Here is a 203,479-nt window from a genome sequence, read left to right on the forward strand (position 1 = left end):
GGCTGCAGCCATCTAATGGAATCCCAGTTCCCAGGAAACTTCTCTGTCGGGAGCTGGACTGTGGCATCTGCCACCAGCTAATGTCCCCCTGGAGGGGTTGATGTTAGATTTCCCCAATTCATGGCACCATATAACTACGGATGGACTTTTAATTTTAGTATTGTGACAAAAGTATGGATTTTGCAATGCCAACTAGAAAATGTCCTTTTTGTATCCAATTAGCACCCCAAATAAATGTGGCTAGCTAAGCACCTCTGAATACACTTCACATGGATTTTAAACTGAAGCGAGGTGACCATGAACTAACTGCTGGAAGCGTCCCCTTTGCAATCGACTCCTTATCTGTACGGCTCTGGGAAGGCCCAGGAGGAATGAACATGGAGTTTGTGGGTTTGCTGGTTGGTCAAGGCAGCTCGAGGGTCATTGATGCCAGAAAAACTCAGTGGCCAGATGAGGCCTCTGTCCCACCCCAGAGATGGGACAAAGCCAGTGTAGCCAGGTCAAAGCTTAATTAGAGGAAGGGGGATCTCGGCAAAGGCCCTTCAGCCAAGAGCAGGATGCCCAGGGCTGCAGACTGGAGTTGAGCTGCCCCTGCACTCCCTCTTCTGGGAGAGAAAGCAGCCAGATCCTCACCAAGAGCAGGTATATTCCAGAGGCCGGCCCACAGCACCCCGACACGTGGGCCTTGTGACCTCAGGAAAGCATTGCTGTCCAGGACAGGAAGCCCCACACTGCCCCCACCACGCTCAGTGCCACTGTCACTTCCTTTTGTTAAGACTCTGAGCTTGTGTTCTCAGATGGGCAGCAGGACAACACACAGGGAACCTCAGAGCACCCTCTGCCTCCACCCATGGGACATCTTTGCTGCAATCCTTCTCACTTGAGATATAAGGGAAGAGGACCAAACAGGTCCTCATGAGACACAAACCTGGTCATTCTAGATGGAAGACAACACTGAGAGCTTCTTGTTCTGAGGACCACACACACCTGCCTCTGGGGAAGGAGCCTTCAGGGTCTCCCAGAAGAAAATCGCATCACTCTGTATTGGCATGCAGTGCTCAGCCGGCGTCCCTGCTCCCTAAGGGGTGCGGCACATGCCCTCGAAGTCTGGATTCACATCCTTCCATTAAGGCAGCTCAACTGTCAAAGCAGTGACTCACGGCCTCTGACCCAGATCCTTCCAGACTGGGCCGAGGCAGGGAAACACACACACACACACACACACTCACACACACACACTCACACACACACACACACACACACGCTGTGAAGTGTGTGCATTCAGCACAGAGACCTGGGTTTGCTCTGAGCCAGGGTTTTGCTGGCCCCTCTGCTCACAACCTGTGATGCCTCCTCCCTCCCTGCTTCTCTGACTCCCAGCCTTCAGTCTGGCTCTCCCTCTCCCCCTTTAGCATTTCATTGATGGTTTTCTCCCCGTGCTCCAGAGCTGGAAAGGGCAGTGGGGGAGAAGAGCTGAAGAAACGGGTGTGTGGAAGGCCCTGCGTTGTCTGCGCTGACTGTCCTCACTCACATTCATGCACGGAGGTGCTCACAGACCACGGTGACCCTTGGCAGCTGGGGACTGTGTGGAAGTCATTTCCATCGTCACAGCGATTGGGGAGCATCACTGGCAATTAGAGGACAGACAGAGCCAGGGGTGCTGAGCACCGGGCCTTGTTCAGACAATGTCACACACAAATTGTTCCACACGATGCGGCACATGTGCCTCTGATACAGGGAAAAAAACAGAGGAGAGTGTGAGGGTTTGTGTTCCCAGCTAAGGACTTGGACCTTCTTTGGATGATGCATGGGAGCCATTGAGGGTTTGGGGGAACTAAAGTGCCACGTGGACAGTCTTGGTCTGGATGGCACCATCCTTTCAGCCCCAAGTTTGACCAGGACCGAATGCCCCAAGCCCAACAGGGGCCTTTGGGCTTTTCCTCTCTGCCTGCATTGAAAGACAGTGGTTGGGTGATGGGCCTCCTACATCACTCAGGTGCCACCAGACAAAAATTTTGAGTCAGGGTTCTTTGAGGTACCTGAAGCAAGGAGGCTGACCATCTGCTGGGAGGTCCAGCCTCCAGGAGATTCTGGAAATAAAGGCTTGTGCAGGGCAGTGGGTGACGTGAAGTTTCACCTAGATGCCGACCCAAGACAGGGAGATGCTTAGACTCTTACAAGAACTGCCTAAGAACCCTGGTTTCTAGGATAATCAGCTTTCATAGAACCTAAGGGACACTGTATTCTAGGGAAGGGCCCTTCTGATGCAAAGCTGTGAGCACGTGTTTCTAAAAGGAGCTTAATCGTGGCCTCAGAATGTCCTGGGTCAAAGCTGTCAGAAGGAGGGAGGAACCCAGATGTCCCAGGGATGCTGTGCGTGGAAAACACCATCTCCAGGACCGTTAGTGGCCGTAGATAACCCGGGGACATGCTGCCGACAGCAACTGCTTGGGGGAGAGGAAGGGAAGTTCCCTTTTCACTTTATTCTCATACAATGTTTCTGCACCTATTGATTTTTTTTTTACAATGAGCTTGTGTTACTAAAACAAGTATAATTTACAAATACCAACTGACCCCTCTGAGGGTGAGCCTTCTCTGTTGTATGAAGAGGAACTTACATAGAGACTTGGAGGATTTGAGTAAATGACAGAAAACACAACAGCAAGTGAGACCAGGGACACTCCATCCAGAGAAGTCACACACACTCAGATGAAAACGTCTTCCCCGGCTCTCCCTCTGGCGTCCCAAGGACAGCTGTGAGCACGCACCTGCCAGCGTGTGGCATGCTCAGGCAGCTAAGACTAAAAAGACCTAATTACAAGGTCATTAGGATTGCTTTGTTTGTTGGGGGGAATTATCTGACCCTTAGCTTCTCTTATCTGTAACAGTCGTCAGGATCTTTGAAAAGGCATATAACTTAGTTTGTTTATTTAGAAAATTGTGCTGATAACCATCTCCCCTGACAAACTGTCTCTGAAGACTGAGTTGGCTCACTTAGTTCTCACAAAAGAAATCAGGAGGTGACACCAACTTTTCTAGAGAAAGTGCTGAGTGGCACTTCTTAGCCCACACCCAGCAGTGTAAGTGAGCAGGTCCTGGTAAGTGGGTGTTGTCACCTTTGTGGGTCTCCCAGGGAGAGTGTGGCTCACGTTTTGTGAGACCAGAAGACAGAGTGCCTGGTGGGTTGATACTTTGGGGCATCGTGGAAAAGTTAGCACACAGACTGGCCTGGGAGGTCTGCTTAGTCACTTAACATTCACCTAAAAGAAATCAGGGGTAGTTGCAAAAACAAGAGATTTAGGAAGTCCCTAACAGTTTCAAGAGTCTCCCTTCTTTGATGAGGGATGGGGAAAAGATTTTAGGAAAATTGAGCAAATGGGTAGAGAGTGATTAGAACCCGTCTCTACCCTTTAAGTCTGGGACGGAAGTATAGTTGTAGGATCTGATAAAACCAGGACTGGGCCCTCCTTGTGCTCGTCACGACTGCACCTTTTCCTCTCATAGGTGTTCAGACGGGTCCTTCTGCGGGGAAGGGTTGCGGTGCAGCTCGGTGTGGGCAGCAGAGGATGGCGGTGGAGGATTTCCTTCGGACTGGCTTGAAACTGAGGAAACCGTGATGGAAGGAGGACTGGGGACGAAAGGAGTCATGCTGTGAGCTCAGTGGGGAACACCCACCGGTGCCGACAGAAGTTGAGTCCTGGATCATGAATGCCGGGGACACGTAAACAAAATTATTAAAAGGAAATTGAGTAAACTGTGGCACACATCTCGTAAGTGCTGAAGTTTGCCGAGCCCTCCAAGTTGCAAGCAAACTGGAGAGGTCTGCTTTCATTAATGAAAAAAGAAGAACTGGTTTGACACGGAGCTTGAAGAGGTCTAGAAATGTTAGTTTGGAGAGTATCCAGAATATTTATAGCAGCCTCCCAAGCCCTTGGAACTGGCTCAGCTATTTTAACAAATGAAGGGTCAGTTTTAACCTTCAAGGACAGGCCAGTGCAGGGCTGATGTGTGAAGCTGCCCAGCAGATCCGACACACCCTTCTCAGAGCAGCCGGCCAGACCCCCGCTCTCCCTCCTCTTCCAGCTCCTGGAGTTTGCCAGCCGACCTCGGCTTGCAGACAGGTAGCTTCCATCTCCCTGTCTCTGCACAATGTTCACTTGTGTCTCTTTTCTTATAAAGACAGCAGTCATGTTGGCTTAGGACCTCATCTTAACCAGTTACATCCCCAATGACCCTATTTCCAAATTAAGTCACATTCTGAAATACCATGGGGTTAGGACTTTAACGCACGACTTTGGGATGATACTCTCAACCCCAAACATTGGGTGATACGACGAGAATGCCAGGAGAGACCTCACTGGGACTTGTCCACCTGCTCCGTGCTTCAGGGTGAGCCCCGTAGCTGTCTGTGTTCCCCAGACCACAGGGCCAAGTGGGCCCATCCTCTGGATGTGCCCGCCAGAGCTTCTCTCAGGTGATGGCTTGTTCTCCTGCCTTACGGACATGGCACGTGTTTCAAAACCTGACTCTCACCCAGGTACAAAATGAACACGTACCAAAGATTTATTGACTTATTAATGAGGGAGCCGGGAAGCTGATCAAGCTTGTTCGAAGGGCATTGTAGGAACAGGGCGCTCACAGGCATTAAAGGGGGACTGTGAGAGCAAGCAGGCAGGGTCAGACACCAAACCGATCTGTATAAATAAATACTTTATGTTTACATAAGGTCTATAAATATATATATCTTTCCAATTTTCTTGTGGGCAGAAATTATTTGGCTCTTTACCAGAAAAGGTCTAGGAGTTAACATTTAAACTACAGAGTCTAAATCTGTAATTCATAATAAACAGCTACACGAGAGCAGGCACTTGCTGGGATGCTGAGATGGCCTGGAGGGGCTTGGGCCAGGACGTCCAGAAGGACAGGGCAGAGACGTACCACGTGCTCCAAGGTTGGAGATCGTCCTCAACAGAGAGAATGGTGTGCCTGAATCCGTGAGGAGGTCACTGTGTGCATCAGAAAGTATTTGGGAGAAATCCTGTTACCTTGTAGGGTATTATCCATTAGCCCTTAAGCTGATCTTCCCTAGTGGCTGGATCAAAGATGGTAGGGACGATGAAAGACTGTACTCAGACCAAATTTCTTTACAAAAAACTTCCAGCTTTACCAATGTCAGCACTAAGCCGCTAGGCCACTCAGTGGACTCAGGCAGTGTAAGCCCGGAGATGCCACCCTCAGGACCATCCATTTTTGCAAAAGGTTGGTTTGCTGGGCAATTCTTATTTGGTGCTTAACGGAGAAGGGACTTTTTGACATTTCTTTTTGGGAGCCCAGAATAGGCACTCTGGCATCTATAAAACAAATTCCAGATACAACCAATGTATTTGACCAAGTTCTTAGAATTCACAGTTAAATCAACCCACCTCGGTTACACTGTCTGTTATGATATGCTGGTGGGATGTGCTTCTATACCAGACACAGGACACCCCGCATTGCGATGGGGCCGCCCCTGAGTCAGGTAAGCAGAGGCGGCTTGTGAATGCAGGACCGCTTTGCCCTAGTTCCCATGGCGGGCAACCCCTCAAGTCTGGCTGTCACGCTGTGGGACCTGTGAAAAGGCAGAAAGTAAAGCACATGCTCTCTCAGGAACCATTTCCCTGCTAGAGTCTTGGGGCTTAAACGTGGAACCAGCTTCATAGCACAGACTAGCGTGTGTTCTCCTGAGAAAGAATGTCTGTCCTCTCATCCCTGGCACTTTCCTTGTCGGAGATGCTCTCATTTTTAGTCACCCCTGAGTCCCCTGTAACTGACAAAATCCAAGGTTATAACATAATCACCTGTTTGCACGGCATAGGCGATTCCCCAGTAATTGCACAGAGAGCAAACCTGGCCAGTACACTGAACTTGCTGCAGGCAGTGTTGAGTTACCAGCCTTTAAACAACCAGCACCCAGTTAACCTGCCCAGGCCGAGCAGAACTTTGCGATGATCTGTGCGTGCACAGTGCTGAAACGGTGCTCTCATCCTGAGGAAGTGCGCGTGAGGAGGCCTGCTCCAGAATGCTGGGGCTTTCCTCCCACTCCAGGTTTTTAGGGTTTGCAACAGGCATGATTTATACATCACACTAAAGTGGATTTTCTTTTACTGGCTTTTTATTGCAAGAGGCAAAAGGAACACAACCAATTAATTATGGTTGGTCAGAGCTGCCAAATCCTATATGATCACAGAACAGGGCTTAGGAGAGCACATTTCACTGGCCCCAAAGGCAAGGAGAGCAGTATATTCTGGTGCCGAGAATGAGCTAATGATGTCCAGGGATTTAACAAAATAAACGACTTGTTGAAGTTATACCCACTATAGTCATGATTTGCCAAGTGTGATGCAGGCAGCCCTGGAAGCTGCTACACGTTGGTGGGAGGATGCTGAGGCTGGAGCCAAGGAGACGGGAATGCCTGCTTTCCCCGCTCCGGGCTGCAGCAGAGTCCAGCCTCCCCTCCCACAGCCTGAAAGGCTTCACTTCCAGGGGACGACACCCCTGTTTACTGCGTGTTTGTTGAGGACCAGAGAATTGCAAAGGGATTTTATAAGTCAACTTGACTTCGTGCACAGACGGGCTTCTAGACTCTGCATGGGAATCGAGTTGTGTTTGAAGTGCGAAGAGAGGCCCTAAGGCGTCTCTCTAATGTGTCCTTGTGTGTCTTTGTCAAATAGAAGTCCTCGGTCAATGGCTTTGATTTTTATGGAACTCACATTGAAGACATTGCCTAGTGTATGTTGCAGTCATTGTCATTGACACGTATGATTCCAGTCTAGATGCGTTGCTGTGTGTGTAGGTTCAGGGGGGGAAATGTTATTCTACAGAGGAAAGTCTTTGAGGGCTTACCAAGCACTAAGCATTGAGCTAAATGCTGGGGACAGGGCCTGCAGGTGCCTGAGCATCACGAGGTGTTGGCTGGGCGAGGTGCCGGTGCATGGCTACCTCTTGAGGGTCTACTACATTGCTGAGCACTTTAATTAAATTATTTTGCTTTGTTAACAGTATACAGATGAGGAGTGTGAGGCTCAGAACTGGTAAGTATCTTGCCTAATGTCTGAGGCAGAAGTGGTCGAACTCAGTTTGGCCATTTCCACAAGATTCAGTGTCTCTACAGTCCCCTTACAGTGACCCCAGTCCTTCCTGCGACCCATTGGGTGGCTGCGAGGTACTGTCATCTTTCACATGGAGAAATCTCCACGTCACTGCTAGGAAATGTCCTACTGCTGACTGGTCCATGTCACTATCGGTGCCTGCCATCCCATTAATACTAACTTGATTCCTTCTTTCTATGTGTGTGACATCTTTAAAAATAACTCATTGAGATGACAGTCACAGACAATAAACTATTCCAGTGTGAACAAGTGAGTGGCATTTAGTGAATTCATAATGTTGTACTGTTACCATGACCAACTCTATCTAATTCCAGAACATTCCATCGCTATAGTAAAACCCTGTACCCATTCCTCCTCCCCCAGCTCCTGGCAACCATCAAACTGTGTTCTGTCTCTATGGATTTGCCTTGTCTGGACATTTCTTATAACAGGATCGTACATTGTGTGTCTTGTGTCCTTACACTCAGCATGGTGCTCCAAGGTCCCCCACGTCACAGCACGCATCAGACCTCCGTTGCTCTGCGGCTGAATGGTACTGCATTGCGTGGATGGACACATTTTGTTTATTCATCACCAACTGATGGACACTCAAATTGTCACCATTCTCTGGCTGTTGTAAATAATGCTACTTTGCACCCTGATGTGTGTGTGTGTTTATTTTCTTGTGTTTCCATGTGTTCCCTTATACATGGTTCCCTTATACACGTTCTTATGTCTTTTTCCAGTCTGAAGTTACTTGTTTTCCGTAAGTACACTCTGAAGACATTATTGATGCCTTTATGTCCATTCCATTATGTCTAATAAAATTAAATTATAACCAATAATGCTTTTGCATAAATAAAATATTTAAACTTAAAACATTATTCTAATAGGCCTGCTTTTCAATTTTTCAATATCTTTTAAAATAGAATCACAGGGGAAAAGGGGATGAACTCACATGAATAAGTATAAAGGACACATGGACAATAACTAAGGTGGGGGGCGGAAATGGGAGGGAGGTGGGGAGCACTGGGGGGGGCAGGGCTGGGAATATAAGACAAAAAACTATACTTGAACAAGAATTAAATAAAAAATAAAATAAAATAATGTCTCAGAAAAACACATATAAATGTATGCATATAAGGATACATGTTTTTGCTTCTGTCTCAGGCCCTCATATAGCTGGGTAGCCCTGGTCACTGACTCGTTCCAGAGCGGGTTGGAGGAAGCCTAGACCATTCTACAACCCTATGCGGTAGAAAGTAGGAGTAAAAATAATAATAATAATAGTGTCCAAGGACAAGGGATATTTTCTCAATCCTATGTAAAAAATCAGTAAGAAAATCTTTAGAAAACTTTGCTACTCATTTGTCTGTAATACAATCAAAATAAGCTCAGCGCTCTCTGGTCCCATGTGGCTTCAAGCTGATCCTACAAGATGTGGGTGCGATGGTGATGGCTGTTTTTCCATGCCTTCACCCCTCTCTCCTCAGTTAGAGATGCTTAGCCTGCAACACTCTTTCTGGCCATGTGACTATGTTCTCAGAGCATCTGAGGCNTTGCTTCCGTCTCAGGCCCTCATATAGCTCACCCAGCCCTGGTCACTGACTCGTTCCAGGGCAGGTTGGAGGAAGCTTAGACCATTCTACAACCCTATGCGGTAGAAAGTAGGAGTAATAATAATAATAATAATGTCCAAGGACAAGGGATATTTTCTCAATCCTATGTAAAAAATCAGTAAGAAAATCTTTAGAAAACTTTGCTACTCATTTGTCTGTAATACAATCAAAATAAGCTCAGCGCTCTCTGGTCCCATGTGGCTTCAAGCTGATCCTACAAGATGTGGGTGCGATGGTGATGGCTGTTTTTCCATGCCTTCACCCCTCTCTCCTCAGTTAGAGATGCTTAGCCTGCAACACTCTTTCTGGCCATGTGACTATGTTCTCAGAGCATCTGAGGCTGGGGTGTGCCCTCCACACACCCCTGGTTCATCTTCAGAGGGCTCTGCATCTACCATGCAGCAGAACCAGACCCAGGCCAAGGGTATGCAGAGGGTGCCCTCCAAACTCAGCGGCTCTGAGAGCATAGTTTCGTGGCCAGGAAATTACAGAGCAGCAAGAGTGGAGGAGCCTGGGCCCATGAGCTGCGTCATCAGGCTGTTACCTCACAACTTTGGTCCTACTGTGTAAGCAAGAAATAGATTTCCTAGTTCCTTGACTATCGCTGTAAATTTGGGCCTCTTTGCTGGAGTGGCTTACCCTTGACCCCAGCCTGCCCAGTGGTGGAGGTGGTGTGTGAGTTCATGAATCTTTGATGTAACAATTGCTTTCAAGAGTCAGGGACTTCCCCATCACATGCTCTGGGCTGTGGGCACCACCAAAGGATACCTAGGCCTCTCATGTGGCCTCTGTCCATGCCCACAGTCCCAGGGCCTTTCTGCCAGGTCTCAGTAATCATGGCTCTTTCATGGGCCCATCGGTCAGCCCCTGGGGCCCTCTGCTCCCCTCTGCCCTGGGCCTCCCCCCAGCCTGGGCCCTGTGCTGACATCACAACCCAGAGGCTCTGTCTGGGAAGTTGCTGTGGGAGAGTTTATTTCAGGTCATGCCTGTCCCCTGGGGCTGCAGAAATCAGGGTCTCGCTTCTGTTTTCTGTTTCTGAGAGATGGATAAAATGGCAACTGAGTGAGAGTAAGTAAAGGGACACTTGACCTTTGCCAACACCCTGGAGGCGGGAGAGGAAGCGCTGCAATGGTGTGTAAAGTGAGAACAAGGGTTGTAAAGATTTTACAGCTTGTTTGACCTGGTGGGCTTGGCCTTTACAGCCAGAGAGGGGCTGGTCTCCAGCCACAGCTGTGTTTGCTCTGACGGTGACCCGAAGAATGCCGTCCACTGAGTCGCAGAGCGCAGTCCCGTGCGGCACCCTAACAACACTGAGAAGGTTGCCCTGGGCTCTCTTAACCTTCCCAAAAGGAGACCAGACTCTTGGGACAAGCAAAAACCATGGAATGCTGGCCAAGGAAATGTTTTAGTCCAACCCCATTTATCTGATGTTACCAGCATGTAGCTCTGTCTTATCAAAACAATTCGTTTCCTCTGTTGAATGAAGCAGGAGTGTTGCTAAACATGGTGGGTGCCAGGTTTAGCAAAACACACGGTGTCGCTTTCCCTTGCCTTTGGCAGGTCGTAGGTGCCAGATGACCCCCTCTGTCCTTGGTGAGGGGAGGGCTGGCACGCACGGTTGAGGGTTGGGACTGTGAAGATGAAGGTGACGCAGGTGAACAGATTACGGGGACTTCCGTTTCTGACAGCCCATTGCATTGTGTGCTCGAGGTCGTTTGAAGCATCGTGCGCTTCCTTGGTTCGCTCCTAAACTCATCTAAAACACAGAAGGTGTTGTTTGATAGAAGAGGGAAATGAAAGCAAACACACAGTTAGAAATGGAGGAGATCCTTAAAAAATACACATCCTGCTGAGGCTTAAGGTTTAGACAGACCGCAGCTCTGAAAGTTACCTCTCCTCTATGATCTCCTCTTCCCTCTTTACCGTGAAGAATGTGTACCAAATACACTGGGTCAAAGTCACCTCCACAGGAGCTGGGGCAGAGTTGTCCCATCTCTTGGCTCAGGCAATTAGCTGGTAAAAGACAGCACAGGGAAAATGGGTTCACAGAGCAATTTGCAATTCACGTGTTTGTCCTTCAAACTGTCGAGCACACACGAAGCAGGGAGACCGGCGTGTGGGGCCCTGTGAGCCAGGACTGGGCCCTACAGCAGTGAGGCCAGCCCAGTGCCGCCCTGTTTCGTCTGCACCACACCCGCTTCCTCCCTGGCTTATTTTAAACTAGTCCCAGACGCCTTGTTATTTTATCTATAAACATATCAGAAAGTACTTCTAACAGATAAGAGCTTGAAAAATCCCACACAGCTATAATTCCGTATTTGCAAGTAAAAACAATTGGCAACAATTCCTTAAAATCATCAGATACCAGTGTTCGGGTTTCCCTGGTTGTTTCCAGCTATTTTTAAGTGGCTGGGTTTTTTTCCCACTAGGATCTTGTCTTTTTCAATCTTTTCATCCCCAGGTCGGGTGTGGGGTGGGACACAGCGAGGAAGCATTGGGGAGGAGGGACTGACCGTTCCCCGGGGGCTGGTCCGTGCTGTGGGAGGCGCGTCTGTGAACGGGTGTGCTGTGCACAGACAAAAACCCTTAGGGCACGTGGTCACCCTCCAAGTGAGGTGGCATTTGAGAAAGAATACGCATCCCACCTGGAGGGATCTGGGCATGGAAAAGTGGAGACGGCCGCATGTGCCCGAATCTAAAAGGGCTCATCAGGTGGAGCGGAGGATGTGGAAGCTGGAGGGTGGCTGGGACCCTTCACTGGGGTCTCGAAAGCCCTGCTAGAATTTGGACTTTATTGGAGACCACAGGGGTGGGGAAGCGTTCCTTGACAGGAAACTTGCAACATGGAAACATTTCTTCCCGAGGGTCTGCATATTCCTGGTTTTGTGAACCCCAATACACCCCACCCATCAGTGTGGTACCACTCCTCAGTCTTCTGACTCCACCCACCCTGCCCCCAGGACTGAATTTGCCCTCTGTTTGACCTGGGGTTAGCCCAGGAACTGAATCCCATGATGGAATGTCTTGTTTGGACAGAAAGGAAACACATGGGAAGTTCTGTCTACACATGACTATGATCTACATTCTGATATGCAGGGACCTCACCTCCTTGGTTCCCAGCCTGGAACATCGTTGACCNTTGTGAACCCCAATACACCCCACCCATCAGTGTGGTACCACTCCCCAGTCTTCTGACTCCACCCACCCTGCCCCCAGGACTGAACTTGCCCTCTGTTTGACCTGGGGTTAGCCCAGGAACTGAATCCCATGATGGAATGTCTTGTTTGGACAGAAAGGAAACACATGGGAAGTTCTGTCTACACATGACTATGATCTACATTCTGATATGCAGGGACCTCACCTCCTTGGTTCCCAGCCTGGAACATCGTTGACCTCCAGTAAGTATGTATTGAATAACATGAATTTGGAGTGGGGGCTTAAAACAACACAAATTTATTATCTTACCATTCTAGAGATCAGAAATCTGACATAAAGGTGTCACAGGGCGGCATCCTTCTGAGGGCTCCAGGGAGAATCCACCTTCCACCTTTTCTGGCCTCTAGAGGCACCTGTGTCCCTATGGCCGTGGCCCCTCTCCCTTCTGCAAACTGGCAGCACAGCATCTCCCAGCCCTCTCTGACTCTGGCCCTGCTGCCTCCCTCCTTCTCTTAGGAGGACCCTTGAGATTGCATTGGCTCATCACGATAATGAGAATCATGTCCCATCTCAAAATCCTCAACTTACTCTCACCTGAGAAGTCCCTTTTGTGTGCAGAGTAACGTATTCACCAGTTTTGGAAATTTGGGTGTGGCTGTCTTAGAAAGGCATCGCGCTGTGACCACACCAAGCACACAGAAGTTTGTGTGATGCGAATCAGAGACACAGTCCCAAGGTGGGTGTAGGTTTGGGTACATCCAGCCTCACTCTTTCTTCAGACAGTTCATTGGAATTCTGTTGTAGTGTTGTAATATGCATTTCAAAATGAAGTTCAGATAAACCATTACATGGCATCGATTATAAAAGGTGTGACGTCATAACACCCACTTGATTAGGTAGGAAGTAGCTTTTTGAAACAAAATATTGGATGCTGGGGATTGCTCTGCTGCCTGTGGCCTGTCTGCTCAGGGCTGCACGAGCCGGAAGCAGCTCTCTGCTCTAGTCCCAAAGCTCTGAGCTTGAGAATCTCCTCATGCCTCCAAAGTGGGGTGAGAGGGGCATTTGGGGACTCGGGGTCACCAATAAGGCTGCCAATACCTCACTCTGAGCACAGTTCCCAGAAAACTGGGAACAGTGAACAGCCACCAGCCCTTGTCTGCGGATGACAGCTCATCAGACCCCTCTGGGATCTGGGTCGAGAGCTGCCTGGTAGGAGACATTGTTTTTATAGGAATGCGCTGCACTAAGGCAGCTAAACTCCCTAGATAATCCAAGACATCTCCACCCACACCAAAGTTAGCTTCCCGTGGCATTGACGAGGTTCTGTTGTTAATTTCAGCATCAGTTACTGCTATTTAGGGTGCAGCAGTTAGATTCTCATGGGAAAAGTTGGGGGAAATAGGGAGGTTTCTGCTTCAGAGAAAGGAGAGATGGAGTTGGTTGATGGCTGGTACATTTTTTCCCCTTACCCCACACTTCTGTGGTGGGAAAAATTGTGCTTGGCTAAGAGGTGAGAAGGAGCAGAAGGAGTGATTCTTCCCCACTGAGGCCCACTGGGGAAGGGCCGCTCCGCTCATTACCCATCACATTCCACAGAGGTAAATCAGCAAGAAGACATGACATCATGTTCGCTTGTCTGAGTAGCTGAACAAGTCTGGTTCCTGACCCACGCAAAAAGCGCATGTAGCTGAATGGGGAAGTGCAGCCGTCACCGTGCAGGATCCCTGGGCACCGAGGCTCCCCTCCACACTGCTCCTTACAGCAGTCCACACATGCGAATACCTACTAAGTGCCAGAGGCTGTGATGGGCCCTTGAACTTAGTAGGATTAAGGGTAGGATCACATGAAGGATAAGTAGCCCACAGTGTGGGATTAATGATGGAGACCAAAAATGATGAGGACACAGCAAAGCAGTCACTGGAGTTTATGGGCCTTTTAAGGGCCTTAGAGTCAGCATCTGGCCCAGCCTAATTTCCAGGAGCAGAGGGAGCCATGGGAGGTCCCTGAGCTGGGGAGTGAAGGATAAAGCTACACACCCCAGGGCAGAATGGGTTAGGACAGGCGGGAGTTGGGGGGCATCTGAGAGGTCGTTGAAAGAGGCTAACCCAAAACTAACAATCATCCAACTTGTGATGGTGACCTGAGAAGTATAAGAAGAACTGAGAGAAGGGAGAGAAGATGAATGAGGCTGACACAGAACAGTAAGGCCCAGTGTCTCAGTGTGGCTGGCAGGCGCGTTCCGGATCTTCCCTCCAGTCTCACCTCTCTCCACCTCTTCCCCCGTGGGCCTCATTCCTGAGCAGCCTGACGACTCGCCGTTACCCAATGCGCCTCACACTCGGGGTGCAGGTTCTTCAGGCCTATGCTGGCCTTGGCCTGGTTGCTGCCCCTCAGCCCTGACTGTCCCCACTCCATTCCATCAGGCTGACCTCGCTCAGCACAGGACTCACTCACTGGGACCCTCTCCTGCACCTGTACCCACCACTGACTCACGGGTTCTTTCTGTGTGCCTCGTCCTTGGGCTGTGACTACATTTTGCGTGTAGACTTCCTCAGGCGTAGCCCTGGCATTGTGGGTGTTCAGCAAAGGAACCTGAGTATTTGGAAGGATGGAATGAGTGTGAAAAATGGGGAGCGGGGAGTCAACACAGACCAAGGTTTAGGCATGGGCGACTGAGAGAAGCCATCAGAATAGTAAGTATTCAAAGGCCTCCTCCGCAGAGACCTCCGCTGTGAGAATGAAAGAACATGCTACAGGCTGAGAAGATCTCTGCAAATCACATGCCTAATAAAAGACTTGCATCCAAAACATGTACAAATGCTCTAAATTCAGCTGCAGGAAAACAACCCAGTTGGAAAATGAGCAAGAGATTAAACAGGCAGTTCACCATATCATTGGCTGTGGAAGGGGTGCCTCTCTGTAGGGGTGCCTCACTGTAGCTGTTTGGCCACGTGTAGGTGAGTCCCCAACACCCGGGCGTGGGGAGGCTCAGGCTGGGGGTGAGAGGCCCCAATTTTGTGACCACTTTTAGACCGCCAGTAACTCAACCCTTACAGTGCCTGCACAAAAACCTCCCACCAGTTGGTTTAGAATAAATGGTAAGTGAAGAATGAATGAAATATAGGAACCTGACATTGAAGCTTCTCGGGGCCATCAGTGTTCATGAGGTCTGCAGCAACTCGTGGCAATGAAGTGGTCAGATTCTGTGAGATTCATCTTAATGGGAAGGTTGACCCCTCAGATGGAAGGCTGATGGTGGAAACCATGTGGGAAGCTCCGAAATCAAACAGCAGAATGTACAGAGTTCCCGTGCACAGTCTAGAACTCGATTCTTCTGTCTGAAGTTTTGTTTTTTCCTTACAACAAAGCAGGAATTTAGATGCTCTGCAATGTCAACAAACCAAAGGTTGTAGGCTCCTGGGGGGCCCGGGGTTCTTATTTCGAACTTGAAAGGGCATGGAATAAGAATACATCATCACTAATTAGACCCTGGGCTCCTACAAGGCAAAAATAAGCTTTATCACAACCACCCACAGGCTGGAAGAAGATGAAAGCCGCGCCTCTAACTTTACGGACCACAGGCAGAGCAGCACCTCGCTCCCAGACCAGAAGTTCCCGCCAGCTGGAGGCCCGCCCCGAAGATCACAGGGTCTCAGATTTGACGGGAGCAGCCTGTCCTCTCATCAGCTCTGTGTGCAAGGTCGCCTTCACCCCGTCACACCCTCCTATCGTCATCTGCTACTTCACCAACTCCCCTCCCCTTTCTCCTGCTCCATGGAAACAGGGGTTGTTACAGGAAATAATATGCATCAATCTGTCCAACCTGAAAGCAATGAATAACCAAAACTCAGAGTCAAGCTCCCAGGAAAGAGATGCAGAATACTGTCCTGCCTCCCACAGGTCCTTTGTTTTCTGGGGTGGAGTGTGAACCCTAGAGGTATTTAGAGTTTTCTCTACTGTTCCCTTGCCCTGGGGGTAAACTTGCTTCGAGCTGTTCCTGCATGGGACTTCCGGTCCGCATGTGCCTCCCTCCTCCTCACCACACTGGGGTCTGTCTGGCCAGCCAGGTGCCTCAGTGATTCCAAGGGGCTCTTCCAGCCGGAATGCCTGCCTCACCTTCTCTCGCAGAGCCAGAACTTCCAAGAGGGGACTCTTCACTCACTGAGGATTCAGACCCCGTCTTTACGTCTTTTCCAGCACCCAGAACTTTGGGTGCAAATAGGAGGTGCTCCATAAATACAAGAAAAAAATTTAACCTTATAGTAGACTCCTCTCAAACACCAAGGTATGCACTATTTAGCTTTTCTATGTTTTATTTTTTACGCAGCTCTTCAAAACAGAAGAACAAACTCCTTCCCAGAGCTCTCCAACAGAATATAAATGTTTCTGTATTTGAATATATTTTATTTAACATCACTGGTTTGGTGTAAGGTCAGCCAAGTAATATGTATAGAGTCTTAAAAACATATCCCGTGTTCCAATATTCTACTTCTGGGAATTTATCCAAAGAAAAGAGCTCAACAATATGGGAAAAAAAATCTTTATGGCCAAAAACATTCATATAGGATAGTATTATTTGTAACAACCCAAATGACCAATAGGGAGATTATTAAGTGAACTGTGGTAAGTTTTCTTAGTGAAAAATAATAAAGCAACAAAAATTAATACTTATCAAACATTAATAACATTTATTCATACATCCATGAGTAATGGTAAAATGTTCTGTGTAATAATTCTGTTCCAAAAGAAATAAGATTATACATATGCTATATGAGCACAGCTTTTCTTTTATTGAACTACAATATAAAATTTCTCAAAGAAAGTATGGCAAAAATGTTCACCATGGTTTTCTCTGGGTTATGAAACATTAGGTGTTTTCTTCTTTTTTATTTTCCAAATATCCTTTGATGAGTATTTTATAATGGAAAACTCCCAATAAGACACGGGCCTCAGTTTGTACGCATTTGTCACTTGTGCAGAAGCTGGTCTCCGATGCTGGGGTGCCACTCCCCAGGTGCACCACCTTCTCACTGCACCATAAACTCCTTGGGCAGATGGAAGACACCTGGAGACCGGGAGTCCACTGTGCTGGGCAGGGCCTTTTGCACAGTGGCATCCGTCCCTTCCACGTCTTCAGAGCAGGGTGAGTGACTCACCTGCGTGTTCTCCCCATTGTGCAGGTGAGGAACAGACAGAGAACGATCTCAACCCGCCAAAGCACAGAGCACTGTGGGAGCAGGATCGTCACTATACACCACCCCTGTGCTGGGGGAAGTAAACGTTTTGGTCTATTAATGTCATTCCAGGAAACAACATGAATCATTTCCAAACACCTCCATTGTTTCAGTGCATACTTTTCTTATGAGGTTGCCTTGGGGGCCAAGGAATTTGCATGCTATAGCAAAGTCCTCATAAATCTCCAGACAATAGTCCCCAGTTGCCTGTGTCTCTGGCAGGAGGACAGACACTGCAGCTTTGGACTCACTTTCTCCCAAACATGCACGTGGCCAGAGACAGAGGGCCTGCTGGTAGCTTCAATGATGAGGGTGTCACTGGAGCCTGCCACTGCTGTCACAGTTATGAAGGAAATAGACTTCCATGAAGATGGTCAGAAGGGTAGCTTTCTTTGGGCTAAAAACTCCAACAAAGTGAGAGTAATACCCCCAATAAAAAATAACTAACAAAAGTTCAGCAAGGAACTCTCCAAAAATAATGAGGAAATTTAGAGAAAAAAGCCATCCCTGGTCCAGTTACAAATAACTTCTCCGTGGGTGAGGGGGAAGGAGGGGAGAGAGAACGGCAGGGGCAGAGCCACCGTGCTGAGGTGGGGGCGCGCTTCAAAAGCTGTCACCCGAGCACACCAGAATGCACACCAACTGTTTTAAAAAGAGAGTGAGAACTGTACCTATCCGTAAACAGGGTAGTGGTATTCAAACACTAAAGCTTCGATCCTAATAGAGTTTGAAAAGATCAAGCCCAGTTGCAACGTTGATAATACTCCAAAAGCGCTGCCCGAGTCCATAAAGATGATGATATGACGGAACTGGTAGAATGACAAAAAAATTGGCAAAGTTTCACTGACAAACACTAGGGACAGTTGGGGAGGTGGCTGCAGTAACAGTGAAAATGCCTCGAGAGCGACAGCCCGGCATGTCCGTCGAGCTCGCGGTGCACGCCTGGTCTCCTCTGATCTCGTAGCAACGTCGCAGGGCAGGCATTCCCGTGTGAAGTGCACACACGAAGAAGCCGGGAGATCACATACTTAATCGGCAGGCAGGGCCACGTTGCAGCCCAGATATAACTTTCATGTTTTTACCCACAGTTTGGAAATGAATAATTCAAAAATTAATTCCAGAAACTTTTCCTGACTGAAAGGAGGTCTTGGCATGGATATCACAGGCAGCAAAACTTGCCCCAAAACAATTTTGAAAGGAAAGGTCCACCCCCATCTCCAACCCCAGGCACTACTTGTCAAGTGTTGAGATTAAGGAAAGGGAGAAAGGATCGTGTAAACAGCTCTGAAGAAATGAGCAGTACTACTTGAATATTTTGGAATATATTCCTTAGACTTTTGAAACAAGAATACTTTGGAGGTAATGTGAAGTGGAGGTTCAGTGTATCGCTGTCTGCTCCACATCCCCAGTAGGTGCTTCAGGGGTAGCGTATCTAAGTCATCACTCTTGATTCACCGCCCCACCCCGACCTGCACCACCCCTTCTTCCTGCTCGACAGAACTCCAGTGTCCAGTTTTCTACCTCACCTTCTCCAAGCTTTATCAGGGAGGACACACAGCTGCCCAGTTTCCTCTGGTCCAGCCTCTCTGAATCAGGTAATGAAATGTGCACCAGCTCATCAGGAATTTCTGGAATTATCACTGATATCCTGGGAGTCCAAGTCAACCACAAGGGTCATCCCCACTGATACGAAGCAAACCTCCAGCAGGTGGCCCCAGATCTCGGGAGGGTCTGGTTAGGTGTGGCCTTAGGATTTTCCACGCTTGCCCTGGTCACGTGACCGGGTGGTCCTGTAATTCCACAATCTACCCATCTGGATGTTTTGGGACCCCTCTCAAATTGTTGAGGTGGGATTTCATTTTATTTCAAAATTGGAATAATCAGAAGAAAGTGATTATAACTGGATCTAGGAAGTAAAGATGAATTTAATAGATTTTACAAAACCTCAGTAGATCATATTGCAATAACAACTAAAATAAAGGAAATCAACTAAATAAAGGAAAGATAAAAAGATCCCTAAGCAGAGGGAATTTAAGAGTAGCTTTTTAGATAGCACATCTGTAGAAAGCACTGTGAAAGATACATAAAGGCAATGAAAACATAAGTGCAACATACTGTATGTATAACACGAAGCTCCAGCATTATTTCATATGGCGATGTTTCCCAAATTTCAGCCTCTGCACACTAATTTTAAAGTTGTGCCATATCTGTATAACCTGAGCTATTATTATTTACTTAAGCATCTATAATAAACTCATTACTAAAATTCAAATGGATTTAGGGCCACCTGAAACAATATCTGGGAAATCGAAGATTTGTTGTATGGCTGTGCCTTTTCCTACAACACACTGAAATAATTGATCAACTTTTAAAATAAAAAAGTATCCATCCAGGTGCCACCTGAAACCTTCCATATAACCCCTCCACATGTGGGGACTTCAGGAAATGGATAGTTACTGCCATCTCCCCCCCCCTGAAAACACAGCGCAATTAATAACTCATAAAGAGGTGGGTAAGGGTGGTCAGAGTAGAGAAAAGAGCACAGCTTTCTCCTCTCCTCCACCACCAAAAAGTCACTGGACGTGTGTTCAAAAACCATTCTGAAACATCACTAAGGTGTCTGTCATGTTGTGCTACTCATTTTATTAGGGAAACATATGTATATATATCCCACATAAAGTCTAGGCAAATTGCTATCCCAGGTAAACCCTTAGTGCAGTAAGACTCCCCCTTACAGAACAGACAAATTTATCTTAGAGAAATATGGCACCATAGTTTGTATTAAGACTGAAAAATGTAAGACTAGTATAAATATTTGAGTAGTTATTAAGATGGCTCTCTAAAATTCAAATAATATTTTTACAATTAATTTTTCCCAATTATAAAAAGAATCCATGTATATGTCAGACCATTTGAAAAATACAAGAAAACACAAATAAGGAAGAAAATTTTATCCAGAGATAAGCTTCGTTAAGGTTTTTGCATATTTTCTTGGTATATTTATAGGTAAATGTATAAATATGTCAATGTAGATACACGATATTTTCACAAAAACTTGTTCCTGCTGTGTATATGGTTCTGTAACATGCTTTTTCTTCTTAGCAGTATTACTAACATTTTTCAAGTTACTAAAAAGTCTTTTGAAGTAGCATTTTAAAGTCTTCACGATACCCCAGACTTGGAAATTATCATAATTCATGGGGTGAGTAGCGTACTGTGGGGCTTTTGGACCTGCTTATGCTTTTCCAGAACGACGAAGCACAGGCACTCTTACACGGAAGCTCCAGTGGGCATTCAGTTCAAAGGAAACGCTTGAGCCCCGGCCGGCGTGGCTCAGCTGCCTCAGTTATCCCACAGAGTGAAAGACTGAGGGTTGGACTCCCAGTCAGGGCACATGCCCAGGTTGCAGGTTCAGTCCGAAGCTGGGGCACGTAGAAGAGGCAAGAAACGTGAGGCAACCCATTGATGTTTCTCTCTCACATCAGAGTTGTTCTCTCATTCTGTCTCCCTCCCTGCCTCTCTCTCTCTCTCTCTCTCTCTCTCAAAACAAAAATGTTTGTGATGTATTAGCATTTTACAATTCCCCACTTTTTTCACTTCTCTGACCAAATATTTCAACAAATACAAGAACTCCTAAGAGCACTGTGTGTCTGTCCATTTAGTCACACCCTTTCTACGCCCCTCCCTGCAGGTGTATGTTCTCATCTGCTTTACGAAGGTGTGCATGGTGGGCTTTCATGTTTTCACACGTCATACATTTTTTATGCACTCAGGCTTACCAGTCCCCCTATCCTTGGTTTTTACTCTTGATTTTATACTCACATTTCTCAACTTAATTAATTTTTTCTTATAGCCCCTTACATAATCTCCACCCATTACTTGATCTAACCAATCCTAAATCTTTAACAGATTGGGTTACTATTTTCTTTTCTTTTTTTAAGATTTTATTTATTTATCTTTAGAGGGGAAGGGAAGGAGAGAAGTATCAATGTATGCTTGCCTCTTGTGAGTCCCCTGCTGGAAACTGGCCTGCAACCCAGGCATGTGCCGTGACTGGGAATCGAACCTCAATCGTGTGGTTCGCAGGCCCACGCTCAATCCACTGAGCTACACCAGCCAGGGCTGGGTTACTATTTTCAATGGGTCCTCTATCCATACCATTGTTAGTCCATTGGTTGTTGCTGTCACCTGGAAATGCTATTGGATTTTATCATCCATCATTGTCTTTTCCTCTCTTAGTCTGACTAATTTTAAATGCATTCTTTTAAGTGTTGGAGGAAGTTTTGTGGCTCAAAGCTCTGATTCTGGGACCAGCCAGACCTGTGTTTGCATTCTAGGTACACCGTTTGCTAGATCTAGGCTTTAGGTGAGTCATTACACTCTCTTTTCCCCTAGCTTTACTGAGACATAATTGACCAGCGACGTTGTGCAAGTTTAAGGTGAACAACTTTATGATTTGACTCGAGTATATTTTGTGAAATGATGACCATATCAAGGTTAGTAAACACATCTATTACCCCACATAGTTACTGTGTGTGTAATAGATGTGTGTGTGTGTGTGTGTGGTAAGAACATTTAAGATCTCTCTTAGCAAATTTCAAGTGTGCAATATAGTTAGCCAAAGTCACCATGCTGTATATTTGATCCCCAGAATTATTTAGTCTTATACTTGGAAGTTTACGCCAATCTACTCTCTGTTTCTATGAGTTGGACTTTTTGAGATTCCATGCATAAGTGAGGTTGTACAATATTTATCTTTCTCTGTCTGACTTATTTCGCTTAACACAATATCTTTCAGATTCATCCATGTTTTTGCAAATAGAAGGGTTTCCTTTTTTATAGCTGAACAATTATACATCTATATATAATTATGGAGAAATAAAGAGACACAATGTGACATATGTGCATAAACGTGACAATCACCCGATGAAGGACACTTCAGTTACTTCCACGTCTTGATGATTGTGAATGACGCTGCAATGAGCGTGAGAGCACAGATGTCTCTTCAAGATCCTGATTTCGGTTCCTTCGGCTACTCAGAGGTGGGATTGCTGGATTAGGTGGTGGTTTTAGTTTTAGATTTTTTGAGGACTTGCAATACTGTTTTCCATGATGGTCGTACTAATTTACATCCCCCCCCCACAGTGCCCTAGGTTCCCTCTTCTCCACACCCTAATACACATCTCTTGTCTTTTTGATGACAGCTATTCTAACAGGTGTGAAGTGACATCCTCGTGGTTTTGATTTGTATTTCCCCAATGATTAGTGATGCTGAGCACCTTTTCATGTTCCTGTTGGCCATTTATGTCTTCCTTGGAAAAATGTCTTTTTAGGTCTCTTGCCAATGTTTTTAATTGGATTATCCATTTTGCTATTAAGTTGCATGAATTCCTTATATATTTTGCATAGTAATCCCTTATCAAACAAATGGTTTGCAAATATTTTCTCCCATTCTGTTCCACTTTCTGCCTTTTCATTTTGTTGATGGTTTCCTTGGCTGCGCAGGAACTTTTTAGGTTGATGTGGTCACACTTATTTATTTCCTTCTTGTTACTTATCCATTTGGTATTATCTCCAAAGAATCATTGTCAAGACCAATGTCAGAAAAAATTTTCCCTATGCTTTCCTTTAGGAGTTTTATGGTTTCAGGTTTTACATTGAAGTCTTTCTTTATTCCAAGTTAATTTTTGTGAGTGATGTAAGAGGGGAGGGTCCAATTTTATTCTTTAGCACGAACATATTCAGTTTTCCCAACACCAGCTATTACCTTCTGAAGGCCTCAGGCTCCTCTTCCATAAACTGTGCTTGGAAAGACCTACCTCACTGGTTGGTGTGACAGTGAACTGAGATAAAGTGTTAAAATATGTTACAGGTATTCTTAGTCGCAGGTATTCTTAGACATGTCACGTGCAAATAACAATGGTTCCTTTTCTTTTTTTGATGTTGTATCTCTTCTTCCTTTCTTCTTTGGATCTTACTGCAACCGGGATGTTGAGTAACAATGGAGACACAGGGTTTTCGTACTGTGGCCCTCATGACACTGGGAAAGCTAACCGCCCAGCACTGAGAGTGCCTTTGCCTGCCTCCGGCTCACGCTCCTTGTTAGAGTTCCTCTAAGTAGAAAGCTCACAGCTGCCCCCGTCCCAGGTTTGGAGACCCTGAGCTGCTTCCACGAATGACACAGCCCAGGAATACCACTGGGAGAAGTCTGGGAGCCTTTCCCTGTCACGTGTCCCGGATGTTCAGTGTAAACGCGTCACAGGAACCGTGCATGGCAGAAGTTCAACGTGGTCTCCAGGACCAGCTGGGCTCAGGGCTCAGGGCCCAGAACCCGTGGGGTTCCGTGGCTGCTAGTGGCCCCTGCTGGTGCTCTGTGTCTGAGGGTGGATTTTCCGGCAGGAGGATTTGATGTGGGCAATTGGCCCAACAATGTACTAGGAGTTACCTCCTCTTCCCCCTCCTCCTTTTTTTCCTTGCTTATCTCTAAATCTGAAGAGATGTTGTTGACATGTGTTGGACCAAAACATCTGGGTAGCTTCCAGGTGGAGGCAGGCTTGTCTTCAGGGAGAGGATTTGACTTCAGATGTACAGCCAGGAGAGGAGGACAAAAGCCAGAATGTGGGACATGCTCAAGAGCATTTCCCTCAAGTTAAAAGGCAAAAGCACATTCAGGGTGTTTCCTTTTATTTCTAGTTATCAACATTTTTTATCAGGTAAGGCTGCAAAATCATGTCAATGTCTTGTCAGCATAGGTGGAAAAAAAGAAAGAAATTTTCTTCTTTGATCTATTCCTTTTTTGTTTCCTTAATGGTGTCTTTCCCAAAGCAAAGATTTGAATTTTCATCAAGCCTACTTTGTCAAATTTTTCTTTTATGGTTCATGCCTTGTGTATTCTATCTAAGAAATCTTTGCCTATCCCCAGACTGCAAAAAGGTTCCTCCTAGAAGTTCCATCATTTTTTATTTTACATTTAGGGCTCTGGTCCATTTTGAAGTTATTGTGTGTGTGTAGAGTGAGTTAAGGGTCAATGTCGATTAGCTCTATTTGTGGAATACACATTTTTTTCTTCATTGAGTTATTTTGGCAGCTTTGTTGAAAATGACCATATACAGGGATGAGCAAAAGCAGATTTACAATACTTAATAAATAGTAATACAAAAAATGCTGTTTTCCACACTCAGAACTGTAAACCTATTTTTGCTTACCTCTGTATGTATTAGGTGTATTTTTATTGGCATGCAAAGATACAACTGATTTTTTCCATTACTCTTAAATCTTGCAACACCATCAAATTCACATATTCTGATAGTTATCTTATGCATAATAGGTTGATTTTTGTCTTTTTTTTTTTGCTCAATTGATATGATTGTGGTTTTCCCCCTCTTTGGTGTAGTAACATGGTGAATTACAGTGAATGATATTCAAATATTAAGCCAGCCCTGCGTTCCTGGAATAAACCCCACTTACTCACAGTCTTTAATTTTCTCTTTGTTCTTCATATTGGGTGATTTTTATTGTTTTAGCTTTTAGTTTACTGATTCTTTACTCCAGGCCCTCCACCTTTCTCTTGAGTCATTCTTAGGAGGAGGGCTACCCGCCTGGCCGGTTTGCATGGTCTGCTGGGTGTCCCCTGTTTGGACACAACCTGGAACCCCTGTACAGCCAGATTGACCTGCACAGCCAGAACAGGTCACAGGAACTAGGGAGCACAGTTGGACGTCAGGAGGGCAGGCCTGGATAGCAACCCCGCTCACTGTAGGCCGAAGTCTGGTCAGACCACCTTCACCACCAGAACTAAGTACACATTCAGACAGAACTGGAGAAATTTGAACTTGAGGAAGGTTCTGGATGCCCCTTCTTTGTCTGGCCCTTGGTTAACAATGGTGGCTGTGGCTTTTCACACAGACTTCAGACATGCCCTAGGAGTCCCCCAGTTCCTCACCACCTCCTCTATTTGGGCCACTTCCCAAAATGCCTACAGGTCACCCCGCCCAGCATTGCATGTTGCTATTAAGCTCTCTGACTGCTGATAAATATTTCATAGGGTCGCAGTAACCGTTTCTCTGTACCTTCCGCCATTTTTTGGACCAAGAATCTTCCTGTAACGGTCATAACACACACAGTGGCACCCTCCGTGTGGATAAGGAGACTGATCCTTGGGCTCCTCCTTGAAGCTGGGTGCTTCACCTGAGGCGACGTCCTGGCAAGAGGCTGGTGCGGATCCAGACTCAGATCTGCCGCCCCCTGCTCTGCACTGACCAGTCAGCAAATGCTGGGAGGACTCTCGGGTGCAGAAACAGCACAGGACACCCACCTCTGCGGGCTGGCTAAGCCAATCCGTGAGGAAGGCCTCCGCTGGCGCGAGCCATGCGGCCGGCTCACCCTTTTGTTCCTGCCAACTGTTCGGACTCTTGGCCTATCAAAGAGTTAACGGGGTCTGCTTCTGGATCCGCAGAGTAAACACAGCATATTTTCTTAATCCTTCTACCGTGTCTATACACGGGGTTTAAGTGTTAATTGTGTTTAATGGAAGAAGAACTCATGCTTGGTTCAAACAAGTCCTTAAGTTGGAAAGAATGTTCTCCCTTGTGGCGGCGTAAGAACGCCGAGTGAGCGNTTTTTCCTGCCAACTGTTGGGACTCTTGGCCTATCAAAGAGTTAACGGGGTCTGCTTCTGGATCCGCAGAGTAAACACAGCATATTTTCTTAATCCTTCTACCGTGTCTATACACGGGGTTTAAGTGTTAATTGTGTTTAATGGAAGAAGAACTCATGCTTGGTTCAAACAAGTCCTTAAGTTGGAAAGAATGTTCTCCCTTGTGGCGGCGTAAGAACGCCGAGTGAGCGCTCGGAGGGTCGGGCGGAGGGAGCGGGCGGGGAGGGGCACCACCAGCGGAGACCAGGACAGACCCGTGGTTCTGGCGCTCGGCGGTGCCAGCAGCATCTGGTCTGTGTTACACAGAAGCATCGAGGGCATTTACTTCTTGGCTGACTATAAATCAGTCCCTTATTGCGGTTGCGTTTAAAGAGCTGCCGCAGTTTTTCTCCTTGGTCAGGGTCCCCGCCCCCTTGAAAGCGCAGCGCAGAGCAGACTGTCTCCAGCTCGCAGTGGGTCACACAGGGCCTAGTCACGCTTCCAGTCCAGGCGCCTCTTCTAAGCATCTCAAGAGACAGTTTCTAAGCTCAAAGTGGCAATCGGTGAAGGCCTTGCCACTTTTGCCTTTCCCAGACTGTGTGGATGGGGGAAGATTTTTTTGGCTCATGCTTTGGTCGTAGAAAACTACCAGAGGATTTGAGGAGAGCAGCATGTCCTTGGCAAGCCGGTTCGATAATCCTCCTGTATTTCTGTGACTTTCCTCTTTGCCATTGCGGTTCCAAACAGTGGAGAGCGGTTTCCTAGGAAATAAATGCTGGGGAGGTGGGAGAACAGGACGGCCGTCAGTGGGCTGATGTGAGGTGGACAGCCACCGCCTAGGAGGTGCGCCATACATTTCCACGTCTGCGCCAGCACCGTGAAGTCAAACTCACTGATGGGCACTCACTGGAGCCGCTGCAATAACAACAAGGCTTCGGAGAATGCCAATTCTTTCAACATCTTATTTACCACGCAGAGAGAGTGCTTATAAAATCTGGAAACTTCACAGTAGACCTTACAAAAGTCTTGGTAATACTCAGAAAAGTTTCTAGTGAGCCAAGGCCAGGCTTACAGCAGGATTCAATTACCCAATAGAGGACTTAAGGACAGTTACACGGCCAGGGTCAGTGGAGCTTGGTGAATTAGACGAAGGAGTTTCCATGTTCGGTGTTCATTTTCCTCTTCTTTCTGGATCCAGTAGTCGAAAACCATCTCAACTAGCACTCCACACTTACATAATGGCCCGAGGAACCTGTCATTTCTGACAGGGAATACCAAAAAAGGCTCCTCTCCTCCAACTTCAGGGAGTGGGAGAAAAAGCCGTACTTGGCTGCCAGTGAAGTCCATCGGAAGTGCGTGAATGAAAAAGAAAAGGAAAGAAAAGCAGGCACCATGGAGACTAGCAACAGAAGGGACCCAGTCTGGAGCCATTGGTGCCTGCCTGGTTGGGGGTCACCCTGCCCCCTGGATGGAGGGTGAGCACTCTCCAAAGTAGGGTGTGTCGGGGAGGGAAACTGTCGTGGAGGAGACACCTTGACCCACGGCTGCAGCTGCCAGTGTTCTCTGCAGAACCCACCTGAAGAGCACTCAGAATTTCACATCCTGAGGTCAGGATGGGGGTTGGGGTGAAGGCCCTTTTCACAGAGCATACTGTGCGGGGCTCGGGCACAAAATGGGCTCTGTGAAAGCAGGAGGGTCCCAAGGTCACAGTGATAACAGACCTCACGCCCGTAGAGAGCGCCACCAGGGACCTGCTGTCTGATTGAGAGGAAACGCTGTGGGAGACCCTGCAGCAGTGGCCACATCCAGGAGGGCCCTTCAGCAAACGCCGTCTCATGGACGCCTCAACAGCTCCATGAGGTGAGCCCATTTCAGTTGAGGGACCAGCTTGGGAGTGTTCCCGAACCAGGTCACGCTAAACAGTAGGCCGGTGGTTGATTGTTCAAAGGACTCGCTGCCTCTTCTCAGCCCCACTGGTGTCAGGCGCAGCTACGTGACTTGTCAATGAAATGTGAGATATGTCTGAGCAGATGCTTTGCGGATCATGACGTGGCCCCATCACATCCCCTTCTTCTCGGCCCGGGGATTTCCGTTTCCCAGAGGTCTGTGTCCCCCCGGGCCCCAGAATGGAGCAGAGGTGGAGCAGAGCCTTAGCTGCCCTTCCACGTGCATGGAGCCTGAGCAAGAAACACTTGTTTGTGTTGGAGGCCCATAGGGCATTGGGGTTTTTGGGTATGGAGCATAACTTAGCTTAAACCGAATGATTCTGAAGCCAGGGTTCAAGTCCAGGTGTGCCCAGCTCCAGGGCTGCCCTCTGTGTGGCAGGAAATATGACAGAAAGGAAGGTGTGCCTCAGAGACTGGGCTGCAAAGTTCTCAGTAACGGAGATGGGACGCACACCAGTTCTCTGATCCAGCGCCATGACTATACCTTGGAGAGACCCCAGGGGTGCTGTGCTGAACCACCGCCAAGATACCATCCTTCTGCAGTTGCAGAGGGCCCCCAGCCTCTGGAGACATGCTCTGTAAAAGACTTCATGTTGGGGCATTTTTGTCAGGCATTCTACTTTTATTTCTCTCCTTTTTTCTGTCATCCTCCCCTTTCCTCTTTTGCCATAGAAGTGGACACATGACCCAAAGCTGACCAATCAGAGAGCCCCACTCATCTGCCCCCCGTGATTGGTTGAGGAGTGTGCATGTGAGTGAGCCGGCCTACCAGCGCCTACTCTGGGACTTCTGCTGGAGTACTGAGCAAGAAGCTCTCTGCTTCCATCAACATTGCTTTGTTTAAGGGTCATCTAAGCCATGTTGCCACCACATGAGAAGTTTTCCTGAGGATGAAACCAATACAGACCAGGGCAGAGACCAGAGATAAGCAGAGAGAATAAGAGATAGTCAAAATGGCTTCTTTGATGCAGTCATGCCCAAAGAGAATATGATCTACTCTTACACTTTACACCACAAATGCATTCCTTTTCTGGTTGTTGTTCAAGGCTTCTTGGGCTAGGTCTCCATCGCTTCTACCAAAACAGTCCTGACTAACACCATATGAAATAGCACTGCAGAAACACTTAATGAGCTTGTAGGCATAATGCATACCTTGCACCATCCATTCATTGCCATTACATATAGAACCTAACCAGGCAACACGCTAGGCTCCATCTTACTGAAATACTGGGAAGCAGTTGTGAATTAGCATTTCCAAGAAGACTCTGAAGGTAGAATCTATTTACGGGCATTGAGCATGGCCTGCGTGGTAAAGATACTGCGGCACAGTTCATGCCTGTGCCCACAGACACGCCCACGCACACACACACCACTACATGATGGAGCTATGGTACAGCAGGAGGCAGAGGGGACAGTGTCCTGCGAATGGTCACAGAGCACCCCAACAGTGGCTTCTAGCTGCAGCTATTTCAACCCAAGCTTCTCTGTGGAGAGAAACTGATCCACTCTTAAGGCCCAGCTTCAGGGAGGGCAAGCAGGTTCAGTAGTTACAGTAATAAGAACTAGTGGTATTAAAAGTAGCTCATGAGAATAGGGATTAACAGAACCATCCTACTTGATTGGAGCTCTGTGGAAATCCACCCTGGCAAAAATGTACAGATGCCTGGTTCTTGGCAGAGGGGCGGGACAAGTGTGAGTTCTAGCTGGCAGTTGCCCCCTGGACCTCAACATGGGGTAGGCCCCGGGTGTGGCACTGGACCTCGCCATCAGTCGACTGCGCAGGCACTTTCTCCAAAGTGTGTTCCTGAGCACCAGGTGCCCAAGGCTCCTGTTGACGGTCACTGGTTTTACACAGTGGAGTGTCCTCACTTGAACCTTGAGAGCTCCTCCAAGGAGCAAGTACCTGAGTATCCCCGTGTCCATTCCTGTGTCTGGGCTGATCTTCTTCTTCTCCCCTGCTGGGTAACCTAAGAACGTTAAGAGATGATGTCCAGAAGGCCACCTTGGTCAGCACCCTCATTTCACCCAGCTGTCATGGCCCATGTGACCAACACTGCTGTCCCCTCCAGCCCTTGCCACATGGCACCTCAGCAGTGGTTTAGGGGCTGGGCCCTGGGAAGAGGCTGTTAGGCTCTTAGCTCATCTTCTTGTGATCTGAGTGGGCTGTGGATGTCAATTGACTTCTGGGACATTGCAATAGCAGTTCAGCAGGGTAACTGGGGGGCCTAATGCAGTGAACACGAGGTAAGTGCGTATTTCATTCCTGGCATATAGCAAGTGCTCAATAAATTTCTAAGATCATCCCAAATATTTCTTTCTCTGTTGAGACTCAGCATTGCAAAATGCATCTGGTTTATCTTAGAGCATCTTGGTTTTAAACTCAGTCCTAGGAGCTGACCCACTGAGGGTTTCCCTGCAGGACAAAGTGTGAATCGATTCTCCAACCAGTAATGGGTGGAGGCCTTAGGATCTTCTGGCAAGAGCTACTAGGGCCTGGCCAGGAGCCCCACCAGCCACAGGGTTAACTCAGAGGGCCTCTGGAGGCTGGCAGCCCAAAGTTGGTGGGTTACATTCTAGCTGAGGCCACTAGTGAGCACCGGCATCCAAGAGTTTTGATTAAGGCAATCCTTGCGCCAAAAAGCAAGCATGACTATGTTCTCATGCCAGGAAAATTCACTTTAAATACAGTATGTTGCAATATGCCTTACTTCTCTTTTGCACCCCTGCCCCCCACCATCAGCTTCAAGTAGATAGTTATGGCTCTGGGGTGGAGGTCGGTTGGAGGCTTGCGTTCTGGTTCAATGTGAAAGTTGACACTTCTGGCAGGCCCCTAACCCCTGTACTCCCTCTGCTTCATCAGAATTCTCAATTCTCCGGGGAACTCCCTGTATCGCTGCCTGCCCCTAAGCTCCTGAGCTCCAAAAGGGCAAAGTTACCCAGCAAGGCGGCTTAGGAAAAGGCCATGCCTGCCCAAACTTTAAAATGAGGACATGGGATGTTCCCTCCTATAGTTTTTCTTCTTTTTAAAACACACACACACATCGTTTCCCAAATGGAGTCTGAGCCCCTCTCCTCTCACCTCCTCCAGGAAGCCAGCCAGCTCCTCCTGCAGCATCATCAGCCTTTATCCTCTGCAGCCCCCCTCTGGACAGCCTGCCACTTAGGGACCAGTGTTAAGGTCCCTATTTGGCCAACTCTGTGTGACAGTCACTGCTCAGGCCAGTGGTTGGTTGGTCCGCCGATGAAGCTTACCAAAAGAAGACCTGTTTGGGTCGAAAATCTACCTGAAATTTTCTTGTCTTTATTCTTGGGTGGGTGTGGGATTTAACACAACAGATATTTACTAACTGACTACTAGATCATAGGAAGGGTCCGGGTTTATTCCTACTGCGAGGGACACATGGACAATGCAGCTGGTGGGGCCTGGTGAGACAGGGAGGAGCAGGGAGAGATGCTGGAGGTGGCTTCCCCATCCACACCCTGTCCATCTCCTGTCCACCTCCCTGTTCTCAGAGTGCGACCCCACTGCAGAGAGAGGGCAGGGGAGCAAGCACCAAGGGTTAAACAAGAGCCTCCAGGTGCAGAACGGGCCAAGCCCTCCCTGACACTGCTGTGTTTCTTGTTCTCTCTTCCTCTCTCCCCTGGAGGATGGCACAGTTAGGAGGTCGATCTTCGCTGCAGAGGGGACAATTCATGACACTCATTGGAGGTGGGTGAGGTTTTAATCAACAGAGACATACAGCCCCAGAGGCAGAGACCAGTCTCATCTGAGAAGGCTGAAGATGTCTGTGTGGTTCTGCGCTTGGTGAGTTGGACGGGAGCTGAGCTACGACTTTGAATTTTCCTCTGGCTTATTCCCTTGTGGTCTGAGCCGCGAGTTTCCTCTTCTAAAACATGGGGCTATTAACTAGCTCATATGTCAGCTGCCACATCGTATAATTCAATAAACAGCACCATTTCATTTATTATTAAAATACTGAAGACATGAATGCTATTCCCTTTTTTACCTGCCTTACATAATTTGAGTTCTCCTTTTCCCTTTTATGTTTAACCATACATGTACATATATTAACACAATTTCAATATTGGCCATACATTATTTATGTCCTGATTTTTTTCACATATTTTCTTATTTATACATTTACATATTCCATTTGTCAATGATAATAGCCAAACAAAAATATTTTGATTCATGGAATTCCTTTGTTTTTATTTTTTAGGTTATTATTTCTTTTTAAATTATATTTTATTGATAATGCTATTACAGTTGCCCTGATTTTCCTCCCCTAACCCCCTCCACCAAGAAGCCCCCACTCCCTCAGGCAATCCCCCCACCACTTTGCAGTTTCCTAGGTGGTGGGGGTCAAAGTCAACCCCACCTGTGTTTTGCCCAGGACCACCTGCCTGAGCTGTAAAGCGATCTGAGAAGGCTGCTACTTGTGCTGGGCTTGGAGATTCCCAGGTGAAGCCCAGCTGTGAATCTAGGCTGCCTGCTGCTGGTGCCAGGCCTGGATCACTAAGCAAGAGGTACACAGGCTGAGGGCTCACTGAAGCCAGCTGTTGCTTGTTTGGTAGGATTTAGGAGCCAAGACCAGCCATTCATATAGAAAAACAGCTTGGGTGGGCCCATAAGTTGGGTGGGTTGGAGGCTCTGGGGATCTCCAAGGCAGGTCAAACAGTGTCAGCCAGGTTAATGGAAGCTCAGATATGGCACCAGCTTGCTGGCTGTGTGGGGGAGGGTTTAGAAACGGGACAATGGTCTCTGCTCACCTTGATACGAGACACTTCAGTTCCTCTCTTTAGGTCACCAGTGTCCCTCAAGTCACCACCCTGCAGTGGAAGCCCAGAGGCAGTGAGTCTGTGTGGGTGAGTCAGTATGCGGGTTAAGAGAAATTGCCTGGGGCTTCAGCGGTGTCTTCCACCAACTCATTCCCTGCTGGGCTTTGCAGGTAGAAATTGTGGGGGCTTCTCTTTCTGGTACTGGAACGCTGGACTAGGGGTCCTGTTGTTGGGCTGGGACTCCTCACTCCTGGGATATCCCTCCTAAATTTTCCTCCACCAGACATGGGTGAGGGACCAGCTCCATTCTACATTTGCACCCCTCCTACCAATATGGTTGAATGTGCTTTAATTCCATAGATGTCAGACTTCCATTCAACTCCATTTCTGATGGTTTTTCTATATTTTAGTTGTAATTTTGATGTGGTTGTGCCAAGAGACGAGCGGTGTTTACTTGCACCACCATCTTGACAAGAAGTCCCTCTTATTCCTATGTTACATTCGCCTGCATATAGATAACTTTATCATTCATCCATTGAATTAGTTCCCTATGGGTTTAGTGGGTCCAAAGGCATGACTTTTTCATATTCTTCTATACATTTTATCAGTTGCTTCCCCAGAGGTTATTCACTTTTCTGTCATCTCCTGCTTACACGTTTGCCTCAGCTTCTCGGCCCCAAGTTCACATTTTAAGACATTGAATGGAAATTGAGCAGTATCTGTTTTCATTTGCATTTCCTCAGTTATTAGTGAAAATCGTCTGTCTTTATTTGTTCCTCCGTGATGCATCTGTAGGATCTCATCCTTCCCCACTCAGCTAACCCCAGTTTGGGTGTGTATTTCTTTGTGTTCCAAACTCCTTACAAAGTGGTTTTGCACATAAGTATGTCAGTAGACACAAAATCTGTACGACAAGTATCAATCTTTTGTGTTATATCTATTGCAAATATTTTCCCTGTTCTGCTGGGTTTTGTTTTGCTTTGTGATTTTTAGATGACTCAATGTGTTGGGGTTTCCCATAAGTTGACTTTGAAAGTTGCTGGCTGGCTTCGTGGAGGAGGTGAGAGGAGAGGGGCACACATTCCCTTTGGAAAATAATGCATGCTTTTTAAAAAGAAGAAAAACTACAAGAGGAAATCTCCCATGTCCTTATTTTAAAGTTCAGGCAGACATGGCCTTTTCCTAAGCTGCCTTGCTGGGTAACTTCGCCATTGTGGAGCTCAGGGGCAGGCAGTGATGCAAGGAATTCCCTGGAAAATTAGGAATTCTGACGAAGCAGAACAAATACAGTGATAGAGCCCTGCCAGGAGTGTTGAGTTTCACAGTTAACAGAGATGCAAGCCTACAGCCTAGAACACATTGCTACCTACTTGAAGCTAGTAGGGGCAGAAAGGGGATGACTAAGTCATATTACAACATCTTGCATTTAAAATGATTTTCCTGGCACAAGAACATAGTCATGCTTGCTCTTTGGCACAAGGATTGCCTCAATCGAGAGTCTTCAGTGCTGGCACTCACCAGTGGCTTCAGCATCTCCCTGGTCTTCAAGGAGCTCTTCTTGCCGAGTAAGAATGGGATTTACCTGTATAGTTGAGGACTCTAGTGCCCATCCCCTAAAATACTAGTGGTAGAACCAGAAGGTTTTTATTTCCTTTTTAGAACTTATCTTAGTACATTTTAATGAAAATAATTGTATAGGTGTAACACAATCACACTATAAAATAAAACAGGACCAAAGAGCTTACCTGGAATTGAAAATTATTACATGTCTCTCTCCTGTCTTAATTCCCTTTTTGCAACACCAAATACTTTTAACTTCTAGCTGTTTCTTCTGGTCCTTACTTTTATATCACTAAATCACATGCTTCTACTTTTATTGCTTGATTGATTAGTTTTAGACATTATCTACTTATTTTCTGCTGTGATAGATAATTGAGCTCCATCTCCCTCATTTCCGTATTCCAACTATAATTTTATCCCTGTTTTTAGTTAAGTTTATAAATAGTATTTACATTTCATGACTATGTAAATATTATTTACTGCTGAGCCAAAAAAGCACTATGATTGTTTTTCCTTCTACAAACACTGCTCCCCTGATTTATCCACCAGGATCCCTGTGCTCAGTCATTCCCCATTCTTCAGAAGCCATCTTTCTCAAGTGGGGCGCTCCTCTTCAAATGGTATCAGCCTCGGGGGAAATAATAGCCCCACCCACAGTAATCACTCTTGTCCCACCCTGGGGTGCTTAAGCCCTGCTGCTGAGGAGTATAGCTGGAGGTTATATCAGTGATTAAGTTTAACAGCTAAGGCAGATATATAGGAGCTCTGAGACTTAAGCTGCCCCTCCTTGCTATGGGCCTGGTGCTGGTAAAAACTGGCCTTGGTGTACAACCTAGTTCTTTCTGCACGTACTCAGGCCCAGCAGAGGGAGCCACAAGCTGTGGATCACTGATAGCTCCAAATAGGTTACCCAGGGTCAGTCATAGGCAGGGTTTGACATAGGCCTGCACCAGAGTCTTTGGTGATCTAACTAATACAAAGAAGCAGCCAAAATGGGAAGGCAAAAAAAAAAAAAAAAAAAACCAGACCCCAAAGGAAAGAACAAGAGAATTCTACAGCAGAATTAAATGTAATGGAGATAAGCAATTTATCAGATAGAGAGTTTACACTAGTGATCATAAGGATACTCAACAGCATGAAAAAAGACAGAAACCATAAAAAGAATCAGTCAGAAATAAAAAATGTAATGTCTGAAATAAATAATACACTGGAAGGAGTAACATAGGTTAGATGAAGTAGAGGATCAAAACAGTAATTTGGAAGACAAGGTAGAAAAAAACACCCAAGCAGAGCAGGAAAAAGAAAAGAGAATTTTAAAAAATGAGGAGAGCTTAACAAACTTTTGAGACAACATGAAGTGTAACAACATCCACATCATGGGAATATCAGAAGGGAAAGAGAGTATGCAAGGGATCTAGAACCTATTTGAAGAAATAATGACCCAAAACTTCCCTAACCTGATGAAGGAAAAAGATACACAAGTCCAGGAAGCTCAGAGAGTTCCAAACAAGTTGGACCTAAAGATGCCTATACCAAGACATAATTAAAATGGCAAGGATTAAAGACAAAGAGAAAATCCTAAAAACTTTGAGAGAAGCAAGTAATTACCTACAAGGGAGTACCAATTAGATTGTCATCTGATTTCTCAACAGAAACATTTCAGGCTAGAAGGGAATGGTGTGAAATAGTCAAAGTAACAAAAAGCAAGGACCTACAACCAGAACTAGTATACCCAGCAAGGCTAGCATTTAAAATTGAAGGAGAAATAAGGAGCTTCCCAGACAAGAAAAAACTAAAGGAATTTTTTAACATCAATTCAGTCCTGCAACAAATGTTAAAGGGCTTGCTTTAAGAAGAGGAAGAAGAAAAAAACAAAGAAAAAAGAACAGAGAAAAGTAGTCTAACAGTAAAATGGCACTACATACATATCTATCAATAATCACCATAAATGTAAATGGCCTAAGTGCTCCAACCAAAAGACATAGGATAACTCAATGGGTAAGAAAACAATATATATATATATATATATATATATCCACCAAGAGACCTACCTCAGATCAGAAGATACACACAAACTAAAGGGATGGAAGCAGAAAGAAAAAAACTCTGGGGTAGCAATACTTGTATTTGACAAAATGGACTTTAAAACCAAGGCTGTTGTAAGGAACAAAAAAGACACTACATGATGATAAAGGGAACAATCCAACAAGAGGATATAACCCTAATAAATGTTGATGCACCCAACATAGGAGCACCTAAATAAGTGAAGCAAATTGTGATGGACATAAGGGGAGAGGTTGAGAAAATTATAGTAGTAGTCAGTTATTTTAACACCCCTTTGACTTCAATGGATAGATCTTCCAGACAGAAAATCAACTAGGAGACAGCAGCCTTATACAGCCCACTAGGTCAAATAGGTTTACTTGAGATCTTCAGAGAATTTCACCCCCAAATAGCAAAATGTATATACTTTTCACATACACATGGAATGTTTTCTAAGCTAGACCACATGTTAGGACACAAAACAAGTCTCAGTAAATTTAAGAAGATTGAAATCACATCAAGCACCTCTGTGACCACAATGCTATGAAACTGGAAATCCATCACAAGATAACCACTGAAAAACCCACAAAGACACAGAATTAAATCACATGTCATTACACAATAATGGGCCCACAGTAAGGTCAGTGATGAAATCAAGAGGTGTTTGAAAAAAATGAAGATGAGAACACAACAATCCAAAATTTGTAGGTCACAGGGAAACAGGGAAATTCATAGCATTATAGGCCTAACTCAAAAAAAAAACCAAACAAGAAAAAGCTCAAATAAACAATCTAACTTTACAGTTAAAGGAACTTGAAAAAGAACAACAAACAAAGCCCGAAGTGAGTACAATGAAGGAGATGATAGAGATCACAGCAGACATAAACTAAATAGAATCTCCCTGCCAAAAAAAAATGATAGAAAAGATCAATGAATTCAAGAGGTTCTTTTTTGAAGAGATAAACAAGATTGACAAACCTTATTTTGTTTTATTTTGTTTTTTAATTGTTGTTCAAGTACAGTTTTCTGCCCATTCCACCCAAGATTGACAAACCTTTGATGAGCCTCATCAAGAAAAAAAAAGAGAGAGAGGACCCAAATAAATAAAATCAGAAACGAAAGAGGAGAAATAAAAACTGAAACCAAAGAAATACAAAAGATTGTAAGAAAATATTATGAACAACTATGTGCCAAAAAATGGGACAATCTGGATGAAATGGATAAATTCCCAGAAACATATATCATACCAAAGCTGTATCAGGAAGAATCAGAGAATCTGAATAGTCAGATTATACCGGTGAAATTGAAGCATTAATTGAAAACTCCCAACAAACGAAAGCTCTGGGCTGGATGGCTTCACAGGTGAAGTTTACCGAACATTCTAAGACAAACTAACACCTCTCCTTCTCAAACTATTTCAAAAAAATTCAAGAGTAGGGAAAACTCCCAAGTTCACTTTACAAGGCTAGCATTGTTATAATTCTGAAACCAGGTAAAGACACTACAAAGAAAGAAAATCACAAGCCAATATCCCTGATTAACACAGATGCTAAAATCTTCAACAAAATATTAGCAAACTGAGTATAGCAATATGTCAAAAAGATCATACACCATGAACAAGTGGGATTTATTCCAGGAATGCAAGGTTGGTACAACATCCACAAATCAATAAATGGGATTCAACACATTAAAAAAATGAAGGGTAAAAACTACATGGTCATATCTTAGATGCAAGAAAAACATTTGATAAAATCCAGCCTCCATTTATGATAAAACCCCTCAGCAAAGTGGGAATAAAGGGAACATACCTAAACATAATAAAGGCCATATATGACAAACCCACTGCCAACATCATACTCAATGGGCAAAAACTACAAGCATTCCCCTTAAGACTGGGAATAACATGGGGATGTCCACTCTCACCTCTCTTATTCAACATAGTACCGGAAGTCCTATTCACAGCAATCAGACCGGAAGAAGAAATAAAAGGCATCTAAATTAGAAAAGAAAAAGTAAAACTGTCTTTGTTTGCAGATGACATGATTCTGTATGTAGAGAACCCCAAAGATTGCAACAAGAAACTACTAGGACTGATGAATGAATTCAGCAAAATAGCAGGATAGAAAATCAATATCCAGGAATCACTTATATTTTATATGCTAATAATGAACTAACAGAAAAAGAAATTAAGAAAACAATCTCATTCACAATTGTTTCATAAAGAATAAAATAGGAATAAACCTAACCAAGGACATAAAAGATCTGTATTCAAAAAGTTTTAAGACACTGAAGGAAGATATTGAGGAAGATACAAGTAAGTGGAAGCATATACTGTGTTCATAGATAGAAAGAATTAACATCATTAAAATGTCCATACTACTCAAAACAATCTACAAATTGAATACAGTGGCTATCAATATTCCAATGATGTATTTCACAGAACTAGAACATACATTTCAAAAATTTATATGGAACCACAAAATACCCTGCATAGCAACACCATTCCTGAGAAAGAAGAACAAAGTTGGAGGAATCATGACACCTAATATGAAATTACACAATCAGGATGTACTAATCAAAACAACACCATATGGCATAAAAATAGACACACGGGCCAATGGAACAGAAGAGAGAGCCCAGAAATAAACCCACACTTTTATAATCAATTAATATTTGACAGAGGAAGCAAGCACATACAATGGGCTAAAGACAGTTTATTCAATAAATGGGGCTGGGAAAATTGGACAGATACATACAGAAAAATGAAAGTAGACCACTTTCTTACACCACACACAAGAATAAATTCAAAATGGCTTAAAGACTTAAATGTTAGTCCTGAAACCATAAAAATCATAGAAGAAAACATAGGCAGCAAAATCTCAGACATTGTTTGTAGCAATATTTTTTTCAGATGCAGCTCCCCAGGCAAGACAAACAAACAAACAAACAAAAAACAAATAGGACTAAATCAAACTAAAACATTTTACACAGCCAAGGAAAACATGAACAAAATACAAAAAAACAACCCACAGAGTGGGAGAACATATTTGCTGATACATTTGATAAGGGGTTAATATTCAAAATTTACAAAGAACTTACAAAACTTAACACCAAAAAAACCCCCAAAACACAAACCCAATTAAAAAATGGACAGAGGACCTAAATAAACACTTCTCCAAAGAGGACATACAAATGGCCAGTAGACATTTGAAAAGATGCTCAACATCACTAATCACCAGAGAAATGCAAATTAAAACTACAATGGAAATATTATCTCTCACACCTGTCAGAATGGCTGTCATCAATAAATCAACAAACAAGTGCTGGTGAGGATGTGGAGAAAGGGGAACCGTTTTGCATTGTTGGTGGAAATGCAGATTGGTGGAAATGCAGATTGGTGGAAAGCAATATGGAGATACCTCAAAATATTAAAAACTTATCTGCCTTGTGACCCAGTGATCCCACTTCTGAGAATATATCTGAAGGCACCCGAAACACTAATTCAAAAGAACATAGGCACCCCTATGTTCATTGCAGCATTATTTACAATCGCTAACATTTGGAAGCTATCCAAGTGTCCATCAGGAGCTTAGTGGACAAAACAACCATGGGACATTTATACAATGGAATACTACTCAGGGGTAAAAAAGAAAATTTTACTCTTTACAACAGCATGGATGGACCTGTAGAACATTACGCTAAGTGGAATAAGCCAGTCATAGAAAGACAAGTACCATATAATTTCACTCACATATGGAATCTAATGAACAAACTGAACTAACAAGCCAATCAGAGACAGACTTATAGATGGGGAACAGGATGACAGCTAAGGGGGGCGGGGTTAGAGGGTGGAGGGACTGAGGAAAAAGGACTCATGGACAGGAACAACAGGAAAAATTGTGAGGGGCACAGGGAGGATAAGGGGACTAAATGATCATGGAAAAAATACAATTTAAAAAGAAACCCAAAGTTCTTTTTGACTTGATGTACTTTCTGGCTGAGGAAGCAATTCCACTATTACTATTGTCATCAGCAAGTATCTTCTAGGAAATCCTGCGAACAGTAGTCTTAGAGTCAAAACAAGAATAGTTTTCTTCTCCTCCTTAACAAATTACTTACTCTTATGATGCTGCAAATTCGTGAAATGGAGGCCCTCTCTCAACTGCTTGCTTGTTCCTTGGCATTTTTGGAAAGCTACAAGTGAATTTTTTCTGCAACATGGGTAGGATGGATCGTTTTACCAAGCACCCTTCATCCAGAGTTCTTGAAGCGCTGGTCTTAACCTGGGTTCTCTCGGTGCAGTTGGCTTCATCTGATTCCATTTGTGCTGCAAAAGGAAATGACCACAATCCTCTCAGAGCAACGACACCACAAACAGTGCCTCTCGGGTCAGCCAAGGTCTCCGCCAGCTCTGGAGATCATAACACAATGCTGTGAACCGGGCAACTTAGGCAACAGGAATTTATTTCTTACAATTCTGAAGTCTGGGAAGTCCCAGCCTAATGTGCTGGCATATTTAGTTCTCTGGTCAGGGCCTTCTTGCTGTCTTACAGATGGCCACGTTCTTCCTGTGGCCTCGCATGGTAGAGAGAGAGAGAGAGTTCAGGTGTCTTTCTTATAAGGACACTAGACCCATCATGGGGGCTTCACCCTCATGACCTCACCTAATTATGTCCCAAAGGCCCCACATCCTAATACCACCATATCGTGGGTTAGGACTTCAATGAATAAATTGGGGAGAGGGGCACTACTCAGTCCACAGTAGCAAGCTTTCCAAAATGGTTGTGTTTCTTTTATTCATTCCTAGTTCAGGTACTAAGACCCTAACTCACAGCTGATCTGAGTGGGGGTTTCACCCCAAGACCACTGTCTTCCATTCATACAAGTGTTCATTGCCCACATACTGTGGGACAGCAGAGTCCTGGGCCTGGGCACAAATAAGTGAGAAGAACAGACACAAATCTCTGCACTCAGGAAGTTTCTACCCAAACTCTGTAGCCCCCAGGCCCTGTGCAGAAGCAGCCCATGCTTGTCTGGCCTTTGTATATAGACTTTAGGTCCAATATGTTTCCTCTTAGCAGCCAAAATCTTCAAATGGGCTTAGAGATTTTTCTGAAGGCTCTTTACAAAGTAAGTACACACTTTCAGCCTACATTCTCCAGTTAAGTTCAGAACATGTTATCGAACTTGCTCTGATGATCAGTAACTGGGTTCTCCAAAGGCAAATTATTAATCTTTTGAAAACAAACGAATTCTTTCATGGTGTCCACTCCATCAGCAGTGAAAGGGCTGCTTTTCTAAGTGGATGCTGGCAGGATTAACTCACCTAATTCTTTCACAAAAGAATTTTGTTGGGGGGGGGTTCTATCCTGCTGGCATTGATTCACCCCTCCTGCTTCTAAGTATCTCTGGGGTTAGAACCTTCCATTTGTCGAAGAGCACATTGCCATTCATACTACATAGGTACTCTCTAGTTGTGAGACATGCCTGGGTCAGGACCTGGGGACATGTGACTTGCTGCCCTTTCCATGCCTGGGGGGCCATTAAAGAGCTCACCAAGGCTGTTGGTGGCACCACGTTGACCCAGTTCTGAAACAGGGAGACCTGGGGAGCAAAGGAAGAAGAGAGTAGGTGGCGCATCCAAGGGGTGGCAGAAATGGACTAAGAACTAGTTTAGCATTTATCAGGTCAGACCAGTGTCAGTTTTACTTGTGCACACGAAGGACACTGTCTGAGTGTGGCAGTCCTACCTCCTGTTAGTGTTCCCCTCATTGTCCTGAGTCCCAGCAGATGGCTCTGCCATAGGAGAAGCTGCTGTCACCAGGAAGCCGGTAGCATTGTCATCTTAAAATGCTCCTGGGGCTTTCTTTTTCTCTCGCTCCAGGAAAGATCTAATGCATTGTGCATTGACTAATTGGCCAAGGGCAAAGGGGAGTGGTGAGGGCTTTGGCCAAGTTTTCGGTCCTCATACCTACATTCTGTCTGCTGTGCAGCTAGCCAGAAACGTTTCCACTTCACATCTCACACACTGGTCTCCTCCACACCAGTGTATAAACTGTCCTCAGAAGTGAGTACAGAACTTTCCATCCTCCACATTGGGGCATTCTCAGCCTGACACTGTTCTCTCCTGAGTAAATGATCCCCTGTTCCATTTCAAACGTTTCGCCCCCTCATTCACCTGCTCTGCCCTGCCTCCCTCCTGCCATCCTGAGGTCTCCTCACTCTCACTCTTCTTCCTACACCCTGATGAAGGGAGCCCCCATGATGGTCCCACCTACTTTGACAAATTCCTAAGAGTTGGAAGATGGCAACTGCTTTATCACTGGCTTCATTCCTCTCTGCTTTCTTGAGTGATTACGAATAAGCAAATGTTCTCTCAATAAGTCACACTCTCACCATAGCCCTTCTCTGCAAAACACATCCCAGGGCCTCCACTCTCAGAATAAATGACGGTCCAGCCCTCCAAGCTCTCCATTCTCGGCCTCCCACAAGCTTGACAATGGGATTCGCACTCCACCCTTTCCAAGCTGTTGGTGCAACACCAGACAACATGTGTTGTCAAGTATCAAGTGTCATTTATTGGGCTTCTGGCCTTGGTTTCTGTTCTTTCTGCTTGGAGTTTAATGTCAACTTTTCAATGAAGCCCAGAAAATTTCTTTAACCAGGAGTTCTTTAAATTTGCAACACCACACACACACAAAAAAAAAACCACACAAAAATTTGCAACACCATTTATCTGCACCTCTCTTATACCTGTTAAGATCCTATTTCTGTTGTATGGATACTGGTGGACAGGTCTTCTCTACCCTACTAGACTGTGCAATAGGTCATTCATTTGTGTGACCTATTTATGTATAATATATTGCAGGCAGCAACAGACATTGTTACATAAATGAATCAATATTTGGTCTCTGAATGTTCTGCATTGACCATACATGTAACTTGTGAATTAATTAATTGGGTTGATGAGATCAAGAGGGGAAATAGAAAATTTGAATAACACTATAAACCAATTAGATCAGACATAGAAAGAATACTCTAACCAACAGCAGCAGAATATACATTCTTCTCAAGTGCACATAAAATATTCTCCACGCATTAGGCCAAAAATAACTTTCAGTAAATTTTTAAAAGTTGATATCATACACACTATTTTTTCTGATCACAGTGGAATGAAACTAGAAATCAATAACAGAAGGAAAACAGGACTATTTGCAAATAGGCGGAAGCTAAATACCAGTAATAATGCTTTTAAACAACAAGTGGAACAAAAAAGGAATCACTATAGAAGTTAGAAAATACTTACAAGAGACAAAAATGGAAACACAAGGTAGAAAAAAATTAGGATGCAGCAAAATCAGTGTTCAGAGGGAAATTTATAATTATAAACACCTACATTTAAAAAATTGAATATCTCAAATTAGCAACCTAATCATCCACTTTAAGGAACTAGAAAAAGGACAACAAGCTAAGCTAAGCACCAGAAAGAAAATAATAATAAAGATTAGAGCAGAGATAAATGAAATAGAGGATACAAAACAATGAAGAGGATTAACAAACCTAAAAGTTGGTTCTTTGTAAAAATCAACAAAATTAATAAGCCTTTAAAAAGAGATCAGAAATTAAGTATACTAAGAAAATATAGAGAAGGTATAAATAACTAAAAACATAAATGAAAATGAAGTCATTACTACCAGCCTTACAGAAAGTAAAATGATTAAAAGAGAATACTATTAACAACAGTGTCCCAACAAATTTGATAATCTGGATGAAATGGATAAAGTCCTAGAAACACACGAATTACCAAAATTGACTACAAAAGAAATAGAGAGCCTCAGCAGACCTATATGAAATAAAGAGACTGATCAGTAATCAAAACCTCCCAACAAAGAAAAATATAGAACCAGGTGGCTCCATGAAAAATTCTACCAAACATTTTTTTAAAAAGAATTAATATCAACTCTTTTAAGCTCTTACAAAAAACAGAAGAGGGAACACTTTCTAACACATTCTATGAGGCCAGCAAAGACAAAGATACTACAAGGAAACTACAGACCAATACCCCTTATGAATACAGAGACAGAAATCCTCAACAAAATACTAGCAAACCAGGCCCAACAGTGCATAAAAAGTTTTACACCTCATGACCAGGTGGAACTCATTCCAGGAACACAAGAGTGTTTCAACATAAGAAAACCAATCCATGTCATATACAATATTAGTAGAATGAAGGGAAAAAAACACAGTCATCTCGACATGGAAAAGGCATCTGACGAACTTCCATGATAAAAGTGCTCAAGTTAAGAACTGAAGGCATATTTACAAAAATAAAGGGTATTTACAAGAAACCCCCAACCAGGGGGCCAGCCCAGCCTCTCAAGATGGCGGCGTGCATGGCGGTGATCGCCGAGAACTACCCTCTCTACATCTGCAGTGTCCCCACAGAGAACAAGCTGAAGTTCCACTACATGGTGCACACATCCCTGGACGTGGTGGATGGGAAGATCTCCGTGATGGGGAAGGCCCTGGTGGACCAAAGGGAGCTCTGCCTGGGCCTGCTGTGCCCCACAGAGGACCACAAGGTGTGTGGTTACATGACCAACTAAGGTGAAGTTTGTTATGGTGGTGGATTCCTCCAACACGGTGCTTCAAGACGACGAGATTCGCAGTGTGTTCTGGAAGCTGCACAAATCCTACACAGATGTGACGTATAACACTTTCTACAGCCCAGGGGACTGCGTTCAGTCCAGGGCCTGACAGCATGGTGACATCTGTGATGATACAGGTCTGCTGAGCAAGAACATTGCTGCCTGTTAATTGAAGAGAAGTGTTTTGTACACTAAAAAAAAAAATGCAACCAAATTCATACTCAGAAAGACTGAAAGTTTTCTTCTCTTCAACAAATGGTGCCAGAAAAACTGACTAATCACAGGCGAAGGAATGAATTTGCATTGTTACCTCCCTCCATATACAAAAATTAACTCAAAATGGATGGATCAGTGACTGAAATATAAGAGCTCAAACTTATAAAACCGTTAGAAGGAAATAAGAATAAATTTTCATGACCCTAGATGTTAATGGATTCTTAGATTTGACAGCAAAAGCACAGGCAACAAAGAAAAATAGATACACTGGACTTCATAAATATTTGAAATTTTTGTTTTAAGTGAATGAAGAACTCATAACTCAACAACATAAAGACAAACAACTCAATTTTTACAATGGACAAGTGACTTAACTAGACATATCTCCAAAGAAAAAATGGAAATTGCCATGTATAAATGGCCAACAAGTACGTGAAAAGATGTTCAACGTGGCTAGTCATTAAGGAAATGTAAACTGAAACTACAGTGACATACCAGTTCCCACTCATGAGAATGGCTGTAATTTTTCTTTGAGAAAGGTATAAATGTGGAGAAATAAAAGTAGTCATACATTGCTGGTAAGAGTGTAAAATGGTTCAGCTCCTGTGGAAAACAGTTTGGTGATGCCTCAAAAAAATTATACATAGAATTAATGTATGGGCCAACAATGCGACTCCTAGGTATACATCCAAGAGAAACAGAGACATATGTCCACACAGAAATTTGTACATGAATGTTCATAGCAACATTATGCACAGTAGCTAAAAGGTGGAAACAAGCCAAATGTCCATCGACAGGTGAATGGATATACCAACTGGGCTATAACTGTACAATGCAATATTTTTTGTCTGTGAAAAGAAATGAAGTACGGATACATGGTGCAGCTTGCCTGGACTTCAGAAACATTCTGCTTAGAAGTTCGATACAGAAGTTTGCATATTATATGCTTCCTTCTTTATGAAATATCCAGAACACGCCAATCTGTGGAGACAGACTGCACACTGGCGGTTGCCCGGGGCTGTGGGAGGGCAGTCGGGAACGATGGCTGGGTGTTTTTCTGGGATGAGTGTTTTGAAAGTGTTTTAAAACCAGGGAGAAGTGGTGGTTGCACAACCCTGTGAGTGCACCAAACGCCGCTAAGTTGTACACTTCCAAAATTGTTACCGCGTGAATTTTACATGAATAAAATATATTTAAAGAAGAAAAGAGTTATATTTATGAATGAACCTTTACATTTGCAATGGCAAGTTATTGAGATCATTTCTGTTTATAGAGCAAATCAGTTTACACTCATCCTGGTTCTTGTTTAGCTTCCACATCAGGGCCTTCGGGGACCAGATCAGCCCTAGCGGCTGAGGGATATTGAAGACACGACCTTCTGATCCGTCACAGGAAATCTGAAGTTCAGGTGACCATTCCTACCATGTGTTTTCTACGTCTCCAACCTCCAGGGTGAGGTCAGAGCTTGGATCCTGTGGCTGCAGTCACACCAGCTTTCTGAGGCTTGCACGGTCCTGACAAAATACCATCCCCTTTACTTATGTAGGAAAGCATTGCCCCTGTGGTTCTGATTCAGTGAGCGCATCAATTCCTTGGCTGGATCCCATGGGTGCAGCCTCAGGCTGTCTGCTGCGGAGGCTGGAGCTGTGGTGGGACTCTGGCCAACAGAACCCTTAGGCAAGGGCTCATGGAATGGGCACCAGTATGTGTGGCGTATGCTGCTGCTGGTGCTGCTCTTGCCCGGCTCCAGTGGCTGGAGCAGACCCATGAGGCTGGAGCAGCATCTAAAGTCAGGCTTGCTCCAGTGTCTGCCATTTCCAGACCCTCCACCCCCAACCCCACCATCTCTACTGCCTTTCCCTTTCCCAGGTCCTAATTTCTTCATTCAGGACTTGAACTTTGAAGGGCAAGGACTGGACCTTCTCCCCCTTTTCCCTCCCATCCTCCCCCTGCCCCTGGAGGGCCTGAAGATGCTTGTTCATGAGAAGGACCTTCACCCCACCCGCCTCCTCCCACAGACGACCCTGCCGCGGATGGTCCTCCACCCTGTGGCGGGGAACAGAGCTCCAGGGCTGGGCATGCATGCCCCGCAGTAAGACCAAACAAAAGTAATAAGCAGTGATGACTAAGTTAGAAGATTTGGTCATGTCTGTATTTGCCAGAGTTTCCAGTTCCTGAGGCCAAGTGCAGCTCACACGCACTGACACCAGCCAAACGGCCCCCGTGGGCGCCCTGGTCCTAGGTGGTTATTGCTCGGCAGGCAGCGGCTCGACCGACCTTGGAAGGTCAAATCCCTTCCCACCTCCAATTCTGTCAACATCCCAGGACAATTCTCCTGCAAGCCTTCCTACAATGTGCACACCCCCCCACCCCCCGCCCACTCCCCGGAAAGAGTGGTCTATGAGAATCATGTTAGTGTCAGGCCTGCTTTTGTGATAGAAGTATGCCCCCCGACACTGTGCGGTAACCCACAAAAACTCTGCGGAGGTTCTTGGAAGAAAAACCTCCGTGTTCCTCCAGATGTTTTGAAACAATCATTCTAAGCGTGGCCCAGAGCAGTTAAAAGGGAAATGGAATTTTTGTTTATCCTTGTGAGCTGTGACTATTTATCATGTCTTCCCAGCCAGAAGCACAGTCAGCACTATTCCAGGACGTGGGAAGCAGGGGGGTCCTGGCCGAGACCACAGCTGAGACCGAGAATGTACCATCGGAGAAGGTGATCGCATTCCTGACGAATGAGGCTGAAGATTTTCGTTTTTAGGAGCTTGTTAAAGACGCTGAAGCAGAGGAGAAAGTTTGTGCAGATGGAGTGAACTGTTGGGGAGGTTTGTCTATCTGCAGAGGCAGGTGGCGGTGAGCAGGGCCTGAATGTGGGATGTGGAGCCAGGCGTGGCCGAGTGGCTCTGGGCCTGCACGCTCCTCTCCACACACTCCTCCCCTCTTTGCACACGCAGGAGCCAGAGCTTCCCAGGAACTGACACCGAGCGCCTGGGGGACGGAGGTGAGAAAGTGTCAGCCTGGAACAGAGTCCTGAGAGGTGAAGAAGGAAACAGAAACACACGGTGGCACCTCCACCTGGCTGGCTCCAAGGAGGTCGTGCTCACCTGGTGATTCCTGAGCCCCCGGCAGCTGCAGCGAGGCCACAGCAGGCTACTTAGCCTCCCTCAGGCTCAGTGTCCTCACCAACCAAGTGGAAACAAGAAGCCTGCCTGCCTCACTACTGGTCACCAGCACATGTGTTTAACACGTCCCTGGCACACAGAAAGTGTCCATACACCTCATTATCTGTGTTATCTTGCCTGAAATGGGAAGGCAGCACCCTACAGGAGCCCTAAGGACCCCAGCTTCCCATGAAGGTCTGTTTCTCACCTTGCTCTTGGTGCATTTCCCTGAGTAACCTCTAATGCTGACATTGACCGTCATGTTCCCTGGGTCACCATGCTCCCCACTCTTCGGTCCAGGTTGGGAAAGGGTGGGGTGCCCAAGAGAAGTCCATGTGGTTGGGTAGGGAGGCTGGGGTTTAGGCCAAGGTCAGAGGAACAGAACACTGGCCGTCCCAGCCAGAATTGATGGGCTCAACAGCCTGATGCAAGATAAAGTCACACCACAGACCCAGGAAAGAGGCTCAGAGAGGCGGCCTCTCCTCCCTCCCTGCCGCTGGCTGGCTCTCCGCCGCCCACTCTCTGCCCTTGGTCCCTTCCTCCCACACAGGCCCAAAGATTCCAGCACCAAGTTAAGGAGACAAAGGGCAGAAGGCGATGTTCCAGGAGTATGGATGTCCTCAGTCTGCAGCCGGTTCAGGAGAAGCTGTTGTGCCTGCCCTTCCTTTCAGCTTCCTGCCAGGCCCCCCAGGCTGGCACAGCTCCCAGCAGTGGGCAGGTCATCGGCTAATAGCATCCACCTACCACTCTGCCATCTGCACGCAGTCTGTGCCCTGCCAGTGGAAAGCCAGGTTCAGTTCTGCCCGACTTTCCCACCTCAGGGACAGTGGAGGTGGGCTCTTCCTGCTGGGCTGGGTGGCAGTGTCAGCCCAGTGGATGTACACGACAGAATGTCAGCCACATTCATTTATGCGCCTTTCCCATCCAGCAGCCCCATGTTGAGCTGTGTGCCTCCCATGCCACTGTGGCACCAGGCTGCCTCCTCTCTCCCAGTAAGCTGGAGTGACCTGGAAAGAACCTCACTCTACAGGGCCTGGAGCCTACAACACTTCTCCTCTATGGATCCATCATCGGTCAGTTTGCCCACCGGGCTTAATGGATCCTTTATACAAGGAACAAAATCACAGGCTCATAAATGCACAGTCCATCAAGCTAAGTGGAGTTAAGTTAAGCTGAGACCCAGAGCTCAGCAAGGAGACTCAGAGCCAGCTGGGCCTCAGGTGTGCTGCACTAGTTGGGACCTCCTCCTCTAAGTCAGGGCCCCCCCACTTTGTAGGGCACTGAAATCCCTGGAAGGACCCATTCAGCAGGTCTGCAGAGGGCCCGGGAACTCGCATCCCCAACACCTGGGGTGGAGGTGACCCTGCTGGCTCAGAACCCCACTCTGAGGAGCACAAATGAGGATGCCACTCCATTTACCTGCTGGAACCTTAACCTCGGCTCCGTACTCACCTTCTCCAAACCTCAGTTTTCTCATCTGTCAAGTGGGAGTTATAGCACCCGAATCAAAGCAGCCTGGGAGATTAAACACAGGCAACCCTGTCATTTAATGCAGGGCTTGTCATTTCTACTCCAGCAATTTCAGCCTCTGCTCCTGCTCCACCTGCCTGCCACCCTTCATACTGTCACCTTGGTCCACTGAGCAAAGCCCCCCTTCCCCTCCATCACCTACCCTGCTGGCAGGGAAGTTCTTTGAGGGACTGTGTCCAGCAGCCAGTGTGGGGCTGTCAAGGGGAGGCAATTTTTGATCTTCCTCCAAAGAGTTCTGCACTTTGGAGCTGAGAGTGGAGTCATAGAAAGCACTGGCCTGTGTATCTCCTTGTGATCCTGGGCACCCGTCTTAGCTTTTCCCCATCACGTGAAAGAAACACAGCTCCTGTTTGATTCATACTCACTGACAAAGAGTGTTTTCATTCATTCGCTGCAGATGATACGTACAGTGGAGGTGGCACATGTCTTTCCTGAAGTCGATCACTCTCTGATATCCATGATGAACCTGTTGGGTGTGACCACCAGGCCACCCACACCTCTTTTCATGGTCTTTTCTCTGATGTGTCCCTTTGGTCCCAGAGGACCTGGGGACTCTGGGTTCTCCAGGGGCTGGGATCCAGGGCCACTGACCCCCACCTACTCCTCCGTCAGCATTCTTGGCATCTACAGAGCCCTGTACTGTAACTGTGTGCCTCTATCTACAATAAATTCCCCTCTGCTCCTTGTCACCAGGGGGGCCTGAAAACTGCCACAGACTGGGGATGGGGTATGCACTCCTGAGATGCCCCAAGGCTGAGGCAATGAACATGGCAGCCTGGCCCACCTGGGACGATCCCAGGGAGGTGATGCTCAGGATGGGCCCGGAGGACTGGCCTGTGGCCTGGAAGAGCTGATGCCCAGATAGGCTGACCAGGCCTGGAGGGAGGTGAGTAGGGTGGTCGCAGCCAGCCTCCATGGCCAGACTGGGAACTGTAACCACCACTGAAAGACACCAGAAGGATGATTCAGAGCTGGTGGAGAGGCTGAGAAGTCATCTGAGCAAATGGGGATAGATTAGAGAGGGAGGCCAGTGAGGCAGCTTGTGTGGTTGTTGTGTGTTTATTGAGCAAACGTGTCTGTTAGGATGTACTACATGCCCACCCGTAGGGCTGATAAAGATTCAGGACATTCCGGCACCTCCAGGGCCCCCTCTTGCCCCACCCAGGGGAGACTAGAATGCCAACTTTATCGGGCAAGGCTCCTTTCACCTGTCCTGAGCCTTCGTATAGATGGAGCCAAAGTGTGCATTTTTGGAGTTGGGCTGCTTGCCTTTAGCACTGCATCTGTGAGGCTCACTTCACAGTTACTGTCCTTGCTGGGTAGAATTCCCCTGTGCAGGTGGGACACAGTTTGGCCCTCTGTCCTTCAGTTTGTAGACTCTGGAATGGTCCAGGTGAGAGAGGATGAGGATTAATTGAGGGAGGTGCAACTGGGATGAAGAGAAACACCACTCAGGAGGGGGCGCCCTATCTGCTGTTGGGAGTCCCCCTGCTGGTGGGCGTAGACATGCCTTTAAACTGCAGGGCACCCCAAAGTTGGGAGTTGTGACTGTTCTGTTTCCGTTTCTATGTCACTCCCCAAAGCAACATTGAAATGACTATGGGTCACTAGTATAATAATTACTGTCCACCCCTTGTCCTTAAATTTAATCAGGTAACCAGTGCTGTGCTAAACCTGTGAGGCTTTCCCTCCGAGACCCATAGCCTCTGTTAAATAATCCTGCTGACGTTAGTCCTTCTCATTACAATGGGGCGTCATTTGTTGTGGGCTTTCTGTCCATTTTTCAGCTTTACTGAGGTGTATTTGACATACAGTAAAGTGCATATATTTAAGAAGTACAGTTTGGTAAGTTTTGATAGATTCATGATTAAGTCATCGTCATAATCGAGATGATTACGAACAAGTCCATCATCTCCAAAGCTTTGACCTCTCCCCTCCCTGCTGTTCTTGCCCAGGCAACAATAACCTGTCACTATAGATTTATTTGTAGTTCCGGAATTCTTAATAAATTTAATAGTACAGTATATATGCTTTTATTGCCTGATCTTATTCACACTGTGTAATTATCTTCAGATTTATGTAATAATCCATTTTTAAATGCTAAGTAGTATTGTGTGGATATATAATCATTGGTTTACCCACTCGCCTGCTGGGGGACATTTGGGTTGCTTCCAGATTTCGGCTGCTAAAAGTAAAGCTGTTAAGAAGAACAAAGTTGGAAGAGTTATGCTACCTGATATCAAACTATACTATAAGGCCATAGTAATCAAAACAGCATGGTACTGGTACAAAAACAGATACATAGGTCAATGGAACAGAATAGAGAGCCCAGAAATAAACCCACATCTTTATAGTCAATTAATATTTGACAGAGGAAGCAAGCACATAAAGTGGGCTAACAATAGTTTATTCAATAAATGGTGTTGGGAAAATTGGACAGATATATGCAGAAAAATGGAACTAGACCACCTTCTTACACCACACACCAGAATATATTCAAAATGAATTAAGAACTTAAATGGTAAACCCCAAACCATAAAAATCATAGAAGAAAACACAGACAGCAAAATCTCAAACATTGCTTGTAGCAATATTTTTTCAGATATATCTCCTCAGACAAAAGAAACAAAAGAAAGAATAAATAAGACTACATGAAACTAAAAAGGTTTTGTACAGCAAAGGAAAACATCAACAAAATGAAAGGACAACCCACTGAATGGGAGAACATATTCAGCAATGCTACATCTGAAAAGGGGTTCATATCCAAAATTTATAAAGACCTTATACAACTCAGCACCAAAAAACTAACAAACAAACAATTCTATTAAAAAATGGGCTAAAGACCTGAATAGACACTTGTCCAAACAGGACATACAGATGGGCAATAGTCATTTGAAAAGATACTCAGCATCACTAACCATCCAAGAAGTGCAAATTAAGACCACAACAAGACATCACCTCCTCCCTGTCAGAATGACTATCATCATTACATCAACAAACAACCAGCGCTGGCGAGAACGTGGAGAAGAGGGAACTCTTGTGCACTAGGTGGAATGCAGACTGGCACAGCCACTGTGGACAGCAGTGTGGAGACACCTCAAAAAATTAAAAATGGAACTGATTGCTTTATAACCCAGCAATTCCACTTCTGGGAATATATTTGAAGAAACTCAAAAAACTGATTCTAAATAATATGTGCACCCCTATGTTCATTGCAGCATTATTTATAATAGTCAAGATTTAGAAGCAGCCAAGGGCCCCTCAGTAGATGAGTGGATAAAAAAGTTGTGATACATTGACACAGTGGAATACTACTTGGCCATTAAAAAGAAGGAAATCTTACTTTTCATGACATCGTGGATGGACCTGGAGAGTATTATGCTAAGTGAAATAAGTCAGAGAAAACAACTACCATATGATTTCACTTATATGTGGAATCTAATGAGCAAAATAAACTAGCAAATTAGAAACAGACCCATAGATACAAAGCAGACTGACAGCTGTCAGAGGGGAGGGGCTTGTGGGGCTTGGTGGAAAAGGTGAAGGGATTAAGAAAAAAACTCATAGGCACAGACCACAGTATGGTCACCACCAGAGGGAAGTGGTGATAGAAGAAGATTTGACTTGGGTCAGTGAGCATACGACACAATATAGGGATAGAATTGTACCCCTGAAACCTATATAATTTATCAACTAATGTCACTCCAATAAACTCAATTAAAAAAGAAAAAAGTAAAGCTGTTATGAACATTCACCTATCAGTCTTCGGTGGACATACCTAGAAATGGAATGTCTGGGTCATATGTTCATATGTTTAATATTTTAAGAAACTACCAAACTATTTTCCAAGGTTGTTTTATTATTTCATGATCCCACCAGCCGTCTACAAGAGTTCCATTTGCTCCACGTCCTTGCCAACAGCACGCTGGTCAGCCTTTTTAATTTTAGCCATTCCAGTGGGTTTGTCGTGGTATCTCCTTCTGGTTTTAATTTGTATTTCCCTGATGACTAGCGATGTTCAGCTTCTTTTGTGCGCTTATTTGCCATCCATGAATCTTCTCTGGTGACATGTCCTTTCAAATCGTTTGCCTGTATTTAAACTGAATTGGCAGTCTTCTTATTATTGAGTTGTAAGACTTTTTAAATATATGCCAGATAAAAGTCTTTTGTTGGATACACGTTTTGCAACTATTTTATCCCATTCTGTTGCTGGCCTTTTCACTTTCTTTTTGTCTCTTTTGAAGGGCTAAAGTTTAAAATTGATGGAATTTAATTTATTGATCTTTTTTTACATAGTTTAAACTTTTGTGTCTTATTTAAGGAATCTTTCCCAAACTAAAGGTCACTGGGGTTTTATCTTATATTTCTTGCAGAAGTTCCAATCATTTATTTTTTAAAGATTTTATTTATTTATTTTTAGAGAGAAGGCAAGGGGGAAGAAAGAGAGAGAGAAACATGTATGTGCAAGAGAAACATAGAGTGACTGCCTCTCGCATGTCCCCAGGTGGAAGGCTGGCCTGCAAGGCGTGTGCCCCGACTGGGAATGGAACCGGTCACCTTTCAGTGTGCAGGACAACACCCAACCCCCTGAGCCACTCCAGTCAGGGCTAGACTTAACTTAGATTTATGGTTTGTTTCAAGTTAATTTTTGTATGTGGTGTAAAGTAAGGGTTTTGAGGGTTTTTCTTTGTTGTGTTTCATTGCACTTGAAGATCCAAATGATCCTTGTTGAAAGATTATTCTTTCTCATTGAACAGTCTTGGTGCCCCTGTCCAAAATCAATTGGCCATACCTTAGTAGGTCTGTTTCTGGGATGTCTCTTCTGTCCCATTATTGATCTGTCATGTCTACCGCATGACACCGCAGTGACTACATGGCCCAGGGGCGGACCCTCCCAGCCTTTCCCGGTTCTCTGGGGTCAGTCCAGGAAGGCCAGCGCCCCTCCTGGAGCTGTCCGGTGCAGAGTCCTTGGAGCCCAGCAGGCTCTGCCTTCAGATTTCCTCACAGCATTGCCCTCCTCCAAAATTCTTCCAGGCTCCAGCTTGGGCGGAGTTCCTCCTTCTTATCTGTCATTCAGTGACTTCAGTAGCGTGTCACTACCCGAGACATTTCAATCTGATCTCTCTGTCTGCTCCCCGGGAGGTCCCTGGACATCTCGCATGTCCTTCCTTCGGGCCTCTGGCTGGAGTGCCCATCTCTGCTTCCTACCTTCCTTCACATGATCTGGGCCCAGCCTTCCATGAGACCCCAGCCTTGGGTCTCCCCTGTTCCACACAGGCCCCCAGCCTTGGATGTCGGGTCAGGCTCATGGGTCCTGATGGGTTCATATATGAGCTAACTCAGAACTGAGTAATTGATGACGTGGGACCACTTGCTCCATGTCCTCCTTGAAGGTCTCCAGAAACCAGCTAGAAGAAAATGTAATAGGAAGAAAACCCACATCCAAGAATGGGAACCAGACTACCGTGACCCTGGGCAGGGCTATTCCTGCCACAAGTGAGGACACGGTATGTCCCTTGGGAACCTGGCTGGGCCACAGGGATTCACCTTTGAAGCAAGGCCTGGCTTTCGGCTCTTCCTTCCCACCAACTCAGAGGAGCCTGGCATTGTTCCCTGTTGCAATCAAGCTGACTCCTTTGATACTGATGATGCTGATGGCATAAGCGATTCTAAAACGCCTCATTCTCGGCCACGCCAGGAAGATCCTGGCCACGGAGAGGGGGCCGGTTCTCCTGCCTCCCTAGGGTCTGGCCCCCTGGGTCGGCCTGGACAGGCAGGGCTTCAGTCTTCCCGCAGTGCCTCAGCCCTGAGGACCTTCAGCTGCTTGGACAAAAAGGGGAAAACAGCCTCTTTCTTCGGCCTCGGGCCATTGTTTTTTCTCCTGGCGAACTTGGCCCCCATGTGTTAACCAATAAACGTTTGGCTGCGGTCCCCCTTGCTGTGAAACAGGGCCCTGCCGAGGCCAGGACAAACAGCACGCCTTGGGGAGGCTGGCCTTTGGGACTGAAAGGAACTTTGCGATTCCACCAGCCCTTGCTTTTGTTGGATTTCAAATTGTCCGCTTAAATATCTCTCAGAAAATCAAGCTTCCTCTTCTTCAATGAGAAAAAGAACCATAGGCTGGGTCCCCTGCCACCCATCTCTCAACAGCCAAACTGGTGGCCGCTGGCAGTTCAGCCTCCAGCATTCTCGTTCCCGTGGCAACCACTGTTTGGGGGTAAACCGTATCCATGCCCTCCAGAGTTTCTGGTGAGCTGCGAGCAGCTGGAGTCTGATTTTTATGTCTCCTCCCTTCTCCCTGCTGCTCTCACCAGCCCCTGGCAAAGCACCTGGCACAGATAAGGGCTGCCTCCCAGGGCTTCAGAAGATAGTAAATGGCCTCAGTGCCTCCCCTTTGCCAAGCTCTGTGCCAAGGTCGGCTAGCAACAAACACTGTTGTAAATTGTGATCAGTCAGAAAGCCGTGTGCCTTTTTAAATGGACACAAATTGCCTATTATCTGAAAGTCCAGGAGAGTTGTGTAGTCCTGAGGAAAGAATGCAGGAGTCCAGAAGCTGGAAGTTCCCAAGCCCTGGGCAGAAAAGCTGTTCGTGTACATTAGGTTTTCATCAAGTTCAATTGTCTTTTGCAAAGCTCAGAATTGGAAGAGACAGACACGCTCTGGCCAGTGTGACTCAATTAAATGGCACGTCATCCTGTGAACCAAAAGTTCACAGGTTCTATTCCCGGTCAGGGCCCACAACCCAGTTAGGGTTCATATAAGGCAACCAATTGATGTTTATCTCCCTCCCCGCCCTTCCCCTCTCTCTAAAATCAGTCAGCATGTCCTAAACTGAGGATTAAAAAAGAGAGAGAGACACAATTTAAGTACCAAATAAATAAATACAAGTCAGTCAGGGACCAATGCAGGTCTACATGCCTGTGGTCTAAGCAGAAAGAGCCACCCAGGATGCGTGGGGTCACCAGGCCTGGGAGCCAGAATCCCCTGCCAACTCTTGACCAGGGCCCAGCAAGCCTGGGGAGTGCCTGCGTACGTCTCAAGGCCACAGCTGGAGCCCTGTCCACGCCATGGCTCCAGTGCCTGCCGGCATTGACAGGGCAGCCCCACGGCACAGGGTGCGGTTTCCTAGTTTGCACGACAGAGTCGGTGCTGGGGGTCCTCTGCTCTGAATCCTAGACTAGCCCGACCTCTGCTCGCTAACCGCTGGGGTGACAGAGACGACCTCCCTCCAACAGTGAGAGTGTGAGGGCCCCGTGACTGCTGTAACAAATGACCGCAGACTTCGCAGCTCAAGGCATCCCTACCTCACCATCTTACAGTTCGGGAGATCGGAGGTCAGGCATGGGGCTCACTGGGCTCCAGTCAGGGCGCTGCAGGGCTGGGTCCTTCTGGAGGCCCCAGGGGAGAGCGTGTATCTTGCCTTTCCCAGCGTGGAGAGGCACCCACACCTCTTGGCTCATGGCCCCATCTTCACATTCAGTGGTGTAGCAGCCTCCAGTCTCTCCGCACCTCCCCCCCACCGCCTCCACTTCACAAAGAGCCCCGGGTTTATAGTGGGTCATCCAGGACAACCTCCCATCTCGGCAGCCCTCCCTTCATCCCATCTGCAAAGTCCTTTTTCCAGTGAAGTGACATAGCCACTGGTCCTTGGGACTCAGACGTGCATGTCTTAGGGTGAGGACTGTCATCATTGTACTGGCCACCACTACGAGTCGGTCTTCCGCACTTCCCACCCTGAACTTGATATCCAAGGAGACACAAAGTGCTCTCCTCCTGCCTTAGCTCAAAAATCCACACTGCCTAGCACCCTTCCAAATACCTTCACCTGACTCATCCCTATTCCCTTGGGAAATTCAGCTCCTGTTAGAGCTGGGAAGCTTTCCTGAACCCGGAAGGGCTGAGTCCAAGCCCTGCGATGCCTGTGAGGGTGACCTCCCAGAACAGGGGTGGTGGAGTGACCTTTCAGAACAGGGTTCAGGGGCCTTGCCTGAAGGATGCTGGGCTAATGCCTGCATAGGCCCTGGATGTGAAGCCTTGAGGCTGCCTCAGTTTCCTTAGCTGTGAAACAGACACAAACACAAGTCCCATCCTCACCGGGGAGACAGGGGTCAGGCTCTCACTGGCTCCATGGCCTGGAGTCCTAGGTTACATTTTATGTGTGTACCTGTGTGTCCTGGGCCACCATAGCGACCTCTCTGTGGTCCAGACTGTCATCTGCAAAACAGTCCTAATGGCGAGGCTTATTCCAGAAGTTTTTTACACAAGGACGGAATGAATCATAGTCTGAAGAGCTTGTAAGTGTTACATGTGATTTACTGTGAAAGGAATTAGTCCGGGTCATAAAGAAGCCAGGGGTCAAGCAGGAAAGAATGGGACGGAAATGCAGATGCTGCTGTGAGCCATAGCCAGTCAGCCAGTGCCTTCTGGTCACGAATCTGAAGCACACAGTGACAATGGGGGGACAGCAAGGGAGTCTGAGCAGGCTCAGACCTGCCAGGATGCACCTGCCGTGGCTGGTCTTGCCCACCCCTGCCAAAACCGTCGGGGGGGGGGGCGGTGAGCAGGAGCAGCAGCTTCAGAGGCGAAGCGACTTTTCACAAAACAGCGCCTCCTGGCTCCAGCTGACTATAAAAGGTCATGAAGTACGCGCGCGACGGGGTGGGGGCAGTGTTAACCCACAGAGGCCCTGAAGAAGCAAGTGGGGGAGGGGAAAAGGGAGGGAAGCTCTAGCCAGTCCTGGACCAACAGACCAGGGTTGCTGGGAGGGCTGGGGCCAGTGAGCCTGGAGCACCCACCTCCCACCGGGACTTAAATGTGAGCTTCTTCCTGGGCTAGTTGGTGGTGCAGCCCCAAGGGGCCCTGAGAGTCCCAGAAACAGCCAGATAAGACAAGGGCTGCTGCCGCCCTAGGAAGCGGCGATCGTCTATCATCTGGTGAAGGAGGATTGGTGGTGGCAGTTTTATTCCTGCTTCCTGTAGTCAGCAAGTGTCCAGCAGATGGCTCCTCAGGGAACAAGGAACTCGGCGTGCAATAGGCCTATAGATGCATCTAATAGGATGGAATCCCAGATGAGGAAGGGCTTAGGCAGATTCAAGAAGTAGCTNGCAAGGGAGTCTGAGCAGGCTCAGACCTGCCAGGATGCACCTGCCGTGGCTGGTCTTGCCCACCCCTCCCAAAACCGTCCGGCGGGGGGGTGGGGGGTGATCAGGAGCCACAGCTACAGAGGCGAAGAGACTTTTCACAAAACAGCGCCTCCTGGCTCCAGCTGTGACTATAAAAGGTCATGAAGTACGCGCGCGACGGGGTGGGGGCAGTGTTAACCCACAGAGGCCCTGAAGAAGCAAATGGGGGGAGGGGAAAAGGGAGGGAAGCTCTAGCCAGTCCTGGACCAACAGACCAGGGTTGCTGGGAGGGCTGGGGCCAGTGAGCCTGGAGCACCCACCTCCCACCGGGACTTAAATGTGAGCTTCTTCCTGGGCTAGTTGGTGGTGCAGCCCCAAGGGGCCCTGAGAGTCCCAGAAACAGCCAGATAAGACAAGGGCTGCTGCCGCCCTAGGAAGCGGCGATCGTCTATCATCTGGTGAAGGAGGATTGGTGGTGGCAGTTTTATTCCTGCTTCCTGTAGTCAGCAAGTGTCCAGCAGATGGCTCCTCAGGGAACAAGGAACTCGGCGTGCAATAGGCCTATAGATGCATCTAATAGGATGGAATCCCAGATGAGGAAGGGCTTAGGCAGATTCAAGAAGTAGCTGACTTGGAGAGGGAGGGAAGGGCACTGCACAGGAACCAGGGACCAGGAGTCCAAAAGGACCTGCTGTAAAGTCCTGGTCCATGCACCCCCCCACACACTGGGCCAGAGGACGTCCCATGCTCCACCACCAGCAGCGGCCCTGAGGTCTGAGTCTCAAGCCTCCACCTGCATGAGACCCTAGAGGACAGTTTGGGCTGACAGGAGCTGGTCCCTGGACATAGTCAAGCAGATGAGCAGGCAATGAGAGTATGAGAACCCCAGAGGCCTGGCCACTTCAGTCACCTTGTGTGTGTGGGGGGTGTCCCAGGTCCCTTTCCTTCCTGGCAGACCATCTCTCAGGCATCAGCACTACACCGTGCCACTTACTTGGGAATACACACTGGGGTGCCCAGGGGCTGCGGGATGATTTGTGCTTTCCCAGCTCCCTCCCTTCTCCATAATTCTGGACTGTCAGCGCAGACCACTCATCCCGCCCTTTCCAAGAACCCATGTGAGGCCTCGCCTGGGAGGCTGGAAGCCCCCGAGGGCCAAAGCAGCCCTGGGACAGGGTGCAGGCCATCCTCCCGACATCCAGCTGGGGCCTCTCCGATCGTTCCCAAGGGCTGGTGTGAGGTTCCCAAAGACCTGCCCGAATGCACAGTTGTAGCTTGAATGCCAGACAGCAATTGTAAAGAAACGAGGACTGGCTGGAAGCATCGAGAAGCGGTGTCAGAACTGCCTTCACTCGGTTCCCACACGAATGGCAGGGGGCTGCGTGGGAAAAGGAGGCCTTGGCAAAGGAAACAGACGTTCCACTCTGACCTCTGGAGACCCCGGAGCCTGGACCTTCACAGACAGGACAGATTTGAGCGAAGCGCTGAGTCAGGCCCCGGCCTTCTCTCCCAGGGCACCTCCTTCTCTGGAAGTAAAGTGACTGGTGCCCGCAGGCTTTGGGCCTGGTGAGGATGTTAGCCATCCAGATCCCCAAGTCACATGCTGACCCTGCTCCTTCTGCATCCCCACCGCAATCTGTCACCCCTCCCACACAGGTGATGGCCACCATGTCTGGGGCTTCACTTCCACAACCCCCCATGCCCATCCCTAATGGCTCACTAACCAGCCCTTGCCTGGGGTGGGAGTGGAGCTGAGGCACCTCTGACTGGGGCATTTACAGGGGGTCAGGAGGGGTATTTAGCAGCAGAAAGCTTAGGTGGTCCCAATACGATCACATGTCTCTGAGCTGAATGTCAGTTTGCATTTTACAAACAAAACCAGCTGCTGAAACAGACATGTGGGCATCTAAAAAACCAGGGAAATCACATTTATTTCCCAATTATTTATTTAGAAAACCCGTGCCAAACAGAGGCTGGAGCCGGATTGTAACAGAATAATCTGGGCGCCAAGGGGCAGGTCTTGCTGCGGCAGGGCTGTGTCCCATGGCCCAGAATTGGACCACAGGGTGAGGAAAACAGAGTATTGTGAAATGTCACGCTCCTGCGTGTGGGCAGAGAGGTCTCCATGTGCCCTCAGCCTCCCTCCCCTGCTTCCCTGAGACTTCAGGGGCCAGCAGTCCCAGCACTGCCTTGGAACGTAAACAGCACCGGAACATCATGCCGATTTCCCCGTCAGTCCTCGGAGGCCCAGGCAGGGGAGGCAGCTCCAAATCGAGCAGAGGAGCCAGGCATTCTTGGCGGACGGACGGGCACACGTGGTGTGTTCTGACTTGCCACTGGGGTTTGTGGCCTGGCCTGGGATGTTCCAAATGGCTCCTCCCCTGGGCATTGTGTGTGTTGGCCCGAGCAGGCCTGTTCCTTCCTGGGCAATTCCCCAGGACAGATATTTGCAGGGGTGGGGGGGTCTTCTCAGCAAGAATCCTGCTCTCAGCCTCCCCAGACTCTTGGGGTGTGAACGGAGGAATCCCTTTCACAAGGTTGCACAGGAAAAGTTAACACGTAACTCCGCTGGTTTGGTGTTCACGGACAAGAATGTAACTGAGCAAACCAGGGCCGGCACAGGTGTCGCCTTGGTGCATGACCCAGCAGTTAGTCCTGAGGGAAACAGGTTTTTAATTACAGGATTCCAACCTCTGGGGGGCTGGGAGCACTCCTGCTCGGAGTCCAGTTCTCCCACAAGACCCAGCGCTTCCCTTGCTCCCCACCAGGCTATAAGCCAAAAGCATGCCCAGAGGGTCCGCCTTTCTTTATGCAGCTGCGCTGAAGAACAGACGAGGATACAGCCCCTCTGGAACGTACACTCACGCATCTCAGAGTCGCCATCCTCTCGCGGCAGCTCTCTCCTTCAGGAGCCAGGGTACCTCGTCCTCAGCTTCCATGTAATAGTCCAGGAAAACGCGTGCCACCTCACAATGGATCACGGTGAAGTCCAGAAAAGCACATGTCCCAAGAAAGTGGCTTCTCTTAAGAGAAAGTGGCTTCTCAGTACGTCCTTCAGAGAAGCGAAAGTCTACGGCATTCCCGGCCACAGTCCAGCCTTCCTGGCGCCCCACACTACTCCATGCTTGGTTTGACAGGTCCCCGCACAGCTCTCTCCTCACACCCTCTCCTCATGGCTCTCCTCCTTCCTCATGGCCCCTTCCTCATGGCTGCCACTTCCTCTGACCGCAAGGCCAGTGGGGCGGCCCTTCTACACCCTCTCAAACCGCACGGCTGCTCCTTCACAGTTGCTCGCCCTTATTTTAGGTGCTGACCCGGAACTTCCTACACGACCTCATATCTGGCCCCTCCTAAAATGTGCTACTTATGCCAGTTCCCCCAGATCTTCTGCCTTTTTTCAGCTGCCATCTATAGTCAGGGCAAGAGTACTTCACAACACATGAACACCCAGAGTGGGCCACCTCCCCTGGCTATGTCACGAGTCACTGTACATTCTGAAAGTCACGTACACCTTCTCCTCGGGAAGGTAAATAAGATGCAGTAAATAAAATGGTGACCCACCTTACCTGGGGGTTTCCTGCAGATGGAGTGTGAGGGACAAGGGGTGCTAGCATCCCGTAGGACAGAATGGCTCCTGGGAGGAGGGGCAGAGGTGAACCTTGCATGTGCCCAGATGAAGCAGGAAGGCAGGCATCGCCTTCAGTGCTCAGGCTCCTGGGTCTCACTGGGTGCACTCAGCCTGCAGAATGACAACTCATTTCCCAGAGGCCCTTGTGGTGTGGGTGACTTCGAGCAGAGGGAACAGTGAAGATGCAGAAGGCGGGGTATAGGGTGTTTCTGATAGACTGTGCATGGGGACAGAGTCATGAGGACCAGACCAGATCAGGTTCCCACTGGCAAAGATGAGGGACTAGAGGCCAGTAGGAAGGTCTGGACCAGCTAAGTGGCAGTTCCTGTGACAGGGGCCAGTGCTCCCAGCCCCCTGGGGGCAGAATAAACACTGGGACCAGGTACCCTCCATACCTGTGTTCTCTGCCTCTGCGCACCTTAGTTTTCTCATCAGTAGAATTGGATTGTCCACTCCTGCCTAAGCCTCAAGGCTTTGTCTGAATGGACCCCACCTACCTGCTGCCCCTCCGCAGGGTACCTCACCCTTGCTCCCAGAGGAGGGTCTTGATCTGCACAGCTTTGTTTATCAGGACCGAGAGAACTCTGCCCTTTCAGCAGCACACCAGGGCTGGGTCACGCTCCCGGCTGCGTCCTGCGGGACCCAAAAGGAGTCGACAGGCAGCAAACGTCCTGCTTTGTGTACATCACACTTCGCTAAAAAACCTGTTGCAAATCAATCCTGGGTGGTCCTGCCAGTTCTAACTAGGGTTCCTATAACCCAGCCCACACCTGTCCTGTTGACTTTCATGTACTGCAGAAGTCAGCACCCGGGAGGCCACCCCAACCTAGCACAGGGGTCTCCCTCTGACCTTGCCCCCAGGTTGCCCTTCCTCCCCTGTCCCCTCTCCCGGGGTACATGGGTAGGTTCTCAGGAAAGCTGCATTTGGGAAGGGCAGGATCCTAGGGCAGGAGCAGTGACGGCGAGACACAGGAGTGCCCTCCCTACCACCAGGCCTGGGCCGGTCCCAGACACCCGAACTCGGAGCTGCTACTGGAAGCCCCCAGCCCCAGCATTCCCAGAATGAAATCCCTTTTCAGGCACTGGCCAGGCCATCTTTACTCAGCTCCCGCCCTCCTCCAAGGCAGGCCTTCCATGCCCCAGCATCACTGGGGGCTGAGACCATCAGTGACGCCAGGGCACACAGAGGCCTTGGGATGTCAGCACTTTGAGGAAGTTTTGCTTTTTATCTTGTGCAGTGAAATTTCTCAGGTCACTGAAGAAGATACATTTGGAGAGTGAGTTCCCACACAAGCTAAGCTTCATCCAGCCAGAGAAGGCACCCAGGACTCTTTAGATAGAGATGCCAGGGAGATCCGTCTGTTCTACAGAGTTCATGGGGTCACAGGTCACAAGATTATGGTGCAGGGAGAGCCAGTTTCCTGGGTACTTGACCTCTGGGCTGCAAGTGGAAGTTCTGAACCTTGAACTGGTGCAGCTGAGGTGCCTGGTGCACATGGGACCTGGGTCAAATCCCTGAGTCCTGCCCACAGATTGATGGCCAGCAACGAATTTACATTCTAGCCCCTCCTCTAAGTGAATAAATAGAGGAGAGTTAAAATTCTCTAAGAGTGATGAAGCATCACTCTGCTGCCTCCTCTTGGTTAAAGATTTCAGATGGTGGGGACTTCCAGACTGAGAGGTTGTGTGCTGAGCTCAACCCACCACTAGGGGGCGCTGCTGGGCAAGCGCTGCTGCCGGGCCTGGCCCTGCGCGATTTCTGGGAACGGGCAGGTTTGCTGCAGGAGACATGCGTCCCTTTTTAAAAATCACTTTCTGTGGGGAAACAGACAAAAGCAGCCGTAGCATCTACAGCATGTTTAGGCTGGCGCGTGGGTCCAGCGACCTCTGAAGGCAACGGCCGGCGGGATCTCCCTGCTAGTTAGTGATCAGCGTTCCCTAGAGCCCCTGCTGCCTCTCCCTCTAAGCTCTGGAACCTGCCGTCCTGCCAGGCACCCGGCACTTTACGGGCTACAGAGTAGGTATGACAAGAGAGCTCATCTTAGTAGGTTGTTGTAGAATTCATGACTTAAAACACACGAACTGCTCTAAGTGTTTGCCATTGTTGGCAGTTAGTTGTACCTCATTCTTTCTGCGAGCCCCTCCATCAGGACCTGGACCCACCATCAACGTTCCACGTCACTGATCGGATCTGCGCGCTGCTCAGAAGGTGCGGCGCTCCGTGCCCTGGGGGGTGGGGCGGTGGCCGAAGGCGGCTTTTCGAAGCGATGTTGTGTATTTGTAGAGAACTACCAGCAGGTAAATGAAGACGCACTGGGTGTCCATCATCGTCTCCCCCACTGGCATGCAAGCTCCAAGAGACATTTGTTTCAATCACCCCTGGGTCCCCAGCTTTTAGAGCAGGGCCTGTCACTGGGAGGAGTTTCACAGACAATTCATGGATGACACTGGAGAATATGCATGTGTCATAGTAAAAACTTATTTTAAAATACATGCTACAAAATTTTTTTAAAAATACATGGTACCATGATACCAATTTTTAAAAAAATATGTATCTATCTCATATATAGCTCTCTCCATATGTATGTAGAGAAAGAATTTCAGAGAAATATACAAAAATTCTGATAAACTGAAAGTAATGAAATGACAGATTAAATACTTTTTGTTATTTCCCACGCGATCTACCATGAAATTGCAGATTTGGGGCAGAAGACTAATATTGGGAAGAATAAGGTGGAGGCATCGCCACAGGATGCTTGGGGCCCAAGGGAGGGACCTTCACCCAGGTGTTGTTGGGGCTGGAAGTGGCCGAGAGCTGCCTGAGGCCTGCCCTTCCCGCCCCAGGAGGACCCTGTTGGCCTCCCTCATCAGCTGCATCGGAGCAGGTGGGGGGCCAGCAGGGGCCGAGGAGGGACCCGGATCAGGCCTAGGTCTCCAGGGAGCCACCACCAAGGATCACTGGGCAAGCCTGTCTGCGACAGAAAATGCCACTGACTGAGCCTGTGTCCGTGGCCTCCTTAAGCTGAGTCGGTGGGGGGACCCCCCAAGGAAGGGGAAGTCTGGGGGAAAGCTATACAGGTAGCCTGGACCATTTGGCTTCACTCCTTCCTAAACCGAAATGGCCCCTCTATATGCGGGCCGGCCTGGCCAGTGCCGGCGCCCCATTCCACCTTCACCACTGTGCACTGGCCGAGCCTGCCCACTGGGACCTGGCAGAAGCAGCTCCAACAGCCACCAGGGGGTCACAGGGTGGAGGCTCTGCTTTTCCTGCTACACTGAAGCAAACAAGTAGTTGTGGCAGCAACAGTGAGGAAACAGTCCTCACTCTGGGGGTTACAGATTCCTCAAGGTCACCTGCTCTTCCTCTGCCTCCAGGGCTCACCTCACTCCTCACCACCCCTGGGGCTGGTGCCTTTCTCCAGCAGCAGGGAGAGAGGCGGGCTGCACAGGGCTGGGGACACAGCCCACAAGTAGCTAGGCCTGCTCTGTGGGAGCCTCTGCTGGCCAGAAGGGGGCCTCTGCTGGCCCCGGACGACCCAGAATGGAGACTCAGATCTTGTTCCACATGCCTCGTTGCTCAAGGGTTTCTAACTTCCAGGGAGACCTGGCTTCCCTGACCACACCTCGGAGCTTGGCATGTGGGCAGAAGCCACAACCACCTTACCTGCAAACCAGGGTTCCTCTGGGCTGTCCCTCCCACCCAGGGTCACCCTGCACTAGCTCTCTCTACAGACGCCCCCAGACGACACCGGCAAACAGAACTACCTGGAGGCTTGAGGTTCAGAGGCCCGATGAACAGTAAAATGATTTGGGAGGATTTATTTGCTAAATTAGTGAAAGATAACTCCCAAACTAGCCATACTGTGCAAATGGGTGGGGCCTCTGGGCCCCTGAGGCTCCGCGGTGGCCAGTACACGCAGCACGAGGCTCAGAATGAGGCCAGCCACTCACAGTGGTAAGGGATGGATGACGGAGACACAGAAAAGGGCAGCCTGGCCCGGCCACCTTCCTGGCCTGTGGTGCAGTGCTAGGTGCAGAGGAACCAGAGAACAGCCCAGCAATGTTGCTCTGCAGCGAGGGCCCTGGGGCAGGGGGCAGAGGTCTCCTCCTCCCGCACCCGCGGAGGGACAATGCAGCTGTTTCTCCGGAAGCTTCCTGGGTGCCTTTCTGTTTGAGGGCTGTGACGCAGGGTACCTGTTTGACGTCTCTTTGTCCAGGGGGATGAGCTGCCACACCCAGCCTCTAAGGCGCCATGAGCACCCAGTCCCGCAGCCCTTTCTGCGATCTGCTCATTTGTCAGTCCAGCTGCAGCCCCCACACCCGAGCAAGAAAGCTCATTCTGGGGGCAGGGTCGAAGCTGCTGGTTTCCGGCTGTCTCTGCGCCTCCCTAGTCTCATCCAGACAGTGGTCACAGGGTCCGGGGGAGAACTGAGATGGCCGACATGTCTCACCTCTATGATGGGTGTTTGAGGTTTTCACCTGTGTCCTCTGACCTCTGGGCCCAGATGGTCTTCAGAGATGCTGCTGGCCACCTGCCCATGCCCCCGCCCACTCCTGTGTACTGTGTGTGGTGGGTGTGCCGTGTGTGAGGGGTGCCTGTGTGTATGCACGTGGTGCATGCACATGTGTGCATGTGTGCCACGTGTGTGGTATATACAAACATGCATGTTTGCGCGTTGCCTGTGTACGTGTGTGAGAGTGTGTGTGGATATACACATCTGCATGTGAGAGTGAGTGTGCATGCTGGGTGCAGCCTGGTGGGACGCCACTTACAGGGCGAGGCGAGGCCTGTGGTTCTCAGTCTCCAGCTGAATCACAGGGCAGTGCATATATTCACTGGGTCTGCGGAGACCCAGCCAGCCAAACAAAGGGCTCCACAGCCCTTGTCAAGGCCTCCTTTGTGCGGCCCTGTGCCCGCATCTGTCCCATCCCCTGCAGGCAGCCTCTCCCTGCCCCTTGATTTGTCTGCGTGGCCCTCGGGGCTCCCAATCAGGGTCTGTGTGAGATGCGGCCCCACACCTCTCGCACCCACCTGCAAGGGTGCTCCACTCCTGGCAAAGCTCAGCCTCCTGGGACCACAGGGAACAACGCCCGACCTGCCACAGGGCTCCCGGAGTCATCTCTCGTTAGGGCAGGACCCTCACGTGATCTGGGACCGACTCTGTAGGCCACTCCAGGCCTGTGGGGGTCTGGCTTTGCTTATGGAATTTCCCAGGACCCAAAGGGTCACACACCCATAGCCTGGGAAGCTCAGCCACCTTGCAATCTGTCCCTGAGCTCACCTCCCATCCCCAGTTTATGTTTCACGGAATGAGATGCACGAAAGGAAGGAACCGGGATCTGACGAGAGCAGCCACAGAAGGGGAGAACCTTTGGTCACTCTTTACTGTGTCTTTCTGGAAGATGGCATCATGGTTCACCCAGCGGGTCAGTGATTCCCATGCAGTCACCGGTGTCCCTGAAACAGGTCCGTGTGGCATGCTGCTGGTCTGTGTCCCTCTGTGTCTTCTCGCCGACCCCAGGAGACAGAAGTGGAGACCCTCGGTTACTGGTCATAAGGGGTGGGCCTTGAGGGGGAGCAAGGAAGCTGAGGGGAGGTCATATGGGCAACCTAGCCCCACTCTATGCTACCTCTGTCTCCCACGACCCCCCTGCTCACCCCGGCCGGCTGCCGTGTGCAAAGTACCTTCTCCAGGGCTGCTACACACTCCCTTTCACTTTCTTTCTGGTGGAGTATGGAATACAGCACACCCAGCTGGTACTGGTCCTGGAGGTGGAGAGAGGAGCAGAGAGACAGGAAGGCCATGGGGCCACAGGTGCCTGGAGTGTGGAGCCCAGGCCCCATGCAGCGCCCCTCCAACCCCAAGTGCATGCATGCCACAGGGTCTCCACTCCAGCCTCTGCTGCACCTCCTCTGCTCAAGTCCTGGGAGCCAAGGGCTTGCCTCTGCCGTTGCCGGGCCCTGTGCACAAAGTTGGATTCCAGGGCAGAGCCAGGCTTGCCTTCCTTCCAGATGCCCAAGTCTTCCCAGCCCACCACCATGTCTTTTGTCTTCTGTCCCAGAAGGCCTGAGTCAGAAAGGACCCTTGGACATGAGAGACCTTAAAGCCCAGCTGAGCCAGGTGTCCTAGGCGATGATTCCCCACATTCGGCCCTGCACATTCCCAGAGAGTCCCAGCCTGTGCTTGTCTCCTTGTGGGGTGGTCTCTGGGGCTTCCCCTTCTGATCTAGGCTGACTTGGGGAGGAGGCAGTGGCCCCCTCATGTGGCAAGGACCACCACAGCTCGGTGCCAGTCCATCCTACGGGGCTGCTAATGGGCCACCGGCACATGCGTACCTGGTCCCACCATCTGAATGGGCCCGAGGGAGAGGGCTGGACAGAGAAGCCTTAGCTGTGAGGAAAACGGAGACCACAGGTGAGCAAAGGCAGCAGAACAAACTGGTGGCCTTGCCCAGCAAGTGACCAGGCCTGGCCCTCCAAGTGGGCCCACTGCAGACCCCCTTCCCACTGGCCTAGAGGCCTCCAGCGGTCAAGGCTTGGTTTTGGAGTGCTGGTCCATCTCACAGGTGTTCTGGGGCAGCTGAGCCCTGGGGGTGAGACCAAGGGACCAGACTGGCCTTTGGGACAGAGAATAAAGCCCCCGAGCTGCATCCAGTGTGGCTGAATCCATCACCACGACCATTAAGAGACAAAGAGAAAAGAAGACTCATTTTAAGCCTCGATTTGAGAGTGCGAAGAGGCCACCCGCTGTCTTTCACGTCGCCAAAGCTGACGTGAGCGGCTGTGGGAGCCAAGGTCAGAAAAGAGGAGGATCTTCAGAGTGAAGAGGGAATAAAGCTTCCTCACAGGAGCTCTCTCCTCCGAGACAAAGATCTGGGGACAAAGTGGTAGTAACAGCAATGGGCAATTAAGCGAAGGGCTATAACGCCATGAGCATTCAGCGGAGCTGGTGGTCCAGAAAAATGGCGCCCACGGAGACCCCATTTTCACCGGAGCGCCTGTCTGGGGGCCCCCCGGGCCGGCCTCTATTCCGTATCTGTGCTTCAACACCACGCACTCCTGTGCGGTTTTCACTGTTTCTGAGTGGGTGCCGGGTGATTTCGAACCCTCCTCGTTGGTGTGCTGTTCCACCTTATTTATTTAAAATGACCGGGTGTCCATTTTACAAGCAAAGAGAGAAATTTTTCTGATTAAAAGTGCGCAAACAACTAAACCAAGATATTAATTCAGTTATTAATTTTTAGTGGAGAGAAGTTGAATGAATTGCTATTTCCTTCCTTGTGTTTCTCTGTATTGTTTAAAGTAAAACAGGCCCTTGGGCCCTTGGTTGGTACAGAAGTGAGCCAACCTCACCCTCTCCCATCACCTTTTATGGCCATAGGAAGTAAGTGGTGGGGCTTTGAAGGCCCTACACAGTCTGCACCCCAATAGGGTGTAGGTAGTCAGGACACATGCGAGGGGTCCTCCCACTGCCTGTAGAACCAAGTTATGGGACCCTTGCAGCCAAACCCCCAAACTAAGAAACTGGTATATCCACAAGGCTACACCTGCTCTCACCTCTTCTTCCCTTCTTTCCATCCTCCATGTTCTGGCCATTTTGTTGGTTGGGGGATGGGGAGAGAGAGTCTGGCTACGGAGTGAGGGGGGACTCGAATTGGAGGTTGTGCCAGACCCCGTGGGTGGCTAGAGGCCCTGTTGCTGGCCTCATGGCCCCTCCAGCTTGGGTAGATACTCAGGTGTCTGTGTGCCCCCAGAGGAGGAGGGAAGGCAGGCAGGCTTGGCTCTGCCCACCCTGCATGGCACAGTGGGCCCACCAGAAACTGTGGTGGAGGAAAAGTCTCCCCACCTCCCCAGGTGTGAACTCATTACTCACTCGTCTTCTGACAAATCCCCCATGTCCATCTGGGCCTGCTTCTCCTCTCTCGTGGCACATGTGACCACCTGTGGGAAGCAGCAGAAGTCCTTTAGGGGATGGAGTGGGGGAAAGACTTAACCGCAGGCACCAGGCTGAACGTGCTGGACCCGAGCAAGGGTCAAACAGAGTCCTGAAGACTGCACTGGCCCTGAGCATCGGACACACCACGGAGCGCCATCAAGCGGAAATTTCTAATTAAGAGACCCTGACCACGGACTGCGCCCTGGATATGGCCACCATGACCTCTGGATTACAGATCAGAGAAGCGAGCCCTTAGTCTCAGCTCTGCCACAAGCCAAGGCTCCCTGAGTCCTTAGAACCTGTGGCGCCCCATGGTCGCCTCGTCAGGAGTCAGTAATCAGCTGTCTTCACTGTGTAGCATGTTCTGAGGGCAGAGATAGAAGGGGCAATCTGGAAAAAGTAACTCCCAGCAGGAGATTAAATTTACAAGACAAAAAACTCCTAAAAGATGACAGCTCACTCCAACAGAAAAGTGGAGAGAGACATCCCAGAGAGGCCATTGGGTCAACCACTTCTCTTTACAGAAAATGATGAGGACGATGATGTGACAATGATGACAATAGTGACAAAAGTGATGCTGCTGCTGCTGGTGGTAATGATAAGGATGATGCGATAATGGTGAGGATGATAACAAAGATGGCGGTGATGATGGTAATGATGTAGGTGGTGCTGGTGGTGACGACAGTAATGGTATAGATGGTGATGACTGTGATGGTGGTGATGGTGAGGATGCTAATGAAGATGGTGGTGATAATGGTAATGATGTAGGTGGTGATGAAGGTGATGGTGGTGATAACGATGGTGATTGTGGTAATGAGGATGACGGTAGTGATAATGATGATGGTAATGGTGTAGGTGGTGCTGGTGGTGATGACAATAATGGTGTAGGTGATGGTGGTGATGGTGAGGATAATAGGGATGATGTGCTGATGGTCATGGTGTAGGTGATGATAGTGGTGATGAGGGTGATGGTGGTGATGAAAATGGTGGTAGCAATGATGGTAATAGTGTAGGTGGTGCTGGTGGTGATGAAGACAATCATGATGGTGGTACTGGTGGTGATGGTGTAGGTGGTGATGGTGTAGGTGGTGATGGTTATGGTGATAATGATGGTGGTGATGATAAGGATGATGGTAGTGATGATGGTAATCAGACACTCTGAGAGATTTACAAGACAACCCTTGGGTGCAGGTCCTACTAAGATTCCCATTTTACACATGAGACAACTGAGGCATGGAGAGGTACGGTGCATTTGAGCATTTACTGGCAGAGCTGGATGTGGAGGCCAAGTCTCCAAATTCCCAAGCCTGTGCCCCTTCTACCACCTCAGCATGGTCCCACAAGGAGTTCTCAGGGCCCAGGGCACCCCAAGAGTTGACGCAGCCCAAGAGCCCCTGATGGTGTTGGAATGTGTGCAGGTTAGAGTGAGAGAGAATGAAAAGGAGAAGAGGGTGCCCTCCGGCCCATCAGGCCAATCCCCAACACCCTGAAGCTTTCTCTATGCGCCGTCCCTGTCTTTGCCTCAGCACCCAGCAAACACGTGCACAGGGCCCGCGCCCCGAAAAAGCCTTGTGGGCCCTGAGCACAAGCATTTCCCGGCGGGTAGTTTGGCTTTGTTGTGTGAAGGTTTTTTACCTCCTCGGCGTGGTCTCCCAGATCAATCTCCACAAACATACATGGTTTCTGTGAATGGAAAGTAAAGAGACATGGATGACAAGCTTGGGTGAGCTAGGGAGGTGAGCAGACTTCCTGGGAGGTAAAGTGTGCTCCTGACCCCGGGCAGTCAGGGTCAGAGCAGTTACCGCTGGGACCACCAGACACTGGCAGTGCTCGGGGGGGCCCCTGCCAAGCTAGGCGAGAGCTGCTGGCAGTGCGGATGGCAAGGCGTCTGTGGGCCCACTTTGGCAGATGAGGACAGGGAGGAGTATGGCCTTCCTCCCTCTCCCTGCTCACCTACCATCAGGTCCCTGAGACCCCAGAGGCTCTCTCCCACCTCTGCCCTCTGAGAACCAGGGCCTCCAGGGGCAGGCACGTCCAGATCTGGGGCAGTCCCTCCAAGCCCACCCCAGACCTGCTCAGTCGGGAAGCATCTTTCACTTTGCCTCCCACTTTGCCAAATTGTAAAGACTGCCTCTGAGACGTGAAAAGCGCTGGAGTTCAGGTGTTGCTGCCCTAAGATCTCATTGGGCACCTGGGCTCAATCTACAGTCTCACCATCGGTAGCACTTTAATCAACACCAAGACAAGGATTTGGCATTGGTGAAGGACTCCCCTAAACCCCTGGAATCACACCAAGGACCATCTGTTATAAATCCTGGTAAAACATATCCAGCTACCTTGCTGTTCCCCACCGTATGAATTAGAATGGAGAACGATGGCCACCTTCCCTCAGAAAGTGCCCTGTGCTGATTCCTATGATAGTGCTGACATGTCTCTGGCCAACACGTCAGGCTCCAGGACTGGGACTCGGGGGTGTTCTCTTGGGCCAAGGTCACGCTGAGTGTTGGCTCCTGTCAGGGACCCGCATGTCTTTAGCTGCCACACTGTTTGGAGTTAGGACGCCCCAGCATGAGGCCAAGAGCAGAGTTTGACCTGGAAGGCTCTGTGGGGGTCAGGGTAGGACTTGGTCCAGACTATATACCACGGTCCTCCCAAGATGACTCAGGACCACATGCCCACAGTGCGCTCAGGGTCCAGCAGGACAATGCCTGATAGGCCTCCCCATCTGACTTCTGTCGCCAAGTTAAAAAGCTCTTGCCTTTTTTTCCAGGTGGACTTCCAGCTGTATGGACCCTGACTCCTGTTCCTGTAAGAAGACACCAAACAGGTCACTAAAGGTAAGGCCCCACCCCTAGGGCACAGCAGTACATGGACACTGCCTGTGAAGGACCACGGCCTGACCTTGGCCTCCTGGGTGCGTATGTCTGTGCTCTCGTCTTCTTCATGCCGCTCCTGGTCGCTGGCCTCAGAGTCACTCTTCTGGACTTCTGGTTCCAACTTTCCACCCTCCTGGTCCGACTTTTCACTCTCATGGTCCAGCTTTTCACTCTCATGGTCTGACTTTTCGACCTTCTGGTCCAACTTTCTGCTTTCATGGTCCGACTTCCCAAGGGCATCCTGGTTCTTTCCCTGCTTGTCTTCCTCTAGGCTTGCCTGACTGTAGAAGTGGAAACAAGGGTTTGAAGGAAGTGTCACAGCTTCAGGATGACAACTTTCTCCCTCTGGGACACAGGCAGCTCTGGGAGCAGGTCTGGCCTGTATGTGTAGGCGGAGAGGGACCTGAAGGTGCAGGGCTGCCCCACCCTGAGGGCAGGGGGGTGGGTGCATAGACAAGGTAGGCGGCCTACAGCGGCGCCGAGGACAAGGCCGTGCTACTCAGGCTGCTTCCGTCCACACCAGTGCACATCCAGACCCTCCCCAGTGCGAGGCCTCCAGCGGGCCCCGAGGTTTGGGACCAAGACACCTCCCTGACTCTGGGGCTGCAGCTGGAGGCGCTGCCTGAGGAAGTGGGCACAGGGGAGGGGAGGGGGTTTGCAGCCCCAAGAGCTACCTTAGTTCATCCTGCCTCAAGCCCTCCCATCTGAGTGCCTGGGGTTCTCTCAGGACACCCTGGGGCTCCTCAGGGCCTCCAAGTCTTGACCTTGGTGCTGGCCCCACCTCCTGCCCCCACTGGCTCCTGTGTCTTTCACGAGGCTCTAGAAAGCCACCCCTGCTGGACAAAGCCAACCTACCAGATGGTGTCTTCGGCGTCACTTTTTAGGATCTTTTCCTGATCTTCAGGCTCTGAGGAGGAAGGAGCAGTTTGTCATAACACTTCCATCACATGGTCTGGGAGTGCTGCTGGCCAGGGGTCCCATAGCGCAGCCCCACTGAGATGGGTGGGACCACCCCACAGGCACTGGGTGCTGGGCGCCCTGCAGCTCCAGCCACACTGTGGTGCAGCCTGACAACCAAAGCTCACAACTAAAGCAATCTCAGTTTTCATCCTGACAGGTTGTCTCTTGATTCCCTGCCCCAGGGTGTTGCCCACCCCCTACAGCACCCCATCCCGGACACGGCCACTCCGGAACCTCTCTAGGCAGAACTCCAGGTAAAGCACGAGGCATTGCCCTTACAATAAATGTGTGAGACCCAGGGGGACCTCTCGAAATCCCCCTGACCCCAGCACCCTGGACTAGAGGCAGCAGAAATAAAGGGTGGGGGCGGGAGCCCACTGGGCAGGCCTGACCCCAGGGGAGGGCGATGTGGCCCCAGGAAGTGGGACTTGAGCCTCATGCAGTTCGTCCAGCAAATCCACCTCCTCACAGTTCCTCCTCTGAAAGGCGTGCCTGGGGCTTAGTGTAGCCATTTATCTGAGGAAATTGCTGACGCAAGTCCAGGTAGTAAGGATCTTTGTCCAGGCGTGAGAGACCAGCGTACTCGGTAGCTCCGGAACCTGCCTGGCAGCCAGCGAGCTGTTCTTCCAGCCTCAGCCTCACGTAAGTAGTGACTGTCATTAAATAATTGAGGTGAAAGTGCATTTGGCAACACTGGCAGGACCAGAGCATGGGTCTCACACCAATTTTCAGTGAGCACAGAGACTGCCACTTCCAGGAGCTTGCCAACCAGGAGAGCCTTCCAGGAGGATCTAAGAGGGGACCCAAGGTCACTGACATTGACGGTCCTGTTTCTGTGCAGTCACATCTGAGCCTGGGATGGCTGGGTTGACCGGTTCCCTGTAGTAGCTACCCCTCCCCACAAGCAGCTTGGCGCCCTCCTCGCCCCCCCCCCCAACACACCAGCTGAGGGCCCCAGATGTCAGCACAGCCTGGGGGAAATGCCAAAGCTTTAAGTAAAACTTTTTAAAATGATTATTTATTTATTTTTGAGAGAGGAGAATGGAGGGGGAGGAAGGGGGGAAGGCAGGGAAAGATCAATGTGAGAGAGAAATATTGATCGGTTGCATCTCTCACGTCCCCACCTGCAGACCTGGCCCACAACCCAGGCATGTGCCCTAACTTGGAATTGAACCAGCAAAGTTTCAGTTCCTGGGAGGGCACACAACCCACCGAGCGATGCCAGTCAGGGCTCAAGTAATACTTTTGATGGGAGGCCTGGCCAGGGCACCTCTGAGCAGGCCCTGTCTTCAAGAATTGTCTCACAGAATTTGGTTGTCGGATCAGCTACTCCAGGCCTTCCATTCAATGTGGATTCGGCTCTCAGGCCTCACGCTGGGGCACCTGCCCCACGGAGGAGGTGACGGCCTGGTTCTGGGAGGTGCCCGGCATCCTGCTCCTGCTTCTTTCTCTAGGGAGTCCGAGCAAGACAGCCCTCGCAGACTCTCACGCTGTTCTGCTCCTGGAACATGTCCCCCAACCCCTGCCATCTTCCAGTGCCGTCCCTCCTGGGGACCTGGGCAGCCCTGCCTGGTGTGCAGCAACCCGCCTTGGAGGGAGCTTCACGTCACGGCCAGGCCTTCTTGATGCTCGGCTCATGGGGCCTTGGGCTGTGTCGTTGGGGCATTTTCTTTGTCTCTGACTGGTCTGAGTTCCCTGCGCATGGGAACGAGGTGTCCTTCATGTCCTCCTTCCACAGTGCCCACACTGGCTCAGGGGACATTTTTGCTCTGTGGCTGTGCCGTCCCTAGGCAGACACTGGCCACACCAGGGACAAAAAGCCCTGAGGGCAAAGGGTGGTGGTGTGAGAGAGGGAGTAGGACAACTGTCCTCAGAGAATATTTTAAAACTTGGTACAGTAGTCCCCACTTACGTTCAGTCTGAAAATATTAAATGGAAAATGCCAGAAACAAACAATGAATAAATTTTTAACTGTGTGCCATTCTGAGCAGCATGCTGAAATCTCTCTCTGTCCCGCTCCATCCTGCCCAGGACGTGAAAATCCTTCTGTCCAGTGTACCCACACTGTGCAGGCTACCTGCCTGCTAGTCACTTGGTAGCCGTCCTGGTTACCAGTTCCACTGTCATGGTACCACACTGCTTGTGTGGTTCAAGTGATATTTACCTTAATAACAGCCCCAAAGCACAAGCGTGCAAAGAGAAGCCGTGAAGTGTTTCCTTTAAGGGAAAATGTGTGCACGTGTAGGAAAAGCATAGTATATACAGGGCTCAGCATTAGTTCCAGGCATTCACTGGGGGTCTTGGACCGGGTCCTCCGAGGAGGAGGGGGGACGACGGCAGCTCTGAAGGCACCCACAGGGAGAAAAGGAGCACTCCAGCCTCAACCTCAGCTAAGAGGACCGAAATGATCCAGAATCAATACTTTCCAGGCAGGGATTTAAAACTGACTTTTTCTGGAAAACCCTCAGGAGCCTACTAGCCTGTGTACATGTGCTCATGTGCGTATGCTTGTCTGTGCCTGTTTTATTTCTAATTCTATTTTATTGATTATGCTCTAGCGGTTGTCCCAATCGTCCCCCTTTGCTCCCCTCCACCCAACACTCCCCACTCCCTCAGGCAGTCCCCCCACCACTGGTCACATTCATGGGTCATGTCTAGGTTCTTTGGCTACTCCATTTCCTACACTGTACTTTACATGCCCATGGCTACTCTGTGACGACCTATTTGTACTTCTTAGTCCCCTCACCTTTCACCCATTCCCCAAACCTCCTCCCATCTGCCAATCATCAAAACCCTCTCCGCATCCATGATTCTGTCTCTGTTCCTCACGTTTGCTTAGTTTTTTAGATTCAATTGTTGATAGATATGTATTTTTTTTTGCCATTTTGTTGTTCATAGTTTTGATCTTCTTTTTTCTCTTAAATAAGTCCCTTTAACATTTCCTATAATAATGGTTTGGTGAAGATGAACTCCTTTATTTTTTCTTGTCTGGGAAAAGCTCTTTATCTGCCCTCTGATTCTAAATGTCTTTGCTGGTAGAACAATCTTGGCTGGAAGTGCCTGTTTTTCACGACTTTGACTATTTCTTGCCAGTCCCTTCCAGCCTGCAAAGTTTCTTTGGGGAAATCAGCTGACAGTCTTATGGGAACTCCCCTGTAGGTAACTAACTTCTTTTCTCTTGCTGATTTTAAGATTCTCTCTTTATCTTTAACCTTTGGCATTTTAATTATGATGTGTCTTGGAGTGGACCTTTTGTATTCATCTTGTCTGGGACTCTCTGTGCTTCCTGGACTTGCATGTCTATTTCTGTCACCAAATTAGGGAAGTTTTCTTTTATTATTTTTTCAAATAGGTTTGCATTTTTCTTGCATTTTTCTCATCTCCTCTGACACCCCATGAGGCAAATGTTGCAATACTTGAAGTTGCCCCAGAGGCTGCTTACACAATCCTCATTTTTTTAAATTCTTCTTTCTTCTTGTTGTTCTTATTGGTTGTTTTTTGCTTCCTTATATTCCAAGTCATTGATTTGATTCTCAGCTTCATTAACTTTACTGTTGTTTCCCAGTAAATTGTTCTTTATTTCAATTAGTGAGTCCTTTGTTTCTGGCTGATTCCTTTTTATGCTGTTAAGGTCCTCACTAAATTCCTTCAGCACCCTTATAACCAGTATTTTGAACTCTGCATCTGTTAGATTGTTTATCTCCATTTTGTTTAGCTCTTTTTCTGGAGTTTTGATCTGTTTTTTTCACGTGGGCCATGTTTCTTTGTCTCCTTGTTTTGGCTGCCTCCCTGTTTGCTTGTATGTATTAGGTAGAGCTGCTTTGACTCTCTGTCTTGGTAGTGCGGCCTAATGCAGTAGGCGTCCTGTAGTGTCCAATGGCACAGCCTCCCCTATCACCCAAGCTACATACTTGAGGTGCACCCTTCATGTGGGCTGAGTACACCCTCCTCTTGTAGTTGTTCCTTGATCGCTGTTGGAGGGTCAATGGGAGGGATTTACCCACACCCATCAGCTTCAAGGATTGCCTGTGACAACTGACCACCGATCTCTGTCTTCCATGGAGAGTCAGCAGTGCAGGGGCAGGGTGGTGGTACTCTGACATGGTCTGTAGCTGTCCACTGGGTGTGCCTTCTGTGGTTTCCCAGGTGGTACAGGTCAAGTTCAGCCCCCACATGTGTTTTGCTTTGGGCCATCCTGACTGGGCTATAAAGCAATCTGAGATGGCTGCTACTTGTGCTGGACTGGAAATTCCCAGGCAAAGTCAAACTGTGAATCCAGGCTGGCTGCTGCTCGTGCTGGGCCTGGGACCACTTAGCAAGAGGTATGGGCGCTGGGGGTTCACTGAGGTTGGCTGTTGCTTGTCTGATAGGATTTAGGAAGTTGTGAAGCATGAGGCAGGACCAGCTATTCATATGGAAAAGCCAGTGTTAACAGGTTGGCCGGTCCCATAAGTTGGGTAGGACAGAGACTCACTGGATCACCAGGGCCAGGCAAACAGTGTTAGACAGGTTGATGGAGCCTCGTATATGGCACCTGCCTGCTGGCTCTGTTGTTCCATGGAGGGAGGGTTCAGAAAAGCGACAATGACCTTTGTCTGGGAGAAACTGTCCCCCAGCTCACCCCTTGATGCCAGACAATTCAGTTCCTCCCTGTGTGCCACTGGTGCCTTCCAGCTGCTACCCTGGTGCTGGAGCTCAGAGGGAGCGAGTCTGAGCGAGTCTGTGTGTGTGGGTTCTTTAAGAGGAACTGCTTGGGACCCCAGAACTTTCTCTCAATGAGTCTCTGCTGGTATTTGGAGCTAGAAATTATAGGGTCTTATCTTCCTGTCATGGAAACCCTGGGCTGGAGGGGCGGGGGTCTGGTGTGGAGCTGGGACTTTTCACATGGGACCAAAGATATCCCTATCAAATTTTTAGCCACCACACATGGGTGTGGGACTAGCCCATTCCACATCTCCGTCCCTCCTCCAGTCTGGATAGACGTGGTTTCTTTAATTCTGTATTTGTCAGACTTCCATTCAACTCGATTTCTGATGGTTCTATGTGACGGCTATTCTATAATTTAGTTGTAATTTTGATGTGGTTGTGTGAGGAGGTGAGCTGTATTTACCTATGCTGGCCTCTTGACCTATACGTGCCTGTTTTAGAGGACAGAGGGCTTTCCCAGGCAGGTCTTCAAATCTTGTTTCTTCCTATTATACATCTGAAGCATCCGGAAAGAAAGAGTTTTTCTGCCCCCATCCCCACCCCCACCCCCATAGTGTGGGCAGCAAGGCCAGGGGCAGCCTTCCCCAGCATGTGGCTGGCGAGGCCTCCTGCTCTGTGTCCTCAGGCTCCTGATTGAGCAATACAGCCTGGGAGCCCTGGTGGCTGTGTGGCAGACAGTGGCCCACACAGAGGCCTCCCTGCCGCCCAGAGCCATCGTTACTGGAGATGTGCCCTCTGTGTCTACTTGCGATATTTCCTAGGCAAACTTAGGCTGATTTCTTCTTTTGGGAACTCTGCTCCTCGAGTGAGCCTGGAGGAGTGTGGCCCTGTGCAGAACTTGACCGGAAGGGGGCGGAGGAGCCACATGAACTGCGCCCACATTGCTGCTGGGCCAGCATGTCCTCTTCCTTCTCAAGTGACACGCGTTTGGATTATTACACTACAGAAGAACAAATATGTTTACGCCCCTACCCCTTCTATTTTTTTGATCCTCACCCAAAGACATCTTTTTGGATTTTTTTCCAATGCTTTTAGAGAGGAAAGAGGAAGGGAGAGAGGAAAAGATTGATTGGTTGCCTCCCGTACCTGCCTGGACCAGGGACCAAACCCACAACCCTTCAGTGATGGGGTGACGTTCCAACCAGCTGAGCCACACGGGCCAGAGCTGCACCCCTGGGGCTTGAACAAGCCGTGTTCCCGTTGACTGTTGCATTTCCGTGGCCTTCTGGCACCCTCATAAAAGGCCACTTGCTGGTGTGAATTCCCAGGAGAACCAGACTGCTAAGTGCCCCAGCAAGTGACTGTGCTAGTCATCACTGTCCTGCAGCCAACGCAGGGTCCTGCTGCTCTGGGGGAAGTGCCACAAGATGCCTACAGGTGGGAGGGCATATTCAAGGTGCGGGTCCAATAAGGACTAGGGAGTTTGGAGGCCCATCCCCTCTATGACCACACCTCGGCCTCAATCGGCATGTTGAGAAATATCCTAGAGTGGCAAACATGGCCTAATGTAAGGGACAAACCTACTCACAATTTAAAAGCCACATTAAAAGTTACCCACAAGGGTGACAGGCAGTACTATGCCCCACAGGTTCGTAGCTGACCCCAGGCCCTGGGAGGTACCACGGTTCCTTAAATCAGATGGAGGTTGGACTCAGAGAAACCGTGTCACCCAGGGTCTCACTATAAACCTGAGACACTTTCCATGCTAGCTCACCCGAGGCAATGGTATTCCCTGTGAGTCTGATGGCTTTGCAGGCCCACAGGGCTCCCCAAGGTCCTGGTTGGTCCTCACTTCCTTCGTCCTGCCCCCAGAGGAACTTCCAGTTGGCCCCCCGCAATGGGTGCCCAGCCCTCATTTGGCCTCACGGGAGCCCCCGTCTGGTTGTCGCCTGAAAACCCGTGTTTGGTGCCCGACACTTGGCCTTGGCCGAGCGGGCCACAGGGGAGGGAGGCTGCTCAGCGCTGGGCTGCAGGCCCTACCTAGGTCCTTGCCCGGCTTCTGGATGCTGCTCGGAGGGTCCCCCTTCTGGTGTAAGCCACCCATGCTCCTGCTCCTCTGCAGCTCAGCCACCTCGCCGGTCCCCTTGAGGTGTCCAGTGGCCACCCCCAAAGGAGGGGCCCCAGCACCCGGCCGGTGCCTCCTGTGCACGCTGCTGGCATCCTTCTCCATCCTGCTCCCGTCAGGTCTCGGGAAAGAAGAGGGACCCGGCTTTCAACACGGCCTCAGACAGAGAACATGGCTTCCAACCTCTCCCGAGGGGGGCAGTCCAAGAGTGTGCCCAGGAGGCCTCCGTTGCTAAGTGTCCCCTGTGACATCACTGCAGGGTCAGAGGTCAGAGGTCATCTAGAGCAGCCCTTCACTTAGGCTGCGGGTTTGAGGAGCAGGCTTTGCTGGGCCCCCCTCCTTCCAGGCCATTGCTGGCCTATCCACCAGAGAAAGAGAGGAAGGGGGGCCAGGCAGGCTAAGGGGACAAAGTCGTCACAGACCCAGCTTGGGCAAGTGGACGCAGGACTCTGCAGCGGTGGTGGGGGCCGCGGTCAGCCCATCAGTGGTGTGAAGGTGTTCTTTCTCCGTACCCTCTGTCTGGGGGCAGGCGGTTTGAACCGCACTAACGAAAACTCCCACTTCAATTGGCATATGCAGTCGGTATGAGTTTGCTGGCGTTGTCACAACAAAGAACCACAGCCTGGGTGGCTCAAACATCATCTTTCTGGATTCAGAGAGGCCCCTCCCCTTGGCGCGCAGATGGCTGTCTTCTCCCAGGGTCCTCACAGGGTCGTCCCTCTGTGTGAGTCTGTGTCCTAATCTCTTCTTATAAGGACAGCAGCCACAGAGGATTAGGGGTCACACTAATGACTTCATGTGACCTTCACAGTCCTCTCGGACTGATCTCCACACACAGTCCCGGTCTGAGGTACTGCGGGTCAGGGCTTTGTCAGCCCGTAATACAGCCTAACAGAAAACGTCTGACGTCCCATTTGAGCACACAATTGTTTTCCCTCAATCACCTGAGACCAGGAGGGATAAACCGCAGTAGGTGCTTTTCCCAAGCAACCAGCTGATTGCACTTGGGGTGTTGTAAATTTTAGAATGAAGCCAAAATGACTCCCTAATTCCACCTGCACTTCCATCCCATCCAACAAGCTCACAGCATCTTAGCTCACAGGAGGCCTCAGGTCACCAAGCCAAGTGGCCTGCGCAGGCACAGACGTGGTGCCCTCGTACCTGAGACATTCCTCGGAGGCACCTGCTCCAACCCCGAAGGCGCTAACCTTGGAGAGTGCAACCGAGGAGTCATGGCAGGGGGACGCTTAGGGGCAGCGCTTTTCTTCTGGTGACAGGTATTCTGGAGAAAGAGGAAGTGGCAACAGCCAACTGTGACCTCTCACTGAGGGTCCTGGGAGAGGGGCTTCTGGTCACCGCATTCCCCTGCGTTTTCTCCTTTCAGCCCTCCTGATTCCCTCGGCGGGGCCTGGGGTGAACACGAGTCGCCATGGCCCCTGGGGCTGCCCTGTGGCCCCGCTCTGGGTGCTCCTGTTGGGGCACTGTTGGTGCCCACGGCCTCTCACGTCACGGGCAGGCACTCCCCCTTAGGCCCCACCCAGCCCTCGGCTGCCCCTGCCCAGAGCAGACAAGGGGAGCCCAGAGAAGCAGTGATAGATGTGCCCTCCCCGAGTCCATGCCCCCAGGGAAGGTGGCTGCAGCACCCTCAGGGATGTCTGATTCTTTTCAGAACAGCTGACCCAGGTGGGAACTTCAAAACCTACTGAATGAAAAACAAATGGAGAAAAGAAATAAGGAAACGAGAAGATGCATTCTTCTCCCCAGAGGCGGGGTCTCCCCCTTAGAGCCCCTGTTGTGCACCCAGCTCCTCCCTCTGCACCCCTGGGGTGGGGGGACAACCCCCTCTGCTCAATGGCACACCCTCCTGCTCCTCCTGTCTCGGTTGCCTGGCCCTCAAGCTGTGTCCTCAGAAAGTAATGTGGGAGAGAGCCTCTCTTTCCCAGCCTCCTCCTCAAGCTGGACCCCTGTCTCCATCCACACTGGACGTTCCCAGCAGAACGCCCCCGGTAGCCCTCGCGGTCCCCAGCCCTGCACCTTGCTGCCCGAGAGCACCATGGTTTCCAGCTCAGCCCGCAGCTCCACAGCTGGCCCTCACCCACCAGCTCAGCCCGCAGCTCCACAGCTGGCCCTCACCCATCACCTGTCCTCAGGGGTGAATCTTGCCCGTCATCACAGGCGTGTCATCCAGCTCCCCACCTGCCCGGCTCCACGGCACACCCCCATCTCCCACGCATGCAGTTATCAGTGGGCACTGCTGGGAAATCACGCCAGTCCTCACAAAGAATAAAATGTCCATTTTAATTGGCCGGTAAAATACATCACAAATCATTAGTATCTTATAAACAGAAACATCAAGTTACAAATCCATGTTAAAAACTGCCATTCGGTGAGTGTCCCAAAATTTATTTTTTGCAATGTACTTCTCGATCATCTCTTTTTGTAGCAAGTAACATTACTATCTGCCGTCTAGATTGAGTCTGAAGGACAGTCCCTGCGAACACGAACAAAGATGGACACAAGAGCACATGGTCCTGCGTGTCTGAACAGTGCTTTCCAAATCTGGTGCCTGCAGCTAGGAGGGCTGCCTGAGAAAAGTCAGCAAACACCTCTCCTTGCGTTATAGGACACCCTCACCCCCAAAGAAAGCAGCCCCCACCACTGCTTCTAAGGGCTTCAAAGAAACACAGTGCAATACTGCTTCTGGGGCCCAGGGGGCGTCTGCACAGCTTGGTGCCTCCCATTTCAAGCTCAGCATTCCTTACCCTCCTCTGTTTCCTTTTAGTCCTACGTGTATTGATTTTAGAGAGAGAGGAAGGAGGCAGGGAGAGAGAGAGAGAGAAAGAGTGGGAGGGAGAGAGAGAGAGAGAGAGAACACTGATTGGCTGTCACTTTTATGCATTCTGACGGGCCTGAACCCGCGACCTAGTTATGTGCCCTGACCAGGGATCGAACCTGCAACCTTTTGGTGCACAAGACAACTTTCAACTAATAATGAAGCCACCTGGCCAGGACCTTTCCTCGCTTTCTTTGGAGGACCTGTAATTAGCTTCCATGAGACGTACCCCATTCCCTTCTGTGCCCTATGGTGGCACCCTCCCTTTAAAAAGTCCAGGTTTGAAGATTCTGAGTTATTTTGTATCAAAGAGCTAATTAAAAACATTAAGAAAAACAGCTTGAAAATAACGCACATTTCTATTTTTAAAATCTTCCCCAAGCTTCCACAAGGGGTGGCAAGTGTGGATCCTACTTTTCAGCCCCATTGACAGCAAGCAAACACCACCGGTGCTTGAAGTGGGCACAGGGCGGACTCCCAGCTCAGCTGTCAGCAGCTCAGGGACAGCCAGCAGGGGTGGGATTCTAACCTGCGGGAGAGACACCTGGAACTGCTGCCACCAGGAACTCAACAGAAGAACCCTATACCCCTAAAATATCAAGAGCGTCCTCAAATTGGGGTCTCCGTGCACTTCTGCACATCCCGGCCATAAACCGGACCCTCCAGCCAGGAACAACACCAACATCAAAAGCTGAAACCAGGGGGCCAACTGCCCGTGGGTGCTGGGACAGCAGGCTCATAGAAAAAGAATAATGCTCTCAAGGCCCCAGCTGTGCAGAGCCGCAGGCTCCCTGGGGCAGGCGCCACAGGGACCAGCAGCGGCGGTGGGGCACAAGAGGGACAGAAGCACCCGCTCTGCAGAGGGCGAGAGGGCGCCTCGGCCGGTCGGTACAGAAGGGCCAGGTTGGGGCGCCCACCCACCAGTGCGAATAAAGTGCGTCACAACCACAGAAACAGCCCTGGAGTCTCAGAAGATGGATGAGCTTGATGCTTGTCATCTGTGCCAGTGGAGGAAGTGTGGGTCCCTCCGCTTCCTCGCTCAGCCTTCTTGTCTTTGTCTCCCCCCGTCACAGAGACTGCGACTTCTCCGGTGCAGCCCACGACACTGGCCTGGGACAGGGCGCCTCCAGGCTTAAATGGAATGGGTGGAGACCTCCGACTGCTGCCTGATGTAGCTCTGGAAACTCTTGTCTCCAATGGGGTGCTCCCTGCAAAGGGAGATGGGAGAGGAGAAAATGAGGTACAGCCCCCTCCACCACCAGTACTCATCCGCACCTTTACTTAAGAGTCTTTCTTCTATCTATATGTGTAATGCGTATCCTTTGTCATAAACATGAGAAACATAGATAAGCAAAGGAAGAAAGAATCAGCCCAAAGCCCTGGTAGAAGCACCACGGCGACCCTGGTCACAGTGTGTAGGTCATGTGTGCACACGATCGTGCGCACCAAGCATGTGCAATGAGCCCTTTAAGTGATTTAACCCAATGCTCCCAGAGTCGGCGAGGCTCTCCCTGCCCTCCATTCTTGGGGAGGCAGGAGGCACGCAGTGTGGCTGGACTGCCTGCAGGCGCAAGGCTGATAGCAGGCGGAGAGGACACAGGCATCCAGGCTGAGCATGGGGTCGCTGTACCCCCAACCCTCCTCAGAAGACGCCAACGGGGCATCGTCCAGAGCTGGCCTCCAGAGACAGGGAAAAGGTGCAGGACGTGCTGCAGGCAGGGCTGCTGGCCCAGGAAAGCCTAATTTTGGAAGGCAATGAGCTAAGGAGGTGGGAGGCAGGAGAGACAGGAGAGGCAGGGAGCGGGCGGGGAGGAGGTGCTGCCCCCGGGACACTGCCCAGAGCATGCTGGAGTGTAGTGTGGTCCTGCTTGGAAGGAGCCGGGGAGCCTGCACAGTCGCCCACGCTGCACACAGTGGTTCCAGGGCAGGCCTGACACCCTCCCCTTCTCTGGTTCTCCATGTACCCTTGCTGAGACTTCCCATGCAAGGGCACGCCATACTCACTGGCTCCCGTATTTGGTCTTCTTGAACTTGTCCCTTTTGTACTGGGCATGTTCCTGCTCCAAGGCCCCGACCCGGGCGATGACCTGCTTCAGTGTCTTGTAGGTCTCCTGGGGGTCATCGATGACGAAGGTCGAGTACTCCTCCTGCTCCGGGCCATCGTACACAGATCTGCTCCCACAGGCCTCTGCATCGTGGGGGGCAGGGCGGGAGGTCAGTGAGAGGGGAAGCACCCAGACAGGCTGCTCCACAGAATTCACAGGAGAAGGCTGACCATTCATACACAAATGCACCCAGAAGCAGGGCCATTCCCACCTGTCCATCCTACACCGAGGAGCCCCGCCCAGACTGAGCACTGGAAAAGCCTGCAGAGCTAGAAAGCCAGGGCCCAGGAACAAAGGCTTCTGAGGATCCAATGCCCAAATGCCAGGGCCCCAGCCCCCTCTCTGACCAGCCCTCCTCCTGAGTGACCTGGGTCTGTCCATGCCCCACCAGCTCACTGAGCCAGAAACCGTGGATGTCTGTGGCTCCTGGGCACTGGGCCAGGCTGGCCCAAAGGTGTGTGGGACCACACACGGTCGGTCTGGGCAGAGGGGCTCAGGCACGCCCCCTCTCGGCCAGTCTGTGCGAGCAGTTTCCCAAAACCCCCAGCACCCGCACCTGCTGTGCAGGTACCTTCCTCGCCGGGCACCTCGCTCCCGCTTGAAGGCCTCACTGTGGCCTTCAGCCACCCACAAAACGCATCCAGTCAACACCTGAACTGGAGCAGCCCCCATCTCGTCCCCAAACACCTGGTCCAGGCCCCTCTCATCTGTCCCCAAACACCTATGCTGGGCCCTATGCTCCAGAGCAACAGAGAGACCAGGTAGGAAGACGTGTGCTGTGCAGGTAAAGACTTTACTGTCTTTACTTCCTAATCAGAGAAACCTCTCAATTCTAATTGAAAGATCACAAGTCTGTGCAAAGGAAAATGGGAAAGATGTAAACTTTCAAAGGAAAAGGGAGCGGGCCACGGGAAGGATAGGGGCTCTAAACGGGAAGGCCAACAGGGTGAAGATGAGGAGGAGGAGGGAGGGAGGGGAGAGGAGCCCGGCGCCCCTGGAGCACCCAGTCTGAGCTCAGCCATTTCCTCTTTGAAGTGAGTGAAGCACAGGGTGCCGGTCCCTGGAGCCCAAGGGCCTGTATTTCCTCCCTGTAGCCACTGCTTGGCTTTAGGCAAGTTAGCTACACTCCAGAGCCCCAGTCAACCCTTCTGGGAAATGGGGACACCGGCACCTCATGAGTCTCCGGGCCCAGGGCCCTGCAGAAGTGTGAGCTGTGGTTGCCACTGTCATAAAGATAGAGAGAGGGAACAGATGCAAAGGAATGTCAGTCACCATGAACAGGTCAAGAGAGCTAAGACCTGAGTTAGCAACTGTTTGTGAAACTGTTAAAAAAAAAACAGAAATTAAAAGATATTTCTCATCTGCACAGATGAGATGCACAGATGAATCGCCAAAGGCCCAGGCAGCAGAGCCAATGGTGGCGATGGTGACACAGACAAGGATGCAGGCAGCAGGACACGGCCCTTCTCACCTCTGGACTCTGCTCACCGCTCAGTCCCCGGATTGACCCGACAGGCTTGGCAGCACTTCTGCCCCATCTCCCAGGAGAGGAAGTCAGGGCCAGCCTGGGGCATGACCTGCCAGTCCGTCTCACAGCAGATGCCAAAGCTGGCTCTGAACTGCGGCCGCTCTACCCTGGAAGGATCCCGTCCCAGGGCACCAAAGAGCGTGCTAAGCGTGGGGGAGTGCAGGAGGGTGACCTGGGAGGGGCCCCAACCCTGGAGGACATCTGGGAACTAAGGAGGGGGTAAGTGGTGTTAACTGCCGAGACCATGAAGGAAGAGGCGCCCCTAAGGCATGCACCCATCAGATGTGAAATCCGTGAATGGTGTAGCACTGATAATAATAAATACATTATAAGCTAAGCTCAGGGAGGAGAAACTAAAACAACACCAACTAGAATGGATCACGGTAAGCACACATTCGCCGCACTTCCTCTTGGTCTGTGAGACCAAGACTTAGGGCAACGCCGAGAGCGTGTGCATGTCGATTTCAATGAGGCAGCTGATACACTTTCACAGAGCAGCCCAGGAACAAGACGCAGCACTAGAGACGGAACGGTTCATCGGAACGGTTCATTCGTGCGGACCACCCACCATCCCGAGGACTCCACTGCCTCCCAACCAGACACCTTCAGACAGCTACACACAACGACACCGCATGTAGAACAGGGAGGTTCAGAGGGGTTCACAGTAGGTCTCCGAGATGCTGTGGGTTTGGTTGTGGAACACCACAATAAAGCAAATATTGCAATGAAACAAGTCATGCTCATCTATGGTTTCCCAGCACATATAAAAGTTAAACAGTACTGTTGTCTATCAACTGTGCAATAACACTATGGCTGGAAAACCCAACGTACACACTTTAATTAAAATTATTTTGCAGCTGGCCCTGGCTGGCGTAGCTCAGTGGATTGAGTGCGGGCCTGCAAACCAGACGATCGCGGTTCGATTCCCAGCCAGGGCACATGCCTGGGTTGCAGGCCCGTTCCTTGCAGGCTAACTACCAGCAGGGGACGCACAAAAGGCAACCATACATTGATGTTTCTCTCCCTCTCTCCTTCCCCTCTAAAAGATATATAAATAAATAAAATCTTTTTGAAAAAATTATTTTGCGGCTAAAAAAATGCTAACCATCCCGTGCACTCTCAGAGATAGGTGATCAGTTGGCTGGTGGGGCGTCCCCTGGGTGTTGGCAAAACACAGTCTCTGGGACTCACCACAGAGTGGAGCACAAATGGATGAGGTCCACCTACACTTCCCCGAGTCATCCCTGCAGAAAGCTCCCTGTGTCACGGGGACCCTGGCCGGGCATCCCCAAAGCTGCCTGTGATCTGCGTGACAGCCTGGATCACGCCCTGTCCTCACCTTGCATCTTCTCCAGTTTGCTCATGTACAGGTTGAACAGGGAGTAGATGCGCTCCGTCTCTCGGTCCCCGTCGATGTCCAGCTGGATGTTTGCCGGGAGGCCGCTGCCCAAACACAGCAAGAACAATGGAAAGCACAAGGCTGTTAATCCTGACACTGATTTCTTTAAAGATCACTAGAGAAGACGGAGTGATCCAACACTGAGCGTATCCGACTGGGCTGGGGCCCTTGCGTGTGGTTTGTGAAACAATCACAAGTACTGAGAAGTGACCGTCGAGTCTGGGAGCACTGGTGGCCTCTCAGTACCCACAGACCTGCCAGGGCAGCGATCAAACGAGGCAGACTTTTACTCTGCTGTGAAAAGGAATGGCCAGGAATAAAAATAGCCCTGACAGGTACACCTGGGCCCTGTGCCCAGAAGGGTCAGTTGGCTGCCTCAGGTAGGACCAGCGGGCCCCTCTCTCTCCAGAGGCTGTGGTGGGCTCCCACTCCTCCTGAGGGGACAGCACTGCCCTTTCCCCAGACAGCACCCAGCCTCTCCGTGGAGATGGGGTGGGGGCTCCGTCACAGGCTCCTGGTGGGACTGGCAGGGACTGATCCCGAGTCTCAGCTTCTCTGTCTGTGAAGCCGAGTTTTCTATGCCCACCTCCCGAGAGCTTTGGGTGCTCTGTCACCTCCACAACCACAACGTACAGCAGATGCTGCTGTTTTCACAGGTCACATGGGGCACAGGGACTGGCCAAGCTTGAGCCACTAGGCCTCCTTCCAGGATGGTGGAGATGAGCCTCTAATGACCTTTGGGAGACCCAGCTAATGGTGGGGCTGGGCGAGAAGGGCCACTCGGTTTCTAGGAGGGGTCTGAGGGGATAGGCCCAAAGGGAAGGAGGGGTGACAGCTGGAGAAACCCAAGGGGGTGTAGTCAGGAGGATGGGATACTACCGGACTTTTGTGGAAGAAACAAGATAGTAAAACCTGCCCCTGGGGGTCTTCTCTCTCCATGGGCACCTCTCCTGGATTGCCCACCCACTCCCCAAGGATGGCTCTGACCCCTGGAAGGGACAAGAGAACCCACAAAGGCTCAAAGCTCCTGCCAGTCTACACAGAGTCTACATGAGGATGAGTCCAGGGGCTCCCTCGGGTGTAGACTCCTGGACCATTCAGAGAACAGCCTTGGAGACCCAGCCTGCACACATGCAGTTTGCTGAGTAGGTGGGGACTGCATCTTAGCCCCAGTCTGACCCCTTGACCAAAAGGGTGCACAGCCAGATAACTGCACTGGGCGGCTGGGAGGGTCCAGGAGTCTGGAAAGGCACAGGCCTACCCAGTGCAGGGGGAGCAGCCGGGGGCCGTGTCCGAGGAGGCCCTGCAGCACAGCCAGTGGCCGTTGAGGTAGGCGGAGGGGTGGTAGACGGTGAGGCGCTTCTTGTTGCACTGGCTCACTTTGGTGAGGATGTCGATCCAGGCCTTGGCCTCCACGCAGTTGTTGGCCTGGATATACAGCGCTCGCTCAGGCTGGATGACCTGGAACATCTGAGGACACAGAGCATGGGTTCAGGGGACTGCCCAGCAAGAGCCACAGGTGTCACTATCTTCTGCCCGAACCACAAGGGTTGTTATTTTCAACACCTACCAGCCCAGAGAGGACAGCAAAGGGTGTGAAACTGACCCAGAGGCCCAGACAAGCCCAGTGGCTGGAGGGAGGGTAAAGGGCTTCCTACTCCCCCTCCAACACACAGGAGCAACAGGAGCCATGGGGAACTAAGAAGACTCAGCTGGTCACCCACGGCCAGTCTGGCCAGGGCACTTCCCTTCTGGGGGCATCAGGGGTCTTTGTTCGAAAAGCAAACAAGCAACACTGCCTGAGGACCTCCTGAAGCTGACTGTGGCTGTTACGCAAAAGGGCTGGTTCCTTTGGGTGCCCGTGTTTTTCAGCTGGGGTGGGCTTCTGTGGGAAGTACATCTGAGCTCACCTTGCCTGACTTCCTTTCCTCACCCCCAGATCTGTCTCAAGGCCTTGGCACATGGTGCCTCCATCTGAGAGGCCTCTCTCTCCCCCACTGACCACCTGAGGACCCTCCTTCCTCCTTCCAGGCAGGTGTCACTTCCTCCACCAGGCTTCTCAGAGCTGCCACTGCCTTTCCTATTTATTGTCCATTCAACAAACATTCCTGAGCACCAGATACCGTCCTAGGTCCTGGGGACACACTGAGGGCAGTTTTTGCCCTCATGAGCTTTCAGCCAGCAAGACAAAGCACACACAGAGTGCAGGGGCTGAGTAAGGGTGAGGCCTGATCCGGGGCGGGCAGGTCCGTGCAGAAGCTCTGAACAGACAGTCCTGCAGCTGAGATCGGAGGACGGTGAAGAGTTAATCAAGCTGAGTGGGGAAAGCAGGGATGGAACATGCCCTGGGCAGCAGGGACAGTAGATGCCAAGGTCCTAGAGCATCTGGAGGGCCAGGTGCTCCCAGCAGGAGCAGGCCAGCTGCACAGAGAAATGGGGGCGGGAGGGGGTAAACAGGGGAGGTGGGCAGGCAGAGCTGGGAGGCTCTTGAAAGGCTTGTCAGAGGCATGAGGGAAGCCAGGAGTCAGGATGGCAAACAAAGATGACAACGGCCTCTCCCAAGGGGTGGGGGTGAGCACCGAGAGGAGGAAGGAACGGGAGTGATGGGCTCTGGGGAAAGCAGCTGTGCGTCACACACGCACCGCTGCACAGGCCTCACGCTGCACGGACCGGTGTGGGACTCTGGTGCCGTGGGCAGCAGAGCCTGTAGCAGGAGGTATTTTGCCCTGATTGTTCTGGCAGTCTGGGCCCTGCAATGGGGCTCGGAATACAGCAGACCTTCAAAAATGCATCTCAAGTGGAAAGGGCATTAACCTAGTGGTTAGCATCACAGGGAGGCTGGGTCTGAGGAAGGCAACAGTAGAAAACAGGCTGATGAACAAACAATGCTAAAATTAGGGAATTATTCTAAACCTAAATTAAAGGCCTGCCGGACCAAAACAGCTCACAGATGCTGCCAGGGCAGTTGCTACACTTGCACCCTTCCGTGGACGTCTGAGAATGCCGCCAGCTGAGGGCACAGCATTCCCAGACCCTGCCCCGACCCTGCAGAGGGTGGGGCACAGACATGCGACAGGAAGCCGTTTGCAAAGGAGGTGGGCTTTCCAGCTCTTGGAGCAGGTATGATGGTGTGAACATCTCTCCGGTCTGGGAAAACAACCCACACCTGCTTGCCCAAGAAAGGGCCTCACATAGTCCTGGGGAAGGACAAGGAATCGAGTTGAGAAAACAGGGCAGGGCAAGAAGAAGCTGCTGTCCACTGGCTGAGCACCCAAGGTACAGCTGCCTCCTCCGTCTGTCCAGCAGGCCAGGGAGCTGATCTCAGACCCACACAGAGATGTAAGCACTTGTGACCCTTCAGCCCTGGTCCAGCCAAAACAGATTCACGACGTCCCCCACAGACCCAGTGTGGCCTCAGGCACCTACTGAATACTGGACCACTGAGTTGTGCCAACAAGTGAGAGGCAGACGGACACGAGAGGAGAGGGAAGAGGATGGGATGGATCCCCTGTCCACTTCCAAGGGGCAGAGCCTGCCCTGAGGTCCTGTTCTGTAAACCGAGAACCTGGCATCTGTGGCAGAGCCTGCTGGGGAGGAAACGCCGCTGTGGGCACAGAGCAGCATGCACTGGGCTGGGCTGCTGTGAGGAAACGGCCACCCTCCCAGAACAACAAGACTCCAGCCCCTGGATAAAGTGGGGCCACGGGAGTCCTTACAGTCCTAACAAATCAGTGAGCCAGCCTTCCCCGGGGAAGAAGGAAGAGCTGCGCACAAGAGAAAGCCAACAAAGAACAGCAAGGGAAGGACAGAGCCCGAAAGCCATCGCAGATGGGGAAGAATCTGGGACCAGGACACGACACAGCTCGGTGCAGCCCCCACAAGCCACTGACCAACTGTGCGCCAAGCTCCCTGATGGGGCGCGCCAGGCGGTCCAGAGCGCCTCTGGGACTCCAGAAGGGACGCGTGACCCGAACACACCCAGCAGACTGCCTGACACACCCAAACTGAGGGACGTCCACAGAACTGGCCTGTCTGCTTCAAATGTGCCACCGCCACAAAACGGGGGCAAAGACTGAGGAATGTTCCAGAATAAGGAGATGACTGCAAAGTAACAGACCACATGGCCCTAGACTGCACGCCAGTGGGGAGAAAGCTGACAGTATTCAGAGTGTCACCAGAATAACTGGCAAAACTTAACCAGACTGCGGATTAGTGGCGCCAGGCCTCTGGCTGTAGTGACACTGAAAGACCCTGTGAACGCCCTTGTTTTCTGGAAACACTGAAGTATCTCTACGGTCCAGGAGAAACATGTGTACATCACACATGGAGAGCAATAAAGTGGGGAATGAAGGAATGCGCTCAGTAAACAGGACACTGGGTTAGGGGACACATATGGTCCTTGTCCTTGTCCTAGTCTTGTAACTTTCCTGTAAGTTCAAAATCAAATAAAAAATTTCAGAAAAACCCCTACATGGCCCCAGACTGTCCCTGTGTCCTCTAACAAAGAGTCCCAGGACCCCTGGAGCTGTAACAGTGGGAAGTCTTAACCCCACCCCACCCCCCACCGTTCTTAGCGTGTGGATGCACAGCATGTCTGTAAGAATCCTAGGAACTAAGTCAAAAGATACAAAACCCGACCTTCAGGCATCCCACCTCTGGGAGACATGCTGACCTTCAACCTTGGAGTCAGGGTGATGTGAAGCCAGGATGATGTGAAGTGAGGTTGACTAAACCAGGATGACGCACTCTGCACCATCACTCGCCTTATCTGAATGCACTGTGCTCGTCTGCACGTAGAGAACTTTGCAACCCCCTCCCTCGGTCTCTGTTCTGTTCCCCTCTCCCTCCTCATAAACGCCTCTGCCTCAGGGAGAGGCGGCGATGGGCTTTGTGACGTGAGTCCCCCATCTTCCAGGTGNTCAGGATGATGTGAAGCCAGGACGCTGTGAAGTGAGGTTGACTAAACCAGGATGACGCACTCTGCACCATCACTCGCCTTATCTGAATGCACTGTGCTCGTCTGCACGTAGAGAACTTTGCAACCCCTCCCTCGGTCTCTGTTCTGTTCCCCTCTCCCTCCTCATAAACACCTCTGCCTCAGGGAGAGGCGGCGATGGGCTTTGTGCCGTGAGTCCCCCATCTTCCAGGTGGCCAGCATCTGCAAATAAATCACTTTCCTTTCCATCAGCTCCCGCCGCCTCCTGAGTACTGGCTTTTGTAGCAGCAGGCAGCAGGACCTGCGTTCGGTCACAAAGCCACCAGGGAAGCCATCTTCCTGCAGGTTTTGCCTGCCCTGGCCGACCGGGCAGGGAGAGCCAGGCTGCTTTGCTCCAAGGTTCAGCAGCAGTCTCGTGAACACCCAGGTGGTGAGGGGTCCCCGAGAGGAGAAACGAGGGGCAGAGAGAAGTTGGAAGGAGAAGAGAGAGCCAGCCCCGGAAGAGGCTAGAGAGGGTGCACTCACATTCTTCATCTTGAAGGACTCCTCCTCCAGTCTCTCCACGGCCAGAATGTTCTCAATGGGAATGCTGTAGAGAGGCTGGTCTCCTGTGGCGACAGGGGCTAATGAGTGGGCAGGCCCAGACATCCATGCTGGGTTGAGGGGCAGCATTAGGGTGTCCCTTCTTCAGTGAGAAGCTGACAGACCATGGGCTTAAGGGGGCCAAGGGGGCGTGGTCTAAGAAGGGCTGGAAGTGGGTCCTTTGCATCCACAGAACAACTGAGCCTCCTGCACGTGCTCCCAACACCCACCACCTGTACCCATCACGACACTAAAGCCTCCTGTCTCACAGGGACCATGTCCCCACATTTTCGTGGGGACACTGTACTCACCACTCCATGATCTAAATCTGAGCCACCTCTGACCCAGGAGAACACAACCAAAGTAGGATGAGACCCTCGCTGCCCTCTGAGACCCTGCTTCCCCCATCTGGAGGTGTGGGACCAGCCTGCACCGGCCTCACTCCCCACTGGGCCATGTCGTGGGCATCTGTCCCCTGGATCTCCTGTTTAAAGACACTGTGCACTCTGAGGAACATGCCATCCCTGCTCTCAGTGTCATCCCAGAGAAACAGATGGTAACCACACCTGGGGCTTAAACAAGACTCGGGTCCCTCGGAGCAAAGTTAAGTGAAAAGGAGAAAAGCCCATTTTTCTTGTTACCTTTGCTTTTCTGGTAGGTAAATTCATGGTTTGTCAGGCGAAACCACCTTTTCTTAAAATTCTTCATCCCGAAGCGTTTTCGGCCTTGGGCTCGCTTAATCATGAACCTGTGGCAAGCGGCACACGTTGGGGGGTTGAACATCCCATGGCTTGGGCAAGCTCCGCCAGCTCCTCGCCCCCCGCCCCTTGTCGTCCTGCACCCAAAGTCAAGCAACTTGCCACTTCCGTATCTGCGGTGCGTGACTCAGACTGTGGATTTTCAGCACCTTCTAATTTTATTTCCAAGTGATAGGATGGGAAAGTTCAAAGGCCTATGTCTCTACTTTAGGGAAGTTTAGCCCCCATGCTGGTGTTAACTTTAAATAACAAAGCAGTGAAGGTAGTGGGCTTATTAGATCTCCAACAAAGCCTCCGCCCCTTCTCACACCCCACATTGAAAGTACCGACCAGATGCTCTTAAAGAGAAGACGCTGGCAGCAGGCTCAGAGCCCAGCAGGTACGTCCTGCAACGCACAGGCCAGCGATGTGGGGCGCCTGCCCTCTGGCAGGTGCTATGCTTTAGTGTCCCCTGACAAACACTCAGGAAGGGCAGGCTGATGGAGGGGAAGGCAAGGCCTTGAACTCAGGTGTCACTGAGCCCACTGTGCACGAATACGTGACTCTTCGGGGTCATTCAGTCTCTTACCCCCCTTTCCTCTCAATGACATTTCTCCACCACAAATTCAGCAGAGAATAGGCACAGAGAATTGAACATAAACACCACATTTCGACATCCCCTCGGTGCAGTCTTGGGAGTTGAAGAATGGTGGACGGAGGCCATGCTTCTCCTGGGCCTCAACAGCCCCAAAGGGTCTGGGCTGCTTGTGACCTGGGAGACCACCAGCCCCGAGGGCACAGGTGCCCCACTTCACGGCTGAGACAAACTGGGAGCGCCCCACCACCTGCACTTCCCTCCAGCCTGCCCGGTAGCGCTAGCGAGCCTTACCCCTCCTTAAGCAGGATGGGCTGCTCCACACTCTTAGGGTCTCTTCTCCCAGAGGACGAGATCAAATCTAAGNACATCCCCTCGGTGCAGTCTTGGGGAGTTGAAGAATGGTGGACGGAGGCCATGCTTCTCCTGGGCCTCAACAGCCCCAAAGAGTCTGGGCTGCTTGTGACCTGGGAGACCACCAGCCCCGAGGGCACAGGTGCCCCACTTCACGGCTGAGACAAACTGGGAGCGCCCCACCACCTGCACTTCCCTCCAGCCTGCCCGGTAGCGCTAGCGAGCCTTACCCCTCCTTAAGCAGGATGGGCTGCTCCACACTCTTAGGGTCTCTTCTCCCAGAGGACGAGATCAAATCTAAGAACTGAAGCGGGAAAGAAACCGGATTATTAAAAGGGGAAATGGCAGCCTTGAATACATTCGCTCTCACGGGTAAGAGATACAGGATGCTTCGTGTCCCTGTCTGACACCAGGAGAGAGAGAAGAATCTAGGACGCAGGCTCCGGGGCAGTGGGCTCCTCTCTGAGAATCACGGGGACTGTGTGCTGGTCTCCACTGTGGCCAAGAAGCTTCCGCCCCAACCCCAACCTCCGCTGGCTCCTCCAGGGACAGCCCCGCTGCACCCCCACTGTTACTTGGCCTGAAAGGCTGCCAGGCTTCAGGTAACACCTGGCGGTCCCGCATTCTAACAGGTGAACCAAGACTGCACCTCCCATGGAATGTCAAGCAGCGCAGGCTCCCCTTCCTGGGCCCCCTCATCTCCCAAGAGCCCTCCCTGTGGTTTTGCTGTGGGGGCGGAGGGGGGCTCCCCACTCAATTCAACTGTCCCATGGCCTGTCTGGATTCCTCCCACCAACTGGTGGCTGCCCCTGGCTCCTCTCTGGTCCTTCCCCTCTAGGTCATGGTTTTTATGATTTCTGAGCAATAAGCATGCTGGCTTCTAAGTAGAAGAAAAAAGCTTTAGCACCAGAATAGTTTCTCCCCAAGCAGGGGTTTCTTCCCTAACTTTGGGTCTGGGGTCCCAGGGGTCCTAGGGCTCTGTGGCTCTGAGGTACAAGGAGCAGGTGGCTGGGAGTGGCAGGACACGGGAGTTTGTGGAACAAAAGGAGGAATCAGTTCACGAAGGTGTGATGCTCAGTCACTCAAAGAAAGAACTCAGACATGAAAATGGTGAGGATCCCCCAGTCACATTCCACAGAAGAGCAGTGTAGGAGGAGCCCACAGCAGCCAGGAGGGGGTGGGGGGTCCTGGCGCCCGGAGGGACGAGCGGGAGCCTGACTGCACAGGGACTGAACAGTCTCAACTATGTCAAATGGCGAATGGTCGATTTTATGTGATTCAAATTTAAACTCAATGTTTTTTTAAAAGCAACTCTGTTTCCTAAAAACAACATACAATGGGAGAGGGCACTGAGTCTGTGTTAACTGATGTTGGCACTTACGTTTTTTACTGCGTCTGCGTATTTCTGCTCATTGAAGAATTCATAAAATGCAGCCATGTAGGATTCCTTAAAGCTGGCCTAAAATGAAACAGCTCTCTTAACAAAGGCCTCTTGGCTCGTGTCCCAAACCTGAAAACTCCACAGGCACAGTTACCGTGGCTAAGCTAGGGAAGATGCTGGGGACACGGGGGCTGCCCCGGAAGTTCAGCCCGGTATAGCAGACAGCGGGAGGCTCAAACGTTCACAGGAGGCTAACTCCACTGATGTGGCGCTCGCAAAGGCTAACTGTTTTGGGCGGGTGTCTAACACCAGGGTTCTGGGCCCACAGTTTACACCGCACCCAGACACGGTCACTGTGGTGGAGCCTCATCTATGAGCTGAGGGGTACGGACGGGAATTGGGGCAAAGTGCAGGAACGCAGGAGGGGCCTTCCAACAGCCACTCCAGAGGCCCCACCCCACGGTGCACTGTTTCCATATTTAGGTCACTTTGCTATTTCTGGATGTGAAAATGAGGCAGGTTCTGTGCAGACCCCTGACCCAGCTGGTACCCATTTATGTGAGTTTCTGCCCAACAAAAACTGGGGTCGATTGATGGAAGGAAGCACTCAATGTGCGTCAGGCTGCCTGTGGGCCACCACACACCTTTTACTTTATTCTGACTCAGAAAGCCAAGCATTGGCCCCACAGGGCAGCTGCCTGCCTTCAGTGATGGGGCCCTGATTCACTCACGGCCCCACAGAGAACACAGTGAGGCAGGCTGGTGTGGCTTCTGTGGGTCGCTGCTTAAGCCTTTCCAGACAGAAGGGCAGGCTGCCCTGCAGCTGGGCCAGCCGGTCCGCGGTTGGGACCAGCCTTCAGCCCCACCCCTAGGGAGCTCCGGCAGCCTTAAAACTGCTTGTCACAGGCTCGTTCTTGGGGCCACGGAGCCTGGGGTTGACCCTGGGGATGCCTCCAGCACCCAAATCCAGTCTGAAGTGAGCAACAATGAAGGGGAGATACAGATTTGTCACCAGAAGGGGTAAAATGAGCATGAAGCCCAGGGACGGAAAGGGGCGTGCTGCTGGCTGTGTGTGGATGGGCCATCTGGGCCCCAGGCAACGACTGGACCTTCCCAAGACACAAACATCCTCAGATCCTCAAGGCCGAGGCCGTGGCCAGCTCACTGCAGCGGGGCTACGGCAGCTGCACTGTGGGGACTCGGTCTCTGAGTCCAGACCGAGTGGACGTGCTGGCCGTCCTACAGTGACAATAACATACAGGTGCCACCCTAATTTTCTCCCCCAAAACCTAAGTTTCACGGCTCCGAGGTGTAAAGAGGTCCTTGGCCAGTGCTGGAATGTTCTACCTTCTAAGCTGGTTGGTGGGGATGCTGGGCTGGTTCTCTTTTCTCTACCTTTGGAATCGCATTGAGCACACACTCTTTCTCTCCTGTCACAGACGAGAGGGTTAAGGTAAGTGACTTACAGACTTGGACTTGGACAAGCTGCCCAGAGTTTGAATAGTCTTCGAGATGAGCGTCAGCGTCCTAGACGTCTGCGGGTCCTGTCAGACAGGAAAGAAGCGCAAGTTTCATCTCATTTTCACGGGAATGTCGTGATCGAGCCCAGAACTACACCGCCGACAAAATGAATGGCACCACCTGAAAGCTGCATTGCACACGCGTGTTGCCTGTGAGCGAATCATAAACACGCAAACAACACTGGGTTCGGAAAAGTTCACGTAGACCCTTCTACTCTGTGCGGCCTAGGAGCTGCTGAAAATGCAGGATCTCTGGCCACCCCGGAGCCCACTTTTTCCGCCAAGTGCTGGGGGGCTCCCCAAATGGCAACGGGTGAAAGCCGCTAGAAATCGGCACTCAGGACCCAATGTGCAAAAAGAGCGTCTTGAACAAGGAGCATCCCTGTCCCGTTGTCGTCCCCAGTTCTGCATCTCCCAGGTCACCTGTCTTCCCGTCACCTGGTTTGGGAGTTTAATTTTAAACAAAACCAGGAATGGGCCCGTCACCCTCAAACCCCCTTGCTCAGGGTCTCTGCCCTGCACTGTCCCTGCCTGGCACTCTCCTTCCTCCTGCGTCACTAATGCCAGCTCAGTGAACGTTCAGAGCCTGGCACACAGTGAGTGTTCAACAAACATCTGTTGACTGGCCGAATAAATGACTGAATACACACAGGTAATAAATACTTAGTTCTTCCCCTGGCAGGAGGGAGAACCTAAGAGTAGCCAGCAGTTAAGACCTGGTCCCACCATCCATGTTTTAACAGACACAACTCAGAAGCACGACCTGCTCACTACCCGGTTACCCGGTTACCAGGCATGGCTGTCTCTGCCACTTCACACACCTGGAGAAGAGAGCATGGCCCGAGCCCAGCATCACCTGGCGGAGCAGGAAGACTGGTTTCCCAGCTTGGAAGGGCCGACGCTCACTTACTGTGTGGTGGGGTGTGAGCTGGAAGAGGTTGGGGGACAGGATGGCAGGAGCGAAGAACCTCAGGAAAATGAAGCTGCTCACAGCCGTGTACCTCACATCCAGGTCATCTGTAGCCAGGACACAGGGAGAGCCAACTCAGCAGGGCTCTCTGCAGACGATGGCAGAGGACCGAGCAAGGGGCTGCGACCCAAAGCCTCTGCTGCTCCCGAGGGTCTCCTGGAGGCATGGGGCTGGCCCGTAGTTCTCTCTGTGATTGCACTGCCTCTCTCCCTCTCTGTCCCCTGCTCACTGTTACTAAAAGCTCGACACTGTCTGCCAGTGGGGCTGTAACAGGCATGACCTGCTCACCAGGCCCTAGTGGCCTTGCAGGGAGGGGTAAGGCTCATTATTGGGTGGTTTACTCAGGATATGGTTTGTTTATTATTTATTTACTTCTGTCTTATTCCAAAAGGGCTCAGAGGCTTTGTGTGCTTGGTACTGCCCACGCCAAACTCTACAGATGCTTTTCGGTCCCAGAAGGAGCCCCGGCTCTCTGAAAGCCAGGTGGAAGCCAGGTGGAAGGCAGGGGCTGGGCCCCACTCAGGGGCAGAAGCTGTTCTGGGGCTATGAGGCTGACGTTTCAGCGGCTCTCCAAGGCAGCAGGTCACACCTGGGCTGACTCATGGGCTCCCAGGGATGGACAAAGTGGGTTAGGGACCGTGCCTGCTGGACCAGGCAGGGGCCAGGGACCAGGCGGCCCCTTCCTTAGCCTCCTAGGACCTGGTCCGAGCTGGTGAGTGCTGGACATCCAGGGCCTCAGGTAACCTGACCCCGCCCACCGGGGCTGGATGCCTCTGCTTTGCCATGGGAGCTCCAGGTGCAGCCCAAGGAATCAGCATAATTAAAAAGAGGGGGCTCACGCCTGGGACCCTGGCAGTGCCAACTCCCCAAAGGGCTCATCCTATCTTTCTTTCAATGCAGCTGGGCAGAGTCGGAGCACACAGCGCACCCAGCGGGCCGCCATGGACCGTGGTGAGAAACTGCCGGGACCACCTGGAAGGGCGGCTTCTCTAACTGCAGATGGGTTAACGCTGTGCCCCCAATAATCCGCTGCGACAAAACTCGGCCAGTCGCCTTCTGTCTGGGGCCGGACCCAGCTCGCCCAGGGACAAGTGCGGGCAGGGACTAGGAGTACAGCCCAGCAGGGCACAGGTGGAGAGGGCCCAGGCACCACACTGACATTGAGCCCTGGCCTAGCAGCACCGCTAGAACTGCCTTTCCAGGGACTGGGAAGCGCGCAGCAGAGGGAGGGAGCCCGGCCCAGGGCCTGCCGGTGCTTTCTGCTGGCACAAGCCGACCCACAGAGGACTCACCCTGGAAGCGCTTGGCAGCCGCCTCTCGGAGGGAAAAGAAAATGTCGCACATGACAGTTGGGCAGCTGACCCCCGACTTGGTGATGACGTTGAAGATGCGGTCGACGTACTGCCGCAGGTTCTCCTGCAACGAACGAGGTGTGGGCGGGGTACCCCAACAGTGCTTGTCTGGGCCCGACCCCCTCCCCAGGACCACCCCGGGAAGGGAGCTCGTCGGAGACCAGAAACCAGCTCGGGGCAGCCAAGGGGAGCCATGGCAGCAAAATGTGTACTTCCCATCACGACTGAAAAACCACCTCTACAACACACACTGAGTAGTTACAGCAATTCCTATGGTGCCAGTAATCGGAGTTCTGGGGTGTGGGGACAGCCACATCATGTCCCCTCCTCTATGCCCAACCTCATTAGCTAGACAGAGGACAAACTCACTGAAATGGAAGTTCCCGAAGGCCAGAACCCCGCCTCTTTGTGTGTGTGTGTGTGTTACGGCATGACAAAGACATAGCATAATCTGGATGGAGAAATCATAAAAAGACTACAACATTCGGGTGAAGTGTCAAAATTAGGGGTCTTTTCTGTTCCAAGAAACAGCTCTGGGAATAGCCTGGGGCTGCCAGGTGTGGGACCTGTTTGTTGAGAGGAGGGAAAAGATGGGCTGGGAAGACCCTTGAAGCTGGTGAGGCTGTCTCGAGAATGGGGCGGGCTTGGGGGCAGGGCATGGGAGATGACCGCCAATCATGGACCAGGACTGGTCACTTGACACCAGGTTAAAGTCAACTTTTGCACCTCAGGTCCCTGCCGGTGCCCTCGCAATGCCTGTCCCACACCACCCTGACACAGTGTCCACAGTGGCCACGTGCCAAAGATCCTCAAGACAGGTGACTGTCTCTGGGAAGTGCCGGCAACTAAACCCAAACCCCTTACCATGTTGTTTTCAAGGTTTTCTCCATCCTTTAACTTCACAGGGTCGATTTCACAGGGTTTATGGCTCTGGCATATCTGGAAAGAGCATTACGAGGAGGAGTGAGGCAGACCCTAGGACCACAGGTGGGGTGGTGGTCAGTGGTGGCAGGTTCAGGGACAGTGTGAGCCTTGTTCAAAACACAGCTGCCCACAGCTAGCTCCCTACTCGGCCACGAGGAGGCGAACAGAGGCTGAAGACACCGGGCAGCACTTGAGGTCAGTCTTGGAAGGCACAGGACTTTCTTGAAGACCATTACCTCACACGGGATCAGGCACCATGAAGCCCAACAATGATTTTACTTCAAAGTGCAGCCAGGATCTTGCACAGCCAAACCAGAATGCTATTTTAGATTCTCTCCCATGGCAAAGGGCCTGTTTTTGATGAAACTGTTCCGGAGGCAACGCCCATCCAGGTGCCCCATGCAGGGGCCTGGGAAGAAAAGCTGAGTCATTTGGAAAGGAAGCGTGTGGCTCCTCGGACCGTGTCTGACTACAGTGAGATGGGGATGGCCCCACAGCTGCAGAGGCCTCACGAGTTCGGGGACAGCCAGTGCCTATGGGGAAGCAGTGTCATGTATGGCCTTGTCTTTACAGTAACGGATTTCCTTCAGTGTTTGTCTAACTTGAGGGAAGGAAGGAGATTCTGAACTGCACCTGGAAGGCCCCTGCAGTGAGCCAGGAACGAGGCTGGCATCAGAGACAGCCCCTCGCTCCAGAAAGCCCCAACGCCCCGCATTCCGTGTGTGCCTGCCTGACTCTCCTGTGGAGAAGCGGGCTCCTGGGGGAATCTTCCACACACAGCCCGGGCACCCTGGGCCTGTGGGGCCCCGACCCACCTCCTCTATGGTGGGCTTCAGGGTGACGTGCAGGTAGTGCATCCCGGCCAGCTTCATCGTCTCGTCGATGCACTTGGATGTCAACGAGTTTCCTCGGAAAATGGTGTTAGGGTCCCTGGAAGACAGCATCGGGGTGCCCTTTGTCTCCTCGGCACAGCAAGGTGCAGACAGCAGCAGAACCCACGCTTGAGGGCAGCCCACTGGGTGCAGAAGCACGCTCGCCCCGAGCGCTGTCAGCTGTTCAAGGAGGAGCACGAGACCGAGACCGACCAAAGGCCTCACGGCAGGGGCTCCTGAGCCCCTGCCCTGCCTGTGCCAGGAGCCCAGCACACAAACAGTGGCCGGCACAACTCGGCAACAACAGCAGCACGCCCCCTGCCGTTAACCCATCCAAAGGAGCAGGAGCTCACGGTGCCTCCTCTTCTCGAGGCTCAATTTTTACAAACAAATGAACGCTCCTAAGGACCAAACCTGGGGTCAGTCAGCACAGGAGATCTGGCAGGGAAGTAAACTTCTTCTAACAGGTAATGCTGCTTATAACCTCTTTCAGCAAGGGTGTGTCTGGATGCTTCTGAACTAAGGAACCCAGGGAGTGACTCCTGGCTGGCCCTGGGGACTGGGGGACAAAGCAACCCAGTCCCCTTCTGTGGGTTTAACACTAAGGCAACCGGTGCCTCATTCACCTCCTTCTTCCCACAGGAGATGGGAAGGTGGCCCCTGAGTGGGTCTGGAACTGACGCTGGTAAACTCACGCTTCGACCTTCTAGAGTGACAAGCTCCAACTCTGAACACTAAAGCCTGTGCCACAAGGATCCCTCAGGGGCGAGGACCAGCAGGCTAGGCTGCACACCTCAGGGTTTCTTTCCAGGAGAAAAGGTACAACATAAAAACAGTGTCTCCCTGAAGGAAAGCCCGATCCTACGTGGTTTCCTTCAGCTGCCCCACCTTTGTGCTCTGGCATGTGCTGAGGGAGCCCTCCGCTGTCCGGGTGCCCCAGGCCCGACCCCTTGGGGCAACGTGGGGGGCCCTGGGCGGAGGCTGCAGTGGCACTCACTGTGTCCTGCGGACCTCGGCGTTGGCGATGGCGCTGATGAAAGGCACCACCCGGCCGCAGTGCAGGAGGAGTCGCACCAGCGGGATGGCTGCCTCCTGCTTTTCTCTGCACACCTCGCCCAGGATGTGGGCCGCGGACGCCGAGACAGGCTGCACAGAGACACAGCGTGAGCCGAGGGCCATGTCCAGAGCCACCCCATGACCCCTCCTCACCCAGCAAAGGGAGATGCAGATGTTCCTGGGCCCAGTAGAGGCCCAGGGGGCCAGGCTGCAGGGGAAGTCACCAACAGGGAGAGGCAGCCCAGGTGCTGGGCACCTGGACAGGGGTTAAGGGACGGTCAAGGGGCCACGGGGGTAGAAGGTGGATTTGGGTGCTGATCTGGGCAGGTATTGTGGGCAGGGGGCAGGGTGGCGGGTCCAGAGAGGGAGTGGATCTGGGTAAAGGAGGGCCAGGCAGGGACTCGTTAGGTGATGGGAGACAGGGGCAGGTCTTGGTTCACAGGTGCGCCTGGGACAAGAGTACCTCCACATCAGCAGACTTCAGCAGAAGGTCCCGAAGCGGGCTGTAGTAGTCGGAGGAGAAGACGTGGTCTTCCGTGTAAACTACATTCAACCGCAGGGACCCTAGGTCCCCCGGCTTCAGGCTCTTACTGCCATTGTCTCGGGGCTGTAGAAAGTACCTGGGTGCAGGACACAGGACAAGGGGGCGTGAGGCGGCAGCACCTCCCAGGGGCTGGTCCTCCTGTCAAGGGCTCTGTGTCGGGGTCTGAGGGAGGAGGGAGATCCAGGGAGATGCTGAAGGACACACCCCTGCAGGGCCCGTGCACCTGGGCGTTCCCCGTGGGATGTTTACTGTCGGGCTGATTCCACAGAGCCCCGGACAGAACTGATGATGGCAAAGTGGGAAGGATGGAAGAAAAGGAGAGGATGAGAGGTGGGAAAATGAGTGCAGCAGTTAAGAGAAATTCTGCAGTAAAATATTACCCATAGAGGCTAACATGACAACGGCTAGCAATCAGCAGAGCAACCTGGAAGTATTCTAAGAAACATGCAGTTGGAACCGTCAGTATTAGAGGGGACGGGGAGCTTGTGCTGGGGGGCAAGGCAGGCCACTGTGCGCATAGGCACACGGTCACTGTCGTGGTGTCTTCCAACAGGTCACTCTTCAGTCCTGCCCCATGTGGCCCTCAGAGCAGGGGACTCTGCCTGCCCTCAGTTTCCTGGCCAGGCACTTAGAGATTCGATGTGAGGAGAGCTTCCACTGGGCTGCCGGGGGAATGCCACATCCTCAGTTACAAGGCCAAGGGCTGCTCAGCTAAGCAATGCCTCCCAGCAGGAACCAGAACCCAGCTAGGGGCTGTGCTGCGCTCGTGGAATTAAAGACATAAATTTCACTGTCTCCTGGTGGTAAGAAACCACCACTGGGCACAGCACAAGTACCACCCACCTGGAGAGCCTGCAGACATGCAAGGCCACGGGGTGTGGTGTGTGGCATGTGGTGTGACATGAGGCACGTGGTGGGACATGTGTGGTGTGACCCACACCTCGTCCCCATCTTGCGTGTCTGCTAAGGGAGATGCGTGAAACAGAACCCCAGTGCCCAGAGTGTCTGCAGCCTCCCTGTGCTGACACGCACCGTGAACCAACGTGATTTACGAACCAAATGTGAAATAAAACAAGGGCCATTCCTTATGTCTAAATACAGGATAGCCTCAAGAAAATGAGAACACAGACACTGGAAGTGAAAGCTTAGTCTTCTGGGACATGTGAGTGAGGGTGAGGCATAGCTGCGGCCCCTCAATTTAGACATGCAGATTAAAGTGGAGATTTGCCCAGAGCTCGCAAAACCTTGCACACCTTCCTCATCAGGGACACTTCTGATGGCAGGCAAGGGTCCTCCCTGCCTACCCGCCACAGGGCAGGGCCTGGGACAGTGATGCTCCGAGGCGTGCCAGCCGCCTGTCCTCAGGAAGTGGCCCAGGTTGTCAGGCTTCCGAGCCCTTGCCCTTCTCTGTTTCAGGCTTCCAGCCACTGCTTATGACATCAGCGCCATCACCCGCACCAGGGCTCTCCCACCCGCCCTTTCTCACCTGAACCCGTCACCATGCTAGAGCCAGTAAAGACCACAGCAAAACGAGGGTGGGTGGCTAGGGAGGAAGCTGACCTGTGCCGTTGCGTTTGGGCTGTAGAGAGGCAGCTCTGAGTCGTTTCAACCGGTCCTTTTACCTCTGCCCCCCACCCACCGGCTCGCGGATGCCAGGCCAGGCGAGCGGTCAGCTCACCAGGCTTCGTAGGGGCTGGACTGCCGCAGCACTTTCAGCGGGATCCTGAGTTCTCCCAGGAACTCGTCTCCAAACTTCAAGTTGCTGGCGTTCCAGAGGTCAACTCTGAAAAACAAGTCAGTCCATGGGTCTTCCTGCGGAACGACCTAGGGCGGTGCAGCGCGGCCACCGGTGCTGTTTCTTTCCCCCCAAGAGGGTGTGGAGCAACATGGAGCCTTCAGCTCCAACAGGTCCGTCTGCACGGAGATCCGCACCGCCAGGGGGCGTCTCAGAGCTGAGGTCAGAGCGGGACTGACTCTGGAATGGAGACCCGCACTTCCGCGGGCTGTGGGGGAGGGGAGGAGGTGGAGGCAGAGCCCTTGGTCTGGTGTCTGGTGAGGGGCCTCCTTTCTTTCTTTTTAAGACTTTATTTATGTATCTTTAGAGGGGAAGGGAAGGAGAGAGGGAGAGAAATATCAGTGTATGTTTGCCTCTCGTGCATCCCCTGCTGGGAACTGGCCTGCAACCCAGGCATGTGCCCTGACTGGGAATCCAGCTGCGATCCTCTGGTTCACAGGCCGGCGCTCAATCCACTGAGCTACACCAGCCAGGGCAGGCCTCCTTTCTTTGTAACAAGAGCAAAGTGCTGTGCACGGAAGCCAGCAGTGTCCATTGCCTTTACCTGGCACAGGGCCCAGGGTAGCAGGACCTACTGTCCCCTCGGGGCTGGGCAATGCCTCAGACACAGCAGAAGTGCCACAGTCTCTGCAGGCTCAACACAGTGGACTGAATAAATGAAGTCTACTTCTGCTCAGGCTGTTGCCCAGAATGGTGCCCACAGGGGAATGACCAGGCTGCCCAATTTAACAGCCAGGACGCCCCCTACCTTTTGCCTCATGAAAGTGCACCTGGGGAGAAAAACTGCCTCTGACCCTTCCTTCTCCACCTGCACTCAGAACTCTACACTCAACATCTCTACGACCCTATTAGTGTGACTCATGACCTAAGGCCCGATACTCCCAGCAGAGAAAGGGAAACAGTGGCTAGCTGGTCACCACAGCCACAGCACAACTGACCGCCATCTTTGCGCAAAACCTGCGCTTACCTCGCTAGAGGGTCTGGTCACTCATCCTTTTTCCTTGGGTGGAATTCTTACTGTTTCCTCTGATTTGGGGACATAGCGACTGTCATGTGTGACAGACGAAGGTGGACAATGTTCCCAGGTACTAACCAGCAAACACTGCCTACACCCACAGTGAACAGTTCAACCAGCAGTCATTCCGTGAGCTGAAAATCTAAGACCCAGGGAAAATTCTAGGACTGTACCAGTCTGTCTGTTACCCCTGCAAGTCCGAGCAGGAGGAGGGACGTCACAGAAGGGAAAGGCTGTTCCACAGAAACACACACATGTTGAGACATGAAGATGAACAGTGTCCCATGCCATGATTCGTTCAGAATGACAAGCAGAAGGATCTCTAATCTGCCAAGCAACACCCTGGCAATACACAAACGAATCACCAGACAGTCTTTTCTTTTAATAAGAGACACATTTAAAAACATCTATGGCTTGTAGGCTTAGAAGAAAAACTAGGACTTGGCTCAAATTCAAAGCCCAGTCTTCCGTAAACACTTCTTTCCCTGAACAAAAACGGGGAGCTGCAGGTCAGAAGGCAGGTGGTGTGCAGCCAAGCCTCAGACAAGGGCTCCGGACCGCCTGTGGGCACCTTCTCAACTAAAAGTCACCTCGCCGCAGCTTCAGCGTTTTGAGAGGGAAGATTTAAACTACTGGGAAACACTTAAAACCGGGCTCAAACCAAGATCTGTGGGTGGAGGCCATGATCCCTCAGGACCTGAGCCCAGGAGAGGGACAAGGAGAGAGCCCCAGGATCCTGCACTCAGAAGAGGGAAGGGCCTTGGCCTGTACCCTGTACCTCAAAGGTCAGCCCCTATCTGGCCCGGAGGCCCCCCGTGGCTTGGTTATTGCTCAGAGGCCTGGAAAGCCACTGCAGGTTTGAGGGGGCACAAACCAGAGCACCCCCTAAATGAACACCTGTGGTATTTCGAGCCTCGCAGGCCTCAGAAAACCCTGGCCCTTAAGGAAAGTAGATTTAAACCATGTCAAATCAGGAGTATTCCTACACTTCTCCTGAACAGGGCTCGTCAAATCTCAGTGTGGTCGCCCGGGCCCAGGATGATGGGAAGGTGCACCTGGTCTACGGTTTGTCTCTCCCAGGGCACCTCATACCTGTGGGAGGCGCTGCAGGGGGTGGGGCTTCCCGCAGCCAGGGGAGATGGGAAGAAGGCCCCTGAGTGGATCTAAAACTGATGCTGGTGAACTCATGCTGCGATCTCCTAGGACAACAAGCTCCGACACTGCACACTAAAGCCTGTGTCACGAGGATCCCTAAGCTTTGAGGACCGGTGTGCTAGGCTGGGCAATGCCACTTGGCGGACAGAGGCACGCACATACTGGGTAGCACAAAGCCTTTGACCTTTGACTCTGAGAAGACATTGCAAAGTGAACTAAAAAACTGGGTTTTCAGCCACCGCTGCCCGAACATCTGCGATGATTATGACTGACTCCAGCTTCTGACATCCTCATGTTAAAATCACCAAGAGCATTAAAATTCCTTTCTATCCATTCCTGTTTTTAGAAACAAAACAAGAAAACGAGCAGAGGGGGGTGTTCAGACTGCAGCTGCCAAGCAGGAATCCCGAAACCCCGACTCTCGCTCACCGGATTTCAAGTTTGTCCACGTCCTCCTCCTCAAAGTCGAAGTGGGACTTGCGGCTGTAGCTGCAGGGTCTGGTCACCTGGTGGTGCAGAGGTGGGGAGAGCGAGTTAGATGGAGCGCCTGCCCTGGGCTGACCAGCTCAGGGGAGGAGGCTGTGCGCCCCCCTCACGGTGGACACTGCTCCACTCACTGTGACCGAGCAGAGGCTGCATGGGTGCTCCTGGGAGCTGTGGTGTGGGGCTGTGCCACGTCCGATGCTAACCAGGTCGGCTGACACAGTCACGTCCTGGGGATGCCACGTCCAATGCTAACCAGGTCGGCTGACACAGTCACGGCTTGGGGACAAAGGCTTCACAGAAGCATTTTCTAGCCATGTCGGTTGACACAGTCACGACTTGGAGGTGACGGCTTCACAGAAGCGTTTTCCAGCAGGACGGACGTGGCATTAATGAATATATGGTGTTGCTTTTATTCTTACTGTTTCTTAGTATTCTAACCTTTACACTTCTGATAATTTGGAATCTCCTAGAATTAATGACCACTCTCAGAGAAAAAACAACAGTTGGCTCAAGTCCTAAGCAATATCACCCTGGCTGAATTAAGGCATCGTACTTTACTTATTTGTTCCTGTGAAAGCCACCCAAGAAAGAACAGTTCAGGGAAAAATATGTATTCCCACAGAACTGCCTCATAGAATAGCAAAAACCCCTTTAGAAAATAGCCCCTGATTGTCAAAGAGTTGTTAGAGTAACAGCCCCTCCTTTACCTTGAATAGGAATATATATCAATTAGAATTAGACAGGCATAAAAACAGAAGAAGCTGGTTAGCTATTACAAACTAAGCACTTAGAAACAACTACCAAGGAGTCAGAGTCCTCAGTATACAAAAAACATTTTAGACAGCAAGATAGATAGCTAAGTTAGATATTACAAAGGCTTATAGTGAATTTCCTAACCTCTGCTCGGTCTAAGCGTACCTGTTGCCAATGACTATTTCTGAGAACTTTAATAAACAATAAGACATTTAAACTGTATACATAGAACTATTTCAAATTGTCTGATTAATGGTTTTCCTGGTCAAAATAACTTTTGTTTAACATAACTGAAACTATGGGAACTTTCGTATTTTCCTGGTTACCTTTGTATTGATTTTTTCTGCTTAACTGATCATGCTGTACACCTGTAAATGTTAATCTATGCCAAAAATGAAAATATAAAAAATCAGCTTGTACTTGCAATAAACGGAACAGTGCTTCACCTGCCTTTGAGCTGTGTAGTTGCCTGTTACCCAGCGCTGACGCCTACTCTCACCTGAGGACCCTTAGATGGGCTGTGGCTGGACCGCGGCAGGGCTGCCCAGGGCACTTCCCACTAACTTCCACATAATCCTCGCAGCACCCAGAAGCACCCGGCCAGTTCCTCTCTCCTCCCAGCGTCTTCCTCTGATGGTCACCTCCACTCCCTGTGCCTCCAAGTTGCTCCTCCCCAGCTTTCCCATCTCACTGCCTCCACCTGTTGCCTCCAGCTTATTGGCAACCTGTCCTTGTACTGCCCAAGCAGGGCTCCCACCAGCCACAGCCAAGCTGGCCTTGCCTCATCTGCCTCTGGTTAAAACTTCTAAAGGCTGCCCAGGGACCCCCACTTGTCTTCCTCTCCCAGCACACGAGGATCTTTCTACAACCTGTACCCCTGTGCATCTCACAACTGACTCCGTTCCTCACCGTGGCCCATGCTAGGAAGCCCACAGGTATCCCTGAAATGCCACCTCCTCCAGGAAGCCCCCCTGGCATGGCTCACAATACTAAGATAAGGTGTCTGGCTTCCAGTGGGATGGCTACAGAGGCTGGTCTGTTTTATCCTCTGTCTTATTCCCACCTACCACCTAACATATCTATTAAGTGAATGAAGATGGCTCTTAAGAATTTTAAATAATTTCATTTAGGTATTTAAGGGTTTTTAGGGTGAGTCTGGTTGTTATTCTGGAAGAACATGGTCTGGAGGCTACCTCCTGTTGAAATTCCTGCAGGAGGCTGCCTGACAGCCCCAAGCCCACTGCCAGCCGCCAGGCCCCAGGGTCCCCCCTGCCAGGGGCTCAGCCGCATGTTGTTTGCCAGGGAGGCAAAAAGGAGAGGAGGAATCCAATGAGTGGGGCTGTGCTGCTAAGCAGGGTGAGGCCTTTCACTCAGAGGACATAAGCTCCAAGGAAAAGCATATTCCAAAGACCCTGCGGCTGCGAGCGAGACTGAGCGAGTGAGACTGATATCCGAGGTGCCCTAACCAGCAGCGCTGAGGGCCCAGGTCTCTGCCTTCCCTGCAGCCTGCAGCCTTTGGTCCTCTCGACTCTGTTCAATCATATCCTGGGCTCGTTAACGTTAATGTAGCGAACCAAGACCTGCGAATTTTAGAGTACACGACATAGCAAACACGCACCACTCCTCACGGGAGTGGAATCGTGCAAAAGTGGCTGCTGCTGTTAGAGTGAAGCGTGTCACCACGTGAGGTCTCTGCCTGCCTGTGTGTTGTGCCCAGACCAGAAGTCTGGGAGGCGCTGGTCTGAGCCATTCTAGGCAGCCTAGACATGGAGGCCGCTGCCACCTTTAATGCACGTTCACATTACAAACTGCACACTGCTGGCCGCAGACTTCAGCCCTGTCTGGGGAGGCACAGCAGGAGTCCCGCTTGAGGTCAGAGCGACTGCATTGGCTTCCTGACTTATCCTGAGTCGACTAAAAACCATTTTCTTCACCTGACTGTAAAGCCAGAGCTTGCCTCCAGGACACAGACGGGCTCTTCATCCACATCCTCGGGGTCCCATCTCCACACTCTTCCTCGCAGCCACCCCAGCAAGGCTAGCTGCTGGCCTTCTCTGGTTTAGAAACATGTGAGTTTCTAGATACCAGCTGGAAAAGGTCAGGCGTCTCTGCCCATGAGCCCCCAGTTCTAACTGACCTATCCAACTTCATTTTCCAAAATTTCTCGTTTTACCACGCCAACCTCACTCCACATTCTAGACAGTCTCCCGAACCCTCCCGAGGCTCCACAAATGCACATGCCCCTTCCCAGACTGCTCAGAGGTTGCAGCTCTGGGGAGGCTCGCCCCGCTTCACGGGCAGGACTGCTGGAGGCATTCGCTTTCTGTCCCCCAAAGCCACTGACTTAACACTCACTGGACCAAGCGGGACACCCACTCACCTCAGTTCTCTTCTGCTGGCAGCAGGCTCCAGCAGGCAGGAGCGAAGGCCTCGGTCATCCTTACCTCCTCATGACCTGGTGCATAGTAACCATTCAAGAAACCTTTGCAGACGGACAGAGCATCTGCCTAAATATAGTCCACGTGGGCTGTCCTATCACTAAACCAGCTGCACTGCCCTGTGGCTCTGTTCTGGTCTTCAGCCCTCAGCACCCTTCATCGAACTACTTCCGGTGGGTCACGTTCTGAGAGGCGGCCGGGGCATCTGCGTCCAAATGTACTTCTTTGCTTCAAAACCCCCACTATTTCCGGTAAAACAAGCCCCCCTCCACTGCTCAGGGAAGACTGGGTGAAACAGGCCAAAGAACAAAAACCCCAAACCAAACAAACAATGTGAAAAAAACAGTCCTGATAATTTGGAAAGTATGAATTGGTCAGTATTCAGCTCAAAACTGAGTCATTCTGAAAGCAACAGACGGCCTTTCTTTCGAGGGAGGAGAGGCAAGTGCACCCTGAAGCTGCAGGGCAGGACGGGTACTGTTTTGTGTGCAGGCAGTCACCCAGACCTTTCAGGAGGAAGCGAGGGACTGAGATCCTTCAGACCCGGACGTTTTGCCAGAGAATCTCGGTGTAAGGTTTCAACTGCACATTCAAGCCACTCCAACACCCACCTCAAAATAAAACACTTCGTCAAACTGAGGGTTGTTGGTCTTCTTTTTCACTTTTGTCTTCTTTGCTTCCGATCTGGAATCAAGGGAGGAAGGACCAGGATTAAAAATAACACTTTTGATGCCAAATCTCTCAGCCTTAAGACTGAGCTATCAAATGCACAAGTAATTTGCTGCCTTTATTTATCTTATAAATATTTCTGTGTGTCTCCAACCCCAGATGGCATGCAAATCAGGAACCTTTACTGAGCCAAAAATACTCCACAGGAAGAACATAAAGGCATTTTTCTTCCACCAGACAATTTTAGGGCAATAAAGGGAACAAAAGAAAGTCAGAATTAGACATTCTCACTCGCAGCGTACCCTGCCTTCCTCTGCCTGAGGAATCCTCACCACTGTTCCAGGTGACTGTCACCCACCCGCCAGGCCCAGAGTCTGTAGTAGGTGTTGGGGACAGATACTTGCCTGTATGGTCCTGCTAGTGTCACAGTGGCATAAGGGTCACACTGCCCATTCACAATGGGGAGGCCCTGGCATTCCAGGATGCTGAGGAGAGAAGTGGGAGGGGCGGTCAGGAGCACGAGATGAAGGGCCCGCGGGCTGCCGCGTGAGGCCCCTCTGGGGTCCAAGAGAGCAGCTGTCTCAGCAGCTCAAGGCCGAGAGCCGTGAGTTCTGGCTTAGTGCTGGTCGCCAACTGCCCAGAAACTCCCATCCAATAAATGGTAGTGGACACACTGATGAGCAACCCAACAACACTGAGCGCGGTGCAGTGTGTGCTGCATGCAGGGTAACGCAGCCTTGCATGGAGGAAACGTTTCTGGTGAATCTCCGTGAGCAACGTCACTGCCTCACTTCCTAGGAGCTGGGTGCTTTTCCAGAGCTGTACCCAACTCACGCACTGATCTCTCTGATCACCTTACAAAGTTGTGCTATTGTTAAACGTGTTACCTGAGGCTCTGGCAACATGAAGGGGCTTCCAGTGAGAGCCTGTGCCTAACCTCCATGTCACACGCACCTCTTGGCGGCAGCAGCCTCTGCAGTCTCGACCTGCAGGTTGGATCAAACAGTCGCTCCAACTTGCTAGCGGTGGCAAGTCTGGCAGGATGAGGTCCGGGGCCAAATGTCCCAGCTCACGGTTGTGTTTAAATTCTGGACCACAGTTAGTTTCACCACCTCCCTGAGCATCCTTGTTACTGTTTCCGTTTCATCTGTCGTGCCGAGGTCAGTTCTGTGGATGGCTCCTCCTCCAAGCTGCAGGTCCCCTGCTCCTGCTGCTGCCACGTCAGTGTCAGGCAGACAAGTGGATGTGGCTGGTGTCCCAATTCTGGTGTCATCTGTACAGAACAGAGCTGCTAGGCCTTGTGCTGGTCAGCCATTAAGAGTCTCTCACTCTGTTCGGGCTGATTGTGGCGATCTTGGTCCGAAGCTTTGCGCAGGGAGGGGCCGGCAGCTCCTGTCTAAGGTGAGGTCAGCCCCACTACACGGGCAGCCCTCCTGGAGCTCGTGCTGAGTGTCCCGAGTAAAGGCAGGGCTCTCCGCTGGGCTGCAAGGGACTCAAATGACTCCCAGCCCCGTGAGGGGCCCCCTCGTCCCACAGCCCCCTGCCTGCCTGACCCTGCGGCACTTCCCCTTGCACACTCACGCTGGCCCCTAGTGCTCTGTGAGGCCCCTCCTCTCCAGCATGTGTGCTCGGTGGGCTCAGACCCCTAACGACAGGTCTCCTCACCTGCCTCCCTGTCCCATGTCACAAGCATACCTCCAGGAGGAAAGCTGGCCACTATGGCTCACCTCGTATTCTTCCCTTATTTGGGGGTCACTAAGCTAAGCTGCCAGCTGCCCAGGTTCTGAAATGGTCCAGTCCTCCAGCATCCAGCCCTTCATTAGGGTGGGGGCGGGGACCCAGTTCCTACTATTCCAGTGTGGCCAGAAGCAAAGCACTAATTCCCACGTTTGAATGTGAGTCTAGCTACACAGAGAGGTACAATCATGTCCCCTCGAATATCTGAGTGCCACGCTTCTCCTTGCAGTTGGGAAGCTGCAAGGCAACCACGCTCTCTCACGCCTTCGGAAGTCAAGTGACCCAGCTGCTCTGTGCCCCTGGGGAAGGCTTTAGGCTCCAACGTTTCACCAGAATCTTTCTTTCTGGGCAAGGAGTTTGCTTCCTTTATTCCTCCTTCAAGGCGCTTCCGGCCCTCCGACCTGGTACCATCCCCGTTCTGGGCCAAGGGGTTTTTTGTAAATTTCTCCTCTTTTCCTTTCCGTGCCACTTTTCTTCTGGAACTCCTGCTAGATAAGGTTGGGCTTGGCCCATTATTTCAATTTATCTAACAGTTGTCGACTCTTTCTCTTTTTCTCTACTCTCTGGACTAGGTCTGTGTTTCTCTCCCAGATTACCGACTTGGTCTTCAGTTTTCTTCCTCCGTTCACTAAGTCATCATTAGAAATATATTCATTCATCCCTTAATCCACCACTACAGGTTTATTGATCCATTAACTCATCATTAAACAAGCATTTGTTGAGCTCTCGCTTTCTAGGCTCCTTTCCAGGAAGGAGACTGGAGCCGTGAGGGGACAAAAGCTCACCTGTGAAGCTCAGGCCCCGTGAAGCTCGGGCTTGCTTGGCTGGCACAGCAGCCAACCGTATGACAGTCGGTGGGTGACATATCATCACAGTGTGCGGTAATGCAAGCCAGGAGACAAGCTACACGTGACATGGAGAGATGCAGGGCGGGTGTCACCCCCTCAGGTGGCTGGGAGCCTCTGGGAGGAAGTGGCCCCCAGACTGAGGTGTTATGGACCAGGGCTTGGCCTACATAAGCTGGGGTGAGAGGGTCCCCAGAGAGAAACAGCTCTGAGACAAGAAGCCAGGGCAGGGACCACAGCCTGTTCAGAAGGAATAAGGGGAGGCCCACGCCCCCTCTGTGCAAATGGTACACATTTAACATGAGTGCATCTTTTTATTACATTCAGTTGTTGATCAGGAAGTTTCAGACAGCCGGTACATCCCTATTGTGGATCCTCCTCTTCTCCCGTCTAGTGTCTTAGAGACACACGGGCAAATGTGGGGCAGCAGCTACCTAGTGTGGTTCAGCCACCATGGAGATGTCGCTTGCACTCCTTTCGAAGGCCTGTTCGAGAGACGCTCCATTTCTATCTCAGAGCAGTGTGGCTCCTGATGCAGTTTACACGAAGGCATCTCGGAGAAAAAGGCAAACCAATACCCTGCCATCTGGCATGCAAAATGCACAACCCGGAATAAACACGGTGCTAGCCTCCCTCACACCCTCCTCCCAGCTCACCAGCAGCGGGCTCACTTCATTAGCACCCTCACAGCTTTAGCCGGATCGCAGCTCAGCTGCACAGCCCGGGGCTCGGGGCGAGGTGCTCTCCTGCGCTGCTTGGGGCTCCTGAAGCCAAGGTTCATTTTACTTCAAAGGCGTATACCCACCTGGTGCGTCTGTCTGGGCTTATTCCATTCAAAACAAATTTCACAAACACTTAGGATGTTACAGGTAAATAGAGGGAGAAAAATACAATATTTACTGCACTGGGCATTCTTACATCCTGGCAAGGACACTTTGAAACAGGTGACTAATCTGGACTCTAAAGTACCAGAAATACAATATTTTGTGTCTATTTTAACATTTATAGGTTTCTATATTCAACTTGACCCTTAAAATAGTTATGCCTCACTAGAGGAAGAGCTTGCAGCTGTGAACTTGTTTCTATTTTCTTCCCTCTAGGGGGGCAAGTGCTGTGCCTCCACCTCCTGCCTCCCTGGGAGGAAACACCACGCACCTGCTGCCCTGGCGGGAGGGCAGGTATGAGGCCTGCAGAGATGCCCTGGTACCACCCCTGGTCACCAGCAGAGGGCCCACCTGCTGCCTGTCCAGCCCTCCACCGCTGCCCGTTGCTTTGAAAGGCTTTCTGATTCTAGAAGGAGCCCATCCCCTGTTTTTTCTTTCTGTAATTCCTTGGTAATAGAAAATAAGATCTACTGTTAAAAGCCTGCAAACAGGCAACCTCTCAGTCGGGTGCTCCTGACTGGCACACTGTGCCGCCTCCTCTGACGATCAACACCTCAGAGCCCAGCGGCCCTGCAGGGCCCACTGCTCCAGTCAGGAGAGCCAGCTCAGGGGGCATTTGCAAGTCAACAGGACTCTTGTCTGCCTGCAAAGTGACAAAGTTTGCAAGTAGGAAAACATAAGGACCCTCACTCTCAGACAAAGCGGGCAGGCACAGGATGTCCAAGAGAAAGAATGGAACAGTGACAAGAAACGAAGGGCTGTGAAAGGGGCAAGCGACACTGAGAACGGGCACACGCACGTGTCTTCCTCCCAGCTCGGTCTTCCCACACCAACGGCAGCTGCGTTCTACCTGTGCACATGGGCGCTCTAAAGGCACAGAATCAGGGTCCAAAGAAACACCCATGAACAGACAGTTCATCTTCGATCCACAACAGGATTTCTGTTCACCTGGTGCAGACCCTGCGGCCTGGCACACTGCCAGGTCACACAGGTCAAACCTGACCGCTCCACAAACGGCTGCTGGGCCTCCACACTGCGCGCAGCAGCCTGGCCACCAGGCTCACGTTCTCCAGGCTTTCCCAGCAAAATCCACATTGCGTGTTATGAATGTGACATGTTAACGTGACTCCCCCTCTAGAATGTAAGCTCTGGAAGGCCTGGCACAGTGGCAACGTCACTTAGTAGGGGGTCAGCGAGTATTTCTGAATGAATTATTAAAAGCTGTGTTTATCTTTGTTGGAAATAAAAAAGAATCATGAGATAGGACCCAACTCGCAGCTTGAAATCTAGTTGGAAAGAGAAGCCACTCGTGCGTGAGCAGGCAGGAACAGGTAACTGTCCAAGGCAGGGATCTGTAGGTGCCGAGTTCACGTACAAACCTAAGAACACTCAAAAAGGCGGGTCACCAAACAGCCTGGGCCTGTCAGGCACCAGGTAGGTCCACAGACTTGGACGCAGAGAGTAAAACAAGAGAAAAAGGTGAGCTGTGACCAGGAAAAGCTGCAGTGCGGAGGCAAAAAAGGTGGTATTTCTACAGGCGCGTCCAGAGGGTTCTCACAGAACCACAGGAAGGCTTCGCACTGGCGGGCCCAGCCCAGGTGGAAAACCCTCTGTTGCTACTTATTTTGTAAACATTTCCCATTTCTTAAGCCTTTCACTGGCTAATCCAGGGAGGGAAGGAACCGGTGATGGGCTTCCTGCCGTGCAGCTGGATGGCCTGCAGATAATATCCATTCTCAGGAGCAGGAGGAAGGAGTAAGGGCAGGAGCCTCCAGCCTCCCGAATTGGGGGCTTTTGTAGGAAATGGACAACCTCAGAAAAGAAATTTCAAGGACTCGCGGGGCAACCTGCAGTTTGCTCTTCAGGTCAGCGGGGAAGGGTGGACCTGGCAGCAGAGAGGGGTGTGCTGAAGCGGGGAGAGGGAAGGCCTAGGAAGAGACCTCGGCCCAGCCAGAAGACCCCCAGGGACCCCACCAGAGGCTGTGTGGGTCAGATGAGAGGAGAGGGGAGCCCAGGGAGGACCTGTGGGGTGGTATTCCCCCAAAAGATGTGTCCACGTCTTAGTCTGGCATCAGTGAAAGGGACCTTATTTCAAAAAGCATCTTTGTAGACACTCAGGTTAAGGATCTGGACATGAGATCATCTGGGACTTACGACAGGTGACCTTATATGAGGGAGGTTGACAGACGCAGGGCCGGGTGAAGATGGAGCAGAGACTGGCGCAATGTGGCCAGCAGCCCAGGAACGTGTACAGACCCAGACGCTGGGAGAGGAAGAAAGAGACCCTCCCATGGACCCTTCAGAGGGACTATGGCCCAGCTGGATCACAGACTTCTGGGCTCCGGCACCGGGAGAGAATCAACTTCTGCTGCTTTAAGCCACCGAGATTATGGTACTCTGCTAAGGCAGCCTCAGGAAGCCAACACACCTGTGACGAGGGAACGACACACCAGGGAGACAAAGCACACCCCCTGGGCTGTGAGCCCAGGCCCCGCAACGTCTCCAGCACTTTCTAGTGAGCGAAGCAGGAATGAGTCTCAGTGCCGCTGGGCAGAAGGGAGGGCGTGCGGTGATTCTCAGACGAGGCGAGAAGGTTATTTATTGGAATGAGCTTGCCTTTGTCAGACTGGCTTCTCTTCAGTGGCCCATCACCCCAGCTCTTAATTTCTCCTGAGCCTGTCTGTAACCTACCATGGGGTTGGCCCAAGACCCTGGTAACCTTTGAGACGCCAGGCCACAGGGGGAGGACCCACATACATAACTGCTTGGGTTCCTTTCTACATCCGGGGAAAATGCCAGCATAGATGCTGTTACTGTCCTACCGAAGGAAGATGATACACAGGGAGCATGAGTAATTCACCCGGTGTCACAGTGAAGGGGGATCCTGCTGACCTCGGTCACCAGGAGGTTGGGTCCGGAGCCCTTGACCCTGATCGCACATGGGTGCCCACTGTGCCCCGTCCCATCCCGACTCGGAGTTGTTTGTGGGAAGTCTCGGGCATGTGAAGCAGACTTAGAGAGCGTGAAGAAATAAAGTTATAAAACGCAAAAACTACAGCGATGTTACTGGGAAATTTGTAGCTATTAACAACCACCTTAAAAAAGAAAAAAAGACCTCGTATTGATAACAAGAACTTTTACCTTAATAAACCAGACAAAGAAAAAAACTAAACCCGACGCAGGCAGAAAGACGAAATAACCGAGATTAGAGCGGAGGCCATGAAACAGAGAGCAGACAGGCAATGGAGAAAACCCAGTGAAACCCCAAATGGGGTCTTTAAAAGATCAACAAACCTGACAAGTGTTTAGCGAGATGAGTGATTTGCAACCTTGCTGTTCCCATGGCACACACAAACAAATTACTAAAATCCTGCAACACACCAAAAATACATTTTTTTGCCAATCTCTCAAAAAAAAAACTAGGTATAATTTTGATTCATTCAGACCAAACGGCTATTGCTGTGTTGGCTGCTGTCATTTTTTCATTTGACAGTCTAAGGGGAAAGAGGACCGTGCCCCCGACTGAACAGCCAGGTACCGCATGCTTTATAAAGTCTCCTGGCACAGCCAGTGTGCCATGCCAGACGGGCTGAGAATCCCTGAGCTACTGACCAAGAACCGAAGACTCAAATCATTCAAATCAGTGATAATGAAGGGGACCTTACTAATGACCTTACAAAAGCAGAAGTTTTAAGAAATTACCGAAGACCTAACTAAATGGAAAGAAACGGCGGTCAAGGGTTGGAAGACTTAGCACTGTCCCTTCCCCAATCTGATGTGCAGAGTCACTGCAACCCCCGTCAAACGCCAGGCGCCACGTTTGCAGAAATTAGGATGCTGACCCTAAAATCCGCGTGGAAATCAAAGAAGCTCGGAAGAGCCAAACAACCAGGAAGAGAAGGACCAGGTCGGAAGACTCACATTTTCTGATTTCAAAAGTGACTGCCACTTTTGAAAAGTCTCCTTAGTGATGGAGACTGTGTGCACGGGCACACGGACACACAGACACAAGGCAACCGATCAGAACAGACTCTACACGTGAGCTCACACAGTGACAGCCAGTGGTTCCCAGCAAAACGCCAGGACAGGGTGATGGCAAAGAATGGCCTTTTCAGCAAATGACGCTGGGACAGCTGGATATTCAAATGCAAAATAATAATAATAATAATGCTAGCCCCTACCTCATTCCATACAGAAAAATTAACTCCAAATGTATCAAAGACCTAAAGTTCAGAGCTAAAAATATAAAAACCTTAGAAGGAAAACATAAGGGTAAATCTCTACAATCTCAGATTAGAAAATGGTTTCTTAAGATAAGACAAGCAACCAAGGAAAAAGTAGGTAAATTGGATTTCATCAAAATTTAAAACTTTTGTATTACAAAGGGCACTATCAAGAAAGTAAAGATAACCAACAAAATAACATAATTGCAAATTACATATTTCATGAGAGTCTAGTATCTAGAATATATGAAAACTGTTACAACTTAATAATAAAAATACTAATAACCCAATTAAAAATCAGTAAAGGTCTTAGCCCTGGCTGGTGTGGCTCAGTGGATTGAGTGTTGGCCTATGAACCAAAAGTTTGCCAGTTCAATCCCCAGTGAGGGCACATGCCTGGGTTGCACACCAGGTCCCCAGTAGGAGGTGTGCAAGAGGCAACTGATTGCTGTATCTCTTGCAAACATCAATGTTTTTCTCCCTCTCTTCCCCCCCCCAAAAAAGAAGTAAATACAATCTTTTTAAAAATTAGTAAAGGACTTAAATAGACATTTCTTCAGAGGAAATATAGAAATAGTCAACAAAGACAAGGGAGGATGGCCAACAACTTCAGTCATTATGTGCAGGAAAATGCAAATCAAAACCACTTCACCCCCACGAGCCCGGCTACAGTAAAAAAGCCAGCGGCCAACACAAGTGTTAGCAAGGATGTGGGGAGACAGGAGCCCTCCCATGCAGCGGGTGGGCGTAACGTGGGGCAGCCATCATGGCGGAGAGTCTGGCAGTTTCTCGGAAAGTTAAACACAGAGGTACCACATGACCTGGCATTCCACTCCCAGGTATATACCCGAAAGAAACGTAAATGATAAGTTGGTACAAAAATCTTGCACAGGAATGTCCTTAGCAGGACATTAGTATTAGCAGGATATTATTATTCACAATAACCACAAAGTGTTGACAAACCAAATGTCCACCCATGGATGACAGATTAACAAAATGTGGTGCCCCATAGAACGGGACACCATTCATCCTTGAAAGGAACCAATGCCGACACACGCTACAACTCGGAAACCCGGGAAGACATCACGCTGAGCGAAAGCAGCCGGGCCCAAAGAACCACGTGCTGTGGGGCTCCATTTATGTGAAGTGTGCAGAACAGGCAAATCCACAGACAGAAAGCACATCAGTGGGGCCGGGGGAGGGCTGGGGTGCGCCTGCTCATAGGGATGAGACCACAGCCTGTGGCGATGGCTGTGTCACCTTGTGAATACACTGAGATTATGTACTTTAAAAGGTTGAGTTTTATGTATGCAAAGAATATTCTTTTGGAAAAACAACCTACATCAGGAGGTGAGGTGAGGAAAGAAAAGTCACTGGCCCCTCAGAAACTTCTGAGTTCCTCCATCAGAAAATACAGGCCTCTGTGGGAATCCTACTGCTCTCCCCTCAGGACACCCCCGTGGTGGACTCTGAACAACATGTGCTGGTGTGAGTACACATGTAGACTAGTGTGTGTAAGCATGTGTACATGCACACACCAATGTAATGGCATGTGCACTAGCATGTGTGCTAGTATGTTGTGCTAGTGTAGGGGCCCCCAACCTCCGGGCTGTGGACCGGTATGGGTCTGTGGCCTGTTGGGAAGCGGGCTGCACAGCAGGAGGGGAGCTTGAATGTTGTACACTTGAATCACCCTGAAACCATACCCCACCTACCCCAGTCCCTGGAAAAATTATCTTCCACGAAACCGGTCCCTGGTACCAAAAACGGGTGGGGGCTGCTGTGCTAGTGTGGACAATAGTGCACACTAGTGTGTGTATTAGCATGTGAGTTCTTATGTACTAGGTGTATTAGTATGTGTGCCAGAGTGTGTATCAGTGTACACTAGTGTGTATCCTTTAGTGCATGTACTAAAGGGTGTGATGGGCCCAAACCCTGCTCAGCAGTCACAGAACGGTCGCAGGGAAAGGAAGCTCCATCTTGTTCCCTCTCCAGAGCTCCCCTCCTACTCTGCTGGGCAGGGCGGGCCCTGGAACACCAGCTGGGACATACCCAGTACGCAGGTGCTGCTGAGCACCTGCAGGGCGTCAGGCCGAGGAGACAGCAGTGAACAAGAAAACCCGCATTTCAGGGGAAATGCACAGAACAGAGCAGTCATCAACCACCGCAGTGTGGAGGGGCAGGGGGCAGGAGCACAGAGGGCTGGCTATGCCCATTCCAGAAGGGGATGGCTCCTTGGGGATGGCTGAGTCAAGACCTGAATTAAGGGGCATCTGGAGAAAGGGAATTCCAGGCAGAGGGTGACAGGAGCAAAGGCCGAAGCAGGGTGGGCTTGAGTGAGAACCTACAGGAAGGCCATGACTGGGCAGCGTGGGGAGAGAGGTCCTGGCCCAATAACGTCAGTACCAGCACCTCCTGTGCACATGGGGGAGAGTAAGCTGACTAAATGCAGTGCTGATGAGAATGGTTGTGCAGCTGACTGCTGGGGGGCAGAACCCAGAACTTGGTGAGGTGGGTGGTTAACATCCTGATATTCAAACCGGTATTTGAGCAGGAAAACTGTAGAGTCACACTGGCAGACCGCCTCAAGAAAGCACTTTTGGAACAGGCACAGTTCATCCCTTTGCATGAATTTGAACCCAGTTGGAAAAGCATAGCTGCTGGGGCCCAGTCCTAACAAGGCGTGCTCCGCACAGCAGTGGTCTGCAAGGATCCAACACATGCCAGGCAGCCTGAGGCCGTCATGGTTCCAGTGGCCAGAGGAATTGCCTCCCAGGAAACACTGGGAGCATGGAATCTTCCTGATTCCCACTCTTACATCTTGTCTAAACCAAAGCTCCTTAAAAAAACAAAAAAAGAGGCCACGTGCACAGCACACTCCTGTGTTTCATAACAGAACCCCAAGCCCTCGGCCCGAGATCCAAGTCACCCGCCTCTGGGATTTTCTGTGCCAGCAGTGGGCGGGTGGAAAGAGCTGCACACCCACACCTCAGGCGGCTGCTGCTGCTGACAGGCAGTCCTGACTTCAGACGATTGTGTTCCTGGAAACCACAGCCTGACGTACAGCCTAGTAAGACACAGAGCCGCAAGGGCTGCAGCGTTCTGGTGCATCACACACGGAGCAGACCCTTCCAGCCTCCACGTGGCATCCTGGGGCCAGACGGGGCCCCTCTGGGGCCAGAGCTCCCAGCCCACCTCTGTTTGCCCTCCAGGCTCCGTTGTCTGCTCAGCCAGGGCCTTCCTCTCTCCCCGCCACTAACATACTTTCTTGTTCTGCGAGGCTTGTGTTAAGCAGCCTTAAGTCCTTTTAGAACAAGGCATACACCAGTAAAGAAATAAGAAAATAGGCAACTCTCTCCTCAGGGCTACAAAATCGGAGAGCACTGCAACTACTTTAAGAGGAATGGAAATAATGAAGGAGGTGAGGCTAAAACTCGCTGAACTCATCTCCCACACACTCCCCGGTCCCCGGGGAGACTGGAATTCTCACCTTCTACACCTGCTACGCATGTTCTATACCCCGTCTTTTTTCCCCATTTAATTAATTATTGTTCAAGTACAGTTTTCTGTCTTTTACTCCCAACCCAGCCCACCCCCCCAGTGCTCCCCACCTCCCTCCCATTCCCCACCCCCCACCTTAGTTGTTGTCCATGTGTCCTTTATCCTTGTTCCTATGAATCCTTCCCCTTTTCCCCTGAGATTCCCTCCCCTCTCCCCTCTGGTCCCTGTCAGCCTGTTCTGTATTTCAGTGCCTTTGGTTATATTTCGCTTGTTTGTTTTGTTGTTTAGCTTCCTGTTAAAGGTGAGATCATATGGTATTTGTCTTTCTTTTGTCTTTCTAACTTGTGCTGCTATGAACATCGGGGTGCATAGGTTCTTTTGGATTGGTGCTTCAGGGTTCTTAGGATATAATCCTAGCAGTGGAATTGCTGGGTCAAAAGGCATATTCATTTTTAGTTTTCTTAGAAAATTCCATACTGTTTTCCATAATGGTTGTACCAGTCTGCAATCCCACCAACAGTGGACTAGGGTCCCCTTTTCCCCACAACCTCTCCAGCACTTGTTGTTTGTTTCTTTGTTTATCATAGCCATTCTGACTGGTGTAAAGTGGTATCTCATTGTGGTTTCAATTTGCATCTCTCTGATAGCTAGCGATATTGAGCATCTTTTCATGTGTCGCTGGATCCTCTGTATGTCCTCCTTGGAGAAATGTCTGTTCAAGTCCTTTGTCCATTTTTCAATTGGGTTGCTTGTCTTCTTAGAGTGGAGTTGAGTAAGTTCTTTGTATATTTTGGAGATTAAACCCTTGTATGAGGTATCATTGGCAAATGTGTTTTCCTGTACAGTTGCTTCTCTTTCTATTTTAATACTGTTTTCTTTAGCCATGCAAAAGCTTTTTATTTTGATGAGATCCCATTTGTTTATTCTTTCCTTTATATTCCTTGCTCTAGGGGACATATCAGTAAAAATGTTGCTTCATGAAATATCTGAGATTTTCCTGCCAATGTTCTCCTCTAGGATTTTAATGGTGTCACGGCTTATATTTAAGTCTTTTATACCCTGTCTTTTACTGAGCCCTACACCATGCCCTTTAGCACGTGCTCCACTGTGTCACTATATCGTGTCCTCCTGCGTGGTCTACAGTGACGGCTCTGCAGCCCACACCGACCATCAGATGACGAATGCGCACTGGACAGCCAGGACAGGTCCCTCTTGGCGAGTAAACAATGGGGGACCCTCCTCACTGCCTTCGTCCAGACCCTGCTGTGGGCAAGTGAGAGTAGAATCCCGGTTCCTCGTTTGTAACCGGCGTGAAACACCAACCTCTTTGCCTAAACAGTAACTTTGAGTAGTCACTGCTAGGATGAGCGTTTGCTTTCCTGAGTGCATCAAGAGCATGCCAGAACCTCTAAAAATGATGTCATCTGGGGGAACCATCCAGTCTGTGAGTTCTGATTCATTTGTGTGAAAAACAACCACCTGCCCCAATCCCAGGGGTCAGAGTTACTATTCTGGGGCATATTCATGTCTTACCGCGCGGCCAGCTTGTGGCAGACAACGCCCGTGTCCGTGATGACCTCACTCAGCCTCAGTTCCAAGTGGACCTTGCCCTGAAAGGCACAGGGATAGAGGGTCACAGGGGAATGATCACACAGTGTCTGTTCACAAACGACGGCTACCTCTGCCCCCACATGGCGCCCACTGTACTCCCTCCAGCCCCCGCCCAGATCCCAGTGATGAGGACGGCATGACTTCCAGAGGGTTAAAGGTTCCAGTCCATCAGGTACACTGGGCTCCCAGCTCTGATGGTCACAGGAAATAGGCACTGAGAGGCCTAGGCCTTGGCCTGGGCACACATGGCAGCAAATGCGCCCAACCACTACCCAGCTGTGGGAAGGGCTGGACACGGTCCTTTCAGGCCTTTCTTACCTGTACAGCAGGGTGACCTCAGGGAGGACAAGGGTGACGGTCAGGCAGGATGCCCAGCAATAAGTCCTAGACATAGGACCAGACTACCAGCATTGCATCCGGGTGACCATGGGTCTGGGCCCAGCTTCTGGCTGACCTCACCCTGCCATGAGCAAACCTCAGGGCTAGTAACTGAGGGAGGGGCCTCAGTACCATGCCAGCTCTGAAGGGGCCAGACGAATGCCCCAAGTGACAGCAGTGACACTGACAAAGCTGATTTCCTGTGGCTCTTTTTCACTGAGCACCGGCCAGGGTTTAGAACTTTCTGCACTATCCCATAATTCTCAGTACATCCCATGAAGTGGGCACAGTCATCCTCTGCTAAGATGAGAACACTGAGGCTGACAGCAACCAGCAACCTGCCTTCTAAAACCAAACCCAGGACAACGGTTCATGATAAAACAGAGTAAGGCCCTGGCTGGTGTGGCTCAATGGACTGAGCACAGGACTTCAAAGCAAAGGGTCACTGGTTTGATTCCCAGTCAGGGCACATGCCTGGGTTGCAGCCCCGTAGGGGGTGCACAAGAGGCAACCACACATAGATGTTTCTCTTCTTTCTCCCTCCCTTGCCCTCTCTAGAAATAAATAAATAAATAAAATCTTTTTAAAAAATTAAAAACAGGGTAAGAACACATCACAAAACTGTCCCCTGTGAAGTCTGGTTCCTTACCTGCCTTCTCAAAGGCACTGGGCGCCAGTGCTTCCTCGGTTTAATTTGGCCACGGCCATTCAGACTGATATTCCACTAATTCGTTCTAAATGGGCTTCTAAGAAGTGAAAGAATGTGTCTGGGGTGAGATGGAGCCCCCACTGCTGACGCCCAGGCTCGCCGTCCCATTTCCTGTTTTTCCCAGAAGAGGACGACACGTCCACACCAGCAGACCCTGTGACTGCTCATGTTTCCTCTCTGAGGGCAAACACTTCCTTACCAAGGTGGCAGATACTGTCAGCCAACTTGTGTTGTTGTTATTGTCTGGGGATTTGGGAGAGGAGGGTGCGGGTAAAACAAAACAATGCGAACGCTATACATAACCACAAGGACTTTCCCTCAGAGACGCGCTCGCAGACCTGCCCAGCAGACCTGCCCCTTCACAAGTTCACATCTGCTGTCACTCAGCATCGCTGACGGCTGGGGCCACGCACACGGTCTGGGCATCCCAGCACCGCCAGCACAAACAACCCAGCCCACGGATGCCGACGCCCAGAGGGACTGAGGGCCACGCCTTACACCTCAGCATGGGCAGGAAGTTTGGGTTTTCTAGGCTCAGCCTCTGCACAGCTGCCGTCTGAGCTCACAGAGCACTGGACACAGACGTCCTGGTCTGAGCATCAACCTGCTCAGCCACATACGTCAAGGCAAGTGCAGGGTCAGGAAGGAGGCCTGACCTTGCCCTTTCCTTCCTGGAATTCCTTAAACCCTTAGAAAGATTCAAGCTGGGTCCCGGTACCTGGACAACCGCTAACACTGACTGTCTGGAAAACCCTTCCCATAGGAAGGTCTGACACCTGAGTCAGATTCTCAGACATGATCTAGAAGCGGCTGCTGAGGTTTGCCGTGATGGCCCATCAGTGCTGCTTTCTGAATGTGTACTTTCAGAGCAAGTTCACTAAAGCAAAACGGAGCACTAGGCAGAGCTCAGTGGCTGCTGGACATCCTGGGAGGAGCCGAGGGAGGACTCACTGGCGGCTGATAAGGGACTGCCTCCCTGCCCATCCAACACCAAGGAGGACACAAGGCATGGGAGGATGGGAATGCTTCCAGATTCCAGAGTACATTTTGGCAGCCGCGACTCGCTGTGTGGACAGCCCACAGCTCAGGTCTGTTCCTGCCAATTGCCTCATTCTGTTCCTTGCATAGGGTCAGGGAAGGAACAGGAGTGACTAATCCTTTTTAATAAAGTGATTTACCAGAGATCTTTAAAAACATCAGTTCCAGGAGGAAGCAAGCCGTTTTTTAAAATTGTCCTCTGCCCTCATTCTGTGACTGACTGGCCTCTCGCTGACCCGAGTTTTGTGACTCTTTTGGACACACGCCTTTTACTACAAATGACAGAGTAGATGGATTCAAGAAAATAGATAGCACCCTCTGCCCTTCTAAAAACCACAAATGTGACGTTTTAAAATGAAACTCTCTGTAGGGAAAAGATTGTCACTGGACTTTTAAAGACCAGCTGGAATCTGGGGGAGCGCCGCTCCTTCGGTGGTAGGGCCACTTCATAGGTGGGCACTCCGAGAACCAATGAGGCAAAGCACGCCGCTCAGCGCCTGGGACTTCGCGAGCAGCCAACACACACCACCCTTCCTTCTTCTCCTCATAGTAATAACGATAAAGCATTTGCCATCCATCATTCACGAAGTCCTAGGACACTGGCCCAGCGTGAGTCAGTACGGCATCATGCAGATGAGGACCGGGCTCAGAAAGACAGGGACTTGTCCATGGCAAAGGCATTAGTTAGGGAACAGTGCAAATACTCCACACGGCTGTACAGTGAACACACACATCCGTGTTTCTGAGATTTGTGCTGAGGGAGCAGTTTTGGATATTGATTGTGGTGGTGGTTACACAAATGTACACACATAATGACTTGCACAGGATGCACACATGCACACATGATAACCGGCACAGAATATGTGTGCACTTGTGTGCACACACATGCACGTGCACATTGGTACGCATGAATACATGTAACACGGGTGAGATCTTAATGGGCTCTGTGCATCGCAGGACTGTCAACATCCTGGTTGTGACCCCCTACCAGCCACATGGGATGCTAATGTGGGGGCACCAGGGTAAAGGAGCGTGGGCCCTTCTTCACTACTGTTAGTCTTGGAGTATAAATAGGAGAGCACGCCATTTGCTAATCATTATTCCGCTGTGTACTTTCTGTGACTTCCGTGAATCTGTCACCCTTTCAAAATTAAAAGTAAAAAAAAAGGCAAGAAAAAAAAGAAAAGTTACACTTGCCAATAAAATCCAGTGTAACTCTGGGGGAGACACAGCCGGAGACTGCTGCGGCTGCTTGCAAGGGCCACTTGCTGATGGTGCCACGGGACGTGTCACTTAAAAAAAGTGACAGGGGGAAGAGTCAGAATAAAAAGCAGGAGTGGCCCCACTCCAGCCACGGAGCACCATTTCACAGCCCATCACTTCAGGAACCTTCTGGCTAGAGACGAGCCTTCCAAGTCACCGGAGCAGGTGTCGGCCATTGTATTCCGGGTGTTAGTGTTCATCTTACTGTCAAAACTGTGCTTTTCAATGCAGAGTCATTGGTTCTGCAGTAATTACAGTGTCTTTTAATTTACAGCACACCTGGGCCCCTAGGTCAGAACTAATTAAGTGTGTGACACCATCACAACGCCTCCCTCTGGCTCGCTCGGCTCCTCAACCCCTCCCTCTGGCTGCCTCTTTGTTCAGGCTGTGGATCCAACCCAGCGGCCTCCAGGGCCTGTGCATCCCAGAGCCTCAGCAGGCAGAAACCCTGAACCCCCTGACCGCACTCTCAAAGCTCAGCCAAGGCCAAGGTTCCAGGAGGAAGCATGAGGACTGAGGGCCCGTCAGGCCTCTAGGTGAGGGACCCAGGAGTGGTATATGCCAGGCAGGGCCAGGGCAACGCATCAGACACCATGCAGCTGTTCACAAAACCCCGCTTCACAGATGGGGAGACAGAGGCACGGAGAGGCCCCACACTGGCCTATTTCACTAGTGAGTGGGGACACTGAGCTTCGAGCTGGGCCTGCCTGTGCTTGAGGCCCTGCGCCATCACATCCCTGCCAGGCCTTGGCGTCTCACAGCACCCACAGAGGAGAGCACTCGTGTGTCTCAGCACTGTGGCTGCTGTGCTGTCCGGCCGTGCTCCCAGTCTTAGAGTTCTAGCCCCTGCCATGGAGCAGGTTCGACTGGAAATCACTCCAACCAGGGTCACAAGAGAGGAGATGTGGCCACTGTCCTGACTGGCGTTCAGGGGTGCTCCTGGACACTCAGCATGGGGAGCGACCCTGAGCTATAGCAAGGTTCCAGGGCAGCTTTATGGGGAAGGGTTAGGGTCCTGGGTTCCTGCAGTCTCCCCCACTAGGGAGAGAAACCCCCAGTCATGAGGGGTAGCTCTCACCACTACAGGGGCTCAGTCCCAGTTGACATGCTGCCCAGGCAAGCCAGGTGAGCCCAGGACCCTTCAGACAATGGGAACCTCTTTGGAGAGGTCACTTCTTCAAGCTCTAAACGCTTCTCTGCTGAGTGCAGGGAGCTTGAAAACACATTTGGTGACCTCCCGCAAACACTGGTGAGGTTCCACACGCTGTTCTCACTCCGCAGCTTCATGTTTTCTTATCCATATTATCTCTTCACCTTCAATTATGTTATTGTTCTTCCATATTTTGTATTTTGTGGTTCGCAGGTCCGCACTCAATCCACTGAGCTACACCAGCCAGGGCCACATTTTGTATTTTTAAAGCTGTTTAAATCATGCATGACAAAGTGCGACAATAACCAACTGAACAAACAAAATCAACAAGCCTATCCTTACTGTACATAAAAGGACACAATTTGCTAACCATTATTCCATTAACACCAAAACTCTATACCTATTTATTTAACCATAATCTGAGTGTATTCTACCCCAAAGACCTCCTGTGTCCCACAGGCTCTGCAGGGGTCTCACCTGAACTTCTGAGTCAGCGTCAACATGCTGCAGCTGGAACCAGGTGTCCCTGTTGTGGTACTTCTGCAGGTCTTCCTTCTGGATGGCCACCTTCCCTGAAACCAACAGCGAGAGGAAAGCAGTCAGTAGGGGCAACAGACCCTCCAGGCCCAACGAGGCTCGCTGAGGTTCATGAGCATAAGTCACCCCATTTTTACTGCCATTTCAAATAGTACAATCCAAAAAAGATGATCCAATCAACCAATAATGCCACACTGTCCTCCTTCCCCTCTGACCCCTGTGTTCCACATGTCATCCTGAGGTGCCCATGTCCCAGCCCGATGGCAGAACACACACCACCTGTCACACCCACAGTGGCCGCAGGTCTGCCAGGTCTCACACCGGAGCACAGCCCCGTGGGGACAGGGCCCACCTCGTACGAGCATTTTCACCACCTGCATGTCACCCAAGGTGGTTTTAGCAAGGTGGGGGCACCAGGTGAAGGTTATTTCCTCCAGATGAGAAAACCACTTTGCCAGGCATCTGCACAGCGAACTGCCCAGGACCTAGAGGAGTGAGGGATGGGGATTCTAGAGAAGCACTGAGGGCAGTCACGGGGCCACTTGGGCAGTGAGAGCTGCTGCACCCATCACCATCGCCATCTACACTGCAAAGTGGAAGTGTATGCTGGGGATGGCTCAGAGGAGGACTTCCCGAAAATGTGTGTCTGTGTGTATACTTGTATGAGCTGTAGCTCAGAATACATGTGCATGCATATTTAGGGTATATAATGTGTGCGCATGCATACATAGGTATATTAAGCTTACACGGTATGTGCACGCTGTGTATGTGTGTGTGTGTGCGCACTGCCAGCTTATATAACATACATGTGCATATTAGCTTATACAGCCTGTGTGCATACGTGTGCACACCGGGCCCACAGTCACAGTGGCATGCCTGTACTCAGGTTAGCTCACAGCAAGAACAAAAACTGAGGATGCAGCTGCAACGAACACCACCCTCCTTTTGCCCACCTGGGTCTATGAGTCAATGTCTCTCAAAGTGCGACTGCAGGCCACCTACACGGAAACACCTGGAGAGTGTCCTAAAATGGCGTTCCTGGGCCCTGCCCAGCCGTGGGAAACAGTCTCTGGAGTGGGGTCCCGGACCCTCGTTTTCGCAACAGGCCCAGGGAACTTCTGTGGGCCCCAAAGTTTGAGGCTGCACACTCCAGATAGTTTTACGTTCTTCACACAGGCTTGGTACTAGGAGCTGGAATTTCAGTAAAAATGCACATGTAGTAAGTACATGTGTTGATATATGCATTATGTATTCTATGTGCAGGGTTGTTTCCCTGCCTCTCCTCCATCGTTTCTTCTTCTCCAAACGTCCTCAGCCCAGGGAGACCCGTGAAATGAGGTCCCAAAGGCCTGCACAAGACGCTGCTGGGGCCCCCACCCAGTCCGCTCCTCAACGACAGATTTAAGTAAAGAGGACACCCTGCTGTTTGCTGTGGTAGGCGTCCAGAATATGCCACCCCAAAACGCCACATTGGCATCAGTATTACTTGAGCAGAAGCAAATGAGAACCAGCCGTTTCAGGAAGAAGGTCCCCGCCCCAAAGCACCCGTATATGGCTACAAGGAAAAACTGACCAGAGTGTCAGTGGCCACGAAGGAGATGGAAAGTCAGCACCAACGTGGCCCCACACAAAAAACCTACTCCATTCATTTCCCTTTATATGTGCGGTCCCACTGCCTGCCACCCTTGGGGGCCCAAAACCTTCCCCTTCATCTTGCGCCGTCTCTGAAGCAAAATATTCCCTTGCTGAGATGCAGAACCACTGTGAGTCTAACCAACCCTGAGTTACTCATTGTGGGGGTTTCCCCCACACGACGTGCCCTGCAGGCATCAGTGCACTGTTTCTCTCTCGTTAATCTGTACTTGTCAGTCCGACTTCACAGGGCCCCAGCCGGGGAACTCCAGTGAGCAGAGAACAAGATTTCCTCTCTGACGGTCTTCACACCTTGTTCTGAGGACTTGATCAACCGAGCCCTGCTTCAGGTGCCCACCCCCGAGAGACTCACCCGTCAGCACAGATGGGATGTTTGAAAGGCAAGACGAGCGTGAAAAAGCTGATCCAAGTGCGAGAGGGTGAAGGTGTCCAGAGAATCAGGACAACCGCTCCCACTGACACCTGCCTTCAATCTCCCTCTGTCTGTCATGATGCCCCTCGTTCCTCCAGCACATTAACATCGTCCCAGAGGGAAGGTAACCGTGCCTCCCACTCCCCACACTGAGAAAGAGACTTGCGAGACACCCTGCGGTCATCCACCCAGAGCTCCTCAGGTCAAGGCCAGTTAAGTTCACACAGCCAGTACTTTTGTCCACCTGTCAGGGAGACATAGCACACTTCAAGGGTCAATGCCACTGCCTATGTCAACCTCAATGGCTCCGTTCTCACCGGGCAGAGCCCTCTGGGGCCAAATCCTGCCCAGCCACACAGTACATAATGGATTAAGTCAGTGCACACGGTCAAAGTCAGCAGGTGGAAGAGCAAGAGAGACAGATACAGGAAACACGCAACAGACACGGGATGCAAAAAAGTATACTCCACAGAAATTGAGACCCAAATCGCAGGCCGCATGGAACTTCCTCCAACACGCATCAAGCTACAAGGGCAGGAAGGCTCCCTCAGGGTTCATCTCAGGCTCCTCCCAGGCCTCGGTCCTCTGCACCCCCACCCCCAAATTGCCTTGGTGGGCATCCTGCCACCTCAGCACACCTGGTCACCAGAAAGAAAACCCCCAAGAGAAGACTCCTTCCACCCTGCTTGGCTCCATCCTTTTTGCCCTAGTGGGAGAATGATTTTGAGTCTCTCAAGAACAAAGCCACATGAAACAAAAAATTTCTTGGAATCGAACTGGGCAACATATTTCACTGAAAAAAAAATTTTAAGTCTTCAGACTCCGTGATCAGTTTGCTGGATAAGAGGATTACATTTGAAGTTAGAAATGTTAAGTAATTGCAATGTTTTATGAGCTTTCACTGTAACAGGGAGGAGTCGTGTACTTAGTGTTTGCATGAATCCTACAGCACACACATCATTCCTTTGTTTTGGAAAGTACTCAATGTGATATTAAGTAGGCAACACAGGAACATAGTACAAAATGTGAAACACTCACAAGAAACAAAATACAGCCAAGAATAAGTTTCTCTGTCCCCTGCTACACAGTTCCTGACTCTGCACCAGCTTCCCAATCTGTCCTTCTAGAGATCTATCCCACTGAAGAAGATACGAGCACGTACTTTTTGAAATAGCCGTATTAGTGTTTCTAAATGCTGTTCTGACAGAACTCCCGTTCCACAACCAGGGCGTCTACTCAAATGTCTTAATCCGCCTGATCTATCACTGACTGACCTCAGAAGGTTGCTGGGCCCTCTGGGCCTCACCTTCTCACCTGGACAGAGCGGCGCTGCCTGCCTTTGCACCACTAAAAACCCCACAGAGCATTTCCTCTGGTGGGTGCCGGACCTGTCAGGGGCTGTTCAGTAGACAGAGCACACCAAACAGCTCAACAGAAGGCAAGTGATGTGGGCACCAGCGCAGAGGCATCAGAGGACGTGGGGAAGGGGAAGGGTCAGAGTGAAGCCTGTGGGGAGGGTGGCTGAGATCAGACTTGGTGATGGAGAGTCCCCGAGACTGAGGCGGTGGAGGACAAGTTTGCTCTCACTTCTGGCCCACCCGGTGTCCTACCAGAGCATGAAGGCAAGAGAAAGAAACAGGTGCACACAGACCGAAAAGAAGGAAAGTAAAGTCTTTGTTCACAGAATCAATAGGAAAGTCTACAAGACAAGCTAGGGGAACAGGTATGTTAGCAAGACCACGGAAGACACAGTTAATGCATAAAAACCAATTGTGTCTGCGCACAGAGGCAATGACGATGAGAACTAAAATTCAAAAACCCAACAGCATCTTTCACCAAACGATGCTGTTATGAATTGTAATTTTGGTGTACTATCTAAAAAATCTTTGTCTACTCCATCAAGAAGGAAATATACAAGGATAAACCTATAAACGTGTGTGTGCAAGATGTGTACACTGAACACACATCGCAGACACTGACGAAAGAAATGAAAGGCCCAGGTACGTGGAAGATATGCTGTGCCAAAGGATCTGAAGGCCCAAATTTTGTTCAGATGTTAATTCTCCCCAAATTAACCTACACATCAAAGTAATCAGAGTCATTTTGGAAATTAAGAAGCTGATCAAACACCAGAGAAATGCACATCAAAACCACAAAGAGATACACCTCACACCTGTCAGAACGGCCCTCATTGATGAATCAACAAACGAGTGTTAGTGAGGATGTGAGGATAAGAGAAGCCTCCTGTACTGCGGCTGGGAATGCAGACTGGTGCAGCCACTGTGGGGAGCAGTGTGGAGGTTCCTAAAAAAATTAAAAATAGATCTGCTTTACGACCCAGCAATTCCACTTCTGGGAATATAGACGAAGAAATCTGAAACACTAATTTGAAAGAATATGTGCACCCCTATGTTCATTGCAACGTTATTTACAACAGCCAAGATCTGGAAGCAGCCCAAGTGTCCATCAGCAGATGAGTGGATTAAAAAGGAGTATCCTATGCTACCTTTACACAATAGGACACTACTCAGCTGTAAAAAAGAAGGAAATTTTGCTTTTGTTACAGCATCAATGGACCTAGAGGGTAGTATGCTAAGTGAAATAAGCTAGTCAGAGAAAAACAAGTACTGTGTGACTTCACTTATATGTGGAATCTAATGAACAAATTAAACAAACAAAACAGACACAGACTCAGGGAGGACAGACAGACTGCCATCAGAAGGGAGAGGCTGACAGCCAAGGGGGAGGGGCAGAAAGGGTGAAGGGATTACGCAGTACCAGTTGGTTGTAGCCACAGAGATGGGGACTGTGGCCTGGGGAATGTAGTCGGTAATGTTGAGATAACGAATATGGGCCAGGTGGAGTGCTTGAGGTAGTGGTGGTGCAGGGGCTGGGGACCACTCTGTAGATGCATGGCTTTTCCGCCACTTTGCTCTACATCTCAAACTGGTACAGAATGGTACTGAATGTGAACTATGGTTGAAAAATTAAAATAAGCCGATTAAAAATGTAAATGACGGCACAAAGGCCCTAGAAGAGTAAAGCGAGTCTGGAATAGAACGAGGCTGGCGAAACCCTCACTGGATACAGCCCTCCCACCCAGACCAGAATCCACAGAGGGGCGCCCGTGCGGCTGCGCCGGGACAGCCTGCCGGTGAGCGTGGGCTCCTCCTGGTGCCAGGCCAGCAGCAGACGCAGGAGACCGCGAGAGGCCGGGGACACCGCGCTCGTTTCCGTGACACAAATTTATACCCTAGAACTTGGCTTCTCATTCTGGCAACAACATAATTACTAGTCATAACTTTAAATTATTCCTGGAGATTCAGACAGCCACTTATTTTTACAGCTGTAAAACCGATGGTGAAGACATCTTAGTCCAATTGCACACTGACACACCATAATTTTGAAGCCACCAAGAATGCCTAAGCCATGATTTTGCTGGTTATCTTCAAAAATAGAAGGTACCTTAAACAGAATGATTAATAAACAACGTATTTGATTATTTTGAGGAGAAATAACTTCAGAACCAACTGATCAGTTTCTTTGATTCAAATGCACAAAAATACTTTTAAAACTTCTTTTTCCTTAGGATTACCACTCAGAAAAGTTCTCCTGTGCCTACGCTACCAGACAGGCACCAGCCCTGAGCTGCTCTGCCTCAGGCCTGCCTGTAGTGTGGGGGTTCTGGACTTCGTGCAGGAAAGATTTCACAACACGAGTCCAGGTGATTTTGAGAATACATTTATTAACGCCAGGGACAGTGAGGCAAAGGAAGGACTTAGGTTGCAAGAAGTAACAGGAGAGAGCCTAGGCAGTGCTCTGCTCTGGTTCCCTAGAAATGTCATAGGAAAGGAGTGAGCCAAGGCGAGGCTGCCGTTAGTTCACTGAAGTCAGAGAAAAAGGCGGCCCTGGAGACAGGATCGGGGGTCAGCCCAGTCGCGCTGCCGCTACCCACTGCTCCCCTGGCCACAAGTCCCCGTGGGACCATCATGGTTTAGGAGGAAATAAAAGGTTCATGCCTGGGAAGGGCCATGGGCATGCTCTACAGTGGTCCCCAACCTTGCTGGCACCAGTTTCATGGAAGACAATTTCTCCACGATGGGCTGGGGGGCAGTGCAGGGTTGCAGATGGGAACGGGGGTCTCTCACCCACAGCTCACCTCCTGAGAAGCAGGGACCGGTGGCGGAGCTCAGCTGAGCTTCACTGGCAGTCCTGTTACAGCAGGCCCAGTTCCAGGGGTGTTGGTCTGGGGACTCCTCCCCTGAGTGAGCCTGCACTGCATCTTTGTCCTGAGGGCTTTTTATCTTTCCTTCTATGGGCAGGTTTCCTTCTTAGGGGAAGGTTTTAGCAGAATATTCATTAGCTTTCTAGGTGTACTTTTTAATATGATGTGTCAAAATGAGCACACAGAGGGGGTTGGGAATATTCTCTGGCCCGTTACACTGCCTCACTTTCATTGTGAATCTATCTGGCTTCTAACAGGGTTTTCGTCATTTCTTCCCCTGACTTTATCTGTCCTTGGGCTCAGCCGGCACAAATGACTTAATTGGGTCTCTGTCCTCTATCTCCCAAACCAGGGAGATTTAAGCTGTGTGTTCTCTGGTCAGGGAGGAGAGGTACGAACCATTCACGCTCAAGTGTCCTTGGTTAGAGGGGATAATTTGTTGCAATTCACTAGCTGGTTTTCAGTCACTCAAACTGTTTGGCCTTGTCTTACTTTCTCGTCTCAGTTTCCCCATCCCACTTGCCCAGGACTCTGTCTAGCTTCTGACTATCCTGCCTCACAGGATTAGTCAAGCTCTTCTCCATTCAACCATGATCTGAGCCAGTTACTCAGACCGATACTCCGTCTCCCCATGTTCACTTTCACCTGTCACACTGGTGCAGCCAATGCAGCCACAATATCACTGGGTAAAATGTCAGCTTCTAACCAGCTTAAGAGTCTACCCATTCACTCCTCCTTCTCCTGCTTCCTTCCCTCCTTAAACAAACCTCCACGCACCAGGTAGGTGTTGGACAGAAGGAAACCTGGACCGTCCCTCAAAGAGCTCCAGACCACAGGAAGTACAGTCTGATGAACACACGACAAGAAGCAAAAGAAACGCTCCAGCAGGTGAAGCCACGGGGGAACACACACAGCGAGGGGGCAGCTCGCTCCGGTGCCGCCTCTGGCAAACTAGGGGCTCAGGTGGGCAGCAGTAGCCAGGTGGGGATGGGGATGGGGCAAAGGGCCAGAGGCAGGTGCCAGGCAGAGGAGGGAGTGTGAGCCAAGGCCAGGAGGCAGGGGGCACCAGGAGAGGGACTAGAAGGGATCAGGCAGGGCTGAGCCCACATCTGGTGCTGAGGGGGGCAGGAAGGAGGAATCCCTCGGCAGAACAATCATGAAGGGCTTGAGTGTCAAGCTCAGGGTTTGGGAGTCATCCTGAGGGCAAAGGGAGCCCAGAAGGACCAGAGCGATGGAGTCCCAGGGTCAGATCTGAATTTCAGACCCATCAGGCCAACAGAGACACATGGGGATGGCTGCCATTGTGCGTGCTGTCAACCTGCAGACCCATCTTTGTGGGTTCCCTCAGAGTTAGGGATTCCACTGGGAAGCTCCTGCACATTAAAAAGGAGTCCGGTGTGAATCGTCTCAGTGCCTGTGTGGTCCATGCTGTGTGTGTCCCGAACTTCGATCACAGCAGTTTCCAAGAATGTTACCAGTTGGAAATGCCCGGCCCCACACTCACGAATCAGCACCAGCATTTAAACAACCGTGTGAAGCTCTGACCCACACCGCCAGAAACACCACCACCCGGGGCGTACATGGGCCATTCCTGCAGACGTGCCACTTGGTGCTCCCTCAGCACCAAAGCTGCCTTTAGCCTTTTTGAACTTGATTTTGAATTTCTTGTCCTCTGTCGAGTGGAAGCCGGCCACCCGGGCATCTTCCCTGGCCTGGGAAGGCAGTAGACCTGGGGCACTCGGGGTGGCTCCCACCAGAGGAGGCAGCAGCTGAAAGGAGATTTTGGCGGAAGAGGGTGAGCACGTCTTCTCCATCGACAGGCTCTGCAGGTCGGCCCCCTGGGCCTTCGGTCTGCCCCTGCCACCTGCTGTCCTGTGCCTGCCCAGAACTACCCGTTCCAGGGGGAAGTAAGTCTACTGTGAGGCTCCAAAGCTGAGATGCAGACACCCAGTGAGGAGGTGTTCCACACGGACACGGCTGCAATCCAATGAAGGGGAGAGGTATGTCAGGGGCCAGGATGGGTGTAAATAGGGATGGGGAATCCTGGACGACTCCTGGGTTACGGTTTGCACCAAGTGAATTTTTGGTGGTGAGACACAAATGTAGCTGAGAAATGGTAGACAGTGGTGACAGAAGTGGTGGTGGATGATGGTGGGTGGTGGAAGAGGAACAGTGGGGTCAAGGGACAGGACAGGGACTTGAGGATGGTGGATGGCACACAATGCGTAGAGGAGGTGGAGGACAGATGACGACTAGTGGGTGGTATGTGACAGGCTGAAGGTGGTGGGTGGTGATGGAGGGCAGTGGGGGAGGGCGGATGGGGTTGTAGATAGGGGATGGTGACGATGAATGGTAAATGATGGATGGCGGTAGGTGGTAGCTGGTAGGCGATGGACGGAGGGTGGTAGAAGATGAATGACAGATGGATACTACATGACAGGTAAAGGGTGGTGGATGGGTAGCAGTGGGTGGCAGGTGATGAGCGGCGGGTGTTCATGAGTGGAGCACAGGGAATGGCCGAGGTTGAGGGGACGGTGGTAAATGGTAAATGGTAGGTATGTGATGAGCGGAGGGTGGTAGAGGACAGGCAATGAACGACGAATGATGGGTGGTAGGGGGCCATGCTAACCTGCAGCTCGTGGGAGGGGGTGGCAGTGGTGGGTCGTGGAGGACGGTATCTTGCTCTGATATGAGTGACTCATTCTGCTGCCGCCACCACCTCCCACCCACCCTCCACCATCCGCCATCCAGCATCCACCTGGTGGTGTACACCCGTAACCAGGAGTCGTCCTGGACTCCTCCACCCCACCCCCACCAGGCTCCACATTCAATCAACTACTGCCTCTAAACACAGGCAACGAAGCAGAACCTAGCATCAGGTCAGGAGTTCGGCAGCACGGACCGGAGAACCCAGCTGCTGAGGTCTGAACACCAGCTTTGCCACCTAAAAGCCGCGTGACTTGTCTGCACCAGTTTTCTCATCTGAAAAATGCACATACTCCACAGAGTCATGAAGAGCAAATGAGTCAATATTTGTAAAGCACCTAGAAAAATACCTGCACATAGTAAATGCTATATAAGTATTTGTTATATAGAGAAATACAACATATATGCACCCGACACTTCAATTTTCACCTCTCCTCCTTTCCTACAACATGAATTCCTGCTAGATAGTTCCAGAACAAACAGGCAGCACTTTCCACCCTTCCAGAGTGAGACTATGGAAGATGGGAGAAATGACAGAGCAAAAGTAGAGCTCACTGGCACACCAGAGGGCTCACTGAAGCTGGAGGGTGGGTTTACCTTCCCAGGATCAAATGCTAAGCTGCACCCATACAAAATGTTTTCAGTGTAAAACTGAAGTCTCAACACATGACTGCTTAACAAATCTTTCATTAAGTTTCATCATTTTCCAGCTAAGCCACCCTAGCCACAATAAAACAAGAATCAACACGTCCTCCCCCTGTACAAAGGCGCCGGTTTTGTTCTTTGTTTTCATAAACCCTAGGCTTGTACTGCCTTGGAAGCATTATTCATCCAACTTCGATAAGAGGCATCCCGATGGCTCATGGAGATGACTCAGGGGTAGGAAATAAGCCACACACGTGGACTGAAGGAGAAACTCACGCGTGGACCAAGATCCCAAAAAGGAAAACACGGTGAAGGAGAGAAGGAAATGATGGAGCACGAGGTCAGAAAGGGAGGAAGGGGAGTGCAGACAGGGAAGGTGTGAGGACAGGGAGGGCAGGGGGGAGAAGGGGGCGCCTCCCCTCTCCACCCACCAGGGAATAAGCGGAGAGCAGAGCGGCAGGATGTGCTTGCCACGTTCCCCAGTCCCCCATGCCTGCTGTAGGTGGAGTGCACGCAGTGATTTTGGTAGGAAAGGTGACTACTGCTCTCCCCGCCCCCAGTCAGGCCGAGTCACTTGGTTCAGGCACATGTTCATACTCACACGTCACGTGGTTGGGCCCAACCTCCCAGAGAAAGCATAGATCTAAATGTTTGATTCAGATAGGAAAGGCTCAGACTGGAATGCTCTGAGGGCACCTATCACACACTGGGCAGGATGGAAATGAGATTCAGAGTGAGAGCGAGTTCTGGGGATGATGGGCAGGACCCGCTGAAGAGTCTTTAAGGAGGGGGATGACTTCGAGGGATGACTAACGCAGGTGTAGACACACCTTTCTCCTCCCATGTCTCTTCTAACCCTGGTACTCACTTCTCTACAAATATGATGGGAATTTTTTGACTTGCTGGCTCACCAGCTGTGCGTCTCCGGGTCAGTGTCTTACTCTCTCTGAGCCTCAGTTCCTTCTTGATACAGCAGGGGAGGTGACATCTACTTCCCAGGGTTAATGCAAAAGATAAATGGCATGGTTTTGTGCTCATTAAAACACTGAGCACAGTGCTTGGCACACGTAAACATTCAGTACATGTTAGTTTTCTTCTAACTATAAATGCCACCCTGAGGAACTTAATAAAACCATGGAACTCTGGGTTCAGTCCCCAGAAAATCTGGATCCACCAGCATAGGGGGGTCCATTGTGGACACTGACAAGTTCAGCCCAGAGAACAATCTGGTCAGATCATGAAAGGTCTTCATCCCATGAAGCACGGACTTCCTTCTTCACACCAAACCAGGCAGTGTGGCCTCAAACTTGGAAATTTTTTTGAAAATAAATCAGGCTGTAAAATGGAAGCACGTAACTCCAGGAAATAGTTTCTTTAGATGGGAACTTATCTATAAAACACATTGAGTTTCTGAAGTGGAATAAATACAATGCGTGGAGGTATTTTCAAAAACCTTCCATTCTGCTCTGATGGGGCTCAGTTGGCTGACCTTCCTGCAAAGCAGAAGGTCACAGGTTGGATTCCCGGTCAGGGCATGTGCCTGGGTTGTGGGTTCGGTTCCCCGGATGGAGTACGTACAAGAAGCAACCGATCAATGTTTCTCTCTCACATCGGTGTTTTCTCCCTCTCTTTCTCTCTCCCTTCCCCTCTCTCTAAAAATACATAAGTAAAATATTTCTTTTAAAAACCAAAAAAAAAGAGCTCAAAACTGTCTATTCTTTCAACAAATGTTTAGTGACTGCCTACTAAGCCAAAGCCAGATGTTGGGGACAGATGCCGCGAGTCAGTTCTGGGCCCTAACCACGTTTTGAGCTTTTTGCAAGTGCGGTGGGGAGCCAGTGGTCGGCTTCACACGGGGAGGAGATAATTACGGCACACACACAGAAAAGACAGCTCTGGTAGCTGTGGAGCGAAGGGAAGGGCATGAGGGCCAGGAGCTGAGACCGTGCAGGCTACAGTCCAATCAAGCAGAGGCTCGGTGTAGCCTGACGTGGCTGCACCATGCAGGAACTGACCTCCAAGTCTTGGCAGGTCAGCCAGGAAAGTGAGGAGGCAGCAGACAGGGGGTTTATCCAGCAAAGGGGAACCTTTGGTGGCCACCATGAGTTCAGTGTGATGCATCTGAGATGCCTCAAGACAACAATGGGGATCCTGCAGGGTAGCTGGACCTACAGGCTGAGAGCTAAGGAGGCAGCAGAGAAACCGCCAGAGGCCCAGTAGTAAGAGTTTGGGTGAGGCCAGGAGGCTGAGAAGGAGCGGCAAGGGAGGTGTCCCGAGTGCTGCTGGGAGTCCGCTGTGGCCTGGATGAAAATATCCCTACTGGCTCTGTGGGTGACCTGCCCCTGTGGTCTGGGCAGAGCAGGAGCTGGCAGGAACGCCTTAAGCATGATCAAGAGGAAAGGCCTGCATGACTCAAGTGCACTTTAAATTCAAAGTGCTCTACCCCAGAGCCACCCCCCTGCAGGAAAGGCCAAGGCCACATCAGGAACATGACATGGTGCTTGGATTCCAGCAACTACAACCATGCCCATGTTTAGCTTCTCAACTCTATTTTTGGGGCCACAGTAAATACGAATAGGGACACAGGTGCACTCCTGAACTCAGGAAGCTTCTTTGCTATTTCACACCTGGCCTTCTGATTCAGGCTGGTCCTCCTTATCTCCAGGAGTGCCCCACTGAAATTCTAGTGTCTCTGAGAGCACCCCAATGCCTGTGAAAACACTCTAATACCTCTGAGAGCACCCCACACCTCTGAGAGTACCCAGTACCTCTGAGAGAGCCCCAATACCATCCCCTTCCCTACAGAGGGGTGCTGGGAGTCAGGAACAGGAGCAGCCTAGGGATGATGGGAGGGTCTTCCTCTGCACAGTGGCCCCTTGGTGGAGTCCTTGGGGGTCATTTGAGGACAGGTTTAATGATTGCTGTACTGGCGCCTTAACAGACAGCTCCAAAGCCTTTGTTGGCATGTTCTGGTCTCCTCTATATGACCTCATGCAGTGAAGCCCCTCCACCTGCTGCCAGGGCAAGACTCAGGTGGTCTGCCCCAGGTGGGCATCCCCCAGCAGAGCCAGAAGAGCCAGGCTAAAAATGTCGACCGGCTCTGTTGTCTCGGACAGGATGCCCGGAAGAGAGGGTCCACTTGTGGCAGAATGATGCCCCATGCAGAAGAGGCAAAGATAAAGAAAGAAACGTCCATTTTGGTACCTACCTATGATGGAATCCCTCCGGAAAACGTCTCTATCGAAAATGTAAAATGACAGGTGACGAAAGCTCCGAGGAATTTCACAGTAGAAGTCCTCTCCATAGAAGGGGCTGGACAAACAAACAGAAGAACACGTTAGAGTCTGTGACACACACCTCCTCGTGGGGCATCGAGAGGGCTCGCACGGGCGCGGTCTGCAGAACGAGGGCCAGCCTCGGGCCCATGCTGCAACTTCATTTTTCAACACACCACAAACACCTTTCTGTGTTCTGCTTCTAAGACATGAAATCACGCTTCCTTAATTGGAATAGAAATGAACTCGAGAGTAAGCAGGCTGTAAAAATCTTTCCAGATGCGGCCCGGGCGCCAAAGGACGTCACGTTAAATCAGCGATTTTCAACCTTTCTCATCTCATGGCACATGGAAACGAATTACCAAAATTCTGTGGCACACCGAAGAATGTATTATATTTTTTGCTGATCTGACCAAAAAATAGGTATCATTTTGATTCATTCACACCAGACAGCTACAGTCATGGTGGCAGTTGTCATTTTTTTTGTTTGACAAGTTAAGGGAAAAGAGGTCAGTGCCCCAGCTAGAGAGTCAGGTGCTGGGCATTTTCAAAGTTCTGGAGGCACTCGGGTGGGAATCGCTGTGTTGAACAAGTGAGTGGCTGTGCCAGTTTGGTGTCAGGTCAGAGCAGCCAGAGGGCCCGACACAGGTGGTGCTGTTCACACAACTGTGTCTGGTGTGTATCTGCGTTTAACACAAATGTTCCAGCACTGCCAACCATTTTGAGGGGCCGGGTAGAGGGGCAGGCCTCGCTCAGCATTCCAGTTTCAGAGAGCGCAGAGCATCCTCCTTTGTCCAGAAATCAGGGTGAAACTCCAGCTGGGCGACCAGGCTGCATCTCTCCCCAGGAGAGGAGCTTCACCCACCACAGCCGACCCTCCACACAGACCCTGAGGAGAGGGTCTCGGACCATCTGGCCCACAGATGGAGACTCAGCCCATCCCGGCCAGGCACAGGCTGAGGTTAGCAGATGCCAGGTCCTGAAAGCCATGGTGAATGTACCAGAACAAAGCACCCCCAGACCTGCACCCACCAGTAGAAAACGGAGCGTCCCTTCAACACGCATACCTACAGCTACCTCGGGATCTGCCACGATCTTACTGCCACGCACATGCACAGCTGAGGTCCAACAGAGAAACATAAGAGGCCAAGTAAAAACTAAAACAGTCTGTTACACTTTGTTAGGAGAAAGAAGGGTACAGGTTCTTTATGAAAAGAGGTAGAAAAAAGAATTGATACTCTGAGTGTCTCCTAGTGAAGTGTATTGTGAGTGACACAGGCACGACACTAGGAAAGAAAGGGAGGGAGGGCAAGATCAGCTCCCAACTGAGAGAGCCATAGTCTATCAGCTCTGAGATGCGCCCCCTCCCAACTGCAGAATCTCTGATGTCAGAAAGTACCCTGGCTGGTGTAGCTCAGTGGATTGAGCGCGGGCCTGTGAACCACACGACCGCAGTTCAATTCCCAGTCAGAGCACATGCCTGGGTTGCAGGCCAGTTCCCAGCAGGGGACTCACAAGAAGCAACCATACATTGATATTTCTCTCCTTCCCTTCCTCTCTAAAGGTAAATAAATAAAATCTTTAAAAAAAAAAAGTACCCTGCAGTCACTGTCAGAAAGGATTGTTTCAGAGATTAGTCAGCACTGCTTTTTATCAGTGCATGTAAAGCCATGGTGCATCCCCAACTGACCAATGTCACAGACTTCATAAAACCCAGTATGGAGTCTGATGGAACGGCTGGCTGTCACTTGAAGGTCACTAGCACAAAGAACTGGAGCTCTGGGAGGCAATGACCCTGGAGCTACAGGGCCATTGTGGGGATGAGGGGATGAGGCAAAGAAGCCATTACAGGAGATGGGCATGATCGGAAGGTGAAAGCCGTTCAGAGTGGAAAGGGCGCAGCATGGAGGAGAGGACAGCAGCAGGCAAGGGGAAATGGAACAAGTCCGGGGTCCAGAATGGGCCCACGGTGGGCACTGCGCGTGCCTGGACCCAAAGAGAGCTGAGCCGGGGAGAGCAGGTCGGAGAGGAGGAAATGGCTGGGAGAGGCAGGAAGCCAACAGGTCTGACACCCGGAAACCCAACCACGTGCTGATCCTGCCAGAAGGAAAGGCAAAGGGCCTGCAGTGGCCAGCACATGTTTGCGAAGGAAAAGCAAAGGTGGAGGACTCCGAGTCCCAGGTTTCAAACTTGACTGCAATGTAACAGTAATCAAAGCAAAAGGTTTGAACAGATATATCACCAAAGACGAATGACCCGCAAGCACATAAAAAAATGTTGAACGTTGTTAGCCATCAGGGAAATGCAAAATAACTGACAATAAACCACTTCACATGCACTGGGATGACGGTAAAAAAAAAAGATGACAAATAACAAGTGTTGACTAGAGTGTGGAGAAAGTGCAACCCTCGTACACTGAGGGTGGAAATGCAAATCGTGCAGTCACTTTAGGATCCAGATGCAAAAAAGGAAACAGTCTGGCAAGGTCTTGAAAAGTTAAACATAGAGAGACACAGGACGCAGGACGCAGGACGCAGCCATCCCCCTCCTAGGTGCATACCCGAGAGAAATGAAAATGTGTCCACACGAGAACTTACACACAAATGTTCACAGCAGCATTATTCACGATAGCCAAATGATGGAGACGACCCAGACGGCCATCAAGAGACACGTGAAAAAACCAAATCTGGTAAATTCACACAAAGAATTCCCACTTGGTGACACAAAGTATTGATAAATGCTGCAGCAGTGAATCTCAGAAGCATGATAAGTGCAAGAATCCAGATGCAAAAAATTTTAAAAAAACAACACTTTTTGATACTGCATGTATATGAAATGTCCAGAAAAAGCAGATACGCGTACAAAGTAAGTCAGTGAACGCAAGAGGCCGGGGGTGGGAGGGAAGGAACCGCAAAGGGCCCTTCATGAGTGTCCCAGAATGGATTATGCTGACAATGACACAGCTCTGTAAATTTACAAAAATCACTCAATTTCACACTTTTTAAAAACCCCTACAGCCTGAAGAGGGCTCTTCACAGCCCTTTCCCCAGTTCTCCCCTCCCGACAGCTCGCCCTCAGAAAGGGAGGCAAAATGCACCCTGCATTCTGTTCTGGGCACTGGACGCAGCCTTCAGGGAGCCGGTGCTCTGGGGGTGGCCAGCTTCACCCGGGAACGCTGACACCCAGGTCCTGTTCTGAGCCCCAACAGGTAGCAAATACAGTTGGCTCTTGAACAACGCAGGTTTTACAATTCACATGCAAGTGCAGCCGCACGGTTCAAACCCACTCTGTTCCAGGGTCAACTGCCTTCAGCCCTCACAATATCCTCACAGGGTGGGGAAACTGGGCAGTCCAGCTCGTGTACAAGGAAGGAACCCCCCCCCAATCGGAATTTATTTGTAAGAAATCGTGTATTTACTCTTACACGTTTAAACTCCAGTCACCTTCAAACTACTCTCCATTTGATGCACTAAACCAATTGAGATGATTTTTGCACTGCTTAAAACAGTTTCTAAACTCATCAATTTTGATGCCTTTTAATGTTTCTGCCATTTTTTGTTTCACCTCTTCCACATCAGCAAAATGTTTCCCTTTGAGGACTTTTTTCATTCAGGGAAACAAAAAAAGTTGCTGGGGGCGAAGTCAGGTGAATAAGGAGGGTGGGGCACGGGGGTCCTGCCATTTTTGGCAGGACTGCTGAACACTCAGCACAGTGTGGGCAGGTACACTCATAAGTCACTCATCATGAAACAGGAAAACACACTGAAAGAGTCTCCAAAAAAAGTTCACTAAATCTGAACGCAGCCTCTCACAACAACGCCAGCTGGTGCACTGACACAGATGGGTTCCTAGAACATTCACTTAGTGAGGGAAGTCTGTACTACAAGGGCCCTCCCTCCAGAAGACAATTCCAATGTTTTGGGGTCCCTCCTCTCAAGCAAGGAAAGAGTGGCTTTGAATCCTGCTACAGTCAGAAAAATAATGTCCCCCCGAAGATGTCCAGGTCCTAATCTCCAGGGTCTATGAATATGTTACCTTACATGGNGGGTTCAAACCCACTCTGTTCAAGGGTCAACTGCCTTCAGCCCTCACAATACCCTCACAGGGTGGGGAAACTGGGCAGTCCAGCTCGTGTACAAGGAAGGAACCCCCCAAAATCGGAATTTATTTGTAAGAAATCGTGTATTTACTCTTACACGTTTAAACTCCAGTCGCCTTCAAACTACTCTCCATTTGATGCACTAAACCTATTGAGATGATTTTTCCACTGCTTAAAACAGTTTCTAAACTCATCAATTTTGATGCCTTTTAATGTTTCTGCCATTTTTTGTCTCACCTCTTCCACATCAGCAAAATGTTTCCCTTTGAGGACTTTTTTCATCCAGGGAAACAAAAAAAGTTGCTGGGGGCAATGTCAGGTGAATAAGGAGGGTGGGGCACGGGGGTCCTGCCATTTTTGGCAGGACTGCTGAACACTCAGCACAGTGTGGGCAGGTACACTCATAAGTCACTCATCATGAAACAGGAAAACACACTGAAAGAGTCTCCAAAAAAAGTTCACTAAATCTGAACGCAGCCTCTCACAACAACGCCAGCTGGTGCACTGACACAGATGGGTTCCTAGAACATTCACTTAGTGAGGGAAGTCTGTACTACAAGGGCCCTCCCTCCAGAAGACAATTCCAATGTTTTGGGGTCCCTCCTCTCAAGCAAGGAAAGAGTGGCTTTGAATCCTGCTACAGTCAGAAAAATAATGTCCCCCCGAAGATGTCCAGGTCCTAATCTCCAGGGTCTATGAATATGTTACCTTACATGGCAAAAGGGACTTTGCAAATGGCATTAAGGATCCAGAGGTCAGAAGCTATTCTGGGCTATCCAGGGAGGCCCAGTGGATCACAGGGTCTTCATGAGAGGCAGCAGAGGGGTCAGAGCTAGAGAAGGACAGCTGGTAACAGAAACGAGGCTGCAGTGATGCAGACCCTCAAGACAAGGCCGGACAAGGTCAGGACAGTATTCTGCCCTGGGGACACCAGATGGAACCAGAGCTGCTGACACTGACTGTGGTGATTTTGGACTTCTTACTTCCAGAACTGTGGGATAAGTTTGTGTTGTTTTAGCCACTAAGTTTGTGACACTTTGTTACAGTGGTCATGGGACCCTCACACATCAGGCCCAATGCATACGGAACCAGCTTCTCATGCTAACTGGTGAGCTCCTTCCGATGGAGTGGATGGAATACATGAAAAAACAAAACACAGGAGAAAGTAGAACATGAGTGAAATGCAATAATGCACCAAAGAAACTGTACACATGAAGGTGTTTTATTCTCCTGGGACATCACATGGCAGCTCAAGAGGAAAGAGGATCGGGCACAGCAGGGGGACAGATGCCCTCCCAACAAAGAGCAGAGCACGGGCAATGCTCAGAGCGGACCTCCAGACCTGGGCTGCCATGGCGGGCTGACCACTGTTGCACCAGGGGCACTGGGAGGGACAGAGGGAGGAAGAAGGTAACCACCCCTCGCCAGGACCTATGGGGCCAAGGTGGGGAGCCCAGGCAACACCCACCTCTTCCTGCTCAGACCCACACCTAGATGACTATACAACCCTCATCAGTATACAACCCTGCCTGTCCCCAAGTCTAAAATCACGGTGTGCTGGAAGATGCATTAAATTTTAAAATAGCAGAGCTTCAGAATATACCTTCTCCCTTATTCAGGCCTATATACCCTTCCAGGCACATCACTCTGGAGATGGTTAGATGCTCTATGGCACCATTTCCTTTTCCACAGGAAAAAAAACCCATTCACCCGTAGGTCTGAGAATAAGGGGCAGGTAGCTTTCCAGCTGGAACAGGGAGACAAATCAACAGTGTTTCCTCGGAGACCCAAGACAGAAGCTGGTGGTCCTGTGAGAGCTGAGACAATAAAGGACCCAGAGACTAATCCACAGGGACGAGAGGTGGGCAGGTGACTGAGATACAGAAGGACCAGAACAGAGAGATGAGGTTAACAGCCAGGAAAGCATCAAAGAGTAGAAAAGTCATTCTAGGAAAGCAGAGTGGCCTCAACATGGGAGCACAAGGACAACTTTCACCATTAGAGTTGCTATTAAAATTATCTAAGAGGCCCTGGCTGGTGTGGCTCAGTCTGCAAACCAAAAGATTCCCAGTCAGGGCACATGCCTGGGTTGTGGTCCAGGTCCCCAGTAGGGGGCGTGCAAGAGGCAACCACACCTTTCATGTGTGAGCCCCCATTGATGTTTCTCTCCCTCTTTCTCCCTCCCTTCCCTTCTCTCTAACAATAAATAAAGAAATAAAATCTTTTTAAAAAACCTAGGAGGGACAGAACTCTTGAACCCACTATCACAGAGAAATCAGAACTGCTTCCCAAAGCCTTATAGAGAAGTGAGTGACCCATGCACACTTTTCTGTTTTTCCAGTGGCAGGTATTTCTACGGAATGCCACAGAATCGGGCAGCCGCATGCGAGTCCTCTCTCCGCTCTTCCCTCACCAGCACCCCGACTCCCACAGTCTGGGACCCCCGTCTCTTTATGTGGGACTCGGGTTGTTGTATGTCCACGTGGGACTTTCACTCTTAGATCCAAAAGACAACACATCATCCAGGTTCAGGAAGATGTGGGCTCACACATGAAAGGTGTGGCAGCGGCTCAGACGGGAGATGGCACCGACCTCGAAGGTCTCGGGGCTGTTTATCGTGGAGGCCACACCTGCAGGAACCCCCTCCTTATCGACTATACCTACTCATCCCCCCAAAGCTGGCATATATATCCCAGGAAGAGGCTGTTTTTCACAGTAAGTTGATAATTAGGCTTACGTGTAAATTTTTAGAATTTCTGTTCTTCTACTTCTTACGATCTGACTATTGTTTGCTTTTTAAAAGGACACATTTGCCCTGGCCAGGTAGTTCCGTTGGCTAGAACATCACTCTGACACGCCACTGTTGTGGGTCTGATCTGTAGTCAGGGCACATACAAGAGGCAACCAACGAATGCATGTGCAAATGGAACCAATCGATCTCTCTCTCTCTCCCCTTCTCTCTAAAATCAGTTTTAAAAAATTAAAAGGAAACACACACTCATGGAAAAGAATACTTCCTTTCATTCTAACTAAAAACAAGAAACTGTTTTTTTCTTTTTAAGAATGACAATCTAGCCCTGACCAGTGTGGCTCAGTTGGATGGGTGACACCCCGCAAGGGGCAAGGTCCCCGGATGGACGTTTCTCTCGCACATCGATGTCTCTCTCCCTCTCTTTCTCTTTCCCTGACCCTCTCTCTAAAGATAAATAAACAAAATCTTTTTTTAAAAGGAATGAGAGTCTATTGAGGATATTACATTGTGAAATCAATTGGACTCACCAGGATGACTACAATCAAAACCACAGGATAACGAGTGTTGGAAGCAGATGTGGGGAAATTTGAACCCTCATATACGGCTTGGAGGAACATAAAATTGTGTAGCTACTTTGGAAATCAATGGCAGTTCTTCAAAATGGTAAACATGGAGTGACCACATGGCCTAACAACCCCGCTCCTGGCTGTATGCCCCAGAAGTGAAAACACAGATGTACACAGAACTCATACATGCAAGTTAACAGCATAATTCACAATAGCCCAAAGTGGAAGCAACCCAAGTGTCCATCAACATACGAATGGTTAAACAAAGTGTGGTCCAGCCGCACAACGAAATATCGGCCACAGGACGAACCACTGACACATGCTGCAACATGGATGAGCCTGGAATACATTGTGTTAAGTGAAAAACGTCAGATCCAAAGGGCCACATAGTGCATGATTCCTTTTACGTGAAATGCCCGGAACAGGCAAATCTGTAGAGACAGAAAGTAGATTGGTGGTTGTCAGGGGCTGGGTAACAGGGTGTTGGCGGGACATGGGGACAGTTAAAGGGAAGAATTTCTTTTTAGGGAGATGAAAATGTTCTAAAATTGATGGTGGTGATGGCTGCACAACTCTAAATATACTGAAAACCATAGAATTGTCTATGTTAAATGGGTAAATTATATGGTATGTGAACTGTATCTCAATAAAGCTATTTTTAAAAAACCAAAATCTAAAAAGTGCATAAAGACGTCAGAAAGCGAAAAACAGAGGCACCATTCTATGGCTCATCCTCCTCGAGTTGTTTTTTCTCTAAAGGTCTATGGCTACGGAGAATAGAGACAGAGGCACATATTTTTCAAATAAAAGTGGGGTTACATTATATATCCTGATACGTAGTTGGTTTTTTCCTTTTCACATCATGCCATGGACAGCCCATCAAATAGGAATATAAAAGGTTAGTGGCCAAACCGTCACTGCTCAATTCACCAACTCAGACACGGATGGACAACCAGGTCCTCGCCAACCCTTTACAATCAGGAGCAGCACACGATGAGACTCTAGGGTAGAGGGTCTCTGCACAGCTGGCTGACTGCTCTCCTAGGTTGAATTCTGCTCGGTGGAGGGGTCTTCACTGTCCTAAGGCCTTGGTGCAGAATGTCATAGGACACCGCTGAATGGGAGAATATACCCTGACCTACTGACACAGAGCCTTACCAATATTTCCAAACTCAGCTTAACTGGTGGCAGAAATATCTACTGTGTGTGTATGAGCACTTTCTTTCTCATTTTCTGTTAAAATGCCTTTAGCACACTTTCTTTTTTTGTTGTTTTTTTAATTATATCTTATTGATTATACTATTAAAGTTGTCCTGATTTTCTCCCCTTTGCCCCGCTCCACCCAGTACCTCCTAGTCCCTCAGGCAGTTCACGTCCTAGTTCACGTCCATGGGTCATACATGTAAGTTCTTTGGCTAATCCATTTCCTACACTGCACCTTATATCCTCTGGCTGTTCTGTAACTATTTGTACTTCTTAATCCCCTCACCTCTTCACCAATTCCCCCAACCCCCTCCATCTGGCAACCATCAAAATGCTCTCGGTATCCATGATTCTGTCTCTGTTCTTCTTGTTTGCTTAGTTGGCTTTTTTAGATAGGTATGTATTTTTTAGATAGATATGTATTTTTGCCATTTTATTGTTCATAGTTTTGATCTTTTTCTTAAATAAATCCCGTTAATATTCCATATAGTACTGGTTTGGTAACCTGAATTCCTTTAGTTTTTGCTTGCCTGGGAAACTCTTTCTCTGCCCTTCAATTCTAAATGATAGCTTTGCCAGGTAGAGCAATCTTGGCTGTAGGTCCTTGCTTTTCACGACTTTGGATATTTCTTGCCAATCCCTTCTAGTTTGCAAAGTTTCTTTTGAGAAATCAGCTGACAGTCTTATGGGTAATCCCCTCCAGATAACTAATGTCTTTTTGCTTCTTGCTTTGAAGATTTTCTCTTTCTGTTTGCCCTTTGGCATTTTAATTATGATGTGTCTTAAAGTGGTGGGCCTCTCTGCATCCATTGTGTTTGGGACTCTCTGTGCTTCCTGGACCTGCAAGTCTCCGCAAGTCTAGTTCCTTCACCAAATTAGGGAAATTTTCTTTCATTATTTTTTCAAATAGATTTCCATTTTCTTGCTCTTTCTCTTTGCCTTCTGGTAGCCCTATGAGGCAAATGGTGGAATGCTTGAAGTTGTCCCAGAGGCTGCTTATACTATTCTCATTTTTTTGGATTCCTTTTTCTTGTTGCTGTTCTGATTGGTTGTTTTTGGTTTCTGCTTCCTTATGCTCCAAGTCATTGATTTGATTCTCCACTTCATCCACTCTACTATTGTTTCCCTGTAAATTGTTCTTTATTTTAATTAGTGTATCCTTTGTTTCTGACTAGATCATTTTTAGGCTGTTGAGGTCCTCACTAAGTTCCTTGAGCATCCTTATAGAGCAGTGTTTTGAAATCTGCATCTGATATTTTGCTTATCTCCATTTTGTTTAGTTCATTTTCTGGAATTACGATCTGTTCTTTCATTTGGGACATGTTTCTTTGTCTCCTCATTTTGGCTGCTTCCCTGTGTTTGTTTCTATATATTAGGTAGAGCTGTTATGACTCCCTGTCCTGGTAGTATGGCCTAACGTTGTAGGTGTCCTGTAGGGTCCAGTGGCACAGCCTCCCCCATCACCCAAACTTGGTACTCGAGGTGCGCCCTTCTCGTGGGCTGAGTACAACCTCCTAATGTAGTTGGAGCCTTGGTTGCTCCCATTTTCTATTTAATACCTATCTTTTCATATTATTTCCATGCTAAGGATATCAATCTACTGATAACTTATAAATTTAAAGACTCACAAATTAAAAGACAAATAACTAAAGCACAACATATAAGGAGTACATTTTTAAACTAGACACACCACAAATTTTTATCGCTATCTGTCATCATTGTCCAAGAACGGGCATGTGATCCGGCCATTTCTGATGTGCGTTCCCCCAAAGAACAAGGGGGTCCCCGCACTCGGGAGCTGATGCTGCCCACAATGGGAAGGCCACTTCAGCCCCGATCGTGGCATCTCTCAGGACATCTTAGCCCTCCCAGCTTTAAGTAGGACCCTCAAGGGGCTGTAAGTGGTGTGAGCCACACAGTCCGCCCGCCTCCCTCTAGACCTACAGAGGACAGAGGTGGGAGGAAGGCCCCCAACCCCAGTGACAACCACGGTTGCCTGACAGTGGTTGTCTGGACGGCCCACCCCTCCTTCCTGGAGAACAAGAAATGTTGCTGTTGTCTGTTCATGGGCAGCAGTGCTGGAAGTTTATTCCAACAGAGAAAGGAAACCAACCATCAGGTGATTGGAAGCAGGGTGAGTTCTCCCACCCCCCGCCTTCTCCATGTGGCTGACAAGACAATATATTCCTTTCGAAAGAGTCAAAGGGGCCACATAGCCTTGAGCTTCCTTCCCCTTCCCATTAGAGGCTTTAACCTGGGGTATCTCTCCCCACAGGCCTGGCTTTGTCACCAGCCCAAGGTCAGCACAGTCGGATTCATGATTAATGTCCCTGCACAGTGGGCTCCCACTTACAGCCTTAGGGCTCCAGAACCCTCTTTCCAAATAAAGAAAAAATGCCGCCCAAAGGGCTTGGCTTGCCTTAAATACACTATTTGACAGAAGGAAATTAATGCATACAGCGGCATCTGCCTCTGAGGCTGGCCAGAGTGACAGATCTTTCCTCCGGTAATTACAGAGAGAAGTTCAAATGGAGCGCCACAGAATCAAGCAAACTCTCCTAAGGAAAGAAAGAAAAAAACCTCCCCCAGAAAACCAAGTGGATTGTTAAGGAGCATTCTAACAAGGGAAAACCACTGGCATCCCTCCCCCTCCTCCCACAGCCCAGATGTGCAGCCGAGAGAGGCTGAGACAAGGCCCCATTTGGGACCCACAGAGAACACTCCGACTTCTCCGTGAGTCATTTCCCAGCATCTGCAAGGCTGGCACGCCCCATCCCACACCAAGGCTGCTGCCGCTGCAACAGCAGTGTTTGCTCATCAGAAAACAGCCATGAGCCTGGTTTTCCCCAGCTTCATGCTATTTCGCAAATGCCTGCATCCATTTCCCAACATCTGGGGTCCGGCAGGAGGGGTGAGGGAGCTGCCGAACTGCTCCCCATTGGGGGTTGATGGAAAGGCTGCATGCTGAAGAATAGGGACCCCACACTGAGTCCCTTTGTGAGGGGCCTATTCCTAAAACGGTCTTTGTGCCTCCAAGTCTGAGCTATGGATACACCACAGAGAAGGCCACTGTCGAGGGCCGAATGTCCGGAAGCACTGGATCGTGGTTCCCAGCGGAGAGCCAGGGCTCATTTCCCGGCCCAGCATGAACTGGAAGCCAAAGAAGCAGAGAGAGTTTTCCAAAAAGGGCACCAGCCTATCTCTGAACAGTTCTGTGCTCAGCTAATAAAATGTGCATGTGGTTAAATCATTAACTAACAGCTGGATTAAAATGTCATTAACCCAAATGCTGTATTCAAAGGTCCACGGCAGAAGAACTGGGCATGGAAAGGAAGTCAGGTTGCCTGCACCCCACATGGACTGCCGGTGCTTGAAGGGTCCGCGTCCCCCACATCTGCAGCAGGCGGCACTGCGCCCGACAGGGAAAGCACACCGATTGACTGCTCCAGAAAGGAGCCTCCCGCTTCCACAGTTACCCCCATGGGCATTCAGGGGCAGGATGAGAACCTTTTTGCTTTCTGCTAAGTCCACCTCTCACTTCCTTTAAATAGTGATTCTAAAACTCCTTTAAAACCACTGTGCAGCACAGCCCTCGGTACCTGTGACCTTTCATTATAAAAGATTTTTCCCCCTTGGGGTTTCCAATAAGACACTGCATCTTACTGAGAGGCGAGATGCTCGCTCAGTCTCTCGTAGGGAACTCTAACCCTCAATGCAAGGTCACAGAAGCCTCCACGGAGAGGGGCAACTCCAGGGAGAGAAAGCCACTCAGTCACTGCAAAGGACAGGATGCAGAAACGCATGACCGATTGCCCAGTATCTCATAGATCTGATGTGGGGACTTGGGAGATGTACTTAACCCTCCTCCGGAAAGGAGAGAATTTAAAGTCAGAGCCCACTTTTGTCGAAATGCTGAAACAGAAGTGTCCTGGCAGACCAGCCTGCACATTTTTTGTCACCTGGACCAATCATAGCGTGCACTTCAGGGACTTAGCAGCCTTGCAGTAAGTATTGAAGGGTCCATGGTGGCTGCCAGCAGGTAACAGGGACAATGAGGATCACTGGGGGCCCCACCCTTGCAGGCAGGGCCAGAGGAGTGGGAAGTCAACATTGGCAGGCGCTCAGGAAGCCACTTACACTCTTCCCGATGGACCAGGACCTAACTGGACATCTGTGTATCGGAACCAGAGCCCGACGGCCACCCCCTCGGTAGGCAACCTGCAGCCTATGTTTCCTGGCCTGACCTAGCTCCGAGGTGTAGCCACATGGCCAGGGCAAGTTATCTCACCTCTCCAAGACTCAGTTTTCCCATCTGCAAAATTTCTACTCACAGGGATAAGGTGGGGCCCACTGGACACAATGTACGGCTCCCACCACCGCACAAGGCTCCCAAATGCCAAAATCTGCCCACACCAGCTTCTTTCCCCTTGCTCTCCAAGTCTCCCTAACAGAAATCACATGTTTTTATCAATAAATTACAGTCAGACCCATCCTTATCGAGGCCTGGTCATGCTTTTTAAAGTGACTGAAACGATGATTCTTTGAGAAGTCTGAACCACACACTGGCCAGTTGTGATGGCAGAAACATTTCAAATTCCCACAGAAAGGCCCTGAGTGAGGACAGTGTTGGGGAGAAGCAGGGGGTGGGAGGGGAGGGCAGCCTGTGGGGGAAGTTGTTAGGATCTCCCACAAAAGGTTCTCACTTGCCAGAGGACGCACATTAACTGCAGCATTCTGCCAGCCCAGCAACCGCCCAGCCCACAGCTCCCAAAAGGAAAAAGGAAGGGAGCTACCCTAACCCTTCACTCAGAGGGTGAACAGGACAGGAGGGTGAGGGCAGACATGGCTCCTTCCCCATGCAAGCGCCTCCAGCTGTGAGCAGACCCACAGTCTCTCCCCACAGATGCCGGCCACACCTGCACCACACAGCTACTAAGCCCCGACCAGGCCCGGGCCAGGGCCTCGGTGTGCAGTAGGCCCCCAGTGCTTGTACAAGAAAAGGAAACCAGCACCTGCTATCTGCTAAGCTTTCCTGTGAAGCTCTGAGAGGATCCTCACATTCTGACACAAGACAGGCTCCTGTGTCTTGGGGGAAACTGAAAGTGGACGTCAGGAAGAGGGTGCTTGGAACAAGGCCGGCTGCACATGGACCCAGTGAGTCCCTCAGGCTGTCATAAACCCAAGGGACTCACCGCCCACCCCACGGCGGTCCTGGAACTCCCAGGGCCAACTCCACCAAGTGTCAATGTGAGGAGTCCTCAAGGCCATGGCCAGGACCTCGATGTTGGTGGGTGTCACCCACCTCTCAAGTTGGGGAGAAAGTCCTCACTTAGAATCCTGCAAATCTAACCCATTCCTAGACATGACAATAACACAGATGGCTTCTTCAACACAGAATCACCCCGGATGCAAATACCCCTCCTCTAAAACCTGAGAGTAAAGAAACAGGAGGGAGAGGACGACAGGTGGTTAAGACATTCTCACCCGCCTCACCTGGTTCTGCCCCTCGCTCCCACACTACTGCATGGACGCTGTCCAGAGTGAACGCCGCCACTCTGCGTGAGAGCGAGGCCAACCGGCCCTCTGTCAGAAACACAGAGGATGAAAATAAATGGTGCAACAGAGAGCACACAAGGTCTTCAGAAAACCTGATTTACATAAAGCTACCCAGAAAAATTCTCTTCACAAGACTCACCCATAAAAACAACATCGCAGGTAAGACTGTGGTGACAGAAACACAGGCCTGTCCAGGAAAACTCATGGAGGACCTGCTCCATTGTTAGTGAACTGGAGTCCTCGATCTCTTAATCACATAAAGACACTTGAAAGGACCTGGCCCCACACCTGGAGCACCCCAGGACTGTGGCAGGAGGGATCCCCGCCCAGAGCACCCCGGAACCAGAGGGATGGATCTCACACCCTGGAGCACCCCCACTGTGGGGAGAGGATTCTCTACGTGGAGCAGCAACCCAGGACTGCGGGACGATGGGCCCACCCATGCCAGCTGGTGTGCAACATCCAGGCTGCGGGCCAGCGTTTATGCCAAACAGACTTTTTTCAAAGCTTTAATTTGACAAAATAGAAAGTAAATGTTAAAGAGAAAATGTCACCTGTATAATCTCTTGATTTCAAAGTCAGTGTTTTCCAATTAACAACATCGTTATTTAAAATGTCTCGGAAAATGAAGTCTGTCTCCCAAACCACAGACTTCCTCCTGGCCTTTCAAATTCTAACCCCAAATAGCTTCTTCCCCTCCTGAAAAGTGTGGAGCTGCTGAAGTCTTTCTCAGTTTAGTCATATCTAACACACAAAGTACTAGTTTCTGAGAAATCTGCATCTTTCAATAGAAGCATACACTCACATGGCATTGACCCACATGGTCCTTCTAAACTAGAGGTGCACACCCATCCGCTTGTGAACAGTCTCTCTCCGGTGAGCAAGAAGGACAGGATTTGAGAGTCTGTCGTTACGCCCATGTCAATAAATGAGGCAATGAGTTAGATCCTCCTCAGTTTGCCACAGATAACAATCATTTTACTGTCTAATTTCTAATTTATGTAAAAGAAACATACAAGCAAAAGAAAAGAAATACCCCCCATAATCCCAATACACTGAGAAAATAACCACATGGACAACTGTGTTCACATATTCCAGAACAAAAAGGACTCTTACAATGGACACAGCCTTGTAACCTGCCTCTACCACTCAGCGGACACAGCCAAATTCTGAGAAAGGGAAGCCCCTTTCCAACCAGAACCTGAGGAGTCACGGGGCTCTGCCTTTGGGGAAAGACAAGGGGCAGACAGTGCCATCCCATCTGTGACTTGGTGGACTGGGCCAGGACAACGTGGTAGGCCCCTTCCCCTCCAGATGGCAACACACATACAAACAGGTGAGTGGAAGCAGGAGGGAAGGGGCTTCTGGGCTGGATGTGGGGCAGGGGCCCAGGGTGAGCTGTCAGGTGGAGGTTCAGCATAGTCGAAATCAGAGCCGCCACTGGGGAAGGTGAGGGTCAGATCGGGAGTCTTGGGACAGCACCTTACTGAGCACCAGGAGCTGGGTTGGGGGTTTTTTAAAAATATTTTATGGGGATTTTCTGGGGGAAGGTGGGCAGTATCATCCTTACAAGAATCACTTAAGTAGGTAAAAGGAAACGAAAATGCTGATATTTTCTGGAATATTCTTGCAAATGACTACACTAACCCAGCACTTAAGAGCTCTTGCTTTTAACTCTCTTGTCCATAAAGCATCAATACCCTCCTTCTACTGGATAAAGAAGTGATTTGCCACGATATGACCTCCCCTTGCCTGTTTCTGAAGCAGCAGGCGACCCCTCCAAGGGGAGTCCTATGACAGACACACTGCGCAGTCAGGGCAGGCAGCTGGCCCCAGCCCCATCCCTGCCCACCCAATTCCACAGAACCTTTTAGTTTAAATAAACAGTTAACAAATGATGAGTTGCCATTTAACTGATTTAAAAACATCTCATGCTCCACATCAGGGAGATATTTCTCATAGTAGGACAGAAACACTGGTTGTCCCGCATCACTTCCCTGGAGAAGAGGCAAGGCCAGGGAGAAAGAAAGGGCTTGTTCTCCCAAATGTGTCGGAGCCTGTGAGTTCTGACCAATAAATCTGCAACAGACGCTGTCTCTCAATGTCTGCTCTTCCATGTCAAAAATAAAGAGAAAGATAAAACAAATGCGGGCACTTTCACAGAGATATCTGTTCAGGAATCGGGAGTGATGCTGTAGACACCAGTCGGTTACTGCTGGTGGACATGCATTGTAGTCAGGGCCTGGTCCGAACCCCGGGGGCAACCTTCTGCCGGAGAAAAGGAGAGGAAGAAATATGTATTCCCTCTTTCCACACGTTCTATCTGCACTCAATGCAGTCAGAAGGCAGGCAACACTGGGCTGCAGCAGCTGAGCTCAAGGCTGACCCTTGCCCCCATAGGCCATGGGAGGGCTCCACTATGTGGGACCACTACATCCCTTGCACGGACACCACACAAGACCCTGCTGGCTCTGACCGGCTGCCTGCCAGGAAGCCAAGTACATGACCAAATCTCAAAGATGATGCTGAGCCTGGAGGAGGCATGCTGGGGAGATGCAAGACGAGAGCACAGTCACTTCGTAGAAAGCAACAGCCAAACTCGGGGTGAGGCACGCTCACAACTGCCTGCACTGCTGGCCTGGTCCACATAGCAGAGCCCCACCTTGTTCCTCAGGTGTGCCTACTTCCTCCCACGCTCACAGCTGCCAGCTGAGTCTGGGCCTTCTTCCTTCCAGACTCTCATAGAGACCCCAGACTGGTCTGCCTCTGGACTCTGCCCCTCTAATCAAGGCCACTCAGGAATGTAAGCTGAATCTTTCTGCCATCTTCACCTATGGCCTCTCCACCATTCTCTCTACTCTCATCTCTGGAATTCCTATGAGACATATCTGGACATCACTCTATCTCTATGTCTCCTCTAAACCTCTCATACTTTCCATTTCTTTGTGTCTCCAGGTATATTTCAAACTTACCTTCTAATTTACCAATATTCCCTTCAGCTAAGTCTAATCAGCTATTTTAATTTGTCCATTGAGGTTTTCATTGAAATTCTTTTATTTCTGGAAATTCTATTTTTTCTTTTTCAAATTGGTTCAATAATTCTTTATTGTTTCTTTTCCTGTTCATGTTTTTAATTTTATCTATTACTTTATATTCATTAAACTTTCTTAGCGTTCTACAAATTCTGCAGGTCTGATTCTACTGTCTGTTGTTTCTCTTGGAAGAGGCCTCAGATGCCTTTATTTTCTGTGTTCTTTGTATATTTCTTCCTCTGAGCTCATCCGAGCTCATGTTCCTCATACCTGTTTTCTTTTTAAGTATTTTTTATTGATTATGCCATTACTTCCTGGAAGTCTATTGCCTTTGCCAGATTGGGGAAGTTCTACTTTATTATTTGTTCAAATAAGTTTTCCACTTGGTGCTCTTCCTCTTGTTCCTTCTTCTGGTACCCCTATAATTCGGATGTTGGAACATTTAAAGATGTCCTGGAGGTTCCTAAGCCTCTCCTCATTTTTTTGAATTCGTGTTTCTTCATTCTTTTGTTTGGTTGTTTCTTTCTTCCTTCTGATCCATTCCATTGATTTTAGTCCCAGTTTTCTTTCCATCACTATTGGTTTCCTGTGCATTTCCCATCATTTCAATTAGTTTAGCCTTCATTTGTTCCTCTAATTTGTGACTAAAATCAACCAGTGCTGTGAGCATCCTGATCACCAGTATTTTGAACTGTGCATCTGATAGGTTAGCTATCTCTTGGTCACTTAGATGTATTGGTCCTGGGGCTTTGATTTGTTCTTCAGTTTGAGCCATAAATTTTTGGTCTGGTCACGCCTGTTACATATGAGTGGCGGAGCCTTAGGTGTTCACCAGGGCGGGGCCACCCAGAGGCTGGGTTGTCACGCTATATTTGGGGGCGGAGTCAGAGAGGAAACAATGGTGCTTGCTCCACTCAGATTTCAGTCCCTTCCACCACTTTTCACAAGCAAATTGGGCCCTTTTGGTGTTGGTTCCTGGGTGGGTGAACTTGTGTACATTCTAGGACCCTGTAGGTCTCTCCAACAAACTCTCCTGTGAGTCTGGGAGTCTCCGCCAGCACCTCCGCTCCCACGGGTGTTTTCAATCGGTGCTTCTAGGCTTTATTTCCCCGGCGCTGGGGCCCTGGGTTGCGCAGTCTGTCTTGCTGCCAATTTTTGCCTTGTTTATCAGCACGCGTGAACGTGTGACCGTGGTCAGCCAGAGGCCTTGCACACTTCACTGGGTCTTCTTGTTTCCTCCCTGCGCCCAGGTCTGCCAGCCACTGCTTTTCCTGCCCTGACCCCTCTCTGACGGCCGCCGGCTCTGCCCCTCTTACAGGTCTGGATGAATGGTTGTCGGACTTCCTTCCATACAGTTCAATTTTCTGACTGTTCTGGTAGTGTTTTTGTTTCTAAATCTTTGTTGTCCTTAATTTTGGATGTGCGAGGAGGCACAATGTTTCCACCTATGCCTCCATCTTGGCCGGAAGTCCTGGTTCATATTTCTTTGTCTTGGCACAGCTGATAGGTTATAAAGGGGGCAGGGCCTTAGGTATTCACCCGAAGAGGGCAACCCTCCTTCCTGCGCTGCCTGTGTGGGAGGGGCTACAGAAGGAGCAATGCTGCTCACCTGCTCGTCGTCCCTAGCGCACTTTCCAACAGACTCTAGAGTCAGACTGGAAGTTTTCTTCCACTGCGGTGAACCCAGCCTTAGCCCACAGTCAGCTCTGAGTCTCAGTTTCCCCCTTAAGTCAGTCCCTCCCGCACAGCTCTGCCCAGCTCAGCAGTCAGCCCTGCCCCTCAGCCGCCTCACAAGGTTTTTCTGAGTCCAGGTGCAGGGTCCACCGCCTTACCGGTCTGGTTGTTCTGGTTGATTTTTTCTTTAATTCCTTGGTTGTCAGAGTTCCATGCAGTTTGACTTTCTGGCGATTTTGGTTGTTTATTGGTTTTAGATTGGTTGTTATCCTCCTTTTGGTTGTACAAGGAAGCAAAGGGTTTCTACTTAAGCCTCCACCTTGGCTAGAATTCAGAAGGAACTTTATGCAGGAGAAGCCTTTGGGGGCTGGTATTGAAAAAGATGATTGGACTGGCTTTTGACTGGCATAGTGGATATTACAAACTACTGATCCAGGACTACGTTAATGTATATGAACAGACTGAGGTTTTTTGACCACAGATGTTTTGTGGATTCAAGCTATAAACTCACAAGAGAGAGAGTTTTTGGTTTCAAACATTCAACACCAAGTGGTGCCAGCAATTTTCCTTACTAGCTTCTTTTATAAAATGGTTTTGCCTTTTCCCTTACACTATATAGTAGAGCTTTGGGGTTACTAGCTTGCAAAGCCCAGCACTGGGAATAGAGTTTTTGCCTCAATACTAAATGGCCACATAGACCCACATATCTTAAATAATGAAATTATTTTGTGTGGGTTTGTCTCTTTTTTTGCTATCAGTCTTAACTTTCTGCTTACAGCACCCCTCTCCTTACTTGGCATATTAGATAAGCATGTGATAAACATTCAGTAAGTTAATGAATAATTAACAAACAAAAATAATTAAGTTTATTAAAACTCTCTGTAAGGAAAGTATGGATAGTCTGTGAAGGGGTTAGCAGCTCTGATGGGCTGGGAGCATTACCCCAGCACACCCGCTGGAGTTAACTGGCTACTTAGGATAGCATGTTAGGGGCTACCACCTGATTCCGGTATAACACAGCTGGTTTCCCAGAAAGGACAGTATTACTACATCATAGTTTTTATTTAGCTCTTCCCCTCCCTTTCCTGCCTCACAAATGTATCTTCTAGTACCATGAGAATCAGAAACCACAAAAATTTGTACTCCTAAATTTGTCTGAAATATTTTGAAGATTGTGGTCCCCATTTTTCAACCTCACCTAAACAGAGGTTGGGAACAATCAATCAATCGATCAATAAACAGACATATAAGAATAAATACCAGAAACAAATAAACAGGGGTTTTCAAATACATTCCCTCCCCAGAGATCCTCATTCAGCTGGGGACAGCCCGCTTCACAGAAACTGACAGTAATCTTCCAGTCCTCCGGGTTTATGAACCACGGGCCTCCAACATCGACTAAACACAAAAAGGATTTTTCTCACATTTGGCTGAGGGAAACAAGCCTTGAAGGTTACGGTAACATCATCACCCCCCACCTCCACATCATCTCATCATCAGTGCAAAGCCAGACTTGACTCCTAACAAACTCCTCAGACTTCCCATTTTTCTTCAGAGAATGTGGAGTGTGCATTAAAATGCCACAGCAGCTGTGGGAGCTCGGCCTCGGGAGGAGCCTCGCCAGGGCCGGCGGCAGCGGTGCAGATGGAGAGCAAAATGTGTCTACATCTCAAGGGCAGGAGATCCTTAGCAGTTTTCTAAAAATTAAATTCATTAAGTCATCAAAACGTGCTGTTTGTTCCCACTTAGAAGTAGCAACATGCAAGGATATAATTCATCTGCCAAAAATGTTTTCAAACTCAAAATAGCTGTTTGGATGGACCCACACAACCCATAATTCTAAACCCGAAGGTGGAGTCCCTGGTTGCACAGGAATTCTTCACTCCATTAACCACTTCATATATACAGCGGGCTCAGGGCCCATTACCAGCTTTGGTGTGCTTACCCAGACTGCAAACCACTAACCCCCACCCCACCTGCTGCCACGTATGCAAAGAGAGGTTCTGCAGCCTCACTGTTCACATTTCTGGTTTCTCTCTTTCCATCTCCTGTGACTTTTCTCCGGATGCCACCACTTCCTATGCCCTGGGGTGTGGTCCAGAGCCAACAGTAGCAGCATCTCTCTGAAACTTGTTAGATATGCAAATTACAGCCCTGCCCCAAACATCCTGGGGCAGACATCTGTTTTAACCAGCCCTCCAAGTGATTCTCAGGCAAGCTAAAGTTGAGAAGCACCGGGGTGTGGTTATTGTACAGCAAACATCTCAATCTTAAGACCTGTTAAATGCTGCTCTTTCTTACCTGATCCCTGTCTTCCCCAAATCCTATCGGTAAATGTTTTCTAGGTCTCCTACCTCAGTGGATAATCCATGGCCATTTTAGGCATGCCTATCTAGATAAATTTAAAGGAAGGGCGGGGGGGAAGCTTTCCAAACATTTATCCACTGAAAACCTGTGGTTTTTCCCTATTTTTTTTTAATTTATTGATTTTAGAGAGAGAGGAAGGGGGAGAGGGGGAAACATCCATTTGTTGTTCCACTTATTTATGCATTCACTGGTTGAGTCTTACATGTGCCCTGACCAGGGATCAAACCTGCAACCTTGGTATGTGGTGATGACCCTATAACCAACTGAGCTAGCCAGCCAGGGCCTCAAAATCCTTGATTGGTACTCTTTTGTCGCCGTATATTTCTGGTTCATCTCTAATAAGAAATTATCTCACCCTGGCTGGTGTGGCTCAGTGGATTGAGCACTGGCCTGTGAACCAAAGGGTTGCCAGTTCAATTCCCAGACACGGCACGTGCCTGGGTTGTGGCCCGGGTTGGCTCCCAGTTGGGGGTGCGCCAGAGGCAACCACCCAATGTTTCTCTTCCTTTTCTTCTTCCCTTCTCCTCTCTCTAAAAATAAATAAATAAATTTTAAAAAATTTTCTCGGAGACAAATACACAGTTACATACGTGCTCTTTGCTCCTTTATGATGTTCAGTCCCAGGCCTCACAAGCATTTGGAGAGTATCACTACCCAAGATGGACACTCAGGCTAACTCTGCCCTGCACGCCAGAGCCCATATGTACATCTGCTAATCCTCACGCAAACTAAACAACACAGGAGGTGGCAAGATGGCATATGTGTTCAGGATATTTTTCCATACAGAATAAAACTTATCAGTGTCAAAGAAAGCAAGAGCAGACTCTACCAGAGTGATTTCTCCACAATTTTGGTCCTGAAAACCTCCTCTTGGTCCAGGTTCACGGTACAGTAGCAATCTCGCATCTTGTTTGGCCCAGGGTAAGTGGGAAGATTTTTGGCTTCACCTAAAAAGCAAGTGTAAATATATCATCAACATAGCATAGAATTCTTTCGGCCCCTTGCTAAGCACAGACACACTTCCAAATAATGGCTTTATTTCATAGCAATGCGCCCTCACTTTTGTATGTTCATTAGGTCTTTATAAGGTCTTAGGTTTCTTGCTACAAGTCAAAATACTGATGAAAATACCCTTCGTGCTGTTAAAAATGCAGAGTAACACGCATCACCCCCTAAAACAAATGGACAGAGTAGGACTCCATCAGTCTAGGAATTAGGAATTATTTGGTTTTACTCACATTAGCCCCTTTAATTTAATGTTTAAATTATGGTAAGAAATATATAAATTAAAATTAATCATCTTTAAGTGTACAGTTCAGTAGTGTGAAGTATATTCACACTGTTAGGCAACCAGTCTCTTGGACTTTTTCATCTTGCAAAACAAAACTCTACACCTGCTAAACAACAGCTCCCCATTTCCTCCTCTCCCTGCCCCAGCCACCACCCACCTATTTTCTGTTTCTCTGCCTTTGGCTGCTCTAGAGCCCTCACACAGTATGTGTCCTGCTGTCTCTGACTTACATAAATGTCCTCAAGGTTCATCCGCGCTACACTGCATCTGTCAGAATCTCCTTTCTTCCCAGGGCTAAATGATATTCCACTGCATGTATACCTTATCAAGGATTCAACCCCCAGGTCCCGTTTGTATCTTGAGATTAACTTGACAATATTAGGTCAAAGTTGGGGCAATAATTACGGAGAACTCTTTTTTGCTGATGACAGTACATTATGAACTACAGCTGTTTAATGCAGAATGACTAGCCAGTAAGGAAGAAGTCAAGAAAGCGCTGCTGTAGGTCGAGTGTCTCCCTCCCACAAGCCCCCTCCTCCACGCAGAAGCCCTAGGAGCACAGAAGCACCTTTGGAGAAAGGGAGGAACTTTCAAGGAAGCCACCTTGCCTGCCAAGCCCTGCAGAAAATGCCCCCAATGTCACAACTCCCTATTTGACCCTGGGTCTGTCCAGAGATCGTTATCAATACCACAATGGCTGGCATCCTCTGCCAGAAGTTTGGGGCAAGCATGAAGGCCTGTCCAAACATCCCTGTTTACTTGTGAACTGAGAGTGAGCAGAAATGAAGGAGAGGTGACTTTCAACCGGGACAGCTGATGCCCAGGTGAAGTCAGTCCACTACACATGGAAGAAATGCCTCGCCCATGCTATCTCCTCCAAGAGTATTCCCTGTCACCAAATCATTGCGCTTCTAAAGACGCCTGGGCGTCCACAGGCACCAGACCCAGAGCTAGAAAGAAAGAACAGGCCTGAGCACTTCGCACCACAGCGGTAACAGCCTAGGCATTTGCTGATAATACCCATTAATACCACTGAGGGCCAACCCACCTCACTCTTGTTAAAGCTGAAAAGGAAGGAAAGGAGGGAGGAAGGAAGGAATCAAACAAAACTAGAGAAGTTCCTCCAAATTCCACCTTCCCAGCTCAGCACTGAGCACTCAGCATCAATCCATGCAATGCAGTCACACCTTTTGCATGACCCCGACCAAAACACACACTGCGACTTACATGGGAAGTGGTACCATCATCGATGGCTATCAGTTAGTAAAGGAAAAGAAAAATAAATGTCTTCTTAAAGCCACTATTATCCTTAAGCCACCTTATTACAACACTTCCTTCCAGAACGTGCCATTTTTACAGTGAGTTGAGCAAATAAAAACATGGCCAATCTGGTAAGAGGGATTTGAATCCGAGCCAGGCTTCATGTCAGTTGTTAAATGTCAAAAGCCAGATTTTCTGAAGGCTCCTGGCAGATGTGAAAGGTCATATGTGCACATTCATATGCATGCAGAGTAAGGGATGAACCCACAGACAGGAAAGGGTGGGGCGTGGCTCCCTGGGCTTCTCCAGACAGGGAGGGGGAGGGGAGAGGCACAGGGGGAAGAGCCACGGGCTCCCTGGTGCCGGGTCCTTCCACTGAGCTCACCTGAACGGGCAGCCACAGCACACACACCAAGCTCAACATGGGCCCTCGCGGCCTCCCAGTTCTGGGTCTGGAAACGTTCGTTTTTGCAGTGTTCACAAATCTTTAACCTCAAAACCAGCCTGTCTTTATTGTCTTTATTGACTTTTCAGCTGTTCCCTTTATGATGTGAATCAGGGCTTATCGCATTTTCCTTTGAAAAGTGTTGTTTGTCACAAGTGAGATATTTAGCTGCAAGTTCCTGTGTTTCTTACAAAGAGAAAAAATACTTCATTAATAGTCTAAGAGAAGGGGTCATTGTAGACAATGCAGAACCCAGATTTTGCTCCCGTTTATTCTCCAAAGGACCTCTGAACACCAGCGAGGGGAGCAGACACTTCTCTCCCAGGTGGGGACTGTCAGGATGAAAAAGAAGGAAGAGCTTGCCCTAAACAGCAGATGCTTGCAAATGGGAAGATGCTGCATTATCTCATTCTGGTACGAACGCAGTCCGACCCACACTCCTCCCACTCTACAGGCCCCCAATCTGGACTGTTATAGAGACATCCTGGTTACTATGACAATGGCAACATCAGAGGGCCAGCTGGTCGACCTGTGCCAACATTAATAAACCACTCAGACCAGGAGGGCTGGGAGCAGCGGCCAGCACCCTGTAATCTACCCAGAGTCCTTACAGTTGGGGACCCCATCAAAAAAGGCCGAGAATGATGAGTTACTCCCAAGCCTCTGCTGGCAGCCCCCTCAGCAGAGCGAGGGTGGTTGTCCCAGTTCTCAGGGGTTGTTTTGGCTCAGAACAGATTTGTTTCTTCCACGTTGATTACTTATGCCAAAGGCTACAGGCTGCTTCCCTTTCTAACTGCATGTTATGGTGCCTTTTTGTGTCTCTCAGAGAAAACCCTTCCCCCGCCTCCCCACGAGTAAGTGGAGATATTCACATAAGAATGTAAAGCTGGCCCTGATGTAAAGTCAGCATTGACTTACTTATTTTAATGAATAGGTGAACAAATGACTACAAGGTAGATGAAAAGTCAACTCTTGTTTTCATTCTAAAAAGCAAATGAGTAATCAGTTTCACATGACTCCTCCTATTAACCACATCTCTAAATTTACTGTTTACCAACCACAACTGTCCATCAGCTTTTATAAAGTCAGCAAATTTGGTATGTGATATCATCTCTGAACGCCTAATCTACTAACAGCAATAACAGTAATATAAACAGCACTGAAACAGCAAACCCTGCTTTCGAATACAGGAATCAGGCACTGGGTAAAGAAAACAAAGGTAGGATCGGGAAGCAGTCATCATCCCTGACGGATAGTAACTCCTGTGTGTGCTCTCAGTGAACGCAGCCAGAAAAACCCAAACCCAAACCCAAACCCCAAACCCAAACCCCCAGGCAGCTGGGTCTCCAGCTGCACCCGGGGAGAGGGAAGAGCCATGTGTGAACACCATGCCTCACTGGAGGAGCCGAGGGAGGTCTCAGTGCCACTGCTGGGTTCAACCCTGATAGAGAAGCACCCTCCTTGTCTTGAAGGCTGGCTTCCCTGGAGCACATTCAGGAACAATGCCCTCTATGCTGGGGCGGGGGGCGTGTCAGACACCAGGTACCCAGAACTAGAGTGGCAGCTGAAACCTGGGTGACCTCCAGCACCCAGCACGGGGGCCAGTGCGCTCTCACCAAATCCATGGAAGAGAGGATGGAGGAAGGAATGGGGGAGGCACTGGGAGGGAAGGGTGAGAGGTCACAAAGCACCATTCGCCCAGCTGTGAGCCTGGAGCCCACACCAACAGAACTCCCCGGGAGTACACTTCCCAGATGCGCTTGAATCCAGCAGCCATCGGCGCAGCTATGGCACTTTGTTCTTTCCTACTTAAGTATGGTTTTCCAACTCAACCACAGGCCATCCTCACTAAGGAATACCTACACTGGCCATGAGCCCCTGCGGCAGTCCCGTAGGAGCAGTCGCCTCCCAGCCCACAGGCCTCCGTGTGGGGAAGCGGACACAAGGAGGAACGCTGGCTCTCATGCTCCCCATCCGTATGCAGGCCTTGGGCAATTCCGACTTACACACGCAAATGGGTCTACACATTCTGGTAGCCAATGGAGCTCACTATAACAAAATAAAAGTCTATTTCCCAAAGAGATCAGTTTCATGATTAAAAATTCTATTTCCTTGAATACATTTTTGGCTGATTGCTATTTTAGCACTTGATATTAAATAGAACAAAACGCTATCAAGCCAGATGAGATTGGATCTCTAAATCAAGTTATAAACAGCCTCCTCCACTACATACTGATGCAGATGTCTGGAAACCCCATGCGAAGCTGCCCGGACACCCGCAGCGCACAGCCCGACCACCGTCACAAACACAGCAGACATCTGAACGGTGCAGGAATAGCGACTTGCATCCATGCCAGATTTCCTCCCATTTCCAAAAAGGATAGGTAACATGTTACAGTGTAAAAGACAAGTATAGAGTAAGGTTGTTAAACTGGAAATTAAAAGTTTAAGGTATGGTAAAAGGAGGGGAGAAAAATTACATCTATCCAATCCCAACCTGTGCGACTTAGTGATCAACTGAGTGCTGAGCTTCCTAGCAGCTAAGGTACGAGTGGAAATACGGTGGGACACACCAACTCCCCGGGAGGAAACACATTTCCCCAGCAGCTCCAGGGCTGGAAGCCTCACACAGGAGACATTCTGTGACGGACTGGGCATGTAAGATGCAGAAACATGCTCCATGTGACTGCTTCCTGTTCCCTGTTCTGTCAATTGGGAGAAGTGGGTGCACGCACGGTACGAATTACAAACCCTGCGAAGAGGTCTCAGCAGCGGAGGAGGGTGCTAACCTCTCCCAGCTGAGTAATACGTTGTATGAATGTAGCATAATGAGTCCATCTATCCTTCAGCTGATGGGCATGGGGGCTGTTTCCAAATTTCAGCTATTGTGGAAAATGCTGCCATGGTATTGGGGTGCAAGTGTTTGTGTGAATGTATGTTTTGAATTCTCTTGGTTGTATGTATGAGAGTAGAATTGCTGAGCCATAGGGTAACACTGTGTGTAACTGTTTGAAGAACTTCCAAAGTGCTTTCCACACCAGCTGTACCATTTACATTCCCACCGGCATTGTGTGCGCGGAAGTTCCAATTTCTTCATACCTTCACTGACATGATTGTCCAGCTTTTCAGCTACATTTTTACTTTGACTCAGAGAAATGCCAGTTTTCTTTCTTTTTTTTTTTTAAGATGGCAAAAAGAGGGGAGGATGGTAGCAACAGTTTTATTAAGACAGTAAGCATTTCTGGCACATGGCCAGGCACATGGACCTGGGAAACCCACAGATCCCATTTCTATAGGAAACCGTCCCCGAAAAGCACAGGCGAAGTTCCTTCTGTAGCAGCAGCAGGTCAGGGATGCATCGCTTTGGGTTTCATGGCCCATTTCTGACCAGAGGAGTGACCTCCCAGTCCCCAATCGCAGCACAAGGGATTCTGGGACTATACCGCCCACATTCGAGCACGGGCTTTAAAAACATGAAGAGAAAGGCACGTGCCTTTGAGAGCCAGACTTGACGAGCAGGCAAGCGTGACTGCGAAGGCCTCGCTGCTGGAAGCTCAGGCACTAACCGCACAAAAACAAAATCCATCTGCTTCCTCTCTGCTCACCAGGGCTGGCCATGAGTCATGAGGAGAGGAGAGAAGGCCAGTTCCCTTTTCTAGAGAAAACTGCAGAGGTTCTAGAGACAGAACCTACAACTTTGTCTCAAGGTTTAAAACTGTTATCATATACATGTTTTGTTCATTGTTCTTATTGTTCAGTGGTACCCGTGATGCATGGCAGGAAATTTCCAGATGCCGGAGTCCAAGATAAAACCTTGAAAGTGTCTCTGTAGCCCCATGCCCAGCCACAGACAGTCTCTAGAAATAGCCTCTTTTACCAATTTGTTTCTTAGTTCTTTGAGCAACCATGATAAATTTAAAGAGCCGCCTCACTGACAGTCCTGGATTTATCACTTTAAACTGAAGTGTGGACTCCCTGCTGTGAAAGACAAAGACCTGAAAGCTACGTGCATCTCCCACCTCCTCCTCCCAGTTTCTGCTGTTCGACTATTTTTACACCGTCTTCCCTATTTTCTTTACAAGTGATTCTAAATCTTTTCACCCCCAAAGATGTCAGGTACAACATCGAGATCATGCAGCTAGTCGCTGTGACTGCACCCCTACCGGCAGGCACAGAGGTTCGGCGTGGTCACTGCGCCCAGCTAAAGCATTCTGGCCTCTCCGATGTCATGCCCGGACACGCTACTGCTTCTCACACCCTGTCACCCTTTGTTTCATTCGTTTTTCATGTGGCCCGAGCACCTCCTCCAGTCACTGTGTTCTGTGGTGCACGGAGGGTGTATCTTTGGCAGCCCAAATGTCCTTATCGTTTGACACAGTACATATTCAGGATTCAAGTTAACTTTAAGGCAGTGTTCCATTTGTCAGGGCTCCTTAAAACGTTAAGTGGTCCAAACTAAGTTCCACCCTGCAGCCTCCTTTGCAGGCAACAATGCCACGAGTTTCCTGTTCCTCCTGGAGGTTTTGGAAGCAAACACAAGCTTTTATACATACATACATACACATATACATATACATATACATATATATATTATTGATTATGCTATTACAGTTGTTCCATTTTCTTCTCCCTTTTATCCCCCTCTGCCCTGCACCCCACTCCCACCCACATCCCCTAACTCCTTAGCTCATGTCCATGGGTCCTACATATAAGTTCTTTGGCTTCTCCATTTCCTATACTATTCTTAACCTCCCCTATTTTGTACCTACTATTTATGCTTCTTATTCCTGTACCTTTTTTCTCATTCTCCCCTCTCCCCCTTCCCACTGCTCACCCTCCATGTGATCTCTATTTCTGTAATTCTGTTCCTGTTCTAGTTGTCTGTTTAGTTTGTTTTTGATTTTTAGGTTTGGTTATTGATAGTTGTGAGTTTGCTGTCATTTTACTGTTCACAGTTTTCGATCATCTTCTTTGCCTTAGATAAGTCCCTTTAACGATTATCTTCAGTCTTTAGCTGGTACCAGGAATGCAAGCAACAAATAACCTTGCAGAAACGCCATGTATGCATGAGAAACGATAAACTCCTAGTATCAGAATTTTGGGCACAAAGGATTTGTCATTTCCATTAAATTTATCGTATTGCCAAAGAGTTCTCCATCGTAGCAAGTTACAGTTCCACCACCATGTTTGCAAATGCCGTTTTCCCATGCCCATGCTCGTACTAAGCTATCAAAATTATGGATCTTTGCTAATCTGATAGGTGAAAAATGGTGTGTGGATGTGTCTATTTTGAACTTCATTTATTACAAAGGATTCTTTTTGAAGGATCTAACTTTATCCCATTGATTTGGGAGTTAAAGCCACGCCCCAGACACCTGCACCTTTTCCCTCCTCTGTGCTCCCTGAGACAAGGTCCCCCAACCCAGCCCTGACAGAGGCCGGGCACACGCCATTCCAGTGGAACCATAAAAACAGTTTAGTGAAAAACGAAAATCATCTTTGCTGTCAAAGCCTGATTTTTCCAACTGTGTTGAACCCACTACTTCTAACTCTAACATACCCAGTGGTACACGGACTTGAGGGGTTCAGACCTCAGGTTGGCCAGATGCCTCAGGACCCCGGGCAGCCCAGACGCTGCAGAGTTCTCCCCACCCTCCAACCAGAGTTGTCCTGGGTGAAGGTGAAGGCCAAGGACCTCATCACAACCAGTTTAATGACTGGCTGTCGCCGCTGCAGTGCAGGTTCCTGGATTTCAACAGCAAAAATTTCTCCATAGTTTGCATTATGTGCTTTTTTTGAAGTCAAGGAAGGACAACAATCTAAAAAATAGCAAATTTGTGGAACGTCACAAGTACTGCAGCTGTAAGCCCCCCGACTGGTCTTGGATACGTAAAATATGACGCCTGACCTAGCCAAAGACAACCGTTCCTGGTTTGTGGCTGGAAAGAAAAGCTTCTCTTTTAAGACCCATATTTATTTTTCGGAAACAATCAGCATACAATTTCATCCTGCTCTTTCCCACTCCGTATATTTTGACTACTTCTGCTTTTCTTTCTTTTTCCCACACCATTCTCTAAAAGAGTCCTGGCCTGAACTTGAGAAAGAGAATTTATTAAATATTAACAAAAGAACAGAAAAGCCATTTCCTTCCTTACAAAATCAGTCTGCCATTAGTACATCCAGCGCAAAACACAGGTCCTCGAAAGAGTTCTGAGTGGACGGCTTCCCGTTGTTCATTTGCCTCTGGCCTAACAGGGAAACTACCAAACTCTTTCAGATGCACCGTGGACTACTCTGGGCCCACGGCTAAAACAAGACTCACATGGAGTTAGGTGTCTTTCCTATACTCTCCTGAGGCTAAAGGGGATGCGGACATGACCAAAGCTTGACATTTCCATATAATTGATTTGCAGTCCGTTCAATACGTACTAGGTCCCGTTTCCCCAGCAGGTCCTACTGTACAGTCAGGGCTGTCTCCAACTCTTCCTGGGGGTTTCCCAAGAGTGAAGGCAGCAGCAACAGGGCAGCTAGATGCAAGGCTATTTGCTCATATGGCTTCACACATAAGCAAGCATAACATCTGCAAAGATGCTCATGTGTGATAAGCCTATTATTTGCTGTGCATGCTGGGCATCTATTAAGATGTCTGTGTCACACATGCCTATCACGGTTCACACGTAGGCAGGTGTGACATCTATGAGGAAGATGCATGTGTGTAACACGCCTGTCATTGGTCCTCTGTAAGGAAGGCCAGCATTCACCGCAACCTTAGTGATACCCAGATTAACTGTGCGTAGGCTGGATGAAAGCCTTCCGTAGAGATCACAGCCTGGGCACAGAAAGGCACGGCAAGAACGAGTTCTGGCTGGGGAGGCAAAGGCTTCCCAGAAAATGTGACCACGCTGCAGGGAAGGAAGGAGCCAAGGGAAGGGCAGGGGAGGTGGAAGCTAACACAGACCCAGAGGAGACACGAAACCCTGTGAAATGTTCCAGATTGCGGGCTTCCTTGAAACACAGTCCAGCAAGGAGAGACAGGCAGCTGGAAGGCATGGGGCAGGCAGAGGCAGAACATTCGAGAGTGAAATAATAAAAGCTCTAAAATTACTTCTAATGGGATACTGGCTATTCTCTTAGCTGTGTCTCTCATGCACAAGAGGAGAAAAGCTTGGCACAGTCTCCCAGCCACAGGGCGGAAACAGCACCTGGATGCCAGACCCACCGGCACATTTGGATGAAGTGCACGGGACAGGACTCATCCCTCAGACCAGCTTCCCATGCAGAGTGACCCCTCCCTTCCCTTGTGGCCTCAATGAGGCTGCCTCAAATCTGGCACCAACTGCTGTCACACACACACACACACACACACACACCCAGCAGACCCTTGGCACGCCGGCTCCTCCCACAAGAAGTCAAAGTTCTCTTTGCTATCTGAAACTCCAAAATTATTTTTAACTTCACTGTTGGCCTAATTAGCAAGAAACACTGCCAAGTTTACAAATCCACTGCATGTGAAGAACTGTGGACAATTACAGATGAGACCTAAGCACCGGATAGTTTGTAAACTTGGCTGAAATAAGGAAGAAACTAAAAAGTGAATCAAAGAACTCTTCCCTTTTTTCTCTCCCCTCCCCCCTCCCCGGCTCCACCCTCCTCTCCTCATCCTTCCTGCTTCCCCTCTTCCTTCTCACCCCTTTCTGAGACGTGTCCAGCCACCTTATCTCTAAAAACAAAGGGCTGTGGAGAACGGCTGCTCCCAGCGTCTGTGAAAGGAGGGAGGGGTCCTTCTCTCAGGGATCAGACGCACCAAATCACCGACAACAGCACTGCTGGCTTCTCAGACTTCACCTGGCAAAGGCACTGCTTTGGGCCCTCCCACACCACCCACTCACAGATGGAGAGCTGGGGCCCAGGGCCATTGAACAGCTGGCCCGGAGTCACTGGGAGGTAGAGGCAGGGTGGAATTTGAACCCAGCGGGTCTCCCAGGCTCCTCACGACACTGCAGGCTGGCGTCTCAGTCAGAAGCCGTGTGTGACTCTGAGATACAGGACTGTTCTGTCCTTCCTGCTTTGGGCGCCCCTTTGAGATGAACCTGAGCCTCCCAGGCCCCTTCATGCACAAAGGCACCTCCTTCCTTATGGAAGTGGACAAGGCTTCCTGACACAGTGTCTGCTTCCTCTGAAAAGGGTCTGGTCTCTGGGAGGTGGAGGTTTCCTCGAGGTAGAGCCGTGGGGACCCAGACACAGGGTGCCAGGAAGTGCCCACTGCCAAAAATGGAATCAAGCGGTGGTTCTGAATCCTGACTCTAGTGCAGGGCAAGGTAACACAGGCTGGCCTGGCAGGGTGGACCTTCACCCCTGGATGTGGGGCTCCTGATGCAAATCATCCCCCCGCACAGACTCTCTGGGCTGAGGGCCCGAGGGGGGCCATGCCCCCGTGCAGCATTCTGCGCTGAGGGTCATGGCAAACTGAGTGATGCCAGCCCTCTTGGCCCTCACACCTGCTGCCCTCTGAGCACCAAGCAGTGTGCTGACACCTCTCCTTGCCACATGTCATCCGTCAGTGTCTGGGAAGTGTGGAATCCCTTTGAGTGACCATGCTGAGATCAGACAAAACAAGCAAACAGCAAAAGGCCAGACCACGGACCAGATTCACACCAGAAGGTGTGCACAGCTCTAGGTTCTCAAGGAGTAACAGCACCACCCAGAGCAGGGACCAGCGTCGTCAGGGCCCCCTTGCAGTGTCCTCGCCATTGGAGCAAGAGCAGTGCCAAGTTATTCTGAGACCACCACAGCTGCCCAGGCAGCAGACGACAAATCCACCTGCTGTCATCGTTGTGGTGGTATTTGGCAAGAAGGGAAGTGGGTTTACCAGCTCTCTGACATGATAATACGGAAGGGTCCCACAAGATGCTTTGAGGGGTGTGTGCCTATTTGCCTGGCACCTACTGGATTTTGGGTCCAAGTGGACACTCTTGGAGTGGCCTTGGGTGGTGCCGGGGCGGGGGGTACGTCCCAAAAGAACCCATCATCCTCCTTTGGTGTAGTCCTAGTCCGATCAAAGTGCAAGGGTCTGAAAAGCTTGAAGGCACCAACCAATGCACCAAGAACCCTAGAAGCATGTTTGTCTGTCCCAGAGGACTCTGTTCTCCAAAGGAACCTGCAGGCTGGCACAGGGCCCACGGGACCGAGCCCTAGAGAGAGCTCCTGCCATGGAGGCAGGGTCCACAACCTGGGCTAACTGCTCGATGCAGAGAAATCTTAAGGTGGGCCGGTGTTGCCCCAGGTCACCCAACACACACACAGTGCACCCCTCCCTCGAGGCACTGCTAGAATCAGCAAGACCAGCACAGGCCACAAAACCCCACAGGACGGCCTGAGCCTCCAGGCTGTTTGCATGTGAACCTCCAGCCCGCAGAAACAGGCCTCTCTGCCTGACCCTGGTCCTCAGGGCTGACAGCCAAGGGCACCCGCCCCCAGCCCGATCCTCTGGCCCGACTTCAGTGAGCCAGCCACAAAGACAGTCTCTAATCTGCTCTTCCCTACAAAGAACCACAAACCAAAGGCTGCTTAGGCCACTGGCTTTGAGTCTTAATGGCAATTTTAGAATAGGAGGAAACTGTAAAATTAAAACGTTGGTTTTTCCTTCCTCATTTATTACTGTAGAAGGTGGCCTGAGAGAAAGATCAGGCCCTAAGTGCAAAGAGACCATCATGTGCAGCGCCCCTTTCTGCGCAGTCCTGACGTCACAAACACCGGCAAACACAGAAATGCATACACGTCACTAGCACCCTCTCCAACTCAGCGCCCACTGCACTGGTAAGCCCTTGCCTGTCCCCACCACCCAAACCCCAGGAGCACGTGGAGATCGCTTTCCGCCCCCACCCAGGGCGAGCAGTTCCTGCTCCACAGGCCTTATAAAAGGGGCTCTCCCAACCCGAAGATGACGGAAGACGGGGCTCTCCTGGGTTGAGGGGGTGGGAGGATGGCCCCCATTAGAGGTCCTAAGCCTCTACTCCCATGGGCTCCCAGCTACATCCCCAGCGGACCACACCTGTGTGTACGCACTTGTCCCACCACCCCAGGCCACCTCGCCTTTTGAGGCTGTATACTTAGCAAATGGCGGGTTTATTTATAACATCAGCTGAAGCTCTCAGAGCACAGAGAACAGGTGCTGGTGAGGTGGCACCTCTGACCTTTGGGAGAAGTGCCCAGGGCAAGAGGCAGTTGGGGAAAGAGGCTCTGAAGCCCCTCAGACAAGAGTGGAGATGCCCTTAGCAGTCCCCAGCGTCCCGCATGGGGACAAAGACCCCTCCCCATCTGCCTCCCAGCTCCCTGAAAAGACACCAACACATCAAGGGGTACAGACTGACAAAACAGAAATTCATTCACCTTCCCCGTTTTCTGTGACCCTCGGCCTGACAGAGTGGCACCTGCGTTTAGTTGCCAGAGTCACACATGTGCAGGGAAAATGGAAGCAGCAGCCACCACCCCCCAGGCCACTCTCCCGCCCTCCCCTTACACCTGACGATGAATCCCAAGTGGCCATTTCTCAATCTATTTAAAAAGCTTTTAAAACCATGAATAAATCAGTATCTATGTCTTCTAGGAAAACAATCCATGAACAAAGATTAGGAATGATCAATGTTTATTGCAACAACATTTACATTGACCAAGAAAAGAGGAAACAATTAAGTGTTCAGCACTGGGAGATTCCAACAGGGAAAGCGCCTTCGGCAACACTGGGCCAGGACGTGGGGTCCAAATCTGGACACATTACACAATGTCACTTATCCCATTTCTGGGCACACAGTAGGGACATAATCCACAGTGACTGGATGATAAGCACAGTCCCTTTTAGAAACCTCTATGTTTAAAATTAAAAGTTTTCTAAAGACCTTTCGCCTTTCAGCTCGGAGGAGGCGAAGGTGCAACTGTCTTCGGTCGTCCCGAATCCGGGTTCATCCGACAGCAGCTGCCTCCACCAGGCCGTCGAAGTTCGACCCCGATGAGATCAAAGTCGTTTACCTGAGGCGCGCCGGCGGGGAAGTCGGTGCCACGTCCGCCCTGACTCCCAAGATCGGCCCCCTGGGCTTGTCTCCAAAAAGGGTTGGTGATGCCATTGCCAAAGCAACCGGTGACTGGCAGGGTCTGCGGATCCCAGTGAAACTGACCATTCAGAACAGACAGGCCCAGACTGAAGTGGTGCCTTCTGCCTCTGCCCTGATCATCAAAGCCCTCAAAGAACCGCCACGAGACAGAAAGAAGCAGAAAAACATCAAGCGCAGTGGAAACATCACTTTTGACGAGATCGTCAGCATCGCCCAACAGATGCGGCACCGATCTCTGGCTAGAGAACTCTCGGGAACCATTAAAGAGACCCTGGGGATGGCCCAGTCTGGGGGCTGCAACATTGATGGCCACCACCCTCATGACATCATAGGTGACATCAACAGCGGTGCAGTGGAGTGCCCAGCTAGTTAAGAACTACAAAGGAAAATATTTCAATTAAAGATCACTTAACAATCAAAAAAAAAGTTTTCTAAAGAAACTATATTTTCCTTAAGGCATTTTTAAATGTTTCTAATTATAAAAGAAATACCTATCCATTGCAACCAGCAACACTCCATAGTGTTGTATACTGAAGAAGATAGCCCTCTCTCCCTCCCCTCACCTAGCCCCACACCTGTGAGCCGTAACCCACACTGACCGCTGGCTGCGGGTCCTTGCAGACCCTTCCGTGACCTCACAGCCGTGCAAGGAATAAATGCACTGACATACGGGAAGGGGACGTTCTGGACTCGTTCACTAAACTAGGATGATAGTGTACCTGACTCTTGAGCCAACTTTTTTCTCTTCACCATATGATACATGTGTTACTACCTGTGGGTGTGTCTCTGTCCTTTTCAAGAATGACAGTGTTCTGTGGGACGGTGGCAACAACGCGGATGTACTCCCCCAGCTGCTGCCTAAACTCTCAACCGGCAGGCAACGAGTTCAAGTCACCACTGCCACCCGGCAGCCCAGGGCACTGGGACTCCCCCACACCCCGGCTGCTGCCTCTCTGGGTGGGGGGACCAGCACAGCAATGCACGCAGCAGCGAGGGCGCAGGCCTGCTGGAGAAAGACGTCGCTGCTGTGCGCCGCACTTCCCCGCCGGGTCCTGGGTGCCAGGCCTGGGGACACGACCCGCCTCTTCTTTTCTGTCATGCACAGCCTGTGTGCCCCTGGATGGCCGGTCTGTCCTGCACGTGAGAGCCCTGGGTCTGCTGTGAGCAGGCTGGTCAGGGATGTGTGTCACAGGCATTTCCTTCAGGGGGCCACTTGTCATTCAGTGTCATCTTCATGCAGAAATTTTTAATTCTCTGTATTTAAATTATATTTTATTGTTTATGCTGTTAACAGTTGTTCCCACTTTTCCCCTTTTGCCCACCTCCAGAAATTTTAAATTCTTACATAATCAACTGTCATGTTTTTCTCTTCAGCATTTTAGTTCACTAATTACTTAGAAACTTCTCCCGTGTTCCAGGGTTATTCACAATATTCTCCAAAATATCACTGATATTTGTTTTACCTTTTCACACTGCAAGTTTTCTCTGTACAAATTTATTTATATGGTGTGAGTTAGGATGTCATTTTTTTCAAAAGACAACCTCATTTATTAAATACACCACCCTTTCCCAAGTGACCTAAAATGCCATCTTTATAATAAATTAGGTTCCCGGATATATTCCAATTTGCTTCTGTATTCTCTATTATATTTTTTATCTATTAGAACCTAAAAATATCCTGATTAACATTTTAAAAAGTTAAATATATATATATATATATACACACACACATACACACACTCACACACACATGTGAAGGTGACATATACGTAGCAAACACTTATTTAAAATTCCCTCACTTTTCTTACTCTCCAAGTTGCGAGCACACTTCCACCCACTAACACATGTACACAGCGGGCCCCGAGCCCTTTCACCTTCGGAATAATTTTCTCAGGTGTGAAGTCTAGCTACAGCTCTCTGCTCCTCCTGTCCCACAGACAGCCCTGTCTTCCTGCACAGTGCTGGCCTCAACCCTGAGACACGATGGTGAAGATCGGAGTGAACGGATTTGGCTGTATTGGGTGCCTGGTCACCAGGGCTGCCTTTTACTCTGGTAAAGTGGACACTGTCACCATCAACAACCCTTTCACTGGCCTTGACTACATGGTCTACATGTTCCAATATGATTCTACTCATGGCAAGTTCAAAGGCACAGTCAAGGCTGAGAACGGGAAGCTTGTCATCAATGGAAAATCCATCTCCACCTTCCAGGAGCAAGATTCCACCAACATCAAATGTGATGCTGGTGCTGAATGTGCTGTGGATCCCACTGGTGTCTTCACCACCATGGAGAGGGGTAGGGCTCACCTGAAAAGGGGGAGCCAAGAGGCTCCCCATCTCTGCCCCTTCTGCAGATGCCCCCATGTTTGTGATGGGTGTGAACCGTGACAAGTATGACAACTCCATGAAGACTGTCAGCAATGCCTCCTGCACCACCAACCGCTTGGCCCCCCTGGTCAAGGTCATCCATGACAACTTTGGCATCGTGGAGGGACTCATGACCACAGTCCACGCCATCACCACCACCCAGAAGACCGTGGATGGGCCCTCTGGCAAGCTGTGGCGTGATGGCCAAGGGGCTGCCCAGAACATCATCCCTGCTTCCACTGGTGCTGCCAAGGCTGTGGGCAAGGTCATCCCTGAGCTGAGTGGGAAGCTCACTAGCATGGTCTTCCGTGTCCCCACCCCCAATGTGTCGGTTGTGGATCTGACCTGCCGCCTGGAAAAAGCTGCCAAATATAACGACATCAAGAAGGTAGTGAAGCAGGAATCAGAGGGTCCCCTCAAGGATATCCTGAGCTATACCAAGGACCAGATTGTCCCCTGCGACTTTAACAGTGACACCCACTCCACCTTCAATGCGGGACTGGCACTGCCCTCAATGACCACTTTGTCAAGCTCATTTCCTGGTATGACAATGAATTTGGCTACAGCAATAGAGTGGTGGACCTTGTGGTCCACATGGCCTCCGAGGAGTAAGAGCCCCCCGAACCATCAGCCCCAGTGACAGGAAGAGACCCTCAGCTGCTGGCGAGTCCTTGCCCCAAATCAATCCCCTAACACACTGAGAATTTCCTGACCTCCTGTTTCCACCCTAGACCCCCCAAAGAGGGGAGGAGGATAGGGAGCCCTGCCTTGTCATGCGCCGTCAATAAATTTCACTGCATCCCGCCAAAAAAAAAAGCCAAGCTACAGCTAATAAACCAACATTGAAAAGTCCACATGTATTAACTTATTGTCATTTAAAGTTGAACTGTCCCCCACTGCCATCTGATTAAAACACACGGCTGAAGAAAGCCCCCAGCCAAGCCTGGGCCTGCCCTGCTGTCCCATCAGCCACTGGAGCACGGGAGCCAGCGTCTACCTGTGAAACTTGCTCACCTCAGCGCCATCTGGGGTTTCTGCCTGCCACGCAGTTGTTCCCTGCCCCGACCACTTCTATTTTTAGCCTCCCAGAATCTGAGCCGCTGGCTGGTCTAGACTGCTTGTTATTCAATCAAGGGCTAATTCACCATTTTTCATGAATTAAAATGAACTGAATTCACAGGAAATCCCCAATCCTAGTTCCTACTGTTAGATCTAAGGATGACAAAGTCCCCCGTGTCACCAAGACCGTTCATCGGCCCTACTTGCCTGAGTCCTGATAAAGCGGGCAGGCCCTGGTCGGCCAAGATAGGGGACCAGGAGGCAGAGAAATGGAGGTCAAGCCACACAGGGAGACAGGGGACAGAGGCTGTGAGGTCAGAGGGCAAAGGGCATGGGGTCAGGGAAGCTGGAGGCCCAAGGGCAGAGGGAACATTCCCGATGGTTTGTACAGTGGCCTGAATTAGAAACACAGGAAACAGCTAACCACTGGGTGTGTGTGTGTGTGTGTGTGTGTGTGTGTGAAAATGACTGACTAGAACATTAGATAAGATGAAAGGAGGAAAGATCACACAGAAGCCTCTGGCCTGCATGCAGCCCCTCACGCCCTGAATGTTTTCTGACACCTTTGACACAAAGGTGAGCATTGCATGTGATACTAGTTATCTTGCCTTCTTATACCATGACTCCATGATTTAACTTTCCACCCTCAAAACCTGCTCTTTCAAGGTCAGCATCTCACATTGGGACGAAGGGTGCGACACTCCTTTGCACACACACATTTGTGCTCCTCCGGGCTCCTTCTCCCCGTGGGGCTGGGGCTGTACCACCCACAGCCTGCACATCCGCCATGACCCGGGCAGGCAGCCAAGCCTTCTTGGAGCTCCTCCAGGAGGTTCTTGTGGCAGCTCCACTCCCAGCTGAAAGGGAGCCCTGGCCCACCACCACCCACATCCCAGTCCTCCCAAGAAGCTCAAAGCCCCCAGGATCAGAGGGTGAGCAGGGCCCTGCAAAGGCAGAATGAACTGCGGGGCCACCTGAGAGGGGCTCAGATTACTGCTGAGGTTTCCAGAATGCAGCCAAGCGTGGTTCTCTCCAAACCAGCCGCGCATGCCGATGGGCCCTCACCTAGCCAAACTGCCCTCCCCGCCCATCGTCTCAGATCCAGTACTCGCCTCTCAGTAAGCCTCTGTTTCTCAGTCAGTGAAATGGATCATAGTGCCTATGAAATGCTGCGCGTGGCTCCTGGCACCGTCACAGGGTAAGCGTTCCACAACAACTATTTTCAGCCCCTCTGGGCCCCCAGCAGCCCACGGGAGAATCCGAACCAGTGACATTAGGATCAGGAACCAGTCACTGTCATCACCGTACAGCTTTCCAGGGGATGGGACACAATAGGGAGTGACAGCTACTGTGTGTACGCAGTCACAGTGACTACAGGGGTGCTGGTCTGTCTGAGCTGCAGCCTTGCTCTGGGGGCTGGGGTCCCAGACAGGGATGTCGATGGTTTCCCCGAACTGCAGCAACAGCTATTCAGCTAAGATATTCTGAACTGTCCTAAAATGTCCCTGCAGTAAATCACAGTCTTTCTATAAAAATATGGCTCTGCTAAATTATCATAGTAAATATTTGCTTCACCACCGAGGTCTATCAGACTAACAGAACAGCAGCAAACGTGGACGTTGCCTAATCTGATGTAGAGCTGAGGAGGAGGTGGCCCCCAGGACTGCAGCGGGCGGCAAGGGGCTTCGTGGTGCATTAGGGCAAAGCCAGAGTCCAAAGTGGTACCCACCTCCTTCTGCTCACAGCCTGAGACCAGATCAAAATCCCCAGAGTTTCCTAAGGGAAACTTTTCTGAGAACTGTCAATCCTGCAGGTCAGACAAGAGGCAGCACTGAGCCAGGCTTGACAAATGAGTTCTCAGAACGTCACCTCAGTCATGGGACATACAGATGGCTCTATTTTGGTCCAAACCTCTGGCACTGTGGTCTTGTCTTGAGAAAAGCATCAACAGCACTCAGCATCTTTTTCTTCACTCCCTTCACGTGTCTAACTCGGTCACAGCTTTGCGCTGGGTTCTTCCCCGTCAACACCAGGACCCATCCAGCAAGTGGAGTCCTGTTCTCAGCCTCCTCTCATCTCCAACATCAGTTCTAAAGCTCACCTCCAGCGTACACCCCGGTCATGTTTAGATAGCCCCAAACCAATGACAGCTCAAGAATGTAAGGATAAAACCCACCAACATTTATGTGGCACGTACCATGGGCACGTTACAGGTCTGTTCAATCTTCTTCCAGGTGGCTCAGCTGTGCAACCCGGCTGAGAGGCTAAGTTCCTGTTTTCCCAAGGCACACAACTGGTCGACAACGCGAAAACTGAGCCTGGGACCAACTGACTTTAAACTTGCCCTCCTAACGTTGCACTAAGGCCTTGCACAATCACGTACGAAGCTGAGGCCAGGCCCTCCAATCACTAAATACTGTCGTCAGAACCTTCCGGCTCTGGCTTCCAAGCAGAGGCTGCAGCAGGCTCCATGCGCCAGGGAGAGAAGGGTGCTCTTTGAAAAGGGGTGGGGGTCCCTAAGCTTTAAGCATTGCACTGATAGCTCTGGGCCCACTTGGGACGCTCGCACTCAGAGCACCCTTGCAGCAGGTGCCCCCTCAGTGTCCCTGTGTCTCAGCCACCCGGACATAGTGACAATCCAGTCTTACCTGCTGAAAGGGGGTGTCTGGGGTTTACCCAGACAAAAGGCACCCGAAATGGAATTATAACTTTTCATATTCTAACTTAGCTTTTCTGTACTCCCCAAATATCTTCTTCAGTGAAAATGTTTACTTCTACACACACACACACACACACACACGGCATCCAAAAGATGCAAAGCCAACAGTTGCTGGCAATTGTCAGTGGTCGAGAGTTGAATATTTGTGCCAGAGACCCTTCTAGCAGAAAAGCGAGGGGAGAGAAGAGGAAGGTGATGGACCCTCAGCCCCACTATATTCCTCACTGACATTCTTCCTCTTCTCCACCCTGGCAAAACTAGAAGTTTGCAAGCACCCCAGCCCAGACCCACGGAGCCAGGTCCTCAGTGGGTAGACCGGGCACTGGTGTTGTTCTGAAGCTCTCCAGGGGAGTGTGACACGCACCCAGCTTGTGCACCTGTGACAGACTGGCTTGCAAAGGCTCCTCTGCTGGGTTAGGGGGACACAGAGGTGGGCACTGGCCCCTGGGGGCATCTTTGCTGGGTCAGGGGTACTGCAACATGTTATGCACACCAATACCCCACAGTGTCTCTGAGTGTAACTCCTAGGCACGGCAGCCAGCCAGGCTGTCAAGGGTGGGCAGCATTAGCCCTTGCCCAGCACAGTACCAAGCACATCCACACAGTCGCTTGGCCCCACGTGCCCCTGGATAGGACCTCACTGCACAAGCAGCTGATCCCTGGCTGATGCTTGTTGGGGGACCTTGAATCCACCCTAAAAGACTGGTGGGAGAGATTCTGGTACCGAGACCCTGAAGGCGGGCTATGCCAACGCTTCCATGATGAGATCCTGCAAAAGCAGCTGAGCTGACCAGCATCGACAGAGCTGCTCAGGGTGAAACACTGAAAACTGCACTGTAGAACAGCAAGTTGTTGATGCCACAAACAAGCTGCAGACAAAATTCTAGTGGGCTGCTGTCTTTGGAAAAGAAGCATCACTACCCATGACCCATGACCCATACCCCACACCCCATGCAGACCACGAAAAAAACCTTGGCATTTTCAACTACATGTGTGACGATCTTTCTTTCCAAAATAGCCTCTAACCACACAACTGTTCAAAAAACCTCAAGTGCAATAACAGTGTATGTAACCTCCATCCCAGGTCAGTAATTAGAGTTCTCCCTGACTGCAATTTGAGCGAAGCCGGTACTTCCAGGGGTGCGTCAAACCCTAAATCTGTGGTTGGGGTAACATGGCACAGCATCAACAATCCCAGACAGAGCACGATCAGCTGAACTGCCTTCTGTGTATGCTGCAGTACACACTGCACCCTTCCCTCTGATTCCAAAGACTAGGCAGGGAGTGGAGGCTTTGGTGGAAAAGGCAAAAAGCAGAGAGGCCCCTCTGCGTGGTCAGGCATGGGGCACGGTCCTGCTGACTCGGGCCCATGGGCCCCCCAGCACCTAAGACTGGAGCCGCTGGGCAGTCTGCATGGGAAATGCTGGTGTGCGAGCAGACCGATTTGGTGACACCAGACAGAGATAAGGGAACAAAACTCTCCATCTACTGCTAATGGGTGTTGGCACAGCGCCCAGGGGAAGTTCCCAGTAAGGGGCTTCTTCCGGGAGCTGCAGCTGCACTGGGCCAGCTCCTCGCAATCTCCCAAGGGAGCCGGAACCTGGCCGCAGATGGAGGATTTTCACCCAGAAAAGTCAGGACCCCTGTGCCCAGGGACGGAGCCCAGCTCATGATGAGGGGCACTCTCCACTGGTGACAATACAGGAGCCTCAGCTGGCAGGGAATGGTGCGCTTCAGACCAAGGGCCCTCAGACTCCCACTGCATCGGGAGCCCCTGGGAATACAGATTGCCAGGCCTTACCCCAAGTTCCTGCTTCTGTAAGTCTGGGGTGGGGCCTGAACACTTGCTCAACAAACGAGTCCCAGGCAATGGTGCTGGTAGGGGGACCACTCTTGAAAGCCCAGGTTGAGGGGAAGGGAGGCTGGGCAGGCCAGCTCTTCCTGCCAAGGCAGGTCCCCTCCGAGCCCACCTGCAGGCAGGCCCAGCAGCCTCCTCTCCCAGAGGCAGCAGAGGTAAAGGCAGCCCAGCCTCAGGCTCAGCTCTCAGAGCAAAGGGTTTCCAAGAGGAATCTCAGAAGGAAGGAGACCTTGCCCCTCCAAAGGGAAACAGGGGGAGGAGAGACACGTAAAGGGACAGGAAGGGGGTGGCTGGGTGATTCCAGGGCAGGGATCTGGGGGCACGGAGTGAGGGGTGCCGAGGGGAACCAGGAAGGGGGCCACTAAGATCAGAGGGAAGAGCTAGGTTCTTCTGGAGGAACCTGACCCGGAGCTGAGAGAGGGAGGCGCAGGGAAGCCTTTCCTGACTAGGGGAGGCGGCTGGGGGCAGCCCTGGGACAGCCCGCATGAGCAGTGCTGGGTCACGAGCCACAGCAAGTCCAGGACCCAAAGGCACTGGTACAGCTCCTTCGTGTCTACCACCTCCTTCCTGGGACAGGCCCACGCATGGCACCTGGGACTTCAGAGCCCATCCCCACCCCCAGGACCCACCCCCAGCTCACCCAGCACCCTAACCCAGCAGACACCCAACCCAGCAGACACCCTGACCCAGCCATCCTGGCCTGGGGTCTTCCCTGCACAGCCCCGTGCATCTGCCAAGCATTCAGTGACAGCAACCTGACATGTCACACTTTGACAGCACACTACCCGTGACTGCAGAACGGTGACAAGAAACAAAAGAAACGTCAAAGAAATTGATTTGAAATGTCATGCAGATCCCTGCTAAACCCATCTGGATTAAACAAGTTGCTCTTGACAAACTTCTAAAAAGAGAGACAGTGGGAACCGACTGTGGGACTGGGGATGGGATGGGCGGGGAGGGTAAAGCGGGAAAAACTGGGGCAACCATAATGGAACAAACAAGAATTTTAAAAAGTGAAAAAGAGAAACGTGCTAATGAGAAAACCAGATTGATAATCTTTGTAACTCAAATTTCATGATTGTGGAACAGCTTAACATTATTTGTTCGCTTAAATGGTATCCACTATTTTACTCCACAAACCATTATCAAACGCGTACAATTCAGGCAGGCACTGCACCTGGTGCCAGGGCCATCTGAACACACTACAGTATCAGTGCCCTCGTGGTTGTCGCTCACTACGACATTAGAAAGCCAAACCACAAATTTATCTGTGAGCTCAAAATGAATTTCCTCTTGTCATGGGCTAACTTTCTATTCTGGATTTCCTGGGGTTTCCTTTATTAGACTTGAGTCCAAAACTATCTTGGAAAGGACTCTGGGTCATCTCAGCCTTGCACTTAGAAGGGGAGCGGCGTGGGTGGGAGGATGGGAGTGAGGAGAGGCGATCGGTGATCGCCCCGACCAGAAGCAGCCAGAGAAGTGGGCACTTCCTGGCTATTCTTGTCCGGCCTTTCAAATGCACAGGTAAAAATGGGTAGAGCATTATCATCATTTAATTTTATTTATAAATACAACTTGGTTTTCTTCATCCTTCATTAATCTTTGTTTACTCCTATCCGTTAATAACATTTAGGCAAGGTTTTAGTACAAACTGGAGAATAGATTGAACATCCTCCCTCCAGAACTTGCTCGGTGTTGACTCCTCAGCAGCCCCATTTCCACACACAAACCTGCTAACTCACCAACACAACTACCCAGAACCGCCCGTTAATCCCGGGGAGGAGAGAAGGGAGCTCAACCAGCGTGATTCTACTGCTTGAATGGCATCCTTGTGCAGAAAGCACCCCAGGCAGACAGCCCAGCCCTGTGGAGAGGTCATGGCCACTGCTGCAGGGGACAGAGGCATTTACAAGAACCTCTAGCCCACTGAGGGCTTCCCTTGCTGAAGGGGAATCTGCAACTCAAACTTGCATCCAGTGACCCAGTATTAACAGCCTCGTCCCTCTGTGCGAAAAGTAATAGCTTTTGGTAGCATCTCCTGGGTATAGTCAGCACGTGAGTGCGGTGCCTTGATGACCAAGACCCAAGAATAACAACTGGGGGGTCAGAGCAGTTATAGCCCCACCCAGCACACAGAAGCAATGCTTGTGTCTTCGTCCCTGTGTTTGGGGGAAGTGGGAGAGGGGGAGGCGCTCCCATGCCGTAAGTGTAGTCTTGTCCTAACTTCCTAGAGTTTCTAGAATAATTAATTGATTCATTAATAACCACTTCCCATCATATGACCTTTGTGCCACAGAGATAAAGCCATTGAATGATCCAGGAAAAAAAGTTACAGAATTTAAAACAACACGCTAACTAACTTCAATTGTCACTTAAAATCCATAGTATCGAATGCAGTGACGTGGCCCGCGGTTTTTCCAGTTTCTCCCGTAACACATGCAGCCTTGCGTGAATGGCTTTTAACGACACTAAATGCTTCACTACTAGCCCCGAAGTCAGAAACCCCTTCTATTCCTTCCTTCCATCACATTCTGCGGGAAAACACAGCTTCCTAGCTCGTATGTGGCTATAGACATATCTGTTCCCCAAAGCCGCACTTACATGTGTGAGCACGCTTCCCGGTCAGCACTCCGCTAACTCACACGCAGCAAGCTCACAGAGGGAGCACGGCCCTCTCCAGGAAGAGGGCACACAGGCTCCGGAGCAGCCTGCAGCGGCACTGGCGGCATCCTCGGGGACCCTGGAGAGCAAGCTGACGGAACGAGTGGGCGGCCCATCCCTCTGAGCCAGGCCCCCCACCACCCCATGTCCGACAGGCCCTATTTTACCTGAAGGCGGCTGGCAACTCTGAAACACACACACGTAAACATAAACACACAAAATCTCACCCCACTCTGCCCTCCCGTCCATCCACAGACCCCTCCGCGGCCTTCCCTCCTGCTGCTTCCCAAGGAGAATGCCACGTGTCAAGGAACCTAAGAAGCCTGTGCTCTAGGAAGGACGGTGTGGTCTCCCAGCAAGGAAATGGGGGGGTGGGCACTGACAGACAGTCGCTCGAAAAAGCACCCTCCCTTCAGATCTGTTACAACGTGGGGAAATGGCACTCAAGAACAGATGAAACTTCGGAACAGGCCAAACACTGGCCCAATGTTTGATTTCTTTCTAATGATGACAGTTCTGCTCTTATTCAATGGGAGCCACTACGTATGATTAAAAATGAATTCTGCACGTATAATTTCTGAGAATTTTCTGGTTTGGAAAATGCAGTCTGCAGTGTGTGTGCATGTGCATGTGTGCACAGGTGGGCGTGCATGTGTGTGCACACCGAGACGAATGTTCCCGGGAGAACAGGAAGTGCAGCGTAGACCCTCCTCAGTCTACCTTAGCACCAAAGAGCGCTTACCTCCCCAAGACCTGAGGAGTCCCCAGCCAATACTGTCCCCATACACACGTGACTGAGGCAGCAAGTTTGCCTCTAACACCCTGGAAGGCAAGGCTTCTATTTTCTTTGCCTTCTATGAAATCCCAGGGTATGTCTCCACAGGCCCAGGTGAAGCATTTAAGGGTGGCATCCTTCTCCATGAAACCCGCAGGGTGGGGGTGGCAAACAGCAGACCTCCCTGGCTGACTTCAGCTAACAGCCTGTGTGATTCGGAAGTGACACCCAAACAACCCATGGGTACTTTTTAACAGGAGGAGAACTTTCAAAAACTAACTTTTTTCCAACTAGTACTTGTGATTAATGCCTACAATCAAACTAAAAGTTCTTCTCATTGCCAAGCAGTGACCCTAAAAATTTACCTGTCTCACACTAACTTCTGAATGCTGTCCCATCCTGGCCCACCCCCACACCTAACACACAAAATCAACATGTACTTACATGCCCCACAATACTTACTGGGTTAGATGCACATGGAAATTTCCTGAATAGTCCTGAAATACTTGAGCTCATCAACAGTGCCATCACCACATTTAGGCCATGGTGACGCTCAAGTCCTGGACTAGGTTCTAAAGCAAGAGACAGAGCTTCAGAGAGAGACCCAGGAGCTCGGGTGACTGTCTGCAGTCCACGAGGAAGGCGTGTCCCAGCTCGCTGTTACCTGGCCCTCTCTACTGAAAACTGGCAGATACAGCCTACTTCAAAAACAAAAACATTCTCACGCTCACAAAACCAGCAGATACCAGTGCAGTTATGGACAAGAAAGCCCAACGGGCCAGGGGAGGGGGTGGCTCATGGAGGGGCGGGGGTGCCACTGCGCCAGTGCCCCTGGAAATAAAAGGAAAAACAGGAGGAACACAGAACACTAAATTATCACTGGTTACAGTGAATAACGGTCAGATGAAAAAGGAATAAAAGCCCAGTCTAATTCAAGGGACCAGGCACCCAGCAGGCTCCCTGGTCTTCCTTCCTGACCGCCCCCCTCAGCTCTGGCCTGAACGTCTGCTTGCCCAGGAAGGGCCCAAGGAAGACAGAGAAGGCTTCCTGAAGAGAACACCAGAATATACTTCAAGAAACAAAATAAACAGAAAAGCAAGAGGCTGAGCAAAAACATAAAGACAAGTGTTTTTTCTCTTCCCACACGACCCTTTATTTCCAGTCAGGACATGCATAAACACATTCTCGGGTCCAAATGCTGAAACTCTTTCTCCAAATACTTGACGCAGAGCTGAGCGGAGCAGGAAATGATGAACAGAGAAAGGAATGCCGCAGATTCCAGATGGATGGAGCCAGCTGGGGGGGGCTCAGGAAGCTGCCGAGGTCTTCTGACCATCGCCTCCCACGGTTTCTTACGAAGTCATCACCGTGTCACTACAACTGCAAGCAGTCAGTGGAGCCATCTGTGGTCCACCCAGCTCGGAGGGAATATACCCCAGGCAAGCCCCCCCACCTTACAGGGAGGCACTGGCTAGGCTGCCAGGCTGGGGGCTCTCACACAAGTAAGCTGGTTAGTTCCTGGGGTTTGCACCATGAAGTCTGGTATGAAGCAAGAGCCTGAGTACAAACGCCCTCTGACTCGGCCCCAAGTTAACAAGTGGAAGGAACTTCTCATCAAAACCTACAGAATCATCCAAGGGTTGCCTCCCCTTTACTGACACCAGACCACGTTCCCCGGCAGGGAGTAGACTTCCAGGAGGCAAGGTGGGCCACCACTAGGCATTTCTAACTGACGCTCTAGTACCAGCATTTGCAGTGGTTTCCTTTTCACATTTTCCCTAGAACAACACCCTCTCACCTGAATTCCAGTATATTCTACCCCTGGCACAGCCCAGCCCAGAGTCCTCAGAGCTGGTCAAAGACTGGGAACTCCTACCTACCTACAGTCAACTGGGAGAACAAGCCAGACATTTGAGCCTAAAAAGTGAATGGTTTCTGATTCAAATACAAAATATTAAAAAATCAAAAACAATTGCAGAAAAGCTCTCAAGTCATAGAAAGTGGAAAGGCTGATGCCCCAGCCGTGGAGCCCCAGGGCAAGCAGTGGGGGCCTCACCAAGCAGCCCGCAGGGCTCTCAGACTCAGGCGTCCCCACAGGCACACTCCGAGGCCCCCGGGGGTCAGGAGCACATGAACCGGGTGACTGTCTGCAGTGTCTCTGCAGCCTCCACCATGTCAGGAAGACGAAGTAGGACCAGAGCCTGCCTGAGAAACAGGAACCGTTTCTAAATGCCACACATCTTCCTCTGGCACACAAGGCCTGCTCCCCGGGGCCACGGATCTTAGCTACTGAGAAGGGGTCCGCAGAAGTCGCTGTGAGTCTCCCTTACACCTCCATCCCTGCTTGTGCACACAGCACTGTGCACCTCTACCCCAGAAACAGGCCCCATGTGTGCATGTGTGTGCACATGTGTTGCTTGGTAGTGGCATCCATCTTGGATGCCACACATGTGTAACGTGCACATGCTGCATGTGTGCCTCTGTGTGCTTCTTTGTGTGGTATGTCCATGTGTGCCTATGTGTGTGTGTGCACACAAGAGCAGACCGTGTAAGGGAAATAAAGATGGACACCTCCCTCCATCAGCTAAACCCTCTGCTGCACAGTGAGAGGCCCTGAGGAAAGACTCTGAACACTTTGCTCCTCAGGATGCACGTGGTCCAGAAGCTGGTCAGGGCTTACGGAGTGTGGTGTGTGTTTTCCATGTGAACGTCCTGTAAGCAGAATTGACTGCCTTTGAAACTCACCCCTATACAGTAGATAAAATACCCAATTGTTTGATCCTAAGTTAAAAACCATTTATGGTGGTTCGCCCCAGGGCAGGTCAGCAGGGCCCCCTGAGAATGCCGTGCCTGCCAGCCCAGTCCCCAGCAATCTGGAATTCCCCACCCAGCTCCCATCCCAGAGGCCATGGGAAAGCCGGCCCATCACAGCATCCTCCGCAGGCCTCTAACAAGCAGCCAGCTTGGCCAGGTCCCCTGGGGTCTTGCATACTGATGGCGTTTCTGGAACCAGTTCTTATTCCTGGATCTCTGCTAACAGCTCTGCACCACAGTCTGACCCTAGCCTTGGAAAGCCCCCATTCAGCTGGGCCAACATAAACAGATGCCCCGAGGCTTGGGGACCTGGCCAAACCACCCTCCTGCATACCCAATTTTAACTGCCCCACTCCACCCGTGTCCCTCCTGCCCTGTCCTGCGCAGAGCCCTCATGGAAGTACAGTCTTGGAAGCTGCTCCGCCTTTTCAGGCAGCTCAAGACACTCAGCTGGGAAGTGGGTCGGCAGGCTGTGAGCCCCTGGCTGTCCCGGCCTTTCGAGGGCCACAGGTTCATGAGAAAGTGTTGCTCTGCTGAGTAAGGCCCATAGATGCTCACTTAAAGACACTGAGAAGGAGAAGGCCTCGGGTGGGAAGTCAGCTATCTCCTGTTTGAGGAAGTGATTCGATACACACCCAGGAAGGCCGTTCCTCACTAACCGCAGAAGCGCCTGAGCCTGGGTGATTATAAGTTCATCACGGGACAACTCGGGCAGTCACAAACTCTCTTGCTGTGTGACCCTGGGAGGCCCCGGCACAAGTATCGGACACAACAACAGGAGCTGTCTCTGTCACTCAGTGTGTCCAAGGCTCCCCACTCAATGCCTGATCTGGCGGAGTGAAACACACAGCGTACACAGTATCAAACAAATTGGCTGTTCTGCTGCCTCCCAGCAATAGATTTTGAACCGAAAGGAGAAACCACAAGAGCTAAAAAGAAAAATGAAATATTTTACCTCAGAAGAAAAGAAAACCACAAAACTAAGCTGAAGAGAAGGTCTGGGGTAAATGTGTAGCATCCTCAACTGTTTGATGGGCTTGGCTGTATGTGGATCACTGCACGTCAATCCCCACGGCTTTTCTAATGACAAGGAAGGAGAAACTGGCCCTGACTCAAGCGGCCGGCACACAGATCACACCTAATTGGACCCATGTGGCAACTTACAAAAACTATGAGTCCAAAAACAACGTTCCAGAAAGAGATACACTAACAATTATTATCCTCAACTCTGATAAATGTCCGGAAGAATCCAGAAGCCTGAGCCCAGTCCCAGAATCCTATCAGTGCCCCAGGACAACTGGAGGGAAGATGGTTCTCAGGAAAGGCGGGCGACTTGGTCCTAGTCCTGGTCCTGGTGCACTGGCGGCTGCTGAGCCGAGAACACTGCTGTGTCCAGCACAGAGCAGGGTGCAGCCACCTGGTTAGGAAAGCACCGTCCCCTGGTGGGTATATTTCATCTGACTGGCAATTGGGAGCCAGGATAGAACAGCTCTTTACACTTGGGAAAGTATTCAGTAACAGGAACAGAAACAACGTGAAGAGGAAAACACAGGCACAAGTCATTCCTCAACTGACTCCAAGGGAAGGACACTGTGGTGTCTCTGGAAATGGTTCTGATTTGCTGGGTGGCCCTGTATGCAGCTTCCAGGCCCCCACCATCCTCCTGGGAGCACATGGACTGTAACAACATGCTTCACACGTTGAGATGCAGCACATGCCAGCCGTGCTCTCACACCAGCAGGCTGACTGTCCCCAGTGTGGGGCTCAGACTTCCTTGAAAAGTGAAGCTAATGTCACATTTCAGGACAGACAGAACTGCGGTCCTGGGACTCCAACTCTGCATGCAGAAACACACCTAGTATTACGTTCAGACACTCAGAGAACAAGGAATCGCTATCTTTGACCCCACAGTCATCTTGATGATCCATCATTTCCAGCAAGGATAAAAAAGTCAAACCAAAAGCTCCCCGGACACTCTGATCCCTGCACAGGCTTAAGGGAGACCTAACAACCCTCCTGCGCAAACCGCTTCCTGGGTTCCAGCCCGTGGAATCGGGAGGCACTCATCTCCTATTTCTAAGGAGTCTGACTGTGTTAACTGTTAATTTTGGAAGCTGCCTCACACTTAAAGAAAGGCACCAGATCCTCTGCTGTGGATGACACGACCGGAAGCTCCCTGTCACTGTGTCAGTTTCCTAAAACCAACAGCTGGAGCGCCCAACCCGCTCAGCAGGTCAGAGCCGGTGTGAAGCCCCTCTCGGAGCCGCCCGAGGCCCTCCACTCCCGCAGCCGCTGCTGTGCTCCGGCGTGTTCACTCCTTCATTTCTGGGCTCTGCCGGCGGCCCTGCCCCCGTCCGTGCCGCACTCTTCCTGCAGGAAGCAAGCCTTCTACAATCCAGGCAAATGACTTTACCTTCTGGGCCATGGTTCCTCTACAGAACATTGTTCTTCCCACTTTCCAAGCTGTTGTGTTGTTAAAGTCTCCCTTGACCTACCTATATGCAAAATTTCACATCCATGCACTCATGCCTTTGCTTCTTTGAAACAAACCTTGTATTTACTTGTTTCCCTCTTCCTACCACAGGGAGTCTGACTAATGGGCTTGCGTGGGTCTTTATCTCCACATCTGCACGTGCTTATCTGGCTTTTATTGCTCTTTAAGCAGGTGATCTGAGATAAGATTTTCTGTATTTTGCTTTTGTTTCTAGCCATACCCATGGAACTTCCCACATGTTGTGTGGCCTGGCCTGCCTCTAACTTATTCCTCGGAAAGCTGCCTAATATTCCACACTGTGGAAGCACCATAACATAATCACCCTTCCAATTGTGTACATTTTGTTTTCATTTCTGCTATTTGTTCATTTAACCCTGACTGTCGTGGTGCCATGAAATTCCTGTGCATGTCTACCTACCGGTCAAAGTCAGAACACTGTGAGCTCCTTCATTCCTGTTCCCATTAAAGACCCCCTGACCCTGACATGGGGATGCACAAAACTAGATAACCAGTGAGGATGCCCCCTTCCCACCAAGCACCACGATCTTACACCTGCTCTCTCACCTTAGACTCTCCAGGGGTGACCAGCACCTGCAGGACTTGACATCCAAGTCTCCACAAGGCCATCCACATGCCCCACTCTACCCACTCAGAGCTGGAGACCTATCCACGCACCTGACAGACCGCTCCCGCCAACCACCGCTGTCCCCCAAAGCTGCGTGCACTGCACAGTGTCACATAGTGACTCCCTCTTTCTTCAAACTCTGCACCGCAGGTTCAAGGCTGCTTTTCCCCTGATGTCTTGTCTTACCCACCTGCAATTGCACAAAGTGCAGCTGTCTGTATTTTTCTTTTTAGTGAGAACTCTAATTTGTTACAAGAGGAACACTAACAAATAGCTTCAAACTGGTGCCTCAAATTTTACTAGTAACACCTATCAATAAAGATCAGGGTAATGGGAGTGCCTTTGTTCACACAAGGTCATCAGGCTTCCCCCAAAAGGTTTTACTCTCCACTGTGACAAAGAGACTGGGACAGAGCCGTAACCGGCGTGGGAGCACCAGGTGGTTGGAGTATCACACCATAAACTGAAAGGTCACGGGTTCCAAATACTGCACGGGGCACATGCCTGGGTTCCTGGTCAGGGTGCCTATAAGAGGCAACTGATCAATGTTTCTCTCCCTGCCCCCCTTCCCCTCTCTCTAAAATCAATTTTTAAAAAAATTTACACCCATGCACATCTTGCAACTAAGACAGGATGCGCCAGTGCTCTCATTCCCCAAGTACCTTCAGGAGGGTGCTAGGTTTTACACACTCAAATGCCTCATTAGCTTCAGAGAAGCAAACCTAACCGTTTTCTACCAAATGCTGTATCCCAGCCAACTGACTCTGTCTATAGGGCTGCCTCAGGAGCCCAGGTAGGGCTCACCTGCCCAATGCCTTTTCCTAATGTACCTGGGCTGCCAGTGGCACTGCTCAGAGAACCACCTCTGGATTTCTGTATTCTGATCAAGATCCCATCTCCGCAATTCCCCTCCTCTCCAACCCCTACCCCAGCACCCCTCACCAGTGTCTCAGAGCAACCGGGCCAGCATTCCCTGCGAAGTCAGCTCTTCTCTCCTTCCCAGCCCCTCACTGTCTCCACCCCAACCACCACCACCACCACCACTATTCAAATCCAAGATCATGGACAACAAAAACATATAGTATTAAGTGATGAAGGGAATAATCATGTTGGCAGAGCACAAGAGTAGGTTCAAATCTCAGTTCAACCTCTTACACTGTTGGTGACTCAGGGCAGATTATTTAGATTCTCTAAGTCCCCCTGCCTCAAAGTCAAAGTCACGAAGTTGTGAGAATTTAAGTCACAGTGAGATAATACACACAAACTAGACTCAGTCTGCATCCCTCGCCGCCCCCTCACACATGCACAGCAAGCCCACCCTCCTGCCCAGGCAGGACCTGGAGCCACAGGCTGAAATCACCCTTGGCCCTGCGCCCGGCTGCTCCCCAGGCTCAGCCCAGGTTCTGCACATTCGTCTTTAGGGGGTAAAAATAGCACGGGCAGCTAGCTGAGCTCGGTTAATAGAATATCCAGGTTAATTTTAGCATCAAAAAGCTCAAGAGAATATAAAAGCCCTGATGCNCACGAAGTTGTGAGAATTTAAGTCACAGTGAGATAATACACACAAACTAGACTCAGTCTGCATCCCTCGACACCCCCACACACATGCACAGCAAGCCCACCCTCCTGCCCAGGCAGGACCTGGAGCCACAGGCTGAAATCACCCTTGGCCCTGCGCCCAGCTGCTCCCCAGGCTCAGCCCAGGTTCTGCACATTCGTCTTTAGGGGGTAAAAATAGCACGGGCAGCTAGCTGAGCTCGGTTAATAGAATATCCAGGTTAATTTTAGCATCAAAAAGCTCAAGAGAATATAAAAGCCCTGATGCCAAGAACCACATGTGGCCAGTAGGGCCACTTCTTACACCGTCCAGGGCGCACACACACACACTAACGTCACTGATACCACTCTCCTAAATTCACAAAATGTTTTCTCTACTGGAGAAAACAATTCCTTCTTAACCCCGTGAAGACACTACTACTACCAATAACTATTTTAACTTACTGAGTAGTACCCCCACCTCATCTGATCCTTACAGGATGTGGTGATGGACACAACACTGCTCCCCATGAAGGACATCGGGTTACATACCACACTTTTAGCAGAGCGGACTTGGAATCCTGAGGTCCCAACCCCCGAGGTCCCATCTGTTCACCATGTCCCCTCCTCGCTGGCTGAATGGCCACGGGAGGCACAGACTAGGAACCCTGGCCACAGTTCCCTGTTTTCCTCTCACTCCATGCCCTGCCTGAGGGAGTTCCTACCCCCTCAGGGGTTGTGGGGTTGTGCCTGTGACTAGGTGGAGGGAGGGCAGAGGCTGGGGCAGGCCCACACACAGAGCCGAGTTTTACTGAATGGGAGGGATTGTCAGGTCCAATGTGCTTATGCTGGCCCCAGACTGCCATCGCCCTTCTAGGTGGACAAGCTCTAGTCTTTCACAGAAGGAACAAGAAAGCTTGCACGGGGCCCACTGCACACAAGAGAAGCAGTTGCACCAGATCCAAGGAGAAGGAAGGGAGAGACGGAGTCAGGGGAAGACCTGCAGCTCAAGGAACCAGGCGGAGCATGGCCTCACAGAGGACACACATAACAGACACAAACTGTACCCTCTGATGGAGAGCAAGGGTGCTCTTATATTTTACCTGATTTCCTTGCACTCTGAACTGCAAGGCTAGGCTTTTTTTGCTTGAGAGAACACCTTTGTATGTTGCTCTTAATTGAACACATTCATCAAGATAAGATGAGACTGAAAAGTGAATAGCAATAACTACGGCAAAGGAAAACATCACCAGGAAGCGAAGCTATCTTGCAATGCCCAAAGGAGTGCTGGGTCCCAAACAGCACTGCCCAGCAGAAGCTCTGTCATGGTGGGTGAGTTCTTCCCCATCAGCACCCACAAATCTCCAAGTGGCTTCCCTCCCAGTGCTGAAGTCCTGACTCATGGCAAGTCAGAAGAACACACTTCCTCAAACTGTCATCTCATAGGAAGCACATTCAGTTTACACTACATGAAACACTGGGGTAAAAATAGGTAATAACTGCTACCGAAGACAGACGATGTTTGAGATGGTTGAGTGTCCTGAAGAGCTATCCGAAATAACACTGCAGTCCTGACTGGTCTGGCGCAGTGGATTGAGTGCCAGCCTGTGAACCAAAGGGTTGGTGGTTCGATTCCCAGTCAGGGCACATGCCTGGGTTGCAGGCTGGGTGCCCAGTTGGGGACATGTGGGAGGCAACCACACATTGATGTTTTTCTCCCTCTCTTTCTCCCTCCCTTCCCTGCTCTCTAAAGATAAATAAACAAAATATTTTTTTAAAAAACACTGTAAGACTTAAGTGGGGAAAAAAACGTGTTCTTCAAGAGCAGGATTCAAAAACTACAATAAAAAAGTACCTCACTTTTATTTGGTACTTTCTTATATATTATCTCATTTGTAAAAGGTGGAAAGAAAAAGAAAGGGGAAGAGTTAAAAAAAGAGATTTTTCTCCCATTTTCCCCAACTTTAGCCTCTCAATGAAACCAAGTATCATCAAACTTTCCAAAACTTAGCAAAACATTTAAGCTCTAAAGTCCAAGGCTCCCATACCTAAAAAACTCTTCATTTCCTCCAAGTGTTCTGCCCTTTTTCTTAGCAACAGCAGTGATACTTCGTAGTGGTATAACTTCAGGGAGAATTTTTCATTTTGTCTTTTTCTGGGAGTGAGGGGGGCGGTGTTAACATAAGCCCAAACAACAGTGTCTTATAAGCTCCCACCGGATGCAGAAGACAATAAGAGCCTGCAATTTGCAGATGGAAAAATGAGGCTCTGAAAGGGGAGGATACTCGCCCTGGGTCATCTAGCAGGCCAACGGCAGACATGGGGCATGCAGCCAGCTAGCCTGGAGACAAGGCTCGGAGATGAATGGACCGCTCAGCCAGCGTCTCTCCGAAGGAGAGGCAAGCATGCATGTGACCTTGCATGCAGTGCCTCATGCACATCTGCCCCTCCTCCAAATCCACTACAGTGCCCCTCATCATCATGCCTTCGAGATCAGGGCATTCAGGCAAGCCAGAGCCAAGACCCGCCACACACAGAGGACTAGGATAAGAAATGAGCATGCCACTGCCCTCGGGATCATCATCAGCCTGTTCTACTAACAGGCTTTCCCTCAAGTGAAACAAGACTATGCCCCAAAGCGGCCCACTCACGGGTCACCTTCAGGGTCTCCAGTCCAGCCCAGGCTCTAACTCAGCAGCACAGCCTTGTCCACTTCTGTGCTAAGAAGCAGGAGGAGGCCCTGCCTGTTCCATTCGGTGGCCGTGGCTCCCTGCATGCCCCTAGCCACAAAGGCGAGACACAGAGGTCGCACCCCTGTAGCCCAGCATTGTAGGCAAAGTCCCTCCTCGGAAGAGAGAGACAATGGGCTTCTCAGAGCTGGAACCACGTCCACAGAGTTGGAGAGCCAGTGCGCGGGCATTTCTGCCTCCCTGCTATCGCTCCCAGACACAGGGGGCGGGTGGGGAGTGGGGGAGGCTCTGAGGGCTCTAACAATACCCAGTCCCCACATGGGGTTAGAGATGGCAGATGTTCCCGTCACTGCACTAATCCTCAGCTGAGCCGGGTGCTTCTATCGCCTGTTTAAAGTGGAGCACACAAGAGACCTCCTAACCAAGCAGTGTCTTCTGACCCCCTTCTTCCACACCAGGCCCCTCTGTTTTGGGGTCCAGGACCCTCACAGGAGTGTGCACACGATGGCCAGTGGGGCTGCTCCCCAGGACCTTTGGGTGTCTCCTGGCCCTCCTGCTTCACGCACTGTGCCATCCTGGAAATAAATCAATGCTCTCTGCTCAACAAATCAACACTCCGGAAACCTGCTGCTTAGAGTCTGAGTCTGACTGGCTGTGCTGGACCCAGCCCACCCTGTCCCCAGACCCATTCCCGCCTGCTGCACCCAGAACCCTGGTACATTCCCCCACATCCCCACTCCAATGCCCCCACCTTCTCCTCTTGATTAAGGAAGAACCTCAAATCTTCCGGAGGGTCCCCCACCCAACTCACTGGACCCAGGGATTGAGTGAGGGCTCTTGCCTGAGGGAACCCTAACAGAGGCACTTCCCCTGCCCCCACTTCAGGTGGAGTTCAACACTGATTCTCTCAGTGTGAGAGCGCAGCAGACTTCACACAAGTAAACACCAGAAGCCCTCTCCCGGCTGACTCCTCGAGGCTGAAGCGCTGCCACATCCTATCTGCAGTGCTTCTGAGCCAAATATCAACAGCGTCTCAGCAATGATCCATAAACCAAAATAAAGCAGACAGGAAACAACATGCTGATTTAGGGTAGCTGGAATTCCTCAGGCAGCATCAAATGTCATCAACAACTGACACTTCAGCAGTCACCGGGTGCCTGGCTCTGCTCCCTGCGGCCCCTCTTCACAAGGGGATACCCGGGAATGTGGAGCACTACCAGGGACAGGGATTTCAGCGGCAAGAAGGACCCTGAGGAGGACGGCACTCCGGGGCCTCAGAAGCCCTCTCCAACATGAACCGTCCTCGCACCCTGCACATTTATGGCATTAAGGGATCAATAATTCCAGGCACCGATCTTGTTTTGAGGGGGGAAAAACTTGCACATCACCCTCCCAACATAAAACACAACTGGCAAAAAGCAAATCTCTCCAGATAAACCCAGGAAGTCCAGATATAGCCCTCCAGCCCACTCCAGAATCTGCATTTCATTTCCCTCCCCCAGCTCTTGAGTCCGGTGAGAAAGGCAGAATCCTCCCGGGTGACAGGGCCTGCCTGAATGGAAAGCGCTGCCGGCCAAAACCTCCCTCGCCAGTTCTCAATGGAAGGTGGGGGAGGGGTGGCTCCGCTGTTGCCCTGCCCTGAGGGAGCGCTGGGCCGGAGTGAGCTCCACTCGTTCATACCTACACACAAAAACGTTCGCCTACACAGATCTGTGCACACAGAGACACATGCACACACAAAATGCACGCACATCTACCCACACCAATGTGTGCACACACAGGCCACCAGTCCGCAGCCGGACCCAGCCCCATCCCCATCCCCCTGGGGGAACATGTGGAAGAGCTTACACGTTCGAAGAAAATGAAGTTTCTGGGTGCAGCAGTTGAGGAGAGATGCCAAACCCTGAGATAGGTGGATTTGGCACCTGAAATACACGCATCCAGAGTCCCCCACATATGCGCACACTCATGCACACACTCCCAGCGGGTTCAGGACCCGGGTCCTGCGACGCACCACACCCTCCGTACAGGCGACCCCACCTCCGACACTGCACCTCCAGGGACTTGGGGTCGCTTTCGGCGCAGAGGAGGTGCGGGGAGCTGAGTCTCTCGAAGCCTCCGGGCCCGGCTCTGCCCAGTCACCGAGCTCTGAGAGAGGTGGGGAGGGGCCGTGGTTGACGGACCGGCCGGTCCTTGAGGAGGTGGAGGGGGCGCAGCCAACTGACCGGCAGTCTCCAGGAGGTGGGGAGGGGGCGCAACCAGCGGACCAGCAGTCCCCAGGAGGTGAGGGAGGGACCTCAACCGGGGAGCGCTCATCTCCAGGAGCTGATCCGGGACCTGGAGGCGCCCGCCTCGAGACCCGCGAAGACCCCGCTACCCACGCCGGCTCCTGGGCACCCACCGATCTTGATCTTCACGCTCTGGAAGACCCGGAGCCCCTCTTCCTCCACCGCCATGCTGGTCGGAATTCGCGCGCTGAGCCCAGCTGAGTAGCCCGAGCCAGAGCGGCCGCGCAGTCCCGGCGCTCTGCGCCCTACCCGGCGGCCGCCAGGTCTGGGGTGCCCCCGCCTCCCGGGCTCCACCCTCGTGGCCGCCCATTGGTCCTGCTTAGCTTCCCATTGGTGGAGGGCCCACAGAGGGGCCGAGCAGGACGGCTCCGCCCACAGTGCGACCCCAACTGCCTATTGGCGGAGTTCTGGAGAGGGGCAGGGTCTGTCTCCGAGATGGGATAGCGAAGGACAGAGGAGGGGAGACCACGGCTAGGAGTGCGGGGCTTGAAGGGTGTACG

At 50.3% G+C, this 203,479-nt stretch overlaps 4 protein-coding genes and 1 pseudogene across 4 annotated transcripts; 3 read left to right on the top strand and 2 right to left on the bottom strand.

Moving 5' to 3' along the window:
- The first annotated feature begins 44,477 nt into the window (after positions 1-44,477).
- LOC118984296 (trafficking protein particle complex subunit 2-like protein) lies at positions 44,478-44,893 on the top strand (annotated as a pseudogene).
- A 23,176-nt stretch (positions 44,894-68,069) lies between these two features.
- Positions 68,070-81,304, bottom strand: CUNH13orf46 (chromosome unknown C13orf46 homolog). The gene is made up of 6 exons (XM_037042141.1): positions 80,865-81,304; positions 74,073-74,124; positions 73,243-73,498; positions 71,977-72,024; positions 70,279-70,346; positions 68,070-68,171 (listed from the first exon to the last, which is right to left on the bottom strand). The coding sequence occupies exons 1-6, from the start codon at positions 81,052-81,054 to the stop codon at positions 68,105-68,107; spliced, it is 681 nt and encodes a 226-aa protein (XP_036898036.1). The 5' UTR covers positions 81,055-81,304; the 3' UTR covers positions 68,070-68,104.
- Positions 81,305-83,228: 1,924 nt separating this feature from the next.
- On the bottom strand, positions 83,229-203,252 carry RASA3 (RAS p21 protein activator 3). Its single transcript, XM_037042097.1, has 24 exons — positions 203,093-203,252; positions 165,819-165,936; positions 143,674-143,777; positions 130,765-130,859; positions 125,672-125,748; positions 113,353-113,433; positions 112,891-112,963; positions 109,032-109,108; positions 106,316-106,420; positions 104,557-104,713; positions 104,035-104,183; positions 102,981-103,095; positions 102,106-102,180; positions 101,182-101,305; positions 99,830-99,936; positions 98,866-98,943; positions 97,400-97,477; positions 96,249-96,322; positions 94,974-95,080; positions 94,276-94,358; positions 90,076-90,284; positions 88,755-88,858; positions 85,787-85,970; positions 83,229-84,990 (listed from the first exon to the last, which is right to left on the bottom strand). The coding sequence occupies exons 1-24, from the start codon at positions 203,145-203,147 to the stop codon at positions 84,915-84,917; spliced, it is 2,505 nt and encodes an 834-aa protein (XP_036897992.1). The 5' UTR covers positions 203,148-203,252; the 3' UTR covers positions 83,229-84,914.
- LOC118984222 (60S ribosomal protein L12-like) lies at positions 178,852-179,519 on the top strand. The gene has a single exon (XM_037042000.1). The coding sequence runs from the start codon at positions 178,852-178,854 to the stop codon at positions 179,464-179,466; it is 615 nt and encodes a 204-aa protein (XP_036897895.1). The 3' UTR covers positions 179,467-179,519.
- On the top strand, positions 181,007-182,075 carry LOC118984269 (glyceraldehyde-3-phosphate dehydrogenase-like). Its single transcript, XM_037042098.1, is given in 3 exon segments — positions 181,007-181,403; positions 181,405-181,957; positions 181,960-182,075. Coding segments are annotated over 3 exon segments (993 nt in total). The 5' UTR covers positions 181,007-181,076; the 3' UTR covers positions 182,073-182,075.
- Positions 203,253-203,479: the final 227 nt, after the last annotated feature.

Source organism: Sturnira hondurensis, unplaced genomic scaffold, assembly GCF_014824575.4.
Source record: "Sturnira hondurensis isolate 20B ecotype Veracruz unplaced genomic scaffold, ASM1482457v3 Scaffold0003681, whole genome shotgun sequence".
Lineage (NCBI taxonomy): Eukaryota > Metazoa > Chordata > Mammalia > Chiroptera > Phyllostomidae > Sturnira > Sturnira hondurensis.

What these genes read in the sequence shown, in the direction of transcription:
- CUNH13orf46 (XM_037042141.1), bottom strand. Translation starts at nt 81,054, where the DNA reads ATGGAGAAGGATGCCAGCAGCGTGCACAGGAGGCACCGGCCGGGTGCT. An exon ending in GAAGCCGGGCAAGGACCTAG is followed by an intron (nt 74,125 to 80,864) that starts GTAGGGCCTGCA and finishes CTTCCTCCTCAG; the next exon opens with AGCCTGAAGATCAGGAAAAG. An exon ending in TACGCACCCAGGAGGCCAAG is followed by an intron (nt 72,025 to 73,242) that starts GTCAGGCCGTGG and finishes TTCCATTCACAG; the next exon opens with AAACCATGTATGTTTGTGGA.
- RASA3 (XM_037042097.1), bottom strand. Translation starts at nt 203,147, where the DNA reads ATGGCGGTGGAGGAAGAGGGGCTCCGGGTCTTCCAGAGCGTGAAGATC. An exon ending in ACGCTGACTCAGAAGTTCAG is followed by an intron (nt 125,749 to 130,764) that starts GTGAGACCCCTG and finishes TGTGCCTTTCAG; the next exon opens with GGCAAGGTCCACTTGGAACT. An exon ending in ACGCAGACGCAGTAAAAAAC is followed by an intron (nt 96,323 to 97,399) that starts GTAAGTGCCAAC and finishes TTCCCGCTTCAG; the next exon opens with TTCTTAGATTTGATCTCGTC.
- LOC118984222 (XM_037042000.1), top strand. Translation starts at nt 178,852, where the DNA reads ATGTTTAAAATTAAAAGTTTTCTAAAGACCTTTCGCCTTTCAGCTCGG.